The sequence below is a fragment of the Osmerus eperlanus genome, chromosome 27, assembly GCF_963692335.1.
Source record: "Osmerus eperlanus chromosome 27, fOsmEpe2.1, whole genome shotgun sequence".
Lineage (NCBI taxonomy): Eukaryota > Metazoa > Chordata > Actinopteri > Osmeriformes > Osmeridae > Osmerus > Osmerus eperlanus.
Window position 1 is genome coordinate 5,765,950 of NC_085044.1, and position 239,627 is coordinate 6,005,576.

The 239,627-nt window shown below is 47.8% G+C and overlaps 5 protein-coding genes and 3 pseudogenes across 9 annotated transcripts; 4 read left to right on the top strand and 4 right to left on the bottom strand.

Moving 5' to 3' along the window:
- Positions 1 to 517, top strand: part of LOC134013560 (uncharacterized) — a 1,049-nt pseudogene extending 532 nt beyond the window's left edge.
- Positions 518 to 15,229: 14,712 nt separating this feature from the next.
- Positions 15,230 to 143,450, bottom strand: LOC134013972 (trichohyalin-like). Of its 3 annotated transcripts, none has more exons than XM_062453764.1 (6): positions 42,005 to 42,143; positions 40,580 to 41,653; positions 40,403 to 40,471; positions 17,366 to 17,440; positions 17,069 to 17,173; positions 15,230 to 16,691 (listed from the first exon to the last, which is right to left on the bottom strand). In XM_062453764.1, exons 1-6 carry the CDS (start codon positions 42,126 to 42,128, stop codon positions 15,331 to 15,333), a joined length of 2,808 nt encoding a protein of 935 aa, XP_062309748.1. In that variant the 5' UTR covers positions 42,129 to 42,143; the 3' UTR covers positions 15,230 to 15,330. The 3 variants fall into 3 exon arrangements, with proteins under 3 accessions (XP_062309748.1, XP_062309751.1, XP_062309749.1); XM_062453767.1 differs by lacking the exon at positions 42,005 to 42,143 and adding an exon at positions 143,375 to 143,450 and having other exon boundaries at positions 15,231 to 16,691; XM_062453765.1 differs by lacking the exons at positions 15,230 to 16,691; positions 17,069 to 17,173; positions 17,366 to 17,440 and adding exons at positions 38,045 to 39,569; positions 39,934 to 40,038; positions 40,239 to 40,316.
- Positions 93,750 to 95,352, top strand: LOC134013561 (uncharacterized; annotated as a pseudogene).
- Positions 105,758 to 142,463, bottom strand: LOC134013980 (uncharacterized). Its single transcript, XM_062453781.1, has 6 exons — positions 142,000 to 142,463; positions 141,823 to 141,891; positions 141,662 to 141,736; positions 141,366 to 141,470; positions 139,378 to 140,990; positions 105,758 to 105,920 (listed from the first exon to the last, which is right to left on the bottom strand). Exons 1-5 carry the CDS (start codon positions 142,316 to 142,318, stop codon positions 139,702 to 139,704), a joined length of 1,857 nt encoding a protein of 618 aa, XP_062309765.1. The 5' UTR covers positions 142,319 to 142,463; the 3' UTR covers positions 105,758 to 105,920; positions 139,378 to 139,701.
- On the bottom strand, positions 110,066 to 115,154 carry LOC134013973 (trichohyalin-like). Its single transcript, XM_062453768.1, has 6 exons — positions 114,581 to 115,154; positions 113,178 to 114,284; positions 113,001 to 113,069; positions 112,843 to 112,917; positions 112,538 to 112,642; positions 110,066 to 112,186 (listed from the first exon to the last, which is right to left on the bottom strand). Exons 1-6 carry the CDS (start codon positions 114,702 to 114,704, stop codon positions 111,024 to 111,026), a joined length of 2,643 nt encoding a protein of 880 aa, XP_062309752.1. The 5' UTR covers positions 114,705 to 115,154; the 3' UTR covers positions 110,066 to 111,023.
- On the top strand, positions 125,664 to 127,786 carry LOC134013562 (uncharacterized; annotated as a pseudogene).
- Positions 143,451 to 159,973: 16,523 nt separating the features above from the next.
- Positions 159,974 to 216,549, bottom strand: LOC134013974 (trichohyalin-like). Of its 3 annotated transcripts, none has more exons than XM_062453770.1 (6): positions 216,428 to 216,496; positions 214,350 to 215,168; positions 162,229 to 162,297; positions 162,068 to 162,142; positions 161,772 to 161,876; positions 159,974 to 161,423 (listed from the first exon to the last, which is right to left on the bottom strand). In XM_062453770.1, the coding sequence occupies exons 2-6, from the start codon at positions 215,149 to 215,151 to the stop codon at positions 160,063 to 160,065; spliced, it is 2,412 nt and encodes an 803-aa protein (XP_062309754.1). In that variant the 5' UTR covers positions 215,152 to 215,168; positions 216,428 to 216,496; the 3' UTR covers positions 159,974 to 160,062. The 3 variants fall into 3 exon arrangements, with proteins under 3 accessions (XP_062309754.1, XP_062309753.1, XP_062309755.1); XM_062453769.1 differs by having other exon boundaries at positions 159,975 to 161,423; positions 214,350 to 215,246; positions 216,428 to 216,549; XM_062453771.1 differs by lacking the exons at positions 214,350 to 215,168; positions 216,428 to 216,496 and adding exons at positions 162,413 to 162,775; positions 163,053 to 163,314 and having other exon boundaries at positions 159,985 to 161,423.
- Positions 208,941 to 211,159, top strand: LOC134013986 (arylsulfatase K-like). Its single transcript, XM_062453789.1, has 2 exons — positions 208,941 to 209,187; positions 210,637 to 211,159. The coding sequence occupies exons 1-2, from the start codon at positions 208,971 to 208,973 to the stop codon at positions 210,729 to 210,731; spliced, it is 312 nt and encodes a 103-aa protein (XP_062309773.1). The 5' UTR covers positions 208,941 to 208,970; the 3' UTR covers positions 210,732 to 211,159.
- Positions 216,550 to 239,627: the final 23,078 nt, after the last annotated feature.

Sequence of the window (239,627 nt, forward strand, 5' to 3'; positions counted from 1 at the left end):
CTTAGGTGCTCACAATTTACTTCCACCTGCTCCACCTTTGACCCCTCTGCTCACCCATGCATCTCCGACATCACGCTACACTCCCCAGACACGCTCATCTTCACCCTGAAACGCAGCAAAACAAATCAAAGCGGGCCAGCCGTTCCCCTCTTCCTCTTCCTCCTCAACTCTCCCCTCAGCCCCTATGAGTCTCTGCATAACCTGCTTCTTTCCAAAGGAGGAAGTCATGCCCTCCCCTCCAGCCCACTATTCACCACAGAATCAGGTCGCCTCCCGTTTCTGGTTCCACCATCATCTCCGCCTCTTCCTCGCCAAATCAGGTAACGACCCTTCGCTTTACTCAGCACATTCTTTCAGGATCGGTGCAGCCTCCTCAGCTTCCAGCCAAAGCGTGGCCGACCACACCATCCAGCTCCTGGGTCGCTGGTCCTCCCAGGCATACCGCTCGTACGTCAGGACCAACCTCCCTGACCTTCACCACACTCAGGCTGGCATCAGCCTCGCTGCAGCCCACTAGGTGAGTCTGTTCCTTTTGGGGATCTGCTTGAGCTTCTGCTCGGCCGTGACCCAGGTATTAACAGATTCTACCAACATCTGTTCCCCTTGCTTTGCACCTTTGACATGTCCCTGGGCCCTCACTGTTACCACGGACGCTGCAGGTATGTATACTTTCTCTTTACCAGCTATCTAGCCATGGCCTTCTTGTCAACTTTACATTTTTGCACTTGCTGGATAACATTTCTCCAATCCCAATCTAACTCTCCTCCTAAAGTAGTCTTAAATTCAGAATGTACTAACTATCAACACCTGTTGATAATGTTCATACCTATAATTCCAGGCACTGACATCTGGAGACTCTGAGGATCTTTCACCACCAAGAACCCACAGTCTGGAACTGTCATGCCCATTGTCTCGACCACTAACTCTAGACACCCCAGATAGGGTATGTCTAAACCGTTGGCTGCTGTTAACTTGAGCCAACCAGATGTCTAGAGCATATCTCCATCCTCCCTGCCCAAAAGAAGAACCCTTCTGAAATAATACTTACTCGACTGCCTGTATCCAATAGACAAGATGCTACAACCCCCCCAATCTTGATCTCCACTACAGGACATGTTCCCACAGCACGCTCTAATAACTGGTCATGAGATGGGCTGACTTTAGATGAGTCTGAGGTGCACCCCCGAACTGCTCGACTCAACACAACCGGGGGTCTCGTTTCCCTGCACACCAGACACAGTGCTATCTTTTCCGGTTACATTTCCCTTTGTGGGACAATTCCTAGTGATACGTCCCTCTGACTGACACTGAAACATATGGGTTTGCCTTCCTCTGTGAATTGTGGTTGTGTCTGCAGGTTACTGCTAGTCCTTCTACTAGTGCCTACCTCTGGAGTAACGAGATTCTTTACAGCCTGTGTTAACTCACTCATGGCTTTACCTTGCTCTGCAACTACCCTCAAAACATCCTCCAAAGTAACTGACTTCTGCTCCCAGCCTGTCCACAACATTCACCATCACTCCTCAACTCCTACCATCATCTACAAGAAACCTTCCTAGACCTCACCTCATCTCCCATGTCTGTGTTGTGAACTCGGGTTCACTCTGAACTTTTGACAACACTAACATACTTTAGTGTACTGTTTACTAGCCAACATATAAAGGTATTTTTTGTACTTTGTGTTGTATTAATGCAGAAGTTAGAAATTACTCACCCCATTGCTCTGTTTAACAAGAAATGAAAAAGAAACATCAATCATATTACAATATAGTACCAACATGTTATTTACAAATTTGTGAGTCAACAGAATTAACGTTAACGAGCCTATGAAATGAATACATCATTATTATCATAAGCAGATGAACTAAGAGCAACAATAAAATGCTGCTCTATGTGATACCGCTGCTCTATATCAGTAGTCCTACATCAACATACATCAGTGTAATCTATGGAGCTCCTGTGTTCTGTGTTCAGGCTCTTTCATGAAGAGGATGACTGTTCTTCATCTCCACATATAGATTACAGCATTTCATGTTTTACTGAAAGAATATAACATCTCAGAGTAATCATCTTCAACCCAGTAAGATAATTAAGTGATGTCATATGCATTTGAGTGCATTGTTTGTTCAACATATTCTTCACTAATTTGCAGTGATTTGAGCCTGTCTCTTCCAATACTGTACATCTCTACAAGCTTAGAGTATAGAGGGGTTAGAATGGGCAGCATTACCAGATAAGTCAGAACACCTCTAATGCTCTAACTCATAATTACATGTGAAAGTATAATTGTATCTGTACAGACAGAGAGACGGTGTTGTCATAGTTCATGTAGAGATGTGCATAATCATGTTCTGTAGCTGTAGAACACTTACGACTGTCCCATAGATACACAGCCTCCTCCTCCTTCTGTCCTCCATAGGTGACCTGACAGATGTACACTCCATCATCTGACTCCTTGAAGTCTCTCAGCCTCAGAGACACGTTGCCTCCCTTCAGCTCCTGGGTGACCAGACTCACTCTGCCCTCATAGCCCCTCCCGTCTATCACCTGGCCATTCTTATACAGGTAAATACACTCTGTCTTCTTAAACCACCTGATTGTCATGGCAGCAGCGCTGGTCTCAGGAGAGAGGTGACATGAGACGGTAACATCCTTTCTCCTATCAGCCTTCACAAGCCTCTCTGGTACCCTGAGTTTAAACTCATCTGTTGAGGAGAAGAGAAACAGTATTGACATCTCTGCAGGTGCATGACAGGTATACAGTCTGCATCTATGAAGTAACAATCACACACAGACTCTATATGCTCTATACACACTCAACCTAGAGAGACGTGTAGGAAGAATCTAAACTCACATCACTAGCAAACATGAAGGACAGCATGGATGATAATGTAACCAGTAAGGAGAGGTTATATACAACACAGCAGCATGGATGGTTGTAGAGAGGGTTACACACAACACAGCAGAATGATAGCATACAAACAAACATAATGTTGGTATACTGCATATGTTCATTTAGTATTGAATGTGTTCATTTAATGACTAGAGGGATGCAGACATCCCAACCTGCAGAGACTCATTTCCCCCCCCACAACCCCCCCCCCCCCCTCCCCAGACGCAATCACGACGCGCGATATGCTGCACCTATCTCTACAAGAAATGCCCATTAGACAGTCTCTCGCTCGCTCGAAATACACAATCCCCGATTTCCGGGAGATTGTACAGCATTTGCGGGCGTCAGGGAGACGCTATTGAAATGCGGGAGACTCCCGGACCTTCCGGGAGACTTGGGATGTCTGGGGATGTCAGATTGTGAACATATTTGTACATGTTTGTACATTTATACTTAATGTTTCAATGCAAACAATGACTACTTGTGTCCACTTACTGTGTTGTCTGGCCTCTGCCATGTGTCCTTCCTGTATAGAGACAGTTACAACACTTGATCATGCTAAAACATTACAAAATATGACCGTTTCATTATTGTTCCATTTGACATGGCAAACCACAAGGACTATATTCTTCTGACCTTTGAGTCACACAGAAACATGTTTTTGCTGCTGTTTCCTCAATACGGACATGAACACATCAAGATCTTTTCTTACCTTTTCTGAACTTGAATTCCAATACTTTATCAGACAGGTGTTTAATATAAATCTCTAGCTACCTGTAATTCATACCTTTCCATGGTTGTACATATGATCTAAACATATTTTCTTAATTTGTCTGCTGTACTGTAAAAACACTTGCACTTTAACCTGGGTGTGGAACAGGTGTGTATAACCCCTCCTCCATCCCTAGAGGTCAGATGAGGAACTGCAGATGAAACACCAAAGTTACTCTTCACACATGCAGACATTTCTCTTCTTCAGAGGCTGGCTGGAGGCAGCAGTCAGAAAGTCAGCCCCCTGCAGGAGAGGTTGAGGCCAGCAGAGAGCAGCACAGTTCTACTGAGGAAATTCTAGAAGGAGCAGAAATTGTCATGAGACCAGTGACACTGGGAGGCAAACTCTATATAACTCTATACTGTATCATGGTATCAAGATCAGAGATGTGATTGGTCAAAGAAAGTTTGAGAGAATGATATAGTTTACATGTCAGGCATGTGTGTCAGTGTATCTCTGTGTGTTTGCATATGTGTGTGTATGTGAGTGGGGGTCTGTTTGTGTTTATGTGTGTGTACATGTGTGTGTTTATGTGTTTGTGTGTACATGTGTGTGTATGATGGTCCTGTGTCTGTCGAAGGCCAGAATGTGACTCTGCCGTGCAGATACGATGCCTCGTATCACAGAGTTCTGCACATGTTCTGGGGGAGAAGAGCGCTGATGCTGCATTACTGCAGCTGGGTCATAGTGGTGATGGCTCTCAAACAAACTATACAAATGTAATTAGTACTAATCTATTGTTACGACCCTCTCTGAACCTGCACGTTTAAGGTCGATGTCTAGGGGGGAATGAGGGCCTAACGGAACGGGTTAGGTTAGGTGTCGCAGCCACAACGAACACAAACCAGACAGCGTGTAAATAACCAAGGGTTTTATTTCTTAACAAAAAGTCGTCACAGGAGGACAAGGGAACCATGAACGGTGCCAAAGAAAAGAAAACAACCAAAATGCTAACCCCTCAGGGGCTGCCGAGACGTCTATAGAGAGGTTGGATGGTACGACAGAAGAGCATTTGTGGGACGCTTTAAACCCAGTAAGAAGCACAAAGCTGAGTTATGTTCCCGCATGAAGTTCCCCAACATCTTCATGAAGAACTCTGGACAGGATGTGGATGAGCAGAAGCAGACGGGGGTGTTCTGCATTGATGGAAAGATCACCAGCGTCTGTGTCATGAAGGAGGAGAATGGCAAGTCCCGGCTTCCTAAACTTTGAGAGGCACGATGACGCGCAAGAAGCTTTGGATGACATGAAAGGAATGGAGATGAGCAGCAAGCTGATCTGTGTTGGTCATGTCCAGAAGAGGTTAGAGCTTCAGTCCAAGCTGATCTGTGTTGGTCGTGCCCAGAAGAGGTTAGAGCGTCAGTCCAAGCTCAAGCGTGGGTTCCAGCAGAAGCAGCCCCATGACGCCCTTCTAAGCAGCAGGTGAGCAGACTTCAGTCGCTCAGTAAAAAGAGAGTGCTGTCCCTAGTGCGGCCTATTTCTATGTTTAGACAATATTCAAGAATTAATTCCACATTGTACTAACCCTCAGCAGCACATGAGTGCCCAGATCCAGGCCAAGGACCAGACTCAGCCTCAGGCCCAGGTCCAGTCTAAGATTCAGGTCCTGACCCAGGCTAATGCTCTGATCCAGACCCAGTGTCAGGTCCTAACCCAGCCTCAGGTCCAGACCCAGGCTAATGCTCTGATCCAGACCCAGCCTCAGGTCCAGGCTAATGCTCTGATCCAGACCCAGCCTCAGGTCCTAACCCAGCCTCAGGTCCAGACCCAGGCTAATGCTCTGATCCAGACCCAGCCTCAGGTCCTAACCCAGCCTCAGGTCCAGACCCAGGCTAATGCTCTGATACAGACCCAGCCTCAGGTCCTAACCCAGCCTCAGGTCCAGACCCAGGCTAATGCTCTGATCCAGACCCAGCCTCAGGTCCAGACCCAGGCCCACATCCTTGACTTTGTGTCTACGCAGAAGGTATATACAGTATGTGAACGGCAAGTTATTTGACTACGTCACCTAAGTTTAAAGGTACACAGGAACTCTAAGCTCCAAGAAAGGTTTGTGTTGGGAGGGAGGAGCAGTGTGTGGGATACCCAGACAAAACAGACTTAAAACAATTGAGCAGTAAAATACAGTTTTAATGAAAGTATTAGTTCCAAGAGAGGCGGGCATGGATCCAGTCTTTGTGGAGTGCCGTCCTCTGCCCGCGCTCCTCGGTCCTGCTGGTCGCTGCAGTCCTTCTCCTCTTTAGTCTCTTGCAGCAGTAAACAGAGAAACACTGACCAGTAGTGCGTCCAGCACAGACAGTGATTCACCCTGCCCTTCCGCTGGACTATCCAGCTGACCCTAACCCGCTCCACAACCCACCAGAGACCCACCGCACCCAATACTTCTACTCTCAGTACACCCACAGCAACACGCAACCCTAAGTAAGGAAACTTCAGGGTGAACAGTTGTCCTGGGAGGAAGCAGTGGCTTACCTCCCAGGTGTGTGTTGAGCAGCCTTGTGGGTGTGCGTTCATGCTTGGGAACTCTCTAGTGTCCCCTGTGGCGTTTAGATGTCATGGTCAGCGTCTACATGGCAGCTTCCCTGTCTTCCTCCTCTCCCAGCGTGTTTCTCTGCAGCTGCTCGCTCCTTGTTGTCTCTTGTTGTCTCTTGCTCTCCTGTACAGAGTCTTCACCTATTTTGGTGAGGGGCAAAGTGTCCTACCCCCACCCCACTCCCATAGGCCCAGCGGGCAGACACTCACATCTCCTTTTGACCGCTTGCCCTGTCGGTCAATGTTCATTAGTTAGGTTTAGAGGGCATAAGTCATCAAAAAGACAATATCATTTGATGAAAAATAATAATACACAACTACACAGAGGAAAAATAACAGTAACTGCAAACCAAGTTATAAATCACTACAAACCAAGTAAACACAGTGGAAAAATAATGTCCAGCCTGTGACATATACCGTACAGACATTTATAACTTAAATGTGTCATACACAAGGTGGCAGCAATAGCCTTGTGTGTCTAGTGTATCTATCTAACTGTGTGTATTTAACTATGATATGTGCCCTGCCTCTCTCCAGCCTGCTGTCTACATATGGGGCAAGGAGCCTCTGACAGCCTCCACGCTGGCCTCCACTCCTCTGCACTACCAGAAACTGATGCTGGGAGAGTGTCTCATCACCCTCATCCACAAGGTGCAACCACGCCTGGCTCACAGCTCACCGGAATGTTCCTGGAGATGGACAACGATGAGCTGATCCACCTGCTGGAGTCTCCACAGGCTCTGCTCTCTAAGATCCATCAGGCAGTGGCTGTCCTCCGTGCCTCCCAGATGAATGTGTCCACCACTGCTGGTGTGTGTGGAGTTCCTGGATGTTGCAGCACCCAGCAGCACATCAGTGCCCAGCCCTAGGTAGCTACGATGCAGGAATGTACAACCACATTCAAACCCACTTTCCCCTCTGTTACTGTCGTGTTCCACACAGCCTACCTAACTGTCACCCCGTCCTCCACAAGGACTTTGCTGATTAAAAAAAACATGATTTATTTTATTCACAGACAAAAATGATAATGCACTTATGGAAAAAGTCTTACGAGGAGAGGTAACCTTTGTTTTTAAAGGAATACAATTATGAACATGCCCGTCTGGGATTTGAGTCCTTTTAAATAAATGAAATGCACATAAACAACTATTTGCTTACAGTAAATAAAACTGATTATAATGGTGTGTTATTGTGTAACACACATTGTGAATCACTTCCACCATCATAGTTTCAGAGCTGACTGTAACACCTACACGTCCCTATGTACTTTCACCTGTTCACCACCAGAGGGCATCATCTTCTGGATTCTAGCCAGACCCCTTGTTCACTTCTGACGCCTATTTTGATTTCCAACCAATCCCCACCTGTATGTCTGCTGCCCCCTCTGACTGGAATGCAAAAACATCTCAAACTGGACAAATTCATTTCCATCCCTGCCTTCAAAGAAGCCATTTCCCTCATCCTCACCGATTTCTGTAAATGCTCTCTCACCTTTTAACCCTTCCCCCTCAGTCTTTGTTGTTCTATTCATCCCCATGGTTTGTCATTATGGTCTGTTGCCAACTGCCTAGTTTTGTCCTACTGTTGCACCAAGGTTGCCTGCTTTGTTTCTCACCTGCCTGTATCCTTTGTTCATTCCTGCCAGTGTCAGTCTATGTCTTGATTGTGGTTGTTGTTGTAAATAGTCTCTGTGTCTTGCTTTGTGTTCTTTGTGCTTTTAACATTTGTATCCCCTCTGATTCCCTATGTACTAATGCCCTGCTTTGTTTAACCTGCTTGTTTTGTAGCTTTTCTTCCTGTATGTTGTACTGCTGTGGTTGTGTGCCGTGTAATGGCATTTTTTGATATAGTTACTAAGAATGTATTTTTAATAGACTGAGGTTGTGTTTAAACAAATGGATGTTGCAGTTGGTCTTAAGGTATTTATGGTATTGGTTTATGATGCCTGATTGAGAAGCTAGGGGCACAGAGGTTGGGGGATGTTTGAGTTCTGTGGCCTAAAGGGAGATGGATAGATGGATTCAGTTGATCTAGCAGCCCTGACCTTTTGGCCAAGGAGATTGTGTCCTGTGTCCTGTTTGTGTTTCATTAAGGGTATCTTTACTGTCCTCATTTAGAGAAAGAGCCGTGACATCAAAAGACTTTGGTCACTTGACCTGGGGGGTTATATTGTCTTAACTGTCACTGAGCAGTGCTGACCAATCACAGAGTTCAGAAAAACCATTTGATCTAAAGTTTATATAAGGCAGGGTTTTGGGGTTGTTCTGTATCACTCTGGCGAACGACCTGTGGCTAGCACCTCCTTCGTTATGACTGATCACAAAGTACTTTGTTAAATCATGATCTGTATAAGCAAAATAAATTTATTGTAACCGCCATCTCTTGACTATTCAAATCTACACAGTGCCGCTAGAATTTTTCCATAGCAGCCGTTGTGCTTTTTAACCTGATTTTATTTCATAGCACCCTTCCCCTCTCCCTCAAAAAGCTTCTGATTTTTGCCAGGCCATCGGTTAAATAAATAAATAAATGTAGATCCCCTCTCACCAGCAGCACCATGGACAACAACCCTGCAACACACCACCCCAAGCACCCCAGCTGGGCCCCGTCCACCAATCAGCTGCCAGCGAGCTCCCTTGTGGTCTCCAGAGAGAGACAGAGGTCAGACCAACATTGAAGAAACGCCCCCTCGGGGCTTAGCAGCTTCTGGAGAGTGTCAGTCTCTGGGTTCTCCCTGACTCACTATGGAAGACAGATCCTACTTCTTACAAGATCTCAGAGCCCCAGTGATCAGGTACTTGCGTTGTTGCCGGTTGTCGGGTCTCCTTTTCAAGCCAAGTTTATCGGTCCGTATTCAGTGGTTCATAATGTTTCGGATCAGAACGATCTGATTGCTCCACCCAATAGGAAAAGAGTTGAAACCTGGGGCTTTGGCTGCGGGTGTGGGGGTTGCAGACTCTCCTCCTTTCCTGGTGGCAGCAGGGTTGAGGAGGAGCTGTCCACGCCAGACGACCGTGTGCTCAGAGGTCGACTGAGGAACTCGGAGTCCCTGGGTAAGCTGGAGAGCGTTCTGGGTCGTCTGTGGGGCGCCCAGTGTAGAGAGCTGGCGGAGATCGTGCAGGGTTTCCCACCGTTGTTTCCTGATGCTCCCTCTCACACACACTTCATTCAAGGTGACATTGAGGTGGGGAATGCTGAGCCCGTCAGGCAGCGGTTTGACCGTGTGGATGCCGAGGTCCAATACATGCTTGACCATAACATTGCTGAGCCTTCCAGTTCCAGTTGGGCTTCTCCCTGTCTGTTGGTTAAGAAGCCCGATCATACATTTCCACCATGTCCAGACTATCGTAAGGTTAATGCCGTTACTAAGGCTGACTCCTACACCCTGCCTCGCATGGAGGACTGTGTTGACCAGGTTGGCTCTGCAAGGTTTGTTAGCAAATGTGACATCCTCAAAGGGTGTTGACACGTCCCTTTAACGTCTGGGGCACAGGAAGTGGCTGCTTTTGTTACTCCTTCAGGGCTGTACTCGTACACTGTCATGCCATTTGGTCTGCCAAATGCACCTGCAACATTCCAACGTCTACTGAATAAGGTTGTTTCCGGGTTGGACGTGTGTACTTTGATGATGTGGTGATCTATAGCAACACCTGGCCTGAACACTTGCAGCGTATTCAGGCCCTGTTTCAACGTTTAGCCTGGGCACGGCTTACAGTGAACCTGGCCTAGTGTGAATTTGCTCAGGCCACGGTGACCTACCTACGTTAGGTGGTTGGCCAGGGTCAAGTGCGCCCTTTACGGGTGAAGGTGATTGACCAGTTTCCTTCTCCTTCCACCAAGAAAGAGCTTGGAAAACGTGTCCACTAACCAACCTGTTAAGCTCCAAGGTTCACTTTGACTGGTCCCCTGGTGGTCAGAGGGCTTTTGAAGATGTTCAGACCTCAGAGCTCTGCTCTGCCACGGTGTGGTCTGCTCCACAAATGGATCAGCTGTTTGCCCTGTATGTGGATGCCAGAAAGGTGGGGGCTGCTTTTGCAACTGGTCCAGAAAGCATTGAGCCTCCAGTCAGTTTCTACTCCAAAAAGTTATATTCTTACCAGTTGAACTATTCAGTCATAGAGAAAGAGGTGTTGGCGTTGGTCTGGGAACTACAGCATTTTGAGGTTTATGTTGGGACAGGTCCCTTGGTTGTGTATAGTGACCACAACCCACTTACCTTTTTGCATTCCTTCCAGAACCCCAACCAGCACCTGATGAGGTGGGTTCTGTTCTTGCAGCCTTACCATCTGGATGTCCGGCATGTGAAGGGCTGTGGAAACGTGTTGGCTGATGCGCTGTCCCGCGCGCCTTGTGCCTCAGTGACCTTGCCCTTCCTCGTGTCCGTGTCTTCCCAGTGTGAGTGTTGGCTGTGTAACAGTTAACAGCCACAGTGTGGCTGTTGATTACACTTGACAGTTCTGAGAGAAAACCAAAACACATCTCATCACAAAGTGGCAGAGGCAGAACAATAGTCACTTCATTAGGCCTTTGCTGTCATGTCTTTCTCCATAGAAAGCCAGGCAGCACTTTACATTGAGGTAACATTAACTACCATGTCACTACATAGTCTTACCTATGGTCAAACGTAGCTTTGTGGAACTTGCTATGAAAGTAAAGGGTTTTGTTTGAGCTGAATGTTATTACTAGTGTAAAAGGGACAGTATGGAAGGGTTAAAGGGGTAAGTGGATGTTGTAAAGGGTCAGTAGAAGGCTGTGTCACCAAAACAAGATCAACGTTAACATCATTGTACCCCTGGAAAGATCAACCTCCCCCAAACTAAGTTTTACTGTACTATCTAGTACCGCTGAAACACGATGACGCTAACTACAATGTTGTCACTGAAGGTATTACCATGTAGTCACCTTAGTTGATAAAAACGGATGTGAAGCATTCTGTCACATTGCTTGTCAAGAGCCCTAATACGATTATATTTATTCATATCTAATATACTTTATTAAAGTACAAACTTTCTAAGTGTAGCATGGGCCATTGGACACGTCAATGTGTAAAATATATCATGACAAATGTATAAAATATGCTCAAGTAACACAAACGCATCCACCTGGTGTATTTTATGCAACGTTTCACTGCTTTCTAAATAACGGCCTTGTTATTGCTAATTGCAAGTGACTCACCATGCTGACGAACAGAAGTTAGCAAATAAGCAGTCCAGAGCAGCCACCTCCCAGAGTAGCCCATCACAACATGAACACTGTCCGCCATGTAGGCTAATGCCTGTAGCCCGGCAGGAAGATTAGGAAGCAATGACCAGGCATGCATGATTCATCTATTGAGCGACCCCACCAGTCCTGCTCCCTCCCGAGGCTCCCCCCTCCTACTCACCCCCTTTGTCTCTCTCGCTCCCGGTATTGCATTCAGGGTTGACACAAAAACAGCTTTTTTGAAGATACGTTTGAATTCTGAATGAAGGAAAGGGCCCTTGAGGCTGAGGTTTCAACACGACAGCGTGGGCTCAGATCCTGGTTCAGCTGAGTTGGATTCTGGCTGGGGGACCCCTGTGTGTCACCTCCCTCTTGTCATACTGTCAAATAAGAAAATGAACATCTTTAAATTGTGCTTTAAAAAAATATATTTTCACTGTAGCAGTTTCTGCTTTGTTTGGGACAGATCAGTGACAGACAGGGAACGTGAGGCACAAGTAGGATTAAAACCCAGGTCCCTGCAGAGGGACCTTCACTTACAAGGTACACACTTTTCCAGAGAGCTACCAGGGCCCCTGTGACAACCTTCATGACTCTCTCACTCCGTCTCCCAGGAGACAGGAGAGAAAGTTGGCCATTACGGCTCACCTGCTCGTTTGTGAAGCACACCTGTCAGTCGTTAGTGTTGATTGGCAGTAAGATCAAGTGACTTGTCACCCATGTAGATCTTTTTGATCTAATGCAGTAATCCTGGTCCAGTGAGACTTATCCTACTTCTTAAAAGTTCTCAGAACGGATTCTAAATGTTGGTATTTGAATTGATGTTATTAGCATTTGAGCCACTGAAATACTGTAAGAACTGTTGAATTTCTTAAATAATGAAATTGATACAGATACATTCTTATCTTTCTTGAGCATAATATTCAGTGCTTAAAACATGTTTTAATGAAACTTTAAATTGTATTCATAAAATACAATGTAACCTGATTTACTTTATTTCAGCTGTACAAATATTTTTTACATTTACTTTTTGTGACCAAATAAAGGACTGATACCAGGACAAGACCAAGACATGTAATGCTAAATGTGGATATGGATCAGTATTAGAGGTGGTTTGATAAGGAAACAAAAAGCACAACCTTTTAAAACCATTAACCGCCACAGGAGGCAAATTAATTCACGGAGGTCTGCTGCATGACATCAATTGTAGAAAAAACGTTAACATGCAAGTTTAAACAGAAAACTGCTGGTTCATATAGCCAGAACGGTGTGTAGTTTGTCCTTTGATGATAAATTCCAAATGTGCTTTCATCAGATATGATCCAACAACATGACTATTTTGCCGATAATGTTACCACAATACATACACAATACAGTACATATGTCATGAAGTTCATAGTAAAATTCAGCAATTATAGCTGACAATGTTTGTATGAATGAAGTCTCTGACTTCATCCCTCTGTTTCTCTACATGTGAGGAGAGCTCCTTTTACTACCTTCTCTTACAGCGTGGACCTCTGTCAAGAAGTCTTCACTGAGATCTCTCAGTCTGGTCCTAAGTCTCTCTATCTCCCCTCTCCTCTACACTCTTGTCCCCCTCTCCTCTATCACCCTCTCATCCTTTATGTATGTGGGCTTCTCCTTTCACTGATTTTATTGACCTCCACTAAAAAACTGACCACTGAGATCCATCCATCCGTCTTTGCGTCAAATTCTCTATCTTTCTATCCTTCTCCTGCATCTGTCTGCTGAACTCTCTCTGCATCTTAATGTGTGGTCACGTGTTAAAAGTACTGGGGCAGGTGTTAGCAGTACTGGAGCAGGTATTAGCAGTACTGGGGCAGGTGTTATCAGTACTGGGGCAGGTGTTATCAGTACTGGGGCAGGTGTTAGCAGTACTGGGGCAGGTGTTAGAAGGTCTGGGGCAGGTGTTAGCAGTACTGGGGCAGGTGTTAGCAGTACTGGGGCAGGTGTTAGCAGCACTGGGGCAAGTGTTAGCAGTACTGGGGCAGGTGTTAGTAGTACTGGGGCAGGTGTTAGTAGTACTGGGGCAGGTGTTAGCAGTACTGGGGCAGGTGTTAGCAGCACTGGGGCAGGTGTTAGCAGCACTGGGGCAGGTGTTAGCAGCACTGGGGCAGGTGTTAGCAGTACTGGGGCAGGTGTTAGCAGCACTGGGGCAGGTGTTAGCAGTACTGGGGCAGGTGTTAGCAGCACTGGGGCAGGTGTTAGAAGGTCTGGGGCAGGTGTTAGCAGTACTGGGGCAGGTGATAGCAGTACTGGGGCAGCTGTTAGCAGTACTGGGGCAGGTGTTAGAAGTACTGGGGCAGGTGTTAGCAGTACTGGGGCAGGTGTTAGAAGTACTGGGGCAGGTGTTAGCAGTACTGGGGCAGGTGTTAGAAGTACTGGGGCAGGTGTTAGCAGTACTGGGGCAGGTGTTAGCAGTACTGGGGCTGGTGTTAGAAGTACTGGGGCAGGTGTTAGCAGTACTGGGGCAGGTGTTAGAAGTACTGGGGCAGGTGTTAGAAGTACTGGGGCAGGTGTTAGCAGTACTGGGGCAGGTGACAGCAGTACTGGGGCAGGTGATAGCAGTACTGGGGCAGGTGTTAGTAGTACTGGGGCAGGTGTTAGCAGTACTGGGGCAGGTGATAGCAGTACTGGGGCAGGTGTTAGCAGTACTGGGGCAGGTGTTAGCAGTACTGGGGCAGGTGATAGCAGTATTGGGGCAGGTGATAGCAGTACTGGGGCAGGTGTTAGTAGTACTGGGGCAGGTGTTAGCAGTACTGGGGCAGGTGATAGCAGTACTGGGGCAGGTGTTAGCAGTACTGGGGCAGGTGTTAGCAGTACTGGGGCAGGTGATAGCAGTATTGGGGCAGGTGATAGCAGTACTGGGGCAGGTGTTAGCAGTACTGGGGCAGGTGATAGCAGTACTGGAGCAGGTGATAGCAGTACTGGGGCAGGTGTTAGCAGTACTGGGGCAGGTGTTAGCAGTACTGGGGCAGGTGATAGCAGTACTGGGGCAGGTGTTAGCAGTACTGGGGCAGGTGTTAGAAGCACTGGGGCAGGTGTTAGCAGTACTGGGGCAGGTGTTAGAAGCACTGGGGCAGGTGTTAGCAGTACTGAGGCAGGTGTTAGCAGTACTGGGGCAGGTGTTAGCAGTACTGGGGCAGGTGTTAGCAGTACTGGGGCAGGTGATAGCAGTACTGGGGCAGGTGTTATCAGTATTGGGGCAGGTGATAGCAGTACTCAGGCAGGTGTTAGCAGTACTGGGGCAGGTGTTAGCAGTACTGGGGCAGGTGTTAGCAGTACTGGGGCAGGTGTGAGCAGTACTGGGGCAGGTGTTAGCAGTACTGGGGCAGGTGTTAGCAGCAGTGTGAGGTTCAGGGTCCTTGGTGCTCCGTGGGGCCTGGTCTCCTGTCAGGTCAGAGACCCTGAAGCCCCCTGTACGTCTGTCTGCACAGAGCCAAGCTTCACTGTCACCACCCATCTACAGTGGAGGAATCATCTGTGTGTCTGGATCCTGTCTGACGTACTTCCTGTACGTCTCATTAAATAAGGGTTTAACACATGAATGTACATAATATGTTAACAATATAGACAACTCTTGTTTAATTATGCTCTAGTTCCCTCTAGTGTTCAGAAGAGGAAACTACAGGACTAATGCTCTTTATGACTTGTTCTCCCCCAGAACATTAACCACCTTATTCTCCTCTGAAAACACTGTTCAACAAAAAGCACAAGAAATATTCTGTCGATCTTTTGTATTATTTAATAGGTTAGTATAAAAAATGTATGCTTAAATCTTTTTTTTTAATGATTACAGAATTCCCGAATGACCATTTGTCCAGGATCTTAACACGTTTAACGGCAGATACACAGCGTAAAAGTATATGTACAGACATCGTCACAGTATGAAACAATCTCAGTTCTCTGGCTATGTCAGCTGCTCAGTCTCTCCTCTAAGGAGAGGAGTTGTGTCAGTAAGCCCTTCCTCCTCCTCCTCTTCCTCCACCCCCTCCTCCTCTGGTCCTAGGTGAGACTTGTTCCATGCACTGACTTCATGGACTTCATCTAAAAACTTAGTACTGAGATCTATTAATTTGTACTTAAGTCTCTCCATCTCTCTATCCTTCACCTCCATGTCTCTATTCTTCTCCTGCATTTGTCTGCTGAAGTCTCTCTGCATCTTAGTGTGTGAGATCATGATGCTCCTCTGTAGCTCAGGTAGGACCACTTTCATCAGGTTTCTCTCTGCTTCAACTCTGGCCTCTCCTTCATAGTTCTCCCTGAACTCCTCCATCTCCTGCCTGTGTCTCTCCTCCCTCTCCCTCCTCTCATTCTCTCTCTTCTCTCTAAATCTCTCCAGCTTTCTCTCCATCTCCTCTCTCCGGTCAGTCTCTCTCTTCAGCTCCCTCTCCAGCTCTCTCTTCTTCTCCTCATCCCTCTCTTCCTTCACCTGTCTCTCCAGTTCAGATGTTCGATGGCTGAGTGTTCTGATGTCTCCCTCGTGCTCCTGGATCACTCCCTCTATCTTCTTCAGAGAGTTCTGCAGCTCTGTCTCAAACTTCTCTTTCCTCTCTGTCTCCTCCCTCTGTATCTTCTCCTCTCTCTCCCTCTGAATCTTTCCCTCCATCTCTCTGACCTGGGCCTCTGCCTCCTGGTAGGTCTGACTGCTGTAGAAGCTCTCTCTGTTTCCTGCCACCATCTCCTCTACCTGGTGCAGCAGCTCTGGGACCTGAGTGCCATGGGCCCTGTCCTTAATGTTGAGGACGTGGTACCTGTTCCCACATTTCTCTACAAGCTGCTGGAGGTCCTGACTTCCTGTTTGGAGAAACTCCTCCATGCTCTGCTCTCTCAGACTGTCATCATGGGTGAACAGAATGACAGTGTGTCCCCAACAACCCTCTCCAAACATGTCCTCCATTCTCTCCATGGCTCCTCTCTCCTCCCCCTCAGAGGGCTCCACTGGTACGACCAGGAGGAAGGCGTGGGGTCCCGGGGCGGACAGACGGACACACAGCCCCACATCCTGTCTCATCTCCTCCAGAGAGAGTCCAGGGCAGAACCAGTCTGGAGTGTCCACCAGCACCAGCCGTCTCCCACACACGTCCCCCTCTCTCCTCCTGCTCCTCTGGGTGACTGCAGAGGGGCTGTCCTGGGCCCCAAACTCCTCTCTGCCCAGGATGGTGTTTCCTGCTGCCCTCCTCCCAGCCCCAGTCCTCCCCAGCAGCACCAGTCTCAGCTCAGACACACTGGGAGACACTGGAGGGTCTGGACTGCTGCTCTCTCCCCCCACTGCAACACAACACAGGGACATGGTCACACCACTGGTCTAGTTAGAGAGGAAAGTACATCGGCACATCAAGGCTGATATTAACTACTCAGTTAGCTGTGTTTTAAAACTGTAATTGATATCTGACAAATACAGACAACATAGAATAACATGAATTAAAGGCTATAACGAACATCTCTTTCAGAATAAATCATAATAAAATAAATAAAATAAAAAACTGCAGAGCAGTATACATAGTAGTATCAGGCCGTTTGAGATTATAAATCTGAACTCTATAATCACTATGAAACACACAGAAGGATAGAAGATGTAAGGACAGTAGAGGATGGGTTAGATGTTCAGGTGTTTGTAGGTGTCTGTAACAGAGTTGATGACTCACTGTGTGGAGGGTAATCCTTGCTGCGTCTCCTCCTGACTACAGGGACCACAGTAGAACCCTCATCCTGTGGTAGTGGTGGGTCTGTATCTGGGGTCTCTCCTCCCACTGCAACACAACACAGGACACAGCTCAAACTACTGACGTGTGGGTCACCCTGGACATTCATACCAGATGTTCACCTCAACAGAGTCATCTGACTATGATACTGAACCCAGAGTTAGACAGGTTCCTGTAGGTGCATGACCAGTGTATAGAGAATGGACTGGGTCAGATATTTTAACAGTGTTGATGACTCACTGTTTAGAGGAAGATCCCTGCTGCGTCTCCTCCTGATTGGTAGTTTGGGTTCTGCTTCTGAGATATCTCCTCTCTCTAACACACAAGATGAAACCAGTCAGTGGGCATCATATTAAGAATGAAATATTCAAACTAAAACTTCACATTATAACACTCACCAGTGGTTTTAACCGATAACTCATTTCTCTGTCTCTCTACCTCAGTGTTCAGGTCACATATCTGCTGTGCTGAAATGATTGAAAATAAAAACCATAAACATACCATTTCCAAATACAAAACACTTCAAATGTATCACAGAAATGATATGAAATACAAGTTACGCCATGAAATCTTACCAAGTTTAATGTTTTCATTTTTGACATCTTCCACATGTCTGTCTTTCTCCTTCAGCAGTTCATCTCTCTCTCCTAGTTGTTTGTCCTTCTCTTCCAGTCTCTTCTCTCTCTCTTCACCTTCACAATCTAGTCTCTCCAGTCGTTGGTCTCTCTCTTCTAGTTGTTTGTTTTTCTCTCCCAGTTCCTCCTGCCTCCTCTTTAGTTCATCATCTTTCTCCTTCAGCTGCTTGTCTTTCTCATCACACACTTTATCTCTCTCCTTCAGCAGTTCATCTCTCTCTCCTAGTTGTTTGTCCTTCTCTTGCAGTCTCTTCTCTCTCTCTTCACCTTCACTATCTAGTCTCTCCAGTCGTTGGTCTCTCTCTTCTAGTTGTTTGTTTTTCTCTCCCAGTTCCTCCTGCCTCTTCTTTAGTTCATCATCTTTCTCCTTCAGCTGCTTGTCTTTCTCTTCACACACTTTATCTCTCTCTCCTAGTTGTTTGTCCTTCACTTCCAGTCTCTTCTCTCTCTCTTTACCTTCACTCTCCAGTCTCTCCAGTCGTTGGTCTCTCTCTTCGAGTTGTTTGTCCTTCTCTTCCAGTCTCTTCTCTCTCTCTTTACCTTCACTATATAGTCTCTCCAGTCGTTGGTCTCTCTCTTCTAATTCTCCCTCCTTCTCTCTCAGTCTCTGGTTCCTCTCCTCCAGTTCAGAGTCTTTCTCCTGCAGTTGGACTGTGTGCTTCTCTACTTGGTTGTTCTTGTCCTGCAGGTCTTTTCTAAGCTCCTCCTGTTGTCTCTCCTTCTCTCTCACCTGCTGGGTCATGGCATCCAGTTGTGTCTCTTTCTCTTGAAGGTGTTGGTTCTTCTCCTTCAGTTGTGTTGTGGTTTCCTCCAGTCTGCTCTCTGTGTCCTCTAGTTGTTTATTCCTCTCCTCCAGGAGTGAATCCTTCTCTTCTATCCTCTTTTCACTCTCCCTCAGTGTCTTGTTCACCTCCTCCAGGTGTCGGTCCTTTTCCTCCAGCTTCTGGTTCCTGTCCTCTAGAAGTTCATCTCTCTCTCTTAGTTGTTTGTCCTTCCCTTCCAGACTCTTCTCTAACTCTTTACCTTCACTCTGTAGTCTCTCCAGTCGTTGGTCTCTCTCTTTACCTTCACTCTGTAGTCTCTCCAGTCGTTGGTCTCTCTCTTTACCTTCACTCTCTAGTCTCTCCAGGCGTTGGTCTCTCTCTTCTAGTTGTTTGTTTGTCTCTCCCAGTTCCTCCTGCCTCCTCTTTAGTTCATCATCTTTCTCCTTCAGCTGCTTGTCTTTCTCATCACACACTTTATCTCTCTTCTTCAGCAGTTCATCTCTCTCTCCTAGTTGTTTATTCTTCTCCTCCAGGAGTGAATCCTTCTCTTCTATCCTCTTTTCACTCTCCCTCAGTGTCTTGTTCACCTCCTCCAGGTGTCGGTCCTTTTCCTCCAGCTTCTGGTTCCTGTCCTCTAGAAGTTCATCTCTTTCTCTTAGTTGTTTGTCCTTCCCTTCCAAACTCTTTATTAATCTGTGAATGTCCTCTGGACGTTTGTAGTCTATCTGTATTTCTGGAGGGTTATATAAAAACATGAATTAAGATTTGAAATCAATACATTAGAACAGCTGTTGATATGCAGATATTTATTTTGATATATAAAGTATGTTGTTGCGTTGTCACAAAAACCGGTAACACGGTACCAAATTGTGTAAAAAACGGTACAATACCAGAATTTCTGACATTCATACAGAACATCTCAGCCAAGTTGGCTCCCACCCTGTCCTCATACTGCCCCACTGCACAGTGTTAGGACCTGGGCTTGCACTGTGTCTAGCTTGGTCAAAGAAGAGCTGCTGACCCATAGACAATACACCCATAATCTATAACTGCTCTAACCAGAACCACATACTTTTATACTCACCAAGAAAATAAGCAGATTCCTCTCTTCTCCTCTTGTACTCTGGGCTCTCACTTTGTAAATACCGTTCAGCTGAAACAATGATGGAGAATTGACATGTTAGATATATTACACTGCAGTAATACATTCTCTGTCAAGCTACTTGGAACATATACGTTTTCAACTACTAATACCAGCAGCAAAGCAAATTGTGTTGAAATACTTTTATTAAAAAATAATTGTATAAATTATAAATGATTTCATGTTCCATTTCTAAACCAAACACAACAAACATGTATTGAATGTATATTCCTGACAGTTTATCCTGTGTTAATGTTTTACAACAAGAATGTTTCTTCTGTTTCACAGGTCAGGCAGTGAAGTGCATTCTTTCAGACATGTTGTAGTTTGAACAACATATTCTTCTTAAGTTTTAAGCAGATTTTTTTTGTAGGTCTACTAGCACCACCTACTGTACTGGAGTGTGGTCCAGAGACAGACATCTAAATCCTCCCTATTGGTCTGGTTTCTCTTAGAAAAGGACCAGTGAAGATCTCTCTCTGCTTGTACAATCCCACAACAAGGCCTCCACCATCAGTCTTGTAATGCCCTGAGCCCTCAGACTCACCTTTAACCTCTCCCTTTCCCTCTGTCCATATCAAGGCCTCAGCCTCTGCCTTACTGATAGACACCATCAACTCACCCCCCTCCTCCCTGAGGGCCTGCTTAGCCAGACTGTCTGCACTCTGGAACCCACATCAGTTTTACCCACACCCCCATCCTCCTCACACCATTGTGACCTCGGAGCACCTCATCCAGCAGATCCTGTCTACTGTGGGATGTGAAGGACTGTACACTCATCAGAACTGCACTAGACTCTGAGCATATAACCACTCCAACCTCCTCCATCCACTGTAAGGCCAGTCAAATCACCAACAGCTCCACTGTAAATACAGCCAGGTGATCTTAGAAGTACTTTCAGACCATGACCTCTCTATAAGGTTTAACAAACGCTGCCCACTTGTGAATATTTGTAGTCATCCATTGTACACAGAAAGCACCCGACTACAGAACATCTCAGCCAAGTCGGCTCCCACCCTGTCCTCATACTGCCCCACTGCACAGTGTTAGGACCTGGGCTTGCACTGTGTCTAGCTTGGTCAGAGAAGAGCTGCTGCCCCATAGACAATACACCCATAATCTATAACTGCTCTACCCAGAACCACATACGTGTTCACATACACTTCTTGCACTTGGCAAACACTTTTTCAATATGATCAGCCCAGGTCAACCTCTCATCAAAATAGACCCCAGAAACCTGAGTACCTGCTCCCTCTCCAAATCATTCCCATACAACATCAGGCAGACCTCCTCCACTACCTTCCTCCTGGTGAAGAACACAGTCTTCTACTTCTTAACCGAGAAGTTTGACTAACATCAGACCTGGACCCAGGCTCACGTGGATCTCAGGAGCAAAGCTTATTATGGGATACATCTGAATAATACTGTGAGTGTATCTCTGCTCACAGGTTTGACCATGAAGGCAGGGTTTTCAGATATTTAAATAATGGCACCATGGAACTTAAAATAAAACAATAGCAGTGTTATCTTCAAAATCTAAAATATATTGGTACATTCTTAATCTATAATGTTGTATGTCTTGAATCAGATATTTGAAATTACTCACCTAGTTCTGAAGTTGTGTAGAAGGATATGAAATAGAAAGTTAAAACATCATTAAAACAGAACACATCAGTATACTGTGCGAGTTCATCTTAAACATTGATGATGAATAACATGTTAGTGTCAGTGACCAGATTTGTTGAAAACAAGGATGCTCTATGAGATGCAGCTGCTGTATGTTAATGGTCCTACATCAACATACATCCGTGTAATCTATGGCGCTATGAGTTGCATGTTTTTTCAACATGTTCTTCACTATGCACCACTGCTAAGTGATGCGAGTCTGTGTCATCAAACACTAGATATATACAAGCTTTAGAGTATGGAGTGGTTAGAATGGGCAGCATAACCAGCTAACCACCACTAATGCTCCAACTCCTACTAACATTTGAAAGTGTAATTGTATTTGTACATGCAGAGGAGACTGTGTCGTCATAGTTAATATAGATATATGTTTATAATCATGTTCTGTAGCTGCAGAACAATGACCATCCCTGGGTCATAAACCCACACATAGATGACCTGACAAATGTCCCCTCCTCTATCTGACCTCCTGTAGTCTCTCAGCCTCAGAGACACGTTGCCTCTCTCCAGCTCCTGAGTGACCAGACTCACTCTGCCCTCTTAGCTCCTCCCCTCTATCACCTGGCCATTCTTATACAGGTTAAGTACTGGTCTGACTTGTACCTGAAATGGAGTTAGGCATGAAAGGGTTAACTAAAGTTTGGGAGGAAGGTGGCACACCAAGACTCCTCCTTCTCCAATCAAACTAATACGCATCAGCCCAGTAAAGCACGGAAGAATGCGACCAAACTACCCTTTGTCAATAAGAGTTCTGTATAAAGTATCTTCCGTTCCTCTGGTCCTTGTGCTAGCATGTTGTTGTAATTTCGTCGACTTTGCGTGTACGCCGCTGTTGCCGTCGCCCTGCCTGTCTGCCCGCCTGTCTGCCCGCCTGTCTGCCCGCCTGTCTGCCCGCCTGTCTGCCCGCCCGCTGCCTGCTGCTCGCGTCTGCTGCTCCCGCTCCGCCTGTCCTGCTCTCCCCGTCTCCCGGCTCAGGCTGTTCGCTTCCCGGCCTCGTCTTCCACGGTGGGGATGGACCTCCTGGTCCTCCGCCCGTCCCACGACGAGTTCCCTTCCCGGCTGGAGAGGTGGTCCCGCCCGTGGCGTTCTGGCCGCGTCCTCGGGGCCCCCGGCCGCTCCTGTTCGCCCCGTTGCCCCCTCTGCTTCCGGGCCTTCCCCCGTGTCTCCCTCCCTCTGGGCCGCTTCCTGCTGGCCGGCTCCGCTCCGGACTTCCCGCCCCCTCCTGTCTCCGCCTTCATGCTGGCTACGGCGCCTCCCCCTGCCCCCTCCTGCCTCCTGACCTTCCTCTGTCTCTCTCCCTCCGGGCCGCTGTCCCCCTGGGTGGCCCCGCTCTGGCCATCCTGCCCGCCCGGCTGGTGCATTTCCTGTTGGGGCCCTGTCGCCCCTGCTTTTGCTCTGCCCACAGCACCTCCCGTTACCCCCTCTGTGGCCCCCTCTGCCTCCAGGCCTCCCCCCCCCGTGTCTGCCTCCCTCCGGGTGGCCGTCCCCCGGGTGATTACGTGGACCTGGCCGTCCTTCTCCTCCCGTCCCGGGTTGCTGCCCCCCGCACCGTTGTCGTGGCCCTGTCCTCCTCTGTTGTCGGGTTTCGCTGTCCGCCCTGCCCCCGCTCTCCTTCCTGTCCGGTCCTGGCTCCCGCCTGGCCCCCTTTCGCCTCCTCCGGCCCTCCTTTCCCTGCCCCTCCCTGCAGCCCCTCCCGTCCGACCCCGCGGGCCCCGACCCTGGTGGTCCGTCACGATTTCGATGGCTGCTCCTTGTCTGCCTGCCAGAGCCTCCATGCATGCTGCTTCTGCGGCAGGACCCGCTCTCGATCCCTCGATCCGGCCGGCCTGCGGGCCTTGGGACCGCGTTCGAGGCCCTCCCGTCCGCCCGCCTTGCTGGGTTTCCTTGCGGTTCACTGGCAGGACTCAAACTGCTTGCCGTCCGCCTGGCATTGGATGCAAAAGCAGGTCGTGCATCTTCGACTGTTTCTTGAAGCACTCCGCTGGATCCTCCTCAACGAGTCCAGAAGTCCCCTCCTCCTTCATCTCCTGGACGACTTCCTCACTATCGGCCCCCCTTCATCTCCACTGGCGCAAGGCCCCTGCACCGCATCAGGCTTGGCTCTGCTACCAGCCTCCACCAACCACATCAGGCTTGGCTCTGCTACCAGCCTCCATGAACCACAACAGGCTTGGCTCTGCTACCAGCCCTGCTTCAATAAAAGCTATCTATTCAATCGATGGTGTGATTACTGAACTTGTGAACCCTGTAAAGGTGTCTGCCTGTCCTCCCTCCATCACATTCTCTCTGCCATCTCCAGACCAGACTACCTCTGTCCATATCAGGGCCTCAGCCTCTCCCTTACTGATAGACACCATCACCTCACCCCCCTCCTCCCTGAGGGCCTGCTTAGCCAGACTGTCTGCACTCTGGAACCCACATCAGTTTTAGCCACACCCCCATCCTCCTCACACCATTGTGACCTCGGAGCACCTCATACAGCAGGTCCTGTCTACTGTGGGATGTGAAGGACTGTACACTCATCAGAACTGCACTGAGTCTGAGCATATAACCACTCCAACCTCCTCCATCCACTGTAAGGCCAGTCAAATCACCAACAGCTCCACTGTAAATACAGCCAAGTGATCTTAGAAGCACAATCAGACCATAACCTCTCTATTGGGTACAACAAACGCTGCCCTGTTCAACCTGACTGTGGATCTTTTGACCCACCTGTGAATATTTGTAGCCATCCATTGTACACAGAAAGCACCCGACTACAGAACATCTCAGCCAAGTCGGCTCCCACCCTGTCCTCATACTGCCCCACTGCACAGTGTTAGGACCTGGGCTTGCACTGTGTCTAGCTTGGTCAGAGAAGAGCTGCTGCAACATAGCTGCTGCACCCATAATATATTACTGCTCTAACCAGAACCACATACATCTTCATGGAGGCCCTGGTGGGTCCTCTGTCCACACCTTCCTGGAAACACACATCACTGATCACCTTCTTGCACGTGACAACCACTTAGACTCCAGAAACCTGAATGTCTGCTCCTTTTCCAAACCATTCCCATACAACATCATGCAGACCTCCTCCCCTACCTTCCTCCTTGTGAAGAACACAGTCTTTACCTTTTCAACTGAGAACTCTGAACCTTGACTAACTAAAACTACGTGTTTGGGGGATATGTAAACAATGACACCGTGAAATATAAAAGAAAACAGTAGCAGTGTCATCTTTGAAGTATAAAACAAACATGATGTTATATGACATGAAACAAGGAAAATTACTCACCTTCACGTCGAGCTGTGTTGAAGGATAGAGAATAAAAAGTTAAAACATCATCACAACAGAACATAATAGTAAACTATCAGTGTGTGTTGTTGTTAATCAATGATGATGAATAACATGATGATGTCAGTAACCAGATGGACAGAGGGTAAGAATATAATGCTGCTCTATGATATGCAAATGCTCTATGTTAACAGTCATCAGCATCAACATGTATCAGTGTTACGGTCTCCTCTCCCTGTCTGCTGTTTCTGTGTGTTTGTTTCAGTTGCAGGATGGCAGGCAGGGGGAGGAGCCATGATCACTGATGGGAAACATCTGTGCTGCACCTATATAAGCTGGACCTCTCCAGGAGATCTCTCTCCTTCATCACAACATTGATCATTGTTTGTGGCAACCCTTAATCCTGGTTCACACCTTACACCACCCTACACATGCAAACATTGACAAATCCACTCCATACAGTAGTGATTCCCTTGATTACCACATTGACTTTTAAGTTCCTTTAGTTTAATAAATACTTTGGACGCCCTCATTCCCACAACTTGTCTGACTCTTTGTCACCTCCCACTGGCATGGTTGTGACATCAGTGTAAGCTATGGAGTGTCATGTTAGTTCAACATATTCTTCACTAATATGTATCACTGCTAAGTGGTGTGAGCCTGTCTGTTCAAACACTGTGGATTTAAACAAGCTGAGAGTATAGAGTGGTTAGAATAGGCAGCATAACGAGATGAGTCAAAAAACATTGAATGCTCTAACTCCTACTAAATGTGAAAGTATAATTGTATCTGTGCAGACAGCGAGACTGTTGTCATAATTAATGTAGAGATGTTCATAATCAAGTTCTGTAGATGCAGAACAATGACCCTTGTGACAAGGGGGCCTTGTCAGCCATGGGCCTGGCAGCCCGTTGGCCTCGTTACCGACGCAAAGCCTCAACGAGGCACACCTGTTGCTCATCTAGCCCACTCCTGGTGAGTACAGAAGGGGACAAAAAGGGCTGATATGTTGGTTGATGTGGACATGTGCTCTGCTACACAGACTCGCCGTAAGGAGAGAAGGACCCTAACGGTGCGTTCACACTGCAGCATTGTTTAACGCTCTGCACCGCTTGCCTTCCCACAATGCACCATGCTCGGGGGCGTGTCAGACAGATTAATGCAGAGCTGGAGTTCTCTTAAGTCACTGTTGTAGTTCGTATAATGTCATGGCCAAGCGTGCAGACTTGGGTTCATGTACTCACAATATCGATCAAAATACCACTTTTACACAACATTTGTGTAAAACTACCGAATTTTTACTAGTGCAAGATTACAGTAGAATAAATGTTACGCCACCGTCACTCATCCAGTCGTTTGTAGGCTGGGCTAGCGAGCTAGCAGTGGCACAGAACAGTCACGTAATGTGACGAGACTGAATTCAAAAGTATAAAAACACACTAGGGACACTGACAACATCGGCAACCCTGCACCATGCATTATTAGTTTAATGTAATCTTTAAGTTCAGGCTCATCACATTAGTAACTTTGTTCTGAACAGAACTGGGTGTGCAGACCCATACGAACAGTTTCTCCTCCATCTTGAAATTGTAAAACCTAGAAATGTTTACCATGAGCAACAGTTGCTACCTTACAAGAAAAAAGAAACCAATCTGATTGGCCAACGCTAGCGTTTTCACGCTCCTCATTTACATAAAGTTGAGAAAGTTGAGGAAGCAACGCTCCGCTCGCCTTCCCACAATGCCCTACGCGAGCGTCAACGCCTGGTTTCATTGAAAATTAATTGGAAGCCGACGCCCCGCGCCGCCCGCTCTGCTGCAGTGTGAACGCACCGTAACGATTGAGCCAGGAGGGCCAGAGGCAAAGACACGTGAAGACCGAAGAGACACGCCAACATAGATTTCTCAGTTTCCTTAGTACTGTTTTTGAAGGTACCAAAAGGTGCTATTAAAACCCTTCAGCTTACCTTCTCTCTCGCGAGTCTGTCTCAGTACTTCACACTCTCCCTGGGTCATAAACCCACACATAGATGACCTGACAAATGTCCTCTCCTCTATCTGACCTCCTGTAGTCTCTCAGCCTCAGAGACATGTTGACTCTCTCCAGCTCCTGAGTGACCAGACTCACTCTGCCCTCATAGCTCCTCCCCTCTATCACCTGGCCATTCTTATACAGGTTAAGTACGGGTCTGACTTCTACCTGAACCCTGTAAAGGTGTCTGCCTGTCCTCCCTCCATCACATTCTCTCTGCCATCTCCAGACCAGACTACCTCTGTCCATATCAGGGCCTCAGCCTCTGTGTTATGCCCCAACTTTAGTGGCCCTATGGGGCGAACAAACATTCCGCCACTGACCCAAAACAACTACTAAGAACACCTTTTAAAAGTACCAAATCCATGGGATTTATTAACCCTTGTGTTATCTTCGGGTCATTCTGACCCATCAGTCATTGTGACCCACCGTCGTATTGCGACAACTTACCGCATACAAAAACAAAGTGAAGCATTTTCTTTTAACCGTTGGGCTGTCTCAGACCCCCCACATTACGAAGGTTAAAAGAAAATTATTTTTATTTGTTTTTGTATTGGGTAAAATTGGGTAAACACAACGATGGTTCGTTATGAACCTTTGGGTCATGTGACCCGAAGGCAGCACGAGGGTTAATACATCATTTCACAACTATTAGACAAACATAGCAGAGCAACAAACTCCCCTTACTGATAGACACCATCACCTCACCCCCCTCCTCCCTGAGGGCCTGCTTAGCCAGACTGTCTGCACTCTGGAACCCACATCAGTTTTACCCACACCCCCATCCTCCTCACACCATTGTGACCTCGGAGCACCTCATCCAGCAGGTCCTGTCTACTGTGGGATGTGAAGGACTGTACACTCATCAGAACTGCACTAGAGTCTGAGCATATAACCACTCCAACCTCCTCCATCCACTGTAAGGCCAGTCAAATCACCAACAGCTCCACTGTAAATACAGCCAGGTGATCTTAGAAGCACTTTCAGACCATGACCTCTCTATAAGGTTTAACAAACGCTGCCCACTTGTGAATATTTGTAACCATCCATTGTACACAGAAAGCACCCGACTACAGAACATCTCAGCCAAGTCGGCTCCCACCCTGTCCTCATACTGCCCCACTGCACAGTGTTAGGACCTGGGCTTGCACTGTGTCTAGCTTGGTCAGAGAAGAGCTGCTGCCCCATAGACAATACACCCATAATCTATAACTGCTCTAACCAGAACCACATACGTGTTCACATACACTTCTTGCACTTGGCAAACACTTTTTCAATATAATCAGCCCAGGTCAACCTCTCATCAAAATAGACCCCAGAAACCTGAGTACCTGCTCCCTCTCCAAATCATTCCTATACAACATCAGGCAGACCTCCTCCCCTACCTTCCTCCTGGTGAAGAACACAGTCTTCTACTTCTTAACCGAGAAGTTTGACTAACATCAGACCTGGACCCAGGCTCACGTGGATCTCAGGAGCAAAGCTTATTATGGGATACATCTGAATAATACTGTGAGTGTATCTCTGCTCACAGGTTTGACCATGAAGAGATGGTTTTCAGATATTTAAATAATGGCACCATGAAATTTAAAAGAAAGCAATAGCAGTGTTATCTTCAAAATCTAAAATATATTGGTACATTCTTAACCTATAATGTTGTATGTCTTGAATCAGATATTTGAAATTACTCACCTTGTGCTGAAGTTGTGTAGAAGGATATGAAACAGAAAGTTAAAACATCATTAAAACAGAACACATCAGTATACTGTGCGAGTTCATCTTAAACATTGATGATGAATAACATGTTAGTGTCAGTAACCAGATTTGTTGAAAACAAGGATGCTCTATGAGATGCAGCTGCTGTATGTTAATGGTCCTACATCAACATACATCCGTGTAATCTATGGCGCTATGAGTTGCATGTTTTTTCAACATGTTCTTCACTATGCACCACTGCTAAGTGATGTGAGTCTGTGTCATCAAACACTGTAGATATATACAAGCTCAGAGTATAGAGTGGTTAGAATGGGCAGCATAATCAGCTAACAACCACTAATGCTCCAAGTCCTACTTACATTTGAAAGTATAATTGTATCTGTGCAGACAGCGACACTGTTGTCATAGTTAATGTAGAGATGTTCATAATCATGTTCAATATCTGCAGAACAATGACCCTCCCTGGATCATAAACCCACATGTAGATGACCTGACAAATGTCCCCTCCTCTATCTGATCTCCTGTAGTCTCTCAGCCTCAGAGACACGTTGCCTCTCTCCAGCTCCTGGGTGACCAGACTCACTCTGCCCTCATAGCCCCTCCCCTCTATCACCTGGCCATTCTTATACAGGTTAATACACTCTGTCCATCAAACTACAGCTACATCAAAGTTCCTTCTAAATCTATCAGAACATGATAGTATGTTTAGTGGAGTTAGATTAACTGAAGTTCGGGAGGAAGATAGCGCACCAAGACTCCTCCTTCTCCAATCAACTAATACGCATCATCCCAGTAAAGCACGGAAGAATGCAATCAAACTCCCCTTTGTCAATAAGAGTTCTGTATAAAGTATCTTCCGTTCCTCTGGTCCTTGTGCTAGCATGTTGTTGTCATTTCGTCGACTTTGCGTGTACGCCGCTGTTGCCGTTGCCCTGCCTGTCTGCCCACCCGTCTGCCTGCCCGCCCGCCTGTCTGCTCCGCTCCGCCTGTCCTGCTCTCCCCGTCTCCCGGCTCAGGCTGTTCGCTTCCCGGCCTCGTCTTCCTCGGTGGGGATGGACCTCCTGGACCTCCGCCCGTCCCACGACGAGTTCCCTTCCCGGCTGGAGATGTGGTCCCGCCCGCGGCGTTCTGGCCGCGTCCTCGGGGCTCCCGGCCGCTCCTCGAGCGGTGCTGCTCCGGGCTCCTCGGCTTCCCTGGGTCCGACGGCTCCGCCCTCCGGTCCCGTGCGTCGGCCTGGCTGTCCCCCGCAGTCTCCGCCCCCCGGGCCTTCTACCTGGGATCGCTCTGGGCATCGCTCCCGGGCTCGGGGGCCGTCTGCTGGCCCCGGATTCTGCTCCTCGCCTCTGGCGGCCGCGGCCTCCATGGGCTCTCTGCTGCCTCCCTGCCCCGCACCTGCCCCTGCGTGCTCCGGCCCCGCCTAGTACGGGCTGCGCCCCCCTAACCTTGTCCTGTGCTTTTTCCCCTGAAGGTGGCTCCACTCCGGACGTCCCCTCGTCAGGCCCCTGCCCGCCCCTGCCTTCACGCTGGCCCCGGCGCCTCAGCCTGTTCGCCCCGTGGCCCCCTCTGCTTCCGGGCCTTCCCCCGTGTCTCCATCCCTCTGGGCCGCTTCCTGCTGGCCGGCTCCCGCTGAGCCGCGCCCTGCGGGTTCCCGCACCCTGCCTCCCCAGCCTCCTCCTGCCCCGGCTTCGGCTCCCGCCCTCACTGACCTTCCTGCCCTTTTCACGGTGTCTCTCGCCTCCTTGGCGCCCCCCTGCCCCGCCCCTGCCCCGCCCATGCCCCTCCGCCCCTGCCCCGCCCCTGCCCCGCCCCTGCGTGCTCTGTCCTGGCCCCGCCTGCTCCGGGCCACGCCCCGCTGACCGTGTCCTGTGCTTTCCCCCTGCAGGTGGTTCAGCTCCGGATGCCCCCCCGCCCTGGCTGCTGCCCTTCCCATCAAGTCCCTGCTCCCTCCTGCCTCCTGGCCTTCCACTGTCTCTCTCCCTCCGGGCCGCTGTTGTTGGAAAAATTGAAGATGTAACAAATTTATCCTGTATAAGAATGATTCTGTGTTCAGCATTCCTTGGGTGCAAAGAGAGGCCTTACCCCAAATCTGAACTCTGGGTAAACATACAAGACCCTTATATTGGCGCTAAGGACTAAGAAGAGGGGGGTTTGTTTGTTTCAAAGAGATACTGTTTGACAAGGGATAGATGGAGACGCAAGGTCTGGTGACCATTTGCTTGACCCTTATGTGAAGGAGCTTTTACGACCCCAGGACCGGAGATCCTGTTGTTGTGTTTCAATCAGGGTTGATGTCGTAAACATGCACACACGTAAACACGCACGCACACACACGCCAGGTCTATGCAAGGGAGCCAATGAAGAAGAGCCATGGGACATTTGCATGCCTTTGTCTTAGCCAATGACTGTAAAGGGCGGGGCTGCTTAAATAGCTAGCTAGCACAACATGCTAGCAGACAAACTTGTAAGCACAATGGTGTGTGATGTTTTTGTCTCCTTGCGTCCGGCCGCAAGCAATAAAGGTTTCTTAAACGTGTTCACCGACTGACTGTGCAATGCTTGATAGATTAATATTTCTGACACTGGCTCTCTCCAAATCAAGAAGCCGTGCCCTCCCCTCCAGCCCACCATTCCTCACGGAATCAGGACACGTCGCTTCCCGTTTCTGGTTCCACCATCATCTCCTCCTCATCCTCGCCAAATCAGGTAACGACCCTTCCCTTTACTCAGCACATTCTTTCAGGATCGGTGCGGCCTCCTCAGCTTCCAGCCAAAGCGTGGCCGACCACACCATCCAGCTCCTGGGTCGCTGGTCCTCCCAGGCATACCGCTCGTACGTCAGGACCAACCTCCCTGACCTTCACCACACTCAGGGTGGCATCAGCCTTGCTGCAGCCCGCTAGGTGAGTCTGTTCCTTTTGGGGATCTGCTTGAGCTGCTGCTCGGCCGTGACCCAGGTATTAACAGATTCTACCAACATCTGTTCCCCTTGCTTTGCACCTTTGACATGCCCCTGGGCCCTCACTGTTACCACGGACGCTGCAGGTATGTATACTTTCTCTTTGCCAGCTAATCTAGCCATGGCCTTCTTGTCAACTTTACATTTTTGCACTTGCTGGATAACATTTCTCCAATCCCAATCTAACTCTCCTCCTAAAGTATTCTCAAATTCGGCATGTACCAACTATCAACACCTGTTGATAATGTTCATACCTATAATTCCAGGCACTGACATCTGGAGACTCTGAGGATCTTTCACCACCAAGAACCCACAGTCTGGAACTGTCATGCCCATGGTCTCGACCACTAACTCTAGACACCCCAGATAGGGTATGTCTAAACCGTTGGCTGCTGTTAACTTGAGCCAACCAGATGTCTAGAGCATATCTCCATCCTCCCTGCCCAAAAGAAGAACCCTTCTGAAATAATACTTACTCGACTGCCTGTATCCAATAGACAAGATGCTACAACCCCCCCAATCTTGATCTCCACTACAGGACATGTTCCCACAGCACGCTCTAATAACTGGTCATGAGATGGGCTGACTTTAGATGAGTCTGAGGTGCACCCCCGAACTGCTCGACTCAACACAACCGGGGGTCTCGTTTCCCTGCACACCAGACACAGTGCTATCTTTTCCGGTTACATTTCCCTTTGTGGGACAATTCCTAGTGATACGTCCCTCTGACTGACACTGAAACATATGGGTTTGCCTTCCTCTGTGAATTGTGGTTGTGTCTGCAGGTTACTGCCAGTCCTTCTACTAGTGCCTACCTCTGGAGTAACGAGATTCTTTACAGCCTGTGTTAACTCACTCATGGCTTTACCTTGCTCTGCAACTACCCTCAAAACATCCTCCAAAGTAACTGACTTCTGCTCCCAGCCTGTCCACAACATTCACCATCACTCCTCAACTCCTACCATCATCTACAAGAAACCTTCCTAGACCTCACCTCATCTCCCATGTCTGTGTTGTGAACTCGGGTTCACTCTGAACTTTTGACAACACTAACATACTTTAGTGTACTGTTTACTAGCCAACATATAAAGGTATTTTTTGTACTTTGTGTTGTAATAATGCAGAAGTTAGAAATGACTCACCCCAGCTCACTGTTTCAAAAGAAATGAAAAAGATAATTAAAACATCTATCATATTACAATATAGTACCAACATGTTATTTGCAAATTTGTGAGTCAACAGAATTAACGTTAACGAGCCTATGAAATGAATACATCATTATTATCATAGGCAGATGAACTAAGAGCAACGATAAAATGCTGCTCTATGTGATACCGCTGCTCTATGTCAGTAGTCCTACATCAACATACATCAGTGTAATCTATGGAGCTCCTGTGTTCTGTGTTCATCTTCATGAAGAGGATGACTGTTCTTCATCTCCACATATAGACTACAGCATTTCATGTTTTACTGAGAGAATATAACATCTCAGAATAATCATCTTCAACCCAGTAAGATAATTAAATGTTGTCATGTGCATTGTTTGTTCAACATATTCTTCACTAATTTGCATCACTACTAAGTGATTTGAGCCTGTCTCTTCCAATACTGTACATCTCTACAAGCTTAGAGTATAGAGGGGTTAGAATGGGCAGCATAACCAGATAAGTCAGAACACCTCTAATGCTCTAACTCATAATTACATGTGAAAGTATAATTGTATCTGTACAGACAGAGAGACGGTGTTGTCATAGTTCATGTAGAGATGTGCATAATCATGTTCTGTAGCTGTAGAACACTTACCCGTGTCCCATAGACACACAGCCTTCTCCTCCTTCTGTCCTCCATAGGTGACCTGACAGATGTACACTCCTCCATCTGACCCCTTGTAGTCTCTCAGCCTCAGAGACACGTTGCCTCCCTTCAGCTCCTGGGTGACCAGACTCACTCTGCCCTCATAGCCCCTCCCCTCTATCACCTGGCCATTCTTATACAGGTAAATACACTCTGTCTCCTTAAACCACCTGATTGTCATGGCAGCAGCGCTGGTCTCAGGAGAGAGGTGACATGAGACGGTAACATCCTTTCTCCTATCAGCCTTCACAAGCCTCTCTGGTACCCTGAGTTTAAACTCATCTGTTGGGGAGAAGAGAAACAGTACTGACATCTCTGCAGGTGCATGACAAGTATACAGTCTGCATCTATGAAGTAACAATCACACACAGACTCTATATGCTCTATACACACTCAACCTAGAGAGACGTGTAGGAAGAATCTAAACTCACATCACTAGCAAACATGAAGGACAGCATGGATGATAATGTAACCAGTAAGGAGAGGTTATATACAACACAGCAGCATGGATGGTTGTAGAGAGGGTTACACACAACACAGCAGAATGATAGCATACAAACAAACATAATGTTGGTATACTGCATATGTTCATTTAGTATTGAATTTGTTCATTTAATGACTAGAGGGATGTCAGATTGTGAACATGTTTGTACATGTTTGTACCTTTATACTTAATGTTTCAGTGCAAACAATGACTACTTGTGTCCACTTACTGTGTTGTCCGGCCTCTGCCATGTGTCCTTCCTGTATAGAGACAGTTACAACACTTGATCATGCTAAAACATTACAAAACATGACCGTTTCATTATTGTTCGATTTGACATGGCAAACCACAAGGACTATATTCTTCTGACCTTTGAGTCACACAGAAACATGTTTTTGCTGCTGTTTCCTCAATACGGACATGAACACATCAAGATCTTTTCTTACCTTTTCTGAACTTGAATTCCAATACTTTATCAGACAGATGTTTAATATAAATCTCTAGCTGCCTGTAATTCATACCTTTCCCTGGGGTTGAGGGTGGAGAAGGAGGAAGCGTTTAGGAGTGGGGATTCAAGGACAGTGAATCAGGAACAGATTCAAGAAGTCGAAGAACAGGTTTAGTAAGGCGGTGAGAAAGGCTAAACGACTGTACTCTAAGAGACTAAAACACCAGTTCTCTGCTAACGACTCTGCTTCTGTCTGGAGAGGGCTCAGGCAGATCACCAACTACCAGCCCAGAGCCCCCCACACCACTAACAACTCTCGCCTGGCCAACGACCTTAACAAGTTCTACTGTCAATTTGAAAGACAATTGGACTGTCCTGAACAACACCTACCCACTTTAGAGACCCCCCCCCCCCATCACCATAGAGACGACTCTCTCCATTCAGGAAGGAGAAGTTAACAGACTGTTCAAGAGGCAGAACCCCCTCAAAGCAGCTGGGTCGGACTCTGTCTCTCCAGCCACCCTCAAGCACTGTGCTGACCAGCTGTCTCCGGTGTTCACCAACATCTTCAACACCTCCCTGGAGACATGTCATGTGCCAGCCTGTCTCAAGTCCTCCACCATCATCCCTGTGCCCAAAAAGCCAAGGCCAACAGGACTTAATGACTACAGACCCGTCGCCCTGACCTCTGTGGTAATGAAGTCTTTTGAGCGCCTAGACCGCGAAGACCAAAACCTCACACCATGAGAACAGTTTCTTCCCTCCAGTAACCTGAGCCTTATCAACAAGGCCCCCAACTGACACTCTGTCACTTTATCACATACAGCCCTACTGCACTCTCAGATTGTTTGTTTTATTTTAGATTTTATATTGTATAGTTATGTCAGTATTTTGCTTACATTTTTACGTTTTTACAGGTTTTTATATTTTAGGATAAGCACACTAAGATTTTAAGATTCAATATGTTTATTATATGTTTACTGTATGTACCTGCCCACCACACTTGCTTGGCGAATAAACACAATTCTGATTGTGAATGTATCAATATATCCTTCAAAGTTCATACATGTATACTGAATGTATCAATGCAATGATAACTAGTTAACACTTAGTGTGGTTTCCTACCTCTGCCATTTTCCCTCCATTTATGGAGAAAGATAGAAAACATGATCCTGACTATGGCAAACATTCTCAGTTTTCTTTCAGTCTTACTACAGCATCTGCTAGATGTATGTTCCAGTCTTTAGAATGTGGAGATTGTTTCTGAACAATTGGAAACACCAGCTGTAGTTCTGGAAGGTAGAATATGACTAGAATATGACTGGAATATCAAAGTTGTACATTACCTTCAATGAACCCAAACTCTTTCATGTTTTAAACATTGTGTACATCATACACAATGGTACAAAGCAACAAATAATATTCAAAACCTTTTCTCAATACTGTGTGAAGAGATTGTACTTCAGTGTAGTGTTTACTTCATATAGACAGAGACTTACATGTATTTGTGCCCACGATTCCTGAGAACCAGACCAGTCAGACTTCTCAACGGCTGTGGAGAATGCTGAGAGCCAAGCCATTTCCTGTGTGAAACAACATCCAGGAGTTCCTGGATGTTGCCGCACCCAGCAGCACATCAGTGCCCAGCCCTAGGTAGCTACGATGCAGGAATGTACAACCACATTCAAACCCACTTTCCCCTCTGTTACTGTCGTGTTCCACACAGCCTACCTAACTGTCACCCCGTCCTCCACAAGGACTTTTATGATAATAAAAACCCATGATTTATTTTATGAAAAAAAAAAAAATGGTAATCCACTTATGGAAAAAGTCTTACAAGGAGAGGTAATCTTTGTTTTTAAAGGAATACAATTATGAACATACCAGTCTGGAATTTTAGTCCTTTTAATTGAATGAAATGCACATACATTTTTTTTGCTTACAGTAAATAAAACTGATTATAATGGTGTGTTATTGTGTAACACAGATTGTGAATCACTTCCACCATCATAGTTTCAGGGCTGACTGTTAACACCTAAACGTCCCTATGTACTTTCACCTGTTCACCACCAGAGGGCATCATCTCCTGAATTCTAGCCAGACCCCTTGTTCACTTCTGACACACCTATTTTGATTTCCAATCCCCACCTGTAAGTAGATCCCTTCTCACCACAGTCACTTTGCAAAGTCTTGTCTAGTGTTGCTACCTGTGTATACCCTGCCACCCTGATAGAGCCTGTTAGGATGCACCCTGACCCAGTCTCTGGGATCTACCTTCTGCTCTCATTTGCTCCTGTCTGACCCATCCCCAGCCCCAGACCCTGCTCCTGTGGATTTGCTCCTCTACACCAGGTTTTCCTGTACTGATACTTGCTCGTTTTGGATTACTCCTTTGGACCCTGCTTATTGAAGTTCTGTTCTGCATTTGGATCCAACTCCTGGTCCCCTTCCCACGTTACAATGACAGATATTAATGGTGTGTGCTGGAAAAAGCTGGTGGATCTGAGTGAAGGTTTCTGTGGTCATGTCAAGGTCCTTAGAATATCACTAAGTCACATATTACCTCCAATAAATAAATAAAAAATCGTATTTTTGTAACGTTGTACACACCATAAATTGTGGTACAAAGTTATGAATAGTATACAAAAACCTTTGTCAATATTGTGTGAAGAAAAGCTACTTATGTGTAGTGTTAACTTCCGATAGACAAATACATTTACCAGTAATTGGGCTCACTATTTCTGAGAACCGACGAGTCAGGCCAGTCAGACTTCTCAAAGGCTGTGGAGAATGTTGAGAGCCAAGCAGAACACACACAGGACACACACACAGGACACACACACAGGACACACAGGACACACACACAGGACACACACACAGGACACACAAGACACACACACACAACACACACACAGGACACACACACAGGACACACACACAGGACACACACACAGGACACACAGGACACACAGGACACACACACAGGACACACAGGACACACAGGACACACACACAGGACACACACAGGACACACTGGACACACACACAGGACACACACACAGGACACACACACAGGACACACGACACACAGGACACACGACACACAGGACACACACACACACACACACAGGACACACACACAGGACACACAGGACACACACACACAGGACACACACACAGGACACACACACAGGACACACACACAGGACACACACACAGGACACACACAGGACACACACACAGGACACACACACAGGGACCAGCTGGTATGAGGAAACAGGGATGTCAGGTGCTCTCAAACAAGGTTAGAAGCCTGGACTGTCAACACTAGTATCATTAAACAACATTCCAACTCTTAAATTATGTGAAGTTGTATCTTTTTGGTCTATTTGACCCAGACATACACACATAAGTTATGGAGTTACACAAACTGTTCCTTGGCATCTACTACAGTAAAACTGTTACAACCAGGCACTTCTGGTCCTTGATTATCTGAAGCACTTTATAACTGCACTTTTGTGTCTCTATGTTGCTTTGGAGTGTGCTAAAGTAAATGGTAATACCACTTTTTAATTATAAAACACTTTAACAAACACATATTCTAACATTTTAACAAGGAAATACCACAGCTAGTTGTTACGTTGCTCATTATTGGACACGCTTGTTGAATTATGATCTATTCCTCTTGAGTGTTCAGAAGAGAGAATTGCAGGACAAATGCTTTTTTTGAACCACCTTGTTCTCCCGATAGAACATTAACCACCAGGTCCTCCCCCAGGAGATCAACCACCTGGTTCTTCTCTCAGAACACCTACCACCTCGTTCTCCCCCAAGAACACTAACCACCTGCTTATAGTCTCAAAACATTAAACATCTTGTTCTCCTGTGAGAAAACTGTTCAAGCAAAATAACCAGATAGAGTCTGTGCATCTTCTATATTATTTATTCAGAAAATATAAATGCTTCAGAATCTTTACAAGGTGGTTGATGTTTTGCAGAATTCACCAATGACCATTTCTCCAGGATCTTAACAAGTTAGGGTTAACAGCAGAGATACACAGAGTAGAAATATATTTACAGAAACCATCTGTATGAATCAAGGTCAGAGGTCTCTGGTTAGGTCTCTAGTTCCATCTCTCCTCTATAGAGAGGTTGTGTAAGTAGCCTCCTCTTCCAGATCCTCCTCTGGTCCTAGGACTTGTCCAATGCACTGACTTCATTGACTATTTTAAAAACTCAGTACTGAGATCTATTACTTTGTGCTGAATTCTATCCATCTTTCTATCCTTTTCCTGCATCTCCCTAGCCATGTCCTCCACCTGTCTCCTGAGCTGCATCTCTCTCTCTGACATCAAGACACTAACATGTTTCTGTAATGCAGGCAGGACAATCTTCATTAGTTTTCTCTCTGCTTCAACTCTGGCCTCTTCTTCAAACTTCACCCTCATCTTCTCCATGTCTTTCAGGTGTTTCTCTTCCAGCTCTCGTCTCTCTTCTTCTGACTTTTCTCTGACACTCTCCAAATGTTTCTCTAACTCCTCTCTCTGATGGATCTCTCTCTTTAGCTCCCTCTCTAGTTCTCCTATCTTCTGGTCATCCCTCTCTTCCTCCAGCTGTTTCTCTAGATCTGTTATTTTCTCATTGAGTGTTCTGATGTCTAAGCTCAACTTCTGGATCTCTCTCTCCTTTCTTTCCAGACAGCGTTGAATCTCTTCATCAACCCTCTCTTTCATTTCTTTTTCTTCTCTCTGTCTCTTCTCTTCTATACCTTTCTGAATCTTTCCCTCCATCTCTCTGACCTGGGCCTCTGCCTCCTGGTAGGTCTGACTGCTGTAGAAGCTCTCTCTGTTTCCTGCCACCATCTCCTCTACCTGGTGCAGCAGCTCTGGGACCTGAGTGCCATGGGCCCTGTCCTTAATGTTGAGGACGTGGTACCTGTTCCCACATTTCTCTACAAGCTGCTGGAGGTCCTGACTTGCTGTTTGGAGAAACTCCTCCTTGCTCTGCTCTCTCAGACTGTCATCATGGGTGAACAGAATGACAGTGTGTCCCCAACAACCCTCTCCAAACATGCCCTCCATTCTCTCCATGGCTCCTCTCTCCTCCCCCTCAGAGGGCTCCACTGGTACGACCAGGAGGAAGGCGTGGGGTCCCGGGGCGGACAGACGGACACACAGCCCCACATCCTGTCTCATCTCCTCCAGAGAGAGTCCAGGGCAGAACCAGTCTGGAGTGTCCACCAGCACCAGCCGTCTCCCACACACGTCCCCCTCTCTCCTCCTGCTCCTCTGGGTGACTGCAGAGGGGCTGTCCTGGGCCCCAAACTCCTCTCTGCCCAGGATGGTGTTTCCTGCTGCCCTCCTCCCAGCCCCAGTCCTCCCCAGCAGCACCAGTCTCAGCTCAGACACACTGGGAGACACTGGAGGGTCTGGACTGCTGCTCTCTCCCCCCACTGCAACACAACACAGGAACATGGTCACACCACTGGTCTAGTTGGAGAGGAAAGTACATCTAGGATGATATTAACTACTCAATTGGCTGTGTTTTAAAACTGTGATAATGTCTGAAAAATATAGACAACATAGAATAACATGAATTAAAAATGTGTAATAATGAACATCTCTATCAGAATAAATCATAATATAAGTTCCTCACTGCAGAGCAGTATACATAGCAGTATCAGGCCGTTTGAGATTATAAACCTGAACTCTATGATCACTATGAAACACACAGTAGGATAGAAGATGTAAGGACAGTAGAGGATGGGTTAGATGTTCAGGTGTTTGTAGGTGTCTGTAACAGAGCTGATGACTCACTGTCTGGAGGTTGTTCCATGCTGTGTCTCCTCCTGACTACAGGGACCACAGTAGAACCTTCATCCTGTGGTAGTGGTGGGTCTGTATCTGGGGTCTCTCCTCCCACTGCAACACAACACAAGACACAGCTCAAACTACTGACGTGTGGGTCACCCTGGACATTCATACCAGATGTTCACCTCAACAGAGTCATCTGACTATGATACTGAACCCAGAGTTAGACAGGTTCCTGTAGGTGCATGACCAGTGTATAGAGAATGGACTGGGTCAGATATTCAGGTGTTTTAACAGAGTTGAGGACTCACTGTTTGGACCAAGATCCAAGCTGTTGCGTCTCCTCCTGATTGGTAGTTTGGGGCCTGCTTCTGAGATCTCTCCTCTCTCTAACACACAAGATGAAACAACCATTCAGAGGGCATCATATTTAGAGGGAAATATTCAAACTAAAACTTCACATTATAACACTCACCAGTGGTTTTAAACGATAACTCATTTCTCTGTCTCTCTACCTCAGTGTTCAGGTCACATATCTGCTGTGCTGAAATAATTGAAAATAAAAACCATAAACATACCATTTCCAAATACAAAACACTTCAAATGTATCACAGAAATTATATGAAATACAAGTTACGCCATGAAATCTTACCAAGTTTAATGTTTTCATTTTTGACATCTTCCACCTGTCTGTCTCTCTCCTTCAGCAGTTCATCTCTCTCTCCTAGTTGTTTGTCCTTCTCTTCCAGTCTCTTCTCTCTCTCTTTACCTTCACTCTCTAGTCTCTCCAGTCGTTGGTCTCTCTCTTCTAATTCTCCCTCCTTCTCTCTCAGTCTCTGGTTCCTCTCCTCCAGTTCAGAGTCTTTCTCCTGCAGTTGGACTGTGAGCTTCTCTACTTGGTTGTTCTTGTCCTGCAGGTCTTTTCTAAGCTCCTCCTGTTGTCTCTCCTTCTCTCTCACCTGCTGGGTCATGTCATCCAGTTGTGTCTCTTTCTCCTGAAGGTTTTGGTTCTTCTCCTTCAGTTGTGTTGTAGTTTCCTCCAGTCTGCTCTCTGTGTCCTCTAGTTGTTTATTCTTCTCCTCCAGGAGTGAATCCTTCTCTTCTATCCTCTTTTCACTCTCCCTCAGTGTCTTGTTCACCTCCTCCAGGTGTCGGTCCTTTTCCTCCAGCTTCTGGTTCCTGTCCTCTAGAAGTTCATCTCTCTCTCTTAGTTGTTTGTCCTTCCCTTCCAGACTCTTCTCTAACTCTTTACCTTCACCCTGTAGTCTCTCCAGTCGTTGGTCTCTCTCTTTACCTTCACTCTGTAGTCTCTCCAGTCGTTGGTCTCTCTCTTTACCTTCACTCTCTAGTCTCTCCAGGCGTTGGTGTCTCTCTTCTAGTTGTTTGTTTGTCTCTCCCAGTTCCTCCTGCCTCCTCTTTAGTTCATCATCTTTCTCCTTCAGCTGCTTGTCTTTCTCATCACACACTTTATCTCTCTTCTTTAGCAGTTCATCTCTCTCTCCTAGTTGTTTATTCTTCTCCTCCAGGAGTGAATCCTTCTCTTCTATCCTCTTTTCACTCTTCCTCAGTGTCTTGTTCACCTCCTCCAGGTGTCGGTCCTTTTCCTCCAGCTTCTGGTTCCTGTCCTCTAGAAGTTCATCTCTTTCTCTTAGTTGTTTGTCCTTCCCTTCCAAACTCTTTATTAATCTGTGAATGTCCTCTGGACGTTTGTAGTCTATCTGTATTTCTGGAGGGTTATATAAAAACATGAATTAAGATTTGAAATCAATACATTAGAACAGCTGTTGATATGCAGATATTTATTTTGATATATAAAGTATGTTGTTGCGTTGTCACAAAAACCGGTAACACGGTACCAAATTGTGTAAAAAACGGTACAATACCAGAATTTCTGACATTCATACAGAACATCTCAGCCAAGTCGGCTCCCACCCTGTCCTCATACTGCCCCACTGCACAGTGTTAGGACCTGGGCTTGCACTGTGTCTAGCTTGGTCAGAGAAGAGCTGCTGACCCATAGACAATACACCCATAATCTATAACTGCTCTAACCAGAACCACATACTTTTATACTCACCAAGAAAATAAGCAGATTCCTCTCTTCTCCTCTTGTACTCTGGGCTCTCACTTTGTAAATACACTTCAGCTGAAACAATGATGGAGAACAAACAAGTTAGATATATTACACTGCAGTAATACATTCTCTGTCAAGCTACTTGGAACATATATGTTTTCAACTACTAATACCAGCAGCAAAGCAAATTGTGTTGAAATACTTTTATTAAAAAATCATTGTATAAATTATTAATGATTTCATGTTCCATTTCTAAACCAAACACAGCAAACATGTATTGAATGTATATTCCTGACAGTTTATCCTGTGTTAATGTTTTACAACAAGAATGTTTCTTCTGTTTCACAGGTCAGGCAGTGAAGTGCATTCTTTCAGACATGTTGTAGTTTGAACAACATATTCTTCTTAAGTTTTAAGCAGATTTTTGTTGTAGGTCTACTAGCACCACCTACTGTACTGGAGTGTGGTCCAGAGCCAGACATCTAAATCCTCCCTATTGGTCTGGTTTCTCTTAGAAAAGGACCAGTGAAGATCTCTCTCTGCTTGTACAATCCCACAACAAGACCTCCACCATCAGTCTTGTAATGCCCTGAGCCCTCAGACTCACCTTTAACCTCTCCCTTTCCCTCCGTCCATATCAGGGCCTCAGCCTCTGCCTTACTGATAGACACCATCACCTCACCCCCCTCCTCCCTGAGGGCCTGCTTAACCAGACTGTCTGCACTCTGGAACCCACATCAGTTTTACCCACACCCCCATCCTCCTCACACCATTGTGACCTCGGAGAACCTCATACAGCAGGTCCCGTCTACTGTGGGATGTGAAGGACTGTACACTCATCAGAACTGCACTAGACTCTGAGCATATAACCACTCCACCATCCACTGTAAGGCCAGTCAAATCACCAACAGCTCCACTGTAAATACAGCCAGGTGATCTTGGAAGCACTTTCAGACCATGACCTCTCTATCGGGTTTAACAAACGCTGCCCAATTGTGAATATTTGTAACCATCCATTGTACACAGAAACACCCGACTACAGAACATCTCAGCCAAGTCGGCTCCCACCCTGTCCTCATACTGCCCCACTGCACAGTGTTAGGACCTGGGCTTGCACTGTGTCTAGCCTGGTCAGAGAAGAACTGCTGCCCCATAGACAATACACCCATAATCTATATCTGATCTACCCAGAACCACATACGTGTTCACATACACTTCTTGCACTTGGAAAACACTTTTTCAATATGATCAGTACCTGCTCCCTCTCCAAATCATTCCCATACAACATCATGCAGACCTCCTCCACTACCTTCCTCCTGGTGAAGAACACAGTCTTCTACTTCTTAACCGAGAAGTTTGACTAACATCAGACCTGGACCCAGGCTCACGTGGATCTCAGGAGCAAAGCTTATTATGGGATACATCTGAATAATACTGTGAGTGTATCTCTGCTCACAGGTTTGACCATGAAGGCAGGGTTTTCAGATATTTAAATAATGGCACCATGGAACTTAAAATAAAACAATAGCAGTGTTATCTTCAAAATCTAAAATATATTGGTACATTCTTAATCTATAATGTTGTGTAGAAGGATATGAAACAGAAAGTTAAAACATCATTAAAACAGAACACATCAGTATACTGTGCGAGTTCATCTTAAACATTGATGATGAATAACATGGTAGTGTCAGTAACCAGATTTGTTGAAAACAAGGATGCTCTATGAGATGCAGCTGCTGTATGTTAATGGTCCTACATCAACATACATCCGTGTAATATATGGCGCTATACATGTTACATGTTTTTTCAACATGTTCTTCATTATGGACCACTGCTAAGTGATGTGAGTCTGTGTCATCAAACACTGTAGATATATATACAAGCTCAGAGTATGGAGTGGTTAGAATGGGCAGCATAACCAGCTAACCACCACTAATGCTCCAACTCCTACTTACATTTGAAAGTGTAATTGTATTTGTACATGCAGAGAGACTGTGTCGTCATAGTTAATGTAAATATGTTCATAATTATGTTCTTTACCTATAGAACAATGACCCTCCCTGGACCACAAACCCACACTACGATGACCTGACAGATGTCCCCTCCTCTATCTGACCTCCTGTAGTCTCTCAGCCTCAGAGACAAGTTGCCTCTCTCCAGCTCCTGGGTGACCAGACTCACTCTGCCCTCATAGCCCCTCCCCTCTATCACCTGGCCATTCTTATACAGGTAAATACACTCTGTTCATCAAACTACAGCTACATCAAAGTTCCCTCTAAACTGATCAAAACATGATAGTATGTTTTAATACATGTTAGAGGACAGCCTAGATGCATACTTTCTTTGCTAACATATCTTAAATGTGAGAGTTTATAACACATTGTATTCATCCTCTCCTTATTAGAGTCCTTCTCTATGTGGTGTTGTACCAGGGAGCAGGTTCAAGTGCAGCTTAGCAGCACAACTTATTATGGGATACATCTGAATAATACTGTGAGTGTATCTCTGCTCACAGGTTTGACCATGAAGGCAGGGTTTTCAGATATTGAAATAATGGCACCATGGAACTTAAAATAAAACAATAGCAGTGTTATCTTCAAAATCTAAAATATATTGGTACATTCTTAACCTATAATGTTGTATGTCTTGAATCAGATATTTGAAATTACTCACCTGATGCTGAAGTTGTGTAGAAGGATATAAAATAGAAAGTTAAAACATCATTAAAACAGAACACATCAGTATACTGTGCGAGTTCATCTTAAACATTGATGATGAATAACATGTTAGTGTCAGTAACCAGATTTGTTGAAAACAAGGATGCTCTATGAGATGCAGCTGTTGTATGTTAATGGTCCTACATCAACATACATCCGTGTAATATATGGCGCTATACATGTTACATGTTTTTTCAACATGTTCTTCATTATGGACCACTGCTAAGTGATGTGAGTCTGTGTCATCAAACACTGTAGATATATATACAAGCTCAGAGTATGGAGTGGTTAGAATGGGCAGCATAACCAGCTAACCACCACTAATGCTCCAACTCCTACTTACATTTGAAAGTATAATTGTATTTGTACATGCAGAGAGACTGTGTCGTCATAGTTAATGTAAAGATGTTCATAATTATGTTCTTTACCTATAGAACAATGACCCTCCCTGGACCACAAACCCACACTACGATGACCTGACAGATGTCCCCTCCTCTATCTGACCTCCTGTAGTCTCTCAGCCTCAGAGACAAGTTGCCTCTCTCCAGCTCCTGGGTGACCAGACTCACTCTGCCCTCATAGCCCCTCCCCTCTATCACCTGGCCATTCTTATACAGGTAAATACACTCTGTTCATCAAACTACAGCTACATCAAAGTTCCCTCTAAACTGATCAAAACATGATAGTATGTTTTAATACATGTTAGAGGACAGCCTAGATGCATACTTTCTTTGCTAACATATCTTAAATGTGAGAGTTTATAACACATTGGATTCATCCTCTCCTTATTAGAGTTCTTCTCTATGTGGTGTTGTACCAGGGAGCAGGTTCAAGTGCAGCTTAGCAGCACAACTTATTATGGGATACATCAGAATAATACTGTGAGTGTATCTCTGCTCACAGGTTTGACCATGAAGGGAGAGTTTTCAGATATTGGAATAATGGCACCATGAAATTTAAAAGAAAACAATAGCAGTGTTATCTTCAAAGTCTGAAATGTATTGGTACATTCTTAGCCCATGATGTTGTATGTCATGAAACAGATATATGAAATTACTCACGTAGTGCTGAAGTTGTGTAGAAGGATATGAAACAGAAAGTTAAAACATCATTAAAACAGAACACATCAGTATACTGTGCGAGTTCATCTTAAACATTGATGATGAATAACATGTTAGTGTCAGTAACCAGATTTGTTGAAAACAAGGATGCTCTATGAGATGCAGCTGCTGTATGTTAATGGTCCTACATCAACATACATCCGTGTAATCTATGGCGCTATGAGTTGCATGTTTTTTTCAACATGTTCTTCACTATGCACCACTGCTAAGTGAGCCTGTCTTATCAAACACTGTATATATATACAAGCTTAGAGTATAGAGTGGTGTCGTGGAAATTTTGGAATACAGTTATAATGTGTTTCATATATGAGGAACGGAAGTCTAAGAAGAGTCAACTCCATTTGGTAGAGATGCCATTTGCAGTTTATGACACCTGGGGGGAAGAGACAGCTGGTCTGGAGACAATGTGGATTCAACTGTATTGTTATTGTGATCTGCTGCTCTGACCCTTCCTGTTGCATTGGGTGGGGTTAATCAAATACTTGTTTGAAGTGCCCACACAAAGGACAGTTGACCATTTGACTGGTGAACCCCTGTGGTTTTACTGTCTACTGGTTTGGGGAGAGAGGCCACATTAAAGAACCGTGGGAACTTGAATGAAGTCAAACCGTCACTGAGCAGTGCTGACCAATCAACAGAGTTCAGAGGAATCATTTGATCTAAAGTTTATATAAGGCAGGGTTTTATGATTGTTCTTCATCACTCTGGCGAACGACCTGTGACCTCCTGTAGTCTCTCAGCCTCAGAGACAAGTTGCCTCTCTCCAGCTCCTGGGTGACCAGACTCACTCTGCCCTCATAGCCCCTCCCCTCTATCACCTGGCCATTCTTATACAGGTTAAGTACTGGTCTGACTTGTACCTGAAATGGAGTTAGGCATGAAAGGGTTAACTAAAGTTCGAGAGGAAGGTGGCACACCAAGACTCCTCCTTCTCCAATCAAACTAATACGCATCAGCCCAGTAAAGCACGGAAGAATGCGACCAAACTACCCTTTGTCAATAAGAGTTCTGTATAAAGTATCTTCCGTTCCTCTGGTCCTTGTGCTAGCATGTTGTTGTCATTTCGTCGACTTTGCGTGTACGCCGCTGTTGCCGTTGCCCTGCCCGCCCACCCGTCTGCCTGCCCGCCCGCCCGCCTGTCTGCTCCGCTCCGCCTGTCCTGCTCTCCCCGTCTCCCGGCTCAGGCTGTTCGCTTCCTGGCCTCGTCTTCCTCGGTGGGGATGGACCTCCTGGACCTCCGCCCGTCCCACGACGAGTTCCCTTCCCGGCTGGAGAGGCGGTCCCGCCCGTGGCGTTCTGGCCGCGTCCTCGGGGCTCCCGGCCGCTCCTCGAGCGGTGCTGCTCCGGGCTCCTCGGCTTCCCTGGGTCCGACGGCTCCGCCCTCCGGTCCCGTGCGTCGGCCTGGCCGTCCCCTGCAGTCTCCGCCCACCGGGCCTTCTACCTGGGATCGCTCTGGGCATCGCTCCCGGGCTCGGCGGCCGTCTGTGCTGGCCCCGGCTTCTGCTCCTCGCCCCTGGCGGCCGCGGCCTCCATGGGCTCTCTGCTGCCTCCCTGCCCCGCACCTGCCCCTGCGTGCTCCGGCCCCGCCTAGTACGGGCCGAGCCCCCCTAACCTTGTCCTGTGCTTTTTCCCCTGAAGGTGGCTCCACTCCGGACGTCCCCTCGTCAGGCCCCTGCCCGCCCCTGCCTTCACGCTGGCCCCGGCGCCTCCCCCTGTTCGCCCCGTGGCCCCCTCTGCTTCCGGGCCTTCCCCCGTGTCTCCCTCCCTCTGTGCCGCTTCCTGCTGACCGGTTCCGCTCCGGACTTCCTGCCCCCTCCTGTCTCCGCCTTCATGCTGGCTACGGCGCCTCCCCCTGCCCCCTCCTGCCTCCTGGTCTTCCACTGTCTCTCTCCCTCCGGGCCGCTGTCCTCCTGGGTGCCTCCGCTCCGGTCCGCCCGCCCGTTCCGGCCGCTGCCCTTCCCGTTGGTGCCCTGCCCGCTCCTGCCCCGCCTCCCGCTGCCGGGCACTGGGCCGCGCCTGGCAGGTTCCTGCCTCTTGCTTTGCCCACGCCCCCCGTTCTCCTGCCCCGGCTGCTGCCTTCGCCGACATCCCTGCCGTTGGCGGCGTTCAACGCCTCCAGCTCCGCCCCCGGCCCTGTTCCTGCCCCTGCTCGCTCTGGACTGGCCCTGCCCCTCTGACCTTGCCCTGTGCCTCCTTCCTGCTGGCGGCCTCCGGCTCCCGCCCTGGGCGCTGGGCCATGCCTGGTGGATTGCTGCCTCGCCCCTGTTCCCCTGGTCCGGCTCTTGCCCTCGTTGACCTTCCTGCCCTGTTCACGGCGTTCATCGCCTCCATGGGCTCTCCGCCGCCCTGCGCCTGGCCCCCACCCACCGCCTGGACCCTCCCTGCCGCCTGGCCCTGCCCCTGCTTGCTCTGGACTGGCCCTGCCTCCTCCGGGCTGCGCCCCTCTCCCCCTGCCCTGTGCCTTCCCTCCTGTGGGTGGCCCCGCTCTGGCCATCCTGCCCGCCCCGGCTGCTACCTTCCCTGTTGGGGCCCTGTCGCCCCTGCTCCCGCCTGGCCTCCTCCGGCCCTCCTTTCCCTGCTGCCCCTCCCGTCCGGCCCCGGGTCATCCAGCTCCTGGGTCGCTGGTCCTCCCAGGCATACCGCTTGTACGTCAGGACCAACCTCCCTGACCTTCACCACACTCAGGCTGGCATCAGCCTCGCTGCAGCCCGCTAGGTGAGTCTGTTCCTTTTGGGGATCTGCTTGAGCTGCTGCTCGGCCGTGACCCTTAAGGACTCTCCACCACACCCCGAGTCCATACCCAGACCCCAGGCCCGGCTTTGCTACCGGCCTCCATCAGCACCAGGCCTGGCTCTGCTACCAGCCCTGCTTCAATAAAAGCCATCTATTCAATCTATGGTGTGATTACTGAACTTGTGAACTAAAGCTACGTGTTTGGGGGATATTTAAACAATGGCACCATGAAATATAAAAGAAAACAGTAGCAGTGTCATCTTGGAAGTCTAAAACAAACTTTGTCACATGACATGAAACAAGGAAATGTACTCACCACGTAAAGCTGTGTTGAAGGATAGAGAATAGAAAGTTAAAACATCATCGCAACAGAACATATCAGTGTGTGTTGTTGTTAATAAATGATGATGAATAACATGATTATGTCAGTAACCAGATGGACAGAGAGTAAGAATATAATGCTGCTCTATGATATGCAAATGCTCTATGTTAACAGTCATCAGCATCAACATGTATCAGTGTTACGGTCTCCTCTCCCTGTCTGCTGTTTCTGTGTGTTTGTTTCAGTTGCAGGATGGCAGGCAGGGGGAGGAGCCATGATCACTGATGGGGAACTTCTGTGCTGCACCTATATAAGCTGGACCTCTCCAGGAGATCTCTCTCCTTCATCACAACATTGATCATTGTTTGTGGCAACCCTTAATCCTGGTTCACACCTTACACCACCCTACACATGCAAACAGTGAAAAATCCACTCCATACAGTACTGATTCCCTTGATTACCTTACTAAACATTGACTTTTAAGTTCCTTTAGTTTAAAGTTTAACATCTGAATAATACTGTGAGTGTATCTCTGCTCACAGGTTTGACCATGAAGGGAGAGTTTTCAGATATTGAAATAATGGTACCATGAAACTTAAAAGAAAACAATAGCAGTTTCATCTTTGAAGTCTGAAATGTATTGGTACATTCTTAACCCATGATGTTGTATGTCATGAAACAAATATATGAAATTACTCACCTTTTGCTGAAGTTGTGTAGAAGGATATGAAATAGAAAGTTAAAACATCATTAAAACAGAACACATCAGTATACTGTGCGAGTTCATCTTAAACATTGATGATGAATAACATGTTAGTGTCAGTAACCAGATTTTTGGAAAACAAGGATGCTCTATGAGATGCAGCTGCTGTATGTTAATGGTCCTACATCAACATACATCCGTGTAATCTATGGCGCTATGAGTTGCATGTTTTTTGCAACATGTTCTTCACTATGCACCACTGCTAAGTGAGCCTGTCTTATCAAACACTGTAGATATATACAAGCTCAGAGTATAGAGTGGTTAGAATGGGCAGCATAATCAGCTAACCACCACTAATGCTCCAACTCCTACTTACATGTGAAAGTATAATTGTATCTGTGCATACAGCGACACTGTTGTCATAGTTAATGTAGAGATGTTCATAATCATGTTCAATATCTGCAGAACAATGACCCTCCCTGGATCATAAACCCACATGTAAATGACCGGACAAATGTCCCCTCCTCTATCTGACCTTCTGTAGTCTCTCAGCCTCAGAGACAAGTTGCCTCTCTCCAGCTCCTGGGTGACCAGACTCACTCTGCCCTCATAGCCCCTCCCCTCTATCACCTGGCCATTCTTATACAGGTTAAGTACTGGTCTGACTTGTACCTGAAATGGAGTTAGGCATGAAAGGGTTAACTAAAGTTCGGGAGGATGGTGGCGCACCAAGACTCCTCCTTCTCCAATCAAACTAATACGCATCAGCCCAGTAAAGCACGGAAGAATGCGACCAAACTCCCCTTTGTTAATAAGAGTTCTGTATAAAATATCTTCCGTTCCTCTGGTCCTTGTGCTAGCATGTTGTTGTCATTTCGTCGACTTCGCGTGTACGCCGCTGTTGCCGTCGCCCTGCCTGCCTGCCTGCCTGCCTGCCCGCCTGTCTGCCCGCCTGTCTGCCCGCCCGCCGCCTGCTGCTCGCGCTCCGCCTGTCCTGCTCTCCCCGTCTCCCGGCTCAGGCTGTTCGCTTCCCGGCCTCGTCTTCCACGGTGGGGATGGACCTCCTGGACCTCCGCCCGTCCCACGACGAGTTCCCTTCCCGGCTGGAGAGGCGGTCCCGCCCGTGGCGTTCTGGCTGCGTCCTCGGGGCCCCCGGCCGCTCCTCGAGCGGTGCTGCTCCGGGCTCCTCGGCTCCATGGGCTCTCTGCTGCCTCCCTGCCCCGCACCTGCCCCTGCGTGCTACGGCCCCGCCTAGTACGGGCCGCGTCCCCCTAACCTTGTCCTGTGCTTTTTCCCCTGAAGGTGGCTCCACTCCGGACTTCCCCCCGTCAGGCCCCTGCCTTCACGCTGGCCCCGGCGCCTCCCCCTGTTCGCCCCGTGGCTCCCTCTGCTTCCGGGCCTTCCCCCGTGTCTCCCTCCCTCTGGGCCGCTTCCTGCTGGCCGGCTCCGCTCCGGACTTCCCACCCCCTCCTGTCTCCGCCTTCATGCTGGCTACGGCGCCTCCCCCTGCCCCCTCCTGCCTCCTGGCCTTCCACTGTCTCTCTCCCTCCGGGCCGCTGTCCTCCTGTGTGGCTCCGCTCCGGTCCGCCCGCCGGATCCGGCTGCTGCCCTTCATGTTGGTGCCCTGCCCGCTCCTGCCCTGCCTCTCCCGATGCCGGGCACTGGGCCGCGCCTGGCGGGTTCCTGCCTCTTGCTTTGCCCAAGCCCCCTGTTCTCCTGCCCCGGCTGCTGCCTTCGCCGACCTTCCTGCCTATGGCGGCGTTCGTCGCCTCCAGCTTCGCCCCCGGCTCTGCCCCTGCTTGCTCTGGACTGGCCCTGCCCCTGCTTGCTCTGGACTGGCCCTGCCTCCTCCGGGCTGCGCCCCTCTCCCTTTGCCCTGTGCCTTCCCTCCGGCGGGTGGCCCCGCTCTGGCCATCCTGCCTGCCCCGGCTGCTGCCTTCCCTGTTGGGGCCATTTCGCCCCTGATTTCGCGCTGCCCACAGCACCTCCCGTTGCCCCCTCTGTGGCCCCCTCTGCCTCCGGGCCTCCCCCCCCGTGTCTGCCTCCCTCCGGGTGGCCGTCACCCGGGTGATTACGTGGACCTGGCCGTCCTTCTCCTCCCGTCCCGGGTTGCTGCCCCCCGCACCGTTGTCGTGGCCCTGTCCTCCTCTGTTGTCGGGTTTCGCTGTCCGCCCTGCCCCCGCTCTCCTTCCTGTCCGGTCCTGGCTCCCGCCTGGCCCCCTTTCGCCTCCTCCGGCCCTCCTTCCCCTGCCCCTCCCTGCAGCCCCTCCTGTCCGGCCCCGCGGGCCCCGACCCTGGTGGTCCGTCACGATTTCGATGGCTGCTCCTTGTCTGCCTGCCAGAGCCTCCATGCATGCTGCTTCTGCGGCAGGACCCGCTCTCGCTCCCTCGACCCGGCCGGCCTGCGGGCCTTGGGACCGCGTTCGAGGCCCTCCCGTCCGCCCGCCTTGCTGGGTTTCCTTGGGGTTCACTGGCAGGACTCAAAACTGCTTGCCGTCTGCCTGGCATTGGATGCAAAAGCAGGTCGTGCATCTTCGACTGTTTCTTGAAGCACTCCGCTTGATCCTCCTCAACGAGTCCAGAAGTCCCCTCCTCCTTCATCTCCTGGACGACTTCCTCACTATCGGCCCCCCTTCATCTCCACTGGTGCAAGGCCCCCTCACCGCATCAGGCTTGGCTCTGCTACCAGCCTCCACCAACCACATCAGGCTCGGCTCTGCTACCAGCCCTGCTTCAATAAAAGCCATCTATTCAATCGATGGTGTGATTACTGAACTCGTGAACCCTGTAAAGGTGTCTGCCTGTCCTCCCTCCATCACATTCTCTCTGCCATCTCCAGACCAGACTACCTCTGTCCATATCAGGGCCTCAGCCTCTGCCTTACTGATAGACACCATCACCTCACCCCCCTCCTCCCTGAGGGCCTGCTTAGCCAGACTGTCTGCACTCTGGAACCCACATCAGTTTTACCCACACCCCCATCCTAACCAGAACCACATACATGACATGTATGTGACATACTTCTATGACATGAAACAATGAAAATTACTCACCTTCCAATTTAGCTGTGTTAAAGGATAGAGAATGAAAAGTTAAAACATCATCACATCAGAACATATCAGTAAAGTATCAGTGTGTGTTGTTGTTAATCAATGATGATGAATAACATGATGATGTCAGTAACCAGATGGACAGAGAGTAAGGATATAATGCTGCTCTATGATATGCAAATGCTCTATGTTAACAGTCATCAGCATCAACATGTATCAGTGTTACGGTCTCCTCTCCCTGTCTGCTGTTTCTGTGTGTTTGTTTCAGTTGCAGGATGGCAGGCAGGGGGAGGAGCCATGATCACTGATGGGGAACATCTGTGCTGCACCTATATAAGCTGGACCTCTCCAGGAGATCTCTCTCCTTCATCACAACATTGATCATTGTTTGTGGCAACCCTTAATCTTGGTTCACACCTTACACCACACTACACATGCAAACATTCACAAGTCCACTCCATACAGTACTGATTCCCTTGATTACCACACTGAACATTGACTTTTAAGTTCCTTTAGTTTAATAAATACTTTTGACGCCCTCATTCTCACAACTTGTCTGACTCTTTGTCACCTCCCACTAGCATGGTTGTGACATCAGTGTAAGCTATGGAGTGTCATGTTAGTTCAACATATTCTTCACTAATATGTATCACTGCTAAGTGGTGTGAGCCTGTCTGTTCAAACACTGTGGATTTAAACAAGCTGAGAGTATAGAGTGGTTAGAATAGGCAGCATAACGAGATGAGTCAAAAAACATTGAATGCTCTAACTCCTATTAAATGTGAAAGTATAATTGTATCTGTGCAGACAGCGAGACTGTTGTCATAATTAATGTAGAGATGTTCATAATCAAGTTCTGTAGATGCAGAACAATGACCCTTGTGACAAGGGGGCCTTGTCAGCCATGGGCCTGGCAGCCCGTTGGCCTCGTTACCGACGCAAAGCCTCAACGAGGCACACCTGTTGCTCATCTAGCCCACTCCTGGTGAGTACAGAAGGGGACAAAAAGGGCTGATATGTTGGTTGATGTGGACATGTGCTCTGCTACACAGACTCGCCGTAAGGAGAGAAGGACCCTAACGGTGCGTTCACACTGCAGCGTTGTTTAACGCTCTGCACCGCTTGCCTTCCCACAGTGCACCACGCTCGGGGGCGTGTCAGACAGATTAATGCAGAGCTGCAGTTCTCTTAAGTCACTGTTGTAGTTCGTATAATGTCATGGCCAAGCGTGCAGACTTGGGTTCATGTACTCACAATATCGATCAAAATACCACTTTTACACAACATTTGTGTAAAACTACAGAATTTTTACTAGTGCAAGATTACAGTAGAATAAATGTTACGCCACCGTCACTCATCCAGTCGTTTGTAGGCTGGGCTAGCGAGCTAGCAGTGGCACAGAACAGTCACGTAATGTGACGAGACTGAATTCAAAAGTATAAAAACACACTAGGGACACTGACAACATCGGCAACCCTGCACCATGCATTATTAGTTTAATGTAATCTTTAAGTTCAGGCTCATCACATTAGTAACTTTGTTCTGAACAGAACTGGGTGTGCAGACCCATACGAACAGTTTCTCCTCCATCTTGAAATTGTAAAACCTAGAAATGTTTACCATGAGCAACAGTTGCTACCTTACAAGAAAAAAGAAACCAATCTGATTGGCCAACGCTAGTGTTTTCACGCTCCTCATTTACATAAAGTTGAGAAAGTTGAGGAAGCAACGCTCCGCTCCGCTCGCCTTCCCACAATGCCCTACGCGAGCGTCAACGCCTGGTTTCATTGAAAATGAATTGGAAGCCGACGCCCCGCGCCGCCCGCTCCGCTGCAGTGTGAACGCACCGTAACGATTGAGCCAGGAGGGCCAGAGGCAAAGACACGTGAAGACCGAAGAGACACGCCAACATAGATTTCTCAGTTTCCTTAGTACTGTTTTTGAAGGTACCAAAAGGTGCTATTAAAACCCTTCAGCTTACCTTCTCTCTCGCGAGTCTGTCTCAGTACTTCACACTCTCCCTGGGTCATAAACCCACACATAGATGACCTGACATATGTCCTCTCCTCTATCTGACCTCCTGTAGTCTCTCAGCCTCAGAGACAAGTTGCCTCTCTCCAGCTCCTGGGTGACCAGACTCACTCTGCCCTCATAGCTCCTCCCCTCTATCACCTGGCCATTCTTATACAGGTTAATACACTCTGTCCATCAAACTACAGCTAAATCAAAGTTCCCTCTAAACTGATCAAAACATGATAGTATGTTTTAATACATGTTAGAGGACAGCCTAGATGCATACTTTCTTTGCTAACATATCTTAAATGTGAGAGTTTATAACACATTGTATTCATCCTCTCCTTATTAGGGTCCTTCTCTATGTGGTGTTATACCAGGGAGCAGGTTCAAGTGCAGCTTAGCAGCACAACTTATTATGGGATACATCTGAATAATACTGTGAGTGTATCTCTGCTCACAAGTTTGACCATGAAGGGAGGGTTTTCAGATATTGAAATAATGGCACCATGGAACTTAAAATAAAACAATAGCAGTGTTATCTTCAAAATCTAAAATATATTGGTACATTCTTAACCTATAATGTTGTATGTCTTGAATCAGATATTTGAAATTACTCACCTGATGCTGAAGTTGTGTAGAAGGATATGAAATAGAAAGTTAAAACATAATTAAAACAGAACACATCAGTATACTGTGCGAGTTCATCTTAAACATTGATGATGAATAACATGGTAGTGTCAGTAACCAGATTTGTTGAAAACAAGGATGCTCTATGAGATGCAGCTGCTGTATGTTAATGGTCCTACATCAACATACATCCGTGTAATATATGGCGCTATACATGTTACATGTTTTTTCAACATGTTCTTCATTATGGACCACTGCTAAGTGATGTGAGTCTGTGTCATCAAACACTGTAGATATATATACAAGCTCAGAGTATGGAGTGGTTAGAATGGGCAGCATAACCAGCTAACCACCACTAATGCTCCAACTCCTACTTACATTTGAAAGTATAATTGTATTTGTACATGCAGAGAGACTGTGTCGTCATAGTTAATGTAAAGATGTTCATAATTATGTTCTTTACCTATAGAACAATGACCCTCCCTGGACCACAAACCCACACTACGATGACCTGACAGATGTCCCCTCCTCTATCTGACCTCCTGTAGTCTCTCAGCCTCAGAGACAAGTTGCCTCTCTCCAGCTCCCGGGTGACCAGACTCACTCTGCCCTCATAGCCCCTCCCCTCTATCACCTGGCCATTCTTATACAGGTTTAGTACTGGTCTGACTTCTACCTGAACCCTGTAAAGGTGTCTGCCTGTCCTCCCTCCATCACATTCTCTCTGCCATCTCCAGACCAGACTACCTCTGTCCATATCAGGGCCTCAACCTCTGCCTTACTGATAGACACCATCACCTCACCCCCCTCCTCTCTGAGGGCCTGCTTAGCCAGACTGTCTGCACTCTGGAACCCACATCAGTTTAACCCACACCCCCATCCTCCTCACACCATTGTGACCTCGGAGCACCTCATACAGCAGGTCCTGTCTACTGTGGGATGTGAAGGACTGTACACATCAGAACTGCACTAGACTCTGAGCATATAACCACTCCAACCTCCTCCATCCACTGTAAGGCCAGTCAAATCATCAACAGCTCCACTGTAAATACAGCCAGGTGATCTTAGAAGCACTTTCAGACCAGGACCTCTCTATCGGGTTTAACAAACGCTGCCCACTTGTGAATATTTGTAGTCATCCATTGTACACAGAAAGCACCCGACTACAGAACATCTCAGCGAAGTCAGCTTCCACCCTGTCCTCATACTGCCCCACTGCACAGTGTTAGGACCTGGGCTTGCACTGTGTCTAGCTTAGTCAGAGCAGAGCTGCTGCCCCATAGACAATACACCCATGATCTATAACTGCTCTAACCAGAACCACATATACGTGTTCACATACACTTCTTGCACTTGGCAAACACTTTTTCAATATGATCAGCCCATGTCAACCTCTCATCAAAATAGACCCCAGAAACCTGAGTACCTGCTCCCTCTCCAAATCATTCCCATACAACATCATGCAGACCTCCTCCACTACCTTCCTCCTGGTGAAGAACACAGTCTTCTACTTCTTAACCGAGAAGTTTGACTAACATCAGACCTGGACCCAGGCTCACGTGTATCTCAGGAGCAAAGCTTATTATGGGATACATCTGAATAATACTGTGAGTGTATCTCTGCTCACAGGTTTGACCATGAAGGCAGGGTTTTCAGATATTTAAATAATGGCACCATGAAATTTAAAAGAAAGCAATAGCAGTGTTATCTTCAAAATCTAAAATATATTGGTACATTCTTAACCTATAATGTTGTATGTCTTGAATCAGATATTTGAAATTACTCACCTCGTTCTGAAGTTTTGTAGAAGGATATGAAACAGAAAGTTAAAACATCATTAAAACAGAACACATCAGTATACTGTGCGAGTTCATCTTAAACATTGATGATGAATAACATGTTAGTGTCAGTAACCAGATTTTTGGAAAACAAGGATGCTCTATGAGATGCAGCTGCTGTATGTTAATGGTCCTACATCAACATACATCCGTGTAATCTATGGCGCTATGAGTTGCATGTTTTTTCAACATGTTCTTCACTATGCACCACTGCTAAGTGATGCGAGTCTGTGTCATCAAACACTAGATATATACAAGCTTTAGAGTATGGAGTGGTTAGAATGGGCAGCATAACCAGCTAACCACCACTAATGCTCCAACTCCTACTAACATTTGAAAGTGTAATTGTATTTGTACATGCAGAGGAGACTGTGTCGTCATAGTTAATATAGATATATGTTTATAATCATGTTCTGTAGCTGCAGAACAATGACCCTCCCTGGGTCATAAACCCACACATAGATGACCTGACAAAGGTCCCCTCCTCTATCTGACCTCCTGTAGTCTCTCAGCCTCAGAGACACGTTGCCTCTCTCCAGCTCCTGAGTGACCAGACTCACTCTGCCCTCTTAGCTCCTCCCCTCTATCACCTGGCCATTCTTATACAGGTTAAGTACTGGTCTGACTTGTACCTGAAATGGAGTTAGGCATGAAAGGGTTAACTAAAGTTCGGGAGGAAGGTGGCACACCAAGACTCCTCCTTCTCCAATCAAACTAATACGCATCAGCCCAGTAAAGCACGGAAGAATGCGACCAAACTCCCCTTTGTCAATAAGAGTTCTGTATAAAGTATCTTCCGTTCCTCTGGTCCTTGTGCTAGCATGTTGTTGTCATTTCGTCGACTTTGCGTGTACGCCGCTGTTGCCGTCGCCCTGCCTGTCTGCCTGCCCGTCTGCTGCTCCCGCTCCGCCTGTCCTGCTCTCCCCGTCACTTGGCTCAGGCTGTTCGCTTCCCGGCCTCGTCTTCCTCGGTGGGGATGGACCTCCTGGACCTCCGCCCGTCCCACGACGAGTTCCCTTCCCGGCTGGAGAGACGGTCCCGCCCGTGGCGTTCTGGCCGCGTCCTCGGGGCCCCGGCCACTCCTCGAGCGGGGCTGCTCCGGGCTCCTCGGCTTCCCTGGGTCCGACGGCTCCGCCCTCCGGTCCTTCTACCTGGGATCGCTCTGGGCATCGCTCCCGGGCTCGGGGGCCGTCTGCTGGCCCCGGATTCTGCTCCTCGCCTCTGGCGGCCGCAGCCTCCATGGGCTCTCTGCTGCCTCCCTGCCCCGCACCTGCCCCTGCGTGCTCCGGCCCCGCCTAGTACGGGCCGCGCCCCCCTAACCTTGTCCTGGGCTTTTTCCCCTGAAGGTGGCTCCACTCCGGACGTCCCCTCGTCAGGCCCCTGCCCGCCCCTGCCTTCACGCTGGTCCCGGCGCCTCCCCCTGTTCGCCCCGTGGCCCCCTCTGCTTCCGGGCCTTCCCTCGTGTCTCCCTCCCTCTGGGCCGCTTCCTGCTGGCCGGTTCCGCTCCGGACTTCCCGCCCCCTCCTGTCTCCGCCTTCATGCTGGCTACGGCGCCTCCCCCTGCCCCCTCCTGCCTCCTGGTCTTCCACTGTCTCTCTCCCTCCGGGCCGCTGTCCTCCTGGGTGCCTCCGCTCCGGTCCGCCCGCCCGTTCCGGCCGCTGCCCTTCCCGTTGGTGCCCTGCCCGCTCCTGCCCCGCCTCCCGCTGCCGGGCACTGGGCCGCGCCTGGCAGGTTCCTGCCTCTTGCTTTGCCCACGCCCCCCGTTCTCCTGCCCCGGCTGCTGCCTTCGCCGACCTTCCTGCCGTTGGCGGCGTTCAACGCCTCCAGCTCCGCCCCCGGCCCTGTTCCTGCCCCTGCTCGCTCTGGACTGGCCCTGCCCCTCTGACCTTGACCTGTGCCTCCTTCCTGCTGGCGGCCTCCGGCTCCCGCCCTGGGCGCTGGGCCATGCCTGGTGGATTGCTGCCTCGCCCCTGTTCCCCTGGTCCGGCTCTTGCCCTCGTTGACCTTCCTGCCCTGTTCACGGCGTTCATCGCCTCCATGGGCTCTCCGCCGCCCTGCGCCTGGCCCCCACCCACCGCCTGGACCCTCCCTGCCACCTGGCCCTGCCCCTGCTTGCTCTGGACTGGCCCTGCCTCCTCCGGGCTGCGCCCCTCTCCCCCTGCCCTGTGCCTTCCCTCCTGCGGGTGGCCCCGCTCTGGCCATCCTGCCCGCCCCGGCTGCTACCTTCCCTGTTGGGGCCCTGTCGCCCCTGCTCCCGCCTGGCCTCCTCCGGCCCTCCTTTCCCTGCTGCCCCTCCCGTCCGGCCCCGGGTCATCCAGCTCCTGGGTCGCTGGTCCTCCCAGGCATACCGCTCGTACGTCAGGACCAACCTCCCTGACCTTCACCACACTCAGGCTGGCATCAGCCTCGCTGCAGCCCGCTAGGTGAGTCTGTTCCTTTTGGGGATCTGCTTGAGCTGCTGCTCGGCCGTGACCCTTAAGGACTCTCCACCACACCCCGAGTCCATACCCAGACCCCAGGCCCGGCTTTGCTACCGGCCTCCATCAGCACCAGGCCTGGCTCTGCTACCAGCCCTGCTTCAATAAAAGCCATCTATTCAATCTATGGTGTGATTACTGAACTTGTGAACTAAAGCTACGTGTTTGGGGGATATTTAAACAATGGCACCATGAAATATAAAAGAAAACAGTAGCAGTGTCATCTTGGAAGTCTAAAACAAACTTTGTCACATGACATGAAACAAGGAAATGTACTCACCACGTAAAGCTGTGTTGAAGGATAGAGAATAGAAAGTTAAAACATCATCGCAACAGAACATATCAGTGTGTGTTGTTGTTAATAAATGATGATGAATAACATGATTATGTCAGTAACCAGATGGACAGAGAATAAGAATATAATGCTGCTCTATGATATGCAAATGCTCTATGTTAACAGTCATCAGCATCAACATGTATCAGTGTTACGGTCTCCTCTCCCTGTCTGCTGTTTCTGTGTGTTTGTTTCAGTTGCAGGATGGCAGGCAGGGGGAGGAGCCATGATCACTGATGGGGAACTTCTGTGCTGCACCTATATAAGCTGGACCTCTCCAGGAGATCTCTCTCCTTCATCACAACATTGATCATTGTTTGTGGCAACCCTTAATCCTGGTTCACACCTTACACCACCCTACACATGCAAACAGTGAAAAATCCACTCCATACAGTACTGATTCCCTTGATTACCTTACTAAACATTGACTTTTAAGTTCCTTTAGTTTAAAGTTTAACATCTGAATAATACTGTGAGTGTATCTCTGCTCACAGGTTTGACCATGAAGGGAGAGTTTTCAGATATTGAAATAATGGTACCATGAAACTTAAAAGAAAACAATAGCAGTTTCATCTTTGAAGTCTGAAATGTATTGGTACATTCTTAACCCATGATGTTGTATGTCATGAAACAAATATATGAAATTACTCACCTTTTGCTGAAGTTGTGTAGAAGGATATGAAATAGAAAGTTAAAACATCATTAAAACAGAACACATCAGTATACTGTGCGAGTTCATCTTAAACATTGATGATGAATAACATGTTAGTGTCAGTAACCAGATTTTTGGAAAACAAGGATGCTCTATGAGATGCAGCTGCTGTATGTTAATGGTCCTACATCAACATACATCCGTGTAATCTATGGCGCTATGAGTTGCATGTTTTTTGCAACATGTTCTTCACTATGCACCACTGCTAAGTGAGCCTGTCTTATCAAACACTGTAGATATATACAAGCTCAGAGTATAGAGTGGTTAGAATGGGCAGCATAACCAGCTAACCACCACTAATGCTCCAACTCCTACTTACATGTGAAAGTATAATTGTATCTGTGCATACAGCGACACTGTTGTCATAGTTAATGTAGAGATGTTCATAATCATGTTCAATATCTGCAGAACAATGACCCTCCCTGGATCATAAACCCACATGTAAATGACCGGACAAATGTCCCCTCCTCTATCTGACCTTCTGTAGTCTCTCAGCCTCAGAGACAAGTTGCCTCTCTCCAGCTCCTGGGTGACCAGACTCACTCTGCCCTCATAGCCCCTCCCCTCTATCACCTGGCCATTCTTATACAGGTTAAGTACTGGTCTGACTTGTACCTGAAATGGAGTTAGGCATGAAAGGGTTAACTAAAGTTCGGGAGGATGGTGGCGCACCAAGACTCCTCCTTCTCCAATCAAACTAATACGCATCAGCCCAGTAAAGCACGGAAGAATGCGACCAAACTCCCCTTTGTTAATAAGAGTTCTGTATAAAATATCTTCCGTTCCTCTGGTCCTTGTGCTAGCATGTTGTTGTCATTTCGTCGACTTCGCGTGTACGCCGCTGTTGCCGTCGCCCTGCCTGCCTGCCTGCCTGCCTGCCCGCCTGTCTGCCCGCCTGTCTGCCCGCCCGCCGCCTGCTGCTCGCGCTCCGCCTGTCCTGCTCTCCCCGTCTCCCGGCTCAGGCTGTTCGCTTCCCGGCCTCGTCTTCCACGGTGGGGATGGACCTCCTGGACCTCCGCCCGTCCCACGACGAGTTCCCTTCCCGGCTGGAGAGGCGGTCCCGCCCGTGGCGTTCTGGCTGCGTCCTCGGGGCCCCCGGCCGCTCCTCGAGCGGTGCTGCTCCGGGCTCCTCGGCTCCATGGGCTCTCTGCTGCCTCCCTGCCCCGCACCTGCCCCTGCGTGCTACGGCCCCGCCTAGTACGGGCCGCGTCCCCCTAACCTTGTCCTGTGCTTTTTCCCCTGAAGGTGGCTCCACTCCGGACTTCCCCCCGTCAGGCCCCTGCCTTCACGCTGGCCCCGGCGCCTCCCCCTGTTCGCCCCGTGGCTCCCTCTGCTTCCGGGCCTTCCCCCGTGTCTCCCTCCCTCTGGGCCGCTTCCTGCTGGCCGGCTCCGCTCCGGACTTCCCACCCCCTCCTGTCTCCGCCTTCATGCTGGCTACGGCGCCTCCCCCTGCCCCCTCCTGCCTCCTGGCCTTCCACTGTCTCTCTCCCTCCGGGCCGCTGTCCTCCTGTGTGGCTCCGCTCCGGTCCGCCCGCCGGATCCGGCTGCTGCCCTTCATGTTGGTGCCCTGCCCGCTCCTGCCCTGCCTCTCCCGCTGCCGGGCACTGGGCCGCGCCTGGCGGGTTCCTGCCTCTTGCTTTGCCCAAGCCCCCTGTTCTCCTGCCCCGGCTGCTGCCTTCGCCGACCTTCCTGCCTATGGCGGCGTTCGTCGCCTCCAGCTTCGCCCCCGGCTCTGCCCCTGCTTGCTCTGGACTGGCCCTGCCCCTGCTTGCTCTGGACTGGCCCTGCCTCCTCCGGGCTGCGCCCCTCTCCCCCTGCCCTGTGCCTTCCCTCCGGCGGGTGGCCCCGCTCTGGCCATCCTGCCTGCCCCGGCTGCTGCCTTCCCTGTTGGGGCCCTTTCGCCCCTGATTTCGCGCTGCCCACAGCACCTCCCGTTGCCCCCTCTGTGGCCCCCTCTGCCTCCGGGCCTCCCCCCCGTGTCTGCCTCCCTCCGGGTGGCCGTCCCCCGGGTGATTACGTGGACCTGGCCGTCCTTCTCCTCCCGTCCCGGGTTGCTGCCCCCAGCACCGTTGTCGTGGCCCTGTCCTCCTCTGTTGTCGGGTTTCGCTGTCCGCCCTGCCCCCGCTCTCCTTCCTGTCCGGTCCTGGCTCCCGCCTGGCCCCCTTTCGCCTCCTCCGGCCCTCCTTCCCCTGCCCCTCCCTGCAGCCCCTCCTGTCCGGCCCCGCGGGCCCCGACCCTGGTGGTCCGTCACGATTTCGATGGCTGCTCCTTGTCTGCCTGCCAGAGCCTCCATGCATGCTGCTTCTGCGGCAGGACCCGCTCTCGCTCCCTCGACCCGGCCGGCCTGCGGGCCTTGGGACCGCGTTCGAGGCCCTCCCGTCCGCCCGCCTTGCTGGGTTTCCTTGGGGTTCACTGGCAGGACTCAAAACTGCTTGCCGTCTGCCTGGCATTGGATGCAAAAGCAGGTCGTGCATCTTCGACTGTTTCTTGAAGCACTCCGCTTGATCCTCCTCAACGAGTCCAGAAGTCCCCTCCTCCTTCATCTCCTGGACGACTTCCTCACTATCGGCCCCCCTTCATCTCCACTGGTGCAAGGCCCCCTCACCGCATCAGGCTTGGCTCTGCTACCAGCCTCCACCAACCACATCAGGCTCGGCTCTGCTACCAGCCCTGCTTCAATAAAAGCCATCTATTCAATCGATGGTGTGATTACTGAACTCGTGAACCCTGTAAAGGTGTCTGCCTGTCCTCCCTCCATCACATTCTCTCTGCCATCTCCAGACCAGACTACCTCTGTCCATATCAGGGCCTCAGCCTCTGCCTTACTGATAGACACCATCACCTCACCCCCCTCCTCCCTGAGGGCCTGCTTAGCCAGACTGTCTGCACTCTGGAACCCACATCAGTTTTACCCACACCCCCATCCTAACCAGAACCACATACATGACATGTATGTGACATACTTCTATGACATGAAACAATGAAAATTACTCACCTTCCAATTTAGCTGTGTTAAAGGATAGAGAATGAAAAGTTAAAACATCATCACATCAGAACATATCAGTAAAGTATCAGTGTGTGTTGTTGTTAATCAATGATGATGAATAACATGATGATGTCAGTAACCAGATGGACAGAGAGTAAGGATATAATGCTGCTCTATGATATGCAAATGCTCTATGTTAACAGTCATCAGCATCAACATGTATCAGTGTTACGGTCTCCTCTCCCTGTCTGCTGTTTCTGTGTGTTTGTTTCAGTTGCAGGATGGCAGGCAGGGGGAGGAGCCATGATCACTGATGGGGAACATCTGTGCTGCACCTATATAAGCTGGACCTCTCCAGGAGATCTCTCTCCTTCATCACAACATTGATCATTGTTTGTGGCAACCCTTAATCTTGGTTCACACCTTACACCACACTACACATGCAAACATTCACAAGTCCACTCCATACAGTACTGATTCCCTTGATTACCACACTGAACATTGACTTTTAAGTTCCTTTAGTTTAATAAATACTTTTGACGCCCTCATTCTCACAACTTGTCTGACTCTTTGTCACCTCCCACTAGCATGGTTGTGACATCAGTGTAAGCTATGGAGTGTCATGTTAGTTCAACATATTCTTCACTAATATGTATCACTGCTAAGTGGTGTGAGCCTGTCTGTTCAAACACTGTGGATTTAAACAAGCTGAGAGTATAGAGTGGTTAGAATAGGCAGCATAACGAGATGAGTCAAAAAACATTGAATGCTCTAACTCCTATTAAATGTGAAAGTATAATTGTATCTGTGCAGACAGCGAGACTGTTGTCATAATTAATGTAGAGATGTTCATAATCAAGTTCTGTAGATGCAGAACAATGACCCTTGTGACAAGGGGGCCTTGTCAGCCATGGGCCTGGCAGCCCGTTGGCCTCGTTACCGACGCAAAGCCTCAACGAGGCACACCTGTTGCTCATCTAGCCCACTCCTGGTGAGTACAGAAGGGGACAAAAAGGGCTGATATGTTGGTTGATGTGGACATGTGCTCTGCTACACAGACTCGCCGTAAGGAGAGAAGGACCCTAACGGTGCGTTCACACTGCAGCGTTGTTTAACGCTCTGCACCGCTTGCCTTCCCACAGTGCACCACGCTCGGGGGCGTGTCAGACAGATTAATGCAGAGCTGCAGTTCTCTTAAGTCACTGTTGTAGTTCGTATAATGTCATGGCCAAGCGTGCAGACTTGGGTTCATGTACTCACAATATCGATCAAAATACCACTTTTACACAACATTTGTGTAAAACTACCGAATTTTTACTAGTGCAAGATTACAGTAGAATAAATGTTACGCCACCGTCACTCATCCAGTCGTTTGTAGGCTGGGCTAGCGAGCTAGCAGTGGCACAGAACAGTCACGTAATGTGACGAGACTGAATTCAAAAGTATAAAAACACACTAGGGACACTGACAACATCGGCAACCCTGCACCATGCATTATTAGTTTAATGTAATCTTTAAGTTCAGGCTCATCACATTAGTAACTTTGTTCTGAACAGAACTGGGTGTGCAGACCCATACGAACAGTTTCTCCTCCATCTTGAAATTGTAAAACCTAGAAATGTTTACCATGAGCAACAGTTGCTACCTTACAAGAAAAAAGAAACCAATCTGATTGGCCAACGCTAGTGTTTTCACGCTCCTCATTTACATAAAGTTGAGAAAGTTGAGGAAGCAACGCTCCGCTCCGCTCGCCTTCCCACAATGCCCTACGCGAGCGTCAACGCCTGGTTTCATTGAAAATGAATTGGAAGCCGACGCCCCGCGCCGCCCGCTCCGCTGCAGTGTGAACGCACCGTAACGATTGAGCCAGGAGGGCCAGAGGCAAAGACACGTGAAGACCGAAGAGACACGCCAACATAGATTTCTCAGTTTCCTTAGTACTGTTTTTGAAGGTACCAAAAGGTGCTATTAAAACCCTTCAGCTTACCTTCTCTCTCGCGAGTCTGTCTCAGTACTTCACACTCTCCCTGGGTCATAAACCCACACATAGATGACCTGACATATGTCCTCTCCTCTATCTGACCTCCTGTAGTCTCTCAGCCTCAGAGACAAGTTGCCTCTCTCCAGCTCCTGGGTGACCAGACTCACTATGCCCTCATAGCTCCTCCCCTCTATCACCTGGCCATTCTTATACAGGTTGAGTACGGGTCTGACTTCTACCTGAACCCTGTAAAGGTGTCTGCCTGTCCTCCCTCCATCACATTCTCTCTGCCATCTCCAGACCAGACTACCTCTGTCCATATCAGGGCCTCAGCCTCTGCCTTACTGATAGACACCATCACCTCACCCCCCTCCTCCCTGAGGATCTGCTTAGCCAGACTGTCTGCACTCTGGAACCCACATCAGTTTTAGCCACACCCCCATCCTCCTCACACCATTGTGACCTCAGAGCACCTCATCCAGCAGGTCCTGTCTACTGTGGGATGTGAAGGACTGTACACTCATCAGAACTGCACTAGAGTCTGAGCATATAACCACTCCAACCTCCTCCATCCACTGTAAGGCCAGTCAAATCACCAACAGCTCCACTGTAAATACAGCCGGGTGATCTTAGAAGCACTTTCAGACCATGACCTCTCTATCAGGTACAACAAACGCTGCCCACTTATGAATATTTTTAACCATCCATTGTACACAGAAAGCACCCGACTACAGAACATCTCAAAGTCGGCTCCCACCCTGTCCTCATACTGCCCCACTGCACAGTGTTAGGACCTGGGCTTGCACTGTGTCTAGCTTGGTCAGAGAAGAGCTGCTGACCCATAGACAATACACCCATAATCTATAACTGCTCTAACCAGAACCACATACGTGTTCACATACACGTCTTGCACTTGGCAAACACTTTTTCAATATGATCAGCCCAGGTCAACCTCTCATCAAAATAGACCCCAGAAACCTGAGTACCTGCTCCCTCTCCAAATCATTCCCATACAACATCATGCAGACCTCCTCCACTACCTTCCTCCTGGTGAAGAACACAGTCTTCTACTTCTTAACCAAGAAGTTTGACTAACATCAGACCTGGACCCAGGCTCACGTGGATCTCAGGAGCAAAGCTTATTATGGGATACATCTGAATAATACTGTGAGTGTATCTCTGCTCACAGGTTTGACCATAAAGGCAGGGTTTTCAGATATTGAAATAATGGCACCATGGAACTTAAAATAAAACAATACCAGTGTTATCTTCAAAATCTAAAATATATTGGTACATTCTTAACCTATAATGTTGTATGTCTTGAATCAGATATTTGAAATTACTCACCATTTTCTGAAGTTGTGTAAAAGGATATGAAACAGAAAGTTAAAACATCATTAAAACAGAACACATCAGTATACTGTGCGAGTTCATCTTAAACATTGATGATGAATAACATGGTAGTGTCAGTAACCAGATTTGTTGAAAACAAGGATGCTCTATGAGATGCAGCTGCTGTATGTTAATGGTCCTACATCAACATACATCCGTGTAATCTATGGCGATATGAGTTGCATGTTTTTTCAACATGTTCTTCACTATGCACCACTGCTAAGTGATGTGAGTCTGTGTCATCAAACACTGTAGATATATACAAGCTCAGAGTATAGAGTGGTTAGAATGGGCAGCATAACCAGCTAACCACCTCTAATGCTCCAACTCCTACTTACATTTGAAAGTATAATTGTATTTGTACATGCAGAGAGACTGTGTCGTCATAGTTAATGTAAAGATGTTCATAATTATGTTCTTTACCTATAGAACAATGACCCTCCCTGGACCACAAACCCACACTACGATGACCTGACAGATGTCCCCTCCTCTATCTGACCTCCTGTAGTCTCTCAGCCTCAGAGACAAGTTGCCTCTCTCCAGGTCCTGGGTGACCAGACTCACTCTGCCCTCATAGCCCCTCCCCTCTATCACCTGGCCATTCTTATACAGGTTAAGTACGGGTCTGACTTCTACCTGAACCCTGTAAAGGTGTCTGCCTGTCCTCCCTCCATCACATTCTCTCTGCCATCTCCAGACCAGACTACCTCTGTCCATATCAGGGCCTCAGCCTCTGCCTTACTGATAGACACCATCACCTCACCCCCCCCCCCTCCCTGAGGGCCTGCTTAGCCAGACTGTCTGCACTCTGGAACCCACATCAGTTTTACCCACACCCCCATCCTCCTCACACCATTGTGACCTCGGAGCACCTCATACAGCAGGTCCTGTCTACTGTGGGATGTGAAGTACTGTACACTCATCAGAACTGCACTAGAGTCTGAGCTTATAACCACTCCAACCTCCTCCATCCACTGTAAGGCCAGTCAAATCACCAACAGCTCCACTGTAAATACAGCCAGGTGATCTTAGAAGCACTTTCAGACCATTACCTCTCTATTGGGTACAACAAACGCTGCCCTGTTCAACCTGACTGTGGATCCTTTGACCCACTTCTGAATATTTGTAGTCATCCATTGTACACAGAAAGCACCCGACTACAGAACATCTCAGCCAAGTCGGCTCCCACCCTGTCCTCATACTGCCCCACTACTGTGTTAGGACCTGGGCTTGCACTGTGTCTAGCTTGGTCAGAGCAGAGCTGCTGCAACATAGCTGCTGCACCCATAATATATTAATGCTCAGAACCACATACATCTTCATGGAGGCCCTGGTGGGTCCTCTGTCCACACCTTCCTGGAAACACACATCACTGATCACCTTCTTGCACGTGACAACCACTTAGACTCCAGAAACATGAATGTCTGCTCCTTTTCCAAACCATTCCCATACAACATCATGCAGACCTCCTCCCCTACCTTCCTCCTTGTGAAGAACACAGTCTTTACCTTTTCAACTGAGAACTCTGAACCTTGAATAACTAAAACTAAGTGTTTGGGGGATATTTAAACAATGGCACCGTGAAATATAAAAGAAAACATTAGCAGTGTCATCTTTGAAGTCTAAAACAAATGTTGTTATATGACATGAAACAAGGAAATGTACTCACCAAGTAGAGCTGTGTTGAAGGATAGAGAATAAAAAGTTAAAACATCATCACAACAGAACATATCAGTAAAGTATTAGTGTGTGTTGTTGTTAATCAATGATGATGAATAACATGATGATGTCAGTAACCAGATGGACAGAGAGTAAGGATATAATGCTGCTCTATGATATGCAAATGCTCTATGTTAACAGTCATCAGCATCAACATGTATCAGTGTTACGGTCTTCTCTCCCTGCGCCTGGCCCCGCCCCACCGCCTGGACCCTCCCTGCCGCCTGGCCCTGCCCCTGCTTGCTCTGGACTGGCCCTGCCTCCTCCGGGCTGCACCCCTCTCCCCCTGCCCTGTGCCTTCCCTCCTGCGGGTGGCCCCGCTCTGGCCATCCTGCCCGCCCCGGCTGCTACCTTCCCTGTTGGGGCCCTGTCGCCCCTGCTCCCGCCTGGCCTCCTCCGGCCCTCCTTTCCCTGCTGCCCCTCCCGTCCGGCCCCGGGTCATCCAGCTCCTGGGTCGCTGGTCCTCCCAGGCATACCGCTCGTACGTCAGGACCAACCTCCCTGACCTTCACCACACTCAGGCTGGCATCAGCCTCGCTGCAGCCCGCTAGGTGAGTCTGTTCCTTTTGGGGATCTGCTTGAGCTGCTGCTCGGCCTTGACCCTTAAGGACTCTCCACCACACCACGAGTCCATACCCAGACCCCAGGCCCGGCTTTGCTACCGGCCTCCATCAGCACCAGGCCTGGCTCTGCTACCAGCGCTGCTTCAATAAAAGCTATCTATTCAATCTATGGTGTGATTACTGAACTTGTGAACTAAAGCTATGTGTTTGGGGGATATTTAAACAATGGCACCATGAAATATAAAAGAAAACAGTAGCAGTGTCATCTTGGAAGTCTAAAACAAACTTTGTCATATGACATGAAACAAGGAAATGTACTCACCATGTAAAGCTGTGTTGAAGGATAGAGAATAGAAAGTTAAAACATCATCGCAACAGAACATATCAGTGTGTGTTGTTGTTAATCAATGATGATGAATAACATGATTATGTCAGTAACCAGATGGACAGAGGGTAAGAATATAATGCTGCTCTATGATATGCAAATGCTCTGTTAACAGTCATCAGCATCAACATGTATCAGTGTTACGGTCTCCTCTCCCTGTCTGCTGTTTCTGTGTGTTTGTTTCAGTTGCAGGATGGCAGGCAGGGGGAGGAGCCATGATCACTGATGGGGAACATCTGTGCTGCACCTATATAAGCTGGACCTCTCCAGGAGATCTCTCTCCTTCATCACAACATTGATCATTGTTTGTGGCAACCCTTAATCTTGGTTCACACCTTACACCACCCTACACATGCAAACATTCACAAGTCCACTCCATACAGTACTGATTCCCTTGATTACCACACTCAACATTACTATTTAAGTTCCTTTAGTTTAATAAATACTTTGGACGCCCTCATTCCCACAACTTGTCTGACTCTTTGTCACCTCCCACTAGCATGGTTGTGACATCAGTGTCAGCTATGGAGTGTCATGTTAGTTCAACATATTCTTCACTAATATGTATCACTGCTAAGTGGTGTGAGCCTGTCTGTTCAAACACTGGATTTTAAACAAGCTGAGAGTAGAGTGGTTAGAATAGGCAGCATAACGAGATAAGAGTCAAAAAACATTGAATGCTCTAACTCCTACTAAATGTGAAAGTATAATTGTATCTGTGCAGACAGCGAGACTGTTGTCATAATTAATGTAGAGATGTTCATAATCAAGTTCTGTAGATGCAGAACAATGACCCTTGTGACAAGGGGGCCTTGTCAGCCATGGGCCTGGCAGCCCGTTGGCCTCGTTACCGACGCAAAGCCTCAACGAGGCACACCTGTTGCTCATCTAGCCCACTCCTGGTGAGTACAGAAGGGGACAAAAAGGGCTGATATGTTGGTTGATGTGGACATGTGCTCTGCTACACAGACTCGCCGTAAGGAGAGAAGGACCCTAACGGTGCGTTCACACTGCAGCGTTGTTTAACGCTCTGCACCGCTTGCCTTCCCACAGTGCACCACGCTCGGGGGCGTGTCAGACAGATTAATGCAGAGCTGCAGTTCTCTTAAGTCACTGTTGTAGTTCGTATAATGTCATGGCCAAGCGTGCAGACTTGGGTTCATGTACTCACAATATCGATCAAAATACCACTTTTACACAACATTTGTGTAAAACTACCGAATTTTTACTAGTGCAAGATTACAGTAGAATAAATGTTACGCCACCGTCACTCATCCAGTCGTTTGTAGGCTGGGCTAGCGAGCTAGCAGTGGCACAGAACAGTCACGTAATGTGACGAGACTGAATTCAAAAGTATAAAAACACACTAGGGACACTGACAACATCGGCAACCCTGCACCATGCATTATTAGTTTAATGTAATCTTTAAGTTCAGGCTCATCACATTAGTAACTTTGTTCTGAACAGAACTGGGTGTGCAGACCCATACGAACAGTTTCTCCTCCATCTTGAAATTGTAAAACCTAGAAATGTTTACCATGAGCAACAGTTGCTACCTTACAAGAAAAAAGAAACCAATCTGATTGGCCAACGCTAGTGTTTTCACGCTCCTCATTTACATAAAGTTGAGAAAGTTGAGGAAGCAACGCTCCGCTCCGCTCGCCTTCCCACAATGCCCTACGCGAGCGTCAACGCCTGGTTTCATTGAAAATGAATTGGAAGCCGACGCCCCGCGCCGCCCGCTCCGCTGCAGTGTGAACGCACCGTAACGATTGAGCCAGGAGGGCCAGAGGCAAAGACACGTGAAGACCGAAGAGACATGCCAACATAGATTTCTCAGTTTCCTTAGTACTGTTTTTGAAGGTACCAAAAGGTGCTATTAAAACCCTTCAGCTTACCTTCTCTCTCGCGAGTCTGTCTCAGTACTTCACACTCTCCCTGGGTCATAAACCCACACATAGATGACCTGACATATGTCCTCTCCTCTATCTGACCTCCTGTAGTCTCTCAGCCTCAGAGACAAGTTGCCTCTCTCCAGCTCCTGGGTGACCAGACTCACTCTGCCCTCATAGCTCCTCCCCTCTATCACCTGGCCATTCTTATACAGGTTGAGTACGGGTCTGACTTCTACCTGAACCCTGTAAAGGTGTCTGCCTGTCCTCCCTCCATCACATTCTCTCTGCCATCTCCAGACCAGACTACCTCTGTCCATATCAGGGCCTCAGCCTCTGCCTTACTGATAGACACCATCACCTCACCCCCCTCCTCCCTGAGGATCTGCTTAGCCAGACTGTCTGCACTCTGGAACCCACATCAGTTTTAGCCACACCCCCATCCTCCTCACACCATTGTGACCTCAGAGCACCTCATCCAGCAGGTCCTGTCTACTGTGGGATGTGAAGGACTGTACACTCATCAGAACTGCACTAGAGTCTGAGCATATAACCACTCCAACCTCCTCCATCCACTGTAAGGCCAGTCAAATCACCAACAGCTCCACTGTAAATACAGCCGGGTGATCTTAGAAGCACTTTCAGACCATGACCTCTCTATCAGGTACAACAAACGCTGCCCACTTATGAATATTTTTAACCATCCATTGTACACAGAAAGCACCCGACTACAGAACATCTCAAAGTCGGCTCCCACCCTGTCCTCATACTGCCCCACTGCACAGTGTTAGGACCTGGGCTTGCACTGTGTCTAGCTTGGTCAGAGAAGAGCTGCTGACCCATAGACAATACACCCATAATCTATAACTGCTCTAACCAGAACCACATACGTGTTCACATACACGTCTTGCACTTGGCAAACACTTTTTCAATATGATCAGCCCAGGTCAACCTCTCATCAAAATAGACCCCAGAAACCTGAGTACCTGCTCCCTCTCCAAATCATTCCCATACAACATCATGCAGACCTCCTCCACTACCTTCCTCCTGGTGAAGAACACAGTCTTCTACTTCTTAACCAAGAAGTTTGACTAACATCAGACCTGGACCCAGGCTCACGTGGATCTCAGGAGCAAAGCTTATTATGGGATACATCTGAATAATACTGTGAGTGTATCTCTGCTCACAGGTTTGACCATAAAGGCAGGGTTTTCAGATATTGAAATAATGGCACCATGGAACTTAAAATAAAACAATAGCAGTGTTATCTTCAAAATCTAAAATATATTGGTACATTCTTAACCTATAATGTTGTATGTCTTGAATCAGATATTTGAAATTACTCACCTAGTTCTGAAGTTGTGTAGAAGGATATGAAACAGAAAGTTAAAACATCATTAAAACAGAACACATCAGTATACTGTGCGAGTTCATCTTAAACATTGATGATGAATAACATGGTAGTGTCAGTAACCAGATTTGTTGAAAACAAGGATGCTCTATGAGATGAAGCTGCTGTATGTTAATGGTCCTACATCAACATACATCCGTGTAATCTATGGCGATATGAGTTGCATGTTTTTTCAACATGTTCTTCACTATGCACCACTGCTAAGTGATGTGAGTCTGTGTCATCAAACACTGTAGATATATACAAGCTCAGAGTATAGAGTGGTTAGAATGGGCAGCATAACCAGCTAACCACCTCTAATGCTCCAACTCCTACTTACATTTGAAAGTATAATTGTATTTGTACATGCAGAGAGACTGTGTCGTCATAGTTAATGTAAAGATGTTCATAATTATGTTCTTTACCTATAGAACAATGACCCTCCCTGGACCACAAACCCACACATAGATGACCTGACAGATGTCCCCTCCTCTATCTGACCTCCTGTAGTCTCTCAGCCTCAGAGACAAGTTGCCTCTCTCCAGCTCCTGGGTGACCAGACTCACTCTGCCCTCATAGCTCCTCCCCTCTATCACCTGGCCATTCTTATACAGGTTGAGTACGGGTCTGACTTCTACCTGAACCCTGTAAAGGTGTCTGCCTGTCCTCCCTCCATCACATTCTCTCTGCCATCTCCAGACCAGACTACCTCTGTCCATATCAGGGCCTCAGCCTCTGCCTTACTGATAGACACCATCACCTCACCCCCCTCCTCCCTGAGGATCTGCTTAGCCAGACTGTCTGCACTCTGGAACCCACATCAGTTTTAGCCACACCCCCATCCTCCTCACACCATTGTGACCTCAGAGCACCTCATCCAGCAGGTCCTGTCTACTGTGGGATGTGAAGGACTGTACACTCATCAGAACTGCACTAGAGTCTGAGCATATAACCACTCCAACCTCCTCCATCCACTGTAAGGCCAGTCAAATCACCAACAGCTCCACTGTAAATACAGCCGGGTGATCTTAGAAGCACTTTCAGACCATGACCTCTCTATCAGGTACAACAAACGCTGCCCACTTATGAATATTTTTAACCATCCATTGTACACAGAAAGCACCCGACTACAGAACATCTCAAAGTCGGCTCCCACCCTGTCCTCATACTGCCCCACTGCACAGTGTTAGGACCTGGGCTTGCACTGTGTCTAGCTTGGTCAGAGCAGAGCTGCTGACCCATAGACAATACACCCATAATCTATAACTGCTCTAACCAGAACCACATACGTGTTCACATACACGTCTTGCACTTGGCAAACACTTTTTCAATATGATCAGCCCAGGTCAACCTCTCATCAAAATAGACCCCAGAAACCTGAGTACCTGCTCCCTCTCCAAATCATTCCCATACAACATCATGCAGACCTCCTCCACTACCATCCTCCTGGTGAATAACACAGTCTTCTACTTCTTAACCAAGAAGTTTGACTAACATCAGACCTGGACCCAGGCTCACGTGGATCTCAGGAGCAAAGCTTATTATGGGATACATCTGAATAATACTGTGAGTGTATCTCTGCTCACAGGTTTGACCATGAAGGCAGGGTTTTCAGATATTGAAATAATGGCACCATGGAACTTAAAATAAAACAATAGCAGTGTTATCTTCAAAATCTAAAATATATTGGTACATTCTTAACCTATAATGTTGTATGTCTTGAATCAGATATTTGAAATTACTCACCTAGTTCTGAAGTTGTGTAGAAGGATATGAAACAGAAAGTTAAAACATCATTAAAACAGAACACATCAGTATACTGTGCGAGTTCATCTTAAACATTGATGATGAATAACATGGTAGTGTCAGTAACCAGATTTGTTGAAAACAAGGATGCTCTATGAGATGCAGCTGCTGTATGTTAATGGTCCTACATCAACATACATCCGTGTAATCTATGGCGATATGAGTTGCATGTTTTTTCAACATGTTCTTCACTATGCACCACTGCTAAGTGATGTGAGTCTGTGTCATCAAACACTGTAGATATATACAAGCTCAGAGTATAGAGTGGTTAGAATGGGCAGCATAACCAGCTAACCACCTCTAATGCTCCAACTCCTACTTACATTTGAAAGTATAATTGTATTTGTACATGCAGAGAGACTGTGTCGTCATAGTTAATGTAAAGATGTTCATAATTATGTTCTTTACCTATAGAACAATGACCCTCCCTGGACCACAAACCCACACATAGATGACCTGACAGATGTCCCCTCCTCTATCTGACCTCCTGTAGTCTCTCAGCCTCAGAGACAAGTTGCCTCTCTCCAGCTCCTGGGTGACCAGACTCACTCTGCCCTCATAGCTCCTCCCCTCTATCACCTGGCCATTCTTATACAGGTTGAGTACGGGTCTGACTTCTACCTGAACCCTGTAAAGGTGTCTGCCTGTCCTCCCTCCATCACATTCTCTCTGCCATCTCCAGACCAGACTACCTCTGTCCATATCAGGGCCTCAGCCTCTGCCTTACTGATAGACACCATCACCTCACCCCCCTCCTCCCTGAGGATCTGCTTAGCCAGACTGTCTGCACTCTGGAACCCACATCAGTTTTAGCCACACCCCCATCCTCCTCACACCATTGTGACCTCAGAGCACCTCATCCAGCAGGTCCTGTCTACTGTGGGATGTGAAGGACTGTACACTCATCAGAACTGCACTAGAGTCTGAGCATATAACCACTCCAACCTCCTCCATCCACTGTAAGGCCAGTCAAATCACCAACAGCTCCACTGTAAATACAGCCGGGTGATCTTAGAAGCACTTTCAGACCATGACCTCTCTATCAGGTACAACAAACGCTGCCCACTTATGAATATTTTTAACCATCCATTGTACACAGAAAGCACCCGACTACAGAACATCTCAAAGTCGGCTCCCACCCTGTCCTCATACTGCCCCACTGCACAGTGTTAGGACCTGGGCTTGCACTGTGTCTAGCTTGGTCAGAGAAGAGCTGCTGACCCATAGACAATACACCCATAATCTATAACTGCTCTAACCAGAACCACATACGTGTTCACATACACGTCTTGCACTTGGCAAACACTTTTTCAATATGATCAGCCCAGGTCAACCTCTCATCAAAATAGACCCCAGAAACCTGAGTACCTGCTCCCTCTCCAAATCATTCCCATACAACATCATGCAAACCTCCTCCACTACCTTCCTCCTGGTGAAGAACACAGTCTTCTACTTCTTAACCGAGAAGTTTGACTAACATCAGACCTGGACCCAGGCTCACGTGGATCTCAGGAGCAAAGCTTATTATGGGATACATCTGAATAATACTGTGAGTGTATCTCTGCTCACAAGTTTGACCATGAAGGCAGGGTTTTCAGATATTGAAATAATGGCACCATGGAACTTAAAATAAAACAATAGCAGTGTTATCTTCAAAATCTAAAATATATTGGTACATTCTTAACCTATAATGTTGTATGTCTTGAATCAGATATTTGAAATTACTCACCTTTTGCTGAAGTTGTGTAGAAGGATATGAAATAGAAAGTTAAAACATCATTAAAACAGAACACATCAGTATACTGTGCGAGTTCATCTTAAACATTGATGATGAATAACATGGTAGTGTCAGTAACCAGATTTGTTGAAAACAAGGATGCTCTATGAGATGCAGCTGCTGTATGTTAATGGTCCTACATCAACATACATCCGTGTAATCTATGGCGATATGAGTTGCATGTTTTTTCAACATGTTCTTCACTATGCACCACTGCTAAGTGATGTGAGTCTGTGTCATCAAACACTGTAGATATATACAAGCTCAGAGTATAGAGTGGTTAGAATGGGCAGCATAACCAGCTAACCACCTCTAATGCTCCAACTCCTACTTACATTTGAAAGTATAATTGTATTTGTACATGCAGAGAGACTGTGTCGTCATAGTTAATGTAAAGATGTTCATAATTATGTTCTTTACCTATAGAACAATGACCCTCCCTGGACCACAAACCCACACTACGATGACCTGACAGATGTCCCCTCCTCTATCTGACCTCCTGTAGTCTCTCAGCCTCAGAGACAAGTTGCCTCTCTCCAGGTCCTGGGTGACCAGACTCACTCTGCCCTCATAGCCCCTCCCCTCTATCACCTGGCCATTCTTATACAGGTTAAGTACGGGTCTGACTTCTACCTGAACCCTGTAAAGGTGTCTGCCTGTCCTCCCTCCATCACATTCTCTCTGCCATCTCCAGACCAGACTACCTCTGTCCATATCAGGGCCTCAGCCTCTGCCTTACTGATAGACACCATCACCTCACCCCCCTCCTCCCTGAGGGCCTGCTTAGCCAGACTGTCTGCACTCTGGAACCCACATCAGTTTTACCCACACCCCCATCCTCCTCACACCATTGTGACCTCGGAGCACCTCATACAGCAGGTCCTGTCTACTGTGGGATGTGAAGTACTGTACACTCATCAGAACTGCACTAGAGTCTGAGCTTATAACCACTCCAACCTCCTCCATCCACTGTAAGGCCAGTCAAATCACCAACAGCTCCACTGTAAATACAGCCAGGTGATCTTAGAAGCACTTTCAGACCATTACCTCTCTATTGGGTACAACAAACGCTGCCCTGTTCAACCTGACTGTGGATCCTTTGACCCACTTCTGAATATTTGTAGTCATCCATTGTACACAGAAAGCACCCGACTACAGAACATCTCAGCCAAGTCGGCTCCCACCCTGTCCTCATACTGCCCCACTACTGTGTTAGGACCTGGGCTTGCACTGTGTCTAGCTTGGTCAGAGCAGAGCTGCTGCAACATAGCTGCTGCACCCATAATATATTAATGCTCAGAACCACATACATCTTCATGGAGGCCCTGGTGGGTCCTCTGTCCACACCTTCCTGGAAACACACATCACTGATCACCTTCTTGCACGTGACAACCACTTAGACTCCAGAAACATGAATGTCTGCTCCTTTTCCAAACCATTCCCATACAACATCATGCAGACCTCCTCCCCTACCTTCCTCCTTGTGAAGAACACAGTCTTTACCTTTTCAACTGAGAACTCTGAACCTTGAATAACTAAAACTAAGTGTTTGGGGGATATTTAAACAATGGCACCGTGAAATATAAAAGAAAACATTAGCAGTGTCATCTTTGAAGTCTAAAACAAATGTTGTTATATGACATGAAACAAGGAAATGTACTCACCACGTACAGCTGTGTTGAAGGATAGAGAATAAAAAGTTAAAACATCATCACAACAGAACATATCAGTAAAGTATTAGTGTGTGTTGTTGTTAATCAATGATGATGAATAACATGATGATGTCAGTAACCAGATGGACAGAGAGTAAGGATATAATGCTGCTCTATGATATGCAAATGCTCTATGTTAACAGTCATCAGCATCAACATTCAGACCATGACCTCTCTATCAGGTACAACAAACGCTGCCCACTTATGAATATTTTTAACCATCCATTGTACACAGAAAGCACCCGACTACAGAACATCTCAAAGTCGGCTCCCACCCTGTCCTCATACTGCCCCACTGCACAGTGTTAGGACCTGGGCTTGCACTGTGTCTAGCTTGGTCAGAGAAGAGCTGCTGACCCATAGACAATACACCCATAATCTATAACTGCTCTAACCAGAACCACATACGTGTTCACATACACGTCTTGCACTTGGCAAACACTTTTTCAATATGATCAGCCCAGGTCAACCTCTCATCAAAATAGACCCCAGAAACCTGAGTACCTGCTCCCTCTCCAAATCGTTCCCATACAACATCATGCAGACCTCCTCCACTACCTTCCTCCTTGTGAAGAACACAGTCTTTACCTTTTCAACTGAGAACTCTGAACCTTGAATAACTAAAACTAAGTGTTTGGGGGATATTTAAACAATGGCACCGTGAAATATAAAAGAAAACATTAGCAGTGTCATCTTTGAAGTCTAAAACAAATGTTGTTATATGACATGAAACAAGGAAATGTACTCACCAAGTTGATCTGTGTTGAAGGATAGAGAATAAAAAGTTAAAACATCATCACAACAGAACATATCAGTAAAGTATTAGTGTGTGTTGTTGTTAATCAATGATGATGAATAACATGATTATGTCAGTAACCAGATGGACAGAGGGTAAGAATATAATGCTGCTCTATGATATGCAAATGCTCTATGTTAACAGTCATCAGCATCAACATGTATCAGTGTTACGGTCTCCTCTCCCTGTCTGCTGTTTCTGTGTGTTTGTTTCAGTTGCAGGATGGCAGGCAGGGGGAGGAGCCATGATCACTGATGGGGAACATCTGTGCTGCACCTATATAAGCTGGACCTCTCCAGGAGATCTCTCTCCATCACAACATTGATCATTGTTTGTGGCAACCCTTAATCTTGGTTCACACCTTACACCACCCTACACATGCAAACAATCACAAGTCCACTCCATACAGTACTGATTCCCTTGATTACCATACTAAACATTACTATTTAAGTTCCTTTAGTTTAATAAATACTTTGGACGCCCTCATTCCCACAACTTGTCTGACTCTTTGTCACCTCCCACTAGCATGGTTGTGACATCAGTGTCAGCTATGGAGTGTCATGTTAGTTCAACATATTCTTCACTAATATGTATCACTGCTAAGTGGTGTGAGCCTGTCTGTTCAAACACTGGATTTAAACAAGCTGAGAGTATAGAGTGGTTAGAATAGGCAGCATAACGAGATGAGTCAAAAAACATTGAATTCTCTAACTCCTACTAAATGTGAAAGTATAATTGTATCTGTGCAGACAGCGAGACTGTTGTCATAATTAATGTAGAGATGTTCATAATCAAGTTCTGTAGATGCAGAACAATGACCCTTGTGACAAGGGGGCCTTGTCAGCCATGGGCCTGGCAGCCCGTTGGCCTCGTTACCGACGCAAAGCCTCAACGAGGCACACCTGTTGCTCATCTAGCCCACTCCTGGTGAGTACAGAAGGGGACAAAAAGGGCTGATATGTTGGTTGATGTGGACATGTGCTCTGCTACACAGACTCGCCGTAAGGAGAGAAGGACCCTAACGGTGCGTTCACACTGCAGCGTTGTTTAACGCTCTGCACCGCTTGCCTTCCCACAGTGCACCACGCTCGGGGGCGTGTCAGACAGATTAATGCAGAGCTGGAGTTCTCTTAAGTCACTGTTGTAGTTCGTATAATGTCATGGCCAAGCGTGCAGACTTGGGTTCATGTACTCACAATATCGATCAAAATACCACTTTTACACAACATTTGTGTAAAACTACAGAATTTTTACTAGTGCAAGATTACAGTAGAATAAATGTTACGCCACCGTCACTCATCCAGTCGTTTGTAGGCTGGGCTAGCGAGCTAGCAGTGGCACAGAACAGTCACGTAATGTGACGACACTGAATTCAAAAGTATAAAAACACACTAGGGACACTGACAACATCGGCAACCCTGCACCATGCATTATTAGTTTAATGTAATCTTTTAAGTTCAGGCTCGTCACATTAGTAACTTTGTTCTGAACAGAACTGGGTGTGCAGACCCATACGAACAGTTTCTCCTCCATCTTGAAATTGTAAATCCTAGAAATGTTTACCATGAGCAACAGTTGCTACGTTACAAGAAAAAAGAAACCAATCCGATTGGCCAACGCTAGCGTTTTCACGCTCCTCATTTACATAAAGTTGAGAAAATCCAACTTGCAACGCTCCGCTCGCCTTCCCACAATGCCCTACGCGAGCGTCAACGCCTGGTTTCATTGAAAATGAATTGGAAGCCGACGCCCCGCGCCGCCCGCTCCGCTGCAGTGTGAACGCACCGTAACGATTGAGCCAGGAGGGCCAGAGGCAAAGACACGTGAAGACCGAAGAGACACGCCAACATAGATTTCTCAGTTTCCTTAGTACTGTTTTTGAAGGTACCAAAAGGTGCTATTAAAACCCTTCAGCTTACCTTCTCTCTCGCGAGTCTGTCTCAGTACTTCACACTCTCCCTGGGTCATAAACCCACACATAGATGACCTGACATATGTCCTCTCCTCTATCTGACCTCCTGTAGTCTCTCAGCCTCAGAGACAAGTTGCCTCTCTCCAGCTCCTGGGTGACCAGACTCACTCTGCCCTCATAGCTCCTCCCCTCTATCACCTGGCCATTCTTATACAGGTTGAGTACGGGTCTGACTTCTACCTGAACCCTGTAAAGGTGTCTGCCTGTCCTCCCTCCATCACATTCTCTCTGCCATCTCCAGACCAGACTACCTCTGTCCATATCAGGGCCTCAGCTTCTGCCTTACTGATAGACACCATCACCTCACCCCCCTCCTCCCTGAGGATCTGCTTAGCCAGACTGTCTGCACTCTGGAACCCACATCAGTTTTACCCACACCCCCATCCTCCTCACACCATTGTGACCTCAGAGCACCTCATCCAGCAGGTCCTGTCTACTGTGGGATGTGAAGGACTGTACACTCATCAGAACTGCACTAGAGTCTGAGCATATAACCACTCCAACCTCCTCCATCCACTGTAAGGCCAGTCAAATCACCAACAGCTCCACTGTAAATACAGCCGGGTGATCTTAGAAGCACTTTCAGACCGTGACCTCTCTATCAGGTACAACAAACGCTGCCCACTTATGAATATTTTTAACCATCCATTGTACACAGAAAGCACCCGACTACAGAACATCTCAAAGTCGGCTCCCACCCTGTCCTCATACTGCCCCACTGCACAGTGTTAGGACCTGGGCTTGCACTGTGTCTAGCTTGGTCAGAGAAGAGCTGCTGACCCATAGACAATACACCCATAATCTATAACTGCTCTAACCAGAACCACATACGTGTTCACATACACGTCTTGCACTTGGCAAACACTTTTTCAATATGATCAGCCCAGGTCAACCTCTCATCAAAATAGACCCCAGAAACCTGAGTACCTGCTCCCTCTCCAAATCATTCCCATACAACATCATGCAGACCTCCTCCACTACCTTCCTCCTGGTGAAGAACACAGTCTTCTACTTCTTAACCGAGAAGTTTGACTAACATCAGACCTGGACCCAGGCTCACGTGGATCTCAGGAGCAAAGCTTATTATGGGATACATCTGAATAATACTGTGAGTGTATCTCTGCTCACAGGTTTGACCATGAAGGCAGGGTTTTCAGATATTTAAATAATGGCACCATGGAACTTAAAATAAAACAATAGCAGTGTTATCTTCAAAATCTAAAATATATTGGTACATTCTTAACCTATAATGTTGTATGTCTTGAATCAGATATTTGAAATTACTCACCATTTGCTGAAGTTGTGTAGAAGGATATGAAACAGAAAGTTAAAACATCATTAAAACAGAACACATCAGTATACTGTGCGAGTTCATCTTAAACATTGATGATGAATAACATGTTAGTGTCAGTAACCAGATTTGTTGAAAACAAGGATGCTCTATGAGATGCAGCTGCTGTATGTTAATGGTCCTACATCAACATACATCCGTGTAATCTATGGCGCTATGAGTTGCATGTTTTTTCAACATGTTCTTCACTATGCACCACTGCTAAGTGATGTGAGTCTGTGTCATCAAACACTGTAGATATATACAAGCTCAGAGTATAGAGTGGTTAGAATGGGCAGCATAATCAGCTAACAACCACTAATGCTCCAAGTCCTACTTACATTTGAAAGTATAATTGTATCTGTGCAGACAGCGACACTGTTGTCATAGTTAATGTAGAGATGTTCATAATCATGTTCAATATCTGCAGAACAATGACCCTCCCTGGATCATAAACCCACATGTAGATGACCTGACAAATGTCCCCTCCTCTATCTGATCTCCTGTAGTCTCTCAGCCTCAGAGACACGTTGCCTCTCTCCAGCTCCTGGGTGACCAGACTCACTCTGCCCTCATAGCCCCTCCCCTCTATCACCTGGCCATTCTTATACAGGTTAATACACTCTGTCCATCAAACTACAGCTACATCAAAGTTCCTTCTAAATCTATCAGAACATGATAGTATGTTTAGTGGAGTTAGATTAACTGAAGTTCGGGAGGAAGATAGCGCACCAAGACTCCTCCTTCTCCAATCAACTAATACGCATCAGCCCAGTAAAGCACGGAAGAATGCAATCAAACTCCCCTTTGTCAATAAGAGTTCTGTATAAAGTATCTTCCGTTCCTCTGGTCCTTGTGCTAGCATGTTGTTGTCATTTCGTCGACTTTGCGTGTACGCCGCTGTTGCCGTTGCCCTGCCTGTCTGCCCACCCGTCTGCCTGCCCGCCCGCCTGTCTGCTCCGCTCCGCCTGTCCTGCTCTCCCCGTCTCCCGGCTCAGGCTGTTCGCTTCCCGGCCTCGTCTTCCTCGGTGGGGATGGACCTCCTGGACCTCCGCCCGTCCCACGACGAGTTCCCTTCCCGGCTGGAGAGGCGGTCCCGCCCGTGGCGTTCTGGCCGCGTCCTCGGGGCTCCCGGCCGCTCCTCGAGCGGTGCTGCTCCGGGCTCCTCGGCTTCCCTGGGTCCGACGGCTCCGCCCTCCGGTCCCGTGCGTCGGCCTGGCTGTCCCCCGCAGTCTCCGCCCCCCGGGCCTTCTACCTGGGATCGCTCTGGGCATCGCTCCCGGGCTCGGGGGCCGTCTGCTGGCCCCGGATTCTGCTCCTCGCCTCTGGCGGCCGCGGCCTCCATGGGCTCTCTGCTGCCTCCCTGCCCCGCACCTGCCCCTGCGTGCTCCGGCCCCGCCTAGTACGGGCTGCGCCCCCCTAACCTTGTCCTGTGCTTTTTCCCCTGAAGGTGGCTCCACTCCGGACGTCCCCTCGTCAGGCCCCTGCCCGCCCCTGCCTTCACGCTGGCCCCGGCGCCTCAGCCTGTTCGCCCCGTGGCCCCCTCTGCTTCCGGGCCTTCCCCCGTGTCTCCATCCCTCTGGGCCGCTTCCTGCTGGCCGGCTCCCGCTGAGCCGCGCCCTGCGGGTTCCCGCACCCTGCCTCCCCAGCCTCCTCCTGCCCCGGCTTCGGCTCCCGCCCTCACTGACCTTCCTGCCCTTTTCACGGTGTCTCTCGCCTCCTTGGCGCCCCCCTGCCCCGCCCCTGCCCCGCCCATGCCCCTCCGCCCCTGCCCCGCCCCTGCCCCGCCCCTGCGTGCTCTGTCCTGGCCCCGCCTGCTCCGGGCCACGCCCCGCTGACCGTGTCCTGTGCTTTTCCCCTGCAGGTGGTTCAGCTCCGGATGCCCCCCCGCCCTGGCTGCTGCCCTTCCCATCAAGTCCCTGCTCCCTCCTGCCTCCTGGCCTTCCACTGTCTCTCTCCCTCCGGGCCGCTGTTGTTGGAAAAATTGAAAATGTAACAAATTTATCCTGTATAAGAATGATTCTGTGTTCAGCATTCCTTGGGTGCAAAGAGAGGCCTTACCCCAAATCTGAACTCTGGGTAAACATACAAGACCCTTATATTGGCGCTAAGGACTAAGAAGAGGGGGGTTTGTTTGTTTCAAAGAGATACTGTTTGACAAGGGATAGATGGAGACGCAAGGTCTGGTGACCATTTGCTTGACCCTTATGTGAAGGAGCTTTTACGACCCCAGGACCGGAGATCCTGTTGTGTTTCAATCAGGGTTGATGTCGTAAACATGCACACACGTAAACACGCACGCACACACACGCCAGGTCTATGCAAGGGAGCCAATGAAGAAGAGCCATGGGACATTTGCATGCCTTTGTCTTAGCCAATGACTGTAAAGGGCGGGGCTGCTTAAATAGCTAGCTAGCACAACATGCTAGCAGACAAACTTGTAAGCACAATGGTGTGTGATGTTTTTGTCTCCTTGCGTCCGGCCGCAAGCAATAAAGGTTTCTTAAACGTGTTCACCGACTGACTGTGCAATGCTTGATAGATTAATATTTCTGACACTGGCTCTCTCCAAATCAAGAAGCCGTGCCCTCCCCTCCAGCCCACCATTCCTCACGGAATCAGGACACGTCGCCTCCCGTTTCTGGTTCCACCATCATCTCCTCCTCATCCTCGCCAAATCAGGTAACGACCCTTCCCTTTACTCAGCACATTCTTTCAGGATCGGTGCGGCCTCCTCAGCTTCCAGCCAAAGCGTGGCCGACCACACCATCCAGCTCCTGGGTCGCTGGTCCTCCCAGGCATACCGCTCGTACGTCAGGACCAACCTCCCTGACCTTCACCACACTCAGGGTGGCATCAGCCTTGCTGCAGCCCGCTAGGTGAGTCTGTTCCTTTTGGGGATCTGCTTGAGCTGCTGCTCGGCCGTGACCCAGGTATTAACAGATTCTACCAACATCTGTTCCCCTTGCTTTGCACCTTTGACATGCCCCTGGGCCCTCACTGTTACCACGGACGCTGCAGGTATGTATACTTTCTCTTTGCCAGCTAGTCTAGCCATGGCCTTCTTGTCAAATTTACATTTTTGCACTTGCTGGATAACATTTCTCCAATACCAATCTAACTCTCCTCCTAAAGTAGTCTCAAATTCGGCATGTACTAACTATCAACACCTGTTGATAATGTTCATACCTATAATTCCAGGCACTGACATCTGGAGACTCTGAGGATCTTTCACCACCAAGAACCCACAGTCTGGAACTGTCATGCCCATTGTCTCAACCACTAACTCTAGACACCCCAGATAGGGTATGTCTAAACCGTTGGCTGCTGTTAACTTGAGCCAACCAGATGTCTAGAGCATATCTTCATCCTCCCTGCCCAAAAGAAGAACCCTTCTGAAATAATACTTACTCGACTGCCTGTATCCAATAGACAAGATGCTACAACCCCCCCAATCTTGATCTCCACTACAGGACATGTTCCCACAGCACGCTCTAATAACTGGTCATGAGATGGGCTGACTTTAGATGAGTCTGAGGTGCACCCCCGAACTGCTCGACTCAACACAACCGGGGGTCTCGTTTCCCTGCACACCAGACACAGTGCAATCTTTTCCGGTTTCATTTCCCTTTGTGGGACAATTCCTAGTGATACGTCCCTCTGACTGACACTGAAACATATGGGTTTGCCTTCCTCTGTGAATTGTGGTTGTGTCTGCAGGTTACTGCCAGTCCTTCTACTAGTGCCTACCTCTGGAGTAACGAGATTCTTTACAGCCTGTGTTAACTCACTCATGGCTTTACCTTGCTCTGCAACTACCCTCAAAACATCCTCCAAAGTAACTGACTTCTGCTCCCAGCCTGTCCACAACATTCACCATCACTCCTCAACTCCTACCATCATCTACAAGAAACCTTCCTAGACCTCACCTCATCTCGCATGTCTGTGTTGTGAACTCGGGTTCACTCTGAACTTTTGACAACACTAACATACTTTAGTGTAATGTTTACTATCTAACAGATAAAGGTAATTTTTTTTACTTAGTGTTGTTATAATGCAGAAGTTAAAAATTACTCACCCCAGCCCACTGTTTTAAAAGAAATGAAAAAGATCATTAAAACATCAATCATATTACAATATAGTACCAACATGTTATTTACAAATTTGTGAGTCAACAGAATTAACGTTAACGAGCCTATGAAATGAATACATCATTATTATCATAAGCAGATGAACTAAGAGCAACAATAAAATGCTGCTCTATGTGATACCGCTGCTCTATATCAGTAGTCCTACATCAACATACATCAGTGTAATCTATGGAGCTCCTGTGTTCTGTGTTCAGGCTCTTTCATGAAGAGGATGACTGTTCTTCATCTCCACATATAGACTACAGCATTTCATGTTTTACTGAAAGAATATAACATCTCAGAGTAATCATCTTCAACCCAGTAAGATAATTAATTAATTCAAATACTGTACATCTCTACAAGCTTAGAGTATAGAGGGGTTAGAATGGGCAGCATTACCAGATAAGTCAGAACACCTCTAATGCTCTAACTCATAATTACATGTGAAAGTATAATTGTATCTGTACAGACAGAGAGACGGTGTTGTCATAGGTCATGTAGAGATGTGCATTATCATGTTCTGTAGCTGTAGAACACTTACTTCTGTCCAATACACCCACAGCCTCCTCCTCCTTCTGTCCTCCATAGGTGACCTGACAGATGTACACTCCATCATCTGACCCCTTGAAGTCTCTCAGCCTCAGAGACACGTTGCCTCTCTCCAGCTCCTGGGTGACCAGACTCACTCTGCCCTTATAGCCCCTCCCCTCTATCACCTGGCCATTCTTATACAGGTAAATACACTCTGTCTTCTTAAACCACCTGATTGTCATGGCAGCAGCGCTGGTCTCAGGAGAGAGGTGACATGAGAGGGTAACATCCTTTCTCCTATCAGCCTCCACAAGCCTCTCTGGTACCCTGAGTTTAAACTCATCTGTTGGGGAGAAGAGAAACAGTATTGACATCTCTGCAGGTGCATGACAAGTACACAGTCTGCATCTATGAAGTAACAATCACACACAGACTCTATATGCTCTATACACACTCAACCTAGAGAGACGTGTAGGAAGAATCTAAACTCACATCACTAGCAAACATGAAGGACAGCATGGATGATAATGTAACCAGTAAGGAGAGGTTATATACAACACAGCAGCATGGATGGTTGTAGAGAGGGTTACACACAACACAGCAGAATGATAGCATACAAACAAACATAATGTTGGTATACTGCATATGTTCATTTAGTATTGAATGTGTTCATTTAATGTCTAGAGGGATGCAGACATCCCAACCTGCAGAGACTCATCCCCCCCCCCCCCCCCCCCCGGGACGCAATCCGGACGCATGATGTACATGATGTACATGATGTACATGATGTACCCCCTCAACCTGCACATACCCCCCCCCCTCCCCAGACGCAATCACGACGCGCGATATGCTGCACCTATCTCTACAAGAAATGCCCATTAGACAGTCTCTCGCTCGCTCGAAATACAAAATCCCCGATTTCCGGGAGATTGTACAGCGTTTGCGGGCGTCAGGGAGACGCTATTGAAATGCGGGAGACTCCCGGACCTTCCGGGAGACTTGGGATGTCTGGGGATGTCAGATTGTGAACATATTTGTACATGTTTGTACATTTATACTTAATGTTTCAATGCAAACAATGACTACTTGTGTCCACTTACTGTGTTGTCCGGCCTCTGCCATGTGTCCTTCCTGTATAGAGACAGTTACAACACTTGATCATGCTAAAACATTACAAAACATGACCGTTTCATTATTGTTCGATTTGACATGGCAAACCACAAGGACTATATTCTTCTGACCTTTGAGTCACACAGAAACATGTTTTTGCTGCTGTTTCCTCAATACGGACATGAACACATCAAGATCTTTTCTTACCTTTTCTGAACTTGAATTCCAATACTTTATCAGACAGATGTTTAATATAAATCTCTAGCTGCCTGTAATTCATACCTTTCCCTGGGGTTGAGGGTGGAGAAGGAGTAAGCGTTTAGGAGTGGGGATTCAAGGACAGTAAATCAGGAACAGATTCAAGGAGTCGAAGAACAGGTTTAGCAAGGCGGTGAGAAAGGCTAAACGACTGTACTCTAAGAGACTAAAACACCAGTTCTCTGCTAACGACTCTGCTTCTGTCTGGAGAGGGCTCAGGCAGATCACCAACTACCAGCCCAGAGCCCCCCACACCACTAACAACTCTCGCCTGGCCAACGACCTTAACAAGTTCTACTGTCAATTTGAAAGACAATTGGACCGTCCTGAACAACACCTACCCACTTTAGAGCCCCCCCCCCCCCCATCACCATAGAGACGACTCTCTCCATTCAGGAAGGAGAAGTTAACAGACTGTTCAAGAGTCAGAACCCCCTCAAAGCAGCTGGGTCGGACTCTGTCTCTCCAGCCACCCTCAAGCACTGTGCTGACCAGCTGTCTCCGGTGTTCACCAACATCTTCAACACCTCCCTGGAGACATGTGATGTGCCAGCCTGTCTCAAGTCCTCCACCATCATCCCTGTGCCCAAAAAGCCAAGGCCAACAGGACTTAATGACTACAGACCCGTCGCCCTGACCTCTGTGGTAATGAAGTCTTTTGAGCGCCTAGACCGCGAAGACCAAAACCTCACACCATGAGAACAGTTTCTTCCCTCCTGTAACTAGCCTTATCAACAAGGCCCCCAACTGACACTCTGTCACTTTATCACATACAGCCCTACTGCACTCTCAGATTGTTAGTTTTATTTTATATTTGTAGTGAGGTCCACAAGACCACACGGAGCCAACATCTTGCCACACCTGAAGAGTGATTCAATCACATCAGAATCAGCCCTTGTGACACCCTCAGTATGCTGATTACCCACCAAACGCCGATGCAAAGGAACCATAGAATGGGGGGGGGACCTCCCCAATCTACCAAATCAGCCCTCCTGCTAGCTTGCAAGCTTCAAAGGGCCTGATTTAGACAACACGTCTCCAGCGACCATTTGCTATCCGTTTCGGCGGCGATTTGAACAAAGAACTTACCTTGATCAGAACTTTTGAGGAAAGTTCTTGAGACTTTACCACAAGAGTACAAGGTGGAGAATTATGAGAGGGATATTTGTGTTATGTTTGTTACTTTGTTTTAATGTTGTGTTCACTGAAATCTTGATTCTAGTAACAACTCCTTCTTCCTGAAAGATAACCACGTCATTCTTGGTATCTACACGAAGCTATCATAATAAAACAATCATTCCACTATATTTTGTAACTGTACCAAGATGTCCAGAACAATATTTGAACCATCGAATGATCAGCCAGAGATCAGATCACACCTTTGGTAGGTGTGAAGGAAGGAGGGGGGAGTTGAGAACCCAGCTTCCCCCAATCCACATCTGACCCCAGACGGGTCCTCCCTCGAACTGTATAAAGCCCTAAGATGACCATCAATCTCGGACTCCAGCGAAACCGACCATGGCATGAACGCCATCAGGATTGGCGTTCCAAAGGACGTCGCCAAGCTTCTCCTGAGATTCAACTTCATAGTGAACGCGACACTATCTGGACGTTTCAACAGAAGAACCAAAAACGCAATTCCAAATGCGACTTCACTGAGATCCCGCAGACTCAGTCACATGACCCAGCGCAGCCGCGCTGTGACTTCAGATTCTTCAAATGGACCTTTGGCGCAAACCGCCCTCAACATCATTGATCAACCCCTGATCAAACGTAACTATGGCTAACGCTCTTTCCTCCTCGACATGGCATTGGCGTGAGCTCTGTTTATGATTTGTAAGGATGTAATCACTGACTGTACAATTTCTGCCTTTCTTTAAGTTAGACCATTTCATTCTGTTCATTGAAACCAATCTCTCATATCAAACCCATAATCCAACTTTTCATAAGATCTGTTTACCTTACTTGAATAAATTCATTGTAAAGATATTTTGACGTGCGTGTTCACTGATGTTACGATTGGCTCTACTCTTAGAACGAATTCATTCCTAAAGATGAGACTGATTATTACATATTAAACATAGGATTCCCTAATGTCCTAAACCAATATTAGGGTGGTGCCCCAGACTTTATGATAAATTAAGTATTTCTATCTTTAAACGAGCAAACCCCGCTACATAATGGCGCCCCGTGTGAGGCTAAGATAGATTGAAATGAGGGTTAGGGTTAGACATACAATGTTGTATGTCATGAAACAGATATATGAAATTACTCACCTAGTTCTGAAGTTGTGTAGAAGGATATGAAATAGAAAGTTAAAACATCATTAAAACAGAACACATCAGTATACTGTGTGAGTTAATCTTAAACATTGATGATGAATAACATGGTAGTGTCAGTAACCAGATTTGTTGAAAACAAGGATGCTCTATGAGATGCAGCTGCTGTATGTTAATGGTCCTACATCAACATACATCCGTGTCTATGGCGCTATGAGTTGCATGTTTTTTCAACATGTTTTTCACTATGCACCACTGCTAAGTGATGTGAGTCTGTGTCATCAAACACTGTAGATTACTCCAGATTGCTCCCTCTCCAAATCATTCCCATACAACATCATGCAGACCTCCTCCACTACCTTCCTCCTGGTGAAGAACAAAGTCTTCTACTTCTTAACCGAGAAGTTTGACTAACATCAGACCTGGACCCAGGCTCACGTGGATCTCAGGAGCAAAGCTTATTATGGGATACATCTGAATAATACTGTGAGTGTATCTCTGCTCACAGGTTTGACCATGAAGAGATGGTTTTCAGATATTTAAATAATGGCACCATGCAACTTAAAATAAAACAATAGCAGTGTTATCTTCAAAATCTAAAATATATTGGTACATTCTTAACCTATAATGTTGTATGTCTTGAATCAGGTATTTGAAATTACTCACCTTGTGCTGAAGTTGTGAAGAAGGATATGAAACAGAAAGTTAAAACATAATTAAAACAGAACACATCAGTATACTGTGTGAGTTCATCTTAAACATTGATGATGAATAACATGATAGTGTCAGTAACCAGATTTGTTGAAAACAAGGATGCTCTATGAGATGCAGCTGCTGTATGTTAATGGTCCTACATCAACATACATCCGTGTATTCTATGGCGCTATGAGTTGCATGTTTTTTCAACATGTTCTTCACTATGCACCACTGCTAAGTGATGTGAGTCTGTGTCATCAAACACTGTAGATATATACAAGCTCAGAGTATAGAGTGGTTAGAATGGGCAGCATAACCAGCTAACCACCACTAATGCTCCAACTCCTACTTACATGTGAAAGTATAATTGTATCTGTGCATACAGCGACACTGTTGTCATAGTTAATGTAGAGATGTTCATAATCATGTTCAATATCTGCAGAACAATGACCCTCCCTGGATCATAAACCCACATGTAGATGACCTGACAAATGTCCCCTCCTCTATCTGATCTCCTGTAGTCTCTCAGCCTCAGAGACACGTTGCCTCTCTCCAGGTGGCTCCACTCCGGACGTCCCCTCATCAGGCCCCTGCCCGCCCCTGCCTTCACGCTGGCCCCGGCGCCTCCCCCTGTTCGCCCCGTGGTCCCCTCTGGTTCCGGGCCTTCCCCCGTGTCTCCCTCCCTCTGGGCCGCTTCCTGCTGGCCGGTTCCACTCCGGACTTCCCGCCCCCTCCTGTCTCCGCCTTCATGCTGGCTACGGCGCCTCCCCCTGCTCGCTCCTGCCTCCTGGCCTTCCACTGTCTCTCTCCCTCCGGGCCGCTGTCCTCCTGGGTGGCTCCGCTCCGGTCCGCCCGCCCGTTCCGGCCGCTGCCCTTCCCGTTGGTGCCCTGCCCGCTCCTGCCCCGCCTCCCACTGCCGGGCACTGGGCCGCGCCTGGCAGGTTCCTGCCTCTTGCTTTGCCCACGCCCCCCATTCTCCTGCACCGGCTGCTGCCTTCGCCGACCTTCCTGCCGTTGGCGGCGTTCAACGCCTCCAGCTCCGCCCCCGGCCCTGTTCCTGCCCCTGCTCGCTCTGGACTGGCCCTGCCCCTCTGACCTTGCCCTGTGCCTCCTTCCTGCTGGTGGCCTCCGGCTCAGAGATGTGCATACTCCATTCTTATACAGGTTAATACACTCTGTTCATCAAACTACAGCGAGATCAAAGTTCCCTCTAAACTGATCAGAACATGATAGTATGTTTTAATGAAGTTAGATTAACTGAAGTTCTGGAGGAAGATAGCGCACCAAGACTCCTCCTTCACTCCAATCAACTGATACGCATCAGCCCAGTTAAAGCACGGAGGAATGTGACCGAACCCAACTCCCCGTTTTCAATGACGAGTTCTGCATGAAGTCTCTTCCGTTCCTCTGGTCCTTGTGCTAGCATGTTATTGTTTGGCGTGCGTACATCTCGTTGCCTCTCTGTCTTCTCTGCTGCATGTTTGCGTGTCTGCTGCTCCCGTTGCTGTTTCAACTCGTCGGCTCTTCGCCTCGTCTCCTGGCTCCCGCAGATCTCCTCCCGGCCCTGACGTCTACGGAGGAATGGACGTTCTGGACCTGTTCCCGTCGGACGACGAGTTCCCCTCCCGGCTGGAAAGGCGGTCCCGTCCCCGGCGTTCTGGCTGCGTCCCCGAGACCCCCGGTCGCTCCCCGTGTGGTGCTGCTCCGGGCTCCTCCGCCTCCCTGGGTCCCACGGCTCCACTTCCTGTTCCCGAGCGTCGGTTCTGCCGTCCTCCGAGGTCTCCGCCTCCCGGGCCTTCCGCTCGGGATGCTCCCGGGCTCGGCGGCTGGCCCCGGGCGGCCCCGCTTCTCTTCCTCCTCCAGCTCTTCGCGCTGCTCTCCATCTCTTAGCCCCGCCCGCTCCGCGGTCCGCCGCCTCGGACCTACCAGCGTAGCCGTCCGACTAGACCGTTGCCGGCCTGCAGCGCCTCCTCCGGGCTCGGGGGATCCGGTTTTCCCGGTCGGATCTGAAGGCTCGGCTCTTCCGCCTCTGCTTGGGGGACTCTGGGGGCCGGCGCGCCTCCCCGCTCCCACTCCCTCCCCGCCCTGACTCTCCCACTGCAGGGCGCTGGGCAGCACCATTGTGGGTTCCTGCCCCTTGCCTCGCCCCCCTCCCCACCCCCCCCCCCCCTCTGTTCCCCTCCCTCCCTCCCTCCCTCCCTGCTCCTCCTGCCCTCGCCGACCTTCCTGCTCTGTCCGCGGCGTTCATCGCCTCTATGGGCTCTCCGCCGGCTCTCTGCCCTGCACCTGGCCCTGCCCCTGCTTGCTCTGGTCTGGCCCTGCCTCCTCCAGGCTGCGCCCCTCTAACCTTGCCCTGTGCCTTCCCTCCTGCAGGTGTCTCCGCTCCGGACATAATGCCCGCCCCGGCTGCTGCCCTTCCCGTCAGGACCCTGCCCGCCCCTGCCTCCACCTTCACGCTGGCCACGGTGCCTCCCCTTGCCCGCCCCGCGGCCCCCTCTGCCTCCAGACCTTCCCCCGTGTCTCCCTCCCTCCAGCCATCCTCCAGGGTGATTACGTGGACCTGGCCGACCTTCTCCTCCCGTCCCAGGTCTCTGATCCCTGCACCATCGTCGGGTCCTGTGGCCCCATCCTGCTCTGCCACCCTGAACCCGCCCGGCGACGGGAGCGCACGGCAGCAGAGTTCTCTTACACGTTCTCCCTGTTCCAGGACGTCGTCTGATCCTCCTTTCCCGGGCGCCGGGCGGAGCTGGACGACTATCTCTCCCTCATCCTGCAGCTCGCCCTACGGTTCGGGGGCTCCGGGTTTTACACGTATCACATCCGGTTCTCCTCCGAGGCCGCGGGGCGGCTCCAGCAATTCAATGAGGCCACCTACTGGGGCTCGCTGGACAATGAAATCTATTGTGGTGTTTTGGCTGTCCGGTCCGTCCTGCCCTGCTCCCTGTGTGGCGCTCCTTCCCACCCGTCCCTGGAGTGCACGGTCGCGGCCCGCCCGCCCCCTGAGCCTGGCCCCCGGCCCCCCGCCTGACCGCTTTCACCTCCTGAAGATGCCATCCTCCAAGGTCTGTCCCCCCGTACACTCTCCACCTACTGGACAGCCTGGAAGTGCTTCAAGTCCTTCCACACTGCTCCACCTTCCCCTCATTCGACCTCCTTTCCATCACCAGCTTCATCTCCTACGCTCACACGCACCTCTCCATCCGCACTTCCACCATCCACGTGTACCTCAGTGGCATCAACTTCTTTTGCAAGTTGCTCTCCGGTTCCCCCTGCACAGCCATCTCCCACAGTCAGACCTCCCTCCTTATGAAAGGCCTTAAGCGCCTAGATCCCCCCTCTCCTTCCGCACGGCTCCCCCTCACTGCCGACCTGCTAGCCGCCTGCATACACACACTGCGCACTGGCTACTCCTCCCCTTCCACCGATTCCACCCTAGAGGCCATGTTCCTCCTGGCCTTCATCTTCCTTAGGTGCTCACAATTTACTTCCACCTGCTCCACCTTTGACCCCTCTGCTCACCCATGCATCTCCGACATCACGCTACACTCCCCAGACACGCTCATCTTCACCCTGAAACGCAGCAAAACAAATCAGAGCTTCCTCTTCCGCCTCAACTCTCCCCTCAGCCCCTATGAGTCTCTGCATAACCTGGTTCTTTCCAAAGGAGGAAGTCATGCCCTCCCCTCCAGCCCACTATTCACCACAGAATCAGGTCGCCTCCCGTTTCTGGTTCCACCATCATCTCCGCCTCTTCCTCGCCAAATCAGGTAACGGCCCTTCTCTTTACTCAGCACATTCTTTCAGGATCGGTGCGGCCTCCTCAGCTTCCAGCCAAAGCGTGGCCGACCACACCATCCAGCTCCTGGGTCGCTGGTCCTCCCAGGCATACCGCTCGTACGTCAGGACCAACCTCCCTGACCTTCACCACACTCAGGCTGGCATCAGCCTCGCTGCAGCCCACTAGGTGAGTCTGTTCCTTTTGGGGATCTGCTTGAGCTTCTGCTCGGCCGTGACCCAGGTATTAACAGATTCTACCAACATCTGTTCCCCTTGCTTTGCACCTTTGACATGCCCCTGGGCCCTCACTGTTACCACGGACGCTGCAGGTATGTATACTTTCTCTTTACCAGCTAATCTAGCCATGGCCTTCTTGTCAACTTTACATTTTTGCACTTGCTGGATAACATTTCTCCAATCCCAATCTAACTCTCCTCCTAAAGTAGTCTTAAATTCGGAATGTACTAACTATCAACACCTGTTGATAATGTTCATACCTATAATTCCAGGCACTGACATCTGGAGACTCTGAGGATCTTTCACCACCAAGAACCCACAGTCTGGAACTGTCATGCCCATTGTCTCAACCACTAACTCTAGACACCCCAGATAGGGTATGTCTAAACCGTTGGCTGCTGTTAACTTGAGCCAACCAGATGTCTAGAGCATATCTTCATCCTCCCTGCCCAAAAGAAGAACCCTTCTGAAATAATACTTACTCGACTGCCTGTATCCAATAGACAAGATGCTACAACCCCCCCAATCTTGATCTCCACTACAGGACATGTTCCCACAGCACGCTCTAATAACTGGTCATGAGATGGGCTGACTTTAGATGAGTCTGAGGTGCACCCCCGAACTGCTCGACTCAACACAACCGGGGGTCTCGTTTCCCTGCACACCAGACACAGTGCTATCTTTTCCGGTTACATTTCCCTTTGTGGGACAATTCCTAGTGATACGTCCCTCTGACTGACACTGAAACATATGGGTTTGCCTTCCTCTGTGAATTGTGGTTGTGTCTGCAGGTTACTGCTAGTCCTTCTACTAGTGCCTACCTCTGGAGTAACGAGATTCTTTACAGCCTGTGTTAACTCACTCATGGCTTTACCTTGCTCTGCAACTACCCTCAAAACATCCTCCAAAGTAACTGACTTCTGCTCCCAGCCTGTCCACAACATTCACCATCACTCCTCAACTCCTACCATCATCTACAAGAAACCTTCCTAGACCTCACCTCATCTCTCAGGTCTGTGTTGTGAACTCGGGTTCACTCTGAACTTTTGACAATGCTAACATACTTTAGTGTAATGTTTACTATCTAACAGATAAAGGTAATTTTTTTTACTTTGTGTTGTTATAATGCAGAAGTTAAAAATTACTCACCCCAGCACTCTGTTTTAAAAGAAATTAAAAAGATCATTGATACATCAATCATATTACAATATAATTCCAACACGTTATTTACAAATTTGTGAGTCAACATAATTAACGTTAACGAGCCTATGAAATGAATACATCATTATTATCATAAGCAGATGAACTAAGAGCAACGATAAAATGCTGCTCTATGTGATACCGCTGCTCTATATCAGTAGTCCTACATCAACATACATCAGTGTAATCTATGGAGCTCCTGTGTTCTGTGTTCAGGCTCTTTCATGAAGAGGATGACTGTTCTTCATCTCCACATATAGACTACAGCATTTCATGTTTTACTGAAAGAATATAACATCTCAGAGTAATCATCTTCAACCCAGTAAGATAATTAATTAATTCCAATACTGTACATCTCTACAAGCTTAGAGTATAGAGGGGTTAGAATGGGCAGCTTTACCAGATAAGTCAGAACACCTCTAATGCTCTAACTCATAATTACATGTGAAAGTATAATTGTATCTGTACAGACAGAGAGACTGTGTTGTCATAGTTCATGTAGAGATGTGCATAATCATGTTCTGTAGCTGTAGAACACTTACCCCTGTCACATAGATACACAGCTTCCTCCTCCTTCTGTCCTCCATAGGTGACCTGACAGATGTACACTCCATCATCTGACACCTTGAAGTGTTTCAGGGTCAGAGACAAGTTGCCTCCCTTCAGCTCCTGGGTGTCCAGACTCACTCTACCCTCATAGCCCCTCCCCTCTATCACCTGGCCATTCTTATACAGGTAAATACACTCTGTCTTCTTAAACCACCTGATTGTCATGGCAGCAGCGCTGGTCTCAGGAGAGAGGTGACATGAGAGGGTAACATCCTTTCTCTTATCAGCCTCCACAAGCCTCTCTGGTACCCTGAGTTTAAACTCATCTGTTGGGGAGAAGAGAAACAATACTGACATCTCTGCAGGTGCATGACAAGTACACAGTCTGCATCTATGAAGTAACAATCACACACAGACTCTATATTCTCTATACACACTCAACCTAGAGAGACGTGTAGGAAGAATCTAAACTCACATCACTAGCAAACATGAAGGACAGCATGGATGATAATGTAACCAGTAAGGAGAGGTTATATACAACACAGCAGCATGGATGGTTGTAGAGAGGGTTACACACAACACAGCAGAATGATAGCATACAAACAAACATAATGTTGGTATACTGCATATGTTCATTTAGTATTGACTTTGTTCATTTAATGACTAGAGGGATGTCAGATTGTGAACATGTTTGTACATGTTTGTACATTTATACTTAATGTTTCAGTGCAAACAATGACTACTTGTGTCCACTTACTGTGTTGTCCGGCCTCTGCCATGTGTCCTTCCTGTATAGAGACAGTTACAACACTTGATCATGCTAAAACATTACAAAACATGACCGTTTCATTATTGTTCGATTTGACATGGCAAACCACAAGGACTATATTCTTCTGACCTTTGAGTCACACAGAAACATGTTTTTGCTGCTGTTTCCTCAATACGGACATGAACACATCAAGATCTTTTCTTACCTTTTCTGAACTTGAATTCCAATACTTTATCAGACAGATGTTTAATATAAATCTCTAGCTGCCTGTAATTCATACCTTTCCCTGGGGTTGAGGGTGGAGAAGGAGTAAGCGTTTAGGAGTGGGGATTCAAGGACAGTGAATCAGGAACAGATTCAAGGAGTCGAAGAACAGGTTTAGTAAGGCGGTGAGAAAGGCTAAACGACTGTACTCTAAGAGACTAAAACACCAGTTCTCTGCTAACGACTCTGCTTCTGTCTGGAGAGGGCTCAGGCAGATCACCAACTACCAGCCCAGAGCCCCCCACACCACTAACAACTCTCGCCTGGCCAACGACCTTAACAAGTTCTACTGTCAATTTGAAAGACAATTGGACTGTCCTGAACAACACCTACCCACTTTAGAGCCCCCCCCCCCCCCCATCACCATAGAGACGACTCTCTCCATTCAGGAAGGAGAAGTTAACAGACTGTTCAAGAGGCAGAACCCCCTCAAAGCAGCTGGGTCGGACTCTGTCTCTCCAGCCACCCTCAAGCACTGTGCTGACCAGCTGTCTCCGGTGTTCACCAACATCTTCAACACCTCCCTGGAGACATGTCATGTGCCAGCCTGTCTCAAGTCCTCCACCATCATCCCTGTGCCCAAAAAGCCAAGGCCAACAGGACTTAATGACTACAGACCCGTCGCCCTGACCTCTGTGGTAATGAAGTCTTTTGAGCGCCTAGACCGCGAAGACCAAAACCTCACACCATGAGAACAGTTTCTTCCCTCCAGTAACCTGAGCCTTATCAACAAGGCCCCCAACTGACACTCTGTCACTTTATCACATACAGCCCTACTGCACTCTCAGATTGTTTGTTTTATTTTAGATTTTATATTGTATAGTTATGTCAGTATTTTGCTTACATTTTTACGTTTTTACAGGTTTTTATATTTTAGGATAAGCACACTAAGATTTTAAGATTCAATATGTTTATTATATGTTTACTGTATGTACCTGCCCACCACACTTGCTTGGCGAATAAACACAATTCTGATTGTGAATGTATCAATATATCCTTCAAAGTTCATACATGTATACTGAATGTATCAATGCAATGATAACTAGTTAACACTTAGTGTGGTTTCCTACCTCTGCCATTTTCCCTCCATTTATGGAGAAAGATAGAAAACATGATCCTGACTATGGCAAACATTCTCAGTTTTCTTTCAGTCTTACTACAGCATCTGCTAGATGTATGTTCCAGTCTTTAGAATGTGGAGATTGTTTCTGAACAATTGGAAACACCAGCTGTAGTTCTGGAAGGTAGAATATGACTGGAATATCAAAGTTGTACATTACCTTCAATGAACCCAAACTCTTTCATGTTTTAAACATTGTGTACATCATACACAATGGTACAAAGCAACAAATAATATTCAAAACCTTTTCTCAATACTGTGTGAAGAGATTGTACTTCAGTGTAGTGTTTACTTCATATAGACAGAGACTTACATGTATTTGTGCCCACGATTTCTGAGAACCGACTAACCAGACCAGTCAGACTTCTCAACGGCTGTGGAGAATGCTGAGAGCCAAGCAGAACTGTTTCACACATAAATAAAGATCATGTTTCATAACATGATTCTGACACATACATTGAAAATATGTTGACAGAAGTCTATATGGTATCTGCAAAAGTCTTCTTGAAGTACTTACATATCCCCTAGATGTGTCTTTGATTATGGAAAATGTGTTCACTGGTATTTGATTTGTTCTCTTCCTCCTGTCTGTACACACACACACAGGGAACAGCTGGAATGAGGAAACAGGGATGTCAGGTGCTGTCTTTATCTAACCAGTTTAGCAGCCTTGATTGTTAACACTGGTAACATTAAACAACAGTCCAGCTCTCGAATGATGTGAAGCGATATATTTAGGTCTGTTAGGCCCAGGCATTCACACAGAGGTTATGGAGTTACACAGACTGTTCCTTGGCATCAACTACAGTAACACTGTTACAACCAGGCACTTCTGGTCCTTGATTATCTGCAGCACTTCATACATGCACTATTATAGGTCGCTTTGGATAAAAGCCTGCTAAATTAAATGTAAACGATAATACCAAAATATGCAACACTTTAATGACACATTCAAACATCATATCATGTGTAACATGCAGGCAGAGTCGGAGGCCTTGGGACGATTTAAGCACATTTACATTTAAATTGAGTCATTTAGCAGACGCTCTCATACAGAGCGACTTACAGTAAGTACAGGGACATTCTCCCCGAGGCAAGTAGGGTGAAGTGCCTGGCCCAAGGACACAACGTCATTTTGCACGGCCGGGAATCAAACTGGCAACCTTCAGATTACCAGCCCGAATCCCTAACCGCTCAGCCACCTGACTCCCACACATACATGCGTTTAAAAACAAAGGCGTCCAAACTAAAGATTAGAAGGGGGCGTCTTCTCTTCAGTGAGCCATGCTCCTCCCAGCAACTCTCCTCAGCCTGCACCGGTTGCAAGAAAGACACCGGTTAGTTCAATCACCAATCTAAGTTGCTGGAGACCAGCGCTCATCCTCTGCTCCCTCTCGTTTCCTCGTCCTCCTTCTTCTGAGCTCCGCTGCTCTGGTTTGTGGACCGGCAGGCTGATCGCTGACAGGGCCCAGCCGTGCAGCCTGTCAGTGGAGCGTGTGGTGGATAGACGAGTGTACACTCTGCCCACCTGACCTGTCCACGTGGAACATGTAGAAAGATCACCAGCGTCTGTGTCATGAAGGAGGAGAATGGCAAGTCCCGGCTTCCTAAACTTTGAGAGGCACGATGACGCGCAAGAAGCTTTGGATGACATGAAAGGAATGGAGATGAGCAGCAAGCTGATCTGTGTCGGTCGTGCCCAGAAGAGGTTAGAGCGTCAGTCCAAGCTGATCTGTGTCGGTCGTGTCCAGAAGAGGTTAGGGCGTCAGTCCAAGCTGATCTGTGTTGGTCGTGCCTAGAAGAGGTTAGAGCATCAGTCCAAGCTCAAGCGTGGGTTCCAGCAGAAGCAGCTCCATGACCTAACCCTTCTAAGCAGCAGGTGAGCAGACTTCAGTCGCTCAGTAAAAAGAGAGTGCTGTCTCTAGTGCGCTCTCTTTCTATGTTTAGACAATATTCAAAAATGAACTCCACATTGTACTAACCCTTATCAGCACATGAGTGCCCAGATCCAGGCCAAGGACCAGACTCAGCCTCAGGCCCAGGTCCAGTCTAAGATTCAGGTCTTGACCCAGGCTAATGCTCTGATCCAGACCCAGCCTCAGGTCCTAACCCAGCCTCAGGTCCAGACCCAGGCCCACATCCTTGCCTTTGTGTCTATGCAGCAGGTATGTATGTGACCGGCAAGTAATTCGACTACGTCACCTAAGTTTAAAGGTACACAGGAACTCTAAGCTCCAAGAAAGGTTTGTATTGGGAGGGAGGAGCAGTGTGTGGGATACCCAGACAAAACAGACTTAAAACAATTGAGCAGTAAAATACAGTTTTAATGAAAGTATTAGTTCCAAGAGAGGCGGGCATGGATCCAGTCTTTGTGGAGTGCCGTCCTCTGCCCGCGCTCCTCGGTCCTGCTGGTCGCTGCAGTCCTTCTCCTCTTTAGTCTCTTGCAGCAGTAAACAGAGAAACACTGGCCAGAAGTGCGTCCAGCACAGACAGTGATTCACCCTGCCCTTCCGCTGGACTATCCAGCTGACCCTAACCCGCTCCACAACCCACCAGAGACCCACCGCACCCAATACTTCTACTCTCAGTACACCCACAGCAACACGCAACCCTAAGTAAGGAAACTTCAGGGTGAACAGTTGTCCTGGGAGGAAGCAGTGGCTTACCTCCCAGGTGTGTGTTGAGCAGCCTTGTGGGTGTGCGTTCATGCTTGGGAACTCTCTAGTGTCCCCTGTGGCGTTTAGATGTCATGGTCAGCGTCTACATGGCGGCTTCCCTGTCTTCCTCCTCTCCCAGCGTGTTTCTCTGCAGCTGCTCGCTCCTTGTTGTTTCTTGTTGTCTCTTGCTCTCCTGTACAGAGTCTTCACCTATTTTGGTGAGGGGCAAAGTGTCCTACCCCCACCCCACTCCCATAGGCCCAGCGGGCAGACACTCACATCTCCTTTTGACCGCTTGCCCTGTCGGTCAATGTTCATTAGTTAGGTTTAGAGGGCATAAGTCTACAGTCATCAAAGAGACAATAAAATTTGATGAAAAATAATAATACACAACTACACAGAGGAAAAATAACAGTAACTGCAAACCAAGTTATAAATCACTGCAAACCAAGTAAACACAGTGGAAAAATGGACAGTGGACTGTCACCCCGTCCTCCACAATGACTTTGATGATAATAAAAACCCATGATTTATTTTATTCACAGACAAAAATGGTAATCCACTTATGGAAAAAGTCTTACAAGGAGAGGTAACCTTTGTTTTTAAAGTAATACAATTATGAACATGGCCGTCTGGTATTTTAGTCCTTTTAAATGAATGAAATGCACATAAAAAATGATTTGCTTACAGTAAATAAAACAGATTATAATGGTGTGTTAATGTGTAACACTCTGTGAATCACTTCCACCATCATAGTTTCAGAGCTGACTGTAACACCTACACGTCCCTATGTACTTTCACCTGTTCACCACCAGAGGGCATCATCTCCTGAATTCTAGCCAGACCCCTTGTTCACTTCTGACACACCTATTTTGATTTCCAATCCCCACCTGTAAGTAGATCCCTTCTCACCACAGTCACTTTGCAAAGTCTTGTCTAGTGTTGCTACCTGTGTATACCCTGCCACCCTGACAGAGCCTGTTAGGATGTACTCCCTCCCTCCCTCCCTCCCTCCCTCCCTCCCTCTCTCTCTCTCTCTCTCTCTCTCTCTCTCTCTCTCTCTCTCTCTCTCTCTCTCTCTCTCTCTCTCTCTCTCTCTCTCTCTCTCTCTCTCTCTCTCTCTCTCTCTCTCTCTCTCTCTCTCTCTCTCATGCACACACACACACTCACATGCACACACACTCACACACACATGCAAAGGATCGATGCAAGCCAATGAAAGAAGAGCCATGTGATATTTGCATGCCTGTGTTTGAACCCATGACTGTGGACAGCGGTTTCTGACACTCGTACACTGTCACCTGGCCTGAACACTTGCAGCGTATTCAGGCCCTGTTTCAACGTTTAGCCTGGGCACGGCTTACAGTGAACCTGGCCTAGTGTGAATTTGCTCAGGCCACGGTGACCTACCTACGTTAGGTGGTTGGCCAGGGTCAAGTGCGCCCTATACGGGTGAAGGTGATTGACCAGTTTCCTTCTCCTTCCACCAAGAAAGGGCTTGGAAAACGTGTCCACTAACCAACCTGTTAAGCTCCAAGGTTCACTTTGACTGGTCCCCTGGTGGTCAGAGGGCTTTTGAAGATGTTCAGACCTCAGAGCTCTGCTCTGCCACGGTGTGGTCTGCTCCACAAATGGATCAGCTGTTTGCCCTGTATGTGGATGCCAGCAAGGTGGGGGCTGCTTTTGCAAGCTGGTCCAGAAAGCATTGAGCCTCCAGTCAGTTTCTACTCCAAAAAGTTATATTCTTACCAGTTGAACTATTCAGTCATAGAGAAAGAGGTGTTGGCGTTGGTCTGGGAACTACAGCATTTTGAGGTTTATGTTGGGACAGGTCCCTTGGTTGTGTATAGTGACCACAACCCACTTACCTTTTTGCATTCCTTCCAGAACCCCAACCAGCGCCTGATGAGGTGGGGTCTGTTCTTGCAGCCTTACCATCTGGATGTCCGGCATGTGAAGGGCTGTGGAAACGTGTTGGCTGATGCGCTGTCCCGCGCGCCTTGTGCCTCAGTGACCTTGCCCTTCCTCGTGTCCGTGTCTTCCCAGTGTGAGTGTTGGCTGTGTAACAGTTAACAGCCACAGTGTGGCTGTTGATTACACTTGACAGTTCTGAGAGAAAACCAAAACACATCTCATCACAAAGTGGCAGAGGCAGAACAATAGTCACTTCATTAGGCCTTCGCTGTCATGTCTTTCTCCATAGAAAGCCGGGCAGCACTTTACATTGAGGTAACATTAACTACCATGTCACTACATAGTCTTACCTATGGTCAAACGTAGCTTTGTGGAACTTGCTATGAAAGTAAAGGGTTTTGTTTGAGCTGAATGTTATTACTAGTGTAAAAGGGACAGTATGGAAGGGTTAAAGGGGTAAGTGGATGTTGTAAAGGGTCAGTAGAAGGCTGTGTCACCAAAACAAGATCAACGTTAACATCATTGTACCCCTGGAAAGATCAACCTCCCCCAAACTAAGTTTTACTGTACTATCTAGTACCGCTGAAACACGATGAAGCTAACTACAATGTTGTCACTGAAGGTATTACCATGTAGTCACGTTAGTTGATAAAAACGGATGTGAAGCATTCTGTCACATTGCTTGTCAAGAGCCCTAATACGATTATATTTATTCATATCTAATATACTTTATTAAAGTACAAACTTTATAAGTGTAGCATGGGCCATTGGACACGTCAATGTGTAAAATATATCATGACAAATGTATAAAATATGCTCAAGTAACACAAATGCATCCACCTAGTGTATTTTATGCAACGTTTCACTGCTTTCTAAATAACGGCCTTGTTATTGCTAATTGCAAGTGACTCACCATGCTGACGAACAGAAGTTAGCAAATAAGCAGTCCAGAGCAGCAACCTCCCAGAGTAGCCCATCACAACATGAACACTGTCCGCCATGTAGGCTAATGCCTGTAGCCCGGCAGGAAGATTAGGAAGCAATGACCAGGCATGCATGATTCATCTATTGAGCGACCCCACCAGTCCTGCTCCCTCCCGAGGCTCCCCCCTCCTACTCACCCCCTTTGTCTCTCTCGCTCTCGGTATTGCATTTAGGGTTGACACAAAAACAGCTTTTTTGCAGATACGTTTGAATTCTGAATGAAGGAAAGGGCCCTTGAGGCTGAGGTTTCAACACGACAGCGTGGGCTCAGATCCTGGTTCAGCTGAGTTGGATTCTGGCTGGGGGACCCCTGTGTGTCACCTCCCTCTTGTCATACTGTCAAATAAGAAAATGAACATCTTTAAATTGTGCTTTAAAAAAATATATTTTCACTGTAGCAGTTTCTGCTTTGTTTGGGACAGATCAGTGACAGACAGGGAACGTGAGGCACAAGTAGGATTCAAACCCAGGTCCCTGCAGAGGGACCTTCACTTACAAGGTACACACTTTTCCAGAGAGCTACCAGGGCCCCTGTGACCTTCATGACTCTCTCACTCCGTCTCCCAGGAGACAGGAGAGAAAGTTGGCCATTACGGCTCACCTGCTCGTTTGTGAAGCACACCTGTCAGTCGTTAGTGTTGATTGGCAGTAAGATCAAGTGACTCGTCACCCATGTAGATCTTTTTGATCTAATGCAGTAATCCTGGTCCAGTGAGACTTATCCTACTTCTTAAACGTTCTCAGAACGGATTCCAAAATGTTGGTATTTGAATTGATGTTATTAGCATTTGAGCCACTGAAATACTGTAAGAACTGTTGAATTTCTTAAATAATGAAATTGATACAGATACATTCTTATCTTTCTTGAGCATAATATTCAGTGCTTAAAACATGTTTTAATGAAACTTTAAATTGTATTCATAAAATACAATGTAACCTGATTTACTTTATTTCAGCTGTACAAATATTTTTTACATTTACTTTTTGTGACCAAATAAAGGACTGATACCAGGACAAGACCAAGACATGTAATGCTAAATGTGGATATGGATCAGTATTAGAGGTGGTTTGATAAGGAAACAAAAAGCACAACCTTTTAAAACCATTAACCGCCACAGGAGGCAAATTAATTCACGGAGGTCTGCTGCATGACATCAATTGTAGAAAAAACGTTAACATGCAAGTTTAAACAGAAAACTGCTGGTTCATATAGCCAGAACGGTGTGTAGTTTGTCCTTTGATGATAAATTCCAAATGTGCTTTCATCAGATATGATCCAACAACATGACTATTTTGCCGATAATGTTACCACAATGCATACACAATACAGTACATATGTCATGAAGTTCACAGTAAAATTCAGCAATTATAGCTGACAATGTTTGTATGAATGAAGTCTCTGACTTCCTCCCTCTGTTTCTCTACATGTGAGGAGAGCTCCTTTTACTACCTTCTCTTACAGCGTGGACCTCTGTCAAGAAGTCTTCACTGAGATCTCTCAGCCTGGTCCTAAGTCTCTCTATCTCCCCTCTCCTCTACACTCTTGTCCCCCTCTCCTCTATCACCCTCTCATCCTTTATGTATGTGGGCTTCTCCTTTCACTGATTTTATTGACCTCCACTGAAAAACTGACCACTAAGATCCATCCTTCTTTGCGTCAAATTCTCTATCTTTCTATCCTTCTCCTGCATCTGTCTGCTGAACTCTCTCTGCATCTTAATGTGTGGTCACGTGTTAGAAGTACCGGGACAGGTGTTGAAGTACTGGGTCAATTGTTAGAAGCACTGGGGCAGGTGTTAGCAGTACTGGGGCAGGTGTTAGCAGTACTGGGGCAGGTGTTAGCAGTACTGGGGCAAGTGTTAGAAGTACTGGGGCAGGTGTTAGAAGCACTGGGGCAGGTGTTAGCAGTACTGGGGCAGGTGTTAGCAGTACTGGGGCAGGTGATAGCAGTACTGGGGCAGGTGTTAGCAGTACTGGGGCAGGTGTTAGCAGTACTGGGGCAGGTGTTAGAAGTACTGGGGCAGGTGTTAGAAATACTGGGGCAGGTGTTAGCAGTACTGGGACAGGTGTTAGCAGTACTGGGGCAGGTGTTAGAAGTACTGGGGCAGGTGTTAGCAGTACTGGGGCAGGTGTTAGCAGTACTGGGACAGGTGTTAGCAGTACTGGGGCAGGTGTTAGCAGTACTGGGGCAGGTGTTAGAAGTACTGGGGCAGGTGTTAGAAGTACTGGGGCAGGTTTTAGCAGTACTGGGGCAGGTGTTAGCAGTACTGGGGCAGGTGATAGCAGTACTGGGGCAGGTGTTAGTAGTACTGGGGCAGGTGTTAGCAGTACTGGGGCAGGTGATAGCAGTACTGGGGCAGGTGTTAGCAGTACTGGGGCAGGTGTTAGCAGTACTGGGGCAGGTGATAGCAGTACTGGGGCAGGTGATAGCAGTATTGGGGCAGGTGATAGCAGTACTGGGGCAGGTGTTAGCAGTACTGGGGCAGGTGATAGCAGTACCTGAGCAGGTGATAGCAGTACCAGGGCAGGTGTTAGTAGTACTGGGGCAGGTGTTAGCAGTACTGGGGCAGGTGTTAGAAGTACTGGGGCAGGTGTTAGAAGTACTGGGGCAGGTGTTAGCAGTACTGGGACAGGTGTTAGCAGTACTGGGGCAGGTGTTAGAAGTACTGGGGCAGGTGTTAGCAGTACTGGGGCAGGTGTTAGAAGTACTGGGGTAGGTCTTAGCAGTACTGGGGCAGGTGTTAGAAGTACTGGGGCAGGTGTTAGCAGTACTGGGGCAGGTGTTAGAAGTACTGGGGCAGGTGTTAGAAGTACTGGGGCAGGTGTTAGCAGTACTGGGGCAGGTGATAGCAGTACTGGGGCAGGTGTTAGTAGTACTGGGGCAGGTGTTAGCAGTACTGGGGCAGGTGATAGCAGTACTGGGGCAGGTGTTAGCAGTACTGGGGCAGGTGTTAGCAGTACTGGGGCAGGTGATAGCAGTATTGGGGCAGGTGATAGCAGTACTGGGGCAGGTGTTAGCAGTACCGGGGCAGGTGATAGCAGTACCTGAGCAGGTGATAGCAGTACTGGGGCAGGTGTTAGCAGTACTGGGGCAGGTGTTAGCAGTACTGAGGCAGGTGTTAGCAGTACTGGGGCAGGTGTTAGCAGTACTGTGGCAGGTGTTAGCAGTACTGGGGCAGGTGATAGCAGTACTGGGGCAGGTGTTAGCAGTACTGGGGCAGGTGTAAGCAGTACTGGGGCAGGTGTTGGCAGTACTGGGGCAGGTGATAGCAGTACTGGGGCAGGTGATAGCAGTACTGGGGCAGGTGATAGCAGTATTGGGGCAGGTGATAGCAGTACTGGGGCAGGTGTTAGCAGTACTGGGGCAGGTGATAGCAGTACCTGAGCAGGTGATAGCAGTACCGGGGCAGGTGTTAGTAGTACTGGGGCAGGTGTTAGCAGTACTGGGGCAGGTGTTAGCAGTACTGGGGCAGGTGTTAGAAGTACTGGGGCAGGTGTTAGAAGTACTGGGGCAGGTGTTAGCAGTACTGGGACAGGTGTTAGCAGTACTGGGGCAGGTGTTAGAAGTACTGGGGCAGGTGTTAGCAGTACTGGGGCAGGTGTTAGAAGTACTGGGGCAGGTGTTAGCAGTACTGGGGCAGGTGTTAGCAGTACTGGGGCAGGTGATAGCAGTATTGGGGCAGGTGATAGCAGTACTGGGGCAGGTGTTAGCAGTACCGGGGCAGGTGATAGCAGTACCTGAGCAGGTGATAGCAGTACTGGGGCAGGTGTTAGCAGTACTGGGGCAGGTGTTAGCAGTACTGGGGCAGGTGTTAGCAGTACTGAGGCAGGTGTTAGCAGTACTGGGGCAGGTGTTAGCAGTACTGGGGCAGGTGTTAGCAGTACTGGGGCAGGTGTTAGCAGCACTGAGGCAGGTGTTAGCAGCACTGGGGCAGGTGTTAGCAGCACTGGGGCAGGTGTTAGCAGTACTGGGGCAGGTGTTAGCAGTACTGAGGCAGGTGTTAGCAGTACTGAAGCAGTACTGAAGCCCCCTGTACGTCTGTCTGCACAGAGCCAAGCTTCACTGTCACCACCCATCTACAGTGGAGGAATCATCTGTGTGTCTGGATCCTGTCGGACGTACTTCCTGTACGTCTCATTAAATAAGGGTTTAACACATGAATGTACATAATATGTTAACAATATAGACAACTCTTGTTTAATTATGCTCTAGTTCCCTCTAGTGTTTAGAAGAGGAAACTACAGGACTAATGCTCTTTATGACTTGTTCTCCCCCAGAACATTAACCACCTTATTCTCCTCCGAAAACACTGTTCAACAAAAAGCACAAGAAATATTCTGTGGATCTTTTGCATTTATTTAATAGATTAGTATAAAATATAAATGCCTAAATCTTTTTTTTTTTCAGAATTCCCGAATGACCATTTCTCCAGGATCTTAACAAGTTTAACAGCAGATACACAGAGTAAAAGGATATTTACAGACATCATCACAGTATGAATCAAGTTCAGCTCTCTGGCTATGTCAGCTGTTCAATCCCCCCTCTATAGAAAGGAGTTGTATCAGTAGCTTCTTCCTCCTCTTCCACTTCCTCCACCCCCTCCTCTGGTCCTAGTGTCGAACGAGCGTGTGGGGACTCGAGGTCGCTGACCGGGGTGCTGGTCCCCCGGCAACAAATCACCCAACTCTCGCACGGGGTCTCACGAATTTGTATAGGCTACGTGTGCGGAGAAAACACGCTTGGCTACGAGTTAGTCCGAGGCTCCCTCCCTCCCTGGAAAGGAATCTCCGCACCCAACCAAACCACGGTGTCACAGACGCTCACCGGGGCCTCCTGACGCAAACCTGGAGGGATCTTTTATAGCAGCAAACGTTTATAGGCCCTTTTTTGGGCAAAACATCATAATTTATCGATCACTTATTCCTATGGCTACGTTTCGCTCCCGGTTACCGCGCCCTTCCCACCCGATAACAAAAACGTTCAAGGGCCCTCGTCCGCCCTTATTCCCCCCGTTAGTTTATCTGTGAGACGCAACACCGCACCTATCGAGAGAGTATATGTGTCTGAGCAGATGAACACTTCAAGACCCTGTTTCGCGTAAACACCAGCTGGGCAGTTTTCGTGCCTAAATGACTGGTCGCGATTCCCGGGGAACTCACCTGAGTATCGGCGTGGGGCGCTGAGTGGATCCCTTGGTCTCGAGCGGGGGGCGCACAAATGGGCGGTAGAGCAACGACTGTCTTTTCAAATTTTTATTGGCAGATTATTGGAACAGATACAAAAGTGTAAAAAAGGAAAAGAAAAAGGTACGCTAAAGCCTCCTTGATTAAGGCACGACAAAAAAAATAGGAAAACGCGGACCCTGGGTCACTAGTAAAACAGCAGCACAACTGACAGAAAAGAAAACTCTTTGCTAAAATAGGCACAGGCGGACACTCTACAGAAAAACAGGCTCAGGAACTAACAACCTCGACTACTCGACTCACGAAGTACAACTCTCAAAAAGCCTTCTCTCTCCCCCCAACTTTCATTCTCATTTCTTTTAACACGTGATGGCCCTGTCTAGACTTTGACGCAGGTATCGGTCTACACGTTTCCTGTATTCTCCAAAAAGTTAAATGTGGTTCCATCTATTCAAGCATTTCCTAACCACATCCTCTGCATTTATCATACTGAAACACTCTGTCTTAAACTTTTACACATTAGCAATACTACATATCTATTTTAAGATGCACATCTACAAAGTTTTTTTTTTTTTTTAATTCAAAAAAGGTAAAAAAGGTTCTAAAACATTTTCCAGCTATTTCTTAACACTCTTTAAAATATTATGCAAGCACTTTCTTAAAAAACATTTGCCAATGCACATTCTTTCTAATAAAACACATGCGTATGTTAGAGGTCAAAACTCCTCTTAAAAACACCAAACTTAAAATTGCAAAACCTTTATATATGTATGCAAGCATCTACAACTTTTTAATGCACAACTTGGATATACGTATGCACAAAGTCAAACACATTTGCCAAAACGCACACTTTTCATTATTAAGCATTATTCTTTTTTTTTTTTTCAAAATTGTTTCTCCAAAGTCCATCAAAACGAATGCTCCTTCAGGGGCGTTCGACACTAGGTAAGACTTGTTCTATGCACTGACTTCATGGACTTGGATCTATTATTTTATGCTGAAGTCTATTTATCTATTTATTCTTCTCCTGCATCTCTCTATCCTTCTCCTGCATCTGTCTGCTGAATTCTCTCTGCATCTTAGTGTGTGAGATCATGATGCTCCTCTGTAGCTCAGGTAGGACCACCTTCATCAGGTTTCTCTCTGCTTCAACTCTGGCCTCTCCTTCATAGTTCTCCCTGAACTCCTCCATCTCCTGCTTGTGTCTCTCCTCCCTCTCCCTCCTCTCATTCTCTCTCTCCTCTCTAAATCTCTCCAGCTTTCTCTCCATCTCCTCTCTCCGGTCAGTCTCCCTCTCCAGCTCTCTCTTCTTCTCCTCATCCCTCTCTTCTTTCACCTGTCTCTCCAGTTCAGATGTTCGATGTCTGAGTGTTCTGATGTCTCCCTCGTGCTCCTGGATCACTCCCTCTATCTTCTTCAGAGAGTTCTGCAGCTCTGTCTCAAACTTCTCTTTCCTCTCTGTCTCCTCCCTCTGTATCTTCTCCTCTCTCTCCCTCTGAATCTTTCCCTCCATCTCTCGGACCTGGGCCTCTGCCTCCTGGTAGGTCTGACTGCTGTAGAAGCTCTCTCTGTTTCTTGCCACCATCTCCTCTACCTGGTGCAGCAGCTCTGGGACCTGAGTGCCATGGGCCCTGTCCTTAATGTTGAGGACGTGGTACCTGTTCCCACATTTCTCTACAAGCTGCTGGAGGTCCTGACTTCCTGTTTGGAGAAACTCCTCCATGCTCTGCTCTCTCAGACTGTCATCATGGGTGAACAGAATGACAGTGTGTCCCCAACAACCCTCTCCAAACATGTCCTCCATTCTCTCCATGGCTCCTCTCTCCTCCCCCTCAGAGGGCTCCACTGGTACGACCAGGAGGAAGGCGTGGGGTCCCGGGGCGGACAGACGGACACACAGCCCCACATCCTGTCTCATCTCCTCCAGAGAGAGTCCAGGGCAGAACCAGTCTGGAGTGTCCACCAGCACCAGCCGTCTCCCACACACGTCCCCCTCTCTCCTCCTGCTCCTCTGGGTGATTGCAGAGGGGCTGTCCTGGGCCCCAAACTCCTCTCTGCCCAGGATGGTGTTTCCTGCTGCCCTCCTCCCAGCCCCAGTCCTCCCCAGCAGCACCAGTCTCAGCTCAGACACACTGGGAGACACTGGAGGGTCTGGACTGCTGCTCTCTCCCCCCACTGCAACACAACACAGGGACATGGTCACACCACTGGCACATCTAGGCTGATATTAAATACTCAATTGGCTGTGTTTTAAAAAAACTATGATTATTGTCTGAAAAATACAGACAACATAGAATAACATGAAATCAAAAATGTGTAATAGTGAACATCTCTATCAGAATAAATCATAATAAAAGTTCCTCACTGCAAAGCAGTATAGATAGCAGTAGCAGGACGTTTGAGATTATAAGACTAAACTCTATAATCACTATGAAACACAGAGTAGGATAGAAGATGTACGGACAGTAGAGGATGGGTTAGATGTTCAGGTGTTTGTAGGTGTCTGTAACAGAGTTGATGACTCACTCTGTGGAGGGTAATCCATGCTGCGTCTCCTCCTGACTCCAGGGACCACAGTAGAACCCTCATCCTGTGGTAGTGGTGGGTCTGTATCTGGGGTCTCTCCTCCCACTGCAACACAACACAGGACACAGCTCAAACTACTGACGTGAGAGTCACCCTGGACATTCATACCAGATGTTCACCTCAACAGAGTCATCTGACTATGATACTGAACCCAGAGTTAGACAGGTTCCTGTAGGTGCATGACCAGTGTATAGAGAATGGACTGGGTCAGATATTCAGGTGTTTTAACAGAGTTGATGACTCACTGTTTAGAGGTGGATCCATGCTGTCTCTCCTCCTGATTGGTAGTTTGGGGCCTGCTTCTGAGATATCTCCTCTCTCTAACACACAAGATGAAACCAGTCAGTGGGCATCATATTAAGAATGAAATATTCAAACTAAAACTTCACATTATAACACTCACCAGTGGTTTTAACCGATAACTCATTTCTCTGTCTCTCTACCTCAGTGTTCAGGTCACATATCTGCTGTGCTGAAATGATTGAAAATAAAAACCATAAACATACCATTTCCAAATACAAAACACTTCAAATGTATCACAGAAATGATATGAAATACAAGTTACGCCATGAAATCTTACCAAGTTTAATGTTTTCATTTTTGACATCTTCCACATGTCTGTCTTTCTCCTTCAGCAGTTCATCTCTCTCTCCTAGTTGTTTGTCCTTCTCTTCCAGTCTCTTCTCTCTCTCTTCACCTTCACAATCTAGTCTCTCCAGTCGTTGGTCTCTCTCTTCTAGTTGTTTGTTTTTCTCTCCCAGTTCCTCCTGCCTCCTCTTTCGTTCATCATCTTTCTCCTTCAGCTGCTTGTCTTTTTCATCACACACTTTATCTCTCTCTCCTAGTTGTTTGTCCTTCACTTCCAGTCTCTTCTCTCTCTCTTTACCTTCACTCTCCAGTCTCTCCAGTCGTTGGTCTCTCTCTTCGAGTTGTTTGTCCTTCTCTTCCAGTCTCTTCTCTCTCTCTTTACCTTCACTATATAGTCTCTCCAGTCGTTGGTCTCTCTCTTCTAATTCTCCCTCCTTCTCTCTCAGTCTCTGGTTCCTCTCCTCCAGTTCAGAGTCTTTCTCCTGCAGTTGGACTGTGAGCTTCTCTACTTGGTTGTTCTTGTCCTGCAGGTCTTTTCTAAGCTCCTCCTGTTGTCTCTCCTTCTCTCTCACCTGCTGGGTCATGTCATCCAGTTGTGTCTCTTTCTCCTGAAGGTGTTGGTTCTTCTCCTTCAGTTGTGTTGTGGTTTCCTCCAGTCTGCTCTCTGTGTCCTCTAGTTGTTTATTCCTCTCCTCCAGGAGTGAATCCTTCTCTTCTATCCTCTTTTCACTCTCCCTCAGTGTCTTGTTCACCTCCTCCAGGTGTCGGTCCTTTTCCTCCAGCTTCTGGTTCCTGTCCTCAAGCAGTTCATCTCTCTCTCTTAGCTGTTTGTCCTTCTCTTGCATTCTCTTCTGTGTCTCTTTACCTTCACTCTCTAGTCTCTCCAGTCGATGTTCTCTCTCTTCTAGTTGTTTGTTTGTCTCTCCCAGTTCCTCCTGCCTCCTCTTTAGTTCATCATCTTTCTCCTCCAGCTGCTTGTCTTTCTCTTTTAGTTGTTTTTCATTCTCTTCCAATCTCTTCTCTCTCTCTTTACCTTCACTCTCTAGTCTCTCCAGTCGTCGATCTCTTTCTTCTAGTAGTCTGTTGTCTACCTGTATCTCTGGAAGTGAATAATAACAGTCTGGTGTTAGACTAATAGACCAATAGTATTAGACATTACTGAGACAGCAGGCTGGTCATTTGCAGGTATTTTAAATGCAGCAATAAGTTTGGCTGCCTGACACAATGAACAGACAGTTTACAAAAACGGCCTCTGTGTTGGAAATGTTTCAATCAATTATTTAAATAAAATCTATATTACTGTAAGAACGTAAATAGACTTGAGAATGTACCTTCACTGTAGAAATGGAAATCAGTTGTTTTATTTTATCTGTAGTATTTGACTTTTATACTCACCAAGAAAACAAGCAGATTCCTCTCTTCTCCTCTTTTCCTCTGGGCTCTCCCTTTGTAAATACTGTTCAGCTGAAACAATGATGGAGAACTGACATGTTAGATATATTACACTGCAGTAATACATTCTGTGTCAAGCTACTTGGAACATATACAGTTCAACTTCTAATACCATCAGGGCAGCAAATTGTGTTGAAATACTTTTAATAAAATATATTGCATAAATTATAAATGATTACATATTTCATTTCTAAACCAAATACAGCAAACATGTATTGAATGTATATTCCTGACAGTTTATCCTGTGTTGATGTTTTACAACAAGAATGTTTCTTCTGTTTCACAGGTCAGGCAGTGAAGTGCATTCTTTCAGACATGTTGTAGTTTGAACAACATATTCTTCTGAAGTTTTAAGCAGATTTTTGTTGTAGGTCTACTAGCACCACCTACTGTACTGGAGTGTGGTCCAGAGACAGACATCTAAATCCTCCCTATTGGTCTGGTTTCTCTTAGAAAAGGACCAGTGAAGATCTCTCTCTGCTTGTACAATCCCACAACATGGCCTCCACTGTCAGTCTTGTATTGCCCTGAGCCCTCAGACTCACCTTTAACCTCTCCCTTTCCCTCCGTCCATATCAGGGCCTCAGCCTCTGCCTTACTGATAGACACCATCACCTCACCCCCCTCCTCCCTGAGGGCCTGCTTAGCCAGACTGTCTGCACTCTGGAACCCACATCAGTTTTAGCCACACCCCCATCCTCCTCACACCATTGTGACCTCGGAGCACCTCATACAGCAGGTCCTGTCTACTGTGGGATGTGAAGGACTGTACACTCATCAGACCAGCACTAGAGTCTGAGCATATAACCACTCCAACCTCCTCCATCCACTGTAAGGCCAGTCAAATCACCAACAGCTCCACTGTAAATACAGCCGGGTGATCTTAGAAGCACTTTCAGACCATGACCTCTCTATCAGGTACAACAAACGCTGCCCTGTTCAACCTGACTGTGGATCTTTTGACCCACTTGTGAATATTTGTAACCATCCATTGTACACAGAAAGCACCCGACTACAGAACATCTCAGCCAAGTCGGCTCCCACCCTGTCCTCATACTGCCCCACTGCACAGTGTTAGGACCTGGGCTTGCACTGTGTCTAGCTTGGTCAGAGAAGAGCTGCTGCCCCATAGACAATACACCCATAATCTATAACTGCTCTAACCAGAACCACATACGTGTTCACATACACGTCTTGCACTTGGCAAACACTTTTTCAATATGATCAGCCCAGGTCAACCTCTCATCAAAATAGACCCCAGAAACCTGAGTACCTGCTCCCTCTCCAAATCATTCCCATACAACATCATGCAGACCTCCTCCACTACCTTCCTCCTGGTGAAGAACACAGTCTTCTACTTCTTAACCGAGAAGTTTGACTAACATCAGACCTGGACCCAGGCTCACATGGATCTCAGGAGCAAAGCTTATTATGGGATACATCTGAATAATACTGTGAGTGTATCTCTGCTCACAGGTTTGACCATGAAGAGATGGTTTTCAGATATTTAAATAATGGCACCATGACATTTAAAAGAAAGCAATAGCAGTGTTATCTTCAAAATCTAAAATATATTGGTACATTCTTAACCTATAATGTTGTATGTCTTGAATCAGATATTTGAAATTACTCACCTTGTGCTGAAGTTGTGTAGAAGGATATGAAACAGAAAGTTAAAACATCATTAAAACAGAACACATCAGTATACTGTGCGAGTTCATCTTAAACATTGATGATGAATAACATGGTAGTGTCAGTAACCAGATTTTTGGAAAACAAGGATGCTCTATGAGATGCAGCTGCTGTATGTTAATGGTCCTACATCAACATACATCCGTGTAATCTATGGCGCTATGAGTTGCATGTTTTTTCAACATGTTCTTCACTATGCACCACTGCTAAGTGAGCCTGTCTTATCAAACACTGTAGATATATACAAGCTTAGAGTATAGAGTGGTTAGAATGGGCATTATAACCAGCTAACCACCTCTAATGCTCCAACTCCTACTTAAATTTGAAAGTATAATTGTATTTGTACATGCAGAGAGACTGTGTCGTCATAGTTAATGTAAGTATGTTCATAATTATGTTCTTTACCTATAGAACAATGACCCTCCCTCGACCACAAACCCACACTACGATGACCTGACAGATGTCCCCTCCTCTATCTGACCTCCTGTAGTCTCTCAGCCTCAGAGACAAGTTGCCTCTCTCCAGCTCCTGAGTGACCAGACTCACTCTGCCCTCTTAGCTCCTCCCCTCTATCACCTGGCCATTCTTATACAGGTTAAGTACTGGTCTGACTTGTACCTGAAATGGAGTTAGGCATGAAAGGGTTAACTAAAGTTCGGGAGGAAGGTGGCACACCAAGACTCCTCCTTCTCCAATCAAACTAATACGCATCAGCCCAGTAAAGCACGGAAGAATGCGACCAAACTCCCCTTTGTCAATAAGAGTTCTGTATAAAGTATCTTCCGTTCCTCTGGTCCTTGTGCTAGCATGTTGTTGTCATTTCGTCGACTTTGCGTGTACGCCGCTGTTGCCGTCGCCCTTCCTGTCTGCCCGCCCGCCTGTCTGCCTGCCCGCCCGTCTGCTGCTCCCGCTCCGCCTGTCCTGCTCTCCCCGTCTCCCGGCTCAGGCTGTTCGCTTCCCGGCCTCGTCTTCCACGGTGGGGATGGACCTCCTGGACCTCCGTCCGTCCCACGACGAGTTCCCTTCCCGGCTGGAGAGGCGGTCCCGCCCGTGGCGTTCTGGCCGCGTCCTCGGGGCCCCCGGCCGCTCCTCGAGCGGGGCTGCTCCGGGCTCCTCGGCTTCCCTGGGTCCGACGGCTCCGCCCTCCGGTCCCTTGCGTCGGCCTGGCCGTCACCGGCAGTCTCCGCCCCCCGGGCCTTCTACCTGGGATCACTCTTGGCATCGCTCCCGGGCTCGGCGGCCGTCTGCTGGCCCAGGATTCTGCTCCTCACCCCTGTCGGCCGCGGCCTCCATGGGCTCTCTGCTGCCTCCCTGCCCCGCACCTGCTCCTGCGTGCTTCGGCCACGCCTAGTACGGGCCACGCCCCCTGAAGGTGGCTCCACTCCGGACGTCCCCTCGTCAGGCCCCTGCTCGCCCCTGCCTTCACGCTGGCCCCAGCGCCTCCCCCTGTTCGCCCCGTGGCCCCCTCTGCTTCCGGGCCTTCCCCCGTGTCTCCCTCCCTCTGGGCCGCTTCCTGCTGGCCGGCTCCGCTCCGGACTTCCCACCCCCTCCTGTCTCCGCCTTCATGTTGGCTACGGCGCCTCCCCCTGCTCGCTCCTGCCTCCTGGCCTTCCACTGTCTCTCTCCCTCCGGGCCGCTGTCCTCCTGGGTGGCTCCGCTCCGCCAGCCGGTTCCGGCTGCTGCCCTTCCCGTTGGTGCCCTGACCGCTCCTGCCCTGCCTCTCCCGCTGCCGCGCCTGGTGGGTTCCTGCCTCTTGCTTTGCCCAAGCCCCCCGTTCTCCTGCCCCGGCTGCTGCCTTCGCCGACCTTCCTGCCGATGGTGGCGTTCGTCGCCTCCAGCTCCGCCCCCGGCCCTGGCCCTGCCCCTACTTGCTCTGGACTGGCCCTGCCTCCTCCGCGCTGCATCCCTCTCCCCCTGCCCTGTGCCTTCCCTCCTGCGGGTGGCCCCGCTCTGGCCATCCTGCCTGCCCCGGCTGCTGCCTTCCCTGTTGGGGCCCTGTCGCCCCTGCTTTCGCTCTGCCCACGGCACCTCCCGTTGCCCCCTCTGTGGCCCCCTCTGCCTCCGGGCCTCCCCCCCCGTGTCTGCCTCCCTCCGGGTGGCCGTCCCCCGGGTGATTACGTGGACCTGGCCGTCCTTCTCCTCCCGTCCCGGGTTGCTGCCCCCCGCACCGTTGTCGTGGCCCTGTCCTCTTCTGTTGTCGGGTTTCACTGTCCGCCCTGCCCCGCTCTCCTTCCCGTCCGGTCCTGGCTCCCGCGGGCCCCGACCCTGGTGGTCCGTAACGATTTTGATGGCTGCTCCTTGTCTGCCTGCCAGAGCCTCCATGCATGCTGCTTCCTCGGCAGGACCCGCTCTCGCTCCCTCGACCCGACGGCCTGCGGGCCTTGGGACCGCGTTCGAGGCCCTCCCGTCCGCCCGCCTTGCTGGGTTTCCTTGGGGTTCACTGGCAGGACTCAAACTGCTTGCCGTCTGCCTGGCATTGGATGCAAAAGCAGGTCGTGCATCTTCGACTGTTTCTTGAAGCACTCCGCTGGATCCTCCTCAACGAGTCCAGAAGTCCCCTCCTCCTTCATCTCCTGGACGACTTCCTCACTATCGGCCCCCCTTCATCTCCACTGGCGCAAGGCCCCCACACCGCATCGGGCTTGGCTCTGCTACCAGCCTCCACCAACCACATCAGGCTTGGCTCTGCTACCAGCCTCCACGAACCACAACAGGCTTGGCTCTGCTACCAGCCTCTACCACACTGCATCGGGCTTGGCTCTGCTACCAGCCTCCACCAACCACAACAGGCTTCGCTCTGCTACCAGCCTCCCTGAACCACAACAGGCTTGGCTCTGCTACCAGCCCCTACCACACTGCATCGGGCTTGGCTCTGCTACCAGCCTCTACCAGACTGCATCGGGCTTGGCTCTGCTACCAGCCTCTACCACACTGATTCTTGTACCATCTTCCCACGACGGCACCCCTCCACAACCTTCACTCCACACCCAAGAGGCCATCCTCCAAGCTTCATTCCACGCACACATACACCTCTCCATCCGCACTTCCACTATCCTTGTGTACCTCAGTGGCATCAACTTCTTCTGCAAGTTGCTCTCCCTCTGCACGGCTCCCCCTCACTGCCGACCTGCTAGCCGCCTGCATACACACACTGCGCACTGGCTACTCCTCCCCTTCCACCGATTCCACCCAAGAGGCCATGCTCCTCCTGGCCTTCGGCTCCCTGAGGTGCTCGAGTTCACGTCCACCTTCAACCCCTACGCTCACCCATGCGTCTCCGGCATCACGCTACATTCCCCAGACACATTCATCTTCACCCTAAAACGCAGCAAATCAGATCAGGCCAGCTGTTCCGATCTTCCTCTTCCGCCTTAACTCTCCCCTCAGCCCCTATGAGTCCCTGGATAACCTGGCTGTTAGAAAAGTTAAAGATGTAACTGTTATCCTGTATAAGAATGATTCTGTGTTCAGTATTCCTTGGGTGCAAAGAGAGGCCTACCCCAAATCTGAACTCTGGGTAAACATACAAGACCCTTATATTGGGGCTAAGGACTAAGAAGAGGGGGATTTGTTTGCTCTTCTGCCTCTGCTTCTCCCACTGCAGGGCGCTGGGCAGCGCCATTGTGGGTTCCTGCCTCTTGCCTCGCCCCCCTCTCCCATCCCTCCCTGCTCCTCCTTCCCTGGCTTCGGCTCCTGCCCTCACCGACCTTCCTGCCCTGTCCGCGGCGTTCATAGCCTCCATGGGCTCTCCGCCGGCTCTCTGCCCTGCACCTGGCCCCGCCCCTGCTTGCTCTGGTCTGGCCCTGCCTCCTCCGGGCTGCGCCCCTCTAACCTTGCCCTGTGCCTTCCCTCCTGCAGGTGTCTCCGCTCCGGACATAATGCCCGCCCCGGCTGCTGCCCTTCCCGTCAGGACCCTGCCCGCCTCCACCTTCACGCTGGCCACGGTGCCTCCCCCTGCCTGCCCCGTGGCCCCCTCTGCCTCCAGACCTTCCCCCGTGTCTCCCTCCCTCCAATCCAGCCATCCTCCAGGGTGATTACGTGGACCTGGCCGACCTTCTCCTCCCTTCCCAGGTCTCTGCCCCCCGCACCATCGTCGGGTACTGTGGCCCCATCTTGCTCCCCCACTCTGAACCCGCCCGGCGACGGGAGCGCACGGCAGCCGAGTTCACTTACGTGTTCTCCCTGTTCCGGGACGTCGTCTGTTCCTCCTTTCCCGGGCGCCGGGCGGAGCTGGACGACTATCTCTCCCTCATCCTGCACCTCACCCTACGGTTCGGGGGCTCCGGGTTTTACACGTATCACGTCCGGTTCTCCTCCGAGGCCGCGGGGCAGCTCCAGCAATTCAATGAGGCCACCTACTGGGGCTCGCTGGACAATGAAATCTATTGTGGTGTTTTGGCCGCCCGGTCCGCCCTGCCCTGCTCCCTGTGTGGCGCTCCTTCCCACCCGTCCCTGGAGTGCACGGTCGCGGCCCGCCCGGCCCCTGAGTCTGGCCCCTGGCCCCCCGCTCGAACGATTTTTCTTTAGATTAGATTAATTTTTTACTTAGAGTTATTCCGTCTGTAGTGTTTTACCTGTTGTACTATTCAAAGCTAGATTAAAAACCATTCTGTTTAGTCAGTGTTATGGCTGATGAAGTGTGTGTCTGTGTGTATCATGCAACTGGAAATGACAAATAAAGAGAACCTGACCTGGTTTGTTACTTGTGTCACTAGTTGAATACGACGGGGAAAAGTGTGTTGTTATTTAGAGTTGATCTTGTCTGGAACAGACTTCCTGTTCCTACCTAGGGGGGCCGGCGCTGTCTTGGTGTCTAGGCTGTCTGCTGATCTGCTGCATTAGTTAACACTTGACCAGTGGGGACCTCACCCTTACTGTCATTGTAACTGTTATGTGTTCCTTTGCATTCTCTAATCCTGCTTTCTTCTCTCTGTCCTCCCTCCCCCCCCCCTGTGGTGTTGAGCTGTCAACCTTTGCCTGGCCGCCGGTCTGCCAACGTTGGACTTAGTCACCAGTGGACATCGGTCTATGACAGTCTGCCTACATTTGACTTAATTGCCCAGTGGACATCGGTCTCCTATGAAGGACAACACAGAGTTCCTGGTCCCTTCCTGTCCCTCTACCTGGCTGTCCTGTCATACTGTGCCAATCCCACCATTGCTTAAACTGACATGCGCCAATTCAGAGCAGTGTTGAACCCTGGATATCTGTGTTTCAATATCCATTTACACATGTGTATTCTCTACTCCTAATGTATGACTATGTTTAGCCTGAGGTCTGCACCTCTCTGTCACTGACCATCTTTGGAGGAGGGAATCCCTCACTGAATTGCTCCTGCCAAGGTTTTTCGCAAATAGTTTTACGGGGAGTTTTTCCCTGTCTTCCTTGAAGGTTGGTTGAGGGGCATTGCTATGGGCATCTGTTAAGCCCTCTGTGACATTGCTTTTTACAAAGGACTATATGAATAAAATTAGATTTAGATGTGATTTTCCAGAGCAAAGCTTAAAGTGGACCTCAAGATCAATGCTTTTTATAGGATACAATCTGAACTATTCCATGTTTGTATCTCTGCTCTCAGGTTTGACCAATAAGGGAGGTATTTGAAATGTTATGTGGAAGAGGGTGGAACCACACAAATTAAGTAAAGTTAAGTTCACTTAATATAAAGTTATCAGATTTTTTTTAACAATCATGTCATAATGAAATAAAAGACAGTTGTCACCGCCACGGCCTGCTTGTGTTCTATTGTGTTTCTGTGTTTCCCTCTCCTGTGCCCCCTGTTGGTCTCTCTGTGTGTCTGTGTCCTGGGCGTGTCTCTCTCCCTCTCTCCTGGTTCCCAGCTCCACTAACACACCTGCTCCTCATCTACAATCAGCTCACCTGCCTTTCATCAACTCATCTCCTCCACAGTATAAGAACCCATCTCTCACTCCCAGACCTCGTCAGATTGTTGTTTCAGCTCCAGTGGTAGTGACATGCTTAAGACCTCTGTAGTCTTTCATTTAGCTCTTTGTGTTTGAATTCCAACAGTCTTTCCTTATGCTCAGGGTCATTCCTTGTCTGCCTGCCAGTCTTTCCTCCACTCCAGCCTGTCCACACCAGTCACCATCTCTCCTCAACTCCTACCATCATCTAAAAGAAACCTTCCTAGAACTCACCCCCCATGTATGTGTTGTGAACTTTTGACACCAGTAACATACTTTAGTGTAATGTTTACTATCTAAAAGATAAAGGCAATTGTTTTACTTAGTGTTGTTAAAAAGCAGAAGTTAGAAATTACTCACCAATGGCATCTGTTTAAAAAGAGATGAAAAAGATAATTAAAATCATATTATATATTACCAACATGTTATTAACAAATGTTTGACAGTCAACAGAATTAACGTTAACAAGCCTATGCAATTAATACATCATTATTACATCATTATTATCGTAAGCAGAAGGGACAAAGAGCAAGGATAAAATGTTAGTAGTCCTACATCAACATACATCAGTGTAATCTATGTGTTCTATGTTCAGGCTCTTTCATAAAGAGGATGACTGTTCGGCATCTCCACATATAAACATGTCATGTTTTACTGAGAGAATATAACAACTCAGAATGATCATCTTACACTATATCCAGTAAGATAATTAAGTGACGTCATATGCATTTGAGTGAATTGTTTGTTCATCATGTTCTTCACTAATTTGCATCACTGCTAAGTGATTTGAGCCTGTCTCTTCCAATACTGGACACATCTACAGGCTTAGAGTATAGAGGGGTTAGAATGGGCAGCATAACCAGATAAGTCAGAACACCTCTAATGCTCTAACTTATACATGTGAAAGTATAATTGCATTTGTGTACACAGAGACTGTAGAGTATTTTATAGTTCATGTAGAGATGTATATAATCATGTTCTGTAGCTTCAGAACATTGACCTTCCCTGGACCTCTGGGCCTCTCTCCAGCTCCTGGGTGACCAGACTCACTCTGCCCTCATAGCCCCTCCCCTCTATCACCTGGCCATTCTTATACAGGTTAATACACTCTGTTCATCAAACTACAGCTACATCAAAGTTCCCTCTAAACTGATCAAAACATGATAGTATGTTTTAATACATGTTAGAGGACAGCCTTGATGCATACTTTCTTTGCCAAAATATCTTAAATGTGAGAGTTTATAACACATTGTATTCATCCTCTCCTTATTAGAGTCCTTCTCTATGTGGTGTTGTACCAGGGAGCAGGTTCAAGTGCAGCTTAGCAGCACAACTTATTATGGGATACATCAGAATAATACTGTGAGTGTATCTCTGCTCACAGGTTTGACCATGAAGGGAGAGTTTTCAGATATTTAAAAAATGGCACCATGACATTTAAAAGAAAGCAATAGCAGTGTTATCTTCAAAATCTAAAATATATTGGTACATTCTTAACCTATAATTTTGTATGTCTTGAATCAGATATTTGAAATAACTCACGTCGTTCTGAAGTTTTGTAGAAGGATATGAAACAGAAAGTTAAAACATCATTAAAACAGAACACATCAGTATACTGTGTGAGTTCATCTTAAACATTGATGATGAATAACATGTTAGTGTCAGTAACCAGATTTTTGGAAAGCAAGGATGCTCTATGAGATGCAGCTGCTGTATGTTAATGGTCCTACATCAACATACATCCGTGTAATCTATGGCGCTATGAGTTGCATGTTTTTTCAACATGTTCTTCACTATGCACCACTGCTAAGTGAGCCTGTCTTATCAAACACTGTAGATATATACAAGCTTAGAGTATAGAGTGGTTAGAATGGGCATTATAACCAGCTAACCACCTCTAATGCTCCAACTCCAACTTACATTTGAAAGTATAATTGTATTTGTACATGCAGAGAGACTGTGTCGTCATAGTTAATGTAAAGATGTTCATAATTATGTTCTTTACCTATAGAACAATGACCCTCCCTGGACCACAAACCCACACTACGAATACCTGACAGATGTCCCCTCCTCCATCTGACCTCCTGTAGTCTCTCAGCCTGAGAGACAAGTTGCCTCTCTCCAGCTCCTGGGTGACCAGACTCACTCTGCCCTCATAGCCCCTCCCCTCTATCACCTGGCCATTCTTATACAGGTTAATACACTCTGTTCATCAAACTACAGCTACATCAAAGTTCCCTCTAAACTGATCAGAACATGATTGTATGTGTTAATGGAGTTAGATTAACTGAAGTTCGGGAGGAAGATAGCGCACCAAGACTCCTCCTTCACTCCAATCAACTGATACGCATCAGCCCAGTTAAAGCACGGAGGAATGCGACCGAACCCAACTCCCCGTTTTCAATTACGAGTTCTGCATGAAGTCTCTTCCGTTCCTCTGGTCCTTGTGCTAGCATGTTATTGTTTGGCGTGCGTACATCTCGTTGCCTCTCTGTCTTCTCTGCTGCGTGTTTGCGTGTCTGCTGCTCCCGTTGCTGTTTCAACTCGTCGGCTCTTCGCCTCGTCTCCTGGCTCCCGCAGATCTCCTCCCGGCCCTGACGTCTACGGAGGAATGGACGTTCTGGACCTGTTCCCGTCGGACGACGAGTTCCCCTCCCGGCTGGAAAGGCGGTCCCGTCCCCGGCGTTCTGGCTGCGTCCCCGAGACCCCCGGTCGCTCCCCGTGTGGTGCTGCTCCGGGCTCCTCCGCCTCCCTGGGTGCCACGGCTCCACTTCCTGTTCCCGGGCGTCGGTTCTGCCGTCCTCCGAGGTCTCCGCCTCCCGGGCCTTCCGCTCGGGATGCTCCCGGGCTCGGCGGCTGGCCCCGGGCGGCCTCGCTTCCCTTCCTCCTCCAGCTCTTCGCGCTGCTCTCCATCTCCTAGCCCCGCCCGCTCCGCGGTCCGCCGCCTCGGACCTACCAGCGTAGCCGTCCGACTAGACCGTTGCCGGCCTGCAGCGCCTCCTCCGGGCTCGGGGGATCCGGTTGTCCCGGTTGGATCTGAAGGCTCGGCTCTTCCGCCTCTGCTTCGGGGACTCTGGGGGCCGGCGTGCCTCCCCGCTCCCACTCCCGCTCTGCCCTGCCTCTCCCACTGCAGGGCGCTGGGCAGCGCCATTGTGGGTTCCTGCCTCTTGCCTCGCCCCCCTCCCCCCCCCCCCCCCCGTTCCCCTCCCTCCCTCCCTGCTCCTCCTGCCCTCGCCGACCTTCCTGCCCTGTCCGCGGCGTTCATCGCCTCCATGGGCTCTCCGCTGCCTCTCTGCCCTGCGCCTGGCCCTGCCCCTGCTTGCTCTGGTCTGGCCCTGCCTCCTCCAGGCTGCGCCCCTCTAACCTTGCCCTGTGCCTTCCCTCCTGCAGGTGTCTCCGCTCCGGACATAATGCCCGCCCCGGCTGCTGCCCTTCCCGTCAGGACCCTGCCCGCCCCTGCCTCCACCTTCATGCTGGCCACGGCGCCTCCCCCTGCCCGCCCCGCGGCCCCCTCTGCCTCCAGACCTTCCCCCGGGTCTCCCTCCCTCCAGCCATCCTCCAGGGTGATTACGTGGACCTGGCCGACCTTCTCCTCCCGTCCCAGGTCTCTGCCCCCCGCACCATCGTCGGGTCCTGTGGCCCCGTCCTGCTCCGCCACCCTGAACCCGCCCGGCGACGGGAGCTCACGGCAGTCGAGTTCTCTTACGCTTTCTCCCTGTTCCGGGACGTCGTCTGTTCCTCATTTCCCGGGCGCCCGGCGGAGCTGGACGACTATCTCTCCCTCATCCTGCAGCTCGGTCCTCCCTACGGTTCGGGGGCTCCGGGTTTTACACGTATCACGTCCGGTTCTCCTCCGAGGCCGCGGGGCGGCTCCAGCAATTCAATGAGGCCACCTACTGGGGCTCGCTGGACAATGAAATCTATTGTGGTGTTTTGGCTGCCCGGTCCGCCCTTCCCTGCTCCCTGTGTGGCGCTCCTTCCCATCCGTCCCTGGAGTGCACGGTCGCGGTCCGCCCGGCCCCTGAGCCTGGCCCCCGGACCCCCGCCCGCTTTCGCCTCCCCCTGCCCCTCCCCACCCCATCACCCCGCAGCCCCTCCTGTCCTGACCGCCGGGGCCGCCCCCTGCTGCAGAAGGGGCGGATGATTCCCCCTCCGCTGGTTTCGGCTGCTACTACAACGGCTGCTGGTTCTCTTCCCCATGGCCTTCCAAGTTCCCTTCCTGCCCTTCTCCCTCACTGACCCGCTCATCCGCACTTCACGAGGTTTACCCCATCATCATCATCGCCACCCTCCTCTGGGGCCACGAATGGTCAAGCCAATCCATCCTCATCCACTCCGACAACACTGCCGTCGTCTCCCGGATCAATAAAGGCCGATCAGACTCCATCACCGCCATGCCCTTCATCTGCCGCCTCACTTGGCTTTCAGTCACACATCAGTTCATAATCAGAGCCGCTCACATCCCCGGTCACCACAACACCATTGCTGACTCCCTCTCCCGTCTCTCCCTCCACAAATTCAGACGCTTGGCCCCAGACGCGGACCACCTTCCCACTCCGGTCCCTCCGTTTTCCTGTACAACCTTCCCATGACGGCACCCCTCCACGACCTTCACCTCCACACCCAAGATGCCATCCTCCAAGGTCTGTCCCCCCGTACACTCTCCACCTACTGGACAGCCTGGAAGTGCTTCAAGTCCTTCCACACTGCTCCACCTTCCCCTCATTCGACCTCCTTTCCATCACCAGCTTCATCTCCTACGCTCACACGCACCTCTCCATCCGCACTTCCACCATCCACGTGTACCTCAGTGGCATCAACTTCTTTTGCAAGTTGCTCTCCGGTTCCCCCTGCACAGCCATCTCCCACAGTCCCATGAAAGGCCTTAAGCGCCTAGATCCCCGCTCTCCTTCCGCACGGCTCCCCCTCACTGCCAACCTGCTAGCCGCCTGCATACACACACTGCGCACTGGCTACTCCTCCCCTTCCACCGATTCCACCCTAGAGGCCATGTTCCTCCTGGCCTTCAGCTTCCTTAGGTGCTCACAATTTACTTCCACCTGCTCCACCTTTGACCCCTCTGCTCACCCATGCACCTCCGACATCACGCTACACTCCCCACACACGCTCATCTTCACCCTGAAACGCAGCAAAACAAATCAGAGCTTCCTCTTCCGCCTCAACTCTCCCCTCAGCCCCTATGAGTCTCTGCATAACCTGGTTCTTTCCAAAGCAGGAAGTCATGCCCTCCCCTCCAGCCCACTATTCACCACAGAATCAGGTCGCCTCCCGTTTCTGGTTCCACCATCATCTCCGCCTCCTCCTCGCCAAATCAGGTAACGGCCCTTCTCTTTACTCAGCACATTCTTTCAGGATCGGTGCGGCCTCCTCAGCTTCCAGCCAAAGCGTGGCCGACCACACCATCCAGCTCCTGGGTCGCTGGTCCTCCCAGGCATACCGCTCGTACGTCAGGACCAACCTCCCTGACCTTCACCACACTCAGGCTGGCATCAGCCTCGCTGCAGCCCACTAGGTGAGTCTGTTCCTTTTGGGGATCTGCTTGAGCTTCTGCTCGGCCGTGACCCAGGTATTAACAGATTCTACCAACATCTGTTCCCCTTGCTTTGCACCTTTGACATGCCCCTGGGCCCTCACTGTTACCATGGACGCTGCAGGTATGTATACTTTCTCTTTACCAGCTAATCTAGCCATGGCCTTCTTGTCAACTTTACATTTTTGCACTTGCTGGATAACATTTCTCCAATCCCAATCTAACTCTCCTCCTAAAGTAGTCTCAAATTCGGAATGTACTAACTATCAACACCTGTTGATAATGTTCATACCTATAATTCCAGGCACTGACATCTGGAGACTCTGAGGATCTTTCACCACCAAGAACCCACAGTCTGGAACTGTCATGCCCATTGTCTCAACCACTAACTCTAGACACCCCAGATAGGGTATGTCTAAACCGTTGGCTGCTGTTAACTTGAGCCAACCAGATGTCTAGAGCATATCTCCATCCTCCCTGCCCAAAAGAAGAACCCTTCTGAAATAATACTTACTCGACTGCCTGTATCCAATAGACAAGATGCTACAACCCCCCCAATCTTGATCTCCACTACAGGACATGTTCCCACAGCACGCTCTAATAACTGGTCATGAGATGGGCTGACTTTAGATGAGTCTGAGGTGCACCCCCGAACTGCTCGACTCAACACAACCGGGGGTCTCGTTTCCCTGCACACCAGACACAGTGCAATCTTTTCCGGTTTCATTTCCCTTTGTGGGACAATTCCTAGTGATACGTCCCTCTGACTGACACTGAAACATATGGGTTTGCCTTCCTCTGTGAATTGTGGTTGTGTCTGCAGGTTACTGCCAGTCCTTCTACTAGTGCCTACCTCTGGAGTAACGAGATTCTTTACAGCCTGTGTTAACTCACTCATGGCTTTACCTTGCTCTGCAACTACCCTCAAAACATCCTCCAAAGTAACTGACTTCTGCTCCCAGCCTGTCCACAACATTCACCATCACTCCTCAACTCCTACCATCATCTACAAGAAACCTTCCTAGACCTCACCTCATCTCGCATGTCTGTGTTGTGAACTCGGGTTCACTCTGAACTTTTGACAACACTAACATACTTTAGTGTAATGTTTACTATCTAACAGATAAAGGTAATTTTTTTTACTTAGTGTTGTTATAATGCAGAAGTTAAAAATTACTCACCCCAGCCCACTGTTTTAAAAGAAATGAAAAAGATCATTAAAACATCAATCATATTACAATATAGTACCAACATGTTATTTACAAATTTGTGAGTCAACAGAATTAACGTTAACGAGCCTATGAAATGAATACATCATTATTATCATAAGCAGATGAACTAAGAGCAACAATAAAATGCTGCTCTATGTGATACCGCTGCTCTATATCAGTAGTCCTACATCAACATACATCAGTGTAATCTATGGAGCTCCTGTGTTCTGTGTTCAGGCTCTTTCATGAAGAGGATGACTGTTCTTCATCTCCACATATAGACTACAGCATTTCATGTTTTACTGAAAGAATATAACATCTCAGAGTAATCATCTTCAACCCAGTAAGATAATTAATTAATTCAAATACTGTACATCTCTACAAGCTTAGAGTATAGAGGGGTTAGAATGGGCAGCATTACCAGATAAGTCAGAACACCTCTAATGCTCTAACTCATAATTACATGTGAAAGTATAATTGTATCTGTACAGACAGAGAGACGGTGTTGTCATAGTTCATGTAGAGATGTGCATTATCATGTTCTGTAGCTGTAGAACACTTACGATTGTCCCATACACCCACAGCCTCCTCCTCCTTCTGTCCTCCATAGGTGACCTGACAGATGTACACTCCATCATCTGACTCCTTGAAGTCTCTCAGCCTCAGAGACACGTTGCCTCTCTCCAGCTCCTGGGTGACCAGACTCACTCTGCCCTCATAGCCCCCCCCCTCTATCACCTGGCCATTCTTATACAGGTAAATACACTCTGTCTTCTTAAACCACCTGATTGTCATGGCAGCAGCGCTGGTCTCAGGAGAGAGGTGACATGAGAGGGTAACATCATTTCTCCTATCAGCCCCCACAGCCCTCTTTGGTACCCTGAGTTTAAACTCATCTGTTGGGGAGAAGAGAAACAGTACTGACATCTCTGCAGGTGCATGACAAGTATACAGTCTGCATCTATGAAGTAACAATCACACACAGACTCTATATGCTCTATACACACTCAACCTAGAGAGACGTGTAGGAAGAATCTAAACTCACATCACTAGCAAACATGAAGGACAGCATGGATGATAATGTAACCAGTAAGGAGAGGTTATATACAACACAGCAGCATGGATGGTTGTAGAGAGGGTTACACACAACACAGCAGAATGATAGCATACAAACAAACATAATGTTGGTATACTGCATATGTTCATTTAGTATTGAATTTGTTCATTTAATGTCTAGAGGGATGCAGACATCCCAACCTGCAGAGACTCATTTCCCGCCCCCCCCCCCCCCCCCCCCGGGACGCAATCCGGACGCATGATGTACCCCCTCAACCTGCACATACCCCCCCCCATCCCCTCCCCAGACGCAATCACGACGCGCGATATGCTGCACCTATCTCTACAAGAAATGCCCATTAGACAGTCTCTCGCTCGAAATACAAAATCCCCGATTTCCGGGAGATTGTACAGCGTTTGCGGGCGTCAGGGAGACGCTATTGAAATGCGGGAGACTCCCGGACCTTCCGGGAGACTTGGGATGTCTGGGGATGTCAGATTGTGAACATATTTGTACATGTTTGTACATTTATACTTAATGTTTCAATGCAAACAATGACTACTTGTGTCCACTTACTGTGTTGTCCGGCCTCTGCCATGTGTGTCCTTCCTGTATAGAGACAGTTACAACACTTGATCATGCTAAAACATTACAAAACATGACCATTTCATTATTGTTCCATTTGACATGGCAAACCACAAGGACTTTATTCTTCTGACCTTTGAGTCTCACAGAAACATGTATTTGCTGCCGTTTCCTCAATACGGACATGAACACATCAAGATCCTTTCTTACCTTTTCTGAACTTGAATTCCAATACTTTATCAGACAGATGTTTAATATAAATCTCTAACTGCCTGTAATTCATACCTTTCCCTGGGGTTGAGGGTGGAGAAGGAGTAAGCGTTTCGGAGTGGGGATAGAGACAGATTCAGTTTAGCAAGGCAGTGAGAAAGGCTAAACGACTGTACTCTAAGAGACTAAAACACCAGTTCTCTGCTAACGACTCTGCTTCTGTCTGGAGAGGGCTCAGGCAGATCACCAACTACCAGCCCAGAGCCCCCCACACCACTAACAACTCTCGCCTGGCCAACGACCTGAACGAGTTCTACTGTCAATTTGAAAGACAATTGGACTGTCCTGAACAACACCTACCCACTTTAGAGCCCCCCCCCCCATCACCATAGAGACGACTCTCTCCATTCAGGAAGGAGAAGTTAACAGACTGTTCAAGAGGCAGAACCCCCTCAAAGCAGCTGGATCGGACTCTGTCTCTCCAGCCACCCTCAAGCACTGTGCTGACCAGCTGTCTCCGGTGTTCACCAACATCTTCAACACCTCCCTGGAGACATGTCATGTGCCAGCCTGTCTCAAGTCCTCCACCATCATCCCTGTGCCCAAAAAGCCAAGGCCAACAGGACTTAATGACTACAGACCCGTCGCCCTGACCTCTGTGGTAATGAAGTCTTTTGAGCGCCTAGACCGCGAAGACCAAAACCTCACACCATGAGAACAGTTTCTTCCCTCCAGTAACCTGAGCCTTATCAACAAGGCCCCCAACTGACACTCTGTCACTTTATCACATACAGCCCTACTGCACTCTCAGATTGTTTGTTTTATTTTAGATTTTATATTGTATAGTTATGTCAGTATTTTGCTTACATTTTTACGTTTTTACAGGTTTTTATATTTTAGGATAAGCACACTAAGATTTTAAGATTCAATATGTTTATTATATGTTTACTGTATGTACCTGCCCACCACACTTGCTTGGCGAATAAACACAATTCTGATTGTGAATGTATCAATATATCCTTCAAAGTTCATACATGTATACTGAATGTATCAATGCAATGATAACTAGTTAACACTTAGTGTGGTTTCCTACCTCTGCCATTTTCCCTCCATTTATGGAGAAAGATAGAAAACATGATCCTGACTATGGCAAACATTCTCAGTTTTCTTTCAGTCTTACTACAGCATCTGCTAGATGTATGTTCCAGTCTTTAGAATGTGGAGATTGTTTCTGAACAATTGGAAACACCAGCTGTAGTTCTGGAAGGTAGAATATGACTAGAATATGACTGGAATATCAAAGTTGTACATTACCTTCAATGAACCCAAACTCTTTCATGTTTTAAACATTGTGTACATCATACACAATGGTACAAAGCAACAAATAATATTCAAAACCTTTTCTCAATACTGTGTGAAGAGATTGTACTTCAGTGTAGTGTTTACTTCATATAGACAGAGACTTACATGTATTTGTGCCCACGATTTCTGAGAACCGACTAACCAGACCAGTCAGACTTCTCAACGGCTGTGGAGAATGCTGAGAGCCAAGCAGAACTGTTTCACACATAAATAAAGATCATGTTTCATAACATGATTCTGACACATACATTGAAAATATGTTGACAGAAGTCTATATGGTATCTGCAAAAGTCTTCTTGAAGTACTTACATATCCCCTAGATGTGTCTTTGATTATGGAAAATGTGTTCACTGGTATTTGATTTGTTCTCTTCCTCCTGTCTGTACACACACACACAGGGAACAGCTGGAATGAGGAAACAGGGATGTCAGGTGCTGTCTTTATCTAACCAGTTTAGCAGCCTTGATTGTTAACACTGGTAACATTAAACAACAGTCCAGCTCTCGAATGATGTGAAGCGATATATTTAGGTCTGTTAGGCCCAGGCATTCACACAGAGGTTATGGAGTTACACAGACTGTTCCTTGGCATCAACTACAGTAAAACTGTTACAACCAGGCACTTCTGGTCCTTGATTATCTGCAGCACTTCATACATGCACTATTATAGGTCGCTTTGGATAAAAGCCTGCTAAATTAAATGTAAACGATAATACCAAAATATGCAACACTTTAATGACACATTCAAACATCATATCATGTGTAACATGCAGGCAGAGTCGGAGGCCTTGGGACGATTTAAGCACATTTAGATTCAAGGAGTCGAAGAACAGGTTTAGCAAGGCGGTGAGAAAGGCTAAACGACTGTACTCTAAGAGACTAAAACACCAGTTCTCTGCTAACGACTCTGCTTCTGTCTGGAGAGGGCTCAGGCAGATCACCAACTACCAGCCCAGAGCCCCCCACACCACTAACAACTCTCGCCTGGCCAACGACCTTAACAAGTTCTACTGTCAATTTGAAAGACAATTGGACTGTCCTGAACAACACCTACCCACTTTAGAGCCCCCCCCCCCCCATCACCATAGAGACGACTCTCTCCATTCAGGAAGGAGAAGTTAACAGACTGTTCAAGAGGCAGAACCCCCTCAAAGCAGCTGGGTCGGACTCTGTCTCTCCAGCCACCCTCAAGCACTGTGCTGACCAGCTGTCTCCGGTGTTCACCAACATCTTCAACACCTCCCTGGAGACATGTCATGTGCCAGCCTGTCTCAAGTCCTCCACCATCATCCCTGTGCCCAAAAAGCCAAGGCCAACAGGACTTAATGACTACAGACCCGTCGCCCTGACCTCTGTGGTAATGAAGTCTTTTGAGCGCCTAGACCGCGAAGACCAAAACCTCACACCATGAGAACAGTTTCTTCCCTCCAGTAACCTGAGCCTTATCAACAAGGCCCCCAACTGACACTCTGTCACTTTATCACATACAGCCCTACTGCACTCTCAGATTGTTTGTTTTATTTTAGATTTTATATTGTATAGTTATGTCAGTATTTTGCTTACATTTTTACGTTTTTACAGGTTTTTATATTTTAGGATAAGCACACTAAGATTTTAAGATTCAATATGTTTATTATATGTTTACTGTATGTACCTGCCCACCACACTTGCTTGGCGAATAAACACAATTCTGATTGTGAATGTATCAATATATCCTTCAAAGTTCATACATGTATACTGAATGTATCAATGCAATGATAACTAGTTAACACTTAGTGTGGTTTCCTACCTCTGCCATTTTCCCTCCATTTATGGAGAAAGATAGAAAACATGATCCTGACTATGGCAAACATTCTCAGTTTTCTTTCAGTCTTACTACAGCATCTGCTAGATGTATGTTCCAGTCTTTAGAATGTGGAGATTGTTTCTGAACAATTGGAAACACCAGCTGTAGTTCTGGAAGGTAGAATATGACTAGAATATGACTGGAATATCAAAGTTGTACATTACCTTCAATGAACCCAAACTCTTTCATGTTTTAAACATTGTGTACATCATACACAATGGTACAAAGCAACAAATAATATTCAAAACCTTTTCTCAATACTGTGTGAAGAGATTGTACTTCAGTGTAGTGTTTACTTCATATAGACAGAGACTTACATGTATTTGTGCCCACGATTTCTGAGAACCGATTAACCAGACCAGTCAGACTTCTCAACGGCTGTGGAGAATGCTGAGAGCCAAGCAGAACTGTTTCACACATAAATAAAGATCATGTTTCATAACATGATTCTGACACATACATTGAAAATATGTTGACAGAAGTCTATATGGTATCTGCAAAAGTATCAGTCTTCTTGAAGTACTTACATATCCCCTAGATGTGTCTTTGATTATGGAAAATGTGTTCACTGGTATTTGATTTGTTCTCTTCCTCCTGTCTGTACACACACACACAGGGAACAGCTGGAATGAGGACACAGGGATGTCAGGTGCTGTCTTTATCTAACCAGTTTAGCAGCCTTGATTGTTAACACTGGTAACATTAAACAACAGTCCAGCTCTCGAATGATGTGAAGCGATATATTTAGGTCTGTTAGGCCCAGGCATTCACACAGAGGTTATGGAGTTACACAGACTGTTCCTTGGCATCAACTACAGTAACACTGTTACAACCAGGCACTTCTGGTCCTTGATTATCTGCAGCACTTCATACATGCACTATTATAGGTCGCTTTGGATAAAAGCCTGCTAAATTAAATGTAAACGATAATACCAAAATATGCAACACTTTAATGACACATTCAAACATCATATCATGTGTAACATGCAGGCAGAGTCGGAGGCCTTGGGACGATTTAAGCACATTTACATTTAAATTGAGTCATTTAGCAGACGCTCTCATACAGAGCGACTTACAGTAAGTACAGGGACATTCTCCCCGAGGCAAGTAGGGTGAAGTGCCTGGCCCAAGGACACAACGTCATTTGGCACGGCCGGGAATCAAACTGGCAACCTTCAGATTACCAGCCCGAATCCTTAACCGCTGAGCCACCTGACTCCCACACATACATGCGTTTAAAAAACAAAGGCGTCCAAACTAAAGATTAGAAGGGGGCGTCTTCTCTTCAGTGAGCCATGCTCCTCCCAGCAACTCTCCTCAGCCTGCACCGGTTGCAAGAGAGACACCGGTTAGTTCAATCACCAATCTAAGTTGCTGGAGACCAGCGCTCAGCCTCTGCTCCCTCTCGTTTCCTCGTCCTCCTTCTTCTGAGCTCCGCTGCTCTGGTTTGTGGACCGGCAGGCTGATCGCTGACAGGGCCCAGCCGTGCAGCCTGTCAGTGGAGCGTGTGGTGGATAGACGAGTGTACACTCTGCCCACCTGACCTGTCCACGTGGAACATGTAGAAAGATCACCAGCGTCTGTGTCATGAAGGAGGAGAATGGCAAGTCCCGGCTTCCTAAACTTTGAGAGGCACGATGACGCGCAAGAAGCTTTGGATGACATGAAAGGAATGGAGATGAGCAGCAAGCTGATCTGTGTCGGTCGTGCCCAGAAGAGGTTAGAGCGTCAGTCCAAGCTGATCTGTGTCGGTCGTGTCCAGAAGAGGTTAGGGCGTCAGTCCAAGCTGATCTGTGTTGGTCGTGCCTAGAAGAGGTTAGAGCATCAGTCCAAGCTCAAGCGTGGGTTCCAGCAGAAGCAGCTCCATGACCTAACCCTTCTAAGCAGCAGGTGAGCAGACTTCAGTCGCTCAGTAAAAAGAGAGTGCTGTCTCTAGTGCGCTCTCTTTCTATGTTTAGACAATATTCAAAAATGAACTCCACATTGTACTAACCCTTATCAGCACATGAGTGCCCAGATCCAGGCCAAGGACCAGACTCAGCCTCAGGCCCAGTCTAAGATTCAGGTCTTGACCCAGGCTAATGCTCTGATCCAGACCCAGCCTCAGGTCCTAACCCAGCCTCAGGTCCAGACCCAGGCCCACATCCTTGCCTTTGTGTCTATGCAGCAGGTATGTATGTGACCGGCAAGTAATTCGACTACGTCACCTAAGTTTAAAGGTACACAGGAACTCTAAGCTCCAAGAAAGGTTTGTATTGGGAGGGAGGAGCAGTGTGTGGGATACCCAGACAAAACAGACTTAAAACAATTGAGCAGTAAAATACAGTTTTAATGAAAGTATTAGTTCCAAGAGAGGCGGGCATGGATCCAGTCTTTGTGGAGTGCCGTCCTCTGCCCGCGCTCCTCGGTCCTGCTGGTCGCTGCAGTCCTTCTCCTCTTTAGTCTCTTGCAGCAGTAAACAGAGAAACACTGACCAGTAGTGCGTCCAGCACAGACAGTGATTCACCCTGCCCTTCCGCTGGACTATCCAGCTGACCCTAACCCGCTCCACAACCCACCAGAGACCCACCGCACCCAATACTTCTACTCTCAGTACACCCACAGCAACACGCAACCCTAAGTAAGGAAACTTCAGGATGAACAGTTGTCCTGGGAGGAAGCAGTGGCTTACCTCCCAGGTGTGTGTTGAGCAGCCTTGTGGGTGTGCGTTCATGCTTGGGAACTCTCTAGTGTCCCCTGTGGCGTTTAGATGTCATGGTCAGCGTCTACATGGCGGCTTCCCTGTCTTCCTCCTCTCCCAGCGTGTTTCTCTGCAGCTGCTCGCTCCTTGTTGTCTCTTGTTGTCTCTTGCTCTCCTGTACAGAGTCTTCACCTATTTTGGTGAGGGGCAAAGTGTCCTACCCCCACCCCACTCCCATAGGCCCAGCGGGCAGACACTCACATCTCCTTTTGACCGCTTGCCCTGTCGGTCAATGTTCATTAGTTAGGTTTAGAGGGCATAAGTCTACAGTCATCAAAGAGACAATAACATTTGATGAAAAATAATAATACACAACTACACAGAGGAAAAATAACAGTAACTGCAAACCAAGTTATAAATCACTGCAAACCAAGTAAACACAGTGGAAAAATGTACAGTGGACTGTCACCCCGTCCTCCACAATGACTTTGATGATAATAAAAACCCATGATTTATTTTATTCACAGACAAAAATGGTAATCCACTTATGGAAAAAGTCTTACAAGGAGAGGTAACCTTTGTTTTTAAAGTAATACAATTATGAACATGGCCGTCTGGTATTTTAGTCCTTTTAAATGAATGAAATGCACATAAAAAATGATTTGCTTACAGTAAATAAAACAGATTATAATGGTGTGTTAATGTGTAACACTCTGTGAATCACTTCCACCATCATAGTTTCAGAGCTGACTGTAACACCTACACGTCCCTATGTACTTTCACCTGTTCACCACCAGAGGGCATCATCTCCTGAATTCTAGCCAGACCCCTTGTTCACTTCTGACACACCTATTTTGATTTCCAATCCCCACCTGTAAGTAGATCCCTTCTCACCACAGTCACTTTGCAAAGTCTTGTCTAGTGTTGCTACCTGTGTATACCCTGCCACCCTGACAGAGCCTGTTAGGATGTACCCTCTCTCTCTCTCTCTCTCTCTCTCTCTCTCTCTCTCTCTCTCTCTCTCTCTCTCTCTCTCTCTCTCTCTCTCTCTCTCTCTCTCTCATGCACACACACACACTCACATGCACACACACTCACACACACATGCAAAGGATCGATGCAAGCCAATGAAAGAAGAGCCATGTGATATTTGCATGCCTGTGTTTGAACCCATGACTGTGGACAGCGGTTTCTGACACTCGTACACTGTCACCTGGCCTGAACACTTGCAGCGTATTCAGGCCGTTTCAACGTTTAGCCTGGGCACGGCTTACAGTGAACCTGGCCTAGTGTGAATTTGCTCAGGCCACGGTGACCTACCTACGTTAGGTGGTTGGCCAGGGTCAAGTGCGCCCTATACGGGTGAAGGTGATTGACCAGTTTCCTTCTCCTTCCACCAAGAAAGAGCTTGGAAAACGTGTCCACTAACCAACCTGTCAAGCTCCAAGGTTCACTTTGACTGGTCCCCTGGTGGTCAGAGGGCTTTTGAAGATGTTCAGACCTCAGAGCTCTGCTCTGCCACGGTGTGGTCTGCTCCACAAATGGATCAGCTGTTTGCCCTGTATGTGGATGCCAGCAAGGTGGGGGCTGCTTTTGCAAGCTGGTCCAGAAAGCATTGAGCCTCCAGTCAGTTTCTACTCCAAAAAGTTATATTCTTACCAGTTGAACTATTCAGTCATAGAGAAAGAGGTGTTGGCGTTGGACTGGGCACTACAGCATTTTGAGGTTTATGTTGGGACAGGTCCCTTGGTTGTGTATAGTGACCACAACCCACTTACCTTTTTGCATTCCTTCCAGAACCCCAACCAGCGCCTGATGAGGTGGGGTCTGTTCTTGCAGCCTTACCATCTGGATGTCCGGCATGTGAAGGGCTGTGGAAACGTGTTGGCTGATGCGCTGTCCCGCGCGCCTTGTGCCTCAGTGACCTTGCCCTTCCTCGTGTCCGTGTCTTCCCAGTGTGAGCGTTCTGCTCCCGTCTCCTCTAGGAGCTTCTCTAGGGGCCTTGCTGTGAGGTGCTGTGGCCGGAGCCGTGCTGGTGGGATCGGGCATGGACGGGCCTCGGGGTTGTGCTTGGAACACCGGTGGTGACCTGGTGACCCTGGTCACACCCCCCCCTTTTATGGGGGGGGGGGGGGGGGGTGCAGGAGTGGGGGGGGGCTCCCCACCTGAGCTGACCGTCTCACTGAGGAAGCCTCGTCTTTGCTGCACATACATGCATGCTTACGCACTGACACTCAATAACATTGGCTGATACGTTTGTATCATGTTGCGTTAGATGTTTAGTAAATGAAATGACTCTTGTCAAAAAACCTTTAGTTGTCTTTACTTTGTCTCCCTTTTGGTTGCAAACCTTGAGCCAGTTTGTAACAAACACAAAGATACATTGTTATCTTTCTTAAACCTAATATTTACTACTTCAAACATGTTTTAAAATTTCACTTACATTATAATCATAAAATATGATTGAAACGGATTTACTTTAATTTTGTTTGTGCTGTACATATAGAAATAGGCTACTCAAAGATCAAGACTGATACCAGGATTAACATGAATATATAGCAATGCTGTGCAAAAATGGATCAATATTACAGGTGGTTTGATGAGGAAACAAAAAAACACAAACTTTTAAAACCATGAACCTCCATGGGAGGCAAATCAGTTAGTGGTGATCTGCTGCATGACATCTTAACACAAATATGTCATAATGATCACAGTAAAATTCAGCAATTATAGCTGACAATGTTTGTATGAATGAAGTCTCTGACTTCCTCCCTCTGTTTCTCTACATGTGAGGAGAGCTCCTTTTACTACCTTCTCTTACAGCGTGGACCTTTGTCAAGAAGTCTTCACTGAGATCTCTCAGTTTGTTCTTAAGTCTCTATATATCCAAATCCTTCTCCCCTCATCTACACTCTTGCCCTCCTCTCCTCTCTTGTCATCTCCTCCTCTATGTTTGAGGGCTCTTCCATTCACTGATTTCATTGACCTCCTCTATAAACTGACCACTGAGATCCATCAGTCGTTGCATCAGTTTCTCTATCTCTATATCCTTCACCTTCATCTCTCTAGCCTTCTCCTGTATCTGTCTATCCTTCTCCTGAATTTGTCTGCTGAAATCTCTCTGCATCTTAGTGTGTGAGATCATGATGCTCCTCTGTAGCTCAGGTAGGACCACCTTCATCAGGTTTGTCTCTGCTTCAACTCTGGCCTCTCCTTCATAGTTCTCCCTGAACTCCTCCATCTCCTGCCTGTGTCTCTCCTCCCTCTCCCTCCTCTCATTCTCTCTCTCCTCTCTAAATCTCTCCAGCTTTCTCTCCATCTCCTCTCTCCGGTCAGTCTCTCTCTTCAGCTCCCTCTCCAGCTCTCTCTTCTTCTCCTCATCCCTCTCTTCCTTCACCTGTCTCTCCAGTTCAGATGTTCGATGGCTGAGTGTTCTGATGTCTCCCTCGTGCTCCTGGATCACTCCCTCTATCTTCTTCAGAGAGTTCTGCAGCTCTGTCTCAAACTTCTCTTTCCTCTCTGTCTCCTCCCTCTGTATCTTCTCCTCTCTCTCCCTCTGAATCTTTCCCTCCATCTCTCTGACCTGGGCCTCTGCCTCCTGGTAGGTCTGACTGCTGTAGAAGCTCTCTCTGTTTCCTGCCACCATCTCCTCTACCTGGTGCAGCAGCTCTGGGACCTGAGTGCCATGGGCCCTGTCCTTAATGTTGAGGACGTGGTACCTGTTCCCACATTTCTCTACAAGCTGCTGGAGGTCCTGACTTGCTGTTTGGAGAAACTCCTCCTTGCTCTGCTCTCTCAGACTGTCATCATGGGTGAACAGAATGACAGTGTGTCCCCAACAACCCTCTCCAAACATGTCCTCCATTCTCTCCATGGCTCCTCTCTCCTCCCCCTCAGAGGGCTCCACTGGTACGACCAGGAGGAAGGCGTGGGGTCCCGGGGCGGACAGACGGACACACAGCCCCACATCCTGTCTCATCTCCTCCAGAGAGAGTCCAGGGCAGAACCAGTCTGGAGTGTCCACCAGCACCAGCCGTCTCCCACACACGTCCCCCTCTCTCCTCCTGCTCCTCTGGGTGACTGCAGAGGGGCTGTCCTGGGCCCCAAACTCCTCTCTGCCCAGGATGGTGTTTCCTGCTGCCCTCCTCCCAGCCCCAGTCCTCCCCAGCAGCACCAGTCTCAGCTCAGACACACTGGGAGACACTGGAGGGTCTGGACTGCTGCTCTCTCCCCCCACTGCAACACAACACAGGGACATGGTCACACCACTGGTCTAGTTGGTTTCTAGTTGGAGAGGAAATTACATCTAGGCTGATATTAACTACTCAATTGGCTGTGTTTTAAAACTGTGATAATGTCTGAAAAATATAGACAACATAGAATAACATGAATTAAAAATGTGTAATAATGAACATATCTATCAGAATAAATCATAATAAAAGTTCCTCACTGCAGGGCAGTATACATAGCAGTATCAGGACGTTTAAGATTATAAACCGGAACTCTAAAATCACTATGAAACACACAGTAGGATAGAAGATGTAAGGACAGTAGAGGATGGGTTAGATGTTCAGATGTTTGTAGGTGTCTGTAACAGAGTTGATGACTCACTCTCTGGAGGCTCCAATATGCTGCGTCTCCTCCTGACTCCAGGGACCACAGTAGAACCTTCATCCTGTGGTAGTGGTGGGTCTGTATCTGGGGTCTCTCCTCCCACTGCAACACAACACAGGACACAGCTCAAACTACTGACGTGTGGGTCACCCTGGACATTCATACCAGATGTTCACCTCAACAGAATCATCTGACTATGATACCGAACACAGCGTTCCTGTAGGTGCATGACCAGTGTATAGAGAATGGACTGGGTCAGATATTCAGGTGTTTTAACAGAGTTGAGGACTCACTAGATGGAAGATGCTCCCTGCTGCGTCTACTCCTGATTGGTAGTTTGGGGCCTGCTTCTGAGATCTCTCCTCTCTCTAACACACAAGATGAAACAACCAATCAGTGGGCATCGTATTTAGACTGAAATATTCAAACTAAAACCTCACATTATAACACTCACCAGTGGTTTTAACCGATAACTCATTTCTCTGTCTCTCTACCTCAGTGTTTAGGTCACATATCTGCTGTGCTGAAATAATTGAAAATAAAAACTATAAACATACCATTTCCAAATACAAAACACTTCAAATGTATCACAGAAATGATATGAAATACAAGTTACTCCATGAAATCTTACCAAGTTTAATGTTTTCATTTTTGACATCTTCCACATGTCTGTCTTTCTCCTTCAGCAGTTCATCTCTCTCTGCTAGTTGTTTGTCCTTCTCTTCTAGACTCTTCTCTCTCTCTTTACCATCACTCTCTAGTCTCTCCAGTTGTTGGTCTCTCTCTTCTAATTCTCCCTCCTTCTCTCTCAGTCTCTGGTTCCTCTCCTCCACTTCAGAGTCTTTCTCCTGCAGTTGGACTGTGAGCTTCTCTACTTGGTTGTTCTTGTCCTGCAGGTCTTTTCTAAGCTCCTCCTGTTGTCTCTCCTTCTCTCTCACCTGCTGGGTCATGTCATCCAGCTGTGTCTCTTTCTCATGAAGGTGTTGGTTCTTCTCCTTCAGTTGTGTTGTGGTTTCCTCCAGTCTGCTCTCTGTGTCCTCTAGTTGTTTATTCCTCTCCTCCAGGAGTGAATCCTTCTCTTCTATCCTCTTTTCACTCTCCTTCAGGTGTCTGTCCTTTCCCTCCACTTTATGGTTCCTGTCCTCTATTAATCTGTGAATGTCCTCTGGATGTTTGTAGTCTAGCTGTATTTCTGGAGGGTTATATACAAATTTGAATTCATGTTTGAAATCAATCCATTAAACAGCTGGTGATTTGCAGATATTTATTTTGATATATACAGTACGTTGTAGGGTTGTCACAAAAACCGGTACCCTGGTATCAAGTTGGTACTCATTAAAAAAAAAACGATACAATACCAGAATTTCTGATGTACTGGGTTGCTGATTTGGATGCTAACAAGCACAGTGTTGCCCAAAAAATCTCACTAGAAGTCCCTAACAGTTGCTATATTTGTCAGTAGATTCGATTTTTGGTCACAAGGGAAGGCGAAAAGTCACTAAATCTAGCGACAGTGGCCCTGGTTCCCCGGACCTTCCCCATACCTCAGCCCAGCCCATGTTTTGTGTCCAGTCTTTGTCTTGTCCTTGCCTATGTTACTTTGAGTATCCTGTCTGTCTCTCCTGTGTTTGGGTCCTACCCCTGCACTCAACTGTAACATCTACCTGCTGCCTGCCTGAAGGAAAGTTCCAAATGTTCTCTTCATAGGACCTGATTGCAGTTATGAAACTGGGACCCACTTCCTCTCCATCAAATCAAGTACATCAGTGCTCTTGTTTGCACAACAGTGAGTCATTTTCACATTTCTTTAAAACACGCTGCAAAAACTAAGCACAACAGTTAAGCAAATCTTGTGGATTACAAAACTTTGTAACAGATCCAAGCACTCCTAGTACAGTAATAAATATACTGTACACGTATATTCAACCAAACTGAAGGTTTTATTCCTTTCTCCTTGTTCATAACACTGTTTTGTATATGTCTTTTAAATGGTGTTTCATACTCACCAAGCAAACAAGCAGATTCCTCTCTTCTCCTCTTGTCCTCTGGGCTCTCCCTTTGTAAATAATGTTCAGCTGAAACAATGATGGAGAACTGACAAGTTATATCTACATACAGTATATTAAACTGCAGTAAGACATTCTATATCAAGTTACATCTTGTTTACCTTCTTGCACCATCATCACAGTAAAATTAGTTTAAATTGACATGATTAATTTGTATGTAGAGTAATGTCCAAAACTCAGAGACCACATTGAACAATTAATGAGGGAAATGAAGACTGAGAAAGTCAAGCATTCTGAGATCACAATAATCTATTTGGAACAGAGTTAAATAATGTTGGGATCATCAGCTATTGTACAAGCTTGTCGAGTCCATGCCAGCTCGAGTGCATGCTATCATCAAAGAAAAATAGGGACACACCAAATACCTTCTGCACACACATACACCAAAGATCTTCTGAAATTCATGAACATTTCTCAAAGATTTACACTCAAATGGTGAAGATGGTTTAAAGTCACTACATTTGAAAAGAAATGCTAAATAGTCAATCTTGACTGGTGGTCTCAGCCTTTTAGATCCTACTGTGAATGTATATTATACACAACTGTAAAGCTTATTCCTGACATTTTATCCCATGTTGATGTCTTCAAAGTTTTCATAGATTTATTGAAAAGTATTTTCTTTTCAGTTTCACAGGTCAGTTATTGAGGTTTTGAACCCTTTCTGACACATTTTGGTTTGAATAAAGTCTTGTTTTTCTCCTTCTTTGGTGTTTAATGATGAAAAGCATCCAATGCTATTACAACCACCTACTGTACTGGAGTGTTGACCAGAGACAGAGAGGAATCCTCCTATTAGTCTGTTTTCTCTCAGAAAAAGGACCAGTAAAGATCTCTCTCTGCTTGGACAATCCCACAACAAGGCCTCCACCATCAGTCCTGTAATACTCTGATATACCCCTGAATATCCATGCACAACAACAACAACAACAGTTACACTGTTTGCTTGGATGTTTCCCTAGCATGAACAGATGCTGATTCAGCTGACTGTGACCAAGAAACAACCTGGTATAAACTCTTCTTCCATTCTTTATCTACCGACAACCTCACTGGTCTGACTTCTACCTGAACCCTGTAAAGGTGTCTGCCTGTCCTCCATCACATTCTCTCTGCCATCTCCAGACCAGACTACCTCTGTCCATATCAGAGCCTCAGCCTCTGCCTTACTGATAGGCACCATCACCTGATCCCACATCAGTTTTACCCACACCCCCATCCTCCTCACACCCTTGTGACCTCGGAGCACCTCATACAGAAGGTCCTGTCTACTGTGGGATGTACAACAAATGCCCTGTTCAACCAGACTGGGGTTGCAAAAAGCACCCGATTACAGAACATCTCAGCCAAGTCAGCTCCCACCCTGTCCTCATACTGCCCCACTGCACAGTGTTAGGACCTGGGCTTGCACTGTGTCTACCTTGGTCAAAGAAGAGCTGCTGCCCCATAGACAATTATATACCCATAATATATTACTGCTCTAACCAGAACCACATACGTCTTCATGGAGGCCCTAGTGGCTCCCCAGTCAACACTTTCCAGGAAACACACATTATTGATCATCATCTTGCACATGACAACAACTTTTTTTATATGTCCAGCCCAGGGGGGTATTCCAGAAAGTGGGTTTCAACAAACTCTGAACCTAACCCTGAACTCTTGTTCATACATATCCGTTGATATACTCTGAAATGGGAAACCCCACTTTTTGGTTCCAGAAAAGCTGATTTGTATTAGTTAAATCAACTGGGAGTACGTCCATTCTGAGTTAAGCGCGGGCATGAGAGCTATTAAAAGCCAACATAAATGTAAGTCCTACTTCACCATTAGTGTTAATACATGTTTATGGTGAATCTGAGCACATATTCCGCAAAAAAGCAACACGGCTGTAGCAGCGTAGGAGACAATTGGCGTTGGAGACAATTGCTGGCCGAGTCAATGCATACATTTACATTTAGTCATTTAGCAGACGCTCTTATCCAGAGCGACTTACAGTAAGTACAGGGACATTCCCCCGAGGCAAGTAGGGTGAAGTGCCTTGCCCAAGGACACAACGTCAGTTGGCATGACCGGTAATCGAACTGATTCCCTCACCGCTCAGCCACCTGACTCCCCCTCCCCCTCCCTGGCTACTGCATACATTTGAATGCAGTAGCCAGTCTATACATTGAACATTTAACCACACTGTCCGTTAATATTATTGGTGAAATAGTGGTGGACTTAATGAAATAGCATGTTAAATGCTATATTAAATATAAAACATACTAGGAACAGGTAATGCATATTTTGCTTAGGCCTATAAGCTTGTGATTGTAGCCTATACGTTACCTTGGTTTTAATCATATTTGACACGATACAAAGTAAATATCAGTTGGTGCCTATTTCAACTTGTAGTAGCAGTAACCCCCAACAGAATGCTTTTCATCACAGGATGATGATGATTATGATGATGAAGAGACGTTGACTGCTGCCGCAGAGATGTCTACATGTATGGTAGCTGCTGGTAGTTCTCTCCACATGTACTTTTATTTACAGGCTTGTGTGGAATTACATTTACATTTAGTCAGTTAGCAGACGCTCTTATCCAGAGCGACTTACAGTAAGTACAGGGACATTCCCCCAAGGCAAGTAGGGTGAAGTGACTTGCCCAAGGACACAATGTCAGTTGGCATGACCGGGAATCGAACTGGCAACCTTGAGATTACTAGCCCGACTCCCTCACCGCTCAGCCATCTGACTCAGTGTAACTGAATTGTCAGTTACACTGAGATGATGAGAATAATGAACAGAAAACAATTTGCACATTCTGATCCTGTTGAACAGAGCATGGGTGCTGTACACAGTGAGATGTTCATTTAATTGCAGGTGAATTCTGCATGGAAACTGTGGAATTTAATGTAATCTCATGTATTCCCAGTTACCAGTAAATGAGTTGTACAAACTGCATCTCATGAAGCAAGTGCCAAAAACTGACCAAGAGATGGTGTACTTAGGGCAGAAGAATAAAGGCTGATCTTGTAAGATCAACCTGCCTCCACCTCTCATATGCTAAAATCTAGAGTTACTGTATACTACTTGATGGCTCTCACACCTCACTGTGTAACTTACTGTAGCATTGTTGATAAGTAGGGTCAAGATTGTGGTGTGATTGGTTGTTCTTGGGTATAAAAGGAATTTTGAAGCATTGTTCTGTGGATTCTTTATCTCTTGAGACCTTCTCCTCAGCTCTGGCTCTCTGGTTTACAATAATCATGGTAAAGTAGGTAAGAGTTAACCTTAATTGTATGTTTGCCTTGTAATTGATTTCATTCATTTGCAATGTTATTAAATGTTTATTTTATTTAACCTTACTTTGACCATTCTTGCTCTGATTTAACACATAGAGTCAAATAAGGTATTGACATTATTTGGTTAATGTAAATACACTGTTCAGTTTCCCATTTTCCTTCAAACCATAGGGGAATTAGTTTAGTTCTTTTTGGCCAATATTAACCCCCGACAATCTTGAAATTGATTTGCTGGAACACCAGTTACAGGAGGGTACATGGTCACAGGTGAATCATGTAAATTGCAGGAACAATAGCCAATATAAATACTCATTGTTGGATATCTATTTGTAGGCAATGAAGAGGACCAAATACAATTTCAATGATTTGTCTTTATTTAAGTGCCAAAAATCATTTGGTCGGTTCTGAGTGCACGTCCACAGTGTGTAACATTAGTGATGTAAGGGCTGAGAATGTTGCTAAAATAAATTATGGAGTGTGACGGGAAACAGTAACGTTAACTTAGGTATTTATCAGGGAATTATAGCACATCGAATTGCAGTCTTATAATCCTCTCCTGGCGTTTAACTACGCAAATTAGATTTTGTTCAAGATCGTTCGGCTGAACCAGGAAAGGAAACCCCATGTCTGCCAACTGTATCAGGCTCAGAAAGTGGGAGGGGGTGGGTAGAAATGCAGTTTGTCATGGAAAACCTGATAGTAGGTTAGGTTCACAGAGTAAGTTTACCGTGGACACTGACCAAAGGTTTTCGTTACCTCTCTTTCTGGAACGGAAAATCAAGACTCATTTTAGGGTTACCTAACCCAGGGTTTTCACAAAACCCGCTTTCTGGAATACCCCCCAGGTCAAGCTGTCATCAAAATAGACCACAGAAACCTGAATACATGCTTCTTTTCCAAATTATTTCCATAAAACATCATGCAGACCTCCTACCTTCCACCTTCGTCTTCAACTTCTCAACTGAGAACTCTGTACCTTGACCTGGACCCAGGCTCACGTGTATCTCAGGAGAAACACTTATTATGGGATACATTTGAATGATTCTGTGGTTGTATTTTAGAAGGAGGTTTTTGGGGATATTTAAACAATGGCACCATGAAATATGAAAGAAAACAGTAGCAGTGTCATCTTTGAAGTCTAAAACAAACATGATGTTATTGGACATGAAACAAGGAAATGTACTCACCTATATGAGCTGTGTTGAAAGATATAGAATAAAACGTTAAAACATTATCAAAACAGAACACATTTTATTAATCCTCTCCATATTAGAGTCCTTCTCTGTGTGGTGTTGGACCTGTTTATTATGGGATACATCTGAATAAGACTGTGAGTGTATCTCTGCATGAAGGGAGGGTTTTCAGATATTTAAATAATGGCACCATGAAATTTAAAAGAAAACAATAGCAGTGTTATCTTCAAAGTCTATAATATATTGGTTCATTCTTAACCCATGACGTTGTATGTCATGAAACATATATAGGAAATGACTCACCTAATGCTGAAGTTGTGAATAGGGATATAAAATAGAAAGTTAAAACATTATTACAACAGAACACGTCAGCATACTGTGTGAGTTCATCTTAAACATTGATGATGAATAACATGGTCGTGTCAGCAACCAGAGTTTTTGAAAGCAAGGATGCTCTATGAGATGCAGCTGCTGTATGTTAATGGTCCTACATCAACATACATCCGTGTAATCTTTGACGCTATGAATTAGAGTTGCATGTTTATTCAACATGTTCTTCACTATGCACCACTGCTAAGTGATGTGAGTCTGTCTTATGTGTACTGTAGATATATTCAAGCTCAGAGTATGGAGTGGTTAGAATGGGCAGCATAACCAGCTAACCACCTCTAATGCTACAACTTCTTCTTACATTTGAAAGTATAATTGTATTTGAGCTCTCCAGCTCCAGGGTGACCAGACTCACTCTGCCCTCATAGCCCCTTCCCTCTATCACCTGGCCATTCTGGTTAACTTCTACCTGAACTCAGTACAGGTGTCTGCCTGTCCTCCCTCCATCACATTCTCTCTGCCATCTCCAGACCAGACTACCTCTGTCCATATCAGGGCCTCAGCCTCTGCCTTACTGATAGACACCATCACCTCACCCCCCTCCTCCCTGAGGGCCTGCTTAGCCAGACTGTCTGCACTCTGGAACCCACATCAGTTTTACCCACACCCCCATCCTCCTCACACCATTGTGACCTCGGAGCACCTCATACAGCAGGTCCTGTCTACTGTGGGATGCAAGACTGTACACTCATCAGAACTGCACTAGAGTCTGAGCATATAACCACTCCAACCTCCTCCATCCACTGTAAGGCCTGTCAAATTACCAACAGCTCCACTATAAATACAGCCAGGTGGTCTTAGAAGCACTTTCAGACCATGACCTCTCTATCAGGTACAACAAACGCTGCCCTGTTCAACCAGACTGTGGATCCTTTGACCCAGCTGTGAATATTTGTAGCCATCCATTGTACACAGAAAGCACCCGACTACAGAACATCTCAGCCAAGTCGGCTCCCACCCTGTCCTCATACTGCCCCACTGCACAATGTTAGGACCTGGGCTTGCACTGTGTCTAGCTTGGTCAGAGCAGAGCTGCTGCAACATAGCTGCTGCACCCATAAAATATTACTGCTGTAACCAGAAACACATACATCTTCATGGAGGCCCTTGTGGCTTCATGTTGTGGACATTTCTGAGAGAATCAATCGGGTCATCAACCCCAATCAGCCTGTGAACATTTGCCTCGCTTTCTCACAGACAATTGTGAAGGAAAAAAATATTTGTACCACTGATAGGTGCATATTAATCTTGTATTACAATATCTTGAATGTATGCGTAAAAATAATTCTGACAGTTGTCTCTCAATTGCTAGTTCAATGGTTGCTTAGAAACAAAGTAAACCAACTTGACCCAGAATGCCTTTAGTTACCCTAACATTGTATTTAAACAATTGAATAACATAATTTATTTAACAAATTGATTAGATTTTTTGTAGTGCTGTCAGTTTAACGCGTTATTAACGGCGTTAACGCAAACCCATTTTAACGGCGTCAATTTTTTATCGAGCGATTAACGTTCTTTTTGGCCAAGCAAACTTTGTAGTTTTTTTCACATGCTGTTGCAGCAACTACTGATGTTAGAAAGACTACAACACCACACTGGATCTAGCTAGACCGGATACAAAACAACAGGCACGCCGCACAGACTTGTTTGGGCTTGCGAGCTGGCTAAGAGTAGTAGGCTAACGTTACGTTTCGAGTGGATGGCGAAATGGGTGCCAATACGATTCTGAATGGAAAATGTACTTTAAAAAAGTTGCCAAATGGTTACATTGACAAGACCAAAGTGATCTGTGTGTTTTGTCGTTGTGAACTGAGCTATCATCGCAGCACGTCCAGTCTGAAAGACCACTTGATGGCCAAGCACACAGCTGATGAGAATTCTCCGCCCCCTCGTCAAAGCCAGGCGATTGCAATGTTGTTTTCAATTAAAAAAAAACATTTGCACTAAGCAATACAATCCACTTTTCCATGTTGATAAAAGCATTCAAATGAAAAAAAAATTATGGGACAAAACAAATCAATGGACATTTAAAATAGATAAAAGTGTGCGATTAATTGCAATTAATCGCGAGTTAACTATGACATTAATGCGATTAATCGCGATTAAATATTTTAATCGTTTGACAGCACTAATTTCTTGTATTAAAACAAACTTTAATATCATACTTATGGAAACAACAAAATGTTGTCGGTGAAATCATCAGTGGGATCATTTTCTATAAACACTACTATGAATTGAGATGGTTTTGCTGCTAAGTCATCTTATTTGATCTGAGATGTGAGTGACCCATGCTAACACTCAGCATCTCCGCTGAGCGGTAAAGCAATGTAACTTCAAGAGGGGCCAGAGCTTTGCATTTTCAGGCCCGTCATTGGGCCCATGTACGTCGCGGGCCCTGGTTTGACCGCACCAACTGCACCGCCTATAGCTACGCCCCTGCTTCTGTGTCCATTGAAAGAGATGATCTGAGACCAACAGTTGGAGGTCAGGGTTTGAATAATACAGCTGAGTCAAGGGCTATAAGAGCTGACAGATGGACAGAGACTGTTTAAGCAGTTGTTTATGAAACAGCTGGCAGACCGAGTAAAGTACGTTCTGGATGAAATAGTAAGGGACTTGTAAGGCTTCATGGGTTAATAATGGGATTTTTGCTGCTAAGCGGCAATTTTGTGATTTTTGAGGAACAATGGAGACTGCTTAGTTTTAGAAACCATAAGGGTGACCTTTATCCTGTAAGTTAGGATAGAGCCAAACTATTGATCATAGTAAGGACTTTGTGACAGACATGCATATGGACCAATAACTTTTGAGAACTGTGTAATATAAAATGATGTGTTGAAGGATGTTCTGGGCCATCAGCTGAATACTGCTGGTGTCTACTGGATTCTCCGGTTCCACTCTAGAATGCTAGATGGAGCTGTATGGAGATCAGAACTTGTGAGTGTTACGGCCTTGGCCTGGTCCCTGTCCCTTTTACACCCCCTGTTGGTTCTCCTGTATCATCCTGCCTAGACCCTACACACCTGCCACCCTGCACCTCATCATCCTGCAATACTTCAACCCGGCTTTCCAACCACTCCTCGTCAGATCGTTGTCACAGCTACTGTGGTAGTATGCGCTTTTGACCCTCAAGGATTGCTTGATTTACTTGCTTTCTATAAAACCTGTTTTCTTTGTGCCCGGGATCGTCATTCGTGTACCCAGTACCTGTCTGCCTGCCGACCCGCTGGTTCACAACGCAAGACCACAACTCAAGACTACATCCCAATAAATCACCTCAGTGTATCTGTGCTGCGTTTGGGTACACTCTGTACTACACCGTATCAGTGAGACGCTGTTTGGGTGTGTGTTACTTCTGATCCCATATGTTTTTTTAGTCAGGAGCTTTTGTGTTATTGTCTGATGTTTGTGTGTTGAAGATGGTCATGTTGGTGTGATGATCATGATCATGCTGTTCAATAAATATGACTTTGAATTCATTCAATTCAGTTCAACAGTTAATTGTCCTCAACATTTGCAACACAAAATTCAATATATTCTAATCCAACATTAAAATGCAACTAGCAGTAGTACAAACAGTTTTTTCCCCTTCACACTCCCCAGTCCACACCTTCCAGGAAACACACATCATTGATCACTTTCTTGCACGTGACAACAACCTTTTAATATGGCCAGCCCAGGTCAACCTTTCATCAAAATAGACCCCAGAAACCTGAATGTCTGCTCATTTTCCAAACCATTCCCATACAACATCATGCAGACCTCCTCCACTACCTTTGTCCTTATGAAGAACACAGTCTTTACCTTTTCAAGGTCAGCTTAAATTGCATTCTTTCTTTGCCAAAATATCTTACATTTGAGAGTTTATAACACATTTTATTCATCCTCTCCTTATTAGAGTTCTTCTCTGTGTGGTGTTGTACCAGGGAGCAGGTTCAAGTGCAGCCTAGGAGCAAAGCTTATTATGGGATACATCTGAATAATACTGTGAGTGTATCTCTGCTCACAGGTTTGACCATGAAGGGAGGGTTTCAGATATTTAATTAATGGCACCATGAAATTTAAAAGAAAACAATAGCAGTGTTATCTTCAAAGTCTGAAATATATTGGTATATTCTTAACCCATGATGTTGTATGTCTTGAAACAGAAATTACTCACCTATTTCTGAAGTTGTGTAGAAGGATATAAAATATAAAGTTTAAACATCATTAAAACAGAACACATCCGTAAACTGAGTGAGTTAATCTTAAAAATTGATAATGAATAACATGAGCTCAGAGTATGGAGTGGTTACAATGGGCAGCATAACCAGCTAACCACCTCCAATGCTCCAACTCCTACTTACATTTGAAAGTATAATTGTATCTGTACAGACAGGGAGACTGTGTTGTCATAGTTCATGTAGAGATGTTCATATTCATGTTCTGTAGCTGTAGAACACTTACTTCTCCTGGTCCATACAGCCACAGTATCCTCCTCCTTCTGTCCTCCATAGGTGACCTGACAGATGTACACTCCTTTATCTGACCTCCTGTAGCCTCTCAGCCTCAGAGACACGTTGCCTCTCTTCAGCTCCTGGGTGACCAGACTCACTCTGCCCTCATAGCCCCTCCCCTCTGTCACCTGGCCATTCTTATACAGGTAAATACACTCTGTCTCCTGAAACCACCTGATTGTCATGGCAACAGTGCTGGTCTCAGGAGAGAGGTGACATGAGAAGGTAACATCCTCTCCCTCATTACCCACCACAACCCTCTTTGGTACTTTGAGTTTAAACTCATCTGTTGGGGAGAAGAGAAACAGTACTGACATCTCTGCAGCTCTATACACTTTCAACTTAGATTGACATGTACTAAGAATCTAAACTCACACCACTAGCAAACATGAAGGACAGCATGGATGATAATGTAACCAGTATGGAGAGGTTATAATTTTTGTATACTGCATATGTTCATTAATTATTGAATTTGTTCATTTAATTACTAGAGGGATGTCAGATTGTGAACATATTTGTACATGTTTGTACATTTATACTTAATGTTTCAATTCAAACAATGACTACTTGTGTCCACTTACTGTGTTGTCCGGCCTCTGCCATGTGTCCTTCCTGTATAGAGACAGTTACAACACTTGATCATGCTAAAACATTACAAAACATGACAGTTTAATTATTGTTCGATTTGACATGGCAAACCACAAGGACTTTATTCTTCTGACCTTTGAGTCACACAGAAACATGTTTTTGCTGCTGTTTCCTCAATACGGACATGAACACATCAAGATCTTTTCTTACCTTTTCTGAACTTGAATTCCAAAACTTTATCAGACAGATGTTTATTATAAATCTCTAGCTACCTGTAATTCATACGTTTCCATGGTTGTACATATGATCTAAACGTATTTTCTTAATTCGTCTGCTGTACTGTAGAAACACTTGTACTTTAACCTGGGTGGGGAACAGGTGTGTATAACCCCTCCTCCATCCCTAGAGGTCAGATGAGGAACTGCAGATGAAACACCAAAGTTACTCTTCACACATTTCTCTTCTTCAGAGGCTGGCTGGAGACAGCCGTCAGAAAGTCAACCCCTGCAGGAGAGGTTGAGGCCAGCAGAGAGCAGCACAGTTCTACTGAGGAAGTTCTAGAAGGAGCAGAAGTTGTCATGAGACCAGTGACTCTGGGAGGCAAACTCAGGAGGAACAGTCACTGCTGTCAGTTACCTTATCATATTATCAAGATCAGAGATGTTGGTCAATCAAAGTGCATTCTCGTCCGCTATCCCTCCATTCCTCTATCACCTCTCCTTTCTACCCTATCCCTCCATTTCTCTCAAACCTCCTCACCTCGACCCCCAACGGTGGTTTGTCCCGTGCACTCAGAGAAAACATCAATAGCACTGCGTGCTGTCCCAGGACGTAAACAGGTCCACCTCTGCCCTGCCGCATCGACCAGAGAGGAAAAATGTTGCCTGTATTGGTTATCAAACATATATAAAATGTAAAAAAACATATTCATAAATAACCACCGTGCTAACAGCAATGGACCACTCAACGCACCAATAAGATGTTTGCTTGGATGTTGGTGTAGTCAAGGTTTGGGCATCCGATGACTCTAAGTTGATGTGGGTATATGTGTGTATAAGCGTATATGTTTGCGTGGTTGAAAAACTGTATGCTAGCAGCTCCCTTCAGAACTCGTACAAATTGAGCTGTCTAAAACAAATCACTAGCTCACCTATGAGCACTCTTCCGCTGGGCGGGGCTACAGTTATCGATCAAAGCCAAGCCAAATAAGGTATTATTTTCCATGGTCTGGGGTCAGCACCAAAAAGCTAAACCTCTTCACCTCTATATTTTCAAATGAAAACAGATACAACACAAACCCAACCCAGTGGACCCAGTAGAGTAACGTACAATATGGCTTCAACACCTTCCCTCGTCCTCTTATGGGCTGCCTCATGACATCAGGTCCGCTCTGTTGTTGAGCAGGGCTGGAATATGAAGGGCTCTCAGGGAGCGCAGGTGCATGAAGGCCCCAGTCCAAATCTCTGTCACTAAGCGGTGGAGGCTGATATGACACGTCTCTGATGGGTCCCACTCTCCTCCTATTGGACCCTCTTGGCATTCTCCTCCCCACCTGCTCTGGGACGCATCCGGGAAAACTGGGTATTGGGACCCCACTCTGCCCATGTCGACTCCGCACCCGATGCTCAAACTTCCCTCCAACGGGTGGGTCAGATCACACACTGCGGTATCGCCAGCGATTGCGACGGTGCCGTACAGGGTCTAGTCCCAGCCAGGCAAACCACCTCTGCAGCAAGCGCATGTGTGTAAAAGGCCTAGGGGCACTGCTTCATGGGCTGCAGCCATCATCCCCAGCAAGGACATCACTGAAGAGCGGTGACTGTGTGAGACTCTGAAAGCACAGAGAGCCGAGGCTGGTGCCTCTCTCCGTGGTGCTGAAACACTGCTCCCATCTCTACACTGTTCACTCGTTTGCCTCGGTAGGCAAACTGCAGAGACGACCAGGGTGAGCTCTGTTTCCATTTCACAGCAAATCTCAACCCATTGAGATTGTGTTCTGGATAGCCCTGTCTGGAGCCTGGACTAGAACCAGCAGGTTGTTGAGGTTCACCAAGACCTGTATCCCCCTCTGTCGCATTCGTTCTAGAGCCGCTTCTACGTCACGTAGGTTCGAGGATCCGGTGCGTAACCCAACGTTTGGCATGTCTCACGTTTACTTTCGCACAAGGAAGTTTGGGAAATACAGCCCCATGTGCTGCTGTACCTCTGAAACAGGGACCACGGCACTGTAGCGGGGTGTGCTCGTTTAAGATTAGCAATACTTAATTTATAATAAAGTATGTAGTTCTTGGGGGCACCACCTCTTATTGTTAAAGGGATAGAGGAAACCTTATTGAATAATATTTAAATAATAGCCTTCGTAATAATCAGTCTAATCTTAAGGAATGAATTCGTTCTAAGAGTAGAGCCAATCGTAACATCAGTGAACACGCACGTCAAAATATCTTTACAATGAATTTATTCAAGTAAGGTAAACAGATCTTATGAAAAGTTGGATTATGGGTTTGATATGAGAGATTGGTTTCAATGAACAGAATGAAATGGTCTAACTTAAAGAAAGGCAGAAATTGTACAGTCAGTGATTACATCCTTACAAATCATAAACAGAGCAAACGCCAATGCCATGTCGAGGAGGAAAGAGCGTTAGCCATAGTTACGTTTGATCAGGGGTTGATCAATGATGTTGAGGGCGGTTTGCGCCAAAGGTCCATTTGAAGAATCTGAAGTCACAGCGCGGCTGCGCTGGGTCATGTGACTGAGTCTGCGGGATCTCAGTGAAGTCGCATTTGGAATTGCGTTTTTGGTCCTTCTGTTGAAACGTCCCGATAGTGGCGCGTTCACTATGAAGTTGAATCTCAGGAGAAGCTTGGCGACGTCCTTTGGAACGCCAATCCTGATGGCGTTCATGCCATGGTCGGTTTCGCTGGAGTCCGAGATTGATGGTCATCTTAGGGCTTTATACAGTTCGAGGGAGGACCCGTCTGGGGTCAGATGTGGATTGGGGGAAGCTGGGTTCTCAACTCCCCCCTTCTTCCTTCACACCTACCAAAGGTGTGATCTGATCTTTGGCTGGTTCATTCGATGGTTCAAATATTGTTCTGGACATCTTGGTACAGTTACAAAATATAGTTGAATGATTGTTTTATTATGATAGCTTCGTGTAGATACCAAGAATGACGTGGTTATCTTTCAGGAAGAAGGAGTTGTTACTAGAATCAAGATTTCAGTGAACACAACATTAAAACAAAGTAACAAACATAACACAAATATCCCTCTCATAATTCTCCACCTTGTACTCTTGTGGTAAAGGTGAAGTCTCAAGACTTTCCTCAAAAGTTCTGATCAAGGTATGTTCTTTGTTCAAATCGCCGCCGAAACGGATAGCAAATGGTCGCTGGAGACGTGTTGTCTAAATCAGGCCCTTTGAAGCTTGCAAGCTAGCAGGAGGGCTGATTAGGTAGATTGGGGAGCCCCCCCCCCCCCATTCTATGGTTCCTTTGCATCGGCGTTTGGTGGGTAATCAGCATACTGAGGGTGTCACAAGGGCTGATTCTGATGTGATTGAATCACTCTTCAGGTGTGGCAAGATGTTGGCTCCGTGTGGTCTTGTGGACCTCACTACAGCACCCTGATCCACCAGGCTGGATATTTCCTGTCAGAGAGCGCACGCCTTTATGGGACAAGACAGTCCAATCCCCCCCCCCCCACACACACACAAAGGGAGGAGGAGCTCGTACGAACTGTAAAGCGAGCCCTTCCCGCCGCACATGACTACATCATCAAGGGGCTCTTCCTCTTGGAAAAACGACACCAGTGTTCACCTCTCCTAGACAGAGAGGAGAGGCGCATATTCCTGAGGGCACCTAGCCGTCCTTGGCATGTGAGGAGACGAGGCACATGAACCATAGGCCGTTGAGGCCACGGCCCCCACAACAAGGGTAGTTGGACTGGGTCTGGTGGAGGTGTGGGACAGGATACTGCCAACTCTGGTTGGTCTTGGTGAGGCTGGACGGAAGCCAATCCAGTATTACAACCATAGCAGGGCTTAAGACGGTTAAAATGTACAACATTCTCCCCATTACACCCCTTCAATTTATAAAAGACATCAGATATTCTTTCAATAATTACAAATGGGCCTATCGTCTTCTTAGCTTAGAGCACTGGCCTCTTCTTCTCCTCTTGTCATTTAGTCATTTAGCAGACACTCTTATCCAGAGCGACTTACAGTAAGTACAGGGACATTCCCCCCGAGGCAAGTAGGGTGAAGTGCCTTGCCCAAGGCCACACCATCATTTGGCACGGCCGGGGAATCGAACCAGCAACCTTCTGATTACTAGCCCGATTCCCTAACCCCAAACCCTTTCCCCTGGTCCGTAATACTGATGAGACACCTTAGAGTCATTAAAAGCTTCCCACAAGAATGCCACATCAAAGGACAAAGGGCTCAAAAGTAAGTTTGTCGTTAGACTATTAATCTGCAAATCTATAGTGGAGCGTAGAAAAACGTTATTGCAAGCCTGGGATCAGGTGATCGGGGGAGGGTATGTCCGGGGTCCGCCCCCGCCGGACCCCGGACATACCGAGAGTAAGCTACACGAGCTACACAGGTGCGGCTCATGAGTGGGATGGAGGATGGCCCCACCATAAAAGGCGGGCCACCCCTGCCGCAAAGGGGGATGGCTAGAATGAGGAGTGAAGGGTCCAGACAGCCCAGCCAGACCAGTCCCGGCTGGTCCCTCAAACCATTCAGGGCTCTTATTGGGAGGGGGCCACCCAGCACTTCCTGATGTTATGGTTGAGGTGATGTCATGGATAACATCCCTGGTTGAACCAAGTGGTGGGGTTTTCTTTTGTATTGATTGATTTTTGTTGGGCTGTGTGAGGTGTTGTAGATCGGGGTGGGAGGACTGTTAACCTTTTGTCAGATGGTCAAACTGCCCTAGATGGGGGTAAGCAGTACTGGGGCAGGTGTAAGCAGTACTGGGGCAGGTGTTAGCAGTACTGAGGCAGGTGTTAGTAGTACTGGGCCAGGTGTTATCAGTACTGAGGCAGGTGTTAGTAGTACTGGGGCAGGTGTTATCAGTACTGGGGCAGGTTTTAGTAGTACTGGGGCAGGTGTTAGTAGTACTGGGGCAGGTGTTATCAGTACTGAGGCAGGTGTTAGTAGTACTGGGGCAGGTGTTATCAGTACTGGGGCAGGTTTTAGTAGTACTGGGGCAGGTGATAGTAGTACTGGGGCAGGTGTTAGTAGTACTGGGGCAGGTGTTATCAGTATTGGGGCAGGTGATAGCAGTACTGGGGCAGGTGTTAGCAGCACTGGGGCAGGTGTTAGCAGTACTGGAGCAGGTGATAGCAGTACTGGAGCTGGTGATAGCAGTACTGGGGCAGGTGTTAGCAGTACTGGGGCAGGTGTTAGCAGTACTGGGGCAGGTGTTAGAAGGTCTGGGGCAGGTGTTAGCAGTACTGGAGCAGGTGTTAGCAGTACTGGGGCAGGTGATAGCAGTACTGAGGCAGGTGTTAGCAGTACTGGGGCAGGTGTTAGCAGTACTGGGGCAGGTGTTAGCAGTACTGGGGCAGGTGTTAGCAGCACTGGGGCAGGTGTTAGCAGTACTGGGGCAGGTGTTAGCAGTACTGGGGCAGGTGTTAGCAGCACTGGGGCAGGTGTTAGCAGTACTGGGGCAGGTGTTAGCAGTACTGGGGCAGGTGTTAGCAGTACTGGAGCAGGTGTTAGCAGTACTGGGGCAGGTGTTAGCAGTACTGGGGCAGGTGTTAGCAGTACTGGGGCAGGTGTTAGCAGTACTGGGGCAGGTGTTAGCAGCACTGGGGCAGGTGTTAGCAGTACTGGGGCAGGTGTTAGCAGTACTGGGGCAGGTGTTAGCAGCACTGGGGCAGGTGTTAGCAGTACTGGGGCAGGTGTTAGCAGCACTGGGGCAGGTGTTAGCAGTACTGGGGCAGGTGTTAGCAGTACTGGGGCAGGTGTTAGCAGTACTGGGGCAGGTGTTAGCAGTACTGGGGCAGGTGTTAGCAGTACTGGAGCAGGTGTTAGCAGTACTGGGGCAGGTGTTAGCAGTACTGGGGCAGGTGTTAGCAGTACTGGGGCAGGTGTTAGCAGCAGTGTGAGGTTCAGGGTCCTTGGTGCTCCGTGGGGCCTGGTCTCCTGTCAGGTCAGAGACCCTGAAGCCCCCTGTACGTCTGTCTGCACAGAGCCAAGCTTCACTGTCACCACCCATCTACAGTGGAGGAATCATCTGTGTGTCTGGATCCTGTCTGACGTACTTCCTGTACGTCTCATTAAATAAGGGTTTAACACATGAATGTACATAATATGTTAACAATATAGACAACTCTTGTTTAATTATGCTCTAGTTCCCTCTAGTGTTCAGAAGAGGAAACTACAGGACTAATGCTCTTTATGACTTGTTCTCCCCCAGAACATTAACCACCTTATTCTCCTCTGAAAACACTGTTCAACAAAAAGCACAAGAAATATTCTGTCGATCTTTTGTATTATTTAATAGGTTAGTATAAAAAATGTATGCTTAAATCTTTTTTTTTAATGATTACAGAATTCCCGAATGACCATTTGTCCAGGATCTTAACACGTTTAACGGCAGATACACAGCGTAAAAGTATATGTACAGACATCGTCACAGTATGAAACAATCTCAGTTCTCTGGCTATGTCAGCTGCTCAGTCTCTCCTCTAAGGAGAGGAGTTGTTTCAGTAAGCCCTTCCTCCTCCTCCTCTTCCTCCACCCCCTCCTCCTCTGGTCCTAGGTGAGACTTGTTCCATGCACTGACTTCATGGACTTCATCTAAAAACTTAGTACTGAGATCTATTAATTTGTACTTAAGTCTCTCCATCTCTCTATCCTTCACCTCCATGTCTCTATTCTTCTCCTGCATTTGTCTGCTGAAGTCTCTCTGCATCTTAGTGTGTGAGATCATGATGCTCCTCTGTAGCTCAGGTAGGACCACCTTCATCAGGTTTCTCTCTGCTTCAACTCTGGCCTCTCCTTCATAGTTCTCCCTGAACTCCTCCATCTCCTGCCTGTGTCTCTCCTCCCTCTCCCTCCTCTCATTCTCTCTCTTCTCTCTAAATCTCTCCAGCTTTCTCTCCATCTCCTCTCTCCGGTCAGTCTCTCTCTTCAGCTCCCTCTCCAGCTCTCTCTTCTTCTCCTCATCCCTCTCTTCCTTCACCTGTCTCTCCAGTTCAGATGTTCGATGGCTGAGTGTTCTGATGTCTCCCTCGTGCTCCTGGATCACTCCCTCTATCTTCTTCAGAGAGTTCTGCAGCTCTGTCTCAAACTTCTCTTTCCTCTCTGTCTCCTCCCTCTGTATCTTCTCCTCTCTCTCCCTCTGAATCTTTCCCTCCATCTCTCTGACCTGGGCCTCTGCCTCCTGGTAGGTCTGACTGCTGTAGAAGCTCTCTCTGTTTCCTGCCACCATCTCCTCTACCTGGTGCAGCAGCTCTGGGACCTGAGTGCCATGGGCCCTGTCCTTAATGTTGAGGACGTGGTACCTGTTCCCACATTTCTCTACAAGCTGCTGGAGGTCCTGACTTCCTGTTTGGAGAAACTCCTCCATGCTCTGCTCTCTCAGACTGTCATCATGGGTGAACAGAATGACAGTGTGTCCCCAACAACCCTCTCCAAACATGTCCTCCATTCTCTCCATGGCTCCTCTCTCCTCCCCCTCAGAGGGCTCCACTGGTACGACCAGGAGGAAGGCGTGGGGTCCCGGGGCGGACAGACGGACACACAGCCCCACATCCTGTCTCATCTCCTCCAGAGAGAGTCCAGGGCAGAACCAGTCTGGAGTGTCCACCAGCACCAGCCGTCTCCCACACACGTCCCCCTCTCTCCTCCTGCTCCTCTGGGTGACTGCAGAGGGGCTGTCCTGGGCCCTAAACTCCTCTCTGCCCAGGATGGTGTTTCCTGCTGCCCTCCTCCCAGCCCCAGTCCTCCCCAGCAGCACCAGTCTCAGCTCAGACACACTGGGAGACACTGGAGGGTCTGGACTGCTGCTCTCTCCCCCCACTGCAACACAACACAGGGACATGGTCACACCACTGGCACATCTAGGCTGATATTAAATACTCAATTGGCTGTGTTTTAAAACTATGATTATTGTCTGAAAAATACAGACAACATAGAATAACATGAAATCAAAAATGTGTAATAGTGAACATCTCTATCAGAATAAATCATAATAAAAGTTCCTCACTGCAAAGCAGTATAGATAGCAGTAGCAGGACGTTTGAGATTATAAGACTAAACTCTAATATCACTATGAAACACAGAGTAGGATAGAAGATGTAAGGACAGTAGAGGATGGGTTAGATGTTCAGATGTTTGTAGGTGTCTGTAACAGAGTTAATGACTCACTGTGTGGAGGGTAATCCATGCTGCGTCTCCTCCTGACTACAGGGACCACAGTAGAACCTTCATCCTGTGGTAGTGGTGGGTCTGTATCTGGGGTCTCTCCTCCCACTGCAACACAACACAGGACACAGCTCAAACTACTGACGTGAGGGTCACCCTGGACATTCATACCAGATGTTCACCTCAACAGAATCATCTGACTATGATACCGAACACAGCGTTCCTGTAGGTGCATGACCAGTGTATAGAGAATGGACTGGGTCAGATATTCAGGTGTTTTAACAGAGTTGAGGACTCACTAGATGGAAGATGCTCCCTGCTGCGTCTCCTCCTGATTGGTAGTTTGGGTTCTGCTTCTGAGATCTCTCCTCTCTCTAACACACAAGATGAAACAACCATTCAGTGGGCATCATATTTAGAGTGAAATATTCAAACTAAAACTTCACATTATAACACTCACCAGTGGTTTTAACTGATAACTCATTTCTCTGTCTCTCTACCTCAGTGTTTAGGTCACATATCTGCTGTGCTGAAATAATTGAAAAAAAAAAAAAAAATCCATAAACATACCATTTCCAAATACAAAACACTTCAAATGTATCACAGAAATGATATGAAATACAAGTTACGCCATGAAATCTTACCAAGTTTAATGTTTTCATTTTTGACATCTTCCACCTGTCTGTCTCTCTCCTTCAGCAGTTCATCTCTCTCTCCTAGTTGTTTGTCGTTCTCTTCCAGTCTCTTCTCTCTCTCTTTACCTTCACTCTCTAGTCTCTCCAGTGTCCGATCTCTTTCTTTTAATTGTACTCTAGATGCTCGTAACTCTTCTTCAAGTTCATTCCTCTTTTTCTCTGTCTCCTTGTGTTTCTCTTCCTGCTCCCTCTTCCCTCTCTCCAGATGTTTCTCTAACTCCTTCCTTTGATTGGTCTCTCTCTCTAGTTCCTTTTGTTTGTCTTTTAGTAGTTGGTCTTTCTCGTCTACTAGTTTACTGTACATCTGATTCTCTAGAGGGGATGAGAAGACTTTAGTAGTAGAGCAGTAGATCTATACATCACTGACTTAGCAGGCTGATCATTTGTAGACATTCTAAATTCAGCAATACTGTAAGTCTGACTACCTGACACATTAAACACAGTTCACAAAATGCCTGTTTTGATCAAATTAAACTTTAAATGTAAATTAGTCTGTATTAAGAACATAAATATACTTGATAATGTATTTTCACTATAGAAATTGAAATCCTTTTTATACATTTTTCTATTATTGTAGTTTTATACTCACCAAGTAACCAAGCAGATTCCTCTCTACTCCTCTTGTCCTCTGGACTCTCACTTTGTAAATACTCTTTAGCTGAAACAATGATGGAGAACTGACAGCTTAGATCTGCATGTATTACACTACAGGTGCACATTCTACACTACATGGATGAAAGTATTGGGACACCTGACCGTCACACCTACAGTGGGTTCCAACATTACTGGCACCCCTTGGCAAAGATGAGTGAAAAGTGTTTTCACCTTTTTGTAATTCAACTTAATGTCACATTGGAAACAATTTGAACAATTCAACCTTCAATTGAAGTAAATTTATTTAGGTGCAAATACAGACGCAAATGGTTGACTGAACACAAAAACTTCTTCTGCCATAGTCATCTCAGTCCCCTGATCTGAACCTCCTTTAAAACCTGTGGGCTGAGCTGAAGAGAAGAGTGCACAAGGGAGGACCTCGGACCCTGGATGATCTGGAGAGATTCTGTAAAGAGGAATGTTCTCAGACTCCTAGCTGTGTATTCTCCAACCTTAATAGACGTTAAGTGCTGTTTTATTGACGAAGAGAGGTTGTACAAAGCATTAAATGTAGGGGTGCCAATAATTGTGTCACACATGGTTTCACCAAAAATAATTATTTCTTGATGTCAGATTTTCTTTCTCTCAAAATGAATCTACTTCAATAAAAGGTTGGATTGCTTGCATTTCCCAATGTGACATTAAGCTGTCACTTAAAAAAAAAAACACCTACTGTACTGAAGTGTGGTCCAGAGACAGACATCTAAATCCTCCCTATTGGTCTGGTTTCTCTTAGAAAAGGACCAGTGAAGATCTCTCTCTGCTTGTACAATCCCACAACAAGGCCTCCACCATCAGTCTTGTAATGCCCTGAGCCCTCAGACTCACCTTTAACCTCTCCCTTTCCCTCCGTCCATATCAGGGCCTCAGCCTCTGCCTTACTGATAGACACCATCACCTCACCCCCCTCCTCCCTGAGGTCCTGCTTAGCCAGACTGTCTGCACTCTGGAACCCACATCAGTTTTACCCACACCCCCATCCTCCTCACACCATTGTGACCTCGGAGCACCTCATACAGCAGGTCCTGTCTACTGTGGGATGTGAAGGACTGTACACTCATCAGAACTGCACTAGACTCTGAGCATATAACCACTCCAACCTCCTCCATCCACTGTAAGGCCAGTCAAATCATCAACATCTCCACTGTAAATACAGCCAGGTGATCTTAGAAGCACTTTCAGACCATGACCTCTCTATCAGGTACAACAAACGCTGCCCTGTTCAACCTGACTGTGGATCCTTAGACCCACCTGTGAATATTTGTAACCATCCATTGTACACAGAAAGCACCCGACTACAGAACATCTCAGCCAAGTCGGCTCCCACCCTGTCCTCATACTGCCCCACTGCACAGTGTTAGGACCTGGGCTTGCACTGTGTCTAGCTTGGTCAGAGCAGAGCTGCTGACCCATAGACAATACACCCATAATCTATAACTGCTCTAACCAGAACCACATACGTGTTCACATACACTTCTTGCACTTGGCAAACACTTTTTCAATATGATCAGCCCAGGTCAACCTCTCATCAAAATAGACCCCAGAAACCTGAGTACCTGCTCCCTCTCCAAATCATTCCCATACAACATCAGGCAGACCTCCTCCACTACCTTCCTCCTGGTGAAGAACACAGTCTTCTACTTCTTAACCGAGAAGTTTGACTAACATCAGACCTGGACCCAGGCTCACGTGGATCTCAGGAGCAAAGCTTATTATGGGATACATCTGAATAATACTGTGAGTGTATCTCTGCTCACAGGTTTGACCATGAAGGGAGGGTTTTCAGATATTGAAATAATGGCACCATGAAATTTAAAAGAAAACAATAGCAGTGTTATCTTCAAAGTCTGAAATATATTGGTACATTCTTAACACAAGATGTTGTATGTCATGAAACAGATATATGAAATTACTCACCGTGTGCTGAAGTTGTGTGGAAGGATATAAAATAGAAAGTTAAAACATCATTAAAACAGAACACATCAGTATACTGTGCGAGTTCATCTTAAACATTGATGATGAATAACATGGTAGTGTCAGTAACCACATTTTTGGAAAACAAGGATGCTCTATGAGATGCAGCTGCTGTATGTTAATGGTCCTACATCAACATACATCCGTGTAATCTATGACGCTAAGAGTTGCATGTTTTTTCAACATGTTCTTCATTATGGACCACTGCTAAGTGATGTGAGTCTGTGTCATCAAACACTAGATATACAAGCTTTAGAGTATGGAGTGGTTAGAATGGGCAGCATAACCAGCTAACAACCAGCGACACTGTTGTCATAGTTAATGTAGAGATGTTCATAATCATGTTCAATATCTGCAGAACAATGACCCTCCCTGGATCATAAACCCACACATAGATGACCGGACAAATGTCCCCTCCTCTATCTGACCTCCTGTAGTCTCTCAGTCTCAGAGACAAGTTGCCTCTCTCCAGCTCCTGAGTGACCAGACTCACTCTGCCCTCATAGCCCCTCCCCTCTATCACCTGGCCATTCTTATACAGGTTAAGTACTGGTCTGACTTGTACCTGAAATGGAGTTAGGCATGAAAGAGTTAACTAAAGTTCGGGAGGAAGGTGGCACACCAAGACTCCTCCTTCTCCAATCAAACTAATACGCATCAGCCCAGTAAAGCACGGAAGAATGCGATCAAACTCCCCTTTGTCAATAAGAGTTCTGTATAAAGTATCTTCCGTTCCTCTGGTCCTTGTGCTAGCATGTTGTTGTCATTTCGTCGACTTTGCGTGTACGCCGCTGTTGCCGTTGCCCTGCCTGTCTGCCCACCCGTCTGCCTGCCCGCCCGCCCGCCTGTCTGCTCCGCTCCGCCTGTCCTGCTCTCCCCGTCTCCCGGCTCAGGCTGTTCGCTTCCCGGCCTCGTCTTCCTCGGTGGGGATGGACCTCCTGGACCTCCGCCCGTCCCACGACGAGTTCCCTTCCCGGCTGGAGAGACGGTCCCGCCCGTGGCGTTCTGGCCGCGTCCTCGGGGCCCCCGGCCGCTCCTCGAGCGGTGCTGCTCCGGGCTCCTCAGCTTCCCTGGGTCCGACGGCTCCGCCCTCCGGTCCCGTGCGTCGGCCTGGCCGTCCCCCGCAGTCTCCGCCCCCCGGGCCTTCTACCTGGGATCGCTCTGGGCATCGCTCCCGGGCTCGGGGGCCGTCTGCTGGCCCCGGATTCTGCTCCTCGCCTCTGGCGGCCGCGGCCTCCATGGGCTCTCTGCTGCCTCCCTGCCCCGCACCTGCCCCTGCGTGCTCCGGCCCCGCCTAGTACGGGCCGCGCCCCCCTAACCTTGTCCTGTGCTTTTTCCACTGAAGGTGGCTCCACTCCGGACGTCCCCTCGTCAGGCCCCTGCCCGCCCCTGCCTTCACGCTGGCCCCGGCGCCTCCCCCTGTTCGCCCCTTGGCCCCCTCTGCTTCCGGGCCTTCCCCCGTGTCTCCCTCCCTCTGGGCCGCTTCCTGCTGGCCGGCTCCGCTCCGGACTTCCTGCCCCCTCCTGTCTCCGCCTTCATGCTGGCTACGGCGCCTCCCCCTGCTCGCTCCTGCCTCCTGGCCTTCCACTGTCTCTCTCCCTCCGGGCCGCTGTCCTCCTGGGTGGCTCCGCTCCGGTCCGCCCGCCCGTTCCGGCCGCTGCCCTTCCTGTTGGTGCCCTGCCCGCTCCTGCCCTGCCTCTCCCACTGCCGGGCACTGGGCCGCGCCTGGCAGGTTCCTGCCTCTTGCTTTGCCCACGCCCCCCGTTCTCCTGCCCCGGCTGCTGCCTTCCCTGTTGGGGCCCTGTCGCCCCTGCCTTCGCTCTGCCCACGGCACCTCCCGTTGCCCCCTCTGTGGCCCCCTCTGCCTCCGGGCCTCCCCCCCCGTGTCTGCCTCCCTCCGGGTGGCCGTCCCCCGGGTGATTACGTGGACCTGGCCGTCCTTCTCCTCCCGTCCCGGGTTGCTGCCCCCAGCACCGTTGTCGTGGCCCTGTCCTCCTCTGTTGTCGGGTTTCGCTGGCCGCCCTGCCCCCACTCTCCTTCCCGTCCGGTCCTGGCTCCCGCCTGGCCCCCTTTCGCCTCCTCCGGCCCTCCTTCCCCTGCAGCCCCTCCTGTCCGGCCCCGCGGGCCCCGACCCTGGTGGTCCGTAACGATTTCAATGGCTGCTCCTTGTCTGCCTGCCAGAGCCTCCATGCATGCTGCTTCTGCGGCAGGACCCGCTCTCGCTCCCTCGACCCGGCCGGCCTGCGGGCCTTGGGACCGCGTTCGAGGCCCTCCCGTCCGCCCGCCTTGCTGGGTTTCCTTGGGGTTCACTGGCAGGACTCAAACTGCTTGCCGTCTGCCTGGCATTGGATGCAAAAGCAGGTCGTGCATCTTCGACTGTTTCTTGAAGCACTCCGCTGGATCCTCCTCAACGAGTCCAGAAGTACCCTCCTCCTTCATCTCCTGGACGACTTCCTCACTATCGGCCCCCCTTCATCTCCACTGGCGCAAGGCCCCCACACCGCATCAGGCTCTGCTACCAGCCTCCACCAACCACATCAGGCTTGGCTCTGCTACCAGCCCTGCTTCAATAAAAGCCATCTATTCAATCGATGGTGTGATTACTGAACTTGTGAACCCTGTAAAGGTGTCTGCCTGTCCTCCCTCCATCACATTCTCTCTGCCATCTCCAGACCAGACTACCTCTGTCCATATCAGGGCCTCAGCCTCTGCCTTACTGATAGACACCATCACCTCACCCCCCTCCTCTCTGAGGGCCTGCTTAGCCAGACTGTCTGCACTCTGGAACCCACATCAGTTTTACCCACACCCCCATCCTCCTCACACTAGTGTGACCTCGGAGCACCTCATACAGCAGGTCCTGTCTACTGTGGGATGTGAAGGACTGTACACTCATCAGAACTGCACTAGAGTCTGAGCATATAACCACTCCAACCTCCTCCATCCACTGTAAGGCCAGTCAGATCACCAACAGCTCCACTGTAAATACAGCCAAGTGATCTTAGAAGCACATTCAGACCATAACCTCTCTATTGGGTACAACAAACGCTGCCCTGTTCAACCTGACTGTGGATCCTTTGACCCACTTGTGAATATTTGTAACCATCCATTGTACACAGAAAGCACCTGACTACACAACATCTCAGCCAAGTCGGCTCCCACCCTGTCCTCATACTGCCCCACTGCACAGTGTTAGGACCTGGGCTTGCACTGTGTCTAGCTTGGTCAGAGCAGAGCTGCTGCAACATAGCTGCTGCACCCATAATATATTACTGCTCTAACCAGAACCACATACATCTTCATGGAGGCCCTGGTGGGTCCTCTGTCCACACCTTCCTGGAAACACACATCACTGATCACCTTCTTGCACGTGACAACCACTTAGACTCCAGAAACCTGAATGTCTGCTCCTTTTACAAACCATTCCCATACAACATCATGCAGACCTCCTCCCCTACCTTCCTCCTTGTGAAGAACACAGTCTTTACCTTTTCAACTGAGAATTCTGAACCTTGACTAACTAAAACTACGTGTTTGGGGGATATTTAAACAATGGCACCGTAAAATATAAAAGAAAACATCTAGACATGAAGTCTAAAACAAGCATGATGTTATATGACATGAAACAAGGGAAATTACTCACCTTTCTGATATGCTGTGTTGAAGGATAGAGAATAAAAAAGTTAAAACATCATCACAACAGAACATATCAGTAAAGTTTCAGTGTGTGTTGTTGTTAATCAATGATGATGAATAACATGATGTCAGTAACCAGATGGACAGAGAGTAAGGATATAATGCTGCTCTATGATATGCAAATGCTCTATGTTAACAGTCATCAGCATCAACATGTATCAGTGTTACGGTCTCCTCTCCCTGTCTGCTGTTTCTGTGTGTTTGTTTCAGTTGCAGGATGGCAGGCAGGGGGAGGAGCCATGATCACTGATGGGGAACATCTGTGCTGCACCTATATAAGCTGGACCTCTCCAGGAGATCTCTCTCCTTCATCACAACATTGATCATTGTTTGTGGCAACCCTTAATCCTGGTTCACACCTTACACCACCCTACACATGCAAACATTGACAAATCCACTCCATACAGTAGTGATTCCCTTGATTACCAAATTGACTTTTAAGTTCCTTTAGTTTAATAAATACTTTGGACGCCCTCATTCCCACAACTTGTCTGACTCTGTCACCTCCCACTAGCATGGTTGTGACATCAGTGTCAGCTATGGAGTGTCATGTTAGTTCAACATATTCTTCACTAATATGTATCACTGCTAAGTGGTGTGAGCCTGTCTGTTCAAACACTGTGGATTTAAACAAGCTGAGAGTATAGAGTGGTTAGAATAGGCAGCATAACGAGATGAGTCAAAAACATTGAATGCTCTAACTCCTATTAAATGTGAAAGTATAATTGTATCTGTGCAGACAGCGAGACTGTTGTCATAATTAATGTAGAGATGTTCATAATCAAGTTCTGTAGATGCAGAACAATGACCCTTGTGACAAGGGGGCCTTGTCAGCCATGGGCCTGGCAGCCCGTTGGCCTCGTTACTGACGCAAAGCCTCAACGAGGCACACCTGTTGCTCATCTAGCCCACTCCTGGTGAGTACAGAAGGGGACAAAAAGGGCTGATATGTTGGTTGATGTGGACATGTGCTCTGCTACACAGACTCGCCGTAAGGAGAGAAGGACCCTAACGGTGCGTTCACACTGCAGCGTTGTTTAACGCTCTGCACCGCTTGCCTTCCCACAGTGCACCACGCTCGGGGGCGTGTCAGACAGATTAATGCAGAGCTGGAGTTCTCTTAAGTCACTGTTGTAGTTCGTATAATGTCATGGCCAAGCGTGCAGACTTGGGTTCATGTACTCACAATATCGATCAAAATACCACTTTTACACAACATTTGTGTAAAACTACAGAATTTTTACTAGTGCAAGATTACAGTAGAATAAATGTTACGCCACCGTCACTCATCCAGTCGTTTGTAGGCTGGGCTAGCGAGCTAGCAGTGGCACAGAACAGTCACGTAATGTGACGACACTGAATTCAAAAGTATAAAAACACACTAGGGACACTGACAACATCGGCAACCCTGCACCATGCATTATTAGTTTAATGTAATCTTTTAAGTTCAGGCTCGTCACATTAGTAACTTTGTTCTGAACAGAACTGGGTGTGCAGACCCATACGAACAGTTTCTCCTCCATCTTGAAATTGTAAATCCTAGAAATGTTTACCATGAGCAACAGTTGCTACGTTACAAGAAAAAAGAAACCAATCCGATTGGCCAACGCTAGCGTTTTCACGCTCCTCATTTACATAAAGTTGAGAAAATCCAACTTGCAACGCTCCGCTCGCCTTCCCACAATGCCCTACGCGAGCGTCAACGCCTGGTTTCATTGAAAATGAATTGGAAGCCGACGCCCCGCGCCGCCCGCTCCGCTGCAGTGTGAACGCACCGTAACGATTGAGCCAGGAGGGCCAGAGGCAAAGACACGTGAAGACCGAAGAGACACGCCAACATAGATTTCTCAGTTTCCTTAGTACTGTTTTTGAAGGTACCAAAAGGTGCTATTAAAACCCTTCAGCTTACCTTCTCTCTCGCGAGTCTGTCTCAGTACTTCACACTCTCCCTGGGTCATAAACCCACACATAGATGACCTGACATATGTCCTCTCCTCTATCTGACCTCCTGTAGTCTCTCAGCCTCAGAGACAAGTTGCCTCTCTCCAGCTCCTGGGTGACCAGACTCACTCTGCCCTCATAGCTCCTCCCCTCTATCACCTGGCCATTCTTATACAGGTTGAGTACGGGTCTGACTTCTACCTGAACCCTGTAAAGGTGTCTGCCTGTCCTCCCTCCATCACATTCTCTCTGCCATCTCCAGACCAGACTACCTCTGTCCATATCAGGGCCTCAGCTTCTGCCTTACTGATAGACACCATCACCTCACCCCCCTCCTCCCTGAGGATCTGCTTAGCCAGACTGTCTGCACTCTGGAACCCACATCAGTTTTACCCACACCCCCATCCTCCTCACACCATTGTGACCTCAGAGCACCTCATCCAGCAGGTCCTGTCTACTGTGGGATGTGAAGGACTGTACACTCATCAGAACTGCACTAGAGTCTGAGCATATAACCACTCCAACCTCCTCCATCCACTGTAAGGCCAGTCAAATCACCAACAGCTCCACTGTAAATACAGCCGGGTGATCTTAGAAGCACTTTCAGACCGTGACCTCTCTATCAGGTACAACAAACGCTGCCCACTTATGAATATTTGTAACCATCCATTGTACACAGAAAGCACCCGACTACAGAACATCTCAAAGTCGGCTCCCACCCTGTCCTCATACTGCCCCACTGCACAGTGTTAGGACCTGGGCTTGCACTGTGTCTAGCTTGGTCAGAGAAGAGCTGCTGACCCATAGACAATACACCCATAATCTATAACTGCTCTAACCAGAACCACATACGTGTTCACATACACGTCTTGCACTTGGCAAACACTTTTTCAATATGATCAGCCCAGGTCAACCTCTCATCAAAATAGACCCCAGAAACCTGAGTACCTGCTCCCTCTCCAAATCATTCCCATACAACATCATGCAGACCTCCTCCACTACCTTCCTCCTGGTGAAGAACACAGTCTTCTACTTCTTAACCGAGAAGTTTGACTAACATCAGACCTGGACCCAGGCTCACGTGGATCTCAGGAGCAAAGCTTATTATGGGATACATCTGAATAATACTGTGAGTGTATCTCTGCTCACAGGTTTGACCATGAAAGCAGGGTTTTCAGATATTTAAATAATGGCACCATGGAACTTAAAATAAAACAATGGCAGTGTTATCTTCAAAATCTAAAATATATTGGTACATTCTTAACCTATAATGTTGTATGTCTTGAATCAGATATTTGAAATTACTCACCTCGTGCTGAAGTTGTGTAGAAGGATATGAAACAGAAAGTTAAAACATCATTAAAACAGAACACATCAGTATACTGTGCGAGTTCATCTTAAACATTGATGATGAATAACATGGTAGTGTCAGTAACCAGATTTGTTGAAAACAAGGATGCTCTATGAGATGCAGCTGCTGTATGTTAATGGTCCTACATCAACATACATCCGTGTAATCTATGGCGATATGAGTTGCATGTTTTTTCAACATGTTCTTCACTATGCACCACTGCTAAGTGATGTGAGTCTGTGTCATCAAACACTGTAGATATATACAAGCTCAGAGTATAGAGTGGTTAGAATGGGCAGCATAACCAGCTAACCACCTCTAATGCTCCAACTCCTACTTACATTTGAAAGTATAATTGTATTTGTACATGCAGAGAGACTGTGTCGTCATAGTTAATGTAAAGATGTTCATAATTATGTTCTTTACCTATAGAACAATGACCCTCCCTGGACCACAAACCCACACTACGATGACCTGACAGATGTCCCCTCCTCTATCTGACCTCCTGTAGTCTCTCAGCCTCAGAGACAAGTTGCCTCTCTCCAGGTCCTGGGTGACCAGACTCTCTCTGCCCTCATAGCCCCTCCCCTCTATCACCTGGCCATTCTTATACAGGTTAAGTACGGGTCTGACTTCTACCTGAACCCTGTAAAGGTGTCTGCCTGTCCTCCCTCCATCACATTCTCTCTGCCATCTCCAGACCAGACTACCTCTGTCCATATCAGGGCCTCAGCCTCTGCCTTACTGATAGACACCATCACCTCACCCCCCTCCTCCCTGAGGGCCTGCTTAGCCAGACTGTCTGCACTCTGGAACCCACATCAGTTTTACCCACACCCCCATCCTCCTCACACCATTGTGACCTCGGAGCACCTCATACAGCAGGTCCTGTCTACTGTGGGATGTGAAGTACTGTACACTCATCAGAACTGCACTAGAGTCTGAGCATATAACCACTCCAACCTCCTCCATCCACTGTAAGGCCAGTCAAATCACCAACAGCTCCACTGTAAATACAGCCGGGTGATCTTAGAAGCACTTTCAGACCATGACCTCTCTATCAGGTACAACAAACGCTGCCCACTTATGAATATTTTTAACCATCCATTGTACACAGAAAGCACCCGACTACAGAACATCTCAAAGTCGGCTCCCACCCTGTCCTCATACTGCCCCACTGCACAGTGTTAGGACCTGGGCTTGCACTGTGTCTAGCTTGGTCAGAGAAGAGCTGCTGACCCATAGACAATACACCCATAATCTATAACTGCTCTAACCAGAACCACATACGTGTTCACATACACGTCTTGCACTTGGCAAACACTTTTTCAATATGATCAGCCCAGGTCAACCTCTCATCAAAATAGACCCCAGAAACCTGAGTACCTGCTCCCTCTCCAAATCATTCCCATACAACATCATGCAGACCTCCTCCACTACCTTCCTCCTGGTGAAGAACACAGTCTTCTACTTCTTAACCAAGAAGTTTGACTAACATCAGACCTGGACCCAGGCTCACGTGGATCTCAGGAGCAAAGCTTATTATGGGATACATCTGAATAATACTGTGAGTGTATCTCTGCTCACAGGTTTGACCATGAAAGCAGGGTTTTCAGATATTTAAATAATGGCACCATGGAACTTAAAATAAAACAATGGCAGTGTTATCTTCAAAATCTAAAATATATTGGTACATTCTTAACCTATAATGTTGTATGTCTTGAATCAGATATTTGAAATTACTCACCTCGTTCTGAAGTTTTGTAGAAGGATATGAAACAGAAAGTTAAAACATCATTAAAACAGAACACATCAGTATACTGTGCGAGTTCATCTTAAACATTGATGATGAATAACATGGTAGTGTCAGTAACCAGATTTGTTGAAAACAAGGATGCTCTATGAGATGCAGCTGCTGTATGTTAATGGTCCTACATCAACATACATCCGTGTAATCTATGGCGATATGAGTTGCATGTTTTTTCAACATGTTCTTCACTATGCACCACTGCTAAGTGATGTGAGTCTGTGTCATCAAACACTGTAGATATATACAAGCTCAGAGTATAGAGTGGTTAGAATGGGCAGCATAACCAGCTAACCACCTCTAATGCTCCAACTCCTACTTACATTTGAAAGTATAATTGTATTTGTACATGCAGAGAGACTGTGTCGTCATAGTTAATGTAAAGATGTTCATAATTATGTTCTTTACCTATAGAACAATGACCCTCCCTGGACCACAAACCCACACTACGATGACCTGACAGATGTCCCCTCCTCTATCTGACCTCCTGTAGTCTCTCAGCCTCAGAGACAAGTTGCCTCTCTCCAGGTCCTGGGTGACCAGACTCACTCTGCCCTCATAGCCCCTCCCCTCTATCACCTGGCCATTCTTATACAGGTTAAGTACGGGTCTGACTTCTACCTGAACCCTGTAAAGGTGTCTGCCTGTCCTCCCTCCATCACATTCTCTCTGCCATCTCCAGACCAGACTACCTCTGTCCATATCAGGGCCTCAGCCTCTGCCTTACTGATAGACACCATCACCTCACCCCCCTCCTCCCTGAGGGCCTGCTTAGCCAGACTGTCTGCACTCTGGAACCCACATCAGTTTTACCCACACCCCCATCCTCCTCACACCATTGTGACCTCGGAGCACCTCATACAGCAGGTCCTGTCTACTGTGGGATGTGAAGTACTGTACACTCATCAGAACTGCACTAGAGTCTGAGCATATAACCACTCCAACCTCCTCCATCCACTGTAAGGCCAGTCAAATCACCAACAGCTCCACTGTAAATACAGCCGGGTGATCTTAGAAGCACTTTCAGACCATGACCTCTCTATCAGGTACAACAAACGCTGCCCACTTATGAATATTTTTAACCATCCATTGTACACAGAAAGCACCCGACTACAGAACATCTCAAAGTCGGCTCCCACCCTGTCCTCATACTGCCCCACTGCACAGTGTTAGGACCTGGGCTTGCACTGTGTCTAGCTTGGTCAGAGAAGAGCTGCTGACCCATAGACAATACACCCATAATCTATAACTGCTCTAACCAGAACCACATACGTGTTCACATACACGTCTGGCACTTGGCAAACACTTTTTCAATATGATCAGCCCAGGTCAACCTCTCATCAAAATAGACCCCAGAAACCTGAGTACCTGCTCCCTCTCCAAATCATTCCCATACAACATCATGCAGACCTCCTCCACTACCTTCCTCCTGGTGAAGAACACAGTCTTCTACTTCTTAACCAAGAAGTTTGACTAACATCAGACCTGGACCCAGGCTCACGTGGATCTCAGGAGCAAAGCTTATTATGGGATACATCTGAATAATACTGTGAGTGTATCTCTGCTCACAGGTTTGACCATGAAAGCAGGGTTTTCAGATATTTAAATAATGGCACCATGGAACTTAAAATAAAACAATGGCAGTGTTATCTTCAAAATCTAAAATATATTGGTACATTCTTAACCTATAATGTTGTATGTCTTGAATCAGATATTTGAAATTACTCACCTTGTTCTGAAGTTTTGTAGAAGGATATGAAACAGAAAGTTAAAACATCATTAAAACAGAACACATCAGTATACTGTGCGAGTTCATCTTAAACATTGATGATGAATAACATGGTAGTGTCAGTAACCAGATTTGTTGAAAACAAGGATGCTCTATGAGATGCAGCTGCTGTATGTTAATGGTCCTACATCAACATACATCCGTGTAATCTATGGCGATATGAGTTGCATGTTTTTTCAACATGTTCTTCACTATGCACCACTGCTAAGTGATGTGAGTCTGTGTCATCAAACACTGTAGATATATACAAGCTCAGAGTATAGAGTGGTTAGAATGGGCAGCATAACCAGCTAACCACCTCTAATGCTCCAACTCCTACTTACATTTGAAAGTATAATTGTATTTGTACATGCAGAGAGACTGTGTCGTCATAGTTAATGTAAAGATGTTCATAATTATGTTCTTTACCTATAGAACAATGACCCTCCCTGGACCACAAACCCACACTACGATGACCTGACAGATGTCCCCTCCTCTATCTGACCTCTTGTAGTCTCTCAGCCTCAGAGACAAGTTGCCTCTCTCCAGGTCCTGGGTGACCAGACTCACTCTGCCCTCATAGCCCCTCCCCTCTATCACCTGGCCATTCTTATACAGGTTAAGTACGGGTCTGACTTCTACCTGAACCCTGTAAAGGTGTCTGCCTGTCCTCCCTCCATCACATTCTCTCTGCCATCTCCAGACCAGACTACCTCTGTCCATATCAGGGCCTCAGCTTCTGCCTTACTGATAGACACCATCACCTCACCCCCCTCCTCCCTGAGGGCCTGCTTAGCCAGACTGTCTGCACTCTGGAACCCACATCAGTTTTACCCACACCCCCATCCTCCTCACACCATTGTGACCTCGGAGCACCTCATACAGCAGGTCCTGTCTACTGTGGGATGTGAAGTACTGTACACTCATCAGAACTGCACTAGAGTCTGAGCATATAACCACTCCAACCTCCTCCATCCACTGTAAGGCCAGTCAAATCACCAACAGATCCACTGTAAATACAGCCGGGTGATCTTAGAAGCACTTTCAGACCATGACCTCTCTATCAGGTACAAGAAACGCTGCCCACTTATGAATATTTTTAACCATCCATTGTACACAGAAAGCACCCGACTACAGAACATCTCAAAGTCGGCTCCCACCCTGTCCTCATACTGCCCCACTGCACAGTGTTAGGACCTGGGCTTGCACTGTGTCTAGCTTGGTCAGAGAAGAGCTGCTGACCCATAGACAATACACCCATAATCTATAACTGCTCTAACCAGAACCACATACGTGTTCACATACACGTCTTGCACTTGGCAAACACTTTTTCAATATGATCAGCCCAGGTCAACCTCTCATCAAAATAGACCCCAGAAACCTGAGTACCTGCTCCCTCTCCAAATCATTCCCATACAACATCATGCAGACCTCCTCCACTACCTTCCTCCTGGTGAAGAACACAGTCTTCTACTTCTTAACCAAGAAGTTTGACTAACATCAGACCTGGACCCAGGCTCACGTGGATCTCAGGAGCAAAGCTTATTATGGGATACATCTGAATAATACTGTGAGTGTATCTCTGCTCACAGGTTTGACCATGAAGGCAGGGTTTTCAGATATTTAAATAATGGCACCATGGAACTTAAAATAAAACAATAGCAGTGTTATCTTCAAAATCTAAAATATATTGGTACATTCTTAACCTATAATGTTGTATGTCTTGAATCAGATATTTGAAATTACTCACCTCCTTCTGAAGTTTTGTAGAAGGATATGAAACAGAAAGTTAAAACATCATTAAAACAGAACACATCAGTATACTGTGCGAGTTCATCTTAAACATTGATGATGAATAACATGGTAGTGTCAGTAACCAGATTTGTTGAAAACAAGGATGCTCTATGAGATGCAGCTGCTGTATGTTAATGGTCCTACATCAACATACATCCGTGTAATCTATGGCGATATGAGTTGCATGTTTTTTCAACATGTTCTTCACTATGCACCACTGCTAAGTGATGTGAGTCTGTGTCATCAAACACTGTAGATATATACAAGCTCAGAGTATAGAGTGGTTAGAATGGGCAGCATAACCAGCTAACCACCTCTAATGCTCCAACTCCTACTTACATTTGAAAGTATAATTGTATTTGTACATGCAGAGAGACTGTGTCGTCATAGTTAATGTAAAGATGTTCATAATTATGTTCTTTACCTATAGGACAATGACCCTCCCTGGACCACAAACCCACACTACGATGACCTGACAGATGTCCCCTCCTCTATCTGACCTCCTGTAGTCTCTCAGCCTCAGAGACAAGTTGCCTCTCTCCAGCTCCTGGGTGACCAGACTCACTCTGCCCTCTTAGCCCCTCCCCTCTATCACCTGGCCATTCTTATACAGGTAAATACACTCTGTTCATCAAACTACAGCTACATCAAAGTTCCCTCTAAACTGATCAGAACATGATTGTATGTGTTAATGGAGTTAGATTAACTGAAGTTCAGGAGGAAGATAGCGCACCAAGACTCCTCCTTCACTCCAATCAACTGATACGCATCAGCCCAGTTAAAGCACGGAGGAATGTGACCAAACCCAACTCCCCGTTTTCAATTACGAGTTCTGCATGAAGTCTCTTCCGTTCCTCTGGTCCTTGTGCTAGCATGTTATTGTTTGGCGTGCGTACATCTAGTTGCCTCGCTGTCTTCGCTGCTGCGTTTGCGTGTCTGCTGCTCCCGTTGCTGTTTCAACTCGTCGGCTCTTCGCCTCGTCTCCTGGCTCCCGCAGATCTCCTCCCGGCCCTGACGTCTACGGAGGAATGGACGTTCTGGACCTGTTCCCGTCGGACGACGAGTTCCCCTCCCGGCTGGAAAGGCGGTCCCGTCCCCGGCGTTCTGGCTGCGTCCCCGAGACCCCCGGTCGCTCCCCGTGTGGTGCTGCTCCGGGCTCCTCCGCCTCCCTGGGTCCCACGGCTCCACTTCCTGTTCCTGGGCGTCGCCTCGCCCCCCTCCGTTCCCCTGCGTCCCTCCCTCCCTGCTCCTCCTGCTTGGCTTCGTCTCCTGCCCTCGCCGACCTTCCTGCCCTGTCCCCAGCGTTCATCGCCTCCATGGGCTCTCTGCCGGCTCTCTGCCCTGCGCCTGGCCCTGCCCCTGCTTGCTCTGGTCTGGCCCTGCCTCCTCCAGGCTGCGCCCCTCTAACCTTGCCCTGTGCCTTCCCTCCTGCAGGTGTCTTCGCTCCGGACATAATGCCCGCCCCGGCTGCTGCCCTTCCCGTCAGGACCCTGCCCGCCCCTGCCTCCACCTTCATGCTGGCCACGGCGCCTCCCCCTGCCCGCCCCGCGGCCCCCTCTGCCTCCAGACCTTCCCCCGGGTCTCCCTCCCTCCAGCCATCCTCCAGGGTGATTACGTGGACCTGGACGACCTTCTCCTCCCGTCCCAGGTCTCTGCCCCCCGCACCATCGTCGGGTCCTGTGGCCCCGTCCTGCTCCGCCACCCTGAACCCGCCCGGCGACGGGAGCTCACGGCAGTCGAGTTCTCTTACGCGTTCTCCCTGTTCCGGGACGTCGTCTGTTCCTCATTTCCCGGGCGCCCGGCGGAGCTGGACGACTATCTCTCCCTCATCCTGCAGCTCGGTCCTCCCTACGGTTCGGGGGCTCCGGGTTTTACACGTATCACGTCCGGTTCTCCTCCGAGGCCGCGGGGCGGCTCCAGCAATTCAATGAAGCCACCTACTGGGGCTCGCTGGACAATGAAATCTATTGTGGTGTTTTGGCTGCCCGGTCCGCCCTGCCCTGCTCCCTGTGTGGCGCTCCTTCCCACCCGTCCCTGGAGTGCACGGTCGCGGTCCGCCCGGCCCCTGAGCCTGGCCCCCGGACCCCCGCCCGCTTTCGCCTCCCCCTGCCCCTCCCCACCCCATCACCCCGCAGCCCCTCCTGTCCTGACCGCCATGCCGCCCCATCCTGCTGCAGAAGGGGCGGATGATTCCCCCTCCGCTGGTTTCGGCTGCTACTACAACGGCTGCTGGTTCTCTTCCCCATGGCCTTCCAAGTTCCCTTCCTGCCCTTCTCCCTCACTGACCCCCTCATCCGCACTTCACGAGGTCTACCCCATCATCATCATCGCCGCCCTACTCTGGGGCCATGAATGGTCAAGCCAATCCATCCTCATCCACTCCGACAACACTGCCGTCGTCTCCTGGATCAATAAAGGCCGATCAGACTCCATCACCGCCATGCCCTTCATCCGCCGCCTCACTTGGCTTTCAGTCACACATCAGTTCATAATCAGAGCCGCTCACATCCCCGGTCACCACAACACCATTGCTGACTCCCTCTCCCGTCTCTCCCTCCACAAATTCAGACGCTTGGCCCCAGAGGCGGACCCCCTTCCCACTCCGGTCCCTCCGTTTTCCTGTACAACCTTCCCATGACGGCACCCCTCCACGACCTTCACCTCCACACCCAAGATGCCATCCTCCAAGGTCTGTCCCCCCGTACACTCTCCACCTACTGGACAGCCTGGAAGTGCTTCAAGTCCTTCCACACTGCTCACCACCTTCCCCTCATTCGACCTCCTTTCCATCACCAGCTTCATCTCCTACGCTCACACGCACCTCTCCATCCGCACTTCCACCATCCACGTGTACCTCAGTGGCATCAACTTCTTTTGCAAGTTGCTCTCCGGTTCCCCCTGCACAGCCATCTCCCACAGTCAGACCTCCCTCCTTATGAAAGGCCTTAAGCGCCTAGATCCCCCCTCTCCTTCCGCACGGCTCCCCCTCACTGCCGACCTGCTAGCCGCCTGCATACACACACTGCGCACTGGCTACTCCTCCCCTTCCACCGATTCCACCCTAGAGGCCATGTTCCTCCTGGCCTTCAGCTTCCTTAGGTGCTCACAATTTACTTCCACCTGCTCCACCTTTGACCCCTCTGCTCACCCATGCATCTCCGACATCACGCTACACTCCCCAGACACGCTCATCTTCACCCTGAAACGCAACAAAACAAATCAGAGCTTCCTCTTCAGCCTCAACTCTCCCCTCAGCCCCTATGAGTCTCTGCATAACCTGGTTCTTTCCAAAGCAGGAAGTCATGCCCTCCCCTCCAGCCCACTATTCACCACGGAATCAGGTCGCCTCCCGTTTCTGGTTCCACCATCATCTCCGCCTCCTCCTCGCCAAATCAGGTAACGACCCTTCTCTTTACTCAGCACATTCTTTCAGGATCGGTGCGGCCTCCTCAGCTTCCAGCCAAAGCGTGGCCGACCACACCATCCAGCTCCTGGGTCGCTGGTCCTCCCAGGCATACCGCTCGTACGTCAGGACCAACCTCCCTGACCTTCACCACACTCAGGCTGGCATCAGCCTCGCTGCAGCCCACTAGGTGAGTCTGTTCCTTTTGGGGATCTGCTTGAGCTGCTGCTCGGCCGTGACCCACTAGGACTCTCTGCCACACCCCGAGTTCAATGCCTGGTAACTATGCATGCACCTTTCACATCATCATCATCATTCATTCTGCGCATCCCAGTGAACCCTCTCGTCCTCTCAGGACCCCAGGCTTGGCTCTGCTACCAGCCTCCTCCACTAATCAGGCTTGGCTCTGCTACCAGCCTCCTCCACTAATCAGGCTTGGCTCTGCTACCAGCCTCCTCCACTAATCAGGCTTGGCTCTGCTACCAGCCTCCTCCACTAATCAGGCTTAGCTCTGCTACCAGCCTCCTCCACTAATCAGGCTTGGCTCTGCTACCAGCCTCCTCCACTAATCGGGCTTGGCTCTGCTACCAGGCCTACTTCAATTAAAGACATCAGTCTATGACAGTCTGCCTACATTTGACTAAGTCGCCTCCATGCATGCTCCTTCTGCGGCAGGACCCGCTCTCGCTCCCTCGACCCGGCCGGCCTGCGGGCCTTGGGACCGCGTTCGAGGCCCTCCCGTCCGCCCGCCTTGCTGGGTTTCCTTGGGGTTCACTGGCAGGACTCAAACTGCTTGCCGTCCGCCTGGCATTGGATGCAAAAGCAGGCCGTGCATCTTCAACTGTTTCTCGAAGCACTCCGCTTGATCCTCCTCAACGAGTCCAGAAGTCCCCTCCTCCTTCATCTCCTGGACGACTTCCTCATTATCGGCCCCCCTTCATCTCCACTGGCGCAAGGCCCCCACACCGCATCAGGCTTGGCTCTGCTACCAGCCTCCACCAACCACATCAGGCTTGGCTCTGCTACCAGCCTCCTCCACCATCAGGCTTGGCTCTGCTACCAGCCCTGCTTCAATAAAAGCCATCTATTCAATCGATGGTGTGATTACTGAACTTGTGAACCCTGTAAAGGTGTCTGCCTGTCCTCCCTCCATCACATTCTCTCTGCCATCTCCAGACCAGACTACCTCTGTCCATATCAGGGCCTCAGCCTCTGTGTTATGCCCCAACTTTAGTGGCCCTATGGGGCGAACAAACATTCCGCCACTGACCCAAAACAACTACTAAGAACACCTTTAAAAGTACCAAATCCATGGGATTTATTAATACATCATTTCACAACTATTAGACAAACATAGCAGAGCAACAAACTCCCAGGCTAAGAGGCAGCAAGACCAGCAGTCCCCAAGCTAGAAGCCTCTCCTGCAGCAGGAAACTGGAGTCTTTATCTGCTGCTTGATCACCTGGCCAGGTGCATCTCATCTGGCAATCATGGGGAACACAACCTGGGCGGAGCTACAGAAAAAGAAATGGGAGGTGACAAACAAAGAACACAACACATGTGGCCGTAACACCCCCACCCTTAAAACAATGAATAAATAGTGAGTCACATACGATAATACTAACAAGTTCACTGACCAATGTTTAATCATTGTACTCTGAAACAAAAATAGGGACTGCTTATTAAAAAAAGGTGTTAACTTAAAGTCAGAGGGGAATCAAAAAGCTTGCCGTTATGACAAACAAAGGGTAACAAGGTCAAAGTTCATTCAAAAAGGGCCAATGAAGCTGCTGCTACTAGGTTCAAGGATAGCAGCCAAACAAATACGTAGCCATACAAAGTGGGTCCCACTCCCACAAGACACAAAATGGCTACCACCATGAGGTGAACAAACAAAGTTACTGCATTTACCCACAACCATACACAGCACCACAGGCGACCAACACAAAGTGGAGTGCAACAGACACAAACCAACAAGGGTCACAACAAGTAGACCACCTACAAAGTTGCTGTTATCCCAACAACAACACACAAGACCCAAGTGAAGTGAACTGCCACCACCACAACACAAAATGGACACCACGTGGTCTTCGTGATGGATGCAAGAAACCAGCAACACACAGTGACCTATATATGTAGTGGGTGTGGCCTTCCAATCCAAGATCCACTGATCTCTGGAGCGACCACATCCCACAAACAAAAAGGGCACAACACAACTAATTAGCTGCAATTCAAACACGTAAGAGCATCAACACACAAGTGGCCCAACCAAACGTGGACTACAACAACCACAACGCACAAATGGGTCACACAGTAGTCATCACTACTGTAGCACAGTCCACAGACAAAGCACGGTACCATCACACCTTCTCCTACCCCCGACAAGGAAAGGGTCTTCCCCCTTTGTCATTCTCCCAGAGGAGAAGCTTCAAAGCTTCTGACCCAGCATGGGGTCAGATACAGAGGCCACACGGCCCACAGTATCAGACAAAGGATTTACAAGGAATAACTTTCTTATGTGGATTTACAAACATATTCTCAAGGACTACATGGCTCATGGACACTATTTCAATGACAGTAGTTGATGTGTTATAATGTGTGTTTTTCCCATTTACTTAGAACATTGTTTAATTGAGGTTTGATTATAACTTCCCTTCAAGTATAGTTAAGTCAGCCAATCTTGATATCAAAATGATTGTACCATACTAACAAAACCATTTACGAATGTTGTATTGTTATATTCTGAAGTTTGAGCATTCCATGGACAGTTGAAATAACGGAACTCAAAAGGTACAGCTACTTCACACCTAGGCAGATCTCAGGACGACGCCCAGGTGGGGGGAAACTGACCAATGAAAGAGGTCACCTTCACGGGGACCCCCCCCTTGTTCTTTGGAGTATAAAACCCCCAAACGTACAATCACCCTCGCTTGTTCGTAGGAATTAAACTGAAGTGAACGCGTCATTTCTAAACTATTCCTCTCAACCTGCAAATTCACTGAGCGCCCGGAACTTTGGCCAAAGATTCCGTTGTTCTATTTTCGTTGGACGATAACGAAACCATTGACTCTACCCTTCTTCAAACCGACAAAAGTAACTACGATTTGCAATATTTCTTACCTGTGACATATTGGCATGTTGTGATTAAATTGTTGATGTTTGATTGTATCTTACAAATGAGTTAGCTTAACCCTTGCTAAGTCAGTTGCCCTTGCTCGTCCATTGTTACCACAAAGGCCTACCTGTCCCTCTCTACCCCTCTCTCTCTCTCCCTCCCCCCTTTACACGCGCTCTACACAGCCACTGTGTTGCTCGCCCTCATTTGCATCCAGCCACTGTACTACTCTGACTAACCCATAACTTATCTGGTATTTGTTCATTATAATTACATTCTCCTAAATAAATCATTGTGTATAATATTCGCGTATCACTCACGTTATCTGATCTGCTCTACTTTCATAGAATTCACGACTTAAGATTAGACTGATTATTACGAAGGCTATTATTTAAATATTATTCAATAAGGTTTCCTCTATCCCTTTAACAATAAGAGGTGGTGCCCCCAAGAACTACATACTTTATTATAAATTAAGTATTGCTAATCTTAAACGAGCAAACCCCGCTACACTACACACAAAATGTTGCCAACTTACACCTAAGCTGCAACCAAACAGTGACCCAACAAATGTGAAGTGCAGTATCCACAACTCAAAGGTCACGCACCACAAGTTACTGCTCAATACCATATCAAAAATTACAGCTGCACAAGACAAAATTACCATGTAAAAATAGAAAGCCACTCAAAGATAGACCCGTTGCTGTGAATAGTGCAAATGACTGAACTGAACCTGTAGAGAAGCACCCCAACCTGTCTACCAAGATGGCTAATGTTCCTAGCTAGTCTTCAGTGGCGCCCTGGGAGGCTCCTTTAAACGTTAAGCTCTGTAAGCAGGTAGCAGACCCAATACAAAGCCTACTGCCACACCCAGAAAACGTACCCACGTTCAGGTATACCACCAAAAATAAAAAAGGCAAAATAACAAAGTGGCAAGACGCTATTGTCTGCCCGACGGCTATCTAAGTAGGACGCTCTCAAAACTCCAGGTCACTGAGGTGACTACCAGTCAAAAGCACTAAAGAAGCAACAAATTATCTAACAAAAGATGACCACTACGCACCACAAAGGCCATTAGCTACTCACAAAACCTTACAAACAGCCACCTCATGGATGTTCAATCCCGGACGAGCCCCCAATTGTTATGCCCCAACTTTAGTGGCCCTATGGGGCGAACAAACATTCCGCCACTGACCCAAAACAACTACTAAGAACACCTTTAAAAGTACAAAATCCATGGGATTTATTAATACATCATTTCACAACTATTAGACAAACATAGCAGAGTAACAAACTCCCCTTACTGATAGACACCATCACCTCACCCCCCTCCTCCCTGAGGGCCTGCTTAGCCAGACTGTCTGCACTCTGGAACCCACATCAGTTTTACCCACACCCCCATCCTCCTCACACCATTGTGACCTCGGAGCACCTCATCCAGCAGGTCCTGTCTACTGTGGGATGTGAAGGACTGTACACTCATCAGACCAGCACTAGAGTCTGAGCATATAACCACTCCAACCTCCTCCATCCACTGTAAGGCCAGTCAAATCACCAACAGCTCCACTGTAAATACAGCCAGGTGATCTTAGAAGCACTTTCAGACCATGACCTCTCTATCGGGTTTAACAAACGCTGCCCACTTGTGAATATTTGTAGTCATCCATTGTACACAGAAAGCACCCGACTACAGAACATCTCAGCCAAGTCGGCTCCCACCCTGTCCTCATACTGCCCCACTGCACAGTGTTAGGACCTGGGCTTGCACTGTGTCTAGCCTGGTCAGAGAAGAACTGCTGCCCCATAGACAATACACCCATAATCTATAACTGCTCTAACCAGAACCACATACGTGTTCACATACACGTCTTGCACTTGGCAAACACTTTTTCAATATGATCAGCCCAGGTCAACCTCTCATCAAAATAGACCCCAGAAACCTGAGTACCTGCTCCCTCTCCAAATCATTCCCATACAACATCATGCAGACCTCCTCCACGACTTTCCTCCTGGTGAAGAACACAGTCTTCTACTTCTTAACCGAGAAGTTTGACTAACATCAGACCTGGACCCAGGCTCACGTGGATCTCAGGAGCAAAGCTTATTATGGGATACATCTGAATAATACTGTGAGTGTATCTCTGCTCACAGGTTTGACCATGAAAGCAGGGTTTTCAGATATTTAAATAATGGCACCATGGAACTTAAAATAAAACAATGGCAGTGTTATCTTCAAAATCTAAAATATATTGGTACATTCTTAACCTATAATGTTGTATGTCTTGAATCAGATATTTGAAATTACTCACCTGATGCTGAAGTTGTGTAGAAGGATATGAAACAGAAAGTTAAAACATCATTAAAACAGAACACATCAGTATACTGTGCGAGTTCATCTTAAACATTGATGATGAATAACATGGTAGTGTCAGTAACCAGATTTGTTGAAAACAAGGATGCTCTATGAGATGCAGCTGCTGTATGTTAATGGTCCTACATCAACATACATCCGTGTAATCTATGGCGCTATGAGTTGCATGTTTTTTTCAACATGTTCTTCACTATGCACCACTGCTAAGTGAGCCTGTCTTATCAAACACTGTAGATATATACAAGCTTAGAGTATAGAGTGGTTAGAATGGGCATTATAACCAGCTAACCACCTCTAATGTTCCAACTCCTACTTACATTTGAAAGTATAATTGTATTTGTACATGCAGAGAGACTGTGTCGTCATAGTTAATGTAAAGATGTTCATAATTATGTTCTTTACCTATAGGACAATGACCCTCCCTGGACCACAAACCCACACTACGATGACCTGACAGATGTCCCCTCCTCTATCTGACCTCCTGTAGTCTCTCAGCCTCAGAGACAAGTTGCCTCTCTCCAGCTCCTGGGTGACCAGACTCACTCTGCCCTCTTAGCCCCTCCCCTCTATCACCTGGCCATTCTTATACAGGTAAATACACTCTGTTCATCAAACTACAGCTACATCAAAGTTCCCTCTAAACTGATCAGAACATGATTGTATGTGTTAATGGAGTTAGATTAACTGAAGTTCAGGAGGAAGATAGCGCACCAAGACTCCTCCTTCACTCCAATCAACTGATACGCATCAGCCCAGTTAAAGCACGGAGGAATGTGACCAAACCCAACTCCCCGTTTTCAATTACGAGTTCTGCATGAAGTCTCTTCCGTTCCTCTGGTCCTTGTGCTAGCATGTTATTGTTTGGCGTGCGTACATCTAGTTGCCTCGCTGTCTTCGCTGCTGCGTTTGCGTGTCTGCTGCTCCCGTTGCTGTTTCAACTCGTCGGCTCTTCGCCTCGTCTCCTGGCTCCCGCAGATCTCCTCCCGGCCCTGACGTCTACGGAGGAATGGACGTTCTGGACCTGTTCCCGTCGGACGACGAGTTCCCCTCCCGGCTGGAAAGGCGGTCCCGTCCCCGGCGTTCTGGCTGCGTCCCCGAGACCCCCGGTCGCTCCCCGTGTGGTGCTGCTCCGGGCTCCTCCGCCTCCCTGGGTCCCACGGCTCCACTTCCTGTTCCTGGGCGTCGCCTCGCCCCCCTCCGTTCCCCTGCGTCCCTCCCTCCCTGCTCCTCCTGCTTGGCTTCATCTCCTGCCCTCGCCGACCTTCCTGCCCTGTCCCCAGCGTTCATCGCCTCCATGGGCTCTCTGCCGGCTCTCTGCCCTGCGCCTGGCCCTGCCCCTGCTTGCTCTGGTCTGGCCCTGCCTCCTCCAGGCTGCGCCCCTCTAACCTTGCCCTGTGCCTTCCCTCCTGCAGGTGTCTTCGCTCCGGACATAATGCCCGCCCCGGCTGCTGCCCTTCCCGTCAGGACCCTGCCCGTCCCCGCCTCCACCTTCATGCTGGCCACGGCGCCTCCCCCTGCCTGCCCCGCGGCCCCCTCTGCCTCCAGACCTTCCCCCGTGTCTCCCTCCCTCCAGCCATCCTCCAGGGTGATTACGTGGACCTGGCCGACCTTCTCCTCCCGTCCCAGGTGTCTGCCCCCCGCACCATCGTTGGGTCCTGTGGCCCCGTCCTGCTCCGCCACCATGAACCCGCCCGGCGACGGGAGCGCACGGCAGCAGAGTTCTCTTACGCGTTCTCCCTGTTCCGGGACGTCGTCTGTTCCTCATTTCCCGGGCGCCGGGCGGAGCTGGACGACTATCTCTCCCTCATCCTGCAGCTCGCCCTACGGTTCGGGGGCTCCGGGTTTTACACGTATCACGTCCGGTTCTCCTCCGAGGCCGCGGGGCGGCTCCAGCAATTCAATAAGGCCACCTACTGGGGCTCGCTGGACAATGAAATCTGTTTTGGCTGCCTGGTCCGCCCTGCCCTGCTCCCTGTGTGGCGCTCCTTCCCACCCGTCCCTGGAGTGCACGGTCGCGGCCCGCCCGGCCCCTGAGTCTGGCCCCCGCCCCCCCCGCTCGAACGATTTTTCTTTAGATTAGATTAATTTTTTACTTAGAGTTATTCCGTCTGTAGTGTTTTACCTTTTGTACTATTCAAAGCTAGATTAAAAACCATTCTGTTTAGTCAGTGTTATGGCTGATGAAGTGTGTGTCTGTGTGTATCATGCAACTGGAAATGACAAATAAAGAGAACCTGACCTGGTTTGTTACTTGTGTCACTAGTTGAATACGACGGGGAAAAGTGTGTTGTTATTTAGAGTTGATCTTGTCTGGAACAGACTTCCTGTTCCTACCTAGGGGGGCCGGTGCTGTCTTGGTGTCTAGGCTGTCTGCTGATCTGCTGCATTAGTTAACACTTGACCAGTGGGGACCTCACCCTTACTGTCATTGTAACTGTTATGTGTTCCTTTGCATTCTCTAATCCTGCTTTCTTCTCTCTGTCCTCCCTCCCCCCCCCCTGTGGTGTTGAGCTGTCAACCTCTGCCTGGCCGCCGGTCTGCCAACGTTGGACTTAGTCACCAGTGGACATCGGTCTATGACAGTCTGCCTACATTTGACTTAATTGCCCAGTGGACATCGGTCTCCTATGAAGGACAACACAGAGTTCCTGGTCCCTTCCTGTCCCTCTACCTGGCTGTCCTGTCATACTGTGCCAATCCCACCATTGCTTAAACTGACATGCGCCAATTCAGAGCAGTGTTGAACCCTGGATATCTGTGTTTCAACATCCATTTACACGTGTATTCTCTACTCCTAATGTATGACTATGTTTAGCCTGAGGTCTGCACCTCTCTGTCACTGACCATCTTTGGAGGAGGGAATCCCTCATTGAATTGCTCCTGCCAAGGTTTTTCGCAAATAGTTTTACGGGGAGTTTTTCCCTGTCTTCCTTGAAGGTTGGTTGAGGGGCATTGCTATGGGCATCTGTTAAGCCCTCTGTGACATTGCTTTTTACAAAGGACTATATGAATAAAATTAGATTTAGATGTGATTTTCCAGAGCAAAGCTTAAAGTGGACCTCAAGATCAATGCTTTTTATAGGATACAATCTGAATTATTCCATGTTTGTATCTCTGCTCTCAGGTTTGACCAATAAGGGAGGTATTTGAAATGTTATGTGGAAGAGGGTGGAACCACACAAATTAAGTAAAGTTAAGTTCACTTAATATAAAGTTATCAGATTTTTTTTAACAATCATGTCATAATGAAATAAAAGACAGTTGTCACCGCCACGGCCTGCTTGTGTTCTATTGTGTTTCTGTGTTTCCCTCTCCTGTGGCCCCTGTTGGTCTCTCTGTGTGTCTGTGTCCTGGGCGTGTCTCTCTCCCTCTCTCCTGGTTCCCAGCTCCACTAACACACCTGCTCCTCATCTACAATCAGCTCACCTGCCTTTCATCAACTCATCTCCTCCACAGTATAAGAACCCATCTCTCACTCCCAGACCTCGTCAGATTGTTGTTTCAGCTCCAGTGGTAGTGACATGCTTAAGACCTCTGTAGTCTTTCATTTAGCTCTTTGTGTTTGAATTCCAACAGTCTTTCCTTATGCTCAGGGTCATTCCTTGTCTGCCTGCCAGTCTTTCCTCCACTCCAGCCTGTCCACACCAGTCACCATCTCTCCTCAACTCCTACCATCATCTAAAAGAAACTTTCCTAGAACTCACCCCCCATGTATGTGTTGTGAACTTTTGACACCAGTAACATACTTTAGTGTAATGTTTACTATCTAAAAGATAAAGGCAATTGTTTTACTTAGTGTTGTTAAAAAGCAGAAGTTAGAAATTACTCACCAAAGAATTCTGTTTAAAAAGAGATGAAAAAGATAATTAAAATCATATTATATATTACCAACATGTTATTAACAAATGTTTGACAGTCAACAGAATTAACGTTAACAAGCCTATGCAATTAATACATCATTATTACATCATTATTATCGTAAGCAGAAGGGACCAAGAGCAAGGATAAAATGTTAGTAGTCCTACATCAACATACATCAGTGTAATCTATGTGTTCTGTGTTCAGGCTCTTTCATAAAGAGGATGACTGTTCGGCATCTCCACATATAAACATGTCATGTTTTACTGAGAGAATATAACAACTCAGAATGATCATCTTACACTATATCCAGTAAGATAATTAAGTGACGTCATATGCATTTGAGTGAATTGTTTGTTCATCATGTTCTTCACTAATTTGCATCACTGCTAAGTGATTTGAGCCTGTCTCTTCCAATACTGGACACATCTACAGGCTTAGAGTATAGAGGGGTTAGAATGGGCAGCATAACCAGATAAGTCAGAACACCTCTAATGCTCTAACTTATACATGTGAAAGTATAATTGCATTTGTGTACACAGAGACTGTAGAGTATTTTATAGTTCATGTAGAGATGTATATAATCATGTTCTGTAGCTTCAGAACATTGACCTTCCCTGGACCTCTGGGCCTCTCTCCAGCTCCTGGGTGACCAGACTCACTCTGCCCTCATAGCCCCTCCCCTCTATCACCTGGCCATTCTTATACAGGTTAATACACTCTGTTCATCAAACTACAGCTACATCAAAGTTCCCTCTAAACTGATCAGAACATGATAGTATGTTTTAATACATGTTAGAGGACAGCCTAGATGCATACTTTCTTTGCCAAAATATCTTAAATGTGAGAGTTTATAACACATTGTATTCATCCTCTCCTTATTAGAGTCCTTCTCTATGTGGTGTTGTACCAGGGAGCAGGTTCAAGTGCAGCTTAGCAGCACAACTTATTATGGGATACATCTGAATAATACTGTGAGTGTATCTCTGCTCACAGGTTTGACCATGAAGGGAGAGTTTTCAGATATTTAAAAAATGGCACCATGACATTTAAAAGAAAGCAATAGCAGTGTTATCTTCAAAATCTAAAATATATTGGTACATTCTTAACCTATAATTTTGTATGTCTTGAATCAGATATTTGAAATAACTCACGTCGTTCTGAAGTTTTGTAGAAGGATATGAAACAGAAAGTTAAAACATCATTAAAACAGAACACATCAGTATACTGTGTGAGTTCATCTTAAACATTGATGATGAATAACATGTTAGTGTCAGTAACCAGATTTTTGGAAAGCAAGGATGCTCTATGAGATGCAGCTGCTGTATGTTAATGGTCCTACATCAACATACATCCGTGTAATCTATGGCGCTATGAGTTGCATGTTTTTTCAACATGTTCTTCACTATGCACCACTGCTAAGTGAGCCTGTCTTATCAAACACTGTAGATATATACAAGCTTAGAGTATAGAGTGGTTAGAATGGGCATTATAACCAGCTAACCACCTCTAATGCTCCAACTCCAACTTACATTTGAAAGTATAATTGTATTTGTACATGCAGAGAGACTGTGTCGTCATAGTTAATGTAAAGATGTTCATAATTATGTTCTTTACCTATAGAACAATGACCCTCCCTGGACCACAAACCCACACTACGATGACCTGACAGATGTCCCCTCCTCTATCTGACCTCCTGTAGTCTCTCAGCCTCAGAGACAAGTTGCCTCTCTCCAGCTCCTGGGTGACCAGACTCACTCTGCCCTCATAGCCCCTCCCCTCTATCACCTGGCCATTCTTATACAGGTTAATACACTCTGTTCATCAAACTACAGCTACATCAAAGTTCCCTCTAAACTGATCAGAACATGATTGTATGTGTTAATGGAGTTAGATTAACTGAAGTTCGGGAGGAAGATAGCGCACCAAGACTCCTCCTTCACTCCAATCAACTGATACGCATCAGCCCAGTTAAAGCACGGAGGAATGCGACCGAACCCAACTTCCCGTTTTCAATTACGAGTTCTGCATGAAGTCTCTTCCGTTCCTCTGGTCCTTGTGCTAGCATGTTATTGTTTGGCGTGCGTACATCTCGTTGCCTCTCTGTCTTCTCTGCTGCGTGTTTGCGTGTCTGCTGCTCCCGTTGCTGTTTCAACTCGTCGGCTCTTCGCCTCGTCTCCTGGCTCCCGCAGATCTCCTCCCGGCCCTGACGTCTACGGAGGAATGGACGTTCTGGACCTGTTCCCGTCGGACGACGAGTTCCCCTCCCGGCTGGAAAGGCGGTCCCGTCCCCGGCGTTCTGGCTGCGTCCCCGAGACCCCCGGTCGCTCCCCGTGTGGTGCTGCTCCGGGCTCCTCCGCCTCCCTGGGTGCCACGGCTCCACTTCCTGTTCCCGGGCGTCGGTTCTGCCGTCCTCCGAGGTCTCCGCCTCCCGGGCCTTCCGCTCGGGATCGCTCCCGGGCTCGGCGGCTGGCCCCGGGCGGCCTCGCTTCCCTTCCTCCTCCAGCTCTTCGCGCTGCTCTCCATCTCCTAGCCCCGCCCGCTCCGCGGTCCGCCGCCTCGGACCTACCAGCGTAGCCGTCCGACTAGACCGTTGCCGGCCTGCAGCGCCTCCTCCGGGCTCGGGGGATCCGGTTGTCCCGGTTGGATCTGAAGGCTCGGCTCTTCCGCCTCTGCTTCGGGGACTCTGGGGGCCGGCGCGCCTCCCCGCTCCCACTGCAGGGCGCTGGGCAGCGCCATTGTGGGTTCCTGCCTCTTGCCTCGCCCCCCTCCCCACTCCCCCCTTCCCCTCCCTCCCTCCCTGCTCCTCCTGCCCTCGCCGACCTTCCTGCTCTGTCCGCGGCGTTCATCGCCTCCATGGGCTCTCCGCCGTCTCTCTGCCCTGCACCTGGCCCTGCCCCTGCTTGCTCTGGTCTGGCCCTGCCTCCTCCGAGCTGCGCCCCTCTTACCCTGTGCCTTCCCTCCTGCAGGTGTCTCCGCTCCGGACATAATGCCCGCCCCGGCTGCTGCCCTTCCCGTCAGGACCCTGCCCGCCCCTGCCTCCACCTTCATGCTGGCCACGGCGCCTCCCCCTGCCCGCCCCGCGGCCCCCTCTGCCTCCAGACCTTCCCCCGGGTCTCCCTCCCTCCAGCCATCCTCCAGGGTGATTACGTGGACCTGGCCGACCTTCTCCTCCCGTCCCAGGTCTCTGCCCCCCGCACCATCGTCGGGTCCTGTGGCCCCGTCCTGCTCCGCCACCCTGAACCCGCCCGGCGACGGGAGCTCACGGCAGTCGAGTTCTCTTACGCGTTCTCCCTGTTCCGGGACGTCGTCTGTTCCTCATTTCCCGGGCGCCCGGCGGAGCTGGACGACTATCTCTCCCTCATCCTGCAGCTCGGTCCTCCCTACGGTTCGGGGGCTCCGGGTTTTACACGTATCACGTCCGGTTCTCCTCCGAGGCCGCGGGGCGGCTCCAGCAATTCAATGAGGCCACCTACTGGGGCTCGCTGGACAATGAAATCTATTGTGGTGTTTTGGCCGCCCGGTCCGCCCTGCTCCCTGTGTGGCGCTCCTTCCCACCCGTCCCTGGAGTGCACGGTCGCGGTCCGCCCGGCCCCTGAGCCTGGCCCCCGGACCCCCGCCCGCTTTCGCCTCCCCCTGCCCCTCCCCACCCCATCACCCCGCAGCCCCTCCTGTCCTGACCGCCGGGGCCGCCCCCTGCTGCAGAAGGGGCGGATGATTCCCCCTCCGCTGGTTTCGGCTGCTACTACAACGGCTGCTGGTTCTCTTCCCCATGGCCTTCCAAGTTCCCTTCCTGCCCTTCTCCCTCACTGACCCGCTCATCCGCACTTCACGAGGTCTACCCCATCATCATCATCGCCACCCTCCTCTGGGGCCACGAATGGTCAAGCCAATCCATCCTCATCCACTCCGACAACACTGCCGTCGTCTCCCGGATCAATAAAGGCCGATCAGACTCCATCACCGCCATGCCCTTCATCTGCCGCCTTACTTGGCTTTCAGTCACACATCAGTTCATCATCAGAGCCGCTCACATCCCCGGTCACCACAACACCATTGCTGACTCCCTCTCCCGTCTCTCCCTCCACAAATTCAGACGCTTGGCCCCAGACGCGGACCACCTTCCCACTCCGGTCCCTCCGTTTTCCTGTACAACCTTCCCATGACGGCACCCCTCCACGACCTTCACCTCCACACCCAAGATGCCATCCTCCAAGGTCTGTCCCCCCGTACACTCTCCACCTACTGGACAGCCTGGAAGTGCTTCAAGTCCTTCCACACTGCTCACCACCTTCCCCTCATTCGACCTCCTTTCCATCACCAGCTTCATCTCCTTCGCTCACACGCACCTCTCAATCCGCACTTCCACCATCCACGTGTACCTCAGTGGCATCAACTTCTTTTGCAAGTTGCTCTCCGGTTCCCCCTGCACAGCCATCTCCCACAGTCAGACCTCCCTCCTTATGAAAGGCCTTAAGCGCCTAGATCCCCGCTCTCCTTCCGCACGGCTCCCCCTCACTGCCGACCTGCTAGCCGCCTGCATACACACACTGCGCACTGGCTACTCCTCCCCTTCCACCGATTCCACCCTAGAGGCCATGTTCCTCCTGGCCTTCAGCTTCCTTAGGTGCTCACAATTTACTTCCACCTGCTCCACCTTTGACCCCTCTGCTCACCCATGCATCTCCGACATCACGCTACACTCCCCAGACACGCTCATCTTCACCCTGAAACGCAGCAAAACAAATCTTCCTCCTCAACTCTCTCCTCAGCCCCTATGAGTCTCTGCATAACCTGGTTCTTTCCAAAGCAGGAAGTCATGCCCTCCTCTCCAGCCCACTATTCACCACAGAATCAGGTCCCCTCCCGTTTCTGGTTCCACCATCATCTCCGCCTCCTCCTCGCCAAATCAGGTAACGACCCTTCGCTCAGAACATTCTTTCAGGATCGGTGCGGCCTCCTCAGCTTCCAGCCAAAGCGTGTCCGACCACACCATCCAGCTCCTGGGTCGCTGGTCCTCCCAGGCATATCGCTCGTACATCAGGACCAACCTCCCTGACCTTCACCACACTCAGGCTGGCATCAGCCTCGCTGCAGCCCGCTAGGTGAGTCTGTTCCTTTTGGGGATCTGCTTGAGCTGCTGCTTGGCCGTGACCCAGGTATTAACAGATTCTAACAACATCTGTTCCCCTTGCTTTGCACCTTTGACATGCCCCTGGGCCCTCACTGTTACCACAGACGCTGCAGGTATGTATACTTTCTCTTTACCAGCTAATCTAGCCATGGCCTTCTTGTCAACTTTACATTTTTGCACTTGCTGGATAACATTTCTCCAATCCCAATCTAACTCTCCTCCTAAAGTAGTCTTAAATTCAGAATGTACTAACTATCAACACCTGTTGATAATGTTCATACCTATAATTCCAGGCACTGACATCTGGAGACTCTGAGGATCTTTCACCACCAAGAACCCACAGTCTGGAACTGTCATGCCCATTGTCTCAACCACTAACTCTAGACACCCCAGATAGGGTATGTCTAAACCGTTGGCTGCTGTTAACTTGAGCCAACCAGATGTCTAGAGCATATCTCCATCCTCCCTGCCCAAAAGAAGAACCCTTCTGAAATAATACTTACTCGACTGCCTGTATCCAATAGACAAGATGCTACAACCCCCCCAATCTTGATCTCCACTACAGGACATGTTCCCACAGCACGCTCTAATAACTGGTCATGAGATGGGCTGACTTTAGATGAGTCTGAGGTGCACCCCCGAACTGCTCGACTCAACACAACCGGGGGTCTCGTTTCCCTGTTCAGGCTCTTTCATGAAGAGGATGACTGTTCTTCATCTCCACATATAGACTACAGCATTTCATGTTTTACTGAAAGAATATAACATCTCAGAATAATCATCTTCAACCCAGTAAGATAATTAAGTGATGTCATATGCATTTGAGTGCATTGTTTGTTCAACATATTCTTCACAAATTTGCATCACTACTAAGTGATTTGAGCCTGTCTCTTCCAATACTGTACATCTCTACAAGCTTAGAGTATAGAGGGGTTAGAATGGGCAGCATTACCAGATAAGTCAGAACACCTCTAATGCTCTAACTCATAATTACATGTGAAAGTATAATTGTATCTGTACAGACAGAGAGACTGTGTTGTCATAGTTCATGTAGAGATGTGCATAATCATGTTCTGTAGCTGTAGAACACTTACTTATGTCAAATAGATACACAGCTTCCTCCTCCTTCTGTCCTCCATAGGTGACCTGACAGATGTACACTCCATCATCTGACCCCTTGAAGTCTCTCAGCCTCAGAGACACGTTGCCTCCCTTCAGCTCCTGGGTGACCAGACTCACTCTGCCCTCATAGCCCCTCCCCTCTATCACCTGGCCATTCTTATACAGGTAAATACACTCTGTCTCCTGAAACCACCTGATTGTCATGGCAGCAGCGCTGGTCTCAGGAGAGAGGTGACATGAGACGGTAACATCCTTTCTCCTATCAGCCTGCACAAGCCTCTCTGGTACCCTGAGTTTAAACTCATCTGTTGGGGAGAAGAGAAACAGTATTGACATCTCTGCAGGTGCATGACAGGTATACAGTCTGCATCTATGAAGTAACAATCACACACAGACTCTATATGCTCTATACACACTCAACCTAGAGAGACGTGTAGGAAGAATCTAAACTCACATCACTAGCAAACATGAAGGACAGCATGGATGATAATGTAACCAGTAAGGAGAGGTTATATACAACACAGCAGCATGGATGGTTGTAGAGAGGGTTACACACAACACAGCAGAATGATAGCATACAAACAAACATAATGTTGGTATACTGCATATGTTCATTTAGTATTGACTTTGTTCATTTAATGACTAGAGGGATGCAGACATCCCAACCTGCAGAGACTCATTTCCCCCCCCCACAACCCCCCCCCGGGACGCAATCCGGACGCATGATGTACATGATGTACATGATGTACCCCCTCAACCTGCACATACCCCCCCCCTCCCCAGACACAATCACGACGCGCGATATGCACCTATCTCTACAAGAAATGCCCATTAAACAGTCTCTCGCTCGCTCGAAATACAAAATCCCCGATTTCCGGGAGATTGTACAGCGTTTGCGGGCGTCAGGGAGACGCTATTGAAATGCGGGAGACTCCCGGACCTTCCGGGAGACTTGGGATGTCTGGGGATGTCAGATTGTGAACATATTTGTACATGTTTGTACATTTATACTTAATGTTTCAATGCAAACAATGACTACTTGTGTCCACTTACTGTGTTGTCCGGCCTCTGCCATGTGTCATTCCTGTATAGAGACAGTTACAACACTTGATCATGCTAAAACATTACAAAACATGACTGTTTCCTTATTGTTCCATTCGACATGGCAAACCACAAGGACTATATTCTTCTGACCTTTGAGTCACACAGAAACATGTTTTTGCTGCTGTTTCCTCAATACGGACATGAACACATCAAGATCTTTTCTTACCTTTTCTGAACTTGAATTCCAATACTTTATCAGACAGATGTTTAATATAAATCTCTAGCTATCTGTAATTCATACCTTTCCATGGTTGTACATATGATCTAAACTTATTTTCTTAATTCGTCTGCTGTACTGTAGAAACACTTGCACTTTAACCTGGGTGGGGAACAGGTGTGTATAACCCCTCCTCCATCCCTAGAGGTCAGATGAGGAACTGCAGATGAAGCACCAAAGTTACTCTTCACACATGCAGACATTTCCCTTCTGAGGCTGGCTGGAGGCAGCAGTCAGAAAGTCAGCCCCCTGCAGGAGAAGTTGAGGCCAGCAGAGAGCAGCACAGTTCTACTGAGGAAGTTCTAGAAGGAGCAAACTCAGGAGGAACATTTACCTTATCATGTTATCAAGATCAGAGGTTATTGGTCAAAGGAAGTTTGAGACTATTATATATTTGACGTGTCAGGCTGTGTGTGCGTGTATGTTTACATAATGTGTATCTATGTGAGTGGGTGTGCATGTATGTTTGTGTACATGTGTGTATGTTGTGGCAACCTGTGGGTCTGCAGTGTTTGTGGGCAAGAAACAGGACAGGGTCTCGTTCTTTAGAACCTCACAGCATTTATAAAACGTAACACTATTACAACGTAGTGCATAGGCAGACTGGAAGAGTTCACCTGAAACTCTCCTTCAGACTCCCTCTCTCTCTCTCTTCACTCCTTTAAGGGCAGAGTTCACCTGTATCTCTCCTTCAGACTCCCTCTCTCTCTTCACTCCTTTAAGGGCAGAGTTCACCTGTATCTCTCCTTCAGACTCCCTCTCTCTCTTCACTCCTTTAAGGGCAGAGTTCATTAAGAAGTGTAAAATCAGAAGTAGTTACATATTAACTATGTTCTCCTTCTTCTGAGGCTGGCTGGAGGCAGCAGTCAGAAAGTCAGCCCCCTGCAGGAGAGGTTGAGGCCAGCAGAGAGCAGCACAGTTCTACTGAGGAAGTTCTAGAAGGAGCAGAAGTTGTCATGAGACCAGTGACAGGGAGGTCAAACACAGGAGGAACAGAGTCACTGCTGTCTGTTACTGAATCATGGTATTAATGAAGAAAGTGTTTTGTACGTCTCTTCATTAACGGAGTGACTCAGTTCAGTTGAGTTCTGGATTTTTGTAAGCATTTTCAATCTGCAGATTGGGAGACAAAACCAGACCTCTGACAATAAATGACAACACCAGGCTGAGGTCTCAATCATGTCTTTCTCCGCTCTGAAGGCCGGAGGACCATCTTTTATAGGGCACAAGAAAGTAAACATAAGATAGTGACAATCAGGCAGTAATGGTGTTACAACAGTCACAGAGAAAGAGATTCCCAGCTCCCAGCTCATGACCACTCTCAGGGCAGAGAGAGATCATAGGTGGAGCCCGTCGTCATCACAAGGACGTTTAACCAGTACTTTCTCCTGACCCTGAACATCCTGACAAATAGACACAATCCACTCTCATCAATAGCAAACTCACATGAAAACATATTAAGTACTATTCAATGACTAGTTCTATTGATTAGTGAATAACATAAGTACACAGGAAATCCAATGTTCCTCCACAGTATCAAGTTCAGAGAGGTGATTGGTCAACAGCAGAGCTGTGAAGTAGAAGCAGAAAGACACCATCAACATTTGGCTCAGTTGTGCCACACATGACAGAACATTAAATACTGTTGGTAATGGAGGCTGTGATCAAATAATGAACTCTGACAGCGTCCACTACAGTAAGTATACCAGCATCTCTTCTGGTGGTATGCCAACTCCTCTGCTCCATAACGCCTCTTCTCCCCTCTCTTCTATTCTTCCAATCTACTTCCTCCACACACGCACACAGACACAGACACACACGCACACACACACACACACACACACACAGACTTTCTCCAAGCAGGACGAGTGCTTGATCCCTGACCGAGGACCCATACAGACACGTATGAAATGTTGTGGAGACATCTCCCTTTTATTGTGTAACAACCTTCCCCTCCTGCCTGTCCTGTAGCCCTCTCCTCCTGGCCCTGCTCTTGAACCTGTGTCTCTTTGTCAAACATCTACATAGAGAAATGGACAGAGCGGTACTATTGGTTCATGAAGTCAAGCAGGTGATGTTGTGGAGATAGTTTGATCTACATACACACAGGCCTTCCCAAATCGATCACCACGGCTTGAAAACGTGGCCAAGGATCAACAGGGTTAAAGTGGTGCTTAACAGAATCCCATCTAAAAACAGGAGAGGAGGGGAGAGAACTAGAAGGGAGGTAAAGAAAAGGAGAGATGGAGAGGAGAGGAGGCATCCTCACAGTATTGAGTGAGCTGCTGCTGCAGAGATAAACCGTCACAGATGCAGTCCCCAAACACACCACCAGGGGGAACACTCTTCACTGCTGCTCACAGGAACGTAGACCAGCACTGTCCAGAGAGAGATGGGGGGAGATTAGATAGAGGGAGGGACGGATGGCAACAGAGGAAACTCACCCAACATCCCCCTGGCCTGCCCCCAACCTCACCCAACCTCCTCTTAACCTCACCCAGGCTCCCCAACCCCAACCTCATTTAGCCTCCCACCTCCCTCTCCCCCTGCCTCCTCCTGCCTCCACCTGCCTCCAGGGTAGAATGGGGAGACAGCAGCTGTCTGGTGATGGAGGATCTGGATCAAATATTGAAACACACAGTTCTGTTTGCTCATCTATACTACCCCTTCCTTCCTCTCTCTTTCTCTGTGTCTCTTCCCCCATCCTTTTCTTTCTGCCCTGCCCTCTCTCTTTCTCCATAATTCTATGAGTATAGCAGATGACTGTTCACTGGGAGCAGTAGCAGTGTGGACAATACATGAAGGAGACCCCAGACTCATACACAGCTGATGATGTCTCTGGCTTGGTTAAGGCCAGCAGGCGCTCCAAGAAATCCAGAAACGCCGCAGTGTGTGAGAAGAAGTCTAATGACGGCTCTGGCTTGACTAAGGCCTGCAAGCACACACAGATTCTTACAAAAGCACACTGCTTGAAGGAGTCTGTGAGTCTGACAACTCGGGCTCGGTTACCCCTGGCCTATTCCTTTAATTATAGTAGTAGTATTGTTTTGAATAGTTTTGGTTGTTAGGCCCGTATTAAACCCCCCTACAATGACATCAAAGATTGAATCAGTATATCATCTTTTCCCCCCCAAAAGAAACACTCCCTTGTTTCAGGTCGTTTCAAAATGAGTTATTTGAACAGATAATCCTACTCTCTCACTGTAAAGTGTCCTGGCTAACTGTGTTAGGTACAGTAGATATGCACAGATATGTTCTTACATGCTCTAGTCTTCATGCACAACACTCCACACAACTACTATTGACATTTCTTATTGTTTCTTTAAAACCTCACATCATTTATAAAACAAACTCCAGTAACACTATAACAACTTGATGCAGAGGCAGAGCCACTTCCACCATCTGGAGGAGTTCACCTGTATCTCTCCTTCAGACTCCCTCTCTCTCTCCACTCCTTTAAGGGCAGAGTTCACCTGTATCTCTCCTTCAGACTCCCTCTCTCTCTCCACTCCTTTAAGGGCAGAGTTCATTAAGATCATCAGAAGTAGTTACATATTAACTATGTTCTCCTTCTTCAGAGGCTGGCTGGAGGCAGCAGTCAGAAAGTCAGCCCCCTGCAGGAGAGGTTGAGGCCAGCAGAGAGCAGCACAGTTCTACTGAGGAAGTTCTAGAAGGAGCAGAAATTGTCATGAGACCAGTGACACTGGGAGGCAAACTCAGGAAGAACAGTCACTGCTGTCTGTTACTGAATCATGGTATCAAGATCAGAGATGTGATTGGTCAATAAAAGTGCATTCTCGTTCGCTATCCCCAGTGGCGGTTCTACATTGAATTACACCCAGGGCGAGACGTCCTTCGCGCCCCCCCCCTAACCCCCCCCCCCCCCCCCCCCATTGAAATCAAAAGGCTGTTATGGTAATACCGATTATGTTCTATACAGCTAAACAGCCTGGGGTCAAATTGACACCAAACATAATAGGAGGGTTACATAAACATGCCCTTACACGCTAAATGTCTGTTATTACATGCTATATTAATATAACTTTTAGGGAGGAACACTTTTAGTTATGACGTTAAACTATAATTTGTCACGAAATACAGTTGTAGCAAATAGCAAATGTTCGTCTTTGAAACTACCTACTGATTTTAAAATTCCGTTGGCTAATTACAGAACCTAAATAATGAAAATAAATAATAACTGAACTTGTAACAGTTTTGTTGCAAAGCACACTATTATGGTGACATGTTATCTCGTGTTTGTTGAGTTAAAACCGAAATATTGTTGTTGCATAGCAAGCATCATAGCAAAAAGGCTAACAAACGTAAGAGTTAGCCTATACCCACCAATTAACATTAGCCCTTCATTCATGACATGGATACCGTAATAATCATACAGAGACATATTTGCATACCTTTATCTTTTTCTCGTTTCTCCTCTTCTTCTTTTCTTTTTTTTTCGAAATTGGGCACCTGATGGCTTACTTGACCTTTTCCTGTCCATCTTCTTTGGCACCCCACAGTCAACAGATTTCCCATCCCCCCAACACTGTCACTCACGACCAGAAGTCAAGACTAAACCAATTCACCTTGGTGACCACAATCGTTGTGTTACATATTTTTATTAGCCATTTCACACAATTAAAAAATGTGCAGGAACTTTAGGCCTATATTTATAATATTATGAATGAAATGTGCGTTATTTGGAAGAAAGTCGAGGTGCAACTGACTTTAGCCCACTAATTTAGAGTATTGCACTATACAGTGGACCCCCCCAGGTGAGCTGTCTGTCCCCCTCCCCTTTTTTCACACAGCTTCTGTGCACGGCACCTTCTCAGCAAGCAGGGGTGCCTGCAGCTGCCTGAAGGGGGCGCCAATTTGCCAATTCCCCACACAGTGAAATGATAGAAAAGAGAAAACCGCTTCGCGGCGCAGAGATTTTTTTTTTTTTTATTTTATGCTCGTGCGCCCCCCACGTGACATGAAAAAATGCCGCTCCGAGCGGCTGCCCGGTCCGCCCATGCCTAAAACCGTGGCTATCCCTCCATTCCTCCTCCTACACCTCTCCTTTCTACCCAAACCCTCCATTTCTCAACCTCCTCACCTCCCCTATCCCCTCATTAACATAACACCTCCTCTGTCCGCCCTCATCCCTCCATCTAATCTCATCATAATGGCAGAATCTCTGTCTGAGGGACTGTGGCACGATTATTTCGAGAATCAGGCACTTAGAAATAAATACAGGCTATTTATCTTAACGTGTTTGCTGCCATTTTGAGCTGCACTAAGCGATTGAGCCATGGATTTTTCGAGCCACCGATGGGCACTGCACTGGTTCCCTGAACTCGTGACACCTCTCTTCCCCTACCACTCCATAAAACCTTTCCTCTCCTCCACTATATCATCATTTCTGTTTTCAATTTCAGGACATTGTTTACCAAGGAAAAACATCAGGGTGTATGGATGAATAAAAACGTTTATTTGTAGTATCTACATGACCAAAAACACTTTGCTGTGGGCACTAATGACTATTTTTCCAGAAATGTATCTTGCAGAATGAGGTTGAATGAGGAAATGGTTCATGGTCAAAGGTTTCATGTAACATACATATACATGAGTAGTCCATTTACAGGCAGCAGAGTGCCCTATCAATAGAATATATATTATAGATGATATTCAAAGTGTTATTTCTGTCTGTATGACTATCAACATAAGATAACAGTTGATTCATCCTTGTGCAGGGACATGTAGAGTTTTCAGCAGGAAAAAGACAGTGGTAATACAGTAATAAATAAAAAGAAAATACAATGTACAAATAAGACACGTTAGCTAAAAGCAAAATGAACTAATAAACAACGTATAGTTTAAACACAGGTAGCGACAGTAACAGTTAGCAACAATGATGACCAACAACAGTAGGACTACATATTAGCTAGGGAAATATTGTTCAAATTCCACGTGTGTGGCTTTTGTTATTTTAGGCTTGAGTGATGAGTAGGTGTAAAAAATACATTTGAAGATTTAACTTGTGGTCTTCTGAGTGGATATCACAAAAATAAATGCTCTCAGAAACAATACAGAGTAACAGAGGTAAATATGTAATAACATAATGTACCGGTAGGTATGTAATGCTAGCTGGTTTCACGTGCAGCTAACAAAACGTTTTAAAGAACATGAAATATTTATGTTAATATAATATATAATCCAATGCTGATATGATGAGAATAGTAATTGTATTATCTACTGAGTTACGGCACAGAGTTAAGGTTTGCCAGGTTCAGATGGAGTAGGACGAACAAGAGACAAACTAAGATGCACCAGGGGGAATACAAGGATCCTTTGTTGTCCTCTGGGGGAATAAGAGTCAGGGTCTTCTATCAGATCCCAAAGAAGAAAAAGGAAATGTTCTCCAGGCGAGGTCAGCCTCAGAGGGCTTGGTGTGGAAGATGTGGTCAGAGGGGACAGGAGGGGCACACTGGTTGGTGTTGATGTCAGGGGCCACCTGTAGATGCCACCGTCAGCTGTAGGAGGCAGACTCTGGTGGAGTGTGTTCCATCTGGAGCCTTGTGTTGCCCAGCTGAGGGCCAGGAGAACAGAGTGCAGGCGTGGAAGGGATGTGGCCGTGGGTGGAGTGGAGCAATCGTTGTCGACGGAGGCAACAGCACTACTGGCACTGTGAACAAGAAGTCACCAGCAGAGAGAAATTGGAGAAGACCGAGGAAGTCAGAGTGAATAAGGGAATTGAAATGCTCAGGACACAGGAAGCAGGCTTGTAGAGACCGGCTTGAGGTCCAACATTGTATGTTTAACAGAAAGTTTGTTGGCTCTGGGAGTCTTATGTCAGTCATTAATGACAGTACATGTTCACTGACTTGGGAACACTGATATCAAGCTACAGACCCCATATTTACAAGCCATGTCACAAGGCCTTCACAACTTGTAGACCAGGCCAGGGCCACAGGTTCAGACAACCTTCTGAAGAGACTGAACGAAAGTATAGATGATCAGTGAGTTAAGTTAATATAGTGTATTGTCTTGACTTCTGCTTTGGCGTGGTGGAAGATGGGAGTTACTGTAACTTGTAACGGCCTCCTCAGCCGTTAAGTGGCTACACCTGGGGCCCGGTGGTTTCCTCCCCTTTAAGAGGACGCCGGGAGAGAGAGGAGACCACTCCGTTTGTCCGCAGCACGCTTTTGTTTTGAGTTGTGGCAACCGTTTGACTTTTGTTGATACACCCTTCAACACTGCTCACTATCATGAGACATTCTGTCTCAACCCCTGAGCCGGGTTCGTGACATGGGGGATCCCGGACGAGCCCCCATGTCACGAACCCGGCTCAGGGGTTGAGACAGAACAAAGGGGAACACATGCGCGAGAACTATACGCTGTGGTAATTTATTAAAGAATACTAAGTTAACATAACTAAACGTGAGGTATGTAAGTCAGTAAGTCAGTGGTGTACATGTGTGTGAGTGTCTCATGATAGTGAGCAGTGTTGAAGATGAGAGCATTTAGACACATCTTAAACTGTGAAGCCTTCAAATACAATATATAACATATGTGTATAACAGTGATGAATAGACAGATGACATATCGGCTCTGTGCAGAGGAAAAGTGAGATCAGAATGCTCAACCGTTATATTCACTTCATTGATCCAGATGGAAATCTAAGTCTTCAATTGAATGAGATGCGAGGCGCATGTTCCTGAGGGCACCAAGCCGTCCTTGGCCTGTGAGGAGACGAGACACGTGAACAAAGTCCGGGACGTCCCCTGCCACTTCCAAGACGGCCCTGTGCCCCGCCCCCTTTTTTATACTCCCTCATCGACAACGTAGCTGCAGAGTGGAGTTCCACAGGTGAGAGGGCTCTTCCCTGGGGAGAGCACAAACAGAAACACCTGACAGGATCCGAAGAGGAGTCCCCATAAGGGGCCAGCCCGAGGTGACACACCCACTCCACCGCTCCACCAGCTGTGCTGAGGACAGAGTGACCAAAGGAGGAAGAGGACACATTCATCAGACAGTCTGGTATAAAGGGTAAGGGGGACCACCCAGACTCTGCCTCCCAGATCCCCTCCACTCCCACGCCACGGAGGATGGCCACTTCGGTAGGTGGAATGAGCCGGAATGCCAGGAGGAACGGGACATCCCATTGACTTACACTGATACTGAAAGCGCCCCAGAGCCAGTGAGAGAGTCTTTGTGTAGACAAAGGCATCCCAGTTCTTCATCCACCATAGCTTCTCAACAACTGGGGGGGGAAGAGCTGATAGATGCCGTTCATATCAAGTAGTATGAGAGAGAGCCTACTGGACATGAGCAATGCAAACGCTTTTCTTGGTCTCTGCTGTGCGGAGGGAGGAAGAAGGATCTCAGCTCACAGCTCTGTGCCCTGAACATCCCACTGGAGACCTTGGGCCCAAAAGCAGGGTTAGGGTGCAACGCTGCTCGTCTGGTCACCTGAGGTGATCACACAATCCGCATGGGCGGACAAGGTGCACGAGTAACTCGCTCTCTTAGCCGTAGTCAGAGTGAGGAGTGAGCTTGTCTTGAGAGAAACAAAGCACAGGGGTTTGCTGTCAATGGGCTCAAACAGAGGCTTCCATAGAGTCTCCAGCACCATGGACAGGTCCCACCTGGATGCTGATGCTCTCTGACGGGGTCTGAGTCTACATGTACCAGAGTCGTTCTATAGCAAAACCTTCATGACAAGCCCAGACGACTGCTCCATATACCTTACAGTATCAGTGCCGGTCTCTTGTCAAACTGTTTTTATAAAAAAATATTTAAAAAAAACGTTGACCGGGTCAATGTTTTGTCCTTCACACCACTGAAAGAAAGTTTGCCAGCGCATCGTGTATCTGTGTCCTTGTCCATATTGTGGTAACCAGGGGAACTCACTTGGGCTTTGACCTCGTATGACCCAAGAACAGCACAACCAGGGTCAGGTGCAGCCCAGGTTGGGCATTTATTAAGCAAAAAAAACACCAAACCAGAGTTGAAACCAAACCAGATCCTGTCTTGGTGGAGGGAAAGGTCCACAGCCAGGCCCAGTCTGGCTGGTGTCTCTCTAGGCCTGATGAAAGAAGAGAAGGTGGGTTAGTCGTCCACTGCAGCTCTCGCCATGGTTACTCTCCCCCCTGCTCCCCTGTACCAGCATGTGAATCTGGGAATCTTCCCCTGGATCACCTGACCCCGAGCTCCAGGGTTGCCACGGTATCCATAGCTCTGGGAACCACGGGGATCCAGGGTGGTCAGGATCCTTCAGAATCAATTACAGTCCCTCCTATCTCACCCGGGCCAGTAGTGGTGGATGACAGTTAAAGAGGGCAGGCATGAAGCAGGACCCTCGGCCAAGGGTTATGCACAAACGCATCGACCCCCAACGGTGGTTTGTCCCGTGCACTCAGAGAAAACATCAATAGCACTGCGTGCTGTCCCAGGACGTGAACAGGTCCACCTCTGCCCTGCCGCATCGACCAGAGAGACGATGGAAAAATGTTGCCTATTGTGGTTATCAAGCATATATAAAATAAAAAAACATATTCATAAATAACCACTGTGCTAACAGCAATGGACCACTCAACGCACCAATAAGATGTGTGCTTGGATGTTGGTGTAGTCAAGGTTTGGGCATCCAATGACTCAAAGTTGATGTGGGTATATGTGTGTATAAGCGTATATGTTTGCGTGGTTGAAAAACTGTATGCTAGCTGCTCCCTTCAGAACTCGTACAAATTGAGCTGTCTAAAACAAATCACTAGCTCACCTATGAGCGCTCTTCCGCTGGGCGGGGCTACAGTTATCGATCAAAGCCAAGCCAAATAAGGTATTATTTTCCATGGTCTGGGGTCAGCGCCAAAAAGCTAAAGATATTGAAAACCTCTTCACCTCTATATTTTCAAATGATAACAGATACAACACAAACCCAACCCAGTGGACCCAGTAGAGTAACGTACAATATGGCTTCAACACCTTCCCTCGTCCTCTCATGGGCTGCCTCATGACATCAGGTCCGCTCTGTTGTTGAGCAGGGCTGGAATATGAAGGGCTCTCAGGGAGCGCAGGTGCATGAAGGCCCCAGTCCAAATCTCTGTCACTAAGCGGTGGAGGCTGATATGACACGTCTCTGATGGGTCCCACTCTCCTCCTATTGGACCCTCTTGGCATTCTCCTCCCCACCTGCTCTGGGACGCATCCGGGAAAACTGGGTATTGGGACACCACTCTGCCCATGTCGACTCCGCACCCGATGCTCAAACTTCCCTCCAACGGGTGGGTCAGATCACACACTGCGCTATCGCCAGCGATTGCGACGGTGCCGTACAGGGTCTAGTCCCAGCCAGGCAAACCACCTCTGCAGCAAGCGCATGTGTGTAAAAGGCCTAGGGGCACTGCTTCATGGGCTGCAGCCATCATCCCCAGCAAGGACATCACTGAAGAGCGGTGACTGTGTGAGACTCTGAAAGCACAGAGTGCTGAGACTGGTGCCTCTCTCCGTGGTGCTGAAACACTGCTCCCATCTCTACACTGTTCACTCGTATGCCTCGGTAGGCAAACTGCAGAGACGACCAGGGTGAGCTCTGAGAGGAGAGAGGAGAGGCGCATATTCCTGAGGGCACCAAGCCGTCCTTGGCCTGTTAGGAGACGAGGCACATGAACGATTTTGAGGACGTCCCCTGCCACTTCCAAGACGGCACTTGCACTTAGCTCTGAAATCAGCTGTCAGTAGCAGGGGCGGGGGATATCTGTTCTTAGGGGAATAAGAAGCATCCTCCTCAGCTGAGACGTCTCTATTGGAGACCTCAGAAGGACACCACTTCTCACAAGTGTTTCATTGTTTATAGTTACAATGAGTACGGGCATTAAGCAACAACTGCACGCTGTGCATTCTCAGATTCCCCCTTCCAGCAAGAAAAATACATCCTAAAGACCTACACCCTACATCCACCTACACTAAGAACTGCACTGGGAACTTCACAACAGAGGATGTCAGAAGCATGCAGGCCTTCTATAACGCCATGTGTGTTGAAACAAATGCCATGCTAGGTTTTGATTTTAAGTTAATTGAAAAATCAAAATTCACTGTAATTCTTTGTGATGGTAATAATTGACTTGATGGTACCTAGTAGAGTTTACAGGTACTGACCATTACAGACACCAAATCCTTGCCTCCTGTCTCTGTTGGGCCCAGGTCAGGTGATGTCAGCCCTTCGGGACTCAGGACTGCAGGACGGCACTGTGCTGATGGTCACAGCCGACCATGGGGACCTGGTCATGGAGCACCGGCAGTTCTACAAGATGTCCATGCTGGAGGGCAGCTCCCATGTTCCTCTGCTGCTCATGGGTCCAGGGGTGAGGTCTGGCCAGCAGCTCAGCTTGCCTGGATCTCTGGTTGACCTGTATCCCACCCTGTTAGGTGAGGACTGGGGAGCTGGCATCCATAGCCCAGAATGTGGTTTTGGGAAAATGTGGTCAATTAGTGGACTGGAACTCAGTTGCACGTTCAGTTTTCAACGGAAAGGCCTTGAGTAAGACTTCTATGACAGTTAACTTCCACTTAATTAAACACGTGATAGCGTGAAGAAATTCTCATGACAAGAGATGCTCATCAGATTCTTATCAGAAAAACATTTCAATGAAATGTTTGAATTCCGTGCTGTGTTTATTTGTCTGAGATAGCTAGCATCCCTGCTCCAGGTGGTCTGAGTGGCCACTCCCTCGTTCCCCTGGTGACTAGGTCAGGTGGCCGGCCTGGCCCTAGCCCTCCAGGCTGGGTACTGACTGAGTACCACGGCTGCAATGCCAACGCCTCCACCTACATGCTGAGGTTAGGCCTATGCTGACGGCCTGAGTGTCCCTCCACAGCTGTTTGGTGACTTCCTGCATGCTAGTGAAATAAGAGGCCTTTTTGCTTGTGTGAAAGAATTTTAGGACATAGTTACATGTATGTGTTTTATAAGTGGTCATCTGTAAGCTCCTTTGTTCATTGATAAAGGACAGTGACAGTGAGTTTAAGTAAGGTCAATATGGGTGTAGAATCTTATATCTTGTAGGAAATAAAGTCTGATTGTCCTAAGATGTCTTATGATCTTAGAGTTCTGGTCACCTGGGGGGAGAAGTTCTGGAAGGGTCGATTGAAGCAGCTGCTCTGAACTTTTGGCTATAGAGATTGTGTCCTGTTTCATTGTTTGTGTTTAATTAATTCTTGTTTGAAGATGACCATATGTTATCTTTATTATCTCCTTTACTGGAGAGAGATGCAACATCAAAGAACTTTGGGACACTTGGCCCTGAGGCTTTATTGTTTCAACTGTCACTGAATAGTGTTAGCCAATCACAGAGACAGCTACATTGATTGATTGACCATACAGAATGAACATTTGTTATACGTTTATATAAGGCAGTGTGTATGTGATGTTCTTTACCACCCTTCCGAACGACCTGTAGTATACATGTTCCTTGTCTGTGCAAACTTTCATGGCGAATAAATCCCATTCTGATTCTGATGTCCTTCGTTATGACGGGTCTAGAGTACTCTGTTTGCTAATGTACTGTACTAACTAAATAAATTGTATTAAGCCGGCATCTTGACTACTCAAACTACACAGTACCGTCAGTATTTTCCTTCACACTTGGCAGATGTGTGGACTGTTGATCCTGAGTGAGGCACGGGTGGGGCAGAATTCCCTCCTGAGTGAGGTCTTTAGAACAGTACATTCATAACATTCCCAATTCACACTTGATGAATGTGCCTATAATATACCTATAATGTCCCGAAAAGACGACATTCAACACCAGAAACACCTTAGAGTGTATTACATGTATTCCCCACAACAATACATGTAACCTTTGCTCCTTTCACCAGGAGAAAGAGGCGGACACCAATTGAAGCACAATAAACCATCATATCTCAGAAAGAACAGTCATTCAACAAGCCTTCCCCTGCTGACGACCTCCTGATCGGCTCTGCCCGTCGATCCGGCTTCTGGGTTGCCCTCCTGGCCTGTACTGGTCACCCTCTGGACCTGCCCCAACACTCAGCCCTGCCTCCCCAGTCCCCTTCCGGACCCCCCGGCCACCCGGCCTTGATTTCCTGCTGGGACGTCCGGTGCCGTCCCTTGTGGGGGAGTACTGACAGGGCCACGGCCGTACGCCAGCCTGAGTTAGTTTTCCCTGCTCTACTGTTTCCTTGTGTCTGATTCCCTGTGTTCTGTGCTTTTGTCTTCCTCTGTGTCTTGCTCATTGGTGTGTCATTTTCTGTTTGCCCATTAGTGGTGGTTTGGTTCACCTGTGTGTAGTTTGGTCTTGTGTGTATTTATGGTTCCTCCCGATCAGTCCTTGTTGGTTCTGTGTCATGTTGTGTGTGTTCATGTGAGTACCCTAGCTGTTCCCAGTTTTTGTAACAAAAAAAGTTTTTTGCCCTCTAGAGACTATTGCAGAACTACAGATTATACAACTTAGTTACTCTTCACACTTGCAGACAATTCTCTTCTGCTGTCTTTTACTGAATCCTGGTATCAAGATCAGGGATGTGATTGGTCAACAACAGAGCTTTTCTCAAACTAGAAAGACATCGTCAACATATGAGACATGACGTATCAACAGAGGCTTCAGTATTAGGTGTTTTGATAAAGAAACACAAAAACAGATATTACATGACAGAACATCATAGACACTTGCTTTTTTACTTTATGTATCCCCATAGGAAGTGTTGAACGATCGTGTGGGGACTCGAGGACGCTGACCAGGGTGCTGGTCCCCCGGCAACAAATATATATATATATATAATATAATATTGTTACGCCTCGCTACGCCACCCAACTCACGCCCGGGGTCTCACGAATTTGCATAGGCTACGTGTGCGGAGAACACACGCTTGGCTACGAGTTAGTCTGAGGCTCCCTCCCTCCCGGCAAGGAATCTCCGCACCCAACCAAACCACAATGTCACAGACGCTCACCGGGGGCCTCCGAACGCAAACCTCAAGAGATCTTTTATAGCAGCAAATGTTTATAGGCCCTTTTTTGGGCAAAACATCATAGTTTATTGATCACTTATTCCTTGGCTACGTTTCCCTCCCGGTTACAACGCCCTTCCCACCCGATAACAAAAACGTTCAAGGGCCCTCGTCCGCCCTTATTCCCCCCGTTAGTTTATCTGTGAGACGCAACACCGCACCTATCGAGAGAGTATATGTGTCTGAGCAGATGAACACTTCAAGACCCTGTTTCGCGTAAACACCAGCTGGGCAGTTTTCGTGCCTAAATGACTGGTCGCGATTCCCGGGGAACTCACCTGAGTCTAGGTGTGTGGCGCTGAGTGGATCCCTTGGTCTCGAGCGAGGGGCGCACAAATGGGCGGTAGGGCAACGACTGTCTTTTCAAATTTTTATTGGCAGATTATTGGAACAGAAACAAAAGTGTAAAAAGAAAAAGGTAAGCTAAACCTCCTTTACTAAGGCCGACAAAAAAAATAAGAAAACGCGGACCCTGGGTCACTAATAAAACAGCAGTACAACTGACAAAAAAGAAGCTCTTTGCTAAAATAGGCACAGGTGGACACTCATGTATGGCCCTGTCTAGACTTTGGGCCATACATGACGCAGGTATCTGTCTACACGTTTCCTGTATTCTCCAAAAAGTCAAATGTGGTTTCATCTATTCAAGCATTTCCTAACCACATCCTCTGCATCTGTCATACTGAAACATTCTGCCTTAAACTTTTACACATTAGCAATTCTACATATCCATTTTAAGATCCACATCTACAAAGTTTTTTTAAAATTCAAAAAAGGTAAAAAAGGTTCTAAAACATTTTCAAGCTATTTCTTAACATTCTTTAAAATATTATGCAAGCACTTTCTTAAAAACATTTGCCAATGCACATTCTTTCTAATAAAACACATGCGTATGCTAGAGGTCAAAACTCCTCTTGAAAACACCAAACTTGGTATATGTATGCACGGAAAATTGCAAAACCTTTATATATGTATGCAAGCATCTACAACTTTTTAATGCAAAACTTGGATATACGTATGCACAAAGTCAAACACATTTGCCAAATGCACACTTCATTATTAAGCATTATTCTTTTTTTTTCTCAAAATTGTTTCTCCAAAGTCCATCAAAGTTCTCCCTGAACTCCTCCATCTCCTGCCTGTGTCTCTCCTCCCTCTCCCTCCTCTCATTCTCTCCCTCCTCTCTAAATCTCTTCAGCTTTCTCTCCATCTCCTCTCTCCGGTCAGTCTCTCTCTTCAGCTCCCTCTCCAGCTCTCTCTTCTTCTCCTCATCCCTCTCTTCCTTCACCTGTCTCTCCAGTTCAGATGTTCGATGGCTGAGTGTTCTGATGTCTCCCTCGTGCTCCTGGATCGGAGTCTGGAGTGTCCACCAGCACCAGCCGTCTCCCACACACGTCCCCCTCTCTCCTCCTGCTCCTCTGGGTGACTGCAGAGGGGCTGTCCTGGGCCCCAAACTCCTCTCTGCCCAGGATGGTGTTTCCTGCTGCCCCCCTCCCAGCCCCAGTCCTCCCCAGCAGCACCAGTCTCAGCTCAGACACACTGGGAGACACTGGAGGGTCTGGACTGCTGCTCTCTCCCCCCCACTGCAACACAACACATGGACATGGTCACACCACTGGTCTAGTTGGAGAGGACTGGATGATCTTGAGAGTGAGTTAACATGTTGTCTAACAGTGGACTGTAATGGATATCAGCATGTTTGAGATTATAAACCTGAACTCTATAATCACTATGAAACACACAGTAGGACAGAAGATGTAAGGACAGTAGAGGATGGGTTAGATGTTCAGGTGTTTGTAGCAGTTGCGGTTCTAGACACATTTTACTGGGGGGGCCAGTGTTTAATCAGAGGGGCACATTAAAAAACGGAAACAAATGATATTTAAACATTGAATACTTTAATTTTGCTTTACATTAAAATCATACAAACGGCTCTCCCTCTTCCAGCTCCTCAGCTCTCTCAAGACTTTGATATGTTTCTCTAACTTTTTTATTTACTGGGGCAAAAAAGGCTGCAATGTCTCTTCCTCATTTCATGATGACTACTAGAAGAAGAAAACGTGTACAAAAAAAAAACGATTTTTAAATGTTTTATTCAGTCAGCTCAGGAGGGCCACAGGGGGGTGCCAGCGACATTTTTACAGGGGCACTGGCCCCTGTAGGCCCCCGTGTAGAACCGCCCCTGGTTTGTAGGTGTCTGTAAGAGAGTTGATGACTCACTGTTTGGAGGTAGTTCTAAGCTGCTCCGTCTCCTCCTGATTCGTAGTTTGGGGCCTGCTTCTGAGATCTCTCCTGTCTCTAACACACAAGATGAAACAACCATTCAGTGGGCATCATATTTAGAGTGAAATATTCAAACTAAAACTTCACATTATAACACTCACCAGTGGTTTTAACTGATAACTCATTTCTCTGTCTCTCTACCTCAGTGTTTAGGTCACATATCTGCTGTTCTGAAAGAATTGAAAATAAAAACCATAAACATACCATTTCCAAATACAAAACACTTCAAATGTATCACGGAAATGATATGAAATATAAGTTACGCCATGAAATCTTACCAAGTTTAATGTTTTCATTTTTGACATCTTCCACATGTCTGTCTTTCTCCTTCAGCAGTTCATCTCTCTCTCCTAGTTGTTTGTCCTTCTCTTCCAGTCTCTTCTCTCTCTCTTCACCTTCACAATCTAGTCTCTCCAGTCGTTGGTCTCTCTCTTCTAGTTGTTTGTTTTTCTCTCCCAGTTCCTCCTGCCTCCTCTTTAGTTCATCATCTTTCTCCTTCAGCTGCTTGTCTTTCTCATCACACACTTTATCTCTCTCCTTCAGCAGTTCATCTCTCTCTCCTAGTTGTTTGTCCTTCTCTTGCAGTCTCTTCTCTCTCTCTTCACCTTCACTATCTAGTCTCTCCAGTCGTTGGTCTCTCTCTTCTAGTTGTTTGTTTTTCTCTCCCAGTTCCTCCTGCCTCTTCTTTAGTTCATCATCTTTCTCCTTCAGCTGCTTGTCTTTCTCTTCACACACTTTATCTCTCTCTCCTAGTTGTTTGTCCTTCACTTCCAGTCTCTTCTCTCTCTCTTTACCTTCACTCTCCAGTCTCTCCAGTCGTTGGTCTCTCTCTTCGAGTTGTTTGTCCTTCTCTTCCAGTCTCTTCTCTCTCTCTTTACATTCACTGTCTAGTCTCACCAGTTGCTGGTCTCTCTCTTCTAATTCTCCCTCCTTTTCTCTCTGTCTCTGGTTCCTCTCCTCCAGTTCAGAGTCTTTCTCCTGCAGTTGGACTGTGAGCTTCTCTACTTGGTTGTTCTTGTCCTGCAGGTCTTTTCTAAGCTCCTCCTGTTGTCTCTCCTTCTCTCTCACCTGCTGGGTCATGTCATCCAGTTGTGTCTCTTTTTCCTTCAGCTTCTGGTTCCTGTCCTCTATTAGTCTGTAAATGTCCTCTGGACGTTTGTAGTCCAGCTGTATTTCTGGAGGGTTATATAAAAATATGAATTAGGGTTTGAAATCAATCAATTAAACAGCTGGTGATTCGCAGATATTTATTTTGATATCAGTACGTTGTAGGGTTGTCACAAAAACCGGTACCCCGGTACCAAGTTGGTACTCAAACAAAAAAACGGTACGATACCAGAATTTCAGAGGTACCGGGTAGCTGGGTCGGACGCTGACAAGCACAGTGTTGTGACTCACCAGAAGTCGTTAAAAGTTGCTAGATTTGTTGCTAGATTCGATTTTTTGTCACCAGGGAAACGAAAAGTCGCTCAATCTAGCGACAATGGCCCTGGTTCCCCAGACCTTCCCCATACCTCAGCCCAGCCACCGGCTCGCTCTCCGGACCTGCCCCGACCCTCGGCCCTGCCTCCGGTTCGGCCTCAGGGTCGCCCCCGGACCTTCCCCGACCCTGGGCCCTGTCCCCGGGCCGTTCCCCGGACCTGCTCCGACCCCCTACCCTACTTGTGTCCCGGGTGGGACGTCCGGTGACGTGAGAGGGGGGTACTGTCACGACAACAGCCGTGCCCCCTTGTTTGGTTTTGCCCTGTCCCTGTGTCCCTGTGTAATTGTCTTCACCTGTCTTGTTGATTGCTGTGGTGTTCTGTTCTCGTTAGTGTTATCGTGTCCACCTGTGTCTTGTTTGGTTCTGAGTATTTAGGTTCCTGTTTTGTGTCCAGTCTTTGTCTTGTCCTTGCCTATGTTACTTTGAGTATCCTGCCTGTTTCTCAGTTCAAGAATAAAACCTCTGTTTCAGAACTCTGCCTGTCTGTCTCTCCTGCGTTTGCGTCCTACCCCTGCACTCAACCGTAACATCTACCTGCTACCTGCCTGAAGTAAACATGAAGTTCCAAATATTCTCTTCGTAGGACCTGATTGCAGTTATGACCCGCTTCCTCTCTATCCTATCAAGTACATCAGTGCTCTTGTTTGCACAACAGTGAGTCATTTTCACATTTCTTTAAAACACTGCCAAAACTAAGCACAACAGTTAAGCAAATCTTGTGGATTACAAAACCTTTACAGGTACAAAGCACTCCTAGTACAGTAATACATATACTGTACATGTATATATTAAACCAAACTGAAGGTTTTATTCCTTTCTCCTTGTTCACTACACTGCTTTGTATATGTCTTTTAAGTAGTGTTTTATACTCACCAAGCAAACAAGCAGATTCCTCTCTTCTCCTCTTGTCCTCTGGGCTCTCACGTTGTAAATACTGTTCAACTGAAACAATGATGGAGAACTGACATGTTAGATATATTACACTGCAGTAATACATTCTCTGTCAAGCTACTTGGAACATATACAGTTCAACTTCTAATACCATAAGCACAGCAAATTATGTTGAAATACTTTTTATAAATATAATTGTATAAATTATAAATTATTTCATGTTCCATTTCTAAACCAAATACAGAAAACATGTATTGAATGTATATTCCTGACAGTTTATCCTGTGTTGATGTTTTACAACAAGAATGTTTCTTCTGTTTCACAGGTCAGGCAGTGAAGTGCATTCTTTCAGACATGCAAAATTTACATTGCTCGTACTTTCCCCCTACTTTCTCTTTCCAAGGCCCACGTGGGGCCTTGCCGCCCAGCTGCACAGGGACACTGACTCTAAGGACATAAATCTGTCCCCTGATACCAGGCGGTTGTAGTTCTCAATATCTGGGCTATATAGTCCTTCATGGGAGAGGCCTACACACATTCTTTTCTCTCTGGCACTCAAACCCCATGTATCTGGACTTCCACATTTGGCCATGTTTTAGTGGCAATTCTAATCCATCAACAGCTTTGCATCTGGTTTTCAATAATATAGCGTATACAAGTAAAAAAGGTGATTAAGTGGTTCTATATCAATCTTATAAACCATGATCATTTCTCCATCGTCATAATTACAGCAGTGATGTTTTTTCTACAACAAGCGCCTAGATCCCCGCTCTCCTTCCGCACGGCTCCCCCTCACTGCCGACCTGCTAGCCGCCTGCATACACACACTGCGCACTGGCTACTCCTCCCCTTCCACCAATTCCACCCTATAGGCCATGTTCCTCCTGGCCTTCAGCTTCCTTAGGTGCTCACAATTTACTTCCACCTGCTCCACCTTTGACCCCTCTGCTCACCCATGCATCTCCGACATCACGCTACACTCCCCAGACACGCTCATCTTCACCCTGAAACGCAGCAAAACAAATCAAAGCGGGCCAGCCGTTCCCATCTTCCTCCTCAACTCTCCCCTCAGCCCCTATGAGTCCCTGCATAACCTGCTTCTTTCCAAAGCAGGAAGTCATGCCCTCCTCTCCAGCCCACTATTCACCACGAAATCAGGTCGCCTCCCGTTTCCGGTTCCACCATCATCTCCGCCTCCTCCTCGCCAAATCAGGTAACGACCCTTCCCTTTACTCAGCACATTCTTTCAGGATCGGTGCGGCCTCCTCAGCTTCCAGCCAAAGCGTGGCCGACCACACCATCCAGCTCCTGGGTCGCTGGTCCTCCCAGGCATACCGCTCGTACGTCAGGACCAACCTCCCTGACCTTCACCACACTCAGGCTGGCATCAGCCTCGCTGCAGCCCGCTAGGTGAGTCTGTTCCTTTTGGGGATCTGCTTGAGCTGCTGCTCGGCCGTGACCCACTAGGACTCTCTGCCACACCCCGAGTCCATACCCAGACCCCAGGCCCGGCTTTGCTACCAGCCTCCATCAGCACCAGGCTTGGCTCTGCTACCAGCCTCCTCCACTAATCAGGCTTGGCTCTGCTACCAGCCTCCTCCACTAATCGGGCTTGGCTCTGCTACCAGGCCTACTTCAATAAAAGACATCAGTCTATGACAGTCTGCCTACATTTGACTAAGTCGCCCAGTGGACATCGGTCTATGATGGAAAACACAGAGTTCCTGGTTGTCACGGCCACAGCCGTGCCCCCCTTGTTTTTGGTTTTGCCCTGCCCTAGTGTTTCCCTGTCATTGTCTTCACCTGTGTCTCGTTCTCGTTAGCGTCATTGTGTCCACCTGTGTGTCGTTTGGTTCTGTGTATTTAGGTTTCTGTTTTGTGTCCAGTCTTTGTCTTGTCCTACTACCCCTGTCCCTGTGAGTACCCTAGCTGTTTCCCGTTTTCAAGATTAAACATTTTGTTCTACCATGCCTCGCATCTCTCGTGCACTTGGATCCTACCCCACCTCTCAGCGTGACACTGGTCCCTTCCTGTCCCTCTACCTGGCTGTCTTGTCATACTGTGCCAATCCCACACCCCCAGCCATGTGGCTACCGTTGCTTAAACTGACATGCGGCAATTCAGAGAACTGTTGAACCCTGGATATATGTGTTTCAACATCCATTTGCACATTTGTATTCTCTACTCCTAATGTATGACTATGTTTAGCCTAAGGTCTGCAACTCTCTGTCACTGACCGTCTTTGGAGGAGGGAATCCCTCACTGAATTGCTCCTGCCAAGGTTTTTCTCAATGAGTTTTACTGGGAGTTTTTCCTTGCCTTCCTTGAAGGTTGGTTGAGGGGCATTGCTATGGGCATCTGTGAAGCCCTCTGTGACATTGCTTGTAAAAAGGACTACACAAATGAAATTGGATTTAGATTCGATGTTCCAGAGCAAAGGTTAAACTGGACCTCAGGATCAATGCTTTTTATAGGATACAATCTGAATGATCCCATAGGTTTATCTCTGCTCTCAGGTTTGACCAATCATGGAGGTATTAGAAGTGTTTTGTGGAAGAGGGTGGAGCTACACAAATTAAGTTATCAGATTTGTTTACAATCATTATAACATAATTAAATATAAAGAAAAACAACACATCCTAGACCTCATCTCATCTCTCATGTCTGTGTTGTGAACTCGGGTTCACTCTGAACTTGAGACAACAGAAACATACTCTGGTGTAATGTTTACTATCTAAAACATAATGTAGTCCTGATATTTTGTTATGAAGAAGAAGTTAGAAATTACTCACCCCAGTCCTCTGTTTAAAAAGAAATGAAAAAGATCATTAAAACACCAATCATTTTATATATTACAAACACGTTATTAACAAATGTTTGTGAGTCAACATAATTAATGTTAACGAGCCTATGAAATGAATACATCATTTTTATCATAAGCAGATGAACTAAGAGCAAGGATAAATGCTGCTCTATATCAGTAGTCCTACATCAACATACATCAGTGTAATCTATGGAGCTCCTGTGTTCTGTGTTCAGGCTCTTTCATGAAGAGGATGACTGTTTGGTAGTGTGGAAGAAATTGGGATTTCCTGTGTGCTTACATTATTCACTAATCAATAGAACTAGTCATTGGATACTAGTTAGTATGTTCTCATGTAAGCTTGCTATTAATAAGAGTAGATTGTGTCTATGTGTCAGGGTTAATAGATGTTCGGGGTCAGGAGAAAGTACTGGCTAAACGTTCCTTGTCATGACTACAAGGAGAGCTCCAACTATGAACTCTCTAGTCTGAGAGTTGTCATGTGTTGGGAGCAGTGAATCTCTTCCTCTGAGACTGTTGTAACGTCATTACTGCCTGACTGTCACAATCTATGTTTACATTCTTGTGGCCTATAAAAGATGGTCCTCCAGCTTTCAGAGCGGGGAGAGACATGATTGAGACCTAAGCCTGGTGTTGTGTTGTCATTTATTGTCAGAGGTCTGGTTTTCACTTTCAATACTTATTAAAATCCAGAACTCAACTTAATCACTCCGTTTATGAAGAGACGGACAAAACACTTTCTTCATCAGTAGCTACACATATAGACATTTATATTTTACTGAGAGAATATAAAAACTACAGTAACAAAATCCAGTAAGAAAATTAAATTATTATATGAAGACTATAATTGTATCTGTGCAGACAGAGAGTCTGTGTCGTCATAGTTCATGTAGAGATGTTCATAGTCATGTTCTTTACTTTCAGAACAATGACCCTCCCTGGACCACAAACCCACACATAGATGACCTGACAGATGTCCCCTCCTCTATCTGACCTCCTGTAGTCTCTCAGCCTCAGAGACAAGTTGCCTCCCTTCAGCTCCTGGGTGACCTGACTCACTCTGCCCTCATAGCTCCTCCCCTCTATCACCTGGCCATTCTTATACAGGTAAATACACTCTGTTCATCAAACTACAGCTACATCAAAGTTCCCTCTAAACTGATCAAAACATGATAGTATGTTTTAATACATGTTAGAGGACAGCCTAGATGCATACTTTCTTTCCCAAAATATCTTAAATGTGAGAGTTTATAACACATTGTATTCATCCTCTCCTTATTAGAGTTCTTCTCTATGTGGTGTTGTACCAGGGAGCAGGTTCAAGTGCAGCTTAGCAGCACAACTTATTATGGGATACATCAGAATAATACTGTGAGTGTATCTCTGCTCACAGGTTTGACCATGAAGGGAGAGTTTTCAGATATTGGAATAATGGCACCATGAAATTTAAAAGAAAACAATAGCAGTGTTATCTTCAAAGTCTGAAATGTATTGGTACATTCTTAGCCCATGATGGTGTATGTCATGAAACAGATATATGAAATTACTCACCTGATGCTGAAGTTGTGTAGAAGGATATGAAATAGAAAGTTAAAACATCATTAAAACAGAACACATCAGTATACTGTGCGAGTTCATCTTAAACATTGATGATGAATAACATGGTAGTGTCAGTAACCAGATTTGTGGAAAACAAGGTTGCTCTATGAGATGCAGCTGCTGTATGTTAATGGTCCTACATCAACATACATCCGTGTAATCTATGGCGCTATGAGTTGCATGTTTTTTTCAACATGTTCTTCACTATGCACCACTGCTAAGTGAGCCTGTCTTATCAAACACTGTAGATATATACAAGCTCAGAGTATAGAGTGGTTAGAATGGGCAGCATAACCAGCTAACCACCTCTAATGCTCCAACTCCTACTTACATTTGAAAGCATAATTGTATTTGTACATGCAGAGAGACTGTGTCGTCATAGTTAATGTAAAGATGTTCATAATTATGTTCTTTACCTATAGAACAATGACCCTCCCTGGACCACAAACCCACACTACGATGACCTGACAGATGTTCCCTCCTCTATCTGACCTCCTGTAGTCTCTCAGCCTCAGAGACAAGTTGCCTCTCTCCAGCTCCTGGGTGACCAGACTCACTCTGCCCTCATAGCCCCTCCCCTCTATCAGCTGACCATTCTTATACAGGTTAATACACTCTGTCCATCAAACTACAGCGAGATTAAAGTTCCCTTTAAACTGATCAGAACATGATAGTATGTTTAGTGGAGTTAGATTAACTGAAGTTCGGGAGGAAGATAGCGCACCAAGACTCTTCCTTCACTCCAATCAACTGATATGCATCAGCCCAGTTAAAGCACGGAGGAATGCGACCGAACCCAACTCCCCGTTTTCAATGACGAGTTCTGCATGAAGTCTCTTCCGTTCCTCTGGTCATTGTGCTAGCATGTTATTGTCTGGCGTACGTACATCTCGTTGCCTCACTGTCTTCTCTGCTGCGTGTTTGCGTGTCTGCTGCTCCCGTTGCTGTTTCAACTCGTCAGCTCTTCGCCTCGTCTCCTGGCTCCCGCAGATCTCCTCCCGGCCCTGACGTCTACGGAGGAATGGACGTTCTGGACCTGTTCCCGTCGGACGACGAGTTCCCCTCCCGGCTGGAAAGGCGGTCCCGTCCCCGGCGTTCTGGCTGCGTCCCCGAGACCCCCGGTCGCTCCCCGTGTGGTGCTGCTCCGGGCTCCTCCGCCTCCCTGGGTCCCACGGCTCCACTTCCTGTTCCCGGGCATCGGTTCTGCCGTCCTCCGAGGTCTCCGCCTCCCGGGCCTTCCGCTCGGGATCGCTCCCGGGCTCGGCGGCTGGCCCCGGGCGGCCTCGCTTCTCTTCCTCTTCCAGCTCTTCGCGCTGCTCTCCATCTCCTAGCCCCGCCCGCTCCGCGGTCCGCCGCCTCGGACCTACCAGCGTAGCCGTCCGACTAGACCGTTGCCGGCCTGCAGCGCCTCCTCCGGGATCGGGGGATCCGGTTTTCCCGGTTGGATCTGAAGGCTCGGCTCTTCTGCCTCTGCTTCAGGGACTCTGGGGGCCGGCGCGCCTCCCCGCTCCCACTCCCACCCCGCCCCGCCTCTCCCACTGCAGGGCGCTGGGCAGCGCCATTGTGGGTTCCTGCCTCTTGCCTCGCCCCCTTCCCCCCCCCCCTCCATTCCCCTCCCTCCCTCCCTGCTCCTCCTGCCCTCGCCGACCTTCCTGCCCTGTCCGTGACGTTCATCGCCTCCATGGGCTCTCCGCTGCCTCTCTGCCCTGCATCTGGCCCTGCACCTACTTGCTCTGGTCTGGCCCTGCCTCCTCCGGGCTGCACCCCTCTAACCTTGCCCTGTGCCTTCCCTCCTGCAGGTGTCTCCGCTCCGGACATAATGCCCGCCCCGGCTGCTGCCCTTCCCGTCAGGACCCTGCCCGCCCCTGCCTCCACCTTCACGCTGGCCACGGTGCCTCCCCCTGCCTGCCCCGCGGCCCCGTCTGCCTACAGACCTTCCCCCGTGTCTCCCTCCTGCCAGCCATCCTCCAGGGTGATTACGTGGACCTGGCCGACCTTCTCCTCCCGTCCCAGGTCTCTGATCCCTGCACCATCGTCGGGTCCTGTGGCCCCGTCCTGCTCCGCCACCCTGAACCCGCCCGGCGACGGGAGCTCACGGCAGCAGAGTTCTCTTACGCGTTCTCCCTGTTCCGGGACGTCGTCTGATCCTCCTTTCCCAGGCGCCGGGCGGAGCTGGACGACTATCTCTCCCTCATCCTGCAGCTCGCCCTACGGTTCGGGGGCTCCGGGTTTTACACGTATCACGTCCGGTTCTCCTCCGAGGCCGCGGGGCGGCTCCAGCAATTCAATGAGGCCACCTACTGGGGCTCGCTGGACAATGAAATCTATTGTGGTGTTTTGGCTGCCCGGTCCGCCCTGCCCTGCTCCCTGTGTGGCGCTCCTTCCCATCCGTCCCTGGAGTGCACGGTCGCGGCCCGCCCGGCCCCTGATCCTGGCCCCTGGCCCCCCGCCCGACCGCTTTCACCTCCCCCCTGCCCCTCCCCACCCCATCACCCCGCTGCCCCTCCTGTCCTGACCGCCATGCCGCCCCATCCTGCTGCAGAAGGGGCGGATGATTCCCCCTCCTCTGGTTTCGGCTGCTACTACAACGTCTGCTGGTTCTCTTCCCCATGGCCTTCCAAGTTCCCTTCCTGCCCTTCTCCCTCTCTGACCCCCTCATCCGCACTTCACGAGGTTTACCCCATCATCATCATCGCCGCCTCCTCTGGGGCCATGAATGGTCAAGCCAATCCATCCTCATCCACTCCGACAACACTGCCGTCGTCTCCCGGATCAATAAAGGCCGATCAGACTCCACCACCGCCATGCCCTTCATCCGCCGCCTCACTTGGCTTTCAGTCACACATCAGTTCATCATCAGAGCCGCTCACATCCCCGGTCACCACAACACCATTGCTGACTCCCTCTCCCATCTCTCCCTCCACAAATTCAGACGCTTGGCCCCAGAGGCGGACCCCCTTCCCACTCCGGTCCCTCCGTTTTCCTGTACAACCTTCCCATGACGGCACCCCTCCACGACCTTCACCTCCACACCCAAGAGGCCATCCTCCAAGGTCTGTCCCCCCGTACACTCTCCACCTACTGGACAGCCTGGAAGTGCTTCAAGTCCTTCCACACTGCTCACCACCTTCCCCTCATTCGACCTCCTTTCCATCACCAGCTTCATCTCCTACGCTCACACGCACCTCTCCATCCGCACTTCCACCATCCACGTGTACCTCAGTGGCATCAACTTCTTTTGCAAGTTGCTCTCCGGTTCCCCCTGCACAGCCATCTCCCACAGTCAGACCTCCCTCCTTATGAAAGGCCTTAAGCGCCTAGATCCCCGCTCTCCTTCCGCACGGCTCCCCCTCACTGCCGACCTGCTAGCCGCCTGCATACACACACTGCGCACTGGCTACTCCTCCCCTTCCACCGATTCCACCCTAGAGGCCATGTTCCTCCTGGCCTTCAGCTTCCTTAGGTGCTCACAATTTACTTCCACCTGCTCCACCTTTGACCCCTCTGCTCACCCATGCATCTCCGACATCACGCTACACTACCCAGACACGCTCATCTTCACCCTGAAACGCAGCAAAACAAATCAAAGCGGGCCAGTCGTCCCATCTTCCTCTTCCGCCTCAACTCCCACTATTCACCACGGAATCAGGTCGCCTCCTGTTTTTGGTTCCACCATCATCTCCGCCTCCTCCTCGCCAAATCAGGTAACGACCCTTCTCTTTACTCAGCACATTCTTTCAGGATCGGTGCGGCCTCCTCAGCTTCCATCCAAAGCGTGGCCGACCACACCATCCAGCTCCTGGGTCGCTGGTCCTCCCAGGCATACCGCTCGTACGTCAGGACCAACCTCCCTGACCTTCACCACACTCAGGCTGGCACCAGCCTCGCTGCAGCCCGCTAGGTGAGTCTGTTCCTTTTGGGGATCTGCTTGAGCTGCTGCTCGGCCGTGACCCAGGTATTAACAGATTCTACCAACATCTGTTCCCCTTGCTTTGCACCTTTGACATGCCCCTGGGCCCTCACTGTTACCACGGACGCTGCAGGTATGTATACTTTCTCTTTACCAGCTATCTAGCCATGGCCTTCTTGTCAACTTTACATTTTTGCACTTGCTGGATAACATTTCTCCAATCCCAATCTAACTCTCCTCCTAAAGTAGTCTTAAATTCAGAATGTACTAACTATCAACACCTGTTGATAATGTTCATACCTATAATTCCAGGCACTGACATCTGGAGACTCTGAGGATCTTTCACCACCAAGAACCCACAGTCTGGAACTGTCATGCCCATTGTCTCGACCACTAACTCTAGACACCCCAGATAGGGTATGTCTAAACCGTTGGCTGCTGTTAACTTGAGCCAACCAGATGTCTAGAGCATATCTCCATCCTCCCTGCCCAAAAGAAGAACCCTTCTGAAATAATACTTACTCGACTGCCTGTATCCAATAGACAAGATGTTACAACCCCCCCAATCTTGATCTCCACTACAGGACATGTTCACACAGCACGCTCTAATAACTGGTCATGAGATGGGCTGACTTTAGATGAGTCTGAGGTGCACCCCCGAACTGCTCGACTCAACACAACCGGGGGTCTCGTTTCCCTGCACACCAGACACAGTGCTATCTTTTCCGGTTACATTTCCCTTTGTGGGACAATTCCTAGTGATACGTCCCTCTGACTGACACTGAAACATATGGGTTTGCCTTCCTCTGTGAATTGTGGTTGTGTCTGCAGGTTACTGCTAGTCCTTCTACTAGTGCCTACCTCTGGAGTAACGACATTCTTTACAGCCTGTGTTAACTCACTCATGGCTTTACCTTGCTCTGCAACTACCCTCAAAACATCCTCCAAAGTAACTGACTTCTGCTCCCAGCCTGTCCACAACATTCACCATCACTCCTCAACTCCTACCATCATCTACAAGAAACCTTCCTAGACCTCACCTCATCTCTCATGTCTGTGTTGTGAACTCGGGTTCACTCTGAACTTTTGACAACACTAACATACTTTAGTGTAATGTTTACTAGCTAACAGATAAAGGTATTTTTTGTACTTTGTGTTGTAATAATGCAGAAGTTAGAAATGACTCACCCCAGCCCACTGTTTCAAAAGAAATGAAAAAGATCATTAAAACATCAATCATATTACAATATAGTACCAACATGTTATTTACAAATTTGTGAGTCAACAGAATTAACGTTAACGAGCCTATGAAATGAATACATCATTATTATCATAGGCAGATGAACTAAGAGCAACGATAAAATGCTGCTCTATGTGATACCGCTGCTCTATGTCAGTAGTCCTACATCAACATACATCAGTGTAATCTATGGAGCTCCTGTGTTCTGTGTTCAGGCTCTTTCATGAAGAGGATGACTGTTCTTCATCTCCACATATAGATTACAGCATTTCATGTTTTACTGAGAGAATATAACATCTCAGAATAATCATCTTCAATCCATTAAGATAATTAAATGTTGTCATGTGCATTGTTTGTTCAACATATTCTTCACTAATTTGCATCACTACTAAGTGATTTGAGCCTGTATCTTCCAATACTGTACATCTCTACAAGCTTAGAGTATAGAGGGGTTAGAATGGGCAGCATAACCAGATAAGTCAGAACACCTCTAATGCTCTAACTCATAATTACATGTGAAAGTATAATTGTATCTGTACAGACAGAGAGACGGTGTTGTCATAGTTCATGTAGAGATGTGCATAATCATGTTCTGTAGCTGTAGAACACTTACCCGTGTCCCATAGACGCACAGCCTCCTCCTCCTTCTGTCCTCCATAGGTGACCTGACAGATGTACACTCCATCATCTGACTCCTTGAAGTCTCTCAGCCTCAGAGACACGTTGCCTCTCTCCAGCTCCTGGGTGACCAGACTCACTCTGCCCTCATAGCCCCTTCCCTCTATCACCTGGCCATTCTTATACAGGTAAATACACTCTTTCTCCTGAAACCACCTGATTGTCATGGCAGCAGCGCTGGTCTCAGGAGAGAGGTGACATGAGAGGGTAACATCCTTTCTCCTATCAGCCTTCACAAGCCTCTCTGGTACCCTGAGTTTAAACTCATCTGTTGGGGAGAAGAGAAACAGTATTGACATCTCTGCAGGTGCATGACAAGTATACAGTCTGCATCTATGAAGTGACAATCACACACAGACTCTATATGCTCTATACACACTCAACCTAGAGAGACGTGTAGGAAGAATCTAAACTCACATCACTAGCAAACATGAAGGACAGCATGGATGATAATGTAACCAGTAAGGAGAGGTTATATACAACACAGCAGCATGGATGGTTGTAGAGAGGGTTACACACAACACAGAAGAATGATAGCATACAAACAAACATAATGTTGGTATACTGCATATGTTCATTTAGTATTGAATTTGTTCATTTAATGACTAGAGGGATGCAGACATCCCAACCTGCAGAGACTCATTTCCCCCCCCCCCCCCCCCCCCCCCCCCGGGACGCAATCCGGACGCATGATGTACATGATGTACATGATGTACATGATGTACCCCCTCAACCTGCACATACCCCCATCCCATCCCCTCCCCAGACGCAATCACGACGCGCGATATGCACCTATCTCTACAAGAAATGCCCATTAGACAGTCTCTCGCTCGCTCGAAATACAAAATCCCCGATTTCCGGGAGATTGTACAGCGTTTGCGGGCGTCAGGGAGACGCTATTGAAATGCGGGAGACTCCCGGACCTTCCGGGAGACTTGGGATGTCTGGGGATGTCAGATTGTGAACATATTTGTACATGTTTGTACATTTATACTTAATGTTTCAATGCAAACAATGACTACTTGTGTCCACTTACTGTGTTGTCCAGCCTCTGCCATGTGTCCTTCCTGTATAGAGACAGTTACAACACTTGATCATGCTAAAACATTACAAAACATGACTGTTTCCTTATTGTTCCATTCGACATGGCAAACCACAAGGACTATATTCTTCTGACCTTTGAGTCACACAGAAACATGTTTTTGCTGCTGTTTCCTCAATACGGACATGAACACATCAAGATCTTTTCTTACCTTTTCTGAACTTGAATTCCAATACTTTATCAGACAGATGTTTAATATAAATCTCTAGCTATCTGTAATTCATACCTTTCCATGGTTGTACATATGATCTAAACGTATTTTCTTAATTCGTCTGCTGTACTGTAGAAACACTTGCACTTTAATCTGGGTGGGGAACAGGTGTGTATAACCCCTCCTCCATCCCTAGAGGTCAGATGAGGAACTGCAGATGAAACACCAAAGTTACTCTTCACACATGCAGACATTTCCCTTCTGAGGCTGGCTGGAGGCAGCAGTCAGAAAGTCAGCCCCCTGCAGGAGAAGTTGAGGCCAGCAGAGAGCAGCACAGTTCTACTGAGGAAGTTCTAGAAGGAGCAAACTCAGGAGGAACATTTACCTTATCATGTTATCAAGATCAGAGGTTATTGGTCAAAGGAAGTTTGAGACTATTATATATTTGACGTGTCAGGCTGTGTGTGCGTGTATGTTTACATAATGTGTATCTATGTGAGTGGGTGTGCATGTATGTTTGTGTACATGTGTGTATGTTGTGGCAACCTGTGGGTCTGCAGTGTTTGTGGGCAAGAAACAGGACAGGGTCTCGTTCTTTAGAACCTCACAGCATTTATAAAACGTAACACTATTACAACGTAGTGCATAGGCAGACTGGAAGAGTTCACCTGAAACTCTCCTTCAGACTCCCTCTCTCTCTCTCTTCACTCCTTTAAGGGCAGAGTTCACCTGTATCTCTCCTTCAGACTCCCTCTCTCGCTTCACTCCTTTAAGGGCAGAGTTCACCTGTATCTCTCCTTCAGACTCCCTCTCTCTCTTCACTCCTTTAAGGGCAGAGTTCATTAAGAAGTGTAAAATCAGAAGTAGTTAATGAAGAAAGTGTTTTGTACGTCTCTTCATTAACGGAGTGACTCAGTTCAGTTAAGTTCTGGATTTTTGTAAGCATTTTCAATCTGCAGATTGGGAGACAAAACCAGACCTCTGACAATAAATGACAACACCAGGCTGAGGTCTCAATCATGTCTTTCTCCGCTCTGAAGGCCGGAGGACCATCTTTTATAGGGCACAAGAAAGTAAACATAAGATAGTGACAATCAGGCAGTAATGGTGTTACAACAGTCACAGAGAAAGAGATTCCCAGCTCCCAGCTCATGACCACTCTCAGGGCAGAGAGAGATCATAGGTGGAGCCCGTCGTCATCACAAGGACGTTTAACCAGTACTTTCTCCTGACCCTGAACATCTATTTAACCTGACAAATAGACACAATCCACTCTCATCAATAGCAAACTCACATGAAAACATACTATTCAATGACTAGTTCTATTGATTAGTGAATAACATAAGTACACAGGAAATCCAATGTTCCTCCACAGTATCAAGTTCAGAGAGGTGATTGGTCAACAGCAGAGCTGTGAAGTAGAAGCAGAAAGACACCATCAACATTTGGCTCAGTTGTGCCACACATGACAGAACATTAAATACTGTTGGTAATGGAGGCTGTGATCAAATAATGAACTCTGACAGCGTCCACTACAGTAAGTATACCAGCACTTCTTCTGGTGGTATGCCAACTCCTCTGCTCCATAACGCCTCTTCTCCCCTCTCTTCTATTCTTCCAATCTACTTCCTCCACACACACACACAGACACACACACACACACACACACACACACACACACACGCACACACACACACACACAGACTTTCTCCAAGCAGGACGAGTGCTTGATCCCTGACCGAGGACCCATACAGACACGTATGAAATGTTATGGAGACATCTCCCTTTTATTGTGTAACAACCTTCCCCTCCTGCCTGTCCTGTAGCCCTCTCCTCCTGGCCCTGCTCTTGAACCTGTGTCTCTTTGTCAAACATCTACATAGAGAAATGGACAGAGCGGTACTATTGGTTCATGAAGTCAAGCAGGTGATGTTGTGGAGATAGTTTGATCTACATACACACAGGCCTTCCCAAATCGATCACCACGGCTTGAAAACGTGGCCAAGGATCAACAGGGTTAAAGTGATGCTTAACAGAATCCCATCTAAAAACAGGAGAGGAGGGGAGAGGACTAGAAGGGAGGTAAAGGAAAGGAGAGATGGAGAGGAGAGGAGGCATCCTCACAGTATTGAGTGAGCTGCTGCTGCAGAGATAAACCGTCACAGATGCAGTCCCCAAACACACCACCAGGGGGAACACTCTTCACTGCTGCTCACAGGAACGTAGACCAGCACTGTCCAGAGAGAGATGGGGGGAGATTAGATAGAGGGAGGGACGGATGGCAACAGAGGAAACTCACCCAACATCCCCCTGGCCTCCCCCCAACCTCACCCAACCTCCTCTTAACCTCACCCAGGCTCCCCAACCCCAACCTCATTTAGCCTCCCACCTCCCTCTCCCCCTGCCTCCTCCTGCCTCCACCTGCCTCCAGGGTAGAATGGGGAGACAGCAGCTGTCTGGTGATGGAGGATCTGGATCAAATATTGAAACACAGACAGTTCTGTTTGCTCATCTATACTACCCCTTCCTTCCTCTCTCTTTCTCTGTGTCTCTTCCCCCATCCTTTTCTTTCTGCCCTGCCCTCTCTCTTTCTCCATACTTCTATGAGTATAGCAGATGAGTGTTCACTGGGAGCAGTAGCAGTGTGGACAATACATGAAGGAGACCCCAGACTCATACACAGCTGATGATGTCTCTGGCTTGGTTAAGGCCAGCAGGCGCTCCAAGAAATCCAGAAACGCCGCAGTGTGTGAGAAGAAGTCTAATGACGGCTCTGGCTTGACTAAGGCCTGCAAGCACTCAACAGATTCTTACAAAAGCACACTGCTTGAAGGAGTCTGTGAGTCTGACAACTCTGGCTCGGTTACCCCTGGCCTATTCCTTTAATTATAGTAGTAGTATTGTTTTGAATAGTTTTGGTTGTTAGGCCCGTATTAAACCCCCCTACAATGACATCAAAGATTGAATCAGTATATCATCTTTTCCCCCCCAAAAGAAACACTCCCTTGTTTCAGGTCGTTTCAAAATGAGTTATTTGAACAGATAATCCTACTCTCTCACTGTAAAGTGTCCTGGCTAACTGTGTTAGGTACAGTAGATATGCACAGATATGTTCTTACATGCTCTAGTCTTCATGCACAACACTCCACACAACTACTATTGACATTTCTTATTGTTTCTTTAAAACCTCACATCATTTATAAAACAAACTCCAGTAACACTATAACAACTTGATGCAGAGGCAGAGCCACTTCCACCATCTGGAGGAGTTCACCTGTATCTCTCCTTCAGACTCCCTCTCTCTCTCCACTCCTTTAAGGGCAGAGTTCACCTGTATCTCTCCTTCAGACTCCCTCTCTCTCTCCACTCCTTTAAGGGCAGAGTTCATTAAGATCATCAGAAGTAGTTACATATTAACTATGTTCTCCTTCTTCAGAGGCTGGCTGGAGGCAGCAGTCAGAAAGTCAGCCCCCTGCAGGAGAGGTTGAGGCCAGCAGAGAGCAGCACAGTTCTACTGAGGAAGTTCTAGAAGGAGCAGAAATTGTCATGAGACCAGTGACACTGGGAGGCAAACTCAGGAAGAACAGTCACTGCTGTCTGTTACTGAATCATGGTATCAAGATCAGAGATGTGATTGGTCAATAAAAGTGCATTTATTGCAGTAACAATACTGCCCCCCCCCCCCCCCCCCCCCATTGAAATCAAAAGGCTGTTATGGTAATACCGATTATGTTCTATACAGCTAAACAGCCTGGGGTCAAATTGACACCAAACATAATAGGAGGGTTACATAAACATGCCCTTACACGCTAAATGTCTGTTATTACATGCTATATTAATATAACTTTTAGGGAGGAACACTTTTAGTTATGACGTTAAACTATAATTTGTCACGAAATACAGTTGTAGCAAATAGCAAATGTTCGTCTTTGAAACTACCTACTGATTTGAAAATTCCGTTGGCTAATTACAGGGCCTAACCTAAATAATGAAAATAAATAATAACTGAACTTGTAACAGTTTTGTTGCAAAGCACACTATTATGGTGAAATGTTATCTCGTGTTTGTTGAGTTAAAACCGAAATATTGTTGTTGCATAGCAAGCATCATAGCAAAAAGGCTAACAAACGTAAGAGTTAGCCTATACCCACCAATTAACATTAGCCCTTCATTCATGACATGGATACCGTAATAATCATACAGAGACATATTTGCATACCTTTATCTTTTTCTCGTTTCTCCTCTTCTTCTTTTCTTTTTTTTTTCGAAATTGGGCACCTGATGGCTTACTTGACCTTTTCCTGTCCATCTTCTTTGGCACCCCACAGTCAACAGATTTCCCATCCCCCCAACACTGTCACTCACGACCATAAGTCAAGACTAAACCAATTCACCTTGGTGACCACAATCGTTGTGTTACATATTTTTATTAGCCATTTCACACAATTAAAAAATGTGCAGGAACTTTAGGCCTATATTTATAATATTATGAATGAAATGTGCGTTATTTGGAAGAAAGTCGAGGTGCAACTGACTTTAGCCTACTAATTTAGAGTATTGCACTATACAGTGGACCCCCCCAGGTGAGCTGTCTGTCCCCCTCCCCTTTTTTCACACAGCTTCTGTGCACGGCACCTTCTCAGCAAGCAGGGGTGCCTGCAGCTGCCTGAAGGGGGCGCCAATTTGCCAATTCCCCACACAGTGAAATGATAGAAAAGAGAAAACCGCTTCGCGGCGCAGAGATTTTTATTTTTTTTATTTTATGCTCGTGCGCCCCCCACGTGACATGAAAAAATGCCGCTCCGAGCGGCTGCCCGGTCCGCCCGTGCCTAAAACCGCCCCTGGCTATCCCTGCATTCCTCCTCCTACACCTCTCCTTTCTACCCAAACCCTCCATTTCTCAACCTCCTCACCTCCCCTATCCCCTCATTAACATAACACCTCCTCTGTCCACCCTCATCCCTCCATCTAATCTCATCATAATGGCAGAATCTCTGTCTGAGGGACTGTGGCACGATTATTTCGAGAATCAGGCACTTAGAAATAAATACAGGCTATTTATCTTAACGTGTTTGCTGCCATTTTGAGCTGCACTAAGCGATTGAGCCATGGATTTTTCGAGCCACCAATGGGCACTGCACTGGTTCCCTGAACTCGTGACACCTCTCTTCCCCTACCACTCCATAAAACCTTTCCTCTCCTCCACTATATCATCATTTCTGTTTTCAATTTCAGGACATTGTTTACCAAGGAAAAACATCAGGGTGTATGGATGAATAAAAACGTTTATTTGCAGTATCTATATGACCAAAAACACTTTGCTGTGGGCACTAATGACTATTTTTCCAGAAATGTATCGTTGCAGAATGAGGTTGAATGAGGAAATGGTTCATGGTCAAAGGTTTCATGTAACATACATATACATGAGTAGTCCATTTACAGGCAGCAGGGTGCCCTATCAATAGAATATATATTATAGATGATATTCAAAGTGTTATTTCTGTCTGTATGACTATCAACATAAGATAACAGTTGATTCATCCTTGTGCAGGGACATGTAGAGTTTTCAGCAGGAAAAAGACAGTGGTAATACAGTAATAAATAAAAAGAAAATACAATGTACAAATAAGACACGTTAGCTAAAAGCAAAATGAACTAATAAACAACGTATAGTTTAAACACAGGTAGCGACAGTAACAGTAAGCAACAATGGTGACCAACAACAGTAGGACTACATATTAGCTAGGGAAATATCATTCAAATTCCACGTGTGTGGCTTTTGTGATTTTAGGCTTGAGTGATGAGTAGGTGTGAAATACAAGGATCCTTTGTTGTCCTCTGGGGGAATAAGAGTCAGGGTCTTCTATCAGATCCCAAAGAAGAAAAAGGAAATGTTCTCCAGGCGAGGTCAGCCTCAGAGGGCTTGGTGTGGAAGATGTGGTCAGAGGGGACAGGAGGGGCACACTGGTTGGTGTTGATGTCAGGGGCCACCTGTAGATGCCACCGTCAGCTGTAGGAGGCAGACTCTGGTGGAGTGTGTTCCATCTGGAGCCTTGTGTTGCCCAGCTGAGGGCCAGGAGAACAGAGTGCAGGCGTGGAAGGGATGTGGCCGTGGGTGGAGTGGAGCAATCGTTGTCGACGGAGGCAACAGCACTACTGGCACTGTGAACAAGAAGTCACCAGCAGAGAGAAATTGGAGAAGACCGAGGAAGTCAGAGTGAATAAGGGAATTGAAATGCTCAGGACACAGGAAGCAGGCTTGTAGAGACCGGCTTGAAGTCCAACATTGTATGTTTAACAGAAAGTTTGTTGGCTCTGGGAGTCTTATGTCAGTCATTAATGACAGTACATGTTCACTGACTTGGGAACACTGATATCAAGCTACAGACCCCATATTTACAAGCCATGTCACAAGGCCTTCACAACTTGTAGACCAGGCCAGGGCCACAGGTTCAGACAACCTTCTGAAGAGACTGAACGAAAGTATAGATGATCAGTGAGTTAAGTTAATATAGTGTATTGTCTTGACTTCTGCTTTGGCGTGGTGGAAGATGGGAGTTACTGTAACTTGTAACGGCCTCCTCAGCCGTTAAGTGGCTACACCTGGGGCCCGTTGGTTTCCTCCCCTTTAAGAGGACGCCGGGAGAGAGAGGAGACCACTCCGTTTGTCCGCAGCACGCTTTTGTTTTGAGTTGTGGCAACCGTTTGACTTTTGTTGATACACCCTTCAACACTGCTCACTATCATGAGACATTCTGTCTCAACCCCTGAGCCGGGTTCGTGACATGGGGGATCCCGGACGAGCCCCCATGTCACGAACCCGGCTCAGGGGTTGAGACAGAACAAAGGGGAACACATGCGCGAGAACTATACGCTGTGGTAATTTATTAAAGAATACTAAGTTAACATAACTAAACGTGAGGTATGTAAGTCAGTAAGTCAGTGGTGTACATGTGTGTGAGTGTCTCATGATAGTGAGCAGTGTTGAAGATGAGAGCATTTAGACACATCTTAAACTGTGAAGCCTTCAAATACAATATATAACATATGTGTATAACAGTGATGAATAGACAGATGACATATCGGCTCTGTGCAGAGGAAAAGTGAGATCAGAATGCTCAACCGTTATATTCACTTCATTGATCCAGATGGAAATCTAAGTCTTCAATTGAATGAGATGCGAGGCGCATGTTCCTGAGGGCACCAAGCCGTCCTTGGCCTGTGAGGAGACGAGACACGTGAACAAAGTCCGGGACGTCCCCTGCCACTTCCAAGACGGCCCTGTGCCCCGCCCCCTTTTTTATACTCCCTCATCGACAACGTAGCTGCAGAGTGGAGTTCCACAGGTGAGAGGGCTCTTCCCTGGGGAGAGCACAAACAGAAACACCTGATAGGATCCGAAGAGGAGTCCCCATAAGGGGCCAGCCCGAGGTGACACACCCACTCCACCGCTCCACCAGCTGTGCTGAGGACAGAGTGACCAAAGGAGGAAGAGGACACATTCATCAGACAGTCTGGTATAAAGGGTAAGGGGGACCACCCAGACTCTGCCTCCCAGATCCCCTCCATTCCCACGCCACGGAGGATGGCCACTTCGGTAGGTGGAATGAGCCGGAATGCCAGGAGGAACGGGACATCCCATTGACTTACACTGATACTGAAAGCGCCCCAGAGCCAGTGAGAGAGTCTTTGTGTAGACAAAGGCATCCCAGTTCTTCATCCACCATAGCTTCTCAACAACTGGGGGGGGAAGAGCTGATAGATGCCGTTCATATCAAGTAGCATGAGAGAGAGCCTACTGGACATGAGCAATGCAAACGCTTTTCTTGGTCTCTGCTGTGCGGAGGGAGGAAGAAGGATCTCAGCTCACAGCTCTGTGCCCTGAACATCCCACTGGTGACCTTGGGCCCAAAAGCAGGGTTAGGGTGCAACGCCGCTCGTCTGGTCACCTGAGATGATCACACAATCCGCATGGGCGGACAAGGTGCACGAGTCACTCGCTCTCTTAGCCGTAGTCAGAGTGAGGAGTGAGCTTGTCTTGAGAGAAACAAAGCACAGGGGTTTGCTGTCAATGGGCTCAAACGGAGGCTTCCATAGAGTCTCCAGCACCATGGACAGGTCCCACCTGGATGCTGATGCTCTCTGACGGGGTCTGAGTCTACATGTACCAGAGTCGTTCTATAGCAAAACCTTCATGACAAGCCCAGACGACTGCTCCATATACCTTACAGTATCAGTGCCGGTCTCTTGTCAAACTGTTTTTATAAAAAAATATTTAAAAAAAACGTTTCTACCCGGCACAAGACCGGGTCAATGTTTTGTCCTTCACACCACTGAAAGAAAGTTTGCCAGCGCATCGTGTATCTGTGTCCTTGTCCATATTGTGGTAACCAGGGGAACTCACTTGGGCTTTGACCTCGTATGACCCAAGAACAGCACAACCAGGGTCAGGTGCAGCCCAGGTTGGGCATTTATTAAGCAAAAAAAACACCAAACCAGAGTGGAACCAAACCAGATCCTGTCTTGGTGGAGGGAAAGGTCCACAGCCAGGCCCAGTCTGGCTGGTGTCTCTCTAGGCCTGATGAAAGAAGAGAAGGTGGGTTAGTCGTCCACTGCAGCTCTCGCCATGGTTACTCTCCCCCCTGCTCCCCTGTACCAGCATGTGAATCTGGGAATCTTCCCCTGGATCACCTGACCCCGAGCTCCAGGGTTGCCACGGTATCCATAGCTCTGGGAACCACGGGGATCCAGGGTGGTCAGGATCCTTCAGAATCAATTACAGTCCCTCCTATCTCACCCGGGCCAGTAGTGGTGGATGACAGTTAAAGAGGGCAGGCATGAAGCAGGACCCTCGGCCAAGGGTTATGCACAAACGCATCGACCCCCAACGGTGGTTTGTCCCGTGCACTCAGAGAAAACATCAATAGCACTGCGTGCTGTCCCAGGACGTGAACAGGTCCACCTCTGCCCTGCCGCATCGACCAGAGAGACGATGGAAAAATGTTGCCTATTGTGGTTATCAAGCATATATAAAATAAAAAAACATATTCATAAATAACCACTGTGCTAACAGCAATGGACCACTCAACGCACCAATAAGATGTGTGCTTGGATGTTGGTGTAGTCAAGGTTTGGGCATCCGATGACTCAAAGTTGATGTGGGTATATGTGTGTATAAGCGTATATGTTTGCGTGGTTGAAAAACTGTATGCTAGCTGCTCCCTTCAGAACTCGTACAAATTGAGCTGTCTAAAACAAATCACTAGCTCACCTATGAGCGCTCTTCCGCTGGGCGGGGCTACAGTTATCGATCAAAGCCAAGCCAAATAAGGTATTATTTTCCATGGTCTGGGGTCAGCGCCAAAAAGCTAAAGATATTGAAAACCTCTTCACCTCTATATTTTCAAATGATAACAGATACAACACAAACCCAACCCAGTGGACCCAGTAGAGTAACGTACAATATGGCTTCAACACCTTCCCTCGTCCTCTCATGGGCTGCCTCATGACATCAGGTCCGCTCTGTTGTTGAGCAGGGCTGGAATATGAAGGGCTCTCAGGGAGCGCAGGTGCATGAAGGCCCCAGTCCAAATCTCTGTCACTAAGCGGTGGAGGCTGATATGACACGTCTCTGATGGGTCCCACTCTCCTCCTATTGGACCCTCTTGGCATTCTCCTCCCCACCTGCTCTGGGACGCATCCGGGAAAACTGGGTATTGGGACACCACTCTGCCCATGTCGACTCCGCACCCGATGCTCAAACTTCCCTCCAACGGGTGGGTCAGATCACACACTGCGGTATCGCCAGCGATTGCGGCGGTGCCGTACAGGGTCTAGTCCCAGCCAGGCAAACCACCTCTGCAGCAAGCGCATGTGTGTAAAAGGCCTAGGGGCACTGCTTCATGGGCTGCAGCCATCATCCCCAGCAAGGACATCACTGAAGAGCGGTGACTGTGTGAGACTCTGAAAGCACAGAGTGCCGAGGCTGGTGCCTCTCTCCGTGGTGCTGAAACACTGCTCCCATCTCTACACTGTTCACTCGTTTGCCTCGGTAGGCAAACTGCAGAGACGACCAGGGTGAGCTCTGTTTCCATTTCACAGCAAATCTCAACCCATTGAGATTGTGTTCTGGATAGCCCTGTCTGGAGCCTGGACTAGAACCAGCAGGTTGTTGAGGTTCACCAAGACCTGTATCCCCCTCTGTCGCATTCGTTCTAGAGCCGCTTCTACGTCACGTAGGTTCGAGGATCCGGTGCGTAACCCAACGTTTGGCATGTCTCACGTTTACTTTCGCACAAGGAAGTTTGGGAAATACAGCCCCATGTGCTGCTGTACCTCTGAAACAGGGACCACGGCACCCTGATCCACCAGGCTGGATATTTCCTGTCAGAGAGCGCACGCCTTTATGGGACAAGACAGTCCAATCCCCCCCCCCCCCCCCCCACACACAAAGGGAGGAGGAGCTCGTACGAACTGTAAAGCGAGCCCTTCCCGCCGCACATGACTACATCATCAAGGGGCTCTTCCTCTTGGAAAAACGACACCAGTGTTCACCTCTCCTAGACAGAGAGGAGAGGCGCATATTCCTGAGGGCACCTAGCCGTCCTTGGCATGTGAGGAGACGAGGCACATGAACCATAGGCCGTTGAGGCCACGGCCCCCACAACAAGGGTAGTTGGACTGGGTCTGGTGGAGGTGTGGGACAGGATACTGCCAACTCTGGTTGGTCTTGGTGAGGCTGGACGGAAGCCAATCCAGTATTACAACCATAGCAGGGCTTAAGACGGTTAAAATGTACAACATTCTCCCCATTACACCCCTTCAATTTATAAAAGACATCAGATATTCTTTCAATAATTACAAATGGGCCTATCGTCTTCTTAGCTTAGAGCACTGGCCTCTTCTTCTCCTCTTGTCATTTAGTCATTTAGCAGACACTCTTATCCAGAGCGACTTACAGTAAGTACAGGGACATTCCCCCCGAGGCAAGTAGGGTGAAGTGCCTTGCCCAAGGCCACACCATCATTTGGCACGGCCGGGGAATCGAACCAGCAACCTTCTGATTACTAGCCCGATTCCCTAACCCCAAACCCTTTCCCCTGGTCCGTAATACTGATGAGACACCTTAGAGTCATTAAAAGCTTCCCACAAGAATGCCACATCAAAGGACAAAGGGCTCAAAAGTAAGTTTGTCGTTAGACTATTAATCTGCAAATCTATAGTGGAGCGTAGAAAAACGTTATTGCAAGCCTGGGATCAGGTGATCGGGGGAGGGTATGTCCGGGTTCCGCCCCCGCCGGACCCCGGACATACCGAGAGTAAGCTACACGAGCTACACAGGTGCGGCTCATGAGTGGGATGGAGGATGGCCCCACCATAAAAGGCGGGCCACCCCTGCCGCAAAGGGGGATGGCTAGAATGAGGAGTGAAGGGTCCAGACAGCCCAGCCAGACCAGTCCCGGCTGGTCCCTCAAACCATTCAGGGCTCTTATTGGGAGGGGGCCACCCAGCACTTCCTGATGTTATGGTTGAGGTGATGTCATGGATAACATCCCTGGTTGAACCAAGTGGTGGGGTTTTCTTTTGTATTGATTGATTTTTGTTGGGCTGTGTGAGGTGTTGTAGATCGGGGTGGGAGGACTGTTAACCTTTTGTCAGATGGTCAAACTGCCCTAGAT

Bases quoted from the DNA above. Each gene is read 5' to 3' on its own strand.
- LOC134013973 (XM_062453768.1), bottom strand. From the start codon at position 114,704: ATGTATTACTGCAGTGTAATATATCTAACATGTCAGTTCTCCATCATT. The intron at 112,643-112,842 runs GTGAGTCATCAA...GTTGTGTTGCAG, and splicing joins CATGGATCCACCTCTAAACA to TGGGAGGAGAGACCCCAGAT. The intron at 112,187-112,537 runs GTGAGTCATCAA...GTTGTGTTGCAG, and splicing joins CATGGATTACCCTCCACAGA to TGGGGGGAGAGAGCAGCAGT.
- LOC134013972 (XM_062453764.1), bottom strand. From the start codon at position 42,128: ATGTATTACTGCAGTGTAATATATCTAACTTGTTTGTTCTCCATCATT. The intron at 40,472-40,579 runs GTAAGATTTCAT...CAATTATTTCAG, and splicing joins AAATGAAAACATTAAACTTG to CACAGCAGATATGTGACCTG. The intron at 17,174-17,365 runs GTGAGTCATCAA...GTTGTGTTGCAG, and splicing joins CAGGGATCTTCCTCTAAACA to TGGGAGGAGAGACCCCAGAT.
- LOC134013986 (XM_062453789.1), top strand. From the start codon at position 208,971: ATGTCAGCCCTTCGGGACTCAGGACTGCAGGACGGCACTGTGCTGATG. The intron at 209,188-210,636 runs GTGAGGACTGGG...TCCTTTCACCAG, and splicing joins CCTGTATCCCACCCTGTTAG to GAGAAAGAGGCGGACACCAA.
- LOC134013974 (XM_062453770.1), bottom strand. From the start codon at position 215,151: ATGACCCAGCAGGTGAGAGAGAAGGAGAGACAACAGGAGGAGCTTAGA. The intron at 162,298-214,349 runs GTAAGATTTCAT...CAATTATTTCAG, and splicing joins AAATGAAAACATTAAACTTG to CACAGCAGATATGTGACCTA. The intron at 162,143-162,228 runs GTGAGTGTTATA...CTTGTGTGTTAG, and splicing joins GTTATCAGTTAAAACCACTG to AGAGAGGAGAGATCTCAGAA.
- LOC134013980 (XM_062453781.1), bottom strand. From the start codon at position 142,318: ATGACCCAGCAGGTGAGAGAGAAGGAGAGACAACAGGAGGAGCTTAGA. The intron at 141,737-141,822 runs GTGAGTGTTATA...CTTGTGTGTTAG, and splicing joins GTTATCGGTTAAAACCACTG to AGAGAGGAGAGATCTCAGAA. The intron at 141,471-141,661 runs GTGAGTCCTCAA...GTTGTGTTGCAG, and splicing joins CAGGGAGCATCTTCCATCTA to TGGGAGGAGAGACCCCAGAT.